Source organism: Odocoileus virginianus, chromosome 17 (assembly GCF_023699985.2).
Source record: "Odocoileus virginianus isolate 20LAN1187 ecotype Illinois chromosome 17, Ovbor_1.2, whole genome shotgun sequence".
NCBI lineage: Eukaryota > Metazoa > Chordata > Mammalia > Artiodactyla > Cervidae > Odocoileus > Odocoileus virginianus.
In genome coordinates, this window is record NC_069690.1 from 25,086,758 (window position 1) to 25,355,511 (window position 268,754).

Here is a 268,754-nt window from a genome sequence, read left to right on the forward strand (position 1 = left end):
CGTCCATTACATTCCAGATATTGGGTCACTGTCAACAGATCCCTAAAGACCTGGCAGTCAAGGTTGCCAAAATAAAGGTAGCCAGCATCATGGTGCGGAAACCAAGAGTAAACATATTCATGGTCTTGCCCAGAGCCGTGGTTTGGCTGTAACTGGGATAATGTCTATGGTTTTGGCTGCTTGCACCCCAAGACAGACATCAGGATGCTGTGGGCAAGCAGCTCAAATTTTCAAATGGATGGAAGTGTTTTCCTGAGTACAGGTTGAAAACATGGGGATCCCAGAGTCTGGCCCGGTGCAGGCAGAACACAGATATAATTTCCTGCAAAATGTGAACTGACATGGACGTGCTCCTCCGAGCCAGAACATTAAAACAAGCAGGTAGCATGCTTCTTAAAACAATCTTAAAACAAAATATTATTTGGAATACTGACCGTGCCCTGCCAAATGGGATGAAAACAGGTAGGTGCAGTAAGCTTGACCAACACATTCATTGTTAAACATCCCGAGATAGAACAGAACCTGGGGAAACTGTGGCTACATGGTCTTCCCTGAGAGCTCAGCTGGTAAAGAATGTGCCTGCAATGCAGGAGACCCCAGTTTGATTCCTGGGTTGGGGAAGATCTCCTGGAGACAGGATAGGCTACCAACTCCAGTACTCTTGGGCTTCGCTAGTATCTCAGACAGTAAAGAATCCGCCCGCAATGTGGGAGACCTGGGCTGGGAAGATCCCCTGGAGGAGGGCATGGCAACCCACTGCAGTATTCTTGCCTGGAGAATCCCCATGGACAGAGGACCCTGGCGGACTACAGTCCAGAGTCACCAAAGAGTCAGACTAAACACAGGCACAGGGAAACCTTTAAAATAGCTAAGGGACTCAAAGAACCAGAGTCAGGCCTTGCTCCCAAATCCAAATCTTGTTCCACTTCCTGAGGAACAGCCAGTTGGGTGTTAACAGGCTGGAACTCCCTCTTCCTCCCCTCTCATCCCTCTCTTGCCTCCCTCCAGGACAATGACAGCAGTTTTGGAGACAGAGATGGGATGCTGGGTAAGCAAAAATGAAAGGGTTAAAAGGAATGGGTTACACGCTCTCCAGAGAGAACACATGATATTGAATATTTCAGAAACTGTAATGGAAACACTCTTCTATCTTAACTTGAATGGTGATGTCATGGGTGCACACGCATGCAAAAATTCACTCAGCCACGCTTAAAGTTCTGCGCATTTTGCTTTGATATCATCCACGCCTCCACTGAAAACCAAAACTGAACGACCACCAGCCACAGGCTCCTCTGTTTGCTAGCTTTTATTGAAGGGTCCCACATCCTCACGGGACCCGAGCCAAACCAGAAACCAGACAGGTTTCCCCAAGTATAGCAGGAGGCCTGGAAGGGGGAGGGGAATGACTTATGATCCCACCACACCTCCCTGGAAACAGAAACCCACCACAGACAGACAGACAAGACAGACAGGGGCCAGGACAGGGAGACCTCACTTCCCTCTAGGTTCTCTCCTTCTGCCCCGACTTGAAAAGAAAGTCAAACACTGACTACGCAGCACCCCAGCCCCCCACCCACCCTAGCAGCGTTTGTGGGACCTCCCCAGCAAGGGGAGGGGCCCGAGGCAGCTTCCCATCGCTCTCCTTCACTTTGGTTCGCTCCCGGCAGCTCCGTGCCCTTGTCCTTCCTCAGCCTCCGGCCCAGTCACCCCTACATCTTCTATCACCTACTCGGACCTTCTCTCTCTTTTCCAGGGCCTCCCTGCCTCTGGGGGAGCAGTGATCCTGCCAGCGAGGGGCCCCACCAGGCCCTCTCTACCCAGGATGCGGGGCTCACACGGCCGCCCCGCTCTCCTTGAGGTCAGGGGCTGAGCGCTGCCGTCTCATCCTCGGGGGTGTAGTGTATGGGGGGTAGCGGGGCCCCGGGGGCCGCTGGGCTGGGTATGGCTGGGGCTGCTGGGGATAATAGTTGTGCTTTTTGGGCTGGAAGTGCTGGGGTTCGGGCTGTGCAGAACCCCCTCCCCGGGACCGGCCCCCTCCGTCCAGGGAGTTCCTGCGGGGACGGTGGGACCTGCGGGGACTTGGGGGCCTTCGCGCAGGGGTGGCCGGAGGTGGGGTGAGCTCCTCGGGGGGCTGGGGTGGTGCTGGGGACTCCCCGGCCCCCGCCCCCGGCCAGGACTCTCGGTGCTGGGGGTTGCTCTTGAAGGGGAAGCGCAGTTTGCAGTCATGAGGGGGCACAAAGCGGGCGGGGGGTCTGCGCAGCCCCCCGCCCCGGCCCCCGGAGCCCTGCAGTCCCTGCAGCCGCAGCTGCTCCTGCTTGAGCCAGCGGAGGCGGCCCCGACGGAAGGCAGGGTCCTCTTCCATCAGCCTTGATACCCGCTCCCAGCTCGACAGGGGTGGCGAGGAGGGCCGGGCGGGGGGCGCTCGGTCACTGGAGGCTTCCTCCTCCACTGCCTCAGACCCTTGGGGCTGGGCCCACGTGGTCTCACCAGCTTCTTCATTCTCATCCTCGTGATCCTGGGAGGGGGAGGGGTGAGAGGAAAGGTGGGGCATGAGGAGAGTGGCCTCCTGAGGACATACAGGTTCAGGAGGACATGTGGGAAGGTCCTGGAGCGGGTGGATATCCAGGGTCCTGAGAGGGGGCTGGGGTTGAGGAAGCTGGAGGGACACTGGTTTAGGAGCCCAGACACAGAGCCGGGTGGTCAGGCCCAGTCCAGGTCGGCCACCTCCGAGCTGTGGGTCTGCGTCTGCGTCGTTGGCTTGTAACCTCTATGCCTCTGTCCTCACATGCAAGATGACGTCAACAGTGACAGTACCTATGACACAGGGCTGCTGTAAAGCTACATGGGAAACTCCACAAGCCTCACCTAGAGACGCTCAGCAAATACTGCTGAGTCAACGACATGCCCCAGGATACAGTGGCCAGTAAGAAGGAAAGAAAAACACCTGCCGTCACTTCAGTGCACTGACACAACTGACAAATAAATGAGACAAATATATAACATGGTATGTATGCTATACTTCCGTAAAAAGCTGAATGTATGTATTAAAGTTATTTAATATATGTTATTTATATTATATAGTATATAGAGTACCATGTTATAGATTTTATATAAATACAAAAATATATATTCACATGGAAAAGACCAGAACAAGGAGAGGAGACAGGAGGCCAGGGTGGGAGTAGTGGCAATGAAAGAACAGGAAGAGGTTCACTGAAACGTTATCATTTTAGTGAACACCTCCTGAAGGAAGTGAGGGGTGAGCTATATGGTCTGTGAGGAAAGGCATTCTAGGCAGAGGGAACAGCAGGCACAAAGGCTTTGAGGCCAGGAGTTCAATGAATGGCAAGGACCCAAGCATTTGGAGAGGAGAGCGAGGAGACAGGGGTAAGGGTTGCATGTGGAGTTGTAAGCCTTCGACAAGCATGACTGTCATCATGATTCAGCTGCCTGTCATCCCCCTTCAGCAGGCAAGTGGGAACACAGCCGAAACTCTGTCTGTTGTGAGTAACCCCTATAGCTAGCATGATGCCTGGCACACAACAAACACTCAACGCTTGTTGAGTGAATACATGCAAAACCAGGGTAGGTGGTAACACTATGGCTCACGGGGCCGCTGTGAAGATTTACACAGTGACACATAAGTGCTCAGTACAGTGGCCACCAGAGTCGAGGGTCACCCAGGAGAGGGGTGGTTCTAAGAGTGAACAGTATGTGAACAGCCACTGAGTGGTAACGTAAGGGACTGTACCCTTTGTATCAGTGTTTCTCATACTCTACTGCTCTTCAGAACTACCCGGCCACTTGTTATAAATGCAGATTCATTTCTAACACCCAAAGATGCTGCTTCAGTGGGTCTGAGGCAAAACCCAGGAATCTGCATTTTCAGCTAGGGCCCTGGTGGTTGTGAAGCAGGTGATTCACAAACTACGCTCAGAAGAGCTATGTTAAACGTTGATAAGAGCCTTTTAAAGGCAGAGGAGAAAGGAGGCTGGACTCTGCGGTGGGAGTTCCGGTTCTCACAGGGGAGGACAGTGGGCAGGGAGGACAGCGGGGAGAGGCGGGCAGGCTGGCCTACCTGGGCCAGGGGGATGACCCTCTCCATGCGAAGCATGCGGTCCCGCAGGGCCTGCAGCTCGCGGTCCTTGGTGCTGTTCTGCAGCTTCACCTCCTGCAGGATCCCCGTCAGCTTGTCAATGTGAGCCCGCAGGTCCTCCACCTCCGCGCCGCGGGCTCCCTCCTCACTGCCGCCACCTCCACCTCCACCACCTTCTTCCTCGCCCACCGTGTCCCAGACATCCCGGGCCACGGCCCTCCAGGCGTCCCCGGGCCCCTCGGGCTTGCCATATGTGCGGCAGAGCTCCCGCATCTTGAGGGCGGCCAGGGCCTCGATCTCAGCCCGCCCATGGCGGAAGTCAGCCAGGGCCACTTCATAGCAGATCTCCTTCACAGCCTGCATCTTCAGGTCGGCCATGGTGGCCCAGCGGGGGTCTTTGCCCTGCAGCCGCCTCCGCTGGGGGATCTGGTACACCCTGCGGGGGGCCCTGCGCTTGCCGCTGCTGGGTAGGCCACAGCGCTTGACGATGGTCTGGACCGTGGTGGGGGGCAGCTGCTCGCGCAGGGATGAGATGAGCCGCCAGCTCTCTTCGCAGGAGCGCTTGTCGGAGTCATCCCCACTGTCAGAGTCCGCGTACTGGGGCCAGAGAGAAAGGAGACAGGTGGGGAGATGGCTAAGGACACCTCAGGGCCGTGCATCCCAGCACCTGGAAACGTGGTGGTTAGAACTGTGCAGTGTGGGGCACAGGGCTCGATCTCTGCTTGTCTGCACCTCCCTACAGGTACCTTCTGAGGATCACCATACTTGGAGTGTGTGGTGTGGTGGCTGGAACAGAGGAAGCGAGTACAGCTAATAAGCTGCAGACATGCCAAGTGTGGGTTTCATGTATGTATCACTCAGGACGAGATTAAAGATTTAAAACTCAAGTCCAAGGGACTTTCTTGTTGCTCCAGTGGTTAAGAATCCTCCGTGCAATGCAGGGGACACGGGTTCTACCCTTGGTTGGGCAACTAAGAACCCACATGCCATGGGTCAATTAAGCCCATTCACCACAACTAGAGAAACTGTGCACTGCAACAAAAGGTCCCACGTGACACAACGAAGACCCAGTGCAGTCAAATAAATACATATTTTAAAAAGTAAAAATAAATGCAAGTCTACTCAAAGAATAATCTTAAACAGCTCGTGGGTGCATGCTCAGTTGCTTCACTCACGTTTGACTTTTTGCAACTCCATGGACTGTAGCCCACCAGCTCCTCTGTCCACAAGATTTTCCCGGCAATAATACCGGAGTGTGTTGTCAAGATCCTCTAGGGATCATCCCCACCCAGGGATCGAACCTGAGGCTTCTGCGTTTCCTGCACTACAGACGGATTCTTTACCACTAAGCCACCAGGGAAGTAACAGCACAGGTGGTAAAAATCATACAAGAGGCCCAGGATCAGCAAGAGTCCAGGAAGCCCCAGTCACCTGGGAGGACCCCTCGCTCCTGGGATGTATGGGTTCTTCCCTGGGTTACATTTCTCTCCTGTCTCCTCCTAGACGCCACCTCTACCCCCAGCCCAGAGCCACTCCCTACTCTGACTCAGTGGGAATCAGGCTGAAGTGCTGCCAGCCCAACTCCCACCCGCCTGTCTGCACTCCACACCCCCCAACCCTCGCCTTCCCGTCATGCCCCCGCCAGCCCCTCACCAGCCGCTGCTGCTCCAGAAGAAGGTCAGCCTCTTCCTTTTCCTTTCTGTACTGGTTCTCCAGATCCTGAAGCCTGGATTTGGGTGGGAGGGGAGGCAAAGCTGTGAGGTTCTGGAGCCACCTCAATGGGGCATCTAACAACAGGAAGATGCTGGGGGCTGGGGGCCTGGGCAGGATGGCCAGGAGGGCCTGGGGCCTGATCACTCTCCCCACGCACCTCTTCTCCATCTCCAGCTTGATGTCGATGCCTTGCTGCTCCAGTAGTTCCTTCTGGGCAAAGTTCCAGTCAACAGGCTCGGAGGGCGGTCCTGGGGGAGGGGGGACCCCTCGTTCCCGCTCCAGCCGTGCCTGCTCTGGGTGATTGAAGCGGAACACGTGGTTCTTGCCCATCACGATCCTATTCCCTGGAGGAGGGAGGATGGAGATGTGGGCTCACTCCCCAGAGCAGTACCCCTTCCTCACGCCCTAGGTGTAAGGGGCCTTGCCCACCAATCAAAGGAGCCCATACATCATCTCTCCCTTCACCCCAAGTCCAGGGTGGTCAGAGCCAAGGCTCCCCCAGTTGACCCTGGGAACTGCCCTGTCCCTGAGAGTCACAAGAAGTCAGGAGCTGGGAATCCTCTTCCTCTTGCCCTGAGGCAGCAAGACAAACCAAACTCTGGCTCCTCTCCCCTTCCCAGTCGATCTTCATATCCCACACTGTCTCCTATTTATTTCTGAGTCCTGCCCAGGATTCACCCACGAAGTTCTTCCTTACACAGCTAGACCCCTCACTACACCCTCCTCTACCTGACTTCAGCACCACGGGCTCAGTCACAAGTTTCCCATTGACATAGGTCTCAGCTCCTTCGCAGGGTTCCAGGGTGACCACCACTGAGGCAGGGAGAGAGGAGAAGGAGGGATCAGACTCCAAGGGAAGAGGGGTAAGGTCACAGACTCCCACCCTGCATTCCCCCCCGAAACACACATGCACCCCAGTTCCACCCTCCAGTACCTGTTGGGGGTGCCATGGCCCCTCTGGTGGCAGGCAGCATGGGAAAGGAAGAGCAGAAGGAGGGTTAGAGCCCCAGCTGCAGCTCCCACGAGCCTCGGCGGTGGTGGAGGGGGGGGCGGTGGGTGCTGCCTGTTCACCCTCCACCAGCCTCTCCAGCAGTGGCTTAGCAAGCCTGGAACTCTCAGAGGACGTGGTCTCTCAGGTCCAACTGGTCGGTGGGCCCTGTCTGTCATTCCTGCCATCCAGACGACATCTCACTCCCCTCCTTCTCAAACAACACTGTGCCTAGCCAGGTCTGGATACCTCCAGCAGGCTCCTAGCCCCACTTCTGTCTGATGCAGCTTGCAAATTGCTACCTGACTAATCCTCTCAAGCCACAGTCCACAGATCCCTATCTTCATGAGATGAGAGTAAAGTCAACCCAAGCCACAGTCATCAAGATGCTCCTTGTACAAATCACAGAACCTTCCTCCTGTGGGACACAAAGATGCCTGAGGCAGCTCCCTGTCTTCAAGGACAAGTGCCTCATGCTCAGGGGGCCCCGAATTTCCAAAACCCAGACTCTGTGACTCCTTAGTGGAGGGACACTGAGCAAGTCACCTAATCTCTCAGAGCTATACAATGGGATAACAAAGTCTTTCCATACAGAGTGGCTGAAAGGCTCAAACAGTGATGCACGAAAATGAGTTATTTATGTTACAAGGAATAGAGAAACCAGAACAAATGGTAACGTAAGGCAAAGACAAGCCTATGGGTACTGCGGGAGAACAAAAATAGCAAAGAGGAACTTGGCTTAGGGGCAGAGGACTGGAAATGATCATGGGAAAGTGCTAACTTTTGAGTTGATGCTCGAAGGGAAACTCAGATAAGGGGCAGAAATGGAGAAGATGGCAGACAGATGGAATAAAACATCATTTGTAAAAAAAAAAACAAAAAACATCATTTGTGTCCAAGCCCAGCAATGGAAGGTGGTGGCAGAGGAGAGGATGAGATAACTGTAAGGCCATGAGCTGGCTATTTTGTCCTTATTTCCCACCACGCCCCAAATTTATCCATCCATTCCACAAATATACTGGGCCCTATAATACACCAGGCACTATTTTAGGTCCTGGAAATACAGGAAATAAAAAACATAATTGCTTCTCATACAGACATCACTTCTACTTGGTAAGACGATAAACAAGTAAGTGAGCAAATCATCTAAAGTCAGGGTTGGGCGGTGATAGTTGTAATGGAAGGAAATGGGGCCAGGAGAACACCCAGGTGAACCCACAGACATCTGAACTGAGGCAGCCAGGACTCACAGCTCTGGCCCTAGAGCCAGCCATGCTGCATCCCAACCCAGTTCTCCCACCTGCTAGCTGTGTGTGACACGCTCAGTTGTGTCTGACTCTTTTGCAACGCTGTGTGCTACAGCCCACCAGGCTCCTCTGTGCATGGAACTCTCCAGGTAAGAATACTGGAGTGGGCTGCTATCCCCTCCTCCAGGGCATCTCCCCGACCCAGGGATTGAACCCGGGTTTCCTGCACTGCAGGCAGACTCTTCACCATCTGAGCCACCAGGGAGGCTAGCTGTGTGGTCCTGGGCAAGTCCCCCAACCCCAGGAGCCTCAGCTCCCTCACCTGCGAGCTGGGTGAGACAACACAACGTGCACAGTAGTAACAGCTATTCTTCCACGCTCAAAACCGCATCCCTGCGGCCTGCTCTTCTCAGCCTGTCTTTGGTCTTAAGTCTGCTGTTAAGAGGGAAGGCCCAAAGAGACTAACCCTTTACACAGCCCCCATCTTTGGGGAGGGCTTCCCAGGTGGCTCAGTGGTAGAATCTGCCTGCCAAGCAAGAGACTCAGGTTTGATCCCTGGGTTGGGAGGGTCCCTTGGAGAAGGACATGGCCACCCACTCCAGTATTCTGGTCTGGGAAATCCCATGGACAGAGGAGCCTGATGGCCTAAAGTCCATGGTGTTGCCAAGAATCAGACATGACCGAGCGACTGAACAACGCCTTTAGGGCACAGAACAGCTGCTGTTTTCACTGTGACATAACCAATGTGTGCCTGTCTTCTTCCCACACACACTCTGAGCTCCCCCTCAAGGGTGGGTTGGCTCCAAGGGCCTTCTGTGGTTTCGGTATCACCCTAGAACACAGCTTGAGGGAACCGCAGAACAGGAACTCGGCACTCACTCACTGGGCTGAACTGATTTAACAGTTCACAGCTCACAATGCCGGAAGCGTGTTCTGCCACTGGGGACCCGAACCAGGTGATAATCCACTGACCCTGAACTGGAATGGAAGCCACCTGGCAGGTGTTCAACCTGAGCTGCAGGCCGCGAGAAAGTGTGTTTTCTTATTTTAAAACACACTCTGATATGCCCGTCTCCCATCCCCCCACCCCGCACTGAGGCACACAGCACCAGTTCAAGGTGACAGACAGCTCAGGTATGACACAGCATGGACACCAAGGACTCAGGTGTGACACGGTCAGCCTCCCTGCCCAACTCGCTTTCCAGAGTTCCACTTCACTTGGGCCCAGCTGAACACAAATCACTTCATTAAAAAAAAAAAGACTGAACCAGAATAAAACGTGACCTCAGAACACACCCTAAGTGGTATTTCACCATGAGCATTGTGGTACCACCTGTCAGACACACGACTACCTGAGGGCTCGTGATTCCTGAAAGCTTTTGCTGCTGTGGCCAGAAACAGCTAAAAACCTCTGAAAGTTTTAAGAGCCAAAAGGATACACATGTCAAATAACTGCCTAGAACTTTTACATTCATAGCTGGACAGGTAAGCAGGTTTTCAGAGATAAATTCAGATATCCCACTGAAAAAGTACAAGTTTTCATAAAAAATAACCAAGGTGCTATTCGAGGCTAAAAAAATCAAGCAAGAGGGCTGGATTTCCTCTTCCCCAAAATCTCACTCTCTGGAGCCACAGTCTCCTGTTTCTGCCTTGGGGACCTTCACCACCCCTGCCCCTTGTTAACACTCTGCACCCTGAGGGTGGGTGCAGACAGCAAGGCCCCCACAGCTGACCAGGAGCTTGAAGCCCCTCTCAGGGTGGACACGTCCTTCTCACATGGCCACGTCCTTCTCACATGGCCACATTCCCAGGGCCCGACCTAGGCCTCGGCATCCAGCATGAGGTAGCACTCTCTCTCCTTGTCTGGCCGTTACCTCAGCCAGACATTCTGAGCCAACCCCCTCAGCCATTACCTTCTCCGTCTGACTGAGGGATGCTCCGGAACAGGCAGTGTTGCTCCCGGATAAACTGCCCAGTCAGCTTGATGTCCACATCGACCTGGCCAACCCTGGGGAAGCAACGGCCGACATTTTCTGAGCATGTGTCAGTCATACATATGCCAAGCCCCTTCTGAAACAACATGTTCATCTGACTCAATCAACCAAGTATAATTATTCCCATTTTGCAGATGAGGAAGCTGAGGCTCAGAGAGATAAGTAACTTGCCCAAAATCAGGCAGTGCAGCACAGGTGAAACTGGGGTATGAGCTCAGATCTGCCTGGCTCCAAGCCCACATCTGTTATGTACTGTTATGTAGCAAAGGGGGAAGGGAACCTGCAGTGGGGTGGATGCTCTCAGTCTCGGTTCCCATATCCTTCCCATGATGATCACCAAGGACAGCAGAACAGCCTGTGGTGGAAGAGGAAGGAACACTCCCACCCATTTACCTCCAGGAGGTGACCTCGGAGGCTCTGAGACCTGGAGGTTCATTAGCATTAGCCAGTGAAGCCACCTGCCACGTGGGCACTGTCCCTCAACAGCAAACGTGGTGGTCAAGTTCCCACCCGCTCTCTGCTCCAGGAGATCAGGACCCAGCCGCGCCAGCGCTGGGTTTATTTGGTCCCAGGAGGTGTGTCACGCCCACCAAAGGTAGGCTCAGCTGGTTCTCAGGAAGCCCAGAGAGCTAGCAGGGGTGCAGAAGAGCTGACCTGAGACCCAGAAGGTCCCCATGAGGTCACTAGGAAAGGCAGGTCCCTCTGCAACCAACCTCCAAAAAGAGAGACCGCCCCACAGGCCCAGAGCAAAGGCTACCTGGTGACGCCATCTTTGATGTGGTAGAGCAGACACTCGGACATCAGGGGGTCTTCATTCAGGTTCACCAGGTGCGGAGTCTGAGGGGGAGGGGGCAGCAGTCAGCAGAAGGCCGTCAGGAGGGAGGGAAGCACTCTGGCAAACATCTCTGCAGGTGAGCTCTCCCAGCTCCTGCTGCCACTCATCTGACCCACCCTACCCTCTCCTCACACACAAGACACCCCCACCCTTCTAGCTGCTCCCCAGGCCCCACCAGTCTCCCTGCAGGAAACCTTGGCAGCTACCTGCCCTTGTCCTGCTTTCCCTCTGGCCCCAGACTCATCATTTCCTCCTTCAAAATACATCTTGCCATTTGTTGGGGTGGGAAGGGAGGTAATGAGAAAGGACTGCTCAGACTTCTCCTGCCCACACCTCAAGCCCACCTGACTCAAGTCTGCTTTTGCAGCCTGTACCTCTGGGCCTCCTCCACGACAGGGCCCAGCTCACTTAGCCCAAGCCCCTTTCCAGGGTGTCCTCTCCCCTTCCCAGCTCCTACCCACTGGACTCTGAGTCCTCACTCCTGAAGTAGAGCTCCTACATCCCTGCCTCTCCTCCTGCCTGGAACAGCTTCCCTCCCCGCCCCACCCCCAGCCATCAAAATCATTCATTTCCCATCCCTCTCAGTCTGTCTCAAATGCCACTTCTTCCATGAAGCTTTTCTAAGCCTTCCACCTGAACACAAGATGCCCTGCTTGTTCTCCAAGGAGTTACTGTGGCCCTTCTAAGTGCAAGACCCTACTGAGGCGCCAGGCAGGACACAGAGATGAGTCAAACCCAAATGCTGCTGTCCCATCAGTCAGGAAAACAGAGTCAACATGGGGAGATAAGATTGGGCGTGGAAACACCTCACAAGTGAGAAATGCACGTCTCATAGTAGACTTTCTGAACTTCTCATGCCCTCACTTAGCTTATTCATTCATTTATCCTACTGTATCCTGGAAGGGGCTTATACACAAAGATGAGTACAGTGAAGACCAATGGGAGCTCAGGCGAGTCAGGGGAACTTCATGGAAAAGGCAGTATGGGAGCTGCTCTCTGACAATGAAGAGGATGTGGACATGCAGAAGAAAGGAGGGGTCTGAACAAAGGCAGGGAGGCTGGAAAGCACAGGGTACGGGGAAACACCCAGCAGTCGAGGCCCCATGTTTCTCTGGGAGTTCCCCTGAACGGGAAGCCCAAGGCAATGTCCATGGTGGGTGCGATGAGTATCTATGTCCGATTCTCCACCAGGCCCCTCAACAATCATTCTCCAACACCTGCTCTTCTCTGGAAGGATGGTCCCGCCCCTCTCGACCCTGCAGTGTCTGGCCTGCCTGGGAACGGCAAACACTGATGGGCCCTAGAAGCAGAAAGCAATCTTTCCCCTGGGAGAGGAGACACAATTTAGGACAGTGCTTTTCAATCTCTGTTCGGCCCAGGAACCCTTTGTTCACATGAAACCTTACCGAGAAGCCTAACACATCAAGCAGATAAGCAGAGAGCTGCTCAGGTCGAAGTGGGGGTGGGGGACCCACAGTTCTGTCCTGCTCCCCACTCCCCCTAACCTGGCCCCGTGAAGGAAGCTCCCAGCCAGGTTTGAAGACCACCAGCTTAAGAAGACTTAGGCCTGGGGCGAGGTCCCAGAAGGAGGGGGCTTTCCCCAAGGTTCCTGGCTCTCCCCAGGACAAAACTGGAACTTTGGCCCCAAAGACCCAATTCTTCACTGGACCTTTCCTAGGCTGGAGTCACCCCCGCTAAACCTGTTTCTTCTGTGAGTCTAACAGCTTTCTCTCTGAAATCCACATGACTTTTAAACCCATGAGAATGGGTTCATCTTCACCACCAGGAGAAAATGCAAAAGTTACCTCCTCTAAGACACCTTTTTTTTTTTCATCAATCAGACTGGCAAAGATGAAAAAGGTGAAGAGGGTGAATGAACGTGGGCTCTCAGATATGTTGTTCTGGGAGTCTAAGTAGGCATGGTTAATAATCTCTGGAGGCAAAACAGATCAAAATCTGACTGTTGGACCCCAAATCTCCACTTCTAGGAGTTTGTTCTACAGACCGCAAACTATTTCTAGACTATCTTCTATAACATTGTTTATGGTATCAGAGAATGGGAAATGACCTAAATGTCCATCAGTAGGAAGCTGGTTAAAAAAAAACAATTATTTGATGTCTATACAATAGAATATCCTGACACTGTGGGGAAGAAAAAAAACAATAGCAGACAGAACTATGAGGCATTGTTATGTGAAAAAAATAACATGTCAGGTATGGAACCACTACGACTGCAAAGAGAGGAGTGTGCCTGAGTATGTGGCTGATTTTCTATACACACGCCTGCACGCGCAGAGACCACCTCTAGAACACAGTGGAAACTGCTAACAGGACTCGCCTCTGGGAGGGGAAGCTGAGGGTGGGAAGGAAGGTTTCCTTTTCATGCCATACACCTCACGGCATGTGAATGCTACCTTTACAAGAATGAAACAAAAGCCCCTCCCATTGGTCCCAGACTTGAGCAGGTGGCATCCTGTGCAGTGAGAACCCTGTCAGTCTGTCCATCCCTCCCGACCTCTCCACAGCCCTGCAGCTGTGGCAGAAGGTCCAGGGGTACCCGGCACCCCAAGGTGATGGATGGGCAAGCCACGCTGAGAGCCTCTTTCCAGCCCCTCCTCCCAAGTGTAGGCCTCTTGGGGACCCCAAAACCCCAGGGACCTAGCCCCAGACCTGACCCCTTAGCCCTGCCGGCCGCTCTCCATCACCCACGGACAGCTCTCTCGCTCCCCGGGCTGAGCCTCAGGCAAACCCCTCTCCTCTGTTTGGATCCTAGTTCAGGGGTTCCTGCTTGCTCAGTCTCCCAGATGCCCTGTCCACCTGAAATTTGGAGGGGTCTCCTTCCAATAATCCACCGCCTGAAAGGGGTGTGTCACTCTTAGGGCCCAGTCCCATTATGCTTGGTACCAAGGCCCCAGACAGGCATGGCTCCCTTCCAGTGCTAGGACTGGAAGCTCCTGCTCTGCTCACACTGGCCCCGGGACAGCTGTGCTGGCCCCAGTCCACTCTGGTTGGTGGGTCCTTGTGCTGTACTGGTTGTTACAAGGTCTGAATATCACTCCTCCCTCCTCCAACTGAGCCTCATCACTCCTGCCCTGCTTCCTTCCTTCCTCCCTCACCACAGAGACTTTCTGAGCTCTGATTACACCAGGGGCATGTGCCAGGTCCCACTCTGGCGACAAGATTCCACATTTGCTCAGCCCCATGTTTTCCCTGCTCCCACCACCCCATCCATCTATCAGGCTACACTTTCCGAACCACCTTCTTCAGGAAACCAGTTTCCACAAGTCTCCAGGCGGCACTGATACATCCATCTTTAAGCCCTCTGCTGCCTTTCCATCAGCATCTTACAATTTAGTGTTCATTCTTCCTCTATTCCTTTACAGTCTTGTCTTCCCAAGCTAACTTTTCAAAACGTTCATGTTTTAGGTTTGGGGTTTTGTTTGTTGAGTAGGTATCACACGCACAGGGTTGTTGTTGTTTAGTTGCTAAGTCATATCTGACTCTTTTTTGATCCCATGACGGTAACCCGCCATACTCCTCTGCCCAAGGGGTTTCCCAAGCCAGAATCCTGGAGTGGGCTGCCACTGCCTACTCCAGGGGATCTTCCCGGCCCAGGGATTGAACCTGCATCTCCTGCGTTGCAGGTGGATTCTTTTTCACTGAGCCACCCAAAGTAGGTCACATGCACAGCATATAAAATCCAAATGATACAGAAGAGCACACCGTGGAAAAGTCACTTTCCCAATCAACCTGTACTCTCCCCAGCCTCTCCCTTCCCCTGGGGTAACCACCATAACCAGTTTCTTATGAACCCAGAAACACACGCTATGCATGAACTCACACACGTGTGTGGGCTTCTGTCTGTCAATACCTAGGTCTTCCCTGGCATCCTTCTGTGGTCCCTAGATGGACGGAGAAGACAGGGACGGCCTGATAACACAGACAGCAGGTGGCAGGAGTGGGGACAGAGATGATGGAGGGCCAATCCAGAGACCTCAGGAAGCAGAGTTAAAACTGACTACCCTGTCACCCCAACCCTCTTCTCTCAGCACCCAGAGTCTCCCAGGCCGCCTCATTAGGCCCCTCACTCACCTTCTTTGGAGAGAAGACGCCCACGGTTCCCCCGTCTTCTCGGACAGCCACCCCCATCTCAGCCAGCAGTGCTTCTCTGTAGGCACAAGAGAAGTGAATATTGGTCTTATCCTCAGGACCCACAAACCCATTCCTGGCAGGGCCTGACCTCCCCTCCCCACCCTGCTCCTTCCCAGGCTCCAGCTGTGGGCCCCACCCCCACACCTCTCCATCCTCAAGGCCTCCGTCTTACGGAGCTTCTCCTCCCAGGTTTCATTCAGCTCAGCAATAATCTTCTCTGTCTCCTGGGGGCACAAACAGGCATGGATCAGGACAGTCCGGGACAAGCCCTCCCGGGGGGCCGTGCTACTCCCAGGATACCTTCCTCCTCCTGGACCCTGGCTTTGGAGAAAAAACTCCCAGCGGCCCCCAGGCCCTGCCCCTGTCTGCTTCAGCATCCCACCTGCAGTCTCTCCATGGCCTCCTCAGGCCCAATCTGGGGCTCGGCGTTAGGGGAGAATGAGGGCTCCAGCTCCCCATTGTGAGCTGTGGGAGATGATGGCGAAACTGGGGCAGAGGGTGACGACAGAGCCGGCAAAGCACCTTCGGGACTCCCTTCGTCCACCTTCCGGCCTAGGAGGGAGAAAGAAGTAAAAGGAGGCTAAGGAAAGATGCATCTGACAAGAGACAGAGACCTCACAACAGACCAGTCTGTAAGGACTACAGAAGACGTGTGGTCCACCCCCACCAAGTGGGAAGCCTTCCTACTACAGTCTTGACGAATGGACACTGAGTCTCTGCTTGTTCCTCTCCAGTGATGGAGAGCTCACTACTAAACAAGGCAGTCAGTTCCTTCCACTGTTAGATGACTTGCACCATCAGAAAGTGCTTTGCTGTGTTGAGCTGAAACCTGAAATGTACCTGTTTCTAGTTCTGCCTCTGGGATGAGAGGGACTACACTGTTTTTTTTTTTGCACAAGTCTACCCTTCAAATGTGCAGAAGCCAACATTGCATCTACCTTCTCTTCCTAAGAACCTTATTTTCCCCATCATGCCCCTGAGCACCCTGACTCCTCAAAGGGATGGACCCCAAGACTGAATGCAGAACCCACGCTGGACACAGTTAACATGGATCACAGATTCTCTAATACAGATGCCATTTCAGGGTAGAGAGACCAAGCCTCACATTTCAGAAGTTACTCCAAGTTGACTGTTATTAAGTTTATGATCAATTTAATTCCCAATGTTTCACAAGAATTTCTGTCAAAGCAGATGCCCAGCAGTCTATTCTTAATGACTTACTGTGTAAGTCACAAATGCATGAATGGCTATTTACTCCTGCTCCTATCATTTCAGTAGTTTCAGGAGCCCGTCAAGGTCCCTCTGAATCCTGCCTGCCCTGCCTCAGGAGGACCTGTCCCGCCCAGTTGTCACATCTGAAGGCATGATCTGTCACCTCTTCACATCTGCAGCTAAGTCATGGGGCACATACGGGCTTTTCTGGGTAGTGGTCCCTCCCCGGCTCCAGGCCTGGGCAAAGGCAAATCAGGAGGGAAGTGGTGGGCCCAGGGTCCTCCCGAGCCTCTCCTCCCGGAGGCCCACCTCCCAGGGCCGAGGCAGAGAGCCCTTGAGCCATGAGCAGCTCCCGTAGCCGGGCCACCTCTTCCTGCAGCTCCCGGATCAGCCGGGCGTTAGGGTCCTCATTGATGACAGCATTGCAGCGGATCTGCTTGGTGCGGTCAGCATACCTGGGTGAGAAGTGAGGAGCAGGACAGGTGAGGGCCAGACACAGGCGACCTTGGTCTGCTGCCTGATGCCCTCTCTCCCTCCCAGGTTTCCTCACAGTGGGGTAGAGTTGAGGGTCAGCCTCTCTCATGCACAGGCTCCTGAGCTACCAGCCTCTGAGCTCCTGGCACTTCTCATGTCCCACCCCAGCCCTGCCAGAGCCCCACCTGAGGGTGCTAAGAGTCTCTTCATAATTGATGTCCGCGGGGCTCAGGGCTGCAATCATTGCTGTGCGGGAATTCCCACCTGTGAATGGAGAGCACAGGAAAACTTAAGCCGGGCGGAGTTCTAAGAAAAGTCAGACTGGGTCTCAGGGGCAGGGGGGCCTCACTGCCCAGGCAGGGGTCTGAGAGGGTCGCTGTTCAAGGTAAGGCGAAGCTAAGAGTTGGTGAAGCTGATCATGAAACTGACAGTCAGAGAAAGTGGGGACATCAGACCTCTGTGGGATGGTCAGAGGTCAGGGAGAGGAGGGTGAAGTCAGAGGTGGCTGTGGGGTCTGAGGGGTCACAGGGAGCCCCAGGTCAGTGAGGCCCTTGGCTTGGCAGGGACAGTGTGGCCTTGATCTCGGCATGAGGACACTGTCTAAAGGATGCCCCAGGCTCCGGCGGGGAGTCAGGGGACAACTGGAGGACTTGAAGTCCCAGGGCTGGCAGTGGGTCTGGTCAGATGCATCAACAGGGGTTAGCAGGACTGGTGGCAGGGTTGGGGGAGAGAGGGAGAGAGAAAGAGAGAGAGAGAGAGAGAGAGAAAGAGAGGAGGAGTCCCTCACCCAGATTCTCCTTGAGCAGCCAGGTGAGCACAGAGTCCCTGTAAGGGATAAAATCCGACTTCCGCTTCTTTGATTGCTGAAGGACGGAAGGGGGAAGGGGGGTCAGGGTGGCCACCCACTTTGTTCACTTTCCCAGAGTCCCTTCTCTTCCCACATCCAGCTCTCACCATGTCCGCAAGGGCTGAGATCACCTTCCCCAGAGTGGTCAGGGACTTGTTGATGTTGGCGCCTTCCTGATGAGAGGAACGTGGGGAATGAGGCCTTCTCCCACTCCGATCCCCTTCGCCCCTCCTCACCACAGCCAGAGCCCCAGGTTACAAGCAGAGACCACGGCCCTCAGCGCCCAACACTGCCCTGTCCATCCCGCCCAAGTGCCTCACCTTTAGGCGCATGCCCCGGGCCCCTGAGGAGTCGGCCCGCTCGCTGCCAGCAAGGTCCACCAAACTGATCTTACTGACCTGGTCAGAGGAAGGAGGCAGGAGGTGACTGGGCAGTTAGTGGGGGATGGAGAAAGCCAGGAGTGGGGGAGGGAGGGGGAATAGATAAGACAGTGAGGGCTTAGTTACTTGTCCATTTGTTCACTTATTTGTTTACGATGTTCACATGCCCGCTGTGTGCCAGGATAAGGCACAGTGGGCTCCCAGCCCTGCCCTGACAAATCTAGTAAGAAGGACAAACACTCAAACAGGAGGTTGTATCCCACTGATCTGATGGAGAAAGCACAGGGCAGGGGGCCGTGGAAGCCCAGAGGAGGCCCTCGACCAAGCCTGGGCAGGGATGGAGGACACAAGCCTGGCTTATCTCATCTCGGTCTCTGTGACCAGGCGGGAGCGGGTTCCTACCTTCTCTGAGTCCAGTCCAGTGAGCTGGTCGTGACAGCGCTGTGTGAAGACAATGGTGAAGACAGCGTGGGAACGGCTGCTGGTCTCATTCATGTTGGTAGCAGCCACGGTCCTGGGTGGGGGAGGGAGCAGTCAGTGGGTCCCGCCCCGAATCTTCCTAACCCCGGCTCCCTTACCCCTCCACCCCGTCAGCCTGCCTCACCGCGCCTTATTGCCGCAGTCCATGAGGTCAGCAATGTCAGCGTAGGAGGTCACAGCCAGTTTAGACAGGTCCTGCACATAGGGGCCCAGGATGGGGTGCTCTCGGACCCGCAGAGAGCCCCGACTCTTGGGGTTCAAGAGGTCTCGTACCCTCTCGCAGTAGATCTCCATGTAGCTCACCTGAGTGGGAGGAGCAAACTAAACACCACAAAGCTAACAACCATACCCAGTGTAAAACTTACCCTGGACTCCCACTGCATACAACACGGGTAACACGGAGTGTTCACTATGTTTACTCTGCATTGCTAGGCATTTTACAAGTACAAGCTCATCTGATCCTCCCAATAACCCTAGGAGGGGCCCCTGACCATTATCATTTTAGATAAACATCCTCAGGAGCCGAAAGAGAAATTGTTTGCCCAAAGCTGGTCACTAACTGGCAGAGCCTGGAATAGATCCCACGCTGCCTGACTCCAAAGATGCCCTGGTCTTAGTCACTCTGCTCGCCTCCTCCCTACCCAGGGGACACTGTGTACCACCGCCAGCCCCCTCCCAAAACCTGGGCTTACCTCCACAGAATAGGATAGCTGAGCACTCTGGTTCTTACTAACACGAGAGAAGAGGTCCTCACAGAGCTGGAGGGAGACACAGAGAGGCACAGAGACGCTGCTGTTCACAACACACCTGTGGAGCCCAGCACCAGGCCAGGCCAGGTCTCCGGTGACCCTGTTTAACCCTCACCACAGCCCCAAGGGAGGGAGGGGATCGTTCGCATTTTACAGAAGCGAGAGCCACCTCTGAGAGGTTGGCTTGCCCAGGATCTCAGACTAGTATTCAGTGAGCCAAAATGCAAACCCAGAGCCCATGTGCAAGGCCACAGTGCTGCAGTCAGGGATAATATGGGTCAATTCTCAGCTATCCACAACTGGTTTTTCCTATGGTCAATGCCTTGACTATGGTATATGAGTCTACAGCAGAGCTACACTTGCAAATAATTCCCCGAGACAAGGTAAGACAGCAGAAAGTGGTAGAAGCAAGCTTCAGACCCAGCGCTCTCTGCCACCAAAGCAGTGGCTCTTCTCACTAAGCCTTCTTGGCCCTGAGGTCCAGGCTGTGGCCAACCTCAACCCTCAACACCTTCCCTATTTCTGAGGACCTCAGAGAGCCGTCACCCTGAGACCTAGGCCTTCCTCCCCTAGAGGCAGCTGAAGATGCTCCCGCCTCGGCTTCCCTGCCAGGCCCCATGAGTACCTGGGGCACGATGCCCTGCTGCCCTGGCTCCTGCCGCCCCATCATGGTGTAGGACTTCCCAGCCCCCGTCTGCCCATAGGCAAAGATGCACACATTGTAGCCTTCAAAGGCATGGAGCAGCATCTCCTCTCCAATGTCCCGATACACCTGCTGCTGAGATGCAAACTGGGGGTCCTCCGCCTAGGTGAAAGGGGGCAAGAGAGACAGCAGGAACCCTAAATGACTTTGTCCTTGGTACCCAGGTACCCAAAAGTCCTGTGTGCTCCCCACCCCCATCACAGTCCTAACTGTCCCAGAAGATCCCATCTGGTCTCCTGCTGGTCCTCATTTCCCCAGGGACTCTGCCTCCCCCTCCCAGGCGGAGTCAAAGGCACAGGGTCCTACCTACCCCCACCCACGGGTGCTGGTCCTCCCAACCCATCCCCTGGAGGTCCAGTTTCCTAGCAATGCCCCCCTTCCCCAGGACCTAAAGCCCCTGTCCCTCATTGCTTAGCTCTTTCCCCAGCCCAGCAACCTCACCGAAGTGTGTGACCAGTAGGAGTAATCGAAAGTGAAGCTTTTGGGGGCATCCTTGCTCTGTTTGGGATTGATGATGGCTGAGAGCAAAGGAAGTAAGGCCAAAGTCAGGTACTCCCAACCTCTGCCCACTCCCCACAAGCCCCCAGAATCCAGGTATCCCACTCCCCACCTCTATCCTAATTCATCTCTCCCCTTTAACACTCCCCACCCCCTCCATCTACTGAAGCTAATTTTGGCTTCCCGGGACCCGCCCCCCTCCCGGCTGCCTCCCTGGATTGGGCAATGGAGGGCTTCAGGCCAACATTCCCCCTCCCAGGGACTGGGCGCATGGCAAGGCCAGCCCCTGTCCTTACAACCAGCACCTGCTCTGCGCCCAGCGCAGCCCTCCTCCCGGTTCGGCCCAGCAGGCCTGGCCGGTATAGTGGGCCTAGCCTGCCCTGCCTGTGCCCAGCCGGGCCCCTGGGACTCACTCACAGGTGGTGCTGCCCTGCATGCTGACCACACACTTGGCATCCTGGCTGGTCTCACGGGCGTTAAAGGGCCGAACTCTCACTGCCACTTTCACTGAGGCGCCAGCCATGGCTCCGGTACGCCCACCCTCCTCAGCTGGAGAACAGAGACAGAGGCGGTGTCAGAGGGGCTGGGGGGACCCAGATGTCGCCTCCCAGCTTCTCCCAGGAACCAGTCTCTCCACCCCGCCCCGTCCCCAGCTACCCAGCCCCTCAAAGACCCAGTCTCTGTTCCCCTGGCCTTCCTCCCAATGTCATTCTCCTCAGGGACTCCCGGAGGTGCGCCTGCCTCTCTCCCCAGCCATATCCCAGCTCACAGGGACCTGGGTTGTCATCCCAGAGTTACCTGGCGTCCTGGCCCCAGACCAGGGGAGCTGTATCAGTTCTGGCTGCCACCGGCCCTCGTAGGAGGAGCCCCATCCTACACTGGGGGCCTGGCCGCGCCAACTGGGGCTGTGGGGGAAACCCTGGTTGTGGGGGAAGAGTGGTTAGGAGGCACCAATGGCTCCAGAGGTGTGTCTGGGCTGCCAGGGTTGGAGGGCAAGGGGTAGGGGGTAATGTCACAAAAAGTGAGGCCGGCTGTCCCTCTGGAGTGGCCAAATGCAATGTGAATCCAAGGGCAGGGATGGTGATATTTTTATTCCTCGTCACTCACAAGTGTACTGGACGTTCAGATAGAGAAGAGAGAAAGAGGCTGGACAGAAGACAATTCAGACACATGGGCAGAGACACTGAGGCCAGTGGGAAGCAGGGGCAGAAAGTCCCCAACACCATGACACTAAGAAAACCAGAGAGACCAAGACTGAGATTATGCTACAAGGGAAATAATGGAAGAAATGGAAAGGAAGACCTAGAGGACAGCAAACACAGAAATGTTCAACAGGCAATACTAAAGCACAAACTGTAAGCCCAGAAAAGAAATGATATGAGAGAAAATCCCAAACATAAGACCTGCCTTAAAATTTCCTGACAAGGTCAGTCAGGGAGAAGTAGAAACCAGTTCCCACCTAGGGTCCATGACCTGCACACAGAGGGAGGGACTGCTGATGGGCAAAGTCCAATGGCTGGAGATATAGCCCAGAACTGGGCTCCATAGGGCCTGCCTGTAAGCCCCAAACCCCTTGCCCAGCCCCCAGCACTTCCTCTTTAGGCTCCAGGACAATGGGCAGGAGAGGGTGGGGTTATCCTGTAACCATCCTACCATCCCCCAGAGTCCTCTGTTAAGGATCCAGAATACCTGTGTTTAGGGGACGTAGGGTCCCCCTGAAAAGCGAGAGAAGGGAAAGGAAGCAGGCAGGTCCCAGCTCCAGCCTGGGGCTAGTGCAATGGCGTCCACTGCCCTGGGGAAGGTGCCAGGCTGGAGCCCAGGAATGTGGGTGATCTGGTGCCCACACCCAGGGAGGAGAAGCTGAGCAGCCCACACCCACGGACAACAGGGTGGATGGTTGTGAATAGAGATCAGGGATGCTGGGTCCCCCTTCTGTGGCCCTCAAGGGCCTCAAACCCCTGTCCTGCTGGGCCTCACCTCACCAGCCTTTCTGGCCAGGGCATGGGAGAGGTGAGAGGGCAGGTCTGTCCAGGACAGGGAGTAGCTGAAACCACAGAGGCTGTCTAGGGGTTCGAAGAACAGCCCTGACCCCCAGACCCTGAGTAGTGGAGGGAAGGGACACTGATGGGGACACGTTGTGGTGACGCCCTGACAGCTTCTGGGACTGGGAAAGGGGTGGCACTGCTGGGGGTCTGCGGGCGTAAAGGACTCAAAGAGAGGTAAAGGGGTCGGCCGGTGCACTGTACAGGGCGGGGGGTACCGGGAGGAGTCGCGGCTAGGGTGAGACCGACTGACCGCAAAGGGGTCCTCGGGCCACCTGCATCCTGCCCGCCCTGCAGTTTTCACACAGGCCCCCGGCCCGGCCTTTCTGGGCGGCCATGCGGATCCTGTCCTCCAGTCCAGCCAACCGACGGCCGGCCCGGGCCTGGCACCCCTCTGCGCCTCCGCGGGACAAACAGCACATGATCCCGGCTCCCGCGGCCAGCCGGCCCCCACCGAGGGGTGTAAACCGGGACCCCGGCTCCCCGCCCCCCTGCCCGGCACATTCCTCCGCGGGCGTCCCCTCCCTCACCCCCTCCCCCCTCTTCCTCAGCTCTCACCTCGTCGCGGCGGGGCTCCCGGAGCGGCTGGGCAGAGTGCAAAGGGACGAACTTTCCGGGAAGAGTGAGACCGGAGAGGAGGCGATCCGGGGCCGGTTCGGGGCTGCCCCCGCCCCTCGCCGGGTCCCCGGGCGGCGGGCGGCGGACTCGCGCCCCGGGGGCGGCAGCAGTAGCGGCGCCAGCGGCCGGCGCCCGCCCGGGCAGCGCGAGCTGGGGCGGGAGCAAGGGGCGGGGGACCGGCGGGCGCGCGCGCGCGGATGGGAGGGCGGGCGCGCGCCGTCGCGAGAATGGCCCGGGAGCGACCCGGACAGCTGTTAAAGGGGCAACGTCCCCGGGACTGAGGGACCCAGCAGGCGGAGACAGGGGAACCGAGTTGCGGACGCGGGAGGGCGACCCGGACGCCGAGACTCGGGAGGCCAGCGCCAGAAAAGACGGGAAAGGTGGGGGCGGACCCGGGTAGGGGACCCAGGCCCCTGACTCGCGCACGTCGCCGCCGTCGGAGGCGCGCTCAGGGGGCGGAGCCGCCCTCCAAGGCCCGCCCAGGAGGTGGTGCGGCTCAGGCCCCGCCCCAAGGCTCGAGGCATTGGTCGGCTCCGCCCCCGGCTCCGGTCGCCGCCTCACTCCTCCTCAGCGCTTGTTGTAACGTTCTAGAATTCGACGCGCAGCTGTCTCAGGTGCCCTGGCCAAGTGCAGTCGGCAGCGGCACCACAACCCGGGTGTTGTGTCTCTGCCGGGTTCTTAGGTTCGACTGAGCCCGCAGTGCCATGTCGCCCCCTCAGGCCCAGGCCACCCCTGTCTGCCCAGCCTGGCCCCAGCAGGCCTCAGCCCCGCAGGGCCCACCACCTGGAAGCCACATCAACTCCTCAGCCCCCAAATTGTGCCTTCAGGCTTAGCAGCTCCTCACGCCTCGGGTCAGCTGCCAAGGGTCCCTTGAGCCCCCTAAGGGGCTTTCCTCCAAGCCTTCCCTCCGGACAGGACTTTCCACCCCCAACGACCTCCAGGCTCTAGCTAACTCCTCAGCTCGACCAGATTCCTCGGGTCCTCTTCTGCCTATCAGGCTCAGGTTCCCCTCCCAGACTTGGCTGCCCGCCCCCCCCCCCCACCCCGCGCCGCCCCGCCGCAAGCCCGTCAACCGTCCAGGACTGTTTCTATCTTCCTTAGCCCCATCTTTCTCTTAGCTCTGGATCACCCAACTAGACACCAATTATCTAAGGTCTGAATGTCCCTCAGCGGCCACATGCTCTCTGCTCTGGCCCAAGATATTCCATTAAAATCCCATTTGCCCTTTCAGCCCAGCTTTACTGGCATTTGCCAACTCAGCTCTAAATACTCCTCTCCTCATTCTTCATTTCCTTTCTCAGCCCATCTTAGTTACCTTTGAATAAGTACTTATTCACCTGCAACAGTTTCCAATTTTCTGGCATTTATGCTGCCTCTCCTAACTCATCTAACATTCTTATCTACATTGTCTGCCCACCCCAACTAGCTCTCAGGTCACCTTTTGCTGTCTGGAATTCTGGTCCTGTGTAACTGACCTCTGCTCACCTTTTACATCTCTAGACATTCCCACTGCCCCCTCCTTCCTTGTCACCAGTTGACAGTTCTGTCCACACTTACCTTTTATTAACACCTCATTCCTGGTTTGTTTACCAACCCTCAGTTCTCTAACTGGCCCCAGCCACCAGTTCTGTACCAATTATCCCCAAATGCCTCTGGCTCTGTCTAATTCACCTCTCATTCTTTTTCATTTCATTATCCCATATTGCCAGTTAAGTCACTCAACTGCCATCTGTCAATTTCACTTACTCTGTGTATTTGACTTTGGAAAAGTGATTTTTTTTTTTTTTTATCTTTCACATTTCTACATTTCCTGTGTTTGCTGTCTTGATTGTGTATATTCAGCTAAGGAAAATATTCAGCATTTGAAATACGTTTATAGCTTTCCTTTCTTCTGGACCTATACATCTTTCCAGTCTTTACATTTACTCATAGTGAATTATGTGAGTGAATGATTCATTTTCTATTATATTCCCAGCACCAATGAGGAGACTCAATCCAACCTCCCAACCCAGTCCAGTCATGCAAGTACAAGAAGATGCAGACAACCTTATCCCTTTTGCCAAGTGAGTCCTCCCCACATAGTGGGGGAGGGGGGATGAGACAGAGGCAGGATTCCATGTCTGGGTTCTTCCCCAGGTGTAGTATGAAATCTCAGTACCTGGCTCTCAGGGGATTGGTGATTTATTCATTTACTCAGCAAATTATTTTTGAACACTATAGTGTTTTAGGCACTGAATATTAGGCATTTGGGATTCAGCAATTAGAAAGATAGGGGTCCTGCTCATAGAGCCAACATTCTACAGGGAGTAAATAGAATGTGTATATGAATAAATATAATTTCAAATAGTAGTAAGCACATGAAAAAATAAAACAAATGTACAGTATAAGTAGAATGTCTCTGAGACACAAGTATATAGAGTGTGACTGTGGAAGGGGAAGAGGAGATGAGTTTGAATTGAGATCTGAAAAATGAGAAGGAGCCAGTCTGCTAAGATCCAGGGGATAGAAGAAGGAATAGTAGGTTTGAAAAAACAAAATGAAGTCCCAAGAAAAGAACTAACTTTCTGTCTTCTAGGACCAGGAAGCCCATCAGCATAACTGAAACTTAGTGATCAAGGCAAAAGTGGAGTAAAGGCAGACAGGTAGAGGCCAGATCACATAGGACTGTATGGGCCATTGAAAAGAATTTGAACGTTAAGGACAGTAGAAATCAGTGGGAGTTTCTAAGCAAGGAAATGACATGAGCAGACTTTCTTTTCCTTCAGCTTTTTTATTATGGAAAATTTCAAACAACTACAGAAGTAGAGAAAATAGTAACCACGAAACCAGAGTACCATTTTTAGTCAGCTGCAATAATTATCATTAGATGGATAATCTTTGTTTTTTCTGGATACACCACTCGGCTTGTGGGATCTTAGTTCCCCAACCAACGACTGAACCTGGGCTCTCAGCAGTAAGAGTACTGAGTCCTAACCAATGGACCTCCAGGGAAGTCCCTGGTGGATAATTTTTTTCTTGATACACCCATTCAGCCTCCTGATACTTAGACCATTTTGAAGTAACTTTAAACAGGGTATTATTTCACATAATCATTTCTAAAAGATTACTCCGACTGCTCTTTACAGACTAGATTGTTGAGGGATTCAAATGGAAGCAGGGAATGGAGGAGGATGCAATTGCAATAGTCCAAAGAGGGGAAAACATGCTGGAATATGGTGGTGGGAGTGGAAATGGTGAGCGTTAGTTAAATTTGAGTGTATTTCAGATGTAGAACTCACAGGACTTGCTGATAGGTTGGATATGAAGGGTGAGGGAGAGTGAGGCATACCAGATTTTTGGTTCTAGCAACTCTTCGTTTGGGGTGCCTTTTGGCAAGATGGGGAAAGCTAGGGAGGAGGTGTTGAGTGGGCAGTTGAACCTGCAAATCTGAAGTCCAGGGGAGGAGCCAGAGCTGGAAATATAGATTTGGGAGTCATCAGCACATTGATGGTATTTAAAGTCATGGACCTGGGTGAGATCACCTACGGAGGGATGAAGATAAACGGCTGAAGCCCTGGGACTTTCTTCTGGATAGCAGGAGAGCAGACATCAGGACAGTCAGTCTGGCGGCTTTAGAAGTGATGAGAACTATTCTCAAACAACTTTGCACACCCTACCTAAAGGATATTAGTATTTCTGAGTTGTTGTTTACTTGCTAGGTCATGTCAAACCCTTTGTGACTGCAGCCCGCCAGGCTTCTCTGTCCATGGTATTTTTTCAGGCAAGAATACTGGAGTGGGTTGCCATTTCCTTCTCCAGGGGATCTTCCTGACCCAGGGATCGAACCTGCATCTCCTGCTTGGCAGGCGGATTCTTTACCACTGAACAACTAGGGTAGCCCCTAGTGCTTCTGAAATGGGGAGATATAGCAGGAGTGAACAGAGACTCTGCTCTCCTGGATCCTTGCATTGACTAAAAGGAACCTGTTGAATCACTTGAGTAGCTGGGGCTTTCCTCTTTAACAGCCCTGGTTGCTAAGTATGATGTTCTCTGGTTGTGGGGTGTAGAAGTTTGAGATTCAGTGAGATCTGAGGCTCAGACAATTGCTAATCTCCATGCTCACTCCAGCTCCAACCTCCTTTCAAATCAAAGTCTTCACCACCTTTCTCATCTAAAATGGATAAAGGAGCACATGGCCTGAGGGAGCCTGGGCAGCTGTGTGGTCCCGTGGTAAGATAAGACTCATGAATCCCTGGAGTGAGTAGGTGCTGTAAGGGAAGAGCCAGACCTGAGCCTACCTTGTCCTCACCTCAGGTGTTCTAGGGTGGTCAGCCGATCTCCACTCCCCGGCTTGCCTTCCCAAAGCCTCAGACTGACGCCCCAGCGCTATGGAGACACCTTCTGGGAGAGTCTTAGTCAAAGGCCCAGGTGGGAGAAATGGAGAAATGGGACTAACTGGAGGTGGGGAGGGGAGGCTGTACAATTTTAAACTACCAGAAAGCCTTATGGTAGCAATAAGTCCTAGTCTCAGGATAACTGCCCCACCAAGTGATGGACACGGTAGCTCCTCATGCCAGGTAGGTGGTTGGGAGAGGTTGTTAGAGAAACAACATGGATAGGGATATTCTCTTTGCATTTAGCCCCCTTTTTGTGCTTTACAGCCCCACCTGGATGGAGGAACAGTACACCCCACCCCTGCTGGTATGATGAACTTTCTGCCCTTTGACACTTCTTGGTTAAGATCACACCCCACTGCCATCCCATCCCCAGCTCCCCTTATTCCCCCTTCCCTCTGCTCTCCCCCAGCTAGTGCACTGAGCAGGCCTTCCTGCCTATGAATCAGTCATCATGTTTTCCAGATCACAGCCGTGTTTTTGTAATCTGGTCTTCCCAAGACCCCTGGTTCCCTATTTCAGTCCCAGCTCCCCCGAGAGACTCAGTTCTGCCTTTCAGCTCCCTCTCCCCATTCTCTGGTACAGAGAGCCACTGGTTGCTCCCAGCCTGGCCAGTATGGCCCTGAGGGACTCCCACCTCCTGAGGTTCTCTGCAGAAGAAAGAGGAGGAGGCCACATTCGGGAGGAATGCAGCAGGGATCTGGGGACATCCCAGCCCGGGTAAGGGCGGTCACTCATCACTTGGAGGATCTAAGGAGGCGACAGAGAATCATCAATGAGTAAGGAGAGACATCTAGGCTCTGGGAGCCAAACGGTATGGGGACAGGGTGGCTTGAACTAAGGAAGAGGTGGAGAGCTTTGAGGGAATTGGAGGTTGCTTGGGAATGTGCCATGGTCTTGGTGAGATTGAAGCAAAGTTTCCCATAATGTGGGAAGGAGGAGGGAACATGGGGGATTAGTCACCTGAGCTGAAAGGAGTGGAACCCTGGTCACTGAAGACAGGAAAGCACTCCACAGAACTGGAGGATGGTGTAGAGCTAGAGGTTACCTCTGAGCTCCTGGATGGGAAACCACTTCAGTCTGAGGGGAGCAGAAGGTTGGAAGTAGAGAGTTGGAAGTCAAATGATAACACTCCTGGGTCCCAGCAGGAACTAGTTCAGGGCGGGAAGATGAAGACTGGAGAGACAGGAAGCCTGGCCTCTCGGCCCCTCTTTCCTAAGCCTTAAGTCTCCACAGGCTGAAGAAGGCCCAGTGGGGCAGCTCTGGGGCTGCGTCTGGGGCTGCCTCTGGGCCTCTGCTGGTTGACAGTGATGGCTGTGGCTTCCCCAGCACCACAGAACACCCTGATCGGGAAGAGGAGAGGGCAGACTATCCACAGGAGGAGGACCACTTCCTCACTTCTGGCAGGGCCCAGGTATGGATGGCTGAAGAGGACTTTGGTGGGTGGTGATATGGATCCCTGGTCTTGCATGGGGAGACAGGGGAAGCCAAGAACCACATGGGATAGCTGGATGTGAGAGGAACAAAAGGAAAGGAGGCCAGATCCTTAGACTTGGGGGTACCTGGGTTTGGGGCCTAGAAAATCGGAAGACCTATTGTTTGATTCTTTTTTTTTTTTTCTTACAGCTGCTTTGGTCTCCCTGGAGTCCCTTGGGCCAGGAGGGGTCTTGTCTCTCCAGGCAGCTGGGCTCTATGGGTCCCTTCAGCACTGTCACAGCCACTAGGAACCCCTTTTACTATCCCTGGGGGGTGGAACTACAGTCTGAGGAGTAGGGAGAAACTGTCCAAGCCCAAGATGCTGGCCGTGCCTCAGGGGCCCAGGATTGGGAGTTGGAATCTCCAGTATTTGGGACATCCTTTCCTTGGCCATCTTCCTCTCCCCTCCTCTGAACTAGGCACGAACAGCGCCGATGGCTTCCCCTCTCCATCAGAGGAACCCCCCAAGGCTCCCTGCCACTATTCTCTTCTTCGTTCTGTTATTAAAAAGTAAGCAAGTGGAGCCCAGAGTTGTCTTTCTGTCCGAGATGTAGTGATGGTGAGGCTCATGGGGAGGGAGGGCTCCTTTCAGCTTCGCGATGACCCCGCCAAAATGAAGTTGGGCTGATACCCCCAGATTCAAGGAGTTGTACTCGAAAACTTAGTCCTGACCGCTCCAGTGTTCCCCACCCGGCTCTCCGGGCCGAGATCATGTCAGTCGGCGGAGCTTCCGCCTCCGGGACCCGGCATCCTGCCCCTCAGCGCGGCCGCCCCTTCTGGGACTTCCCGGCAGCCCGTCCCTCCGCCTGGCTCGCGGCCCTTGAAGCCGAGTCGCTCCGGCCAGCGCCCCACCCAGAGCCCGACGGTTGCTGACCCCAGGTTCCCGTCCCGAACCCCATCCCCTTAATTGGGAAGCCCCGCCCCGTGCGCAGTGACGTCGGACGCCGCTGTCAGCCGGCGCTGGGGGGGGGTCGGTGTAGGGTAGAATGGCCGCTGCCGCCGTCACCCGCGGGACCCCGGGAGGTAAGAGCCGGGGCCTCTCGCCCGCCTCTCCGCCCCCGCGCCAGAGGGCGCAGCTCCACCGCCCGGACTTGGCGCGCAGCGCCGGGGACCACCGGCGCTCTCCCGGGTTCGCCCTCACTCCCCGCTTCCGTCCTCCTCCCCCGCGCCAGGGGGCGCCGCTCGGCGCAGGGCCCCACAGCGGACCTGCCGGGCCGGACTGTCCTGGGGAACCCCGCACCCCGGCACCTGCCCTGCCCCTTGCCTGCCACGCGCCCGCGGACTCTGCTCCGCAGCTTCTCCAAGACATCCCTCCGTGCGGGCGAGAGGCGGAACCCTCCCACCTCGGAGCGTCTCCGCTGACCACCGCCCCTCCTGGGGGGGCCGCCCCCGGGCCCGCTCCGCACCCTGGCGGGCTGCCCATCCCGGACTGCGCACCTGCGCCCTAGGGCGGAGTCCTTACCCCAACCCAGGCTCCAGGGCTCACAGTCGTGCTCAGACGGGCCTCTTCCCCCTCTCCATTCCCAGACACCTGGCGGAGCCCGCGCTGAGAGCATCCTCCAGCTTCCATCTGTTCCCCCAGGAGGGTGGGGGCTCAGGCTGGAGCCAGAGTGGTAGATGGGGTAGGATAGGCCTGGAGGCCGAGGGAAGCAGAGGCTTTGGGGATAGAGGTACGATGGGGTGAACTAGGCGGTCAGCCTCAGGGTGGAGGATGGGTTGACCTGGGGTTGGGTAGCTGGGTCCTGGGTGTCTAAACCAGGTTCTTCTCAGGCCTCACCAATCTGGAAGAAAGGGTGGAGGTTAAGATCAGTTGTCAGATCTGCCCTTCCCCCTGGAAAAATCAAAGAGAAGGAACTCAGGGTGTGTCTTTTAAGGCCTAGCTCTCCACCCGGACTTAGAACTCCTGCCCTCCCCCCAACATCCAGGCTCTCATTTGTCAAACCATCCTTCAAGGACCGGTTGCTCTGAGTCCTAGCCCCAGGGTCTGACCCCACCGCAGCTCCAGCCTTGCCAAGAGCCAGGGCTGTAAACGCCGGCCCCACCGCCGGCCTTCTCCTTTCCCCCACCCCGCCTGTCTCTTCCTGATTACTCTGTTCTGTTGTCTCCCACTCGTGTTGGTTCCTGGCACCATGTCTGTGTTCTCCCTCTTCTCCATCCCTTGACTGTGCTCTGACATCACAGTCCAGCCCCTTCCTCTGGCTTCCTCAGAAATCACGACCCAGTTCTGTACCAGATCTCTCACCTCGTTCTCCTCATCCTTGATAGTGTGGGGGCTTCTGCCATGACCTTCTTCTCTCCCTTCCCAGCACAGACTCCCCCTCCCCCCGGCCCCTCAGGCCGGGGGTGACCTTGCCCCCTGGAGCCCTCACCATGAATACCAAGGACACCACCGAGGTTGCTGGTGAGTTCACAGTCCAGGTTTCCAAGTTGGGCACAGCCTTTTATTTTCCCCAAGTGATGGTGACCTTCTAATTCTTGGATCCCTACTCTCCTTGGCATCATTTCATTCACCACCACCACCCCACCACCCCCTCAGCCCCCCACCCCACCCCCCAGTGGTCTGGGGCCCTTTTTCCCTGGGCTCTCACAGGGATGTCTCATGCTAAGCCCTCCCTTCTCATCCCCTCTAGAGAACAGCCACCACCTGAAGATATTTCTCCCCAAGAAGCTGCTGGAGTGTCTTCCTCGCTGCCCGCTGCTGCCTCCAGAGCGGCTCCGGTGGAATACAAATGAGGTTTTCTAGGGAGCCTGGGGGATTGGGGCTCAACAGGGCCTAGTAGGCTGGAGGAGTTCCCCTCTGTGCCTTTCAACACTCTCTAGGCTCTTTGGGGATCACAGGAAAGCTATAAAGACCTGCATCTTGTAGGAGCTCACTTCTCCTTGGTATATGCACCTGTGTATAAATGCTACCACTTACGAAGTATTTCCTACAAACAGCGCACTGTGCTCAGCACTTGTCCTGCGTTTTCTCACACAGTCCTCCAGGGGTGCCGTTATCCCTGAGGTATAGATGAGGAGGCCCAAGAGGCCAGGCTGAGACTTTGGGAAGGGGACCCCCACCTGAGTGCCTCTTCTCCTCCAGGAGATTGCATCCTACTTGATCACCTTTGAGAAGCATGACGAGTGGCTATCATGTGCCCCCAAGACAAGGTGAGAAGTTTTGTGAAGATGGGGAGTAGCAGGGGTCCTGGGTTCTGTCCACAGAACTCCAGGCCAGTCCTTCCCTTATCAGGCCTCAGAATGGCTCCATTATCCTCTACAACCGCAAGAAGGTGAAATACCGAAAGGATGGTTACCTCTGGAAGAAGCGGAAGGATGGGAAGACCACCCGAGAGGACCACATGAAGCTGAAGGTCCAGGGCATGGAGGTAAGCAAGGCCTCCAGCACACCTGCCCTAGCCCCCACTTTTCCCTAAGAGCTGGGTTCCAGCCCTGCCAGGGCTTGGTGACCTTCTCTGCCTGCCACCCTCCCAGTTAGTCACTCTTCACTTCTCACTCACTCAGGATCAGCTGGGTGGTTGCTCAGCCCACTCTCTGCTTTCCCTCCATGACCCAATTCTCCAGGGCTCAGGCCACGCCTCCCCCTGGAGGCCGCAGATGCCCAATCCCCTTACTTCTCTTGCATTTCCCTCAGGGGTCTGACAGTACTTAGTACCTCAAAGCACAGGTTTCTCTTCTCTCAAATCATTGCTCCTCATCTCAGTTGTGTTATTGCCCTGCTCTCTGATTTCTGGATAGTCCCATGTCTCAAATCTGGTCCTTGTTGTAAGGTCCTGGCCCCACTGTCCCCTCCTCTTCACCGCGGGGTGACTTGGGTGCTGGGTTGTGAAAGGTGTGGGGAATAGATGGGGGTGGGTACGGGTTAAAGAGGAACTGGTGGCAAGATTGGGATTCCTGCAAAGGGACTGAACAGAGGAGGAGTTGGGGAGCAGACTAGCCCTCCCCCCACCCCAGCCTGTCTCCTGGCAGTGTCTCTATGGCTGCTACGTTCACTCTTCCATCGTCCCCACATTCCATCGGCGCTGCTACTGGCTGCTCCAGGTGAGGACGGAAGGGCTCAGGGAGACAGTCTACCTGGCTCTTTGAGGGAGGTGGGGGTCTGCAGGAATGAAGGGGAAGGATGACGAGGTTCTGAGTGTGGAAAGGAGACTGGGAAGAAGAGAAAGGGATTTGGGAATGGAGAGAGCCAGAACTTGGGAGCGTGAGGCTAGGGGTTCCTGGGGAGAAAGTGAGGACTAGGAGGCTAAGCCCCTGGACATCAGGACCCCATAGCGCACTGTGTGTACCCTTGTGCCCGCAGAACCCTGACATCGTGCTTGTGCACTACCTGAACGTCCCGGCCCTGGAAGACTGTGGAAAGGGCTGCAGCCCCATCTTCTGTTCCATCAGCAGCGACCGCCGAGAGTGGCTAAAGTGGTCCCGGGAGGAGCTCTTGGGACAGCTGAAGCCCATGTGTAAGGCAACAGGGCCAGGACAGAGCTCCAAGGGGAGAGTGAACCCAGGGGCCTCCCATGGCAGTCAAGTTTCTATACTCAGGAGCCTGTGGGGTAACCATGTTGCCCCAAGCCAGGAGGCTTCTTTCTTGGGTGGGTGGGTGGGTGGGTACCAGGGTTCCTGGTGTGATCTAAGGTGTTTGACTATGGAGGGCAGCTGTGAGCTCCAGGTAGGAGCAGTCAGGGGGCTTCTGGCTGCTGTTCCTCTGGCTGGAAGTCTCAGAGCATCTCAGGTGCTTGGGGGAGCCATCAGAGTTCTCTGGGGCCTATTTTATGGGGGCTCTTACAGCACTTCCCCCCAACTCTCCTCCAGTTCACGGCATCAAGTGGAGCTGTGGAAACGGGACAGAGGAGTTCTCCGTAGAGCAGCTGGTGCAGCAGATCCTGGACACCCACCCGACCAAGCCTGCACCCCGAACCCACGCCTGTCTCTGCAGTGGGGGCCTTGGTGAGTGACCCCTGACATTGGAATCCTCCTTCCTCTAGTCTGCCCTTTACTCACACCAGGGGGGAATCTGTCTTGTTGGGATTTGCGTGCTTATTTGCATGACTTTTGCATGTTCCAGAAAGATGGGCCAGATGAGCAGAGGCCTTCCCGTCTGTATGCTGCCTAGTTCCTTTTACTTATTCTTGGCAGCCTGGGCACTCTGCTTTCTTCCTTTAGCAGTTCCTGGCCACCCTGGCACTACCGCTTACACACAGGCTTACCCTTATTTTTATTTGGCACCCCCTTGGTTCTGTTCTTCTGTCCTTTTTCTATGCTTTCACCTATTGCTCTCAGCTATTCCCCCAAGCCCTGGATCCTCCCCTGCAGTGTTTCTCCAAGGGGAGGGAGGGGGAGGAGAAATATTTCTGCTGCCTCCCAGTGGCCACAAGCAGTATGACACCTCTGGTATGTAGTGACTTCTCAGGAAATGCATGACAGCTTCCAGCAAGGGAGGGCTGGAGAGAGATGTGTCTTACCCTTTCTCTCCCCACCACGCCTTCCACTCCAGGTTCTGGGAGCCTCACCCACAAATGCAGCAGCACGAAACACCGCATCATCTCTCCCAAAGTGGAGCCCCGAGCTTTAACCCTGACCTCTGTCCCCCACCCCCATCCTCCTGAGCCACCTCCACTGATAGCCCCGCTTCCCCCAGAGCTCCCCAAGGCACATACCTCCCCATCTTCCTCTTCCTCTTCCTCCTCTTCCTCCGGCTTTGCAGAACCCCTAGAGATCAGACCGAGCCCTCCCACATCCCGAGGGGGTTCTTCCAGAGGGGGCACTGCCATCCTCCTCCTGACAGGACTGGAGCAGCGGGCCGGGGGCTTGACGCCCACCAGGCACTTGACTCCACAGGCCGATCCGAGGCCTCCCATGAGCCTGGCTGTGGTTGTGGGCTCTGAGCCCTCGGCCCCGCCAGCCCCTCCGAGCCCTGCCTTTGATCCTGATCGTTTTCTCAACAGCCCGCAGAGGGGCCAGACATACGGAGGGGGCCAGGGGGTAAGCCCAGACTTCCCCGAGGCTGAGGCCGCCCATACCCCCTGTCCAGCGCTTGAGCCCGCTGCTGCCCTGGAACCTCAGGTGGCTGCCCGGGGTCTCCCTCCACAGTCTGGAGCAGGTGGGAGAAGGGGAAACTGCTTCTTCATTCAGGATGATGACAGTGGAGAGGAGCTCAAAGCCCAAGGGGCTGCCCCACCCGTACCTTCACCCCCTCCTTCACCCCCACCCTCACCTGCCCCTTTGGAGCCATCGGGCAGAGTAGGAAGAGGGGAAGCCTTGTTTGGAGGAGCTGGGGGGGCCAGCGAACTAGAACCCTTCAGTCTCTCATCATTCCCGGACCTCATGGGAGAACTCATCAGTGACGAAGCTCCAAGTGGCCCTGCCCCCGCCCCCCAGCTCTCTCCTGCTCTCAGCACCATCACAGACTTCTCCCCAGAGTGGTCCTACCCAGAGGTGAGTCTCAGACTTCTCTCCTTCCTCTTGCATCCCTCTCACCCTGTGGCCAGTGACCTTATTTCCCTCAGCATCCATGGCTGCTTAGTTCTCCTCCCAGCCTCTATCTTTACAGAGTGTAGCTTCTTAACAGTTTTCACAGGCCTTCCTGACTACCCCTTTTTCCTTCCCTCCTCCTTCTACCTGTGACCTGTGGTTGTGTGAGTCCCTCAAGTGCTCCAGGGGACTTCATTCCTTTGATGACTGGGTAGGGGTGGGGAGGGCCTGGGACAGTTCCGCCTGAAGAAGAGAAAACCCAACTGGGATGTGATGGCAGACTTTGAGAAGCTGAAAGACTGTATTCATCAGTGAAGTTCTGCTTTGTGCTGCCCCAGAGATAGAAAGCAGGAACTTCTGTGGGGGTACCGGGGGGCCCCGAAAAAAGACTTCCTCCCAGTGATAGCTATCTGCAAATGGGATGGTAGCCTTGGGAGAGGCAATGAGTTCCCCGTTTCTGGCAGATTCAAGTAGAGGGCAGGAGTGTGGAGAGAAAGGACAGTGGGTGAATGTCACCCCACTCCATGTCCAATCTCGGTACCCCAGATCCTGGGGTACAGAGAGCAATAGGTCCTCTCTCAGGGTCTGAAGGAATGAAGGAGTGAGTAATTATACCCAGCAGAGAGAGCCTCGGTCACATGGCTCTCTGACTTCTGCCTGCAGGGTGGGGTCAAGGTGCTCATCACAGGACCTTGGACAGAGGCCGCCGAACATTACTCCTGTGTCTTTGATCACATCGCTGTGCCAGCCTCACTCGTCCAGCCTGGTGTCTTACGCTGCTACTGTCCCGGTATGGGGACTGGGGTTGGTAGGGGAAGGGACTGAGATATGACTGTTAGGACTCCCAGGAAGCACTGGGAACAAACGTGTTGGGTTGTTTCTGAGAACATAACAACCTCATCCAGTCCTGGGGCTGAGCCTGGTGGTTGCCCCTCTGCCACCGCCCCCCAGCAGGCAGATGAGTCTGAGCTGAGGTGTCAGAAGGTCTAGATTCTAGTCCAAGAAATCTACTGCTGAGCTGATGGGTGGTCTTGACTAAGCCTACTCCTTTCATAGGACCTTGGCCTCTCCTTCTGTAAGATCAGCCATTTGACCCAAGGGGACTCTCATGCCCAGGCCCACTGACTCCAATCCAAGGAGAGTCTCTCGGGAGAATGAGAAGGGAGTGATGTTGGTCTCCTCCAACCAGTTCTGAGAGTGGGACATTGGCTTCAAGACCTGTGCTGTCCAGTATGTTAGCTATGAGCCACATGTGCCTATTGAAATTAATAGTTCAGATTAAATGAAGTTTCAAGTTCAGCTCTGCCGTCACACTAACCACATTTTGGTGCTCAGTGGCCACATGTGCTCGTGTTCCCCTAGGGGACAGTGCAGATGCAGGATGTCTCCAACACTAAGGAAAGTTCTTTTGGACAGCACTGGTCTGGATGTCATTGCCAAGGTTCATCTCTGCCCTCCTGCCCCCCGCTTTGCCCTCACCTGACACCCAGCAGTGTTGCTGGGACCCCAAGGACCGCTGGACACGTCGACAGCTTTGCTCTGTCAGTGTGTCCTCCCCGAGTCTCAGCAGCCCTGTTCAGTGGTGGATGGCAGGAGAGGGACTGAGACCAGAGACCCTGGGAATTGGGAGTCTCAGCCTCTAATCTTGGGACCAGGTCCTGGTGGCTTCATTCTCAAGGCTATAGATATTGAGATCCTGGGACACTGCTCTCACTTGACCCTGTTGGTGAGCAGCTAATTCCTTTCCCCCATCTTAGTAACAGAGTTAAGGCCTCTGGACCTTGATCTTAGGAGATAAACAGATTTTACCGTCATCAAATTGTTTACATGTATAGATATCTCTACACACCTACCTCCATCTGGCTCAGTCGGTAAAATATCTGCCTGCAATGCAGAAGACCCGGGTTCGATTCTTGGCTTGGGGAGATTCCCTGGAGAAGGAAATGGCAACCCACTCCAGTACTCTTGCCTGGAAAGTCCCATGGAAAGAGGAGCCTGGAGGGCTACAGTTCACGGGGTCACAAGAGTCAGACACAACTTGGTGACTAAACTACCCATAGGTATCTGACTCTCTGCTTCTATGCCTTGGTGCTGGACAACATCCTTAACTACAGGATCTAGAACCCAAGGGGTCTCTGGCCCAGAGGAGCTATTAAGTTCTCAAATGAAGGGACTCCCTCCCCACTTAGAGCCAAGGCCACTGGAGCCAGGGCCCTCTGGGGCCACAACAGGGCAGGTAGGGGAGGTGGATGTGGAAGGACCCCCGTAGCTCTGGTGAAGGAGCCCAGGAAAGAGAGCCGTCTCGCTGATCCTTGCCCTCCCCAGCCCATGAAGTTGGGCTGGTGTCTCTGCAGGTGGCAGGGCGTGAGGGGCCCCTTTCTGCGTCTGTGCTCTTTGAGTATCGAGCCCGCCGATTCCTGTCACTGCCTAGCACTCAGCTTGACTGGCTGTCACTGGACGGTGAGTTCCTAGCCCTCTGACCCCACCGCCTTTGAGCATGACATGTTCCTAGGCCCGTCTGGACTTGGGTGGCCACCGCCTTGCCCCCACTGTACCCCTCTTCCCAGATCCTGCTTCCTTGCTCATTTCTGAAGGAGCAGCAGATTTCCTTCACCTCCTCTTCCCTGTAAACCTTGGAGGTGGCTTTGTCCCAGCACTTGTCCTGTCCATAGGAAGGGATCAAGGCCATGGGTGGGGCCGTGACAGTGCAGAGCAATATACACATGAGTGTATATGTCCCTACACAATGTATTTAAACTTTCCTATGGTTTTTTCCTCTAGTTATAAAGATAGGCATTAATTATAGAAAATTTTGAAGTTATAGAAAAGCACAAAGTAGAAAATGAAAATTCCGTGTAACAATGCTCAATAACATACACCACTTTTTAATATATCTTCATATACCAACACAGAGATGCACATACATACACGTGTGTACGTGTGTGTCTATTTGTTTAAATCCAGAGCTGTTTGTCCCCTTTACTAGTTATCCCTCCTGTGGCTTTCAGAACTGTTTCTCTGCATCTGCTTCTTTTTTGAGGTTTGTCTCCATTTCTTCCTGTTTAACCTGTGCTTTACCATCTTTCCAGTGTCTCCTGCCTCTCTCATGTCTCCATTCCTCCTTGGATTTTTGTCTTCACTTCCCCCTCCCTTCCCTATTGCTTGTTTGTTCTACATCCCCAGCTCTCCTTTGCCCTTTTTCTCTCCTCTCCTTCCTCTTGTTTATCTCCTGCTCAGCCCTCTCTACCCTCCTCCCCACCATCCCCTCTCTACCTTCTTGTCCTGTCATCTCAAAACATCCCCAGCCTCCACCTGTTTGTTTTCCCACAGCTCTGACCCCCTTCTTTTTTTTTTTTCCTGACCCCCTTCTGCCTCCCCTCCTCGTCCTTGTGTGATCTCAGGAGGGGACAGATATAGCTTGGGATGTGTGCGTGTGCATTTGTGCATGGGTGGGGGAGGAGGAGGAGAAATGGACTTGGCCATCCATCTCTGTCACCTCCCCTCCCCGCCATCCTCTTTGTGGACAGCTGCGGGGGGCCAGGAGGAGGGGGTGGTGCTTTTCAAATCAGTCTCTGAGTTCTTTGGGGCAGTGATTAACAGAGAGGAGGGACCCTGAAGTCCTTCAGCCCCAGCATGGGGGACGAAGGTAGCGTCTGGGGCAAGAAGGAACAAAATAAGCCACCCGGGAGGCGGCTGGGAATACGCGCACGTGCATGCATGTATGTGTGTGAGATCTGGGGCGTGTGTGTGTGTGTGTGTGAGAGAGAGAGAGATCTGGGGCAACTGGGGCTGGACACCCAACAGGGAGTCCTACCGTCTCTATGTCTTGAAGGACACAGTCTTGGTTCTGCATTCAGGTCCTAGGTGGACACATGGTATGAGAGCCCTGGACTGAGGACTGGTCCTGGGGGGCTCTATTCAGAAGGTGGGGGGGGGGGGTAAAGGGCTGTTGTATGAAGAAGAGGAAAGGATATGCTTGTGTCTTCATCACTCAGACCCTGGGACAGGATCTAGCTTTGTTGCCCAGGGCATCCCCTGGACCCTGCTCACTGAGCCCCCCATGCCCACTCCTCTTCCCCCCAGACAACCAGTTCCGGATGTCCATCTTGGAACGACTGGAGCAGATGGAGAAGCGGATGGCAGAGATTGCAGCAGCTGGGCAGGCCCCCTGCCAGGCTCCTGACGCCCCTCCAATTCAGGTACCTCCATGAGGGCACTCTACAGTGGGGAGCAGGGGCAGGGTCTTCCTGTAGAAATCAGCTCTAGTGTGTGACTCCCTCGCTGTCCAGGCCCCAGCCAGTCCCCTTCCCTTCTCCGTGACATCACCCTGCTCCCACCCCCACCCCGTGCCAGGAGTGGCTATTCTGGGCACCCTCTTGGCATGACAAGCTTCAGACTATTTCTGGTCTGAAGGAGGGTGGAGGTGAGGGTGGGGGAGGGGATCCAAGAAGTCGGGCTCAGCACTCTGAGGGTTCCACATCTCTGAGGAAAGAAGGCTGGAGAGGACTCTAGGTTCTGAGGGGGAGAAGCCATCTATGGATATGGCACTGATCTGAGCCAAAGTGAAAACACTACATGCAGGCATGAGGTCTGGCTGCTGGAGAAAGCTGCCTGAGGGACAGGGAGGACTGACCGGCCATCAGAGGTCAGGGTGGTGGGAGCCTAGAGTGGGAATTGTAGGGAGGGGGCAGAACTGGAAGCTGAGAGGACAGGGGTGGGGTGGCTGAGGCCATCCCAGGCTGGGGATGCTCAGGTCTCTGCCTGAGGGTGTGTGCACTGCAGGATGAAGGTCAGGGGCCTGGGTTCGAGGCCCGGGTGGTGGTCCTGGTAGAAAGCATGATCCCACGCTCCACCTGGAGGGGTCCTGAGCGTCTGGCCCATGGAAGCCCTTTCCGGGGCATGAGCCTTCTGCACCTGGCCGCTGCCCAGGGCTATGCCCGCCTCATCGAGACCCTGAGTCAGTGGCGGTGAGCTGGGGCTGGTGGGAGTTGGGGTGGGGGGGGGGTGTCAGGGACTGAGGAGGAACTGGAGGCCTGCCATGGGAGCTGGGGTCACTGTGGGAAGGAAGGGGGGCTGGAACAGGGTTTGCACTTGGGGGAGTTTTAATGTCCTCTGACTTACAGTGCTGACTTCTTGACCTCCTTATGGTCGTTAATCTCTTTGATTACTCATCCTGCTGACCTTAGTGCTTACCAGCCCCTTTGATTCTGAAGTTCCTGCTGGGCCTCCTTTATCCCTAACTGGGCTCCACTGTCTCTTTCCCAAACCCTCCAGGAGTGTGGAGACGGGAAGCTTGGACTTGGAGCAAGAGGTTGACCCACTCAATGTGGACCACTTCTCTTGCACCCCTCTGGTGAGGATGCTGGTTCCTAGTACATGTGAACAATGGGAAACGGGAGCAGTTCTTCAAGGAGAAGATTGTTTGGGGGATGCAGGGAAGGAGTAATTACAGGCCCATGCCTCACCTCCACCTCCGCCCTCTTCTCCTCAGATGTGGGCTTGTGCCCTGGGCCACCTGGAGGCTGCTGTGCTCCTCTTCCGTTGGAACAGACAGGCGCTGAGCATTCCTGACTCTCTGGGCCGCCTGCCCCTATCTGTGGCTCATTCCCGGGGTCATGTGCGCCTTGCCCGCTGCCTGGAGGAACTGCAAAGGCAGGAAGCTTCTGCTGAGCCCCCACTTGCCCTGTCACCACCCTCCTCCAGCCCTGACACTGGTGAGGGTTTAAGAGGGGAATGCGGGTGGAAACACAGGCCAGGAGAAAGCTGGAGGGTGGGAGACAGTGCGAGGAGAGAGGAGGTGGTGGGGATGGGGAGGTAAGAGCAGCAAGGCCAGGGAGATGGAAAGTGAGGAGGGGGCAAGTGGTGCCTTATGCTCACACCCCCTTCCCTCCCCTCGCAGGCCTGAGCAGTGTCTCCTCACCTTCAGAGCTCTCAGATGGCACTTTCTCCGTCACATCAGCCTATTCTAGCGCCGCAGATGGGAGTCCTCCCCCTGCTCCTCTGCCAGCCTCTGAGATGACTATGGAGATGGTCCCAGGCCAGCTCTCCTCTGGTACCCCAGAGGCCCCCCTATTCCTCATGGACTATGAAGCCACCAACCCCAGAGGGCCCCCACCCTCGCCGCCTCCTCTCCCACCAGCCCTGGACGTTGGGGCTGCTCCCGAGGAAGCCGATAGTCCACCAGCTGTGGATGTGATCCCGGTACCACTTAGGTGGAGGGCTACAAGCAGGGGGGGGTGCAGGGCTGGGGTGATGCCAGCCACCACATGAAACAGAACCAGAGCCGGGCGGCAGTTTGGGAAGAAGGGGTCATTTACCCTCATTTGGGGACAGGCAAGGTAACCCTCTGCTTAAGCTTCTGTCAGAGCTTGGAAGTCAGAAGTTATGAGGCCTCAGAGGTTAAAATTCTGGAGAATATCTTCAATTAGAACTGGGTGGTAGGGGTTACCTGTTGTTCCATAAAGGGACAAGAGCGATGGCAGGAAGTGGGTAGGAGGGAGGAGCAGAGAGGTCAGAGAGGTCGGCAAGATGGAAGCGGAAGTGTCTGGCACTAACTAGGGGGCAGGGGGAGGCTTGCACATGGTAAGAGCTAAGAGTCTTGTGGAATGAATGTACCCATGAGAGAGTGGAGAATGTACCACATGCAGCAGCCTGCTTCTCTGCTAGGGCCTGGGACATATCTGCTTTAGAGAGACTAAGGGATTAACCGGGGAACACTAAAGTGCAACAGATTTAGAGAACACTCGGTAGGCGGCTTTATGTGAAACCAGCAGGAAGTGCTGCAGGCTGCAGGGCTGGAGCAGAGGCAAGGCTGGAGCTAGTCAATAAGGTGTCACATGATTGGCAAGGACTCAGCTGATTCTTGGTGAGGGGGTGGCAGACATGGCCAAGTCTGTGGGAGGAGGGGGTGGCAGACATGGCCAAATCTGTGGGAGCTGGCATGGGCAGGCTGGGTGGGACAGTGGGCAGTCAGCCTGGAAGCCTAAGCCCTTCATTTGCCCAGCTTTTGAATCCCCAAGTGCTGTACATCCTTCCTAGCCTATGTTTTCCACAACATCTCAACACAGGGCTGTACTGACTGGGACCCCAAGGAGTGTAAGTGAACCTAGAACACTGGCCGAGAAAGAGAGGGTTAATGGGGGCAGCCATCCATGAGGCCTCATTGTCAGGTGCTGATAGGAGAAAGATAGGAAGTGAACTTATGCTATGGCCTTGGCAGAGCAGGAACAGTTGGGGGGCCCCTCAAGGTTCACCCAGCTTCTCCTTCATCCAGGTGGACATGATCTCACTGGCCAAGCAGATCATTGAAGCCACACCAGAGCGGATTAAACGAGAGGACTTCGTTGGGCTCTCTGAGGCCGGAGTCACAATACGGGAGCGGACGGGAGCGGTGGGGCTCAGTGAGACCATGTCCTGGCTGGCCAGCTACCTGGAGAATGTGGACCATTTCCCCAGCTCAGCCCCTCCAAGGTGACCAGCTTAGGACAAAGCCTCCAGATCCTTCAGAGGAACATGGGAGGGAGAGAGTGAGGGAAGAAGCTGCACTATGGCCAGAGCCTTTGAGGAAGGGATTGGCACTGGCTGGCGAGCTCTGAAGTCACTCTCCAGACCCTGTTACTGGGGCTCTGCCTTCAGAGCAGCGCCCAACTGGGAGAAGAGGGACTTTAGATGTCCAGGACATCTTTTATCCCTGTGCCCTACAGCGAGCTGCCATTTGAGCGGGGTCGCCTGGCTGTCCCTCCAGCACCTTCTTGGGCAGAGTTTCTCTCCGCATCTGCCAGTGGCAAGATGGAGAGTGACTTTGCCCTGCTGACCCTGTCAGATCATGAGCAGCGGGAACTGTACGAGGCAGCCCGAGTCATCCAGACAGCCTTCCGAAAATACAAGGTCAGAGGCTTGGGGGCTTCAGGAGATGAATTACACAATCTTGAGTGGGGAGGTGATAGGTTCCCAGGACTTTGAGGGGGATAGCAATCATCCAGACAGATCTAAGGTAGGGTGAAGGGTCAAGGGACCCCAGGCACGTTGGAAGAAGAGGTCAGATGTCAGTTAGGTGGGCAGTTCCTAACTGATCCAGGTGCTGAGACTTCCTTCTTGCCACTTAGGGCCGGCGGCTGAAGGAACAGCAGGAGGTAGCAGCGGCTGTGATCCAGCGCTGTTACCGGAAGTACAAACAGGTGAGGCTGTCCTCTCTTGAAAGCATATCCACCAACCCACATGCGCACCCACTTACCCCATCCCAGAGCATCCAGAATGCTGCAGGAGCCCTAACTCCCCTTTTCTCTCCACAAGCTGACCTGGATTGCACTTAAGGTATTAGGCATGAGACCTGGGTGTGAGGCTGTCTGTGATGATTCAGCCTTTCCTTCCGTGAGCGTGTGGATTAGAGAAAGAGACTTGCATCGACTGAACTTGAAACGGGGTGGGGGGTGACCCTTAGGGGTCTGGGTCTCTGTCCCTCCATGTCAGCCCCTGCCCCTCCTCCCCACCCCTGCAGTTTGCACTCTATAAGAAGATGACCCAGGCGGCCATCCTGATCCAGAGCAAGTTCCGAAGCTACTACGAACAGAAGCGATTTCAGCAGAGCCGCCGAGCGGCAGTCCTCATCCAGCAGCGATACCGCTCCTACCGCCGCCGGCCCCCGGGGACCCTGCCTGCCCGCAACAAGTACGGCCCAACCCTCCAGCCCTCAGTGCGCACCCACTGTGTCCACGCCCACTGCCCATGGACTCCCAACACATCATCCTGCTCCTCCCCCACCCTCCCCCTGCCAAGGTCCCTAAGGGGCGGAGGGCAGGTGATTCCTGAGTGTCCGGTGCGGTCTCATCTCTTCTTCCTTCCACCAGAGGCTCCTTTCTCACCAAGAAGCAGGACCAGGCAGCCCGGAAGATAATGCGATTCCTGCGGCGCTGCCGACACAGGTGCTGCCCTTTCCTTCACTGGGGAGGACTGGGCCCCGCCGCCGCCTCCCCATCCCACCGCCCTGATCAGCCAGCCGGTCTCCTCTGATTCCTTCCTTGTCTCTCCGCAGGATGAGGGAACTGAAGCAGAACCAGGAGCTGGAAGGGCTTCCCCAACCCGGGCTGGCCACCTGACCTCTCCACTGCCTTTCTCATCACCCTGGGGGCCGCTTCTTGCAGTCTTAACAGGGAGAGGGCTCTCTGGGGGAGGGGGAGCCCCCTGTCGGCAGCTTTCCCGTCACTTCTGTGCTAGCCCATCCTGGGTCTCCACTCCCCACCCCTCCGAAGTGCTGAACTCCCTCTCCCACCCCTGCCTCCTCCTTTTCCCTCCGGGTCGCGCCCCCTTCTCTTAGTCCCCGGTTCCAGAAGACCCACGCCCCACATACCTGCATCTTCAGCTGTGACCTCCGGAGCCCTGCCTGCCCCTTCTCCACAGCTCCCTCCCTGCCTGTGCCCACCTCGGCCCCTTCCTGACTTGCCTTATTTATTTGTTCGACGCGTCTCTGAATGTATCTGCCTCGGTCCCACCTCTGCCTTCGCTACGCGCGCGCCCCTCGTGTTTCAGGGCTGACCGTGCCCCCACCCCGACTCCGCATGTTTGCGTCTGTTTCCTCCCATTCTGGCCCTGTCTTTCCCCGTCAACCGACCGACTCCGGCCACCAATCTCGGGGCCAAAGGGGGGGTGTATATAGAAATGCGCTGCGGAGTCCTGCCCCGTCCCCGAGGGGAGGGGCCGTGTACATAATGTAACATACAGAGTATAGTGAAGAATCTATTTAAGGCGCCGCAGGGAGGGCTGCACGACCGGGCTTGTGGTTCCTGGCGCGGCGGGAGCCTCCTGCCGGCTCCACGAGCACTTTCTACTTGTGCATGGGCTTGGTTTCTACGAATTGCCATTAAACATCGCTGCACCAGCCAGCCTCCGGCCTCTGTCTGCGGGCGGCGGGGAGGGGCGGGGCCTCGGCCGGCGGAAGGCTGCGGGCGCGCCAGACCGGGATCTGAGCCGCGCCGGGGCGGGGCGGGCGCGTGGTTTTCCGCCTCCGACGTGTTTCCGGCCTTAAAGGCATTTTGCCCTTCCCTTTAAGACGCACCGCCCCCTCTCAGTCACTCCCAAGATGGCGGACCTACTGGGCTCCATCCTGAGCTCCATGGAGAAGCCACCCAGCCTCGGTGATCAGGAGACTCGGCGCAAGGCCCGAGGTGAGGATCCCAAATTCATAGCCGGCTTTCTTCGCCCGGTTCTCAGGATCGCACTCCTTCCTCTTTGGATGACCCCGCCTTCTCAACCTTGAAAGACCCCTGACCGGCCCCTTCAGAGACCCCCCGAGTCCCTAAAAGGACTGCTAACCCGCCCGCTGTTCTTAGCGGACAATGATTGGCTCCCTGAAGCTCAGCACCAGCCCCCTGCCTCTTCCTGCCCTGGCCCTCCGCAGTCCTTGTTTTCAATTCGCCCGTGGGCCCGCCTGTCCGCCGGTGGTGTGGTCTGATTGGTAGGCTGCCCTGAACCCCACCCAACCCCTTCTTGCCTACGGATCGGAGGGCGGTGAGATCGACCGCTCGGCCCCGCCTGCCCTACCGGCGCTCCGGTCCGTGGACCTCGTCCCCTTCCGATTGGATCCAGGATACGTCCATCCGCAACCCTTTCTTCCCTATTGGCCTCCTCAACTTAAAGGTCTACCGATTAAGTTTTGTTCGACTATCCTCTTAGCCCACCCCACCCTCAGCACCTCTAATTGGCTGCTGGAGCCGTTCAGTGCCCTTATGCCCCGCCTACTTGATTTAACCCGATCCCTTCTGCCGCGCTCCAACATTTCTCCTATCTGTACCCTGAAATTCCTGAGTTCCCTGGGCGGGTCGTGAATGTTGATTGGAGGAATAAGAAGGTCCCTACCCGGTCCGATTGGCCATAGTCTCCCAGCCGAGTAACTTCTCTACTGGTGGATCAAGTTGGACTTCCAGTGTAGGGCGCGGCCCGCTGAGCGGTGCAGGCCTCTTCTGCTGGCTCCGCAGCGTGTGAATGAGTCTGACAGAATGAGTGCCTTGGGGGGAGGACACCGGCTACCCACCCGTTCGAGGGAGGCCAGGACAGGCTGGGTGCCTTCAAAGTGCTCAAGTGCTGCTTAATGTCGAACTAACATCCATATTTACTGAATGGTTGCTAAGGGCCAGGGGCACACCAAAGGAGCCCGCAGTCCGGAGCATTGATGAAAATGATCACACAGGAGTTAAAAGTCAACTTTATAAATGCTCTGAAAGAAAAATAATTGTTAGGAGTGGAACTACCTAGGGCTTCTAACCTAGCCTGCAGTGAGCTGAGATCTGAAGAATAGATCATTCAGTTAGTAAGAGGGCAACACAGTGCTCCAGGCAGATATTTGAAAGCTATAAGGAAGGCGGGAGCATAATGGGACCTGGGAACTAAGTTACTTAATACTCACCACGACTGACTAGGTGGTTCACAGCGGCCGTTGACAGACTAGGAAGCTGAAGTTCAGAGTTTAGTCACTTGCCTGTGGTTACAGGGTTACTTATGGCGGCCTTTCAAACCCAGGTGTGACTTTTAAGCCCATGTGCTTAACCATAATCTTAAGTCACCTCCTCAGATGCAGAGAGAAGACTCTCAAGTCAGAACAGTCAGTGACCAAGATGGGGTGCACTGACAGTCAGGGCCCATGAGGTTGAGGGAAGGAGCGCACCTGAGCTGTCAAGCTCTGGAGCCACAGAGAGTAACTGAATAGGAAAGGAACGGGGTCCCTGGCTTCTAGGAGCTCATAGTGCGGTAGGGAAGACAAAAGTTACAGTCTCTTAGTTCTCAGCACGTGCTGTAGTGGGTGTTTGAACCAAATGTGCTTGGGCCCCAGAGGAAGAAATAATTTTTCACCATCTGACTCATGGTGGATCTCAAAGTTTGCAAGGGGAAGAAGAGCATTTCAAGCAGCAGGAACAACGTGTGCAAAGACATGAAGTGATTAGGAAAATGGGAACATATTCAGTGCAGCTGAAGGGGTTCTGATCCTGTGGAAGAAGTAGGCCTTAAGATTGTCAGCAATTTGAAATGGCAGAAGAGAGAAGAGGGGACAGTAAGACCCAAAGGTATCGAGTTCCCTTTACAGCTCAGACACCTGCACTCCCAGAGGAGAAAAATGCTGGCCATTTCAGCTTCATGTCGGCTGTAGAAATAAGAAGTGGGGGTGTTACAAAATATAGGAAGTTAAATAATTTCCTCTATCCTGTGTAGACAATGAGATGATAAACTCTTTGAGGCCAGGGCTGGGTCTGTTCCCATTATCTCCCCAAGCCTTAGAGTTCTTGGTATGTTGTAAGCAATATATAAATGTTTGCTAGTTGGTTTCCCCAATGGGAAACAGGGTTGAGCGTGATTCTCATCTCTGTTTCTCCCACTAAACTGTGAGCTCCTAAAGGGCACAGGTGTGTCTTCATCCTCTTTGTACTTCAGGGCCTAGCACCATATCAGGGATAGAGTAAATATCAATAAATGCTTGGCGAATCAACAGTAATCCTCCCTTCCTACCCTGACACCTCCCAGTGGACACAAGACCCCTCCCAAAGTCTTACACCCTCTCACCACCCATACTTCCACCCCTGACCTCATGCTGCCATTTCTTGCCCCCAGAGCAGGCAGCCCGCCTGAAGAAACTACAGGAGCAAGAGAAACAACAGAAAGTGGAATTTCGTAAAAGGGTGAGAACAACTGGAGAGACCAAAAGCAGCTTCAGAAAGGACCAACAATAAGTTAGAATTGGAAGGTTGAGGACTTAGTTTGTGTGGAAACTGTCTTAAGAGAGGTGAAGCCCAGAAGTCAGTGGCACGAGGTGGGAGAGGTGTGGGAGGCGCAAGCCTGTTGGCCCGGCTGGGGAGAGGGGTAGTGGGGTGGAGCCATCATCTCATATCTTCTTCCCTTTTCCCTCTACCAAGATGGAGAAAGAGGTGTCAGATTTCATCCAAGACAGTGGGCAGATCAAGAAAAAGTTTCAGCCGATGAATAAGATAGAGAGGAGCATACTGTGAGTGTCTCTGGGCTGGGGCGACAGGAAGTGGGTGGTCAAGGAGGCACGAAGGGTGAAAGGTTCAGAGGGGAGAACCTCCTAGAGGAGGGCACTGGCCCCCCTCATGGCTTCACATCCTCTTTCCCTTTGGCTCCCCCTCCCCAGACATGATGTGGTGGAAGTGGCTGGTCTGACATCCTTCTCCTTCGGGGAAGATGATGAGTGTCGCTATGTCATGATCTTCAAAAAGGTAAAAGGCCCGAGTTGAGTACCCCACTCTCTCCTTTTCAGCCTGTACCCTACCCCAGGGGAGAAGAATGAGGTAAACTATGTATGTGGAACCTTGACCCCATCACCCACTTCTTTCCCAGGAGTTTGCACCCTCAGATGAAGAGCTGGACTCCTACAGGCGTGGCGAGGAGTGGGACCCCCAGAAGGCTGAGGAGAAACGGAGGCTGAAGGTGAGTTATGCCTGGTAGCCCCTGGGACCCTGCCACCCACTATCTGGGAGGGGCTGGGGCCAGGCCTTGAGCTCCGGTTTCCCCCTCTGCACCCTCAGGAGCTGGCCCAGCGACAAGAGGAGGAGGCGGCCCAGCAGGGACCCGTGGTGGTGAGCCCGGCCAGCGACTACAAGGACAAATACAGCCACCTTATCGGCAAGGGGGCAGCCAAGGATGCGGCTCACATGCTCCAGGCCAACAAGACCTACGGCTGTGGTGAGGCCACAGTGGAGGCTGGGAGGGGGCAGGGAAGAGGAGCACAGTATTGGGGGGAAGGAAAGGGGAGGCCAAGGCACAGGGCTTCTAGGTCCTCCCACTCTCCCATCTGCCCCTAGTGCCCGTGGCCAACAAGAGGGACACACGCTCCATTGAAGAGGCCATGAACGAGATCCGGGCCAAGAAGCGTCTGCGGCAGAGCGGGGAAGAGTTGCCATCTACCTCCTAGGCACCCCAGCTCCCCGGGGCAGGGCGAGGGCAGGGAGGGACGAGGCTGCTGCTATTAGAACCCATCCTGGAGCCCCACCTTCTAACAGCTGTCACTCAGGCTCAGTGTTTGTCACTGTTCGAGCTCAGATACGTACGTGGGGTGTGTGTGTGTGTGCGTGTGTGTGTTTGTTAGTATGTGAAAGTGTGAATGCTCAGGTGGGTATTTAATCTGTATTATTCTGTTCGTCCTGGAATTTTCTTCCCCATGGGGCTGGGGTTACTTTACATTCAATAAACACTGTTTGACCCAATGTCTTGGTTCGTTAGCAGAGAGAAAGGTAGGCTCTGGAGAGGAGGTGAAATAATTATAGGTTGAATAATATAAACTTGGTTTTGTGGGCCAAAGATGGCCAAATATTGGCACTTTTGCAGAAATTCCTAAGGGATGATATTTTTTAAGAGCACAGTCACTACGGCCAAGTGGTCTAGCTTTGGATCCTGGCTGTGCCACTTCCTATCACCTTGGGTAAAGTATTTTGCCTGTTTGTGACTCAGTTTCCTCACCAGTAAAATGGGGATAATAATGGTAACTACTTGATAGGACTATTTCAAAGATTGCACAGGTCAATGTATGTTAAATATTGAGAATAGTTTCCTATCCTCGAGGCTCCATGGAAATGTAGCTGCTTTGATTTCCATGACCATCCTCACCAAGTACCTTAATTTCATAAAGACGAGCACTCAGACCTCAGCACTGCAGTGCCCTCCGCAGACCCCATAAATTTCCATTTCCGGGCAGATCTGATCCAGCTTCCCCCTCATGGTGATGTCAGACCTTGGTCCCCCACCTCTCTGGAGCTGGTTCAATGTTCTGTCAGTTCCTCTTCAGCTTCATTTCCCATAATACACTGGCTTTCCCCTGCCTCCTTCCATAATGTGAGGGTAATGGTTCTACATCCAGCCCAACTTCCTCTCTGACCAGTCCCTCACTTCCTCCTTGTAGCAGTGGATTCCATGTCCACTCGCCCCTCCTGCCCCTACCTCTCCACCTCCTGTCTGATCCAGCTCAGGGACCAGCATCTCCTCTCCCCCTTCCCATAAACGAGCAGGCCACTGCCTTGGCTGGCACCAGTGTTTTATTTCAGAGGGAAGGGTTTGAAGGCCCAGGTCTGTCCTGTGCACTCCTGGGGCCTCCAACCTCTCACTTGGCCTTCGGGTTACGGAATTTGCGTCCAGCAAAGACAGCCTTGTCCCCAAGAGCCTCCTCAATCCTGGAAGACAGACATGGTCAGGGCTGTGATATTCCAACCCAAAAGCCCTCAGCTCCGGATGCCCAGGCCCACTGTGCCCACGGTACCTCATGAGCTGGTTGTACTTGGCCAGACGCTCTGAGCGGCAGGGGGCACCAGTCTTGATCTGAAGAGAGAAGAATTACAGGAGTTGTAAGAGATTAGAGAGAAGGGATTGCACCTAGCCCCGAGGGAGCAACCTGTGGTGGCATTCAACTCCAGGGCAGAAGGCCAGAGACCCCAAGAAAACTCAGACACTGGGCAAAGGAGGGCCCAGGAGTACCTGTCCTGTGCAGAGCCCCACCACGAGGTCGGCGATGAAGGTGTCCTCGGTCTCTCCGGAGCGGTGGCTCACCATCACCCCCCAGCCGTTAGACTGAGCCAGTTTGCAGCTGGGTGGAGAGGACACTTGATAAGGCCTGGTGGGACTTCCTCAGGATGAAAGCCAGGGGCTGAGTGGGGCCTTTCCCTTTTATTTTGGGGGGTGGGAGATGTGTGGGGAGGGTAAAGTTCTTGGGGAAAGAGAGAAGGGGAGATACCTGATCTTGAATTTGGATTCCTGAGATGCTAGTGGGAAGAAGCAGAATCTGGGAGATGGGGATGGCAGGGGTGGGGACGGGTTGAGGCAGGGTGACAATGACAAAGTTCCAGGGTCAGGTCAGGAGTTAGTCAAAGGTTTGAGGTTGAAAGGGTGGGGTGGGTCAGGAGCCAAGCGAGAGTCAGACCTGGAGTTAGTGGACAAGAGGGTAGATGGAGAGGGTAGAGCTGGGTGGAGGGAGGCCATGATGCCCTGGTCCAAGAGGCACTTACGCCTGGATGGATTCAGTCACCGAGCCAATCTGGTTGACCTTCAGCAGCAGGCAGTTGCAGGCCTTCTTCTCCACAGCCTGGGCAATCCTTTTGGGGTTGGTGACTGTGAGGTCATCCCCCACGATCTGGATGTTGACCCCCGAGAGGAATGAGGTCCAGGTAGCCCAGTCATCCTGGTCAAACGGATCCTCAATGGATACCACTGGTGGGGGAGGGGAGCAGAGTCGGGTTAAAGGTCAGAAGGGCTTCACAAAGGGGTAATGGGTCAGAAAATTGCAGTGGGGCTAAGGATGAGAGGGACTGAGGTGGTGGAAGCGGAGGGGCCGAGGCCAGTGTGCTGGGCAGCTGCTGGGGACTTGGGCAGGAGCACTGGAAGCCGGGATCTCACCAGGGTAGTTCTTGATGAAGTTCTTGTACAGTTCACCCAGCTTCTCCCCACTGATGTGCCGAGCGGGGTCATCAGGTGACTTGAAGTCGAGATCGTACTTCCCGTTGCGATAGAACTCAGATGCTGCTACATCCATGCCAATCACCACTTTGTCGGGGTAACCAGCTGCCTGGATGGCCGTCTTCAGCAGCTCCAGCGCTGGGAGAGGGCAAGGGAGGACTTGAGGCTCCAGTGCATCCCATCTCCATGGGGACCCCAGGGGCCCTGCCCCCCCAGGTGCTCACACTGACCTTCATTGTTCTCCAGGATGTTGGGTGCAAAGCCGCCCTCATCACCCACGTTGGTGGCATCCTTCCCATACTTGGCTTTGATGACCCCCTTGAGGTGGTGGTAGACCTCGGCCCCGATGCGCATGGCTTCCCTGAAGGAGCTGGCTCCCACAGGCAGGATCATGAACTCCTGCATAGCCAGCTTGTTTCCAGCATGGGAGCCCCCGTTGATCACGTTGAAGGCCTGAGACAGGGAGAGGGTGCTCAGAACTTGGGCCAGTTTCCAGGAATCAAGAAGGGATTGGGGTGGGGAAGGTGAGGTCAACATGGAATCCTGGATCCCCTACTTACTGGCTGGTCTAGGATGAATAATTTTACTCCTCAGAGCCTCTGCCCTCATTTTCATAAAATGGGGATATCACCTGCTTATCTGCAGGATCTTAGGTGGAAAATTAAGAGAAGTTGGATGTACCGTTCTTAGCACGTGCACCTAACACTGACATGGCACTTACTACAGGCCAGGCACTGCTCTAAGTTTTTTACATATATTTTATTGGCTCATTTCATTCTCTAAACCACCCTGTAACTAGCTACAGTTTATTATCCTTCACTTTACAGATGAGGAAACTGAGGCTCAGAGAGGTTCAGTAAACTTGCCAGAAGTCACACAACTAGGTAAGAGACAAAACCAGGATTCGAACCCAGCAGCTTGTCTCCAGAGCTCAGGCTCTTATACAGTCTGCCTAGTAAGTAACAATAAATGGTAACATTATTGTTGTGATTAATTCAAAGAGTTTCCATAAATAGCAAATTTGGTTTCATAAGGATTAAAGAAGACACAAAAATAAAATGCCCAGATCTTTGCCATGAAGAAGCTCTCCATCCGATCTGGGGCTGGAGCACAGCAGAATGAAAAACTGGAGTAACTAAGCCTGGGATTGGAATGTGAAGGAGCCAGTTACATCTAGGGAAAGACGCAGACAGAGGTTGAAGGGAAGGTTTGGATTGTGGGAAAGGGGAGGGCTGGACGGCAGTAGGAGAGGTTCCATTTCAGGAAACTGTTTCTTGGAAGCTGGGTCTGGAAGGTGGGTTTTCTGGGGGCTTCCCCTGCCCGCCCCCCGATGGGTGGAGTGCCTGTGGGGTGTGGCCGGGTGGCTGCACTCACGGGGACTGGGAGGATCAGCTCTGGGTTCCCCGCGAGATCTGCAATGTGTCGGTAGAGCGGCACCCCCTTCTCAGCTGCTCCAGCCTTACACACAGCCAGGGACACGCCCAGGATGGCATTGGCCCCAAACTTGGCTGGAGGAAGCAAGTATAAACTGTGAGTGCTCCAACCACAGGGTTTAGGGCTGTCTTCCAGAATGTCCCCTCTGGTCACCCCAGAAAGAATCCAGAGCTCCAAACCACCAGGTACTGAGTAAGTTAACAGATGTCTTCCCCATCCCACCAGGCCCCGGGATCCCCCACCCTAGGGAAACTTGTCAACTTCACATCCTTGTCCACAGACCGGCCCAAGCCTGGCATGGGGCAGGCATCAGGAAATGCCTGGGGGATGAGTACAAATCCCGCCAGTTACACTGTGCCCCGAAATGTGGGATGCAGAAATAATCCTAACCAGACCTTAGGCTACAGTCCTCCCCTATCCCGCCCCTGCAGTTCACCCCCGCCCCCCACCAGCCCCCACATCCAGTGTCCCTAGCCCTTCACTCACATTTATTCTCTGTCCCATCCAGCTCAATCATAAATTTGTCAACTTTTTCTTGATCCACCACACTTAGTTTCTGGAAGGGCAAGTTTGAGGAGGGGAGAGCAGAGGTTAGATTTCTCAGGAGTCAGGATGTGAGCTAGAGGAAAAAGACATGCAGGTATCGGGGCAGAAGGCTTGGTTGGCCAAGCCTGAGCTTCTGGGGATGAGGCAGTAGGTGAAGGAGTGCGTCTTCTACTTGCCTTTTCCAGCAGCGCAGGGCCAAGGGTCTTGTTGATGTGTTCCACAGCTTTCAGGACCCCTGGAGAGACCGCGCAGAGCAGGGGGTTCAAGAGACCTATGCAATCAGGTCTCTTCCCGTGGCCCCCAGCTCCTGGAGAACTTTCAGTTCCCCTTTCTCTTCCGAGGCCCAACCTTTTTGGCACCAGGGACCAATTTCATGGAAGACAGTTTTTGCATGGACCAGGCATGGGGTGGGGGTACGGGATGGTTTCCATATGGTTTCCAAGTGCATTCTATTTATTGTGCACTTTATTTCTAATCTAATGTTGCCAGTGATCTGACAAGAGGTACCAGTCCATGCCCTGGAGTTTGGGGACCCCTTCTCTACCTTATGTAGACATCACATGCCACATTCTGAAACCCCCCTCACATATGGCTCCTCCAGCCTTTCCTCACCTTTCCCCAGGTAGCGAGATTTATCTCCATCTCTTAGTTCCAGAGCTTCATAGATACCTGTGGAAGCGCCACTGGGCACAGCTGCTCGGAATCGGCCTGGGGTGGGAGGAATTGGAAGATCACAGAGAGTCCCATTTACCTCCAAAGGGCCGAAGGGACAGAGGGCAGTGGAGAGAGACCAAGGCTCCTCGCTGGGGGGTGGGGAGGTGGGGTGGGGGCGGAGTCAAGCTGGAAGAGCAAGGCCTGGGGAGAAGTCTGGAGAAGGGGATTCCAGAGAAATGAGGGGATGTGGCATGCAGCTGGGGGGCAAAGGCAGATGGAGTTGGGGGTCTTCCCAGGTAAACCAATTCAATGGCCCTGGGTTACCCTTGGCCGTGTGCAGGTCCACCTCCACAGTGGGGTTGCCCCTTGAGTCCAGGATTTCCCGGGCAAAGATTTTCTGCATGGCCATGGCTGTAGGGTGAGAGGTGTGAATGAGTATGGACAGCTGATCCCTTAAGGAACCCCAAATCCCTTGCCCTTTAAGAGTCTTCCCCACCCCAAGGAGGCAGGTGCTGGAGCTAAAAATACCCCACAAAAAGGTCACAGACCAAAGTGGCAGGCGCAGCCCCCTCCCCCACTCAGAACAGCTCCTGTTCCACCCTCCCATCCTCAGAATAAGGGGCCTCTCTTTTTAAAACTCCACTACTTGCTGAACTCTATCTCCCACAAAGCTGCACTATGCCTTCTCCCTCCACCCCCTGGCCAAATACTCTGTTCTCCATGGCTTCCTAGCCTTCAAAGCCTCTCCTGTTACTCTACTTCACTTTTCCTGATCCTCAGCCTTCTCCAAATCCTCGGGGGCCCCAAATTCCACCACCTGACTCCAACTCTAACTCCCGTTCTCTGTCATCTCTGTCTGCCTCCCTTCACAGTCTTGTTTTTCTATCCTTGGGTACCCCCATCCTGTGTGCTCCAATCCCTCCAGGATTCTTAAGCACAAGCTGACATTTCCCCCAGGCCAGTACAGCCCTCATCCTTTACCACCCCTATCCCCTGGGGCTGGAAGATTCACCAGACCTGGGATGTCTTCGCTGGGCTCTGAGTCTAGGTGGCAGCTGGGACAGTGTCAGCTTACCCCCTCTCAGGCCGGGCATTTATCCTGGAGCCACCCTGTACCCCAGCCAGCCCCGCCTCTCCCCCTCTCCATCCTCCCCCAGAAGCTGGGCTGGCAGCCAAGTGCCCACTACAGCCTAAAGCAGAAGCCTTTGGCCCTAGGCACCTGCCCCCTTCCCAAAAGGTCAATGACTATCCCCTCCTTTCTCTGTTCTCCAATAAAAGTCCTTATTTTTAATTCCATTCCTGGGGAGAAAGAGGAGAGGGGCTTCAGAATGAGGGGGTGGGGGGGTCTCTCCCGGTGTCAGGATTGTATTCCTCTTTTGCAAAGGTTAAAGAGGAACTAGTGCCCTTTAGGAAAGGCCAAGGGTAACCTGAGCCCTACAGGGCTGGGGAGGGGGCCTGGAAGAGGGGCTGCAGGAGTGACATCCACAGCTCACTTGGTGGGCGGGGGACTGTCTCCATCCTCAATGGGAGCTGGGGAGGGGGTTCCGGCCGAGAGCAGAGCTCTAAATTGAACTGCCCACTCAGAAGGCGAGAGGGTCTCACCTCTCAGGGTCCTCATGGCGGCCTCTCTCCGCTCCACCCCATCCTACCCTCTCCGGGCCGGCGAGGGGAGTGGGGGAGGGGGAAGGCAGACGAATTTAGACAGGCCCTAGGAGTTGGCGCGGCGCCCTGCTGATACCGCTGGGACAGCACTTATCGCCTGCGTGGAAGCTGTCAGTCAGAAGCCCTTTCTCCACCGATCGCGACCGCGGGCGCTTTAGGGCGTGATCCCAGCCCATCAATGAATGGTGCTGAATCAAAAGTGGCCAAAAAAATGAATGGACAGAAGGTGAAGTGCCCTTTTCTGAGCGTCTGACCCCCGGGGGTCAGTCGGGTGGGCCTCTAGCATGGCGGGGAAGTGGGTCTCTGCACTCTGATTCTCTCCGTCTCAGCGGATGTGGCGGGAGTAAGGTCAGCCCTGACTTTGGCTGCAGCCCCGGCCGGGAGCGGAGGGCATGCAGGTTTCGAGCCGGCTGGCCGGCCGGCGGGCGAGGGTCACCGGCTTCTCGGCTCTTCGCCCGGGACTCGTGAGACCTAGCCTGCCGGCGCCGGAGCCGCCGGCGCCGGGTGACTCACCCCCAAGCTCTCTCCCGAGCTCCCCTCCCCGCCCTGCCCCGCGGTGTGTCTCCCAGCCCCCTCGCCACCCCCCGCCCCTTATCTCTGGCCGCTCCCTCTCGGGAGATTTCCACCCTGGGGTAGGGGGTGCGGTAGGCCAGAGGTCAGGATGGCGGGCGGGGAGCGCCGCCACGTGCCCGCCTGCGGCCCCGCCCGAGCTGGCCAGTGACTCAGCCGCGGCGGCTGTCGAGGAACACCGGTTCGGGGGGCGTCGGGTGCTCCGGGGGTTCCGAGTGGCCGCGCCCGCTGCGGAGGACCGGAGGGATACGAAGCCCCTTCGCGCCCGGGAGGCGCCCCTCCCCCGAGGGACCGGAAGCGGCCAAGCCCCTCAGCGGCCCCGGCGGCCAGCGCAAACTAGTCACCTAAGCCGGACTCCAGGTCCTGCCCCACCCGTTTCCCGGTGGACAGCGAGCGAGCTCATCGCACACAAGTTCTTAGCCTAAGTTTTACTGAAAAAGGAGGGAAAAAAAAGAAAACCCCAAAGGCCAAAGTTGAAGGGACATTCCCCCTCTTGAAAAAGTTGCAATCTTGAGAAACCGCTTAGTATTCTTCCGCCTTGGAAAATAGGCCCGCCCGTCTGGCCCCACGGTCCTCAATGACCTCTGCAGACAACGGGCCAAGGGGCACAGCCGGTGACCCAAACTGCTGACCGGGGTTCGGGCAGGGCTGGGACGTGGAGTGAGGAATGAGGCTGGGGCTGATCCAGTGAGACACAACCCCCTGGAGTCGAGGTGGGCGCCAGTGAGTGCCGCTTGTGCCGCTCGGGCAGATGCTGGGGACAGAAATGTCCCTGGTGGGTGCCTTCAGTTCTGAAGACAGCCGGGGGTATTTGGTCAAATTTCCCTTTACTGCCTTATTTCTTGAATAAATAAAATCAAGAAGGCAGAAGCGGCCAGGCACACGCCACGCCTCGCCTCCGCCCCTTCCGCCTGGCGGGAGACACGTCCCCGGCCTGCCGGCCTCCGCCGAGGGTCCAAATCCGCCCCGCTTGGCGCGCCCGGGCGCGCGCCCGCGAAGCCCGCCGCCTGCCCCAACCGCCCCACGCGCTTTCCCTCCCAGCCCCGGCGCAGGCGCGGGCGCACGCGCCCCGCCGCCGCCGCCCGCCGTTCCAGCCCCCGGCAGAGGTGGGGGAAGGGGGAGTCATTCTGTTTAACCCTGAGTTACCCGAATCCTCCTTAATTTGCTAAATTTGTAGTTTGCTATTTCTTACTTCTTTCACTTTCCTTCTTCCCTCTGGCTCACTCCCTTTCCCTCCACTAAAGTCAGATAGTTTAGGCGGAGTGGAGCGGGCCTTAACCTTAACTCATCCCCACCCACCCCCATCCTTTTTGCCTCGCTTTCCATCGAACTCTGCAAATTTTGCAATAGGGGGAGGGATTTTTTAAATTGCATTTGCAAAGTTCGGTATCTGGGCAGGCGAGGGGAGGGAGAGAGGGAGTGGGGAGCAGGCCCCGCCCCCACCGCCCTTTGCAAATAAAAATCTAGGGGGGTGGGGAGGAGCAGGAAGTGGCGGTGCGAGGGCTGCTGCACAGCTAGCAGAGCCGCGGTCCGGACAGCAGCGCGTGCCCCAAGCTCTTCGTCTTCCCCCGCCCGCCAGCCCGAGCCCAGCCCGTGGCCCCAGCAGCAGCCCCGAAAGCAGCCCCAATAGCAGCGCCATGGCCGGGTGGAACGCCTACATCGACAACCTCATGGCGGACGGGACCTGTCAGGACGCAGCCATCGTGGGCTATAAGGACTCGCCCTCCGTCTGGGCCGCCGTCCCCGGCAAGACCTTCGTCAACATCACGGTACTGAGAGGCCTGCACGGTCCTGGGAGCTGGCCCGTCTTGGACCCTGAGGGAGGGACTCGGGTGGGGGCGGGCGCGGTCTGCGGAGGGCGGCGAAAGGCCGTGACCCGGTCCTTGCCCTGGAAGTGGCGCGAATGGCGGCAGCACGTGAGCGGGCCCCTCCATGGCCCCCTTAGTCCACCGCCCCGGGCGGCGGCGCCCAGCCCGCCCGCCGCCCCGCTTTCCGCGACGGGGCGTTACATCCGGGGCACAGGGCGGGGAGGGTGCGCCGCCCGGTGCGGCGGCCCACTTCCGCCTCCTCCAGGGCGGGTTGGGCACGCGCCGTAGTTTCTACCCGGGATTTTGATTGAGAAGGGACTTGGGGACCCCTGGACCCCTAGCTCCACTTCCGGCCGCCAGCTCGCGCCCCTTCCACCATTGTTCCTCTGATACGGGAGGGAGCCCCAGTCGCATGGCCTGGGTCCCTGGCTCGACCTCCGTGGGTTCCCTGCCCCTCCCAACTCCATTAGAGACGGCTAGGGCGCCACACGACGCCCCCCTCCCGGCCAGTCGGCACGTCGGACTCAGCATTCCTGTGAGACCAGTCTCGGGTGTCCCCTCGCCCTCCCTTCCCGCCATCCGGCAGGGCCTGGAGCAGGGGAACTTTGTGAGAAGTTCTAGAACAGGATAAGTGAAGGAAGAAGGGATGACTACTGCTGTCCCCATCACCACCTCTCCAGTCCACACTGCCCGGAAGTGGGGAGGGGGAGCGGAAGTTCTAAAGGGGGGGAAGGGGATTTCCGGGCGGGAGGGGACCGGATGTGGGGATTTGGGGTGTAAGGGGGAGGGGAAGATACGATCCCCGGGGTATCTAGACCCGAGAGCTGGCTTGTCGGGTCTAGCCCCAGGCCCCCTCCAAAAGTTCTGCAACTTTCCCTGAATGCCCCCAGGCATTTGCTTCCTCATCTTAAGAGCATAGCTACCTGAACCTAAACTCTAGGTTACTTAGAGACCCAGGCGTCCGGGCCCCTAACAACTCCTGCAGAACCTTTGACCAAATAAGGGCAAAGTTGCTTCTCCTGCTTTGCCCGCCCCCTCCCTTCCCCTCTTCGCTTCTGCTTTTCCTGAAGGAGAGTTCTGAGCATCCAAGGCTCTCCACTCCATTCTCTTAACTGGTTTTTGGCCCCATTTATTTACTGGGTTTGCTTTCCCGATTAAACGACATCTAAATAGACATCTGAGTCAGGGGACTATGTCGTCCCTTCCTCTTAACATTCTCTAGGTTTCAAGATCATGTTTTTGTGCACTTCCAACAATCCTGAGTTTCTCAAATTTCACGAATGTGTACGAAGCACATAACATACACTTCTCGCCCAGGGGGTTTGGCTTCCTTGAGAAATGGAGGCAGGTGGGAACTCTGGTGTATTGACTGACTTGCTGGGTGCGTGGTTCCCTTTTCAGCCTGCTGAGGTCGGTATCCTGGTTGGCAAAGACCGGTCAAGTTTTTTCGTGAACGGGCTAACGCTTGGGGGCCAGAAATGTTCTGTGATCCGGGACTCACTGCTGCAGGACGGAGAATTTACCATGGATCTTCGTACCAAGAGCACCGGTGGAGCCCCAACCTTCAATATCACTGTCACCATGACTGCCAAGAGTGAGTTTTTCTTACCCTTTCTCTAGCTCCAAAATCCCTAACGTACCTCCTTTTGTTAATCTTTTGGGTTCTTCTGTGTGGATCACTTAGTATGAAAGGATCAAACCAGGTTTCTACTCCCCAGCGTGCTGGATGCTGGGGCACTAAATTGTTCCTTTAGTTCTGTCTCAGTTCCTCACCATACGGTATAAAGAAGTTGAACTGTATTACCTCTTAAGTTCCTTCTTACCTTGAGCATTTTCAGAGGAGAAACTCCCTGTTTTCTTGGAGGAGGTAAAAGGTTCATAGTAAGTCAGCATTCAGCTCTTGTCCTTTGAGCTCTCTTGTGAAAACTTAAGAGGTGGCCGGCTCATCCACAGCCATTTCTAGCCTGAACATATGAGTCAACAGTCCAGGAGCCTTTGACCCCTAAATTTTACTGTGCTCCTTTCCAGCCTTTAAGCTTGATTTTCCCCTTTTGAAAAGACCTATTGTTTCAGGGTGACTGACAGCCTGCCTGTGTGTGGGGGGTTGGGAGAGATGAGGTTGGGTTACAGCCCCCAGGGTTAGACAGCTGCTGAACAGCTGGCAGGGGGTGGGGTGGTGACACCTGGGTCCTAGCCTCCTCTCTCTTTCCTCCAGCGCTAGTCCTGCTGATGGGCAAAGAAGGTGTCCACGGCGGTATGATCAACAAGAAATGTTATGAAATGGCTTCTCACCTGCGGCGTTCCCAGTACTGACCTCGTCTGGCCCTCCCCTCACCACTGCTTTTGCACCCCTCTCCTTCCCACACACATACATACACCATTTTTATTTTTTGGGCCATTACCCCACACCCCTTATTGCTGCCAAAACCACATGGGCTGGGGGCCCGGGCTAGATGGACAGACACCCCCTGCCCCCAACCCATACCCCTCCTGTGTGTGGTTGGAAAACTTTTTTGTTTTTTGGGTTTTTTTTCTGAATAAAAAAGATTCTACTAACAAGGTGCTGTGTGGTTTTAGCCTGGGTGTCGGGATGGAGGACAGCTCTTGTGACCTGCCTCCTTTATCCTGGCTTGGGGTTAGAAGCAGCAGGAGGGTTGAGGGCACTACAAAGTCAAGATTTTGAGCTTCTTGCTTTCATGTCCAGGACTAAACACCTGCTTCAGCCCTGCCTGGCCAGATTGACCAGGCCTTCCACAATAACACATCCAGCCCTAGGTCCCCAGTGTGCTAGCTGAATTGGTGGATAATGGAATAGAGCCATCCAGACCAGAGAATGGGTCCAGGCCTGCGGGCAAGGCAGGGCCAGTTGAGTCATCCTCATGTGTGGGTGGGGCTCTCCCTCTCTGAGTCACAACAGATGCCTACTGGGGCTGTCCCCAAGACAGCAGGTTAGCCTCTCCTCCCCGCACACCCTTGTCCCTGTATGGCAGAAAGGGGCAGTTCCCCAAAGGATGATACGTTTCCCTGTGTGAGAATGATCTCACCCTTCCTTAGTCCACAAAAACAATTTTATTAACCCAGTAAGTGAAGACCCTGTCCCTTTATACCCCCAACCCCTTCAAAAGGATGGAGCTGGATAAGGGGAGAAATCTGGGATGGAAGTATTTCCTACCCCTCAAAAGTAGAAGACTGAAGAGAGGAAGAGGGGCTGTGCAAATAGGTCATCAGAGGTGGTGCGGAGGGGAATATTAAACCAGGATGGCAGCTGAAGAGGTAGAGGGCGAGGGGTCTGTTGAAGACCCAGGAAAGACAAGAGGTGCTGGAGCTAGAGAGCCAAATGAGGAGGGAGGTGTGGGGCTGGAGCCCAGAAGAGGGGTCCGTTCTGAGGCAGGCTGGTCCCTTGGCTCCCCTTCCTCATCACCCTCTTGCCCCTGGGTTTCTTCCTCCTGCTCATCATCCCCAGGACCCCGATGCACAGGCTGCTTGCAGATGGGGCAGGTCTTCCGGGTTTGAGTGAGCCAGGGGTCCACACAGCGGCTGTGATAAGCTGCCAAGAGGAGTGAGGTGAAGCACCTGATGCCTGCTGGGGGCTTGGGGGCATGGGCACAGGAAGTGAGGGCCTCACCGTGAGCACAGGGGAGTACCCTCAGCTTGTCTCCATCCTCATATTCATCCAGGCAGATGGCACACACATCATACTGGTCCCCTAGTGGAAGAAAGTCTTTTTACAGAGCCATTCTGAACCAGGGCCCACAGGAAGTCACTCTGGGAGGCCTGTGCTAAACCTGCAAAAGTTATTTTTTTCTGGTTCTGAAGAGCCAGAGGAAGAGTTAAGACGCGCAGGGTGGAACATGAGGAATCTGGGGTTAGAAGGCACAAGCAAAGAGAAGCAGAGGTAAGAAGGGAAGTGGGTTTTCTGGGGGTTGGTGTGAGTGGAGAGATAGTGGGAGGAGAGGAAATGGGGCGGGGCTTCTGTCTTAGCCTTATAAGGGCATTGGAGACTCCAGCCCTGAAGACCCAGCCCCTTCTTACCTGTGTCTTCCTTCTCTGGCAGCATCTTCCCCACTCCTTCCATTTTTCTGCTTTATCCTCCTCTCTTACGAGCAAGGTCCTCCATCTTCCCCCTTCCCCCCAACTATTCCATTTAATCATCTTTGCTTTCCACCTCCTGCTCTAAACCTGTCCTGTCCTTTAATGTACGGGTAAAAAAAGGAAAGACAGCATCTCAGACTGACATCTCCCTGCCATCTCTGCCCCTCATCTCCTGGGCTTCAACTCCTTCAGAACCAGGTAAGTGGTGGGAAAGGCCTGCCCTTCACAACCCTCCTCACCCTTCTGATAGTCATGTGTAGGGATCTGTTTCAGCTGCTCTTTGGTCAGTCGATTCCGCTGGAGTCGTTTCCTATGCTGGATGCAACGAACTATCTGGTGAAAGGGAGTGGATGGATCAGTCTTAGAACAAATCTGGACAATCCAGTACAAACCATCCCTGTCTTGCAATCCCAGAGCCAATCTGGCTTTAAAGGCCTTGACTCTTCCCATCTTGCTCCCTGAGCTACTCACCATCACTGCTCCCATGGCCAAAACCAGCAGTCCCACAATCCCTGTGAAAGGGATGAGGTAATAGCCCAAGGGGAAGCTATTGTCTGGGACCAGAAGCACCCGAGCCCTGGAAAAAGGAAGACCAATATCAGGACAGGAAAGGCAAAAGGACAAAGAAAGCAGGACAAAGTAACTGGCTCTGGACAGAGTGTGTGAGGATGGGGGAGAAAGTACCAAGAGGAAGAGTATGATGGGCCTGAGGCTGAATGGTTGGGGCACAGGCTTGGGCTCCAGGTTGGCATGGAAGTGCTGAAGGAAGAGTAGGAAGGAGGGACAGGTCCTACCCCTTCTCGTAGACAAAGAGGGCACGCAGGTACTCGGAGCTCCTCTCCCCAATAAACACAGACGGGATCCAGATCTGCTGCTGGATTTCCTCTGCAGGGATGAGGGCATTACACTAGGAACCCAAGCTGCCACATGAATCCTTTGGTAACCCTGGCATTTGACTCTCTTGCCCCATCCCACCCAAAGCACTGACTTCCCTAAGGTGCCACCCCTCATACCATCCTCTCAGTCTAAGCTCTACTGAAAACGCAGCTGTCCAGCCTTACCACTATTCCACACCATGTTCAGAAGTTCATTGGAATTCACATTGTGTACCACAGCTGCACCATACCCAGCCTTCTGAGCATTCAGGACCTAGGGAGAAAAGGCAGATAAGAAACCGTCATGGGTGTTGCCACCTTTCGTTCCTGGTGCTCACCCTCCCAGCTCCCGCACCACATTCAGCAACCTTGAGGTCAAAGTTGCAGTCGAATCTTCGAAGCAGTGCAATAAAGACTGACCCGTTGACCGGGGCTGGGGGTGGTGGGGCAATGGGGCTGCAGGCATTGTCTGGGTGAGCCTCCACAAGGAAGCCCTGGGGAAGAGAAGCAAACAACAGTTGGATTTCATCTCCCTAGGTTCTGCTCCCCACAGGTTCCACCATGTACTGGCTCCCACATCCCGCACGTCCTCGTCCCTGGGTTTGGTCTGAGCAACTGCACTAAAGTCAGAAATTTACCTCTTAACCTTCTGAAGATGCAACTCTGGGCAAATGACAGCCCTTTACTAGACTCTGCATCATCCCTCTCTTTCCCACATGAGCTAACCTGTACCCCCACTCCTGGCTAATTCCTCGGCCTTCCAGTTCCCCACTGACTGTAATTCGATTCTCCATTCATCCACATCACTTTCTCAAGTTTTTTCACATTCCCTGCTCTAGTACATACTTGTTTAAAAAAAAAAAAAAACCAAATGGAGGTATTTGTGCTGAGCCCCCTGTTACCAAACTCAATACTTAATTATAATTTTAGCTTCCCCCAAGAATGGAATCTTACACCAGTCTATCTGGGGTTACAAGGTCAGCATTAGTGAGGTAATCTGCCTGACAGATCCCTTCTGTCCCCTAAAGCAAGGTGATTTTGCCACAAACAAATCTTTGCTGGTATAACTTCCTTGTCCCACCCCTTTCTGCCTGTAAATCTTTCATTTTGTATAGTTCAGAGATCTATCTGCTGGGTGGAATGCTGCCTGATTCATGGGTCATTAAATAAAAGTCAGTAAGAGCTTTAAAATTACTCCTGTTGAATTTTATTTCTTAACACCTCCCTTTAATTTTCCAATTACCCATCTTACAAACAACAATACCGGTCTTTATGGCCCAACTGAGTTCTTGCTATATGGCAGTCTGTGAGAAAGTACTACAAAACTGCTTATCTAATTTAATCCTCCCAATAATCCTGTGATAAGTTCTATTATTTTCCTATTTTACAGTAAAACAAACTAAGGCTCAGAGAGATAGTTAACTTGTCAAGATCATAAGGGCAGTAAATGGCTCTAGAGACCCTACCTGTCATCTCAGTCCACTTTCAGTTTCCCTTCCAAGGCCCAGAGTTCTAGGAGTAGACTGTCTTTCACCTCCAGATTCTGGATTCCATCACACTCGACGTGCTCTTGCACTTAGTTCCTAACTTGACACTTTCCCCACTAACAGCTCCAAGAAAGGCTGCTGAACCTCTACCCAGGAGAGAGAATTTAAGGAAACAGGAGAAAGGGAAGAAAATCACCTGAAGTCCCTCCTGGCTCAAAGCAGCCCCAAAGAGAGCTGGGAGGTCTGCAAAGTCCATGCTGGCATTGTGGTCCGAGATCTGCGGACAAGAGTCCGTGTCGGCCCTTTAGTCTGCAACCTCTCCCTTCAGCGCCCTTCCCCCATTGGCCCCTCCGACTCACCGCTCGAATGAGCCCCCGGCTGGGGGCCGCTCCCCACAGCACAGTGACCACAACCACAGGAAGCGGGAAGGCCGCAGGGTGCATGGCAGCGGGAGGAGAGGCGGAGGGGGCCGCGGCCGGGCAACAGGAACAGAAACGGAGTTCTGCGCCCTCTCTGGCCCTCCTTCAGGATCCCAGGGGTCCAACCACCCCCAGGTCCCACTTCCCAGCTACATGGGGGCTCGGGGAAGGACCTCCGACTCGGGGAGTGAGGTACCCAACTAGTCTATTGGAGCTGGGAGGGAGAGACTAAAGATAATCCTTTTCCGGTATAGGAATAAAACCTGGAAAGGGGACAGAGACCAGCACAGGTGACAGAAAAACTTCTGGAAGGGTGGGGAGCTCAAAGGGGTGGGACTTCCGGCCAGGTGGGCCGTCTTCCCATCCCCTGGAAAAGAGTTTCCGGCAAAGAAAGTCAGGCCGCTTCCAGCATCGGACGCTCACGACTAAGGACTTCCGGTTCTAAAAGACCGATTAAAAGAAAGGTCAGAGGTGGAGGCAGTGCCTGTGGCGATGAAAGGAGCACCGATGCATCAGATGACTACTTAGTCGTTTCCCCGCTAGTGCCTAGGACCCTGCAACAGCCCGGTTTACAAACCTGTCCTGGCCGCTGCGGTGCCTCCAAGTCTCGCGAGAGGCCTCACCACATTTCCCTCCCACCAGCTGACAGCTTCCTGTACGTATCGCGAGAGACCGCCTAATTCTGACTAGCCTAGCTCAGTCCATCTCGCGAGATCTTCAGATACCTTCCTCTCCTTTTTCCCGCGATTCCAATTCGATAAAAATTGCGCTTTAGCTGGCTTCCAAAATCAGCCACACCCCTTCCCGCACCCATTCTTGAAGCTGCTCCTCCAGCTCCGCCTTACTCCCGGCCGCCTTTGCGCTCGTGCCTGCGCCTGCGCCAACTTCCAGCTAGCGCTGGACCTGAGAGCCGAAGGGGAGTGCGCGCGCGCCCTCGCCCCTGTTGCGCGCGCGGTGTCACCTTGGGCGCGAGCGGGGCCGCGCGCGCACGGGACCGCGAGTCGAGGGCCATTGAGTGGCGATGGCGGCGACGGCGAGTCCCGGGGCTTCTGGGATGGATGGGAAGCCCCGTACCTCCCCTAAGTCCGTCAAGTTCCTGTTTGGGGGCCTGGCCGGGTAAGCTCAGGCCCCAGGGATGGGACAGGAGGAGGAAGGGACGGGTGCAAGGAACCGGGCCCGGTTCTTCCTTGGGTATGTTGCAGTGAACCGAGCTGACACGGGGTCAGTGCCGTCCCCATCGTATTGCAAGATCCTTGATGGGCTGCCAGGATCTTTTCACCCATCTCAGGGCCCCTCTGGGCTGCATGCACGACCCCCACCAGACCACTTGAGTTTCCCAACCCATTGCTTGACTGCGGGACTCTATGGGGTTTCAGGTCATTGCATGGCTCCTGCTAGACTATATGGGGTCCCAGGTCATGAATGCCCACCTCTCCCACAGTCCTGGGGTCATTGCTTGACACCCTTGTTGCTGCGTGGAATGCTTTCATTGCACGGTCCCTTCTGGACTGCTGGAATTTAAGACCCATTGCTCTTGATACAAGTAGAGACTCTTGTACAGGTGCCCACCAGCCCCTGAAAAACTTAGTCAATGGCATGGCAGGCCCTACCCTTTGTGACCTCTTGTTGCTGGGCTCCAAGGGACTTTGGCAGATCTGAGACACCTAGCCCTTGATGCTACCCCTGTCTTCCCCCAGGATGGGAGCTACGGTTTTTGTGCAGCCCTTGGACCTGGTGAAGAACCGGATGCAGCTGAGTGGAGAAGGAGCCAAGAAACGAGAGTACAAAACCAGCTTCCATGCCCTCACCAGCATCCTGAGGGCAGAAGGGCTGAGGGGCATTTACACCGGGTACTGGGGCCAAAGGATGGGGGTAGGTTGTGGGTTGACAGTCCTAGACCTGGGCTTGATGCACTGACCCCTTCACTCCCCCCCAGGCTCTCAGCTGGCCTGTTGCGCCAGGCCACCTACACTACTACTCGCCTTGGTATCTATACCGTGCTGTTTGAGCGCCTGACTGGGGCTGATGGTACACCCCCTGGCTTTCTGCTGAAGGCCGTGATTGGCATGACTGCAGGTGCAACTGGTGCCTTTGTGGGGACACCAGCTGAGGTGGCTCTTATCCGCATGACTGCTGATGGCCGGTGAGTTCTAGGTCTGAGCCTGCCCCCAGCCCCATTCCCTGGAATCTAGAATGAAAGAAGTGATTTCTTATCCTAGATCTAGGGCACAGCATTCACCTGTTCACAGCATTCTGCCCTCCCTTTCTTTGTGCCTGTGGAGGCAGAGTGGTTTAGCCTGAACTTGGCCTCTCCCTGCCTTCCCACCAGGCTTCCAGTTGACCAGCGTCGTGGCTACAAAAATGTGTTTAACGCCCTGTTTCGAATTGTCAAGGAAGAAGGGGTCCCCACACTATGGAGGGTAAGTAGAGGGACTGGAGACTTGGGGGACCTGGGGTCCAGTCTTGGGCATTTCTGACTCCCTCTCCACCCCTCACCCCAGGGCTGCATCCCTACCATGGCTCGGGCTGTCGTCGTCAATGCCGCCCAGCTTGCCTCCTACTCCCAGTCCAAGCAGTTTTTACTGGACTCAGGTGAGACCCAGAGCTGAGCCCTCAGCTCCCAGCTAGCCTGGACCAGCTTCAAGCTGACTGCCACCCCCTGCTCCACCTCCCCCAGGCTACTTCTCTGACAACATCCTGTGCCACTTCTGTGCCAGCATGATCAGTGGCCTGGTCACCACTGCTGCCTCCATGCCCGTGGACATTGTCAAGACCCGGTGAGTATCTGGACAATCTGGATAGACTTGGGCCTGGAGAGGGACGGGAAAGGCCCTCTTATGTCCTCATGTCCCTACCTCCCGTCCTTCAGGATCCAGAACATGCGGATGATTGATGGGAAGCCAGAATACAAGAATGGGCTGGTGAGGAACCAGAATCTGGGGCTTGAGCTGCATGGGGGGAAGTGGGGAGAAGGCGGGAGGCTGGGTAAGAGGAAGAGGACCCCAGAGGCCAGGTCCTAGCCTCAGTGCCCTGCCTGCCTTCCTGTCTAGGATGTGCTGGTGAAGGTCGTCCGCTACGAGGGCTTCTTCAGCCTGTGGAAAGGCTTTACACCATACTATGCCCGCCTGGGCCCCCACACTGTCCTCACTTTCATCTTCTTGGAGCAGATGAACAAGGCCTACAAGCGTCTCTTCCTCAGTGGCTGAGGCGGGTGAGGGGCCTGGAGTCGCGCCGGGGCTCCGTCTCACCCCCTGCTCCTACAGTCAGTGTGCCCCCCAACTCTGGGGGCCTGGACTCTGCTACCCTGGGCCCCTCTATTTATTTTCCCAACAGTGTGGTTCCCTGCTCTACGGTTAAAGACTTTGGTCTGTCCTGCCCAGCTCCAGCTTGCCCTCCTTGCCCTGATCAGCATCATCTCTCTGTCCCTGGCTATACCTTGGGGGGACCTTGGAAGCTCACTGGGGATTTCTGGGGCCTCCTTGGATATTAGTTTCAGGGCACATAGGACAGCAGAAGCCCCTCCTTTCTCAGTGGGGAAACCAAGGCAGGGCTGAAGGGACAGGAGAGAGCAGAAGCCATCAAGATGATCAAAGGTCTGCAGTAGGAGGACGTGGCCCTTCCTCCCTCCACCTCACTGAGGACATAATCAATAAATTGGATTGCTGGCACCACCCCCAAATCTGGAGAGTTGTGGGCACAGGAGGGGGAGGACACCAGACAAATGAGCAGATGCTCCTGGAGAATAGGAACTGGAGTTTGTAAGAAAAATTATTAAAGAAAGAGCACTCACGGTTTTTATACAAGTGTTATATAAATCAGTCATATTGTAGCAGGTGACGTATGAGAAAACCCAAACTCTAGGCTTCCCAGCCACTCCCCCAAGAATTCGACAGACGCCCAGGTCATCTCATGTAATCCCCAGGAAAAGCCTTAGAGGTCTGGTGACTGCTTCTGCAGCCTGAAGAGGGAGGGATTACAGCCTGAGAGGAGAAGACTGACCTTTGAGGTGGGAGGGAGGGTGGGGGCAGGGCATGGAGTGGACACATAGTCAGGCCCCCAGAGCCTGGAGGCTTAGGAAGGGGAAGATGTTTGCTGGAGACTTGATCTGGGCCACAGGCTGGGAAGGATGATTGCCTTCTTTGTTTCTTTAGATGTGGGCTACCAGGCCCTGCCCTCAAGAAGCTTAGAAACCTCTTGGGACATAAAAGGACATAGGAAGGTCAGTTGGAAGGCCTGGTGCTTGAGGCCTGAAGGCTTCTCCGGAGCCAGGCCAGGGGACAGGCAGGCAGCAGCTGGGAGCTGTCCCCTTGGCAGAACCCATCAGTAGAAGCAGAAGTTGAGCTCAACAGCCTGGCGGTGCAGCCTGGCCCTCCGACCTGTGCCTCTTGTCTTACCGCTCCGCACACATGCTGGCCTGGGCCACAGGAGCTGCTTAGGGACACTTGAAGCCTGGATCTTGTCCTTAATGAGTTCCAAGTCCAGAGGGGAGAGTGACACAGGGAAACAGAGTCACCAGCAGACCATTGCAGGGTGACATGAAGCACCCAGGCCGGTCTGGGCCAGGAGAGACTGCACAGTAACCGACTGGTCAGGGAAGCGGGGCAGGGAAACACTCTGGCCCTCTGAGAGCAAAGGCTTAGAGAAACTGAACAGCCGGGAATCTCTGCTGAGTCTAGCAGCTGGAGCACTGGCAGTGAAGTGTTTGCTGGGAGAGGGGAAGCCGGATCGTTAGGTGGGTTGGTGCACAGAAGTCATCGGTGGCCAAGCTCAAGAGCTGTATTCTATCATGGGAAGAGTTCAAAGCAAGAAAAGAAATGTCAGGGTTTCACATTAGAAAGATTCTCCCTGCACCACCCGGAGGAGGAGGGGGTCTCCCTGGAGCCAGAAATGCTTAGCTCTCACTCTCATTCTCTGGACCCCAAGTCTGGGCTTGGGCTAGAGGCAGGAGAGAAAGTCTACCCAACATGCTAAGGGGAATGGCGGAGCCTGTGGCACCAGGGGAAGAGAAGTGGGTTCCATTTGCCTGCCTCCTGGCTTGACAGCAGGAAACCTGAGAGTAATTCAGTAAAACCCACCAAGATTTTGCACACTGCCAGACCCTCCCCTCCCCTGCCCTGCCACCCTGGGCAGAGCAGGAGGGCTGTGTTTCTGGTGCCCCCCGGTGCCAGGAAGCACCCACCTGGCCTAGTACTGTGGGGTGCAGGCAGATACCCTCAGTAGCATCCCTGAGCTCCCGGGAAACTTCTCATTCTTGACTTGGAACTTGCTCGCGGTGGCCTGGTTGTTGGTGACCCCTGGAGGAGAGAAGGAACGCACCCCAGGCCGGGGAGGTGCAGGTCAGGACCAGAGCTTCTGAGCAGTGCAACTAGGGTGGGGCAACTGGGGCCTTGGGAATGCTGGGGAAGGCACCCCAGCCTTTTTTCCCTCTCCCAAAGAAACAAAATTCCATTTTAAAATTATGTTTATTGTACAAACAACATTACGATGGTGGAAAACTAGAAAATGCTAAACAGAGGAAAAGAACAGAAAACCACCCCTATTTATACCATCCAGAGACACTCAGGGCCCACATGTTGACACATCTCTTTCCAAGTTTTCCTCAACAGGTATACTTGGCAACCACCTTTACAATATTATTTGCTCTTTCCTAAAACTTCGCCAAAGTGATAGTAATAACCTAGTGGTCTGGGAACCCCACCATCCATGCAGCATAGGGAGCTCTGTTCAGTGACCTCCCCTCCCCCAACTCCTCCTTGATTTGCTGGGTCTGGGACTGTGTGCAGGGGAGACTCCTGATAAAGGCACAGTAATGAAGACCTCCTTGACCCTGTGCTCCGTACCCACCCGCCCCCTATCAGGCCCCAGCAGGAGAGTCTATCAGACCCTGTCTCGGGGTCCCCAAACCACCCACCCTCAGAGGCTGTGGCCAGAGTACCTAACACCCACTGTCCCCAGCAGATCCCCACCACGACTCAGGCTCAGGGCCGAAGGCCGCCGACCCACCTGCAGAGGCCCCATGCGGCCATTAGGCCGTACCCACAGGAAAAGGCTGGAGCGGAAAGTGGGAAGTAAGCCTTGGAAGAAAAGCAGCCAGGCCCGGTGCACTGTCACCTGCTTTCCCCTCTGCAGTTCCAGGTGCGCCGTGTGGGTGGCCGTGGCCAGGGCCCATGGCTTCAGCTGCTGGACCCAGCACAGCAGCAGGATGAGGATCACAGAGGCAACCAGGAGCCAGAGGAGACCCAAGATATAGAAGCCCAGGAACAGACAGCAAGAGTCAGAGCTGAGAACAGGGTTGTTTCTGGAATTAGCCAATCCCTGGACCTTCCGGAGGTTGTCAGATTCAGAGATGATGGTTATGGTGGATTCTAAGATAGTGGGGAGTGAAATGGATTCTGTGGAGGTTAATATGGTTGGTTGTAAAGTCTCACTTACGGGTTCTGGGTTGGTCGGGGTTGTGGGCTCTGGGGTGGTCGGGGTAGTGGGCTCTGGGGTGGTCGGGGTAGTGGGCTCTGGGGTGGTCGGGGTTGTGGGCTCTGGGGTGGTCGGGGAAGTGGGCTCTGGGGTGGTCGGGGAAGTGGGCTCTGGGGTGGTCGGGGAAGTGGGCTCTGGGGTGGTTGGGGTAGTGGGCTCTGGGGTGGTCGGGGTTGTGGGTTCTGGGGTGGTCGGGGAAGTGGGCTCTGGGGTGGTCGGGGAAGTGGGCTCTGGGGTGGTCAGTGTAGTGGGCTCTGGGGTGGTTGGGATTGTGGGTTCTGGGGTGTTCAGGGTTGTAGATTCTGGGGTGGTTGGAGTTGTGGGGGGCTCAGTAGTGGATTTTAGAGTTTTGGAGGAGGTGATGGAGTCTATAGTAATTGGGATCATGGTCAGTTTCTTAGCTGGAGGCAAGGAGGACACTTGACTGCCTGGTGAAGTAGGCAGTGCTGAATAGGGCAGGTCCCAGTGCATGGCGTGGTTAGAGGGGCTGATCACAGTGCTCATGACAGGTACCTTGTGTTCCTCTTCGTATTCATCGTAGTCCAGGTAGTCCCTGTCACCAGGGATGGAGCAGCCATCCCCCGAGAAGTTGTAGACGTATGTGCCACTCATATCGACACATTGAACGCTCTTCACATCGGGGGTCATGGCCTTAATATCCACATCCTCCTTCCATACATACACATTGCTGGGGTTGTCCCGTAGCCAGCGGCTGAAATAGAGGATCCCGCAGTCGCAGGACCAGGAGTTGTTATGGAAAAAAGCATAAGGCAGGAGGAGCATCCCAAAGAAGTCCGTTGGTATCGTGCGCAGCCTGTTGTTTTGGAGATAGAGGGTGTCAAGTTCCTCCAACCCTTTTAGAAGCTCGGGGGGCAGCTCTTGCAAGTCGTTTTCAGCCAGGTTGAGCTTCTTCAGGCGGGGCGTGGGCACCAGGAGCCCAGGGGGAAGAGTCCTCAGCTGGTTTCCGCGGAGATAGAGCTCATGGAGGTGGCTCAGGCCATGCAGAGCATCAGAAGACAGCGAGGTCAGCTTGTTGAAGGACACATCCAGGATGGAGAGAGCTGGCAGTGCCCATCCCAGCTTGGGCAGGCTTCTCAGCTCATTGTGCGCTAGATTCAGGACCTCCAGCCGCGGCAGTTTCGCGTCTGTCTGCAGGCTGGTCAGCTGACTCTTACCCAGGAACAGCTCAGTGAGGTGGGGCAGATCCACCACGGATGCCATGGAGAAAGTGCCCAGGGGGTTCTCACCCAGGTGGAGGATGGCGGTGTTGACCTGCAGGTTTGGAGGCGGTGCCTTCAGCCCCTTATTTTCACAGTTCACTTCTATCTGGCTGTCCTTGTGGCCAACTTCACAGATGGGGGCGGGGTGTGAAGGGCTTGGCAGCAGGAGCAGCAAGAGGAGGAGGGGCATGGTGACCTGTGGGCAAGGGAGGCTTGAGTGGGCACCCCTCGGGCCCCCACTACAGCCTCTAGGATTATTCCAGAAGCTCAGCTCCCACCCCTCTCTCCCTCCATTCCCCTCTCCTCCCCTTCTCCCGCAAAGCCTGAACTACTAGCTCCAGCCCTTGGCTGTTGTCCCTCCCTCAGGCCCTGGCCTCCCCGAGCCCTGGCCCCAGCTCACAGACCGGCAGAAGAGCCTCCAGAGACACAGAGCTTCTTCCAGGGTGTAACTTGGTCCTTCTGTCTTCCAGCTCCAGGGAGGCCCTGGTTAGGGGCAGGAAGGGGGTAGGGATGGGGAGGAAATGGCAGCCTGATATGGGCTCCCGGAACCCGGGAACAGCCTCCATCCTGGACACAGGCCCTTATCACATCCTTCCACAACTTGCCCTGAGCCCTCCTTTTGGCTCTGTTCTCGCCTGCTCTCCTTCTACCTTGGGGAGATCGGGGGTGGACTCCAACCACCACTCACTTCCAAGCTTTAAAAACCTCTCCAGCTGCCCACCTCATTTCCCCTTCACAGCTGCATTCTTAGAATTGCCTGCTTTTAACCCTGGCCTTCCTCTCCCTTCTCACCCTCCTCTAGGCTGTTTCCCACCTGCCCCCTACTCCATGGACTCAGTTCTTGCCATGTGCCTCTGACCCTCTCCATCTACCCGACACTCCTTCCTCCACACCATCTTGTTTTCCGCAGCCTGCACACCTTTGGCCACTCCCACCTTGGGACTCGTGACAGTAATTTTTTTCTTTTTTAGAGGTTTTTTAAAATTTATTTTTGGTTGAATTAGAGTTGATTGACAAGGTTGTGTTGTTCTGCGGTTACCGCCAAGCAACTCAGTTATACACATACATACATTCTTATTTATATTCTTTTCTATTATGGTTTATCCCAGGATGTTGAATATAGTTCCCTGTGCTATACAGGAGGACCTTGTTGTTTATCCAGTGGTAATTTTTTCTTGGTTTTCTTCCTGCCTCTCTAGCTGACCTTTTTCAAATCTTCTTTGTGGATTCCCCTTCTTCTGTCCTTTATGAGAGATTAACTTGCCCCCAGAGTTCGGTCACTGGTCTTCTCTGATGCTACACAAACCCCCGAGCTTCTCCTCATCCATTCCCTTCCCTCTACCACCACTTGTACCCCCAGTAACTCTCAAATCTTCATCTCTAGCCCAGACCCCTCTCCTAAGACCCAAACACATATGTCCCACCGCCTTTTGAATTTCTTGGCTGTCCCACAGGCCCTGAAGCAATATGTTCAAAAACTAAGTTCATTGCCTCTCTCTAAATAGCCTGTCTTCCTGTGTTGTCCAACCTGGTGAATTGTTTTGTCATCTACTCATTTATCTAGCCTTCCAACCAGTGCAAGCAAAATCCCTGAGAGTCATCCTTAGCTCCACCCCCTATTTAACCTGCCACCAAGTCCCACTGGTTTTATCTCCCAATGCCCCTCATCCCTCTTCTTTCCACCCTCACTGCCACCATCTTCGTCCAGGGTGCCATGTTTTCTCCACTGTGTCTCTGTGACAGCCTCTCCACTGCTCTCGCCGTTTCCTGACTCCCTCCTTCTCCCCAGAAATGCAGATTTGCTCCTATCCTTCCACTGCTTGAAACTCCCCAGTGGCTCCATACAACCCTCAGGAGGGAGTCTGAAATCCCTAACAGGCCTACAGAGTCTTGTAAGATCTGACCCTTGCCCACCTGTCCAGCCCCTATCTCTTCCTTCCTTCCTTTCTTTCTTTCACTGCACTGCATCTTAGATGTGGCATGAGAACTCTTAGTTGCAGCATGCGGCATCTAGTTCCCTGACCAGGGACCAAAACCTGGGCCCCCCGCATTGGGAACTCCGAGTCCTAGCATCTGAACCACCAGGGAAGTCCCTAATCCCATCTCTTAACGCTCCATCCTTGACTCTAGGTTACTCTCCTTCTTGTGCCTTCTTCTCTCCCTTTATCCCCTTCTGCCTAACTTACTTATCTGGGGAGTTCCAACCCAGAATTTCTTCCTCTGAAAAGCCTTTTAGGATTTTCCAAGACCCAGTTGGATGCCTATTTCAGATAGATGTCATATCTGTTGGTCCACGGCCCCTTCCATGATGAAAATGTCCTATTGACTGTCCCCTAGAAGGGGTACCCTATGGTCTCATGGGCCTGCCCTTATCTGCTGGCTGGTGACTGGACAAGGAATGGATACTTGAGCCAGATGCAGTTAATCCATAGACCTGTTAGTCATATGATTTTATATAATTTGCTGGCTGCAAAGAGTACTCAAAGACATGGAGAAAACAAGGCACTAAGTAAGTAGCCAGAAGCGAGGTGAAGTTGCATAGAGCCCACGACATGGAGTAAGGCCTCTGAGGCTGTTGGGGTTTTTTGCCATTTTGGCATCAGTTAGGGTTTTTAGTTGTAAGCAACAGAAATTTTTTCTACTTAATTTATGCTGAAGAGGAATTTATTGAAACTACATTGGCTACTTCAGAGACTTCTGAATGAGAGCTAGAGAACCATACGTGGGCCCGTGTAGCTAGGAACAGAGCTAAGAACCAGGCTGCAGAACCAGTCTGGTGAGGAAATCTCTGCTCTTGCTGCAAGACCAGGTCTCTGAAGCTTGTTCCACTGCAACTGCTGGGCCAGGAGCTCAGGGTTAGCACAGCCTCCTGACTGCAGAGAGAGAATCCTGCATTATCCCTCCTCTGTTGTGATACTAACTCCTGATTCAAAGTCTGGGTTCAAGGGACTTCCCTGGTGGTCCAGTGGCTAAGACTCTGCACTCCCAATGCAGGGGGCCTGGCTTTGATCCCTGGTCAGGAAACTTAGATCCCACATGCCGCAACTAAGAGTTCACATGTTGCAACTAAGCCTCAGCACAGTCAAAACAAATAAATATTAAAAAGTCTGGGTGTGAGTCCAATTGATCTTGTACCTATGACCCAGTTACAAAGGAGTCTTGGAAAGCAAGGTATCTGGCATTTTCACCTTCTATAATACAAGGCAGGTTCTGCTTCTCCAAAGATTTCCATGTTGAAGGATTTTGCAGACACAGAAAAGGGATTCTTGTGCTTCAGCACCTAGTGAAATGGTCCTAATGTTTTACTTTCTTCACATGCTGATGGCCTGGATTGTTTCTAATTTTACATCGTTGAATGTTTGGGATTAACCCTACTTAGCCATTATGAATTATTCATTAAACATAGGTTAGTTTGCTCAGATTTTATTCAGAATTTGTACATGTAAATTAGAAAATAGATGTGGCCCATAGATTTCTTTGGGGGGTGCTTTTGTCCCTCTCTGTTTGTTGTGTTTTGTTATCAGAGTTCTACTGGCCTTGTAAAATAAGCTGGAAATTTTTCTGTTCTCTGGAAAAGTTACAGATCATAGGGATTTTCCATGTAGTTTTGGTGGAATTCACCTATGAAACTGGGCTTGGAGACACTTGCGGGAAAACTCCTCAAATACCTTTTCAATTCCTGCTCTAATTGTTTGTCTCTTGAAGCTTCTACATCTTGAGTCAATTTTTGTAACTGTTATTTTTCTAATACAATATCAGTTTCATGTGTCTTTCAATTTATTGTAAGTTTGCACATTTTATACTTTTATAATCTGTTAAAATCTCCATACCTGTAGTTATGACCCCTGATGCTGTTTACTTATATTTTTGCTCTTCCTCTTCTCTGTCTTCCTCCCTGCCTCCCTTTCTTTATTGACCAAACTTGCCAAAGATTGGTCTGTTTTAGTGGGCTAGTCCAAGAACCAGATATATTATATTCACTAGTCAATAGTTGGGGTTTTTGATTTGGTGACAAATATCTACTTTTACCTTGAATAATTTCTCATACTTTGAGCCCATTTTCTTTATTTTGTAATTTATTTTTTGAAGTATAATTGATTTACAATGTTTTGTTAGTTTCTAGTGGGCTTATTTTCATGTTCTCTTTCTGCCTTCTTGAGTTGAAATCTTAGTTGACTTATTTTCAATCTTGATTTTCAGGTAAACTCATTCAGTTAATACTTATCATTTGAGTGCTGCTTTGTGTCACCTCACATATTTTATCATGTAATACCCAAGGTGAATATTTCTGATTAAAATTTTTTATTTATTTGGCTGTGCTGGGTCTTAATTGTGGCACGTGGGAGATTTAGTTGAAGGATGTGAACCCTTAACTGCAGCATGTGGGATCTAGTGCCCTGACATGGCTCAAACCCAGGCCCCCAGGATTGGGAGCATAGAGTCTTAGCCATGGGCCATTAGGGAAGTACTGAATATTTGTAATTTTTAAATCTAGCATCTATTCCTTTCAAATAAGAGGACCCCCGTTCCTTTTGAGAGATTACACACCCCCCCCCCCCCCCAGATGAGTGCAGACTTTGATGCGAGTAGGAATCCTGGCCTGTTGCTTTGGAAACCAAAATGTCTTTGGAAGTTCCTTCCACTAGATCCTTCCATCACCACCTGAGTTCAGCCCAGGGATATGACCTAATCATGGACATCCCAAAATCCTCCTCCTAGGATTTCAAACAGTGAATGAGGCGACAGAAGAGAAAATAGGACTGGACTTGATTCATTTTGACAAAGGGCTCAGGAAAAGCTGTAGAATACTTCCTGATACTAATTCCCTGGAGTCACCTGATTCCTGAGCAGTCCTGGATTTCCAGTGTTCACTTGTGGTCAGTGAGCTTCTGCATCTTTTCAAGAACTCTGTGTGGGATTAAGTTAGAGTTGATTTCTGTTGCATGTGTCCAAAGAAACCTAAGTTAGGGTTCTGGTTGTGTTTTATTTATTTTTAAAAATTATTTATTTATGTATTTGTTTTGGCTGTGCTGAGTCTTTATTGCTGCTTGGGCTGTTCTCTAGCCCCCCACTACTCTTTATATATAAAGAGTTACTACTACTCTTTGTTGCAGTGCATGGGTTCTAGGGCACGTAGTAGTCGTGGCGCATGGGCTCAATAGTTGCAGTTCCTGGGCTCTAGTGCACAGGCTCAATAGTTATGGTAAACTGGCTTAGTTGCTTTGCAGCATGTGGAACCTTCCCAAATCAGGGATTGAACCTGTGTCTCCTACATTGGCAGGTGAATTCTTTACCACTGTATCACCAGGGAAGCTCTGTGGTTCATTTTTAGAGTTTGTGCAGAAGACATTAGTTGGAGGTCTACTTAAGACCCATTCAGCTTTTCTTCTTTTGAGAAATTACTCATACTCCATCCTTAGAATTTTGGGTTCAGATGACTCCATCCCACCTGAATATGTTGACCTAAGTTAGTCACTAGTCTTCCTCCCCTTGAACAAGGGGACCTCCTTCCTTTCCTCCCCTGATACAAGCTGGTAAGGGTGTCCCATGGTCAGAATGACTAGTCCAAGGATGGAGACAGAAAGTAAGTTGGTCCTTTCATAACGAAGCCCAAGACTTCTGTTGGTTGGTTGAGATATGTGTACTTTCTCTGGATGTGGACACGGAAATAAGTAACCCCAAGTGAGTTGTTGGCATCTTTTTGTGATCACAAGGGGATCTGACCTTTGGATGAAGTTAATGCCAGGGAAGTTATAATGAAAAAAGAAACCAGGTCCTTGGCATCACTGAAATGCTTTATCAAACAGATTTTGAAGTTCAGTGAGCCAAAAATCCTCTTTTAGTTTTTTTAAAAACTGGTTGATGTTGGAATGTTACTTGCAACATAATGAACTTAAAGATTGTATTTTTTAGTTTTTTAAAAGTGGAATTATTTACAAAGATACTTTTTAAAATTTAAGGTAGACTTTTAAAAGTTAAACTTCTTATTTTGAAACAATTATCAATTCACATGAGTTGTAAGAAATAAGATGGAGATCCTGTGGACTCTTTACCCAATTTTCCCCAACAGTAACATCTTGCAAAACTGTAGTGCATCCAGTATCACAACCATGATATTGACACTGTTCTGTCAAGATACAGAACATTTCCATCACCATAAGGATTCCTCAGGTTGCCCTTTGATACCCTTAGCCTCTTCCTTCCTACCTCCCCACCCCTCCTTAACTCTGACCACTACTAATCTGTTCTTCATGCTATAATCATGTCATTTCAAGAATGTTATATTGGTACTTCCTGGCTGTCCAGGGTTAAGATCCTAAGCTTCCAACTCAAGGATGTAAGGGGGCATGGGTTTGATCCCTGGTCAGGGAATTAAGATCCCACATGCTGCACGGCATGCCCTCCCCCCCAGAAAATGTTACATTAATGGGATCATACAGTATATAGCCTTTTGGAACTGTTTTGTTTTTTCCACTCAGCATAATTCTCTGGAGACTTGTACAGGTTGTTGTGTGCATCAGAAGTTCATTTCTTATTATTGCTGAGTAGTCTTCCCTAGTATGTATATCTGTTACAGCTTATCTGTTTACCAGTGGATGGACAGGAAGGCTGATCCCAGTTGTTGACGTATTATAGATAGATGTGCTGTCCATGTTAGAGATTTGTGTGTGAACGTAAGTCTTCATTTCCCTGGGGAAAATTGCTCTGGAATGCAATCTCTAGGTCATATGGTAGTTGCATGTTTATTTTGGGAGGCTTTATCTTTGGGTTATTCTTTGAGTTTATCCTGTTTGGGGTTTGCTCAGCATGTTACATGTGTAAGTTTGTCTCCTGCAAATTTGGGTAGTTTTTAGCTCTTATTTCTTTGAGAACTCTTTCAGCCTCATCCTCTTTCTCCTCTGCTTCTGGGGTTCTGATGACATACTGGCAGATCTTTTGTTGTAGTCCTACAGGTCCCATGGGAGACTGTGTTGGTTTGTTTTTTTTTAATTTTATTCTTCTTGCTCTCTGTTGTTCAGAATGGGTGATTTCCATTATTGAATCTTCCAGCTCACTGATTCTTTTCTCTGTCCCCTCCATTCTGTGGCAGAGCCCATTCCCTGAGCTCTCGTTTCAGTTATTATATTTTTTCAGCTCTAAAATTTCCATTCAGTTCTTCTTTAGATCTTCTTTTTCTTTGCTGAAGCTTTCTATTTTCTCATTTGTTCCAAGCACATACATAATTTTTTGTGAAAGCATTTTGTCGTGGCTACTTTGAATGATTTTTCAGATAGCTCTGACATCTCTGTCCCTTTGGGTGGTAGCAGCTACGGACTGGCTTTTTTCATTCAGTTTGAGACCTTCCCTGGTTTTGGTACATTGACTAATTTTTAATGAAACAGGGGCATCTTAACGTTATTTTATGAGACTCTGGATCTGATTTAAACCTTCTGTTTCAGCTGGCTTTCTCTGCTACTGCTCTGGCAGGGAAGGGAGGGGCACCGCCTTCTTACTGCCAGGCGGAGGCAGAAGTTCAAGTTTCACATCCAGCCTCTGTGGACATCTCATGAGTGAGGGTGGGAGTTCCAATTCCTCACCAGGTCACCACTGCCACTTGGGGAGGATGCCCTCATTTCTGCAGAAATGAGGGGAACTTCTGACTCTCTAGGAGGCTTCCTCTGACACCAGCCTAGCAGGGAGGGTGAAGGATGTCTGGTCACTGCCCATCTGGATGGGCGTACAGGCTTCCCTGCAATTTCCATGGGCCCTGAGTATGGGAGGCCTCATTACCATCTGATGGGAGTGAAAGTTCCCACTCCCTCCTTGGCCTTCTTAGAAACCACCCCAGCAGGGATGTTGGGGCACCTTATAGCAAGCCTGGAAATCTATGCTCACCACTTGGCCTTTGTTGGTATGGGTGTGGGTGGGGTCAACGTTTTTCTGTAATATTTGGCTGGACTCAAGTGGCTATTTTCGGAGTTTTCTGCCGTTAGGCTCTCCCTTTCCTGGCGGAGAGAGCAGGCTTTTGTTGGGGCTGTGTCTGTGGTGTTTCCAGGTTGCTAATTTCTTTTCCTCCAAGAGAGGGACATTCGAGGCAAAAAGAAAACCCAGGGATCTCACCACCATCAGTCTGTTCCTGGGAGCCTGAGGCACCTAGCCTTTCGGCTTTCTGCATGTTTTTGTGTTTGCTTTACATATAATGTCCAGTCGTACTTAGCAGGTAGAATAGGAGAAGGTAAATTGATCCCATCGTCCCTCCGGTGAATTTGGCTAGCTTTTGATTGCCAACTTCTAAATTTATTGGACTTGACAATAAACATCCCCTGTATAGTGTAATGGTTAATTTTATTAAAATGTATCACTTTGGCTAGGACTCACCATTCATTACCATTTTGTCTCATTTGCTTTCTCACTTCGTCTTTCTCACTTTGTTTTTTTCCTGAACCATTTGAGAGTAAGTTACAGACATCACATCTTTTCCCTTCAATATTTCAACATATTTCCTAAAAAACAAGGACATTTTCTTACCTAACTGTAGTATAGTTATTAATTTCAAGAATTTAATATTGATACAATACCATTATCCAACTCACGGTTCGTATTCCCATTTTGCCATCTGTGTGAAAAATGTCCTTTATAGTTTTATTCCCCCAGTCAAAGATCCAATGCAGGACCATATCTCTTTAGTTTCCTTTAGTTCCTTAATCTGTCTTTATTTTTCATGACTTCAACATTTTTGAAAACCATCATCTGGTAATTACACAAGATATCCCTCAATTATGTAGATATTTCTTCAGGTTAGCTGATGGTTCTCATGATTGGATTTGGGTTGTTTTCCTGGCAGGAATATTAGATGAATGATGTGTCTTTCTCAGTACATCATATCGGGAGATATGCTATGTCAATTTGACCCGTAACTGATAATGTTAAAACCTCAAGCGTTTGATTAAGGGGAATCTACCCATTCTCTCCCTTGTCATGATACTATTTTTCAGGACTCCCCTGGAGGTCCAGTGGTTAAGACTCCAAGCTTCCACTGCAGGAGCTGGTTCAATCCCTGGCCAAGGAACTAAGATCCCACATGCCATGCAGCCAAAAAAAAAAAAAAGATATTATTATTCCTTTTGTAACTAAGAAGCAGTTGTGTAGGGAGATAGCATGTAAATATCCTGTTCCCAGTCAAACTTTAGCCACAATCATCCACTGATGATTTTTGCACAAACCAATTGTGGCCAGGAAGGTTGAGAAACTTTTTTTTTTTTTTTTTAGGTGATTTAACTGTATTTCTTTTTGCCTGTAATCAAAAGAACCTGACTACAACAAAAATTAGAATCAGAAGTGGGGTTCTCATGGACCTGAACCTGAGCATCAGCAGGTGGAATGGAATGTTTCTGCCTAGTATTTGTATGGTAAAGCCACTAACTGGGCCAGTCCCTGGGGCCTCTTGGGCTCAAGCATGAGCATCTGTCGGGAAGGCTGTCATGGTTTGGTGGCTCTCGCTCTGAACCACTTCTGGGAAGGGGGAGTATTTGTTCTTTGAGCTCCCTAGACTGGATTCGTTACTGTACATAAGTTCCGGGCAGTCCTGCCAAAGCTATGGGGATACTTTGTTTCAGTGTTTGTCTACCCCTCTAGATGGCAGGCTTTGGGATAGAAGGCCACAGAAGCATAGCCCATGCTCTAAGAGTGGAAACTGTTGCATAGATTGACCACATCAAATACGACACTGCCTTGGCTTGTCTGTGTCTCATACCTAGTTTTTATATGCTTCCTCTAGTGTCTTTTTATTATAGTCTTAATGATTCTGCCAAAATTATTATGATATGTTTTACTACCTGACAGGGTGGTTCTCTCCTCTTTTCTTTTTCAAAGCTGATGTAACTATCCGTGTACCTCTGTACTGTCATACACATTTTGGAATAGGTTTGTCAAGTTCCGGAAATTTTAAGTTATATATTTAGGGAGAATTAAAAAGCCTCTTGATGAAAGTGGAGAGTGAAAAAGTTGGCTTAAAGCTCAACATTCAGAAAACTAAGATCATGGCATCTGGTCCCATCACTTCATGGAAAATAAATGGAGAAACAGTGGAAACAGTGTCAGACTTTGTTTTTTTGGGTTCCAAAATTACTGCAGATGGTGATTGCAGCCATGAAATTAAAAGACGCTTACTCCTTGGAAGGAAAGTTACGACCAACCTAGATAGCGTATTAAAAAGCAGAGACATTACATTGCCAACAAAGGTCCATCTAGTCAAGGCTATGGTTTTTCCAGTAGTCATGTATGGATGTGAGAGCTGGACTGTGAAGAAAGCTGAGCGCCGAAAAATTGATGCTTTTGAACTGTGGTGTTGGAGAAGACTCTTGAGAGTCCCTTGGACTGCAAGGAGATCCAACCAACCCATCCTAAAGGAGATCAGTCCTGGGTGTTCATTGGAAGGACTGATGCTGAAGCTGAAGCTCCAATACTTTGGCCACCTCATGCGAAGAGTTGACTCATTGGAAAAGACCCTGATGCTGGGAGGGATTGGGGGCAGGAGGAGAATGGGATGACAGAGGATGAGATGGCTGGATGGCATCACCAACTTGATGGGCATGTGTTTGAGTAAACCCCGGGAGTTGGTGATGGAGAGGGAGGCCTGGCGTGCTGCAATTCATGGGGTTGCAAAGAGTCGGATATGACTGAGCGACTGAACTGAACTGAACTGAACTGAACTGAACATCTTTATGGGCTTCCCTGGTGGCTTAGATGGTAAAGAATCTGCCTGCAGTGCAGGAGACCTGGGCTGGGAAGATCCCCTGGAGGACGGCACGGCAACCCACTCCAGTATTCTTGCCTGGAGACTCCCCATGGACAGAGGAGCCTGGCGGGCTACAGTCCATGGGGTTGCAAAGAGTCGGACACAAATGAGAGACTAAGCGCAATATCTTTATAATATTGACTTGACTCATCCAAACAAATTGTTGATCTTTCCATTTATACCAAAATTTCATTTCTTTTTAATAGTTTTAATTTTTTTCCATAAAGACTTTACATAAACGGAAAGGACATTCTTAATCAAGTCCTGAATACTTTATATATAGTATTACTATTGTATACTATATTGTATATTGTATACTATATTGTATACTGTATTGTTTTCTATAATTCCTAATGGAGAGCTATTAGCATTAAATTTTTCTTGTAGTGATCGAAGTCCCTGCCTCTCCTTTTGGTTCTAGTAGTTTGCTTATGGTTTCTGGTAGATTGTCTACATAGGTGATCATATCATCACAGGTAACAATGGGTGTATCTTTTCCTTTCATGTCTCTGTACTGCTTATTGCACTGTCTTATCTTAGCACATTGGTCAGGACCCCCAATATTGTGGTAGTGGCAATTCTGTCTTGTATCCATGTTAACCAGGAGGGCATCATTAAATACATTAGTTATAGGATTGTTTTATTTGCTTTGTTTTCTTTTTTGTTGTTGTTTGTGGCACTGGGTCTTTGTTGCTGCTGGCGGGCTTTCGCTAGTTCCCTAGTGGTGGCATCTCTGTTGGAGAGCACAGGTTCTAAGGCACTCAGTAGCTGTGGCGCATGGGCTTAGGTGCTTAGAGGCAGGTGGGATTTTCCCAGACCAGGGATTGAACCCATGTCCCCTGCATTGGCTGGCAGATTCTTAACCACTGGACCACCAGGGAATTCCCTCTGAAGTTTTATAGATTAAAATTAGGCATTGTGCCCTGAGCTTCTCCTATTACAAATCACAATCGTGTGCTTGTCCTCCTTTAGTCCACTAATGCAGTGAATAATGGTGGTAGATTTCCTGATTATAAGCCATTTGAGCTGGTAGATATGATCTCTGCTGCATATAACAGAAGACCAGCAGCTGTACCTTAAAAATCTAAGGGCAGTAGCTTATTTTTTAAAGTTTATTAATTAATTAATTTATTTATTTTGGCCATACATTGTGGCTTGAGGGATCATCTTAGTTCCCAACCAGGAATTAAACCTGTGCCTACTGCAGTGGAAGCATGGAGTCCTAACCACTGGATCACCAGGGAATTTTCAAAGAACAGTAACTATTTAATGAGCAGGCTGGAGAGGGTCCATCTCAGGTTAATCCAGCACTTGATGGCATCCTCCAGTCAAGAGTCTCTTTCTGTCTTGCCATCCTCAGCACACTGGCTTTTTGTCCTCACGGCACCCTCAGGGGTGCAAGCTGACTGCTGCATCCAAAGACACAAATCTGGTGATGAACGGGAAGGAGGGACAACAGAAGCAAGCGCTAAACTGCTTTACTATCAGTGACTCTCCTTTCACCAGTCAAGGTTGGACTTCCACCCATACCTCCTCCCCCGGTCGACTTGTCCTGGTATCATAAGTCAGAAATGGATCTTGGTGCTGCTGGTTGCATTCTGAGTGTCTGGCGGAGAGCAGGGCATGGCTGTGACTAATCGTGACTCATCCCTTGGGGCTGGGGCATTTGTGCTGCCTCCAACAAGCCGGGGTTCTGTCAGAAAGGAAGAATGTGGGGTGGCACACCGTCCTCGCACCCCCCAGGGCAAACTTGACCTCATTAGATTGGAAGATTTCTTTTCCAGTAAACTTCTGGATTTGGTTGGCCCATATTTCCTTTGGGGTTTTCACATTTATGTTCATAAGTGAGTGAAGCCTATATTTTTATTTTCTCATCCATCCTTAGCTGGAGTAAAATCTTCATAAATCTAGTTGGCTTGACTTCTTCTTTTGTTTTCAGGAACAGATTATGCAAAACACAGGTGATCCATCCCTTGAAAGTTTGGTAGAACTCATTCATAAAGCTACCTGGTGTGGGTTCGCTGGGAGGGGAGATCTTTCATTACCATTTCATCATTAGCTATTCTTTATCACTGCCCCTTTCCATTTCAGTTTACTGATATTTCCCCCATATTTGGGTAAATACAGTCAGCCCTCTGTTTCCATGGCTTCTGGGTCCACATGTACAGAATGGCAACTGTATTTAAAATCGAGTTTAAAAATTATAAAACTGAGTTGTATGCTCTATTAATAGTCCTCTATTGTGCATTTAAACAATGTCTTACTTTAAAAAATTTTTATTTTTTGGCTGCGCTGAGTCTTGCAGCATGCAGGATCTAGTTCCCTGACCTGGGATCAAACCCCCTGCATCGGGAACATAGAATCTTAGCCACAGGACCACCAGGGAAGTCCCAACAATGTCTTACTTTAATTTTTTCAACTAATAAGCTTTTTTTTGTTTGTTTTAAATCTGTGCCAGGTGGCTTATGGGATCTTAGCTATCCAGACCCTTGGCAGTAAAAACACCGTGTTCTCACCACTGGACTGCCAGGGAATTCCCTAATAACCTTTTAAATTGAGCAATAACTTATATACAGAGAAATGCACAGATCTGAGGTGTACAGTTCTATGAGTTTTGGGAAATATGTCCATCTGTGTAATCACCACCGCTATCAGTACAGACATTTTCATTCATTCCCTTGTGCCGCTTCTGGTCAGTCCTCTCAGCCGAGTAACTGTTGCTCTGGTTTGTGTGCAGATCTTTTGCAGACATAAGCTTTTCTCTTTCTTGGATAAATTCCTGGGACTCGAATTCCTAGGTCAGAAAGGAAATACATGCTTTTAATTTTGTAAGAAACTGCCAAGTTCCCAAAGTGGTAGTTTATTTTACACCTGACTTTTAAAAAATTGAGCTCCACTTATTTTTAATATTGAGAGCATAAATACTAAGAGTGTTAGGAGTCAAAAAAAAAGTTTAGGAGTATGAATCACTGGATATAACCCACTTCATTTTTTAAAAATATTTATTTTTATTTATCTCTTTGGCTGTGCTGGGTCTTAGTTGCAACAGGTAGTAGCTTTCATTTTGGGCATGTGGGATCTAGTTCCCCAACCAGGGATCGAACTCTGGCCGCCTTCATTGGGAGCAGAGTCTTAGCTGCTAGACCACCAGGGAAATCCCTAACCCACTTCATTTTATAATTGCCTTTTGCCTCCTACTTGCGTGAGGAGTTCCACTTCATCAGGCTATTAGGAACTGGGAGTTCTTAGCAGTTTTTCTCTGACTCAGTCATTTTTTTCCTGGACCTTCAACATCTGTGGAATCCCAGGGATGCATCTGTAGTCAGATCACCTTCTCTGAGGCCAAGCCCATGAGGTTGTAGAAACTTGCTGTGAAGGTGCTCCCAGTTCTTGACTGATGCTGAGACTTCTCTTCATGATTCATTTTCTGGTCTTCTTCTGTCCTGAAGTGAAAAGTTGATTGGAGATCCCCTTTAACAAGATGACTAGTATGGACTTTCTTTCCTGTACTGGTAAGTCCCAAGGACTTGTTTATCCAAGATGGGACAGAGAGCAATGCCTGGTGAGAGTGAGTCCTTCACCCTGGGCCTCTGGGAGCCCCTGGATCCCCAAGGGTGCCCCATGGGACAGCTTCGCTCCCTCCTTCCTCTTCCTGTGTCTTGCCCTCTCTTTCCCCTCCCCCCTCTTTTTTAGCCACATCACTGGACTAAAACTAAGATGTGAGATCTTAGATGAAACACGCACCCTCTTCATTGCAAACGTGGAGTCTTAACCACTGGAATACCAGGGAAATCCCCTAGTTTTCAACATCAATGTAATATTTTATCTTCATTGTATTGCAGATTCTCATATGATTGGAACATATTATATTGTTCCACTGAAATGAATAGGCAGTTTTCAAAAAAAGAAAAAGAAAGAAGAGATACACATAGATGGCTAAACTATCTGCTGAAAAAAACAAAATCTCAATTTTCTTCATCAAGACATGTAAAACGGACTTCCCTGGTGTCCAGTGGTTAAGAATCCGCCTGCCAATGCTGGGGCCATGTGTTTGATCCCTGGTCAGGGAACTAGATCCCACATGCTGTGGAGCAACCAAGCCCGTGTGCTGTAACTACTGAGGCTTTGAGAATAAAGCCGGAGCTTGCTGAAACTAGAGGAAGCCCATGTGCAGCAATGAAGATCCAGTGCAGCCAGAAGTAAATAAATACATTTTTTAAAAGGCACGTTAATCAAACTAATGAGACAGCAGTGTTCACCTCTTGGCAAAAAGTCTTAAATTTGATAATAGGCTGCCTGGGGAAGGTATGAGGAAACAGGTATTCTTGTGATGTGTTGGAGTGAATGTAAGTGGGTGCATGCTTTTTGGAGAACCACATGGCAAAAGGCATCAATAGTTGTTTTTTTTCTAATACATAAACTCTTTGCCCGGGCAATTTCACTGCCAGAAATTTACCCTATGGATCATTTGCAAAGGTCCGCCAAAGTTAAATGCATACATATAGTTGCATAGTATGTGATCACAAAACCCCAGATTATTAACTTCTTAAACGTCTGTCCACTGGGTAATGTGTTATCTATGATTTATATGCATGCAGTGGAACACTGCAGCGATAAGGAGACTGGGGAAGACTCATGTATGATGTTACGAGTCAATCTCTACAATATACTGAGGGAGAAAAAGCTACTGAATAGTAAACATATTCTGATGCTTCTTCGTATGCCTGCATGCTCAGCCCCTTCAGTTGTATCCAACTCTTTGCGACCCCATGGACTGTGTATCCCACCAGGCTCCTCTATCCATGGGATTCTCCAGGCAAGAATACTGAAGTTGGTTGCCATTTCCTTCTCCAGAGGGTCTTCCCGACCAGGGATGGAACCTGGGTCTCCTGTATTGCAGGCAGATTCTTTACCCTCTGAGCCACCAGGGAAGGTTATATGTGTATATACATACATATATTCACACACACATGTGCCAGACTTTGGTCTAAGAGAATTTGACTTACAGGGAGCTGTTAACTTTTAGGAAGAGGAAAGTTTTTGATTTTCACTAAGTCTTTCTGGACTCTTCCATTTTTCTGGTGATGGGCATGTATTGCTTTTTTATTGTCAGAGGCGTTTCCCCGGGCGTTGTGTAAGAGGACATTTTTGTTTCCTTTGTTTCACTTTACTTTTCTTAAATCTTAAAATTTTTAAGCCAAGGAAAGGGAGCTGTGCTAGTAAGGCACTGTAGTACCTCATTCAATCAGAGGAATCCCTGGGCAACCAGGCTGCAGGGGGAGAGCAGCACAGCTGGGCCTCAGGAATTTCTGGAGCCCGGGGCTGGGAGGCGGGTCTTTTCTTGTCTCTACTCGTCTTTGTGTATCAGCCACATTCTCTCTCACTCCATGGAAAATGCAAGGAATCAACGTGGCTGTCTCCTGCGTCTACATTTCACATCTTCTACAGCAGGGAGACTGCCCCTGAGTTCCTGTTTAACAAAATTCTCTGGAAAAACTTTCTTTGGCCTGGCTTGGGTCAGGTGTCCTCCCCTTGGCCCATCAGCTCTGGCCAGGGTTGTGAGGGTGGTGGTGGGGGCATCTTTAAGGAGCTAGCAGCTCCTCTGTGGTCAGGTGGTTGGATAGGAGTACTTCTCAGTAGAAGGGAGGGTGCTGGGAAGATACACATTCATTTGTTCTTCCTTATTCATCCAGTAAACACTTATGGAGCCTGTTATGTCCTGGGCTCTGGGCCATGTGCCGTGAACAAGGAACCCAGCAAGGTCTCAACCATCCAAGGGTTTAGGTCCCAGAGCCAGAGACAGGCTAGAAATCAGTGTCTACCACACCCCTGCCCCGTCCTGGCTCAGCCAGACCCACTCTCCAGGTCCATCAAAAAAGAGAAGCCCCCTCGGTTGCCAGTGGCGGGGCCTCAGCCTGGGGATATTGCCCCCATGGGGTGCTGATGGCTGAGGAGCAGAGCTGGCCGCCCGGGCAGTGCAGCTGTTCCGAGTTGCCAGCCAAGAGCCAAGAGCCGGGAGGTGAAGGGAGTGGCTTCCTGTTGAGCTGAGATCTTTGGCTCCAGCTTGGAAGTCAAGGCGTCTCCAGAAACATAACTGCCAGGCAGCCCACTGAGCTTCTGTGGAATTTTCATTCGTCCTTTTTTATGGACAAAACCGGGGACCTCCCTGGAGGTCCAGTGGTTAAGACTCTGCGCTTCCACTGCAGAGTCCCGGGTTCGATCTTTAGTCCGGGAACCAAGATCCCATGTGCCTAGTGGCGAGACCAAAAAAAGTACAAAATCCAGGCCTGGATCAGGTGCCTGACTCCAAATCGGCCTCTCCATCCCTCAGGCGATGTTCATCCAGAGCAAACACTGGAAAGATGCTGGCTCAGCTCTGGGAGAGTGAGAATCCCTTCTGGGGACTCCCCCAGGGGAGGATTTTCTGATGTGGTGACTCTGCAGGAGATGCCCCTGGGATTCACTGGTGAGAGTAAGACCTCCACCCGCAAGTTACCACCCTGCTGAGGCTCTGCAGTAAACCCTCTCCTAGAGAACACGATGGCTGGGGCCAGCGACTCAGGCTGCAGGCCCAGGTTTGGGATTACAATTCCTACTCACTGTCCCTCCACCCCAGGTGACTCTCCTACATGCAGGTTGTTGGTCCAAGTGTGGGTTTGCCCATTTATTGTATCTTACATGATGTCTCTCTGTGTGTGTGTGTGTGTGTGTGTGTGTGTGAGAGAGAGAGAGAGAAAGAGAGAGAGAGAGAGAGCTGTATTGTTTATACATGATGTAGTGATGATGATTAAACTGAGGAGTTAGTCCATGGTTTGGAAAACAGAAACCACACCCAGAGAAGGTTGAATGTAAGCCTGAGGACACTGGACTCTGAGGTTGAGAGCTTTTTCTTTTTTTTTTTTTTTTGAGAGCTTTTTCGAAGGGCCCGTGTCACCATCAGTCTTGGAAGTAAGACATCACGTTTCAATCCTGGCTGGAAGGGTGTGATGCATCTTCAATTGTGGCTGTGAGAATGGACTCATGACAGGGTGTCCTGGTAACTAGATATGTAGGAGGTGGGCTGGGTTGGTAAGTGATGGATGGCACTGCTTGTGTGGCCATGCCCACCACCCTGGGCAAAGGGGGCATCTTTGGCCCACCCCAGCACCTTTCTGGGCCTGCACCCACAGCCTCATGGCATCAGGCAGCAAAGTCTGAATTGGCTGCCTCTGGAGAGAGAAGTCAAGGCTGATGTGGGGCCAAGACTAGGGGTGAGATGATGCGGAAGCCACGAGAGAGCAGAGACCACACAATAGGAAAAGGACGTACCAGACAGAGAAAGCAGGCGTGAGAGGAGCCCGGAGCAAAGGCAGCAGTGGCCAGTCCCCAGGGTGGCCTTGGGTGCTGACAGTGGTCCAGGCTGTCCCAGTCTATGTGGAAACCTACAGGGGACCTCGCTCGTGAATCTGACTCTTGCAACGCCAAGAAGCTAAGTGACATGGGACTCTACCCATGGCTTCTGCTTGTTACCTGTAACGTCTCTTCCTCCTCCTTGGGGCCATAGCTTATTCATCTCTCTAATCAGAGCATCTGGCCCTGTGCAGGGAAACTTGTAGGTGTCTATTAATGTTTGAATAAATAGCTGCATCTATCACAACAGTCCTTGGCCCAGCCTTCGCTCAGAAGCTGTGGAATGAGCAGCAGCGCATATTTTAGATCTGGTACCCTTATCGGCCATGTGCAAGGAGGTGAGCTGGGCCAATGAGATTCTTTCTGGGCGACCGAAGTCTAAAATGAGCAATGAAAAGGCATTAGCAGGAGGAGCTGAAGTTTCAAGGGTATGTGGGGAAATAGAAAAGCTGTATGGACACTCAGTGTCCTCAGGGGGTGGTTTTGAAGGACCTTATAAGGACAAGGAAGGAGACCCCAGAATGGTGGACATGAAATGCTTCTGTGGCCTGTAAAACGAACACAGGTGTCCATGATCAGTAAAGCTGACTGTAAGTCTCAGGCATCGTTGCCAATCTACTTGTGTGACTATAAAAGGGAGAAGAAACTTTGTGTTCTTTTAAAGTTAATCACTAAAGGGATGTTGCCTATAAGCTTAAATTACACATAATGGCCCATCTCTGGGAAACTTGTCACCCAGTTAATGAGCACTAAGCTAAAATACCTTTGTTTAGCTCATGAGTAAGCATCTTCCTGACCAGGCCCATCTGTGAAAGACTGAAGGCAGGAAGAAATTCCTCCTGGAGTCTGGCCGGAACCAGGACTTTACTCCCTCCTCTTTTAGTGTTAAAAGAAGCCTGAATTCTAACTCAAGGAAGATGGTTCATAAGGACACAAATCCTCCATCTTCTCAGGCTGATGGCTTTCTGAATAAAACCACTATTCCTTGCCCCAACAACTTGTCACTTGATTTATTGACCTATTATATGGCAAAGCAGTATGAGCAGCCAGTCTTGCTGCTTGTGGCCAGCCAGCTCTGATTGGGGGAGTCAGGGGGTAAGGCCCCAGCAGCTGCCCGGACCACTCGTCTTGAGGATCGTCCCCTTAAAATTCCCTGAAGCTGCTCTGGCTGCCCCAGCTCTTCGCAGGTGGAGAAAGAGGTAGACCACTCCATGTAACAACTGGAGATTTTATTTCTTCTCCATTTGGGGCTGCTTTCCTTTAGAATAAGCCAATTTGTATTTGAGTGGAGTGTGTGTGCTCAGTCGCTCAGTCGTGTCTGACTCAGAGCGACCCCATGGACTGTACAGCCCTCCAGGCTCCTCTTGTCTATGGAATTTTTCAGGCAAGAATACTGGAGTGGGTTGCCATTTCCTACTTCAAGGGATCTTCCCCACCCAGGGACCAAACCCTCGTCTCTTGCGTCTCCTGCATTGGCAGGCGGACTCTTTACCACTAGCACCACCTGGGAAGCACATTTGAGTAGGGCATCATGTTGGAAAGAGGATAAGAGGACATAGTTGATGGACTTTTATGCAATTTATGTGAATTGGTTTGTTTATTTGGATGCTAGCATTTGTGTGTGTTTGTCTTGTATTTGTGTCTTTTAAAAAAATGGGGAATGGGGAGTTCCATGGTGATCTAGTGGTTAGGATTTGATGCTTTCACTGCTGTGGCCCAGTTCAGTCCCTTGTTGAGGAACTGAGATCCTGAAAGCCATGTAGTGTGGCCAAAAAAAAAAAAAAAAGTGGGAAATATTTCAACTATGCCTGAAGAAATTCCTCAGAGGCGTATTTTGGATAAGTGGTCTGATTACAGCTATGAAACCATGACTAAGAAGTTGAAAATGTGTGGCCCCAGTACCTGCTAGGATCTCCACAAGGGGTTCATTATGCAGGGTTATCTTGGGACCCCATGCACCATGTACTACTGTCGTTGCTTTGTTAATTACATCACGTGTGGTCTCCGGTGTCATTGGTATCTGTTAAACCCCAAAACCAGACTTGAGGGTTTATTTAGGGTTTTTGGTTTACCCTTTAGGTTTTTGGTTTCATATTGTTTTGGTAACAGTTCTCCAGTTACAGCCAAATCAGTTTTATGATATTTGAAACTTCTACTGATGTCGAATGGAGGAAAGGAATAGAAAAAGTCTGTTCTTGTCTATAAGTGGGACATTCCCAGGGGGAAGAGAAAGATTCCGTTTGGTTCCTAAAAATCAACAAAAGCCCTGTGCCAGAATTGTCTGGTTGGTTGATGCTAAGGCAAAAAAGCATCCTTTGCATGGTTAGAGATGACCACCTGCTATATGGTTTTATAGCAATTTTTTAATGGCTCCATAGTTATTCTGTGAAGAAGCAGGGGAAAATGATGAAATCCTCTTATGTTGTGTGGCTCAGTGGAAAAGAATTTGCCTGCCAATGCAGGAGACCTGGGTTCGATCCCTGGGTCAGGAAGATCCCCTGGAGAAGGAAATGGCAACCCATTCCCTTCCTCTTATATACAAGCTCTTGTGCTACTGCATCAGGGTGGGAAATGTCAGACAGTTGCTGTTGTTGTTAAGTTACTAAGTCGTGTCAGAAACGCAAGGGTGGGACTTCCCTGTGGTTCAGTAGCTAAGACTCGGTGCTCCCAATGCAGGGGCCTCAAGCTCGATCCCTGGCCAGGATGCTAGATCCCACATGCTGCAACTAAGAGTTTGAATGCCCCAACTAAGACTCGGTGCAGCCAAATAAGTATTTTTTAAGAAAGAAAGAAACCCAAGGGCAGGGTGAGGAAATGTTGCTACAACCTTCGGTCCAGCTGGCTGTCCCAGCTGCTTCACTGTTATGCCACTATATACACCCTTTCTGCCATCTCTTGCTCCTATTTGGCCCCAATTCTAATTCCTGACTCTGGGGCTCAGAAAGTGGTCAGACTGGCTCCTTTTCCTTATAGGGATCAATTAGAAAATCCTGTTAGTTCCTGGGGCACAGGGACTTGGTCTGGTATCAACAGCTAAGACTCAGCAGGGAACCCAATTTGGGCCAGACGCCACTCCCTGGCAGAGCAATTTGCCTTGCACGTTATCCCCCACTGACTGTGGGGAACTGTAATAAGGAAGAACCTTTTGTGTTCTATTACGTTAATCACTAAAGAAATGTTGCCTATAAGCTTAAATTATACATAATGGCCCATCTCTGGGAACTCTGTCTCTTAGGTAATGAGCATTAAGCTAAAATACCTTTGTTTAGCTCACTGGAAACATCTTGACCAGACCCACAGGTAAGTGGCTGCAGGAAGGAAGAAATGAACACATCCCCTATAGAGTCTGGCTGGAACCAGGACTTGGCCACCCGCCCCCTCCCCAACTTAAATAGAAGAAAAACCTGACTTCTGATTCAGAGAAAATGGTTCATAGAGACACTAGTCCACTGTCTTCTCCGTCTGTTGGCTTTCCAAATAAAGTTGCCCAACAACTTGTCTCTCGATTTATTGGCCTGTCAAGTGGCAAGCAGCAGGAGCTTGGACTAAGTAACATGACCTTGGGCCTGACCTGGAGTCCTCTTTGATACGTTTAGGACAATGGCAACTGCTTTGCTGGACTGGTGTGAGGAAGAACATGTAAGTGTAAAGAGTGCATCCTACCCCATAAGGAAACACACGGGAAATTTCTTAAAGCAGATTCCTGGCCCCTCCTCTGTGTCATCTTACTAAACTGGGATTCTTTGGGGATGGAGCCTAGGAAACTGCATTTTAAACAAGCATCCCCAGTGATTGCTTAGGGTGGTCCAAGGAGATTTAGGAAAGACTGAAAGGTGGGTTTTGAAGGAGGTGGGACAGACAGTAACTTTCAGATGTGGCCACAAGGTGGCAACAGAGAGATGAGAAACGGGGATCTCTGCAGGTGCCCACCCAGACAGAGCTGCAGGCGGGCAGACACTGGGACTGGCTCTGGGAGGAAGTGGGCCCTGTTCTGTGGCACCATCTCTTTTGCCATGTGGAGTTTGTTATTGCAGGCTAATCCGCTGTGGCTGCCTGTCTCATTACCGGATCTTTATGGACACTCTGCTTTTGCCAAACTCTGCCGGCGGAAACTGCATTTGTGTGACCTTGGCTGGGCTATGGGTAGTGCTGAGTGTAGCAGGCAAGGGGTGTCACCTGTGCAGGGCAGCTGACTCAGAGGACACCAGTGCAGTGTTGAAAGCAGGACCTTCCACACCCCCTCTGCCAGGTTTGTGGTTCCAGGTGTTCTTAAAGGACCTGCCCACCAGCATCGGGCCTGCTCCAGTCATGAGAGGATCAGGGCTGGGGCTGGACAGCTGGCTGAAGCCCAGGCAGAGAAGGCTGGGATGGGGTGGGGGCAGGGAACTCAGGATGGGGCAGCTGCCTCTGGAAGCAGCCAAGATGTCCCTGGCTGCAGCAGGGGTAGCCAGAGAGCGGAACTAACACCCTCCTCCCCCTCGCTCACACACCCTGGCCTGCCCCTGTCCGAGCCTGCCAGCGCTCAGAATAACTGGGGACCAGACAGTGGAATGGCAGGGGCTCTGCTCTGCGCCCTGCTCCTCTTGCCGCTTCTTGGTATGGGCCAGGGTTGGGGGAAGAGGTGGGACACACACACACACACACAGGACACGGACATAAAGGGACCGGACAAAGACCAACTGAGATGTAGACAGACATATTTGGTCCCCAGGCACAGTATCACTGGTTTGGGAGACAGACATGGGAAAATACACAGCCTCAGAGACAATCAGAGAAGCGGAGACCTGTAGACCCGGAGGCAGAGCAGAGCGGCTCCTCAGCCTCTCCATGTCCTGACCCTACTGCTTGGCCCCATCCCCAGGCAGAGGTGAGGGGAAGAACGAGGAGCTGCGCCTTTACCACTACCTCTTCGACAACTATGACCCAGGACGCCGGCCAGTGCAGGAGCCCGAGGACACTGTCACCATCTCCCTCAAAGTCACCCTGACCAACCTCATCTCCCTGGTAAGATAGCCGCACCGGCACCTGAGCACCATCTAGGAGCCTAAAATCCCACTTCTGTCCCCAAGCGCTCAACTCTCTCCTAAAGCTCTCCCCCATCATCTTCATCTCCCACCCGCAGAACGAGAAAGAGGAGACCCTCACCACCAGCGTCTGGATTGGAATCGTGAGTTGAGGCTGGGGAACAGTGAGAGATCTGGTCTAGGGGACCCTTTTCTCCCAAACGCCTCACAGGCAGCGGGGCACAAGTCCTTCCGTCCCCTCCCCCACCCCTAGGACTGGCAAGATTACCGACTCAACTACAGCAAGGGCGACTTTGGGGGCGTAGAAACCCTGCGGGTCCCTTCAGAACTCGTATGGTTGCCAGAGATTGTGCTGGAAAACAAGTGAGGACCGGGCCAGACTGGAGCAAAGCCGAGGTCTGAGGAGGGGTGGGGGTTAAGGCTGGATCTGGTTGGGGCAGGGGTGTTGCTTGGGGGGCGAGGGAGCTGCAGATCTGGGCCAACTCTCGGTTTCCTGGAGCCCACAGTATCGACGGCCAGTTCGGGGTGGCCTACGAGGCCAATGTGCTGGTCTCCGAGGGCGGCTACGTGAGCTGGTTGCCCCCGGCCATCTACCGCAGCACCTGCGCCGTGGAGGTCACCTACTTCCCTTTCGACTGGCAGAACTGCTCGCTTGTTTTCCGGTGGGAAGACTTGTTCGAAGGCCCGGACAATTGAGGGATTAAGGGGTGGGGCCAGGTGTGCGGGGGCGGGGAGACCTCTAATCTGGGGCGGGGCTTTGTGCTGGAGGTGGGGCTAGGCATTCGAAGGCGATAGCGCGCTCTAGTGGGTGAGAAGTAGGGGTGGAAACCCAGGCTTGGAGGCGGGGCCTGGGTTATCTGGTGGAGAGTAATTCCCCTGCCAGAACCCAGCTTCCAGGGCGGGGCCTGAGGCCCGGGTCCCAGCCTCTAGGTCGGGGTCCGGATCCTGGCTCCGCAGCTCCCAAACGTACAATGCCGAAGAGGTGGAGTTTGTCTTTGCGGTGGACGACGAGGGCGAGACCATCAGCAAGATCGATATCGACACTGAGGCCTATACCGGTTAGGTCCCCCTCCTGCTCCGAAAAGCCCGCTTCTAGACGGGTCCCGAGAGGGGACTTGCACAGTGGGGTTGCCCTGGGCCCTCGGTGCTGGGACTGACTTTGACAGCCCTGGTTTAACTTGAGCCTTCCCTGAAATCATTCTTGATTGTCGGCCTCGCACTCCTTCCTCCCTTGTGGTGGTGCCGTAAGCTCCCTGGGAACGCCCTTCTCTGACCCAATTACCAGCCCACCTGCCCCACCTGCCCTTGCCCAGGTGGCTTTCATTCTCTCCTCGCCTGGAGTTGCAGGCCCCCTACCGTCAGATATGGGGACGGAGAGCAGAGCAGGGCGCATTTCCCGAGAGCCGGCTGACCGCGCCTGTCCCGTCCTGCAGAGAACGGCGAGTGGGCCATCGACTTCTGCCCCGGGGTGATCCGCCGCCACGACGGTGACTCTGCAGGTGGCCCAGGGGAAACTGACGTCATCTACTCGCTCATTATTCGCCGGAAGCCGCTATTCTACGTTATTAACATCATCGTGCCCTGCGTGCTCATCTCGGGCCTGGTGCTGCTCGCCTACTTCTTGCCCGCGCAGGGTATGGGAGTCGCCCGGACCCCAAACCCGGGCCCTTCCTGGGGGGCGGGGCCTGCCCTCATCAGGCTCTCCCTCCAGCCGGCGGCCAGAAGTGCACCGTTTCCATCAACGTCCTGCTCGCCCAGACCGTCTTCTTGTTCCTGATTGCCCAGAAAATCCCAGAGACATCTCTGAGCGTGCCGCTGTTGGGCAGGTGAGGGGTGGAGAGGATCCCGGCGGTGCCTACGCGGGGCGTGGCTAGCGTGAAGGGCGGGGCCAGACGAGCACGGGGCGGGGCCAGGGGTCTCGATGGAGAGGGCAGGGCCAATACCTAAGGACTCCGAGTAGCCTTAACTGTATGGTCCCCACCTGGGCTTTATTTGGACGTGGGGCGGGGCTGGGATCGTGGTGGGTTCTTCGGTCCCCCGTCCTCTGCAGTGCTGCTGGACGCCAACTTGAGGTCTCCGGAGTATCTCTGCTGGGGGTGGGCCGGCTCAGTACCACCCAGCCGGGACGCCTCTGGCCCCCAACTCTCCCCTCATCTTGAACTCACCGGTTCCCCAGGGGTTCCGAGGTCCAGCTGGCGTTGCCACTGTTGCAGGAATGAGGCGGACCCCTGCAGACCTCGTCCACACAGGCATAGCCAGGCCCCTCGGAGCAGGAGCCGGGCGCTCGCGCCTGCTGCAGCCCCCACTTGCAGAGCCCCCTGCCCCGTGGCCTGGGCTACCCGGGCCAGGGCTCCGCCCGGATCCCCAGCGTCTGGCCCCGGACCCGGGCCGCCGTCTAGTCGCCGTAGCTCCTGCTGCACCCACAGGGTTGAGATCTGTAGTGGGGATACAGAAGTTAGTGGGGATGCAGAGGTCTCTGCTCCTCAATCCACTCCCCCCACCCCCTCCTCTGTCCCCCGCCCCGGCGCCCCACCTCTAACAAAGTGGCCCCGAAGTTCACTACGCTGGCCGCGGCTTCTCTTAGCACTAGCCCCAGGGTGGGCTTCCCGGCAGGCGTGTTCTCCTGCTCTCGAGGCTCCAGGGACTTCAGTTCTCTGAACCTCTGCTCCAGATACTCATGGGCTGCGGCCGCAGCGAGCTCCAGGGAAGACAGAAGCGGGGGCTGGAGGGCCACCTGGAAAGGCACAGGGGCAGTGGTGTCATCGGGACATAGGGCAGAGGTCTCCGAGGGGACGCTGGAAACCTTCCCAGAGCGTCTCGAGGTGCAGCCCTTACGGGTATCCGCGTAGGCGCACCTCCGTGGAGCTGTGGAAGTGGTAGACCCACAGCAGGGTTTCCAGGGAACTGGGGGTCCCCTTCATGGTTGCCGCTGGCCGTGCGAGGGCGGAGAGAAAGACCGGGCCGGGGGGGCGTCTGGCCCCGCCAGGAGGAGTAGCTCCACGCGTGCGGAGAGGTGCGTTTGTGAGGTCAGAGGACCAGTGGCAGCTCTGTGGCTCAGGGGAGGCTGTGACATCACGAACTCTGGGCTCCTCAGGTACCTCATTTTCGTCATGGTGGTTGCCACACTCATTGTCATGAATTGCGTCATCGTGCTCAACGTGTCATTGCGGACGCCCACCACTCACGCCATGTCCCCGCGGCTGCGCCACGTAAGCACCGGTGGGTGGGCTCCGGGCAGGAGGTGGGGCTTCAAGCTAACCTCGCCCCGCCCCGCCCCACCCACCCCGCCCCAGGTGTTGCTGGAGCTGCTGCCACAACTCCTGGGCTCCGGCGCGGCCCCCGAGATCCCCCGGGCTGCCTCGCCCCCAAGGCGGGCGTCATCCCTGGGCCTACTGCTCCGCGCGGAGGAGCTGATACTGAAAAAGCCGCGGAGCGAACTCGTGTTTGAGCAGCAGAGGCACCGGCACAGAACCTGGACCGGTGAGCGGACTGGGCCGGGTGGGCCAAGGGGGGGCGCCTTCAAGGGCGAGGCTCTAGATCACCCACCCTGGGTCGCCCCCACCAGCTACCCTGTGCCAGAACCTGGGCGCTGCCGCCCCCGAGATCCGCTGCTGTGTGGATGCTGTGAACTTCGTGGCTTCGAGCACACGGGACCAGGAGGCCTCTGGCGAGGTGGGGCGGGAGCACCCAGGTGGGGTGGGGCGCTGGGGGGCCTCCACCGTCTCTGACTCCTGCACAGCTGGCTCCTGCAGCTTTTAGGGACTCAACCTGTGCCCACCCCTTCCCCAGGAGGTGTCCGACTGGGTGCGCATGGGGAAGGCCCTTGACAACATCTGCTTCTGGGCCGCTCTGGTCCTCTTCCTCATGGGCTCCAGCCTCATCTTCCTCGGGGCCTACTTCAACCGAGTGCCCCAGCTGCCTTACCCGCCGTGTATGTAGACCTGAGGCCACAGCCACACCGACAAGAATTTCCACCCATCTCCAGGAGGATATTTGAAAAACACCTTGCTACCACTGCTGTATTACTATCCTTTCCCACTGCCAATGATAAATCTGTATTCAACTTCACAAGAAGTCATGTGTGTGCACATGTGTGGGTCGAGCCACCTGGCTGGCATCAGAAAGAGCTGCAGATGGTGCAGGCAGACTCCTGCATGTCAGCCCTCCGGAAAGCAAGAACCACTCTCACTTCAGTCTTCCTGACCTCCCAGTTTTTCTTGGGCCCCAGGCCCATGTGATCCTCTAGCCCTGTGAGCCTCTCAGAGACTAAACAGGAGAGACCCGTTTGTAAGACTTGCACATTGAGAGGCTGAAGTCAGGCACCTCTGTGGCCTGGCCAGGCTGGAGTGGGTAGGGACCGAACAGTCCCAGCTCAAGGTCCACAGGTTTAAGGCGGAGGATGCCTGGGCCGTCCTTCAGTTGTTTCTTGTAGGTTCTCTTAGCCCAGCACTGCCCATCCATCCCCTCTCCACTAAGGCTCAGGGATTGCAGATTCCCACCCTTTTCATCCCAGCCATGCTGATGGGCCCTGGCTAGAACCTGGGATGATGAGAGAAAACAGAGTAACCTAGGGCCTGAAGTGGTGGGAGCTGGTTGAATTGTCTTTATTAACAAACGAGATCTCCAAGGCCACTACATTGAGGAGGGGTGGGGGCAGGGAGGGGGCGGGCTACTTGCTGCTCACACTATATACAGATGCAAGCAAGGGGGGGAGAGGGTGAGAGCTCCCTGCTCCCCCCTCCACCAGGGAAGGGCAGAGGCTAGAAGAGATGGGGGTTGGAAAGGGGTAAATGTTTTGGCTGGCGGGGTCCCCCCTCCATTCCCTGGGGTTTGGGGGGAGGGGAATCATTAAAGTGCTTTCAGAAAATGAGGAAATGGTCCCTGCCCCTGGAGTGGCTGGTGACCCCCCTAAAACCTAGGGCCCAGTGACCCCCCCCAGGGTCTGGTACATTCAAGGGGGGAGCCGGCTCCCCTGACGTGCAAATGATGGGGCCCAGGGCCCTGCCAAGTCAGCAGCAGTGGGGTATGGGGTCCAAGCCCCAAGCACTCTCCTTGTAAGTGGAGAAAGGGGGGTGGGGCTAGGCCCACTCAGTTCCTGGTAGGGGAAGCTGTGCCTCTCCCTGGAAGTTGGGACAGGCACAGTTTTGGGGAGAGAACATGTTGGGGAAGAGGATGGTCACGTGATCACAAAAGCATCAGGGGTCAGAGGTCACGTTCCCAGCAGGCTCCAGTGAATCAAACCAGTAAAAGCAAAAGCCCAGGGAGGGAAGAGAAGGGCGGCCCGGGGAGTCTGGCTGTGGGGGGGTGAGCTGGTCCACAGAGGCCAGCCCGGCCCAGGGCCCCGTCACCAGTTCATGATGCAGTTACGGTTCAAGGTCATGAAGTAAACTTGGCTGCTGCCCCCGGAGCGGACCGAGGCGAAAAACACCTGGGTGGGGAGGAGAAGAAGTCACCAAGGTGAGTGGGGCAGCTAAGGTGGGGCTGCCTCAGTTAACTGGAAGGAGGGAGAAACTGCAGGATTTAGTTCCGCAGAGTGCCCCCATTCCCCTCCAAAAGGCAGGAACATATGGCACAAAGGAGCCCAGACTTCTTAAAGACTGAAGGTGGGGGAAGGGCAGGCTGCCTCTCAGGAAGACCTATAACCACCCCTCCCCCAGCTCTGCCCAGGGGCCCAGGTGGGGGTGGGGGTAGGGGTAGGGGTGGGGATGGGGCCCGGGCGGCTTATCACTCCCACCTTGTCGTTCCGCTCACATAGGAACTTGAGCCTCTGGGCTCGTTTGTGCATGAAGACCCCATCCAGGTGGCCTGTCTCCACAGAGCGGATCTCAATGGCTTTCTCTCCCCAGCCCATGATCTGGTTGGAGCAGATGTAGGCTGGGGGGGAAGCGGAGAGGGGTGGTAAGTGGGCTGCAGCTGGCTGGCTCGGGGACACAGGCCAGGAGGGCGGGCCCCTCACTCACCCACAGATGTGGGCATCTCTCCCCACTGCAGCACCACGTCCTTGATGATCCGGCCGTACGTGTTGACATAGACGCCCTCATCCTCATAGCACAGCAGCATCTCCATGCCGTCCGTGTTGGGAAGGAAGATGATGGCGTGGGGCGTGATCTGGCTCTGGATCTGGGAGGAGAAAGTGGGTGGGAGGCCCGGAGGTGGGCCCAGGCCTGGGGCCCCACTCCGCCCACAGCCCTGCCAAGCTTACGTGCACAGGGATGTAGATGTCGTAGCTGTTCCCCGAGTCCACATCCACAGCGTGGAAGCCGGCGCTGGAGCCATAGATGACTTTGAGCCGCTGGCCCTCCTCTACCGTCAGGTCCACCAGCAGAGGGCGGTGCGGGAGGTCAGCAAAGGACTGTGCGGGGAGAAAGGGCTCAGGGGATTTGGGCAGAGGAGCCGACCTTGGAACAGCGGTGGAGGTTGAGGCTTGGGTTACCTTGAAAGCCATGAATTTGTGGTAAGGTTTGGGGGCCCAGGCATACACCTCCACAGAGTTCTTCAGGGCGATGACCAGGAACTTGATGCGCTCGTATTTCACTAGGGGCAGGAAAAGGGGGGATGCAGGGGCTTCCCTGCTTGGGCTGCAGCCCCTCCCCTGGGTCTGTCTACACACCCAACTGCAGGACCCCCCCACCATCTCTGGCCTTCAAGGCTTTCTCAGCCCAGGACCCCATCTCTTTCTCTCTTCTCATAAACAAATGTGCCCTGGCCGCTGTGTCGTGACCTCCTCACCCACGCGGTAGTGTCCGCAGCCCTCCATGTCCCCCACAGTGGTCCAGCCTTGCTTCTTCTCCACTTCCGGGTCATTGTGCAGAATCTTGTTCCGGAGCCAGGACAGATAATACACCCGCAGTTTGTTCCTTTTCCCTGAGGGACATAGAACCCTCGCTGGAGGTCCAGCTTCCACCTCCCCACCATCCTATGTGGACTCGAGGGGTGAGAAAGTGGGGCCCCCACCTTCCAGTTCCTGTACTGGGGAAGCCCTCCCCCCAGGCACTGAGCCCGCCTCCTGGCCACTGCCTCCCCCCAACCTGAGATGGTGATGAGCAAGTTGAGTCCCTCCAGTACGTCCATCTGCTGGAAGCGCCGCCGCCCAATGAGTCCGTACACCTTGCCCTGCCCGCTGCGGTCCAGCAGCATCAGCCCGTTTTCCGTGCCCACCAGCAGGTTGACCCCTGCAAGAGGAGCCCTTGGGCAGATGAGAGGCAGAGCCAGGCCCTCGCCTGACCGGGAGCACGCGGGCACACCAGGCCCTTCTTCTCCTTCCCCACCCTGGCTTACCCCAAAGGGCCGCACAGAGGATCTCGGAATTGAACCGCTTCTTGTACTTCCGAATCTCAGGGGTTTCGCTGTGGGCCCGGGTGTTGGTGGGGTTCACGTTGACCACAGAGCCTTTCCTCACGTCGTACTGTAGCTGATCGAGCCGACTGCCCTCTCCACCCACCAGGGCTGCGGGGAGAGGAGAGGAGAGGGGAGTGGGCTGAGTCCTGTCACTGCCTCCCTGTAGCCCACACCCCAGGATACTCCGGACCAAAGGGAAAGACTAGAGAACGGACCAGGTGCCTGGAGGACTTTAAACAGGGCCAGAAGGCCTGGCAAAGCCCTTGCTCCCTCATGCGGGTCCCTGGGTCACCACTGAGCATCCTGCCCCCCTTGGGTCAAGGGGGCCCCAGAAGCCCTACTGCCTTCGTGCCAGGGCAGGTGCGGGCCACAGGGGAGGCTGTGACCACTCAGTGAAGCCTGTCATCAGAGGCCACCCAACCCCTCCCCGGGCCTCCCGTCTCACCTGTAATGGGAATGGTGTCCCCACTGCCTCCGGGCTGGTAGATCCCCAGGTCCACAAACATCGTGAACGAGCTCTTGCCAGGGGCTTTTACCAGCCCACGAGACTGGTACTGTGGGGTGGGGGTGGCAGTGAGGCAAACATGCCAGACCCCAGCCTGGGCCCACCCCTCCTCTTGCACCCTGGCCAACCGGCTCCCCAGGGCTTCCTGCCCACGGCCAGTGACCTCTTCTCGCCCCGTGGAGCCACCTCCACCCACTTACATCACTGCCTCCATCCTTCAAGGGGGGGCTTTGACCTTTGCTGCTCTCGGTGGGTGAGTGGCTGGGCTGGACCACGTCTGGCAGGTTTGTGTAGCCGTTGCTGTCGGCGTGCAGCAGGCTGCGTTCCTCCTCGGGGGTCTGAACGAACAAAGGGAAGGGAGCCAGTGCTGGGGTCGAGGAGGGGCAGGGCAGGCTGGGGCAGAATGGGGGAGGAGGGGCACTCACTCGCTGGACCACCATGGTGCCACCCCCGTAGGGGGTCTGGGGCCCGGCTATCTCCTCCACGTCGTGGACCACCATGGTGCTGACGCTGTCTGTGTCTCCGTCGCTGCTATGGAGAGAGGAAGGTCAGGAGGCCCTCTGGGCCCTGCCTGCCACCTGAGTGCCACAGGGAGCAGATGAGAGCCGGGGCACAGGCACCTGCAGTGTCTGCTGGCACCCAGCAGCCCCTGCCCCCTGCCCCGCACTGGGGGAGCGCTGGCTGTCCTGAAGGGGCGCTCATCTCAGGACAGTGAAGGACAGCAGGGGACACCAGCCCCCAGGCCTGTATCCCGTTCTCTAGGGAAGGGCAGGAAGAACAGGCCTGCAACGACGGCTAAGGCCTCACTCGGCGGGAAAAGGGAACTGCTTTCCCTCAAACTTGACCCGACAACCCCTCCCCCAGCACCTGTTTCTCAGGCACCTCTGGCAGGACGTGTCCCTGTCCCGGGACGCCCCCATACCGGGCCCCAGGGGTGTCTCTGCTCCCCTCTGACGGCTCGCCGTTGCTCTCCTCCTCATCGTCCTCGCTGCTCTCCACCTCCTCGCTGGACGACGAGTAGTCCATGGCCTTCTTGGGAGGCCGGGGCGCCTCATCCAGGGTCCGCTCTTTCAGCAACACGAAATCCTGCGGGGAAGGAGCTGTGTGAGGCAGGGAGGCGGGGGTGCCGCGGAGGCCGGAGGAAGGCAGGGAACAGGAGGGGCTGCCCGCGGCCCTGCTCACTAACCTCGCCAATGGCTCGCTTATAGCTCTGGGAAGGGCCGCGGGGGAAGAAGGGCAGCCAGGAGGAGGCAGGAAAGAGGTTAAGAAAGGTTAGTAACTGGGAAGGGCCACCCTGTTAGCCCACAGATGCTCCAGCCTCAGACTAATGATGGCCCTGCCCCTGGCGCCCTGCTCTCTGGGGCTCCAGAGGCTCCACAGTGGCCCCCAGGTCCCAAACCATGAGAAGACAGGAGGGGGCCACCTGATGACTTACTGCGGGTCGGCCTGGCCGCGAGCGGTGGTCATCGGGCTTGGCTTTGTTCCCAGGGGAGAGCACAGGGGAGTTGTCCAGTTTGGAGGAGGCTAGACGTGGCAGGTGGGGGAAAGGAGGTCACTGACGCCCACCCAGGGGCTGGCCTCAAGCCCAGTCTGGTGCCCATGCTGCCCAGTCCAGAGCTGCCAAAGGCGGGGTCCACCCTGGGGAGACTGCCCCCGGGGCTGGGCTCACGTACCTCCCACCCGGTTCCGCTCCAGCGAGCCAGCTTGTGGGAGGTGCCCGTGAGAGGCCGGGAGGACGCTGTCTGAGCGCTCCCAGCCGGGGTCGCTCCTCCTGAGGTCGGGGTTACTGTGGGAGGGGCGGAGGCAGGGTCAGGGTGACGGGGTGTCCGTGCCCCAGGAGGCTGAGCTGCACCGCAGAGGGAGCCATCACCAGGGGGGACAGGTGGCAGAAGTGAGGGTGGGAGGGAGCAGGGGGGACAGCTCCATTACCTACAGGCGTTGGGCGGGCCGGGGGGCGGAGCAGGGGGCCCTGGAGGCTTGGGGCTGCCCCGCTCTGCCCGCCTTTGCAGATAGATTTGCCAGGCGGAGTTGCTGCGAGGTCTGTGGAGGGAGCACAGGGTGCCCGGGGGCGGGGCGGGGCGGGGGCTGAGGTGACTGGAGCGGGGCTCGCCCACCCCTAAGCGGGCAACCTGGCACAGTGCCCTCTGCCGCCCGCCCCGATCCCTAGGCCGCCCGCCCCCAGCTAGGCATTACCTAGCACGGACCGCCTGCGCTGGCCGGGACCCTCCGGCCCCACTGGTGTTAAGGGCAGTGGCGATTGATGAGGTCCTCTGAGGCACCTGAGGAGGGAAGGAAGGGGTCAGGGCTCCGTGACGGCACGGCGGACACCAGGCCCCTCTTCGAGACCCTGGAAGAGGCACCCCCCGCCTTGATGGAGAAGCAGACTTAAGTTGGGGAAGCTGATGGCCTCTGTCCAAGGTTCACAAGGCGGGGAGACGGCAGAGCTGGGATCTGAGCAGCAAGTCTGCCCCTGGTGCTCCCTGAAGCCCCGGGGGCCTCTTCTGCTCCCACACGCACCATGGAAACACCCGGACACACTTGCATGCCGGCCCGCCCACCAGACATCAGGGTGACCCCTGCGGGATGGGCCAGGCTGGACTCCTCACCCTTCTATTCCCTTCAGACCCCCAAGCTTGCATCCACCTCGCCTGCTGACCAGCCCCGCTCTATCCCCCCCATTCCTCTGCCCTCTTCCAGCTCTGTGAGTCTGCCCTTACCTTTGGAGGGGCCTCATTATCAGGCCGGACCCAGGCTGGGGGGTTCGGGCTGGGGCCAGGCCCTTCGGAAGTGGGGTCTGAGTTCTGCCGGATGACGGCTCCTCGGGCACTCGGCGTGGCGGTGGGTGCGGGCACGGCGGGGTCGGGGTCATGGGAGGCGGGGAAGGCAGCCAGGTTTCGGGTGGGTTGGTCCTGCAGGGACTGGGAGCGGGGTACAGGCGCTGCATATGGCTTCAGTGGGACCCGGTGTGCCACCAGGCTCTGCGGGGAGAGACCAGGGAGGGTGGGCCGCCTGCTCTGTGGCACACCCCCACATGGGAGCTGGGGCCTGGGTGGGGAGGAAGGGGCAGGTAAAGCCTCTGAGTTCCAACTATCCATCGAAAGGGGCTCCTGGAGCCGGAGAACAGGTAAGACAGAGACAAACGCGCGCCTGTCTCTGCCCGCATGTCCTGAGGTCTGTGACCCCTGGCTCTAGGCATGTGCATGTGTGTGTACACGCGAGGCCCCCCCATGTCTGTGTGTGAAGACAGGAACAGGGAGAGACTCACCTTGTGTGGTCCCTCCTGGGGCTCCACCGGCCTCTGCATAGGAGGAGTTTGGGAAAGGGGTCCTGGGGGCCCGGGGGAGGCCTGGGGGACGGGGGGCTCAGGCCCTGTGCTGCCTGGCTTGCTCTTGGCCAAGGGGGAGTTCTGCTGTTTGTTCATCCTCGTTCTTTCTTCCACCTGTGATGTGACAGGACGCCAAGCAGGACGGCTTTTGTCCTGTTCTCCAAGTCACATCCCAACCTCTTCAGTACCGCCCGGCCGCACTGCCTGCCCTTTCCCCTCCCTGGGGCCTCCCACGCGCAATGAGTCTCAGGCAGCACAGGAGGCGCTGAGTACCTCTCGGGCCCAGGCTGGCTTGTCGGCAGGGTTGATGCCCCGACCGTAGTGATACAGGGGCTTCCGGTCCCCAGGCAGGATCTGCTGCTGCTTCTGAAGCTGCTGCTGCTGCTGCTGCTGCAGGGACTTGAGGTAGGCGTGCTCCTGCTGCAGCTGCCTCTGCAGGCGCTCAGACTGCCGTTGCTCCTCCAGCTGCTTCCGCTTGTATTCCTGGGCCCAAGGGTAGGGAGAGGGGGCTCAGCAGGGTGAGCCCTGGAAGCCAGAGCAGGCACGCCCTTGCTCTCCTCCAACTGCCTAGAGAGGAGAGGTCTCTTCCCTTGACGCCCAGGTGACCCCTTCCCCTGAAATGCTCCCGTCCCACTGCAGCGGAGATGATCTGAATGCACGTCTTCCCAGGGGAAGCTGGGGACCCCGTTACCAGCAGCAGGGCCTGTTCCTGGAGCAGCTGTTGCTGAAGGATCTCGAGCTGTCGCTGCTCCTCCTCTAGCCTGTGACGGATATACTCCTGGGGGGCGGGGTGGGGGGCAGAGGGCAGGGAGAGAGGGGGAGGCGGGGGTGGGGTGGGGGGCGGCAGCGGCGGCGAAGGAGTTGGAGGATGGGGTCAGTGGGGTGAGGATGAGGAGGAGGCCGGGGTGGGGGGTGGGAGAGAGTAAAAGAGAGGCCAGGGTGGGATGAGCCCCACGGAGGCAGGGGATGAGGAGGACACCGGGGCGGAGGCCCCATGAGGGAAGGTGCAGGTGACAGGAGTCAGGGACAGGGGCAAAGAGATGGGGAATGAAGGCACAGAGACAGGAGGAGGGCAGGGAGCCAGGGTCGGGGGTTGAAGGGTGGGAGAAAACAGAGAGAAAGAGTGAAGCTGGAAAAGATAGGAGGAATTTTGGGGGAGGGAGAGAAGGGGAAGGGGCCTGGGGAGCAGGGCAGGCAGGCAGCAGGAGCAGGAGGGGAGGCCAGGGCGGGAAGGGGTGAGTCCGGTGTGCACTGGGGGCGCTGTACCTGCTCGCGCTCGGCCTGCCGCCGCTCCTCCTCCCGCCGCAGGGCCTGCATGTCCTCCAGCCGCCGCTGCTGCTCCTTCTCCTGCAGCTTCCGCTGCTCCCGCTCCCGCCGCTGTTGCTGCGGGTGAGGGGACAGGCAGCCTGAAGGACCGCACCAGACACAGGGCGGCACTGCACGCGGAAGCAGGGACCCACCTCAGCCCGCTTCTGTCCCTCCTGGGCTAGGCTACATCTCACTGGGGAAGGCGGTGAGAGTGGGTAGCTTCAACTTACTTCTACAAACCTACCTACGCTCACATGAGAGCCCAGAGGGGCCTGGTTCGGGAGGAGCTGATGTCTAAATGGCTGTGGGCTTGGGACGGGAGCTGCCAAGAGGAGCGGGCCTAATTGGATAAAACCGTCCCCTATCCATTCCATCACCAAACAAAACCCAGAGTCCACAACAGTGTCCCCCATGTCCCAGCTACTGGCCTCTCAAATGAACCTGGACCCTACTGGCCAAAGGGAGTGGGCTGCAGTGGTAGCCTTCAGCCACAAGAGGGCACCAGGTGCTCATGCACAGAAAAGTGACTTAGGGAGGGACCCTGGGCAACATCAGTAGCCCAGGTCACATTCACTTAATAACTTTCACAATCTTTCTGCCAAAAAATAAATAAATAAAGGAAGGCAAGAAAGAAAGAGCACAAGCCCTAAAGATACATCAGGCCTTTTCCAGGAAACACTTTGGTAGACACAGATTTTGGTTACTCTGTTACCTGAAAGCTGTATTTATTAAGAATAATTTGTACTAGGCTCTCTAGCCTTTCTTGAAAATTATTTTTCATTCAATGAAGATAGGGGCCCACTTTGGGGAGCAGTATGCAGGCAGTGTGGACGCTTCTGCCTCTCTCCTGCTGCTTGAAAGTGAAAGTCACGCAGTCCTGTTCAACTCTCTGTGACCTCACGGACTACACAGTCTGTGGAATTCTCCAGGCCAGAATACTGGAGTGGGCAGCCTATCCCTTCCACAGCGGATCTTCCCGACCCAGGAATTGAACCAGGGTCTCCTGCATTGCAGGTGGATTCTTTACCAACTGAGCTATCAGGGAAGCCTACTGCTTAGATAACTTTTAAATTAAGCTCAGCCCTCCATGAACTTTGGATCATGTAATTGTTTCAACAAAAATCCCATCATTTAAGGCAAAATTTTAACCAATCTATAACGTCTCTTCTTCCCCACCGTGCCCCCTGCAGAATAAATCTTTATACACACATACAAAGTACTTTTTAAATTGGGATTTAAACAACTGCAGCTACTTAAAAATAAGATTCTCTATTAATTAAAATTAATTTCTCCCATCCACCTCCAATTAGTGCGCTGGACAAGCTTGTAGGAAGCAAATCTAAGCCCCAACAACCATAACTAAAAGGAGGGCCTTTCGAGGGATCTTATTCACCTACAGATGGGGCACCTGCTGGAGGGACAGGTGACCAGGACAGGGCGGAGTTTGAGCAGAGACCCTCAGCCTCCCGGGGTCTGAAGGGAAACAGAGCAGGCAAACCCCAGAGCTGAGGTTTACATGAAGACACGAGGAAAGGGAGACAGAGTGGCTTTTTTAGAAAACTCTGCTCTGAAGGGACGCTGAGGGTACCACCACCCACACTAGGCTGGCGGGTGCCTTAGGGGCCCCTCAGAGAGGACAGAGCCCTTCCCTGCAAGTCTGAAGGCAGGGGGCTGGGAGGCCCCCCTCGCTCCCTCTTCTTCATGTTGCCCTACGCAGTCAAGCGGTGGGACCAGGACCCGGTCAGGTCAGGCCCTTCGAGAAGGGCCCGCCCCTCGACCTGCCCCGCCCCCACACCTCCTCAACCCGCCGCCGCTCCTCCTTCTGCTCCTCGATGCGCCGCTGGCGCTGGTGCAGGAGGTGCTTGATGTGTGCCTCTGGGTCTCGCTGTTGCTGCTGTTGCAGCTGCTGCTGCTGCTGCTTTAAAGCCTCCGAGTTGCTCTTGTTCTCCTGCTGGAGCCGGAGGAATTCCCGGCGGAGGGTCGACTCCCCTGGCACGTTCATAATGGAGCTGGGCAAGATGGTACACGGGAGTATCCGGGTCAGAAGCCACCCTCCCCCGCTGGGAGCCCTGAACAGGTGCTTCAGCAACCCAGATGGGGTCGCCTCGGGTCGCTCCCGCTCCTGGATGACCGGAGACCTGTCCTCCCTCTGCCCCGCCTTGGGCCCGCACTCCTTCAACACCCCAGCCTGCAGCCCTAAGTTCCCTCCAGCTCCTGCATTCGTTCAGTTCCGTCTCAGCACACAGGGCCTTTGTCCCATGGTTCCACCTGTCTGTGCTCACCACCCCCAGGCTGAGTCCCAGAGCCAAGGGCCACTGTTGTCCCTCGGACGGTGATGGTCCCCCCCTCCGCCTACCAGGCCCACCTTGGTTCTCCTTCCTCTCCGTGGCTGTCGTCCTCCTCTTCGCTGCCGCTGTACTCATACTCCGTCTCCTCTGGAGGGGGGAGATCACTGTTGTTTCTTCACCCAGTGCCCCAGACCCCACCCCGGGCTAGGGATACCTTAGATAGGGATAACCAGTAAGGTCTGTCTGGATGGCACACCTCCTTGGAGCAATGGGGGCGACGGCAGGTCCCAGGTTTGGGCCTTGACAGAGATGGGGATAGGACCCCGCAGTGGGTAGGATGTGGGTGGGAGGTGTCCTCGCATTCACACATGCACATGAGCAGTTCTAGACCTCCCCACATAAAGTGGAAAAAGCCCTCTGGGATTGGAAGTTTGGGAAAGGAGATCTCCTTGGACAGGACAGGGAGAGCTGGGCCTGGAAGGGGGCCTGAGGGGAAGCCAGGGCTGGAGAAGAGGAGTAGGGGTGGTGGATGTATGTTCCAGACCTGCCTCCTCCCTCCCCACCCACTGACCTTTCTCGCCTCGCTTCTTCCGGGATCTGTCGATGTGGTCCTTGAGCTGGATGCGGACCTGCCGCTCGGTGGGCTGGTCGCGGATGAACGGGAACTTGAGCAGCTGCTCGGTGGGTGGGCGGCTCAGGTAAGCCTTGATGAGACACGTGTCAATGAAGTCAATGAACTTCTTAGACCTGGAGATGATGGTGGCTCATGTCGGAAAGGGGGTGGTTCCAGGAAGAAGGGGGAACTCATTCATCCAAAAGTCACCGACCTTCCTCCTATCTCCCCGTGTCCCCCACACCAGGTGCCCTCCCTAACCCGCGCCCTCTTCTGCAGTGCAGACCCAGGCCTGGGGGTAGGGGGTAAGGTGGAGGCCTCCTTGCTAAACACCAGTCCCCCGAGACCTACCATTTCTTGGACTTGAGCCTGGGCGGCGGGTTCCGGGGGATGAGGAAGAGGGCTCGCATGGGGTGCATATCACATAGAGCTGGAACACAGAAGAGGCACCATCAGCTGGTCTCACTGGCCACCTGTGACCCCACCTCCTCCCTACAGCTCCTTCTGGGCCCTCCCTTCGCTCCCAGAGCCTGCACTTACGGGGGGCTCCCTCTGCCATCTCGATGGCTGTGATTCCTAGAGACCAAATGTCACTCTGTGGAGGCATGAGAAGAGGGACAGGTGAATGCTGCTGACCATCACTCCCCTCTCCCACTATCCCCAGCCTCTCTTCTCCAGGTTGCTTCCTGGTCCATACCCTTCCTGAGGCCCCTCTGCTCCAATCCTCACTGTCCTCCAGCTCCCCCACCCTCCCCATCCATACTTTCCTGGCCACAATCCCTTCCCCAGCCTCACTGCTACCACAACCCTGGGCCTTCATTTCGTTCCCCGACCTGCTCAAGCTCCCAATATTTTCAACCTGCCCATTGACCCCATCTCACTTCCTACCCTTGGCTGCCTCCCCGCCCATACCCTGTAATCGTAGGTGGCATCAGGATTCTCATCACAGGCGATGACCTCGGGGGCCATCCAGTAGGGGGTCCCAATGAATGTGTTCCGCCTGCCCACCGTGCGGTCCAGCTGTGCGCTCACCCCAAAATCCACTAGGAGGGCAGAGTTAGAGGCCATGATGGAACGCTGCACCTGTGCCCCGCTCGGGGCTGTCCTGTGCGAGCCCCACCTGGCCACCTCTTCACCCCATCAACATCCATCCCAAAGGCCCTGACCTAGTCTTCCTGTGTCTGGGGGAGAAACCAGGGTGACAGGACCAAGGGATAGCAATCCAGGCAGAAGGGGCCAAACAAGCCCATCTCCCCAGAGGGGCCGGCCCAGCACCTGCACACACCAGGGAGCACACAAAAAGCTTCTCCAGCGGCATTCAGCAGAAGGCGGCACGCAAATCCCCCTGCCCGTAGACAGGTGGGCTTGAGACACTAGAGGGAATGAACAAACGGGTCCCCAACTCCGTGCTAGAGGTCAGAAGGCCTCGGCGTACCTAGCTTGACCTCGGCATTCTCTGTCAGCAGCACGTTCTGCCCCTTGATGTCTCGGTGGATCACCTTGTGGGCGTGGAGGTGGGCCAGACCCTGGGGCAGGAGGGGTGGGAGGAAGTAGTCTTGGTGTTAGAGGACAAGGATGTGAGTCGAGGGGTGGGGGAGGCACCGGGCTGGGCTGGGCTGGGCTGGGGGAACCGTCCCTCTCCAGCTGGGAGCCAGGAGCCCAAGTAAAGGCTCAGCTTTGGGGGCAGTGTCCTCAGACTGGAGGCTCTGGAGGACCCAGCTGCAGGGTCCCAAGGAGAAAGGGCAGAGCTCGGAAACAGAAGTGCTGGGTCCTTCTGAGGGTTCTCCACCAGCACCCGCATCAGGCCATCTGCTCCTGGGGGACACAGTTCCAGCTCCTTCCCGGTGAGTGCAGGGAAGCCCCACCTCCAGGGAGATGGGAACAGGAGGAAGGGAGGGGCCTGGCTCACCCGGAGGATCTCCCTGCAGATGTAGGCTATACAGTCCTCCTTCAGGGCATTCCCTTTCGTGTTCTTCACCAAGTCCGTTACAGAACCAGCACCACAGAACTCCATCACCAGCTATGGTCCCAGGGAGGCACCGGAGGGAAAAGTATCTGTCAGGCAAGGCCTCCTTCCCCTGCCGGGCCCCTGGGGGAGGACTGGAATCCTTGGGTCAGAACTGGTATGAGCTGGAGAGCAGGGGCCATGAGACCCCTAGTAAAAGCCACAGAACTTGGTGAGATTAGGAGAGAAAGGGGAAGGGGACACATCTGGGAGACACACGGCAGGTGGGCTCAGGGAGGTGATGGTCTGGGTCCAGAGGAGGAGCCCAGAGAATCCCTAAACTTGCAGGCAGTATGACGTGGGTTTGTGTATTTTCCCTGGGGAAGGGGCCAAAGCTTCCATCAGATCCTCACTGGGACCCATAAAACTCAAACAGTGACGAACCACTGCTCCAGAGCAGGGGTCTGGCAATCTATGGCCAAGAGGCTGAGCATGGTTTTTACATTTTTAAATGGCTGGAATAAAAATCAAAGGAAGAATCACATGAAATTCACATCTTAGCGTCTTAAATACAGTTCTTTGGAGTCCAGGGACATTCCTGTTTTCATCTCTGCATTGTCTATGGCTGAGCTGAGTAGCTGTTAGAAGCTTATGACCCACAGAGCCCCAAATATTTACTGTCTGGCCCTTTAAAGGAAAAGCTGGTCAACCCCTAACAGAGAGACAAGAAAGGGGCTCAGAGTCAGCAAGTCCCCAGGTCTGCTAGAGAGACAAGACAGAGCCTGGGGGCTACCAGACAGCTGCAGAAGGGAACCTGAGGCTTCAGCACAAAGTCTGTAAACAGGTCAGGCCGAAGCTGGGAGATAACTCTGGCTGGCCGGCACCTCTAGGGACCCAGAGCAGAGGCCAAACAAATCTTTGGGGATCAGTACTCCCGTCCAAATATTTTCACTGTATGTTTCCTACAACTTGCATCCAATGCAAAAAAAAAAAAGACGGCCTGAGGTACCTATATTTGCATTGGCCAAAGAGATAATTTGCACATCTGGGGCGTCCCTCCCACAGCTGGATGGGAGGATGGGGTCCACAAGGGGGCGCCGGGTCACTAGCACTCAGCTTCTAGCCCTTAATAATCTCCCACTACACACAGCTGGTTACCTTTATCTACATGTGTCTCTCCCCACCCAAAAAAGACTAAGTGCCTTGGAGGCAGGGACCACAATTCATGACTATCTGTGCAGGGTACACAGAGGGCGCTCGATAAGTACTTGTCCAGCAACCGCTGGGAGGGGGACCTCGTCTGAGCGCCAGTCCCCCAGCCATGGCTGTGTTCCCTGCTGCCCTTTCCTCCTGCTGGGCTGAGCCCCAAAAAGGGTGAGGCCGGGGAATTAGCAGGCAACAGTGCCCAGGCCGGGAAAGGCGATGACTCTTAGGAATGTTCCAAGCCTGGAGGGAATTTGGGGGGAGGCCCCAAAGAGCTAAGTGAGCTATGGCCGAGTAATTGGAGAGTAATCGTCCTGTGAGGCTTGTGCGCTGCTGGGAGGGGCCCAAGTCTCGCCACCACCCACACATATTTGATGTGCTGCTTTCTCAGGAGCTGTGATCAGAGGCAGGAGAACAGATGCCCTAACTGGGGCAGGCCAGGGGCGCTCCTCACCCAGAGCTGGTCGTCGTTCCCTGGGGGGCTCTTTTTGATGAAGGCCCCGTAGTAGGTGGCAATGTTGCGGTGGTGAGAGTATTTTTTCAACATGTTGATCTCCTGTTTGATCTCTTCCTCCTCATCCTGCGTGAATGGGGGGAGGTGAACCCTGAGAGTCCCCCCCACAAGCCCTCTTCTCAAGACTCCAACCCTCCCCCTGCCCTACACACGCCTTACCTCTGTGACGTCCATGACTTTGATGGCAGCCAGCTGCCCAGTCTTGACATGCCGACCCTGCAGGACGGACAGCCAGGCATGGGGGGTCAGGTCTGCACTCAGGAGGGGCTTAATTCTGGGAGAGGCCACAATTTTTGGCTGCTTTCTATCTTAGAAAATGCCCCTGGCTAGACACCTCAGTTTATGAGTTGGTCGTAGGAAAATCACCGCACCTGGATTCCAAGTGCTAAGCTGGATAGAGTCGAAGGGTCTCCTCTCCTGAAACACTCAAGAGGGATGAGGTAGAGACATTTGTGCTTTGCCCCAGCCTCTCTGGCTTAGACAGCCTTGTCTGAAAGTTAGAGCAGGGAGTGAAGGTTCCCTCTCCATCCTCAGATGAAGCGGCGTGGAGCTGGGAGAGGCGGCTGGGGGAGGAGGGCTTTGCCTCTCCAGTATCTTCTATGCAAGACAGACTGCCTGGGGCCTCTCCTGATTCACCTCTCTGGACAGGAGGCCTTTCCCAGAATCACTGCCCGCCCCCCCTCAGACACATACACAGGGCTTTTTACTACTGTTAACAGGAGAGAGTAGACAGGGCTGAGATTTTAGGGAACTTGGAGAAACACGGGAGAGCTGACTGCTGTGTGGATACCCCAGCACCAGTGCTAATGGGAAGAAACTTCTAGAGTGTGTCCCTGCCAGTCCCCTTCTGCCCCTCCCATCCTTCCAAAATCCCTAGCAGGAGTCATCTCATGCTCCAGTAGGAAAGTCCAGGGCTTCCTGGGGAGGAGAAAGGTATGTGTGAGGGGATTGCCAGCCCAGGGATTAGTTTTATCCCCAGCAGTTTTTCACGACCCCAAGCCCAGAGAAGTAGAACACAGAGCTGCTATTTCCATGGCAACAACTAGGCAAGAGATGGGGTGACTGGGGTGGGGGGGTGCACCTGCTTTCCAAAGCTTACAGAGAAGAAGGGTAAGGGACAGGTGGGTAGTCCCAGTGACCCAGGAAACCCTGGTCCCTGAGACACAGGGGACTTGTAAAGAGGCCAAGAGCTGTATCTGGAGCCGAAGCAGCCAGGCATGTGCTTGGGGACAGCATCCACCTTGAGTACCTCTCTGCTGCGGCTGCCTCCCCTGTGGAGTGTGACCGGTAGTTAGACCACGTGAAGGGCCAGACTGGCCAGGCTAAAAGCCACAGTCCGTGGTCGAGGAAATGCCTCTGCTGTGGAGGCGGGGGAGGGAGGCAGCCTCAAAAGCAGAAGGCCTGAGCTCCGGTCCCAGTCCTGCTGCAGGCCGGTCAGGGCAGCTCAAGAAAGTGGGTTCCCCTCTGCTGAGGGTGCCCCGTCTAGGTCCCACTGACCCCAAGTCCTGGGTCTCCTGTGGACTCAGGAGAAGCCAAACCTGTACTGAGTTCGGTCACACATGTCCCCATACCCTTCCCATTGCCCTCTGCGTCCTGTTCTTCACCCCACCCAGCTCCAGACTATTCCTGCCACACCCAGGGCTGGTTCTAAGCTCAGAGGTAGAGGCCAGTAAAAACACCGCCTCTCGCTGCTTCCTTTCCTCCTGACTTTATCCCTTTCCTCTCCTTCCCTGGGTCCCCTCCTTTCCCAGGGCCCCCGGCCCCTGTAATCCCTCCAGCCCTTGTCAAATCTCCAGACCGCGGCCCACTCCAGAGAGGCCCATGAGAGAGGGCCCCCTGCCACCACACCCAGAGCCTCACCTTGTACACCTGTCCGTAGGTGCCATTGCCAACCACCTCTACCAGCTCGAAGATGCCTGCAGGGTCCTGAGGGGACGGGAGGAGAGAAAGATGAGGTATGAGCACTTCAGCACAGGAACACGAGCCAGAGGCGGGGAAGGCTGTTCGACCAGGAGCTGAGAGTGAATGTGACTGTGTTAACAGGGCTGCTGGGGGGCTGACGGGAGCTGCCCTTTCCTGAGACTGGGTCAGAGTTCACGTTTGGGGAAGGGAAAGCCGGAAGAAGGGGAGAATAGACAGGAGGCAGAGCCCTGCTGGCTATTTAGACAGGCTGCTGCTTTCAAACTCAGTGATGACCTCTGAGAGCCTGTGGCCTCATCTGCACGGGGGGATACCTGAGGACCTACCTCTGGGCTGGTGGTAACTTCAAATGGGGCAATGCCCACAAAATGTTTATTAAGTCGGTGCCTGGCACAGGCATGTGTGCAGTGAAAGTAAAAGCAGGGATGAGGAAAGTTAGGAGAAACCGGAGCACGAGAGCCACCCTTCTCCCCTTTCCCAGTTCTGAGCCCAGGGCTCCCAGCATTTGGTGGGGTAGAGGGATCTGGAGGGGGGAGGGGGATGGAGAGCAGGGAGAGGCGGTGCAAAGGGAGAACTTTCAGTTCCCCTTGTTTGGAATCAAGTGGTACCAGGAGAGGAGGGGTGAGGGCCCGCAGGGCTCAGACAAACGCCTCTTCGGAGGCGCAAGCCCTGCTGGGCTGAGCAGCACAGCTGCAGGGAGGCCACCTGCACCCTCTGGCAGGGCTCCTTTCTGATAGAGAGGGATTGGGAGGTGGCGTTGTAGGCCGAGGTCAGCCTGGGGCACCTGGAGTCACAGGCAGGCTCTCCCCCACCTGCAGGATGGAGGGGAGGCACATGCCACTCGGGAAACGAACTCCTCAGCCAACACCCATGCCTCCTTGCCGACAAACCTCAAAGTATATCATATAAAGCTCCTTTCTCTCTGATTTTGAAAACCAAGATAGGATTTCTGTAAAAACAACCAAAGAAACTCCTAAAACCAAACAAACCAAAAGAAAGCCTCCTCCTTCGCCCACTGTAGCAAGGGGACGTGGAAGGTAACCTGGGCGGGCCAGAGATCACGGAGACCCCCGCCTCAGGGGGAGGACCGGAAATGTGGCCCTGGTTCCCAGACATCCTCATCAGAGCCCGTGCCTCCACATGCCATAACTGTGCACCGACTTGTCTGTAAATCCTGGAAGGAAGGGACTGAATCCTCCCTGTTTACTTGCCTGTCCAGCACCTAGCCCAGGGCTTTGCAAGCAGCAGCCTGAAAGAACATTCCAGAACTGGCTGGGTTTGCGGGAGCCTTGACAGAAGCTGCAGAGGACTCCTTCCACCTGCTCTGAAGGGGTCTGGGCTGGCCAGGGGAAGAATTTCCTGGTTCTATGTTCAATTACTTAGCTCCAACTTAAGTTACTAAACAAAACAAAACAAAACCCTTGAATAGGTCTAAAAATCAGCAGGCCCCACAGGAAAGGAAGAGCTGACAAGAGGTCTGCTTGAACCTGAGAGCTGCAAGGGACCCAGAAGTTATCTTGTCCACTTGCAAGTCTAGACTCAGAGGCTTGAAGGGAACTCACTTCCCTAAAAAATCTCTCCCAGAGAATGGCCTCATCCATCCTGGGGCTTCTAAACTCTTAACCATTGGCAAGTCCTTTCTTCCATCTTAATTCTTTCTGAGATGGATGGAGACAGGAGAAAGGACACATGGACTTGATTTTCTGATGTTCCTAATCTAAGAGGGGGATATGAGTGGCCTGGCAGTGTCACCATGACACAGCATCACTACCTCAGATCCACACAAACAGAGGTTGTAACCTGAGCTCCCAGTCTGTCTCCTTAGGCTCTGTTTGGGAGGCACCGAGGGATAAAAGGACAGTCTGTGAGGTCAGACACTCATGCTCAAACATGGACTTAATGGTCTCAAGCCCTGGCCAGGCTGACCACACTTACTTGAAATGGTTATTCTGAGAATTAAGTTGAGACTGTGCATGTGACACAGGAGTCCTGGTCCAAAACATCCTCCAGAGAACATGCTCCACGGAGGCCTGGCCCTACTCTGCTTCTCAACGGCAGTACCACCCTCACCCAAGCCCCACCTTGGCAGCATCCTCTCCCCAGTTCCTTCTCCTTTCAAGACACCCGTGTCTCCTCCTCTCCATCCCCGAAGCTGCTACTCCAGGCCCATCCCTCCACCCCCTCTCCTCCTGGAGCACCTGCCTCGCCACCCTGCCTTCTGCTGCTGCCTTCTGCTTCACCCTGCCTTCCTGAGTTTGCTCCTCTGCCCAGAAGGGAGTCCAAACACCTCAGCCAGATACTTAAAGTTGCCCCATCATCAGACAACTGCTAAATACTGCCTGAGTGAGTGTCTACATCGGCCCTGCCCTGGGCCCTAATCTGGAGAGATCTGCCAGGTGACTGTCTTCTTCCATTTATCCATTAAATATTTATCTGACTATGTGACAAGTTCTCAGTGAGGCACAATGGGGATCTCAACCATGCTGTATGAGAACCACAGACAGCCCCTCCAGGGCCATGTGATTTTACAGACAGGCCAAGCACCCCAGCGTGGACACGTGGACACTCGGTGGTTACACGCCATGAGAGCAATGGAAGGCACTCCAGTCTGGAGTAAAGAGCGCTGGAGAGTGATTTCTAGGGGGACATAGCCATGTGTCCCTGAGCAAGTATTTAACTCTCTGGGCCTCATCTTCCTCACACAGCTAAGAGGAAGCTGGACTGGGTAATAAGCCAGCTCAGCGGTTTCAGGGGACAAAATTTGACTCAGGGTGGGAATCTCAGGCAGGCTCCCTTGGAAGAGGTGACAAGAACTAAAGAGCAGGGAAGGCCAGGCCCTGCTGAGGGACAGCAGTTTGGGTTTGGATGTTAAGTCTGAGATGTTTGGGGATGCAATGTCTACCAGGCAGCTAGAAACAAGGGTCTGAGGAGAAAGATCTAAAGACAGTTTGTGAGTGTGGGATACAGTGTCCAGGGTGGGTGCACAGGGAATGAGGATTAGAAGGGCCAAGGCCAGCCCCTAAGGAAGGGCCACGTGCTGCACACGGGCGAGCAGAGGAACAGACACCAGAGCGGAGGTGGTTGGAGGGGACTGAGAAAAGCGTCACTGGCCTTAGCACCGAGGGCCCCACTGGGTATCCCCGTGCAGACTGCAGTGGTGAGAGCAGACGGCGGGGGCTGGGGGGAGGTGGGGTGATGAGGAAGTGACAGCTCTGGGGGCAGCACCCTCGCTGGAGAAGTCCGACTTGGAGAGGAAGGGGAAAAGCAGATGATGGCTCGAGGAGGGAGCAAGGTCAGACAAGTAGGTTTTCAAAATAGGGAAGATCTCAAATACTTAAGGGAAGAAGACTAAAAAGCAACTGCTGATGCCCGACAACTTGCTGTTTAATGATATACATGGGTGCATATTTATCTATTTGTATGTAAACTGCATCAGTGGATTACATACAGCACTGATCAAATACAACAGTGCCATACTCAAGGATTCAGAATGCCCAGAAATACACAATACCACACTTCAAATATGATTTAATGCATTGATCTGACTTCAGCTGTGGGCCCTTCACATATCTGCCTGTCTGCATGTGTGGCCACCCTCTTCAGTGGCAATCTAGAAAGGGCATCCCCAAAGGGAAATGCTCTGCTCCTGGGAAGCCACCAGGCGGTCCTGGCCTGCCCGCCTGCACAAGGGCACAGCTCTGGAGCCTCCTCCAGCTCTTTGCCTTGGTGCTCACACTCTGTTCTCAGCATCCTGGTTCTTGTCCAGCCAGCTGCTGGCAGATGGAAAGGGATGGGGTCAAGGGTACAGGTAACTAATGAAGGAGGGCGAGAGAAGGACAGGAAGAGATGAGACATGAAGAGTTGCTGCTCTATCTAGATTAAAGACAAAGGAAGATGGGGGAGAGCCCCATGAATAACCAGTGACTCTGCCTTAGGTGATTACGTCGGTGGGAAGATCATTTGCTAAGCAGGAGTCTAGGGCCTGAATAAGGCTAGAAAATCTTGGGAGCAGATGCTAGACAGGGTGCTTTAGGATATGTGAGAATCCTAGATCTTGCTCCAGAGATTCTGATTTAGCACTGCAGGTCTGGGGTGAGGAGGGGACTCTGTATGTTTAACAGATCCCCTGGGTGATTCCAATGTGGAGGTCAGTGGCCCCATTGGGAGAGGCTGTGCTGCTTTGGGGAGTTACTAACAGGTGAAAGGAAGCATCGAGGATCTGAAAGGAGGCACAGTGGTGGAGAGCTACTGCTCTCCTACAAGGGTGCCACAGCACCTTCCTCTGCACTGACTCAACTCATGCCCCTTTTATCTATGTCAGGGGCAACCCCGCCAAAAGATGACCTCTCCTGTCAGCCAAGTCAAATCCCAAGTGGTGGTGGTGTTTTTTGTTTTTGTTTTTCCAGTAAATCACTAGCCATTCTAACCCACCACAAGTTACCCAACCCATGAATTTCAACCTCAACGTCAAACATTGATCTCATCTATTAAACTCATTGACAAGTTCAACAAGGTTGCAGGATACAAGATCAACATATGAAAACCAACTCTTATTTCTGTATACTACAATTAATGATCCATAAAGGAAATTCAGAAAAACAATTCCACTTACAAGAGTATCAGAAAGAATAAATCAAACCAAAGAAGCGTGAGACATGTACACTGAAAACTGTAAAACACTGTTCAAAGAAATGAAAGAATACCTAAGTAAATGGAAAAACATCCTGCATTTATGGATCAGAAGATTTAGTACTATTAAGATCCACACATTCAGTGTACTTTTATAAAAAACCCAGGTGGCTTTTTTGGGCAGAAATTGACAAGTTTAGCCTAAAAGTCATATGAAAATGCAAAGAATCCAAGAGACAAGATGTCTTTAAAAGGAAGAATGAAGTTAGACTTGCACTTCTCAACTTGAAAACTTACTACAAAGCTACAGCAATCAGGACCACGTGATACTGGCACATGGCAGACATATAGATCGATAGACTGGAGTTGAAATCCAAAAATAAACTCTTCAATTTGTGGTCAATTGATTTTCAACAAGGGTACCAAGATCATTCAACCGTCTTTTCAACAAACGGGATATTCATATTTAAAAGAATGAATTTGGACCCTTATGTCATACCATACACAAAAAATTAACCCAAAATGGATCATGGCTCTAAAAAGGTAAGAGCTAAAACAATAAAAAATCAAAAGACAACACAGGCGTAAGTCTTCATGATCTTGGATCAGGGAATGGTTTCTTACATTATGGTACTGAAAGCATAAATAACGAAAGACCAAAAAAAAGGTAAATTGGACTTCATCAACACCTAAAACTGTGTGTTTCACAGAACAGTATCAAGAAGGTGAAAAGACAACCCACAGGATTGGAAAAAACATCTGCAAATTATATGTAAGAGATAAGGGAAATGTAGATAAAGGGACATGTATTTATACCTGATAAAGGACTTGTATACAGAATACTAAAAAAACTTGAGAATAAAATAACTCCACAATAAAAAGACAAATAATTTTAAAATGGGCAAAGGATCTGAGTAGACATTTCTCCAAAGAGATATACAGTGGCCAATAAGCACGTGAAAAGATGTTCTATGAGTCACTAGGGAAGTAAGAATCAAAACCACAACAAGACACCACTTCACACCCAGGAAGACTGCTTTACTCAAAATGACGGACAATAACAAGCACTGATGAGGATCCGGAGAACTTGGAGCCCTCATACGCTGCTGGTGGGAAGGTAAAATGGGGCTGTCACTTTGGAAAACAGTTAGCAGTTTCTCAGGTAACTCTATGTAAAATAGTTACCATGTGACCCAGCAATTTGACTCCTAGGTAGATACCCAATGCAATGAAAACATATGAACACACAAAAATCTGTACATAAGATGTTCACATCAGCTTTATTCATAATATCCCAAAAGTAGAAAGAGCCCAATGTCCATCAATTTATGAATGAATGTGATGTATCCATTTATGGATATTCCAATAATGGAATAGTCTTTGGCAACAATAATGTATGAAGTAATAACGATACAAGGTACAGCAACATATGAACCTTGAAAACATTACACTAAATGAAAAAAGGCAGTAAAAAAAAAAAAAAACTTCACATATTTACAGCTCCATTTATATGTAACGTCTATAATAGGCAAATCCTTAGAGACGGAAAGCAAATCGATTAGTCCTCCTCCAGGGGCTGGGAGGAAGGAATTGCAGTGACTGCTAATGAGTACTGGGTTTTATTTGGGGCTTAAGAAAATGTTCTGAAATTAGACAGTGGTGATAGCAAGTCTGTAAATACATCAAAAACCACTTTAAAATTCTGTGAAAGGGTGAATTTTGTGCTATGTGAATTACACATCAATAGAACTGTTAAAAATAATAACCCTAAAGCCCCTCTCATGCTACTCCATAAATTATTGCTGGCAGTGACAATTGTCAACCTAAGAAAGTTAACCTACTCACATGGAAGGGACCCCTCAAAGTGGTAACACATGTGAAAAAGTTCTAAGACAAACACAGACAATGATAAAATATAACTACATATAAAATTTAGAATTAGGCAACCTGGTTTCTTTTCTTGGCTCTGCTGCTAACAGGCTGTATGTCTGTGGGCAAGTCACTTAACCTCTCTGGGTTCCCTTTCAATGAAAAAACTTTCTGGTTCTATCTCTATGATTTTTTTTTTTGGCCCTGCCACGCAGCATGTAGGATCTTAGTTCCCAGACCAGAGATTGAACCTGCATGCCCTGCACTGAAAGCATGCAGTCTTAATGGCTGGACTGACAGGGAAGTCCCCATAACCATATGATTTTAAAAGCTCAAGTCCACATTCCACAAAGCTGCCAACCTGATGACTATGTATTACTTCCTTACCGTGTGCCAGGAGTTGTGTTAGGCTCTGGAAGATAGTTAAGTAAAATGGGGCAGTCCCTGCTGTAACAGTGTTCTGATGGGGAAGGCAGACACTAAACAACTCTACAGTTCTGTGGTTGCTCTCTCGTGATCCTCCAGACTTGGGCAACCAGGCAAGGGCGACAATAAGGACGATGGCTAGGGTCTAACAGCCTTCCCAGGACTCTCTGAGCAAGGACATTCTTATCTGTCCCATCCCTGTGCCTCTTACCTTGACTACCTCATGAGACATCTCCCACATTTTCTGTCTCAGAGCTCTCTTTCATTGCCTACCCTCCCCACATCCCTGTAATAATTAAACAGCTAGCAGCTTCTGAGCAGTTTCTTTAGTTCTGGTACTGCTGAGTGCTTGAGAAGTATAATCTCAAAGCAAACTGTAAGGTAGGTGTTATTGGCATATTTATTTCACAGGGAAGGAATACTAGAGCAATTTAATGACATGTCCAGGCTTACACATAGCCAGGCAGCAGCGAAGCCCAGGTCTGCCCTCAAAATTCGACTTCCAGGCCTGCTTTGCCTTGATCAAAGTTCCTGTTGCCTAAGGGACCCTGTTTTCGACCATGTGGTTCCTTTGTTACCCCAATCATAGCTCATGAGTCCAAAAGATGGGCTCCTGATCCAAGGGTAGCCAGTCTGAAACCAAGAGAAAAGATGAATGAGGGCAAATTTCCCTCTTGGCCATTCCAACTAAAACCCAGAGGGAAGACACCAGGAAGGTACCTGGAGAGTCAGGGTGGCAGAGGTTGTTGTGAGCAGAGAGGCCGGCTAAGAACAGAACAGAGTGGAGGCAGAGGGAAGTCGGGGGACAGGGGACAGACTGGTGCTCACTGTGCCTGGTTTTACCACGACTCAGAATCACCCTGCAGTTCCAGCTCCAAGGAACTGGCTGTGCCACACGCTGTTCATGTGCTCAGACTGCAGTGAGATTCGGAACCTTCAAGTAAATCAAAATCCACATGATAGCAGTACTACCAATTAATTTAATCCCACAAAACTCCACGACACTTACTATTGTGATTCCCACTTTACACATGAGAAAATAGAGGCTTGGTGAAGGTAAATAACTTGCCCAAAGTCAAATGGCTAACGAACTGGCAGCGCCAGCATGTGAATGCACATAGCCTGGCTCCAGAGTCTCTGCTGCAACTTCTTGTATCCAGCCTCACTTGAGAGCTTCCTTGCAGCTAAACAAGCTGGACCACAACCTCATTATTTAACTTTTCGCATGATTATGTCTCATCTCCCAAAGTAGAAGAGATGCTCTTTCAGGGCAGGAACCATACTCAGGTGGTACCCGGTTGCCACCTGGTATGAGAGCTCTACAGACTTGCACAGATATGGATGCCCAAATGTTCTATTATATTACCTGGGAAGCTGTATGTGTCATAAGCAAAATCACTTTTGTTGAATCGTGAGCATGTGGAGTGATAGTCTGCGGCTACTTTCACTCACAAGGATTTATGTTACTAAGCATTTCCCGAAAGTGCAAGTGCAAGTCAGTTTCTCAGTCGTGTCCAACTCTTTGCGACCCCACGGACTGTAGCCCGCCAGATTCCTCTATCCATGGAATTCTCCAGACAAGAACACTGGAGGGGGTTGCCATTCCCTTCTCCAGGGGATCTTCCTGACCCAGGGACTGAACCTGGGTCTCCTGCATTGCAGGCAGATTCTTTACTGTTTGAGCCACCAGGTCTTCAGTTGGTGGAGAGGTTGTGGAAGGCAGCAAAAGTGTTCGGATCAGTTACTGAAGAGTGGGGCTGTAAGACAGACTCCCTCATCCAGGTCAAAAACTGCCAGGGAGACAGTACGCGGCACTGGGCTTCACGCCGTATGATGTCATCTGTGATTTACAGTATGCGTTTGGGTATGAAGAGACAGCAGTGATGTTATCTGCGGTGACTCTCCAGGGAGATGTGCCTCCAGGTGCGATTCAAGGGATGGCGCTCCACACGCACCTTTCATCCCGACCCACACGTGCACTCACGCAGTGACATGCCGCTCACGCAGGACACTGCCCTCGCACGAATCAGCTGGCGCCGATTCCTGTTTTTATCACAGCACCAGGTGTGTTTCTAAGTACCCGTGAGGTGCTCAGGTGCTTGTTGATTTAAATGCCAGCAGAGCAAGGAGGAGATGGGTTTGGTTGAGGAGAGCTTTCCGGAAGAAGTGGAGGATGAAGAGCTGGAGGGGCTGGGGGGAGGGAAGAGGCACCAAGCCTGATGGATAGAGAGGAGACCCCTGGGGTAGGCAAAGGGGCAGCAGGAGTGGGCCCTCCCTTCAGACTCCTCTGTCTTCAGTCCCCTCACGATTTCCAGTGTGGCCGTCTGCCCAGCTGTAGCCCAAGACTTCCCGAAGGCACTGCCTTCTGCTTCAGAATCTCCCCGGCACTTGGCACAGGCTGTGTGCTCGATAAAAGTTAGCTAAATGAGGACTGGGCACAGGGCCCTGATCCTTCCCAAGGTGCCTACCTGTACCTTCACTGGGGGCTCTGCTCACTGCTGGGACTGGTCAGGAGAGAACTGGGCACAAACTGTCTTGGGAGCTTTCTCCCTTGCTCCACTGATCCTCAAGGGGCTCCCTGGACCGACCTCACTCTCGGCCCCAGCTCACATCTGGAGAAAGGACAAGGGGAAGATGGTGACAGAGGTCTTCACAAACAGCAAGGCAGTTACTCTGAGGCCTGGGGACCAGCACTGACTGGCATTCTCCTCTTCTCTGAAAACCAAGGAATCGTTTGCTGAAACATGAAGGTGGTGACTATTTCCCAAGAGAAAATGCAGAAGAGTTTATGCATCCATGTTTGAGGCCTGGCTAGGATGGGGTGGCAGGCAGCAAGAACTGAAGCTCAAGGATGAAGGAGCCGTGAGGCTCGGCTGCAAGACACAGGAGGAGAGGAGCGCCCCAACTGCTCCCTCACAGTTGGCGTGCAGGTGCCCAGAAATCCACGGGAGAGGTCTGGAGTCACAGGGGAATCCAGGATGAAGGGTGGGTGACAGAAAGGTAAAAGCAGGCCAGCCCCTCAGGTTTGGGGTCAACATTTCCTGAAGTGGCCCAGAGCTGGCAGGTTGAACCCTGGCCTGGGTGCTGCTCTGACCACATGCCTCCCTGTGCTGCTGCTTCAAGATCACCCACCTCCAAGCGGGGAGTCATGTGTGTGGTGTCTGCTCTGCATGGAGATGAAATCCCCCGAGGGGGACAGAGGTTTCTGAAGTACTTTAATAAATGCAAACTGTTAGCATCAATATTTGCAGCATCTTTTTAAATTGCCTGCCAAAGAGTGCCTTCTTAAACCTTGGCTGTACCTTCAGGGAGCTTATAAATCAAGACGCCAGCACGGAGAATTAACACGCTGAGAAGAGTTACACATGCTGAAATCTCAGAGGTAAGGCTGCTTGTGAGGCAACTGCCAGAGAAGCAGGTAGGAATGGCAAGTCACTTTTTTGCTGACCCACAAATCAGAATTTTCAGAGCTGGAAGGGTCTGTCCCTTCCAGGAGATTCTAGGAAGCTGCTGGAATGGTAGAAAGAACCAGAACTCTGAAGTTTGGGGAGGGCTGAGGATCCTTGGGGAAGACCCCAGGGGAGGCCGATCTCTCCTGCACTGCAGGCCCCGCTGTGATTATTCCCGGGATTCGCCCTGGCAGGTCCTCCTGCTGCAACTGCTGTGCCTCCCTGACCCAGGCGAGGCGCCATCCCAGCCACCCCTCCACGGGGAGCAGCGCCAGGAGGCGGCGCTGCCCCGGGCTGGGGGACAGGAGGACACGTGTGGGCCTCGGCCCCCCCCTCCCCGTCGCCAAGCACACCAGGACTCCACAGAGGCCCAGAGAACCCGTGATGGGGATGAAGGCTGGGGAAAAGAACTGCAGGGCCACTCAGGAAGGAGAACGGGAACTTGCGGTCCACAGAGGGGACCGATGAGAGCTGGCGTGATGGAGGCTGCGGCCAAACCACGTTCTCGCCTGGAAGAGCAGGGCTGCCAGGGCCTGTGGAGCCTCTGTTTATCTGGTGCTGAGACTAGGCTGGGCTGAGAGGGCCTCCCACCCTCCCTCCCCGAAGAAAACAATAGGCCTGTTTTCCTGAGCTCTTCCTGTGACCCAGCAGGGCCTCAGGAAAAGGAAGAGGGGGGCACAGGCAGGGCTGGCACCAAGGCACAGCCTGGAGGAGGGGGCCTTCAGTCTCCTAGCAGCTCACCAAGGCCTTGAAGCCACCCCTACATGCCAACCATCCAAGCGCCAAACCACTGACTGCCGTGCAAATGCAGCTTCAAACCCTGTCCCTCATCCCACGACCAACCAGATCACTAACCCTAAGCCCCTGCTATTGGAGCCACCACTGGGAAGGGGCCAGGCGGGGGGGGGGGGGGGGGGTGTCAGACAGGTTTCCCCGGCAGCTCGAGGCCCACAGGGATGCAGGCACAGTCGGTGCTGGCAGGGGCTTGGGGGGTTGTCCTGGTGGAGAGTGGACACTGAGATGTCCTTCAGTTAGCTGTAAGCAACTAAAGGATGTGTGTGTGTGTTCCCCTATGAGAAGAGACACAGGAGGGTGTGTGTTTGGGGAAAGGATGGGTGTAAGAGGAGGCGAATGGGAGTGGATGTGTGGGTGTGGGCTGCGGTGGGGGTGGGGAAAGGGCAGGAAGTTTCCTCAGGTTCCCTCTTCCTTCGTCCCCAAGCACAGAAAGCAGACACAGCCCCAAGGACCCAGCAGGTCCAGACGCCTGCCTGTGTCAACAGGAGGAGGCCCTCCACGGCCTGAGTCAGTCTCATTCCCCCCCACCCACCCGCCAATAACCCAGGGAGTGTGTTGTGTTACCCCCATTCCTACACCAAGGGCTCAGTGTGGAAAGTGGGCCCAAGGCCAAAGCATGAGACAGACAAGACACTCCTGTGGGAGAAAGGAAGTCGGCCGGAGTCGGCGGGGGGGACCGTCAAGGCACCTCCTCACAGAGCCAACAAACTGGAGAGAAGAGAGCTCGAAAGGAAGGTTAAAACCCTCCTCAACTCCCCATTGCCCACAACGTCCAGTAATAAACAAGACGGCCTTCAGAAAACTCCCTTCCCAGTCTTCATTCCTCTCTGAAGCTGACGCTCCACTCTGCCGTGGATAAGCCTACCCCACACTGCGGAACTGAAGTGCATCCTTTCATTCTGGTTCCACACCGTGAAGTACTCACCCTCTGCTTATCAGCAGCTTTGAAGTATTTTTATGAAAAAGGAGTACAGGAGGGGAGGGAACCGAGTGTGCCCTGGAGTGGAGGGGCAGGAGAGAAACCAGGAAGGAGGTTTATGTGCTGGCAGAGGGGAATTTTTAAGTCACTCTTTCTGGGTCTCTACGCCAGGAGGACACACGACTATGAATACACACACACAGATACACGAAGAGGCAGAAGCAAGTCCAGACCCGACACACACATAAACACAAATACCATTCTGATCAGAAACCAGTCAGAGCGGACAGGGACCCTGCCCGTGCCAGGCTGGGAGCCGTGCCCTCCATGCCTCAGTGCCCAGGTTCTCCACAGACCTGGCTGCCCAGATGCCTTGGGCTGGGGGCTTTATCCAGACCAGAGGGTTTTCCTGGATGGAGAGCCCCACAGGAGGCGGGCAGCTGACCCATGCGGGTGGCCAGAGGAGAGACAGGCAGTGCGGGAGGGAGCGGGGAGGAGAGGGGACCAGAATGCGAGCAGCAGCCTGGTGCTGGTTCTAAAATGGCCGCAGGCGAGGCCGGGGACAGATGGTCTCTTTCTGATGCTGAGCTGGAGAAGTGGGGAAAGGGAAAAGGAAAAAATAAATACCGTCACAGTCAGAAATTTAAAAATAAACCAAAAAACCTACAAGATAAACAGCTTGCTTCTGAGAGTCAGCCTGGCTCCAGCAGCTAAGGGAAAACAGAGAACTACAGGCCTGGGTGACAACTCCCAGTCTCAGAAGGGAGGTCATTCTAGCCATCCCCCTGCTCAGAGCTGGAAGGTCTCGCAAAGTCTTCCAGGCACCTGAGGATGGTGTCTTCCCTTTATTTCTCTAATATTCACTTCCCAAGCCTCAGGTTTTTAAAGCCTTTGCGAATAAAATGTTACAAGCTGTCAGAGTTTGATCCTGGCTCTGCCATAATGAGCACAGAGACTGTCTCTGTCTGTGGCCAACAGCATCAACTTCATCACCTTCCAGCTGCTGTCTCTGCTGCCATCATCCAACCATCCAGCTCTTCAAAATTTACAAGGTGTTTCCACAGTCATTATCTCATTTGTGCCTCTGACCTGGAGAGAAGCCAAGCAGGAATTATTACCCCACCTCACAGATGAGGAAACCAAGGTTTCAAGACGTTGTGTTTTCAAAGTGGAGCCTGGTTCGTCTTCTGATGGCGAATCCAAGGAGGCCTCCCATGGCACACGTGCCCCAGAGCTCTGTCCCCTGGATTCCACTGGCCTTCTGTGGGCCAGAGAGCCTCTTCCTTAGGCTCAGATCTGACTGCCTTACAACTGATGATCCAAAGGATGGTTTAACTGGAGCCCCACCCATTCCCATCCTGTGGCGGAGGGGGGTTAGAGGGGAGAAGGACAAGGCAAGGGTTCTTGGCTCTTCTAATACACCACACCCCTTTTCACCTCTGGGTCTCGGCACATGCTGTCCACTCTTCCAACTCCATCTCTCCCCTCCCTTTTACCTGGATGCCCTGTGCACATCCCTCCAGACTTCAACACAGACCTCATCTCCTCCAGGAAGTTTCCCTGACTGTGGTCCTGCTCCCACGGCACTCTTTCACAGCCCCTTTCATGGCAGCAATTTCATTTTTGTGACTGATTCTTTAATTGTTTGTCCTCTGCAAGACAAAGTCTTAAGAGGTCAAAGTGTTAGTCACTCAGCTGTGTCTGACTCTTTGCGACCCCATGGACTATATAGCATGGCATGCTCCTCTGTCCATGGGATTTTTCAGGCAGGAATACTGGTGTGGGCTGCCATTTCCTTCTTTAGGGGTCAACCCAGGTCTCCTGCATTGCAAAAGATTCTTTACTGACTGAACCACCAGAGAAGCCCAAGGCCACATTCAGTACCTTTCTGTTGAATGGATATAAAAACAGAAGAAAGTAGGTGCTATCTAGATAAAACATCCCCTTTTCCCTAGTGCTATGGTTTCTAACACTAGCTTTGGGTTTAATCTCCATTTTTTCCAAAATAATCCACAAATAGTCACTTAAAAGCAACGAATGAGGGCAGCTACTGAAAGTGAATCCTCTTTTGTTATGTGAATCAGCGCCCCATAATTTATATGCTGGGTAAACGTATATTACTAGAAAGCGGAGTCTCCTACAGCAGGAACTCCTATAGAGTGGGCTAAAATCAAAGGGAACATTAACAAGGACCCAAAGGCTGTAAGAAGCAACAGGGCAAGAATAGAGAACGGGGAAGAATAGGGAAGAGAGCCGAGCTCTCTGGAAAGGAGAAAGAAGGGGACAGAGGCTGGGTTAGGTGAAGGGCAGAGGAAGGTCACATCTTAGACAACTTAAAGGAAGGTTCCAAAGTAGAAGCGGATGACTTGGGGACATGTTTTCTTAGCTGAAGCAGAAAGGCAACCAGAAGGCTAGTAAGACGGAATGACAGGGAATGGTTTAGACTTCAGAGAATCAGAAGGCCTGGGCACTGGTTCTGATTCTTTCATATCATGAAGGCAAATCAGCAAATCACTTAAGCTTGCAGAGCCTCTTTTCCTTACCAACCCAACCCCATCTCACAAGGGTTTATGGATGTACAAATATTTTGATACCCACAAAGTGCTACAAATTTGCAGAGTCATTATGAAGAGACTTGCCTCCCATAGAGCCAAGGAAAAACTCTGTCAGAAGGTGATTTTCCTGGGATTTAGAGTGAAGAATGGCAGCTTGGGAGAAAAGAGACTAGACAAAAAAGCAGAATTGCATAGAGGGCAGGCGAGAGAGAAGGAAGGAAAAAAAGAACTATGGCCTTGGAGGCAGGGCTGAATGGCACAGGGGGCTGGGGCGGGGGTCCCTGGCAAGCAGACAACAGGAGAGAAAGGGCAGAGCTTGGAACCAAGGAGGCAGGAGGAGGGCAGACATCAAGCCCATTCAGGCTGGCAGACACCAAGCTGACGCAGGACGACAACAATAATCAGGGGCTGGATAATAATAAGGCTTCTCGCTGCTAGTTTTCCATTCGAGCACAAACAAACCATTAGACTTCGTTGCCAACCGGCTCCTGTGGGAGTCAGGTGTCCACGAACACCAGGCAAGAGGCTGGGGAGGGTCTGTGACCAAGAAAGCCTAGGTCTTGTCTGAGACCTGGGTGGCTTCCACTTCCAGATGGGAGACCCGGCCAGATGCCATCAGAGAGGACACAGGGAGGAAGGCTGTGACAGACAGGGGACTACAAGAAGACACCCTGGAAGGAAGGGTAGAGGGCGCCAGGCTGAGTCAGTTGAGAGAAGAGCAGGTGGAGGGTGGGGCCCACAGGGAGGGGGAGGAAGGACTGTCTGAATCAGACTTAGAAAGGGTTACTCTCCAAAGGGTGGAGACCAGAAATTCTCTGGCCCCACCAAGGACCAACTCAGAATAAATTACAGCCCAAGGGGTATATAGGTGAGACAGAGGGAGGAATTTCCTGACCAGCAAGATGGAGCAAACATGCTCATCCAACTATTCACCAGGCCCACCTCTCCTCTTTTTTCCTGAGAAAGCTTCCCTGGCTACATTCCTGCCAACTTTAGGGCCCTGTGACCAGTTCGTGCAGTCATTCAACAAATGTCGAGTGCCTGGCAGAGACCAGAATATGGCAATGAACGAAACAGAAACAGACCCTTCCTTTGTGGAGCTTACAGGAAGCAAACATTAAGGACACAATTACACAACTACACAAACTGAACTGCGATAGGCAGTAAGAACAAGTACAGGGCTTCCCTGGTGGTCCAGCAGTTAAGAATCTGCCTTGCAATGCAGCGGACACTGGTCCTTCCCTGGTAGGGGAAGACCCCACATGCTGTGGGGCAACTAAGCCAAGGCACCACATTACTTAGCCTGTGCTCTCAAACCCTCAAACCACAACTACTGAAACCTGTGTGCCCTAGAGCCCGTGCTCCGTAACAAGAGAAGTCACCACAATGAGAAGCCCGCACGCCGCAACTAGAGAGTAATCCCCGCTCACCACACCTAGACAAAAGTGTACCCACAGCAACGAAGACCCAGTGTAGTCAGAAATAATATAAATTAATAAATGCATAAATTTTTAAAAAGCACACAGAGTACTTTTTGAAAGATTAAAGGGAGGTTATGAAAGGGGCTGGGGCAGTAAAGGGCTGATGGGGAAGTGATATTTAGTCTGAGACCAAAAAGACAAGTCAGAGTTAACTCAGCGAAGGTCAGAGGTGGGGAAGGCCCAAGGCTCTGAAGGAAAAAGAGCCTTAAGTCTCCAGGCAAGGCCATCGAGGATCCAAGTAGCCTTTCCATAAAGCACTTGACACATTTTTGTAAAGTTCTGTCTCTCACATCTGAAAGAAGCCCGCCCATGTATCCCCATCAGAATGTCCCGAGGGTGAGGTGCAGGTCTACCCGAACCCCCGGCTAAGCCCACAGCTTCTACACACAAGAGCACGTGGGGTTGGAATTCCTGACTCAGGGGGCAGGACAAACAAGAGTTTCAAGTTCAGACATTAGATTTTGAAGTTGCTCTTTTTTCCAATGGAAGAGGGTAGAATGCTCTAGGGTAGAGAAGGGAAAGCCAGACAAGACACTGGGTGGCTTTCTCTTTCCCCAAACAAAATGTGAAGGAAAAGAGGAATGTTAACAGAACCTCAGGAGACATCCTTTCTGGGGACTTTCATAGGAGAAATCATGCAGCTACCACCTATCTAACGAGCAGTTACCAGGCCAAGTACTTATACACTTCTGTTTAACCCTCAAAACAGCCCTGCTAGGTGGGTCTTTGACAAATGGCAAAAATGAGGTATGGGGGTAATTATGACCTTGCCAGAGGTCACACAGTAAGTGACAGAACTGGAGTTTGGATTCAAATCCCTCTCCAACACCTATGAGGATGGGAAAGGCCCTGATATCCAGCTCCCTCCCTATCTCCAAAGAACAAGTAAAGATGTCCTGTCTTCCCAGGTCAGTCCTCACCAGGTCTGCCTGCTCTTCCCTCGGCTCCAACAGACTCAGGGGAGCCTTTTGAGAAGGGAACGACAAAGGACGGGATGGTTGCATGGCATCACCAACTCAACGGACACAAGTTTGAGCAAACTCTGGAAGGTGGACGAGGATAGGGAAGCCTGGTGTGCTGCAGTCCATGGGGCTGCCAAGAGTTGGATGCTACTGAGCAACAAGGAGCGCACCCACACTGATGTTCTTACTTCAAACGGTCCTTCAGACCTTTTGCTGAACCTTCCTGGATGCCCCGCCCTGTGTCCACACCCCAATTTGGTGCGCAAAGATTTTTAGCAATGTAGAGAGGACAGAAGGGGGGAGGGGCCTTAAGGATCATCTGGTCCAGTGGTTCTCAAAGGGAGTCTGCTCACCTGGGAAAACACACATGCCAGGCCCTGCCCCGGGAGGACTGAATCACCTGGGGCGGAGGGGCAGGGTCTGGGTAAAACGTAGGTTAAAGCAGCTACCCAGGTGACTCTGAGCGAGCCTCTGATTAAGAGCCACTGTTCTTATCTCCTTGCTTTCCTAAGTGAGGAAACCCAAGTCCCAGAGAGACGACATTCATCCTGTAAGCGAGAGGAACTGAAACAGGAACCAGGTCTCTGGGCTCCTGATTCCACGCCGGCTCCATGTATCACGTTGCCTCAACTGCGACAGCCCTGGGTCAGCAGGCCTCCATCAGGGAGATCTCTGGAGACGTCACTCCTGCCCCATCTGGGCAGGTGACAACGATGGGGCGGGGGACGTGGGCAGCAGTGGGGACACTAATCATTGACTTGTGACATACACCTCATCTGCACAGAACGCACCCTGAACTCCAGGCTGACCACACACACGGGAGCCCTCCATTTCTGCTGGGGCCTGGGCACTGCAGCAGAGCAGTAGGAGTCTTTGAGTTCAGGTCTAACCAGCTCTGGGACCCTGGCCTGCTGCTGGCACCTTTAAAAATGTCAGCTGGTCCATGGAGGCTCTGCTTTAAACATGGACACTTAAGCCACTCCATGCTTTTATCGGTGGTGGTGATAGCAACCATATCCAGGCAGGCACAATGCCAGACGGCAGGGTGATACCTAGGGAAGGCCGGGTTCCCATGAGTGAGGAGTGGAATGTTCCTCCATTCACACCGTGAGCACAAGGGGTAAGTGAGCCAGGCTCAGCCCAGGAAAAACCATCAATCCATTTATAGTTGACTCAATCTAAGAAAGAAATAGGCTTTAGATTAGAGTGAGAGGGGCGGTGGTGAGGAGGGCCACAGGGAAGACCCTGGAAGGTGATGGTGAACACGTGGAGCCTCCTGTAAGGTTGTGCGTAGGAAACAGAAAATACCATGAGTCCTCAGACTTTGGGACCTAACACCAGGGTGGGTGATCCAGGGAAACAGCCCTGAACAGGGGACCCTAAGTGGCTAGCCGAACCTCCAACTAGAGGCCCCTGTGGCCTGGATCTTGACCTGTAAGACAGGCCTCTCCACCACACATGGCTCCCCTGCCTTCCTCTCTTCCTGGGTGACTTGAGTGCCAAGCCTTCCTCTTCTTCCTTTTTACTTCCTTCCCCATGAAGGTTGATGAAAAAACTGTAAATGGTGTGAACAAAGGGAGGAGGCTAGGCAGGCCACAGCACTAGTCACCTGTATTCTAAGAAACCCAACGCCATTCTAGGTCATGCTTTGGGTCTGTCCAGGGGTGTGGACACCACAGAGGAATACAGCCTGACCAGGCTCCAAATTCTGCAGGCCTGGAGACCCAGGAAGGTGACATCAAAGGGGCCTCAAAGGCTGCCCTCGATTTCCCCATGACAGCTTTAACAGCTAACCACTCCTTCCTCCCCGTGAAAATCTAGGCCTTTGCTGTGGCCTGTCATTCCACAGGAAAGAAGTTCCTGAGCTCAGGCTGCCTGATATTAAACAACTACCTCCTTCTACTTGATGTCACCCGTATATGAGCTTTCTGCTCCTAATGATACAAGAATACATGTTTGTCAAACAAGTTGCCAGCCAGAGTTACACTACTGGCCACCCCTTGGGAAAGGGGAAACTCAGAAAAACAGAGACCCTCCTCTGGGGACAATGTAATCATCTAAGGATAGTTTTCTTCTACTTCCAGGGAGAAGCCCTGTCTGTTAACACAGGAACCCCTCACACACAGAGATAAGCTGTTTCATTTTATTAGCTTCATCCCCTGCATGATCTTCTTCCCACCTTCCTCTATAGCTATCCACCACACCCCCAGGATGAGAAGTAAGGGCTGAGAGTAAACAAGATGACGCATATAAGTACAACAGAACCAGAAAGCAAAGCCTAGCTGGGAGATGGCAAAAGGAGCTGAATACGGAAAAGAAACCCTCAACTTCTCTTTCCGTTGCCTGAATCTTGTGTGATTCCATGTGGCCATTTCACTGAAAACCCCCCTCAGAGGCCTACTGCCTTGCGCTGGAGCCAGGAGGGAGGGGAGTGTCCTGGGTTGGCCGATGACACACAGACTTCTGAAACAGGTCACCTCACCTGACTCGACAAATAGTATCTGCCATGTCAGCCCTCTGCTTAGCTCTGCACACACACAAAGGGAGGAGACACAGATGGGTGGCTGCCAGAGGCTGGGGGCGGGGAGTTGGTGTTTCATGGGGACAGGGTTTCAGTTGGGGAAGATGAAAATGTCCTGGAGGGGGACGGCAGTGACGGTTGCACAACAACAAGAATGTACTTGATGTCACCAAACTGTGCACTTTAAAACGGCTAAGATGGTCAATTTTATGTTGTGTATATTTATTAATAACTACAATTAAAGAAAAATTTGAAGGGGGGAGGGATGTGCCAGTCTTTTTCTCCTCCTTCTGAAAAACAGGGCTTCTTCTGAATCATTAATGCTCTTTCCTCCAGAATAAATCTGAATTCTTGCACACCCTTTATGCTCCCATCATCAGGGAATGCTGCCCGGCAGCCTGACATCCAGAAATCTCCACCAGTTCTGGGCACAGGCCCCTGGATCTTTGTATTCTCAGCATGTGCCCATCAACACCAACCCACCAGCAGTTCTAATGGCTCAGGCTAAGGTCATTTACTATTTAAAAAAAACAAATTTTTTTTACTTCCCTGGTGGTCCAGTGGTTAAACCACCTGCCTGCCAATGCAGGGGACACATGTTCGATGCCTGGTCGGGGAACTAAGATCCCACACATGCGGAGCAACTAAGTCCCTGTGCCACCACTACAGTCCATGTAAGCAACAGAGATCCCAAGCGCCACAACTCAGACCCGCTGCAGCCAAAGAAATATGAAAAAAAACATTTTAAGTCATTTACTAAATAAATAAGTAAGTAGAGTCATCCTCTCCTCTAAAAAAATGCTCCCATGTGATTAAAACCTGTCCACTGCCAAGACACAGATATAAATGGTGACCTCTTAGAGGCGGTGACCACTGCTCTTACAGGTTGCCTCCAAACCATGAAACAGGCCATGTTTCAAAGTTTCCTAATACACTTCTTCACCACAGACATTTTATGGACAGTGTTATATTGTCCCGAGTGAGCCCACAAAGCCTGTTTCCCACAGGCCACACGTCCATGATTAAAGAAAGTGGAAAACAGTATTGCTCGAGGCACATAGTCCAGAATGTCAGCAGCGGGGTGCCCTCCCCTCAACACGCCCGAGACCCCTGCCACCTGGGCGCAGGCCTCCAGCAGCGCAGGGGCACACGGGCTCAGGTTCTGCACTGAGTCAGACCTAAGCCCGACTCTGCGACCTGCTGCTTACTGGCGGTCCTCAGGCACGTTATTTAATTTCTAAGTTCTGTAAGCCTTGGTCTCTTCATCTTGAAAAATGAGGAAAATATCCCACTTCAAAGGGTTACTGTGAAGAATAATGAGATTATACAAGGAGGGAACGCTCTGCATAGCAAGTATTCATTATTTTTTCTATTCCACTCTAGAACCCCTTCTGAAATGAAGCCACATTAAAATATAAATGACTTGTATCAGAGCAATTTTCGTTCCCAACTGAAGAAAGAGAGAAAAAGAGGGCTTCCTAGAGGTCTGAATAGATACAGGGACTGGCCAACTTCTGAACCACATGTTGCCTGTCCTCCCCAACCCTGCTGTCTGGGATTGAAGGTAGTTTCCATGGTGAAGAAGGACACTGTGAAGGTGAGAGGGACTTTCCCCAACTTCTCCAAACCTTAGCTAGACTAGACCAAGAGCCCATCCAGTCTTGCTCCCTCGAGTCGGATATGGATAGCAAGAACTGATGCTGGCCCTGACATTCACGTATCCCCACCAGCCACTCTGCTCCCAGCCACTCACTCACCCCCCAGAACTCTGTCCTTCTCCAAAGGAGACACTAGGCAAGTGGTCTTCTTCCCTCTCCTGCAGACTGAGTAACGACACTCCCTCAGCACAGCTCTGGCTTCACAGGGGCCAACCTTGGGATGCAAAGACTGGAGAGAAGAGACCACTGCACCAGCCTCCTCTCTCCCGGTGGGACCTCACACCTACCTCCTCCTCTCACCTCCCCGCTGCTCAGATTTTAGAGCACCCCATGTCCAACTGTTTTGTTTCAATAGAAGTAGAGTCGAGTTACAAAACTGTGTCAATTTCTGGCTTACAGCAGCAGAGTGATTCAATTATATATATATATATATATATATATATGTACATTTTTTTAGATTATTTTCCATTACAGGTTATTACAAGATAAAGTCTGTCTGAATCTTTTCTTGAAGACTCTTTTCTGAGCTGCTCAGAACTGAAGACCAAGTATGACATGCTTTTCAGCCACTCTCTTACAAATGTGCCTTGAAAGAGAGAGTGGGTGGGCGGTGAAGAACATGAAAATCATCTTCCTTGCAGTCTGGCTTTGGAGCTGGCCCATTTTACCTACAGAGGTGTGCTGGCAGACAGATCCGAGCTGTGAGAAGAGCTTCGTGCCATGCGCACAAGTAGTTTACAGCCTATATTCCTCTCTCCACCAGCAAAGAAGAAAAGGAGGGAGCTTAGGACTGACTTCTGACTTCAAGGGAGAAACTTGTGCAGTCCTTCCCCTGACCTTTCCCACATCCCTAACAGGTTCACAAGAGGCCCTATCGGCAAGGTGGGTGGGAAAATAATTCTTCAGTGTGCTCTCCGGTCATCGCCGGGTGGTTCACAGCCCTGATCCCCACATATTAATATTTAAGGATGTTAGTGCTTCTGAGACAGACAGACAATGAAACCTCCCTCCCCAACATTTCCGAACACCCCCAGGAGGGCAGTGCCCCCCTGGGTTGAGAAGTACTGTCAGGACCTGTGCTGTTTTGGGTCACATGGTGCCCAGCACATACGAGGCACTCTGGTGGGAAAGTGACAAGAATGCTGAGCTCCTGGTGGCTTATCAAGGGCGTAAGTACTGAACCCTGCTGTGTACTCTCTATGTACCATGAGGCTCAACAGGAAGTGTGGATTATGGTTCCTGTAGTCAAGGAAGTGAAAGGGAAAACAAGACCATGAACTATGATTTAGTAGGGGCGATACATATTCAAATGCTAAATTACAAGGTCCGTGAGAAGGTGACCAGTGACGGCTGGCATGGTCAGGGGAGGTCTCGTGGGGAAAGTGGACACTGAGGTGACTGGAAGGAGGTGGAAACTTCCTCACTCGGCCCTACTGATCCTCAGTGTCCCTGCAGAGACCACTGCTGAAAGAAAATTCCTCCAAGTCTGTGGTCTAGGAGCAACTCCGCAAGCCCAGCCCTTCAGATCCTGTCCTGGGATGGTTTTGGCAGAAGAGGGTGGGAGAAGATTCTCCTTTTCCCTCAGAAGACCCAGTGCCATGGGCCTGCTTTCAAGAGGCCCTTCTCCTCTGAAAGGCAGAGCAGATTCACCACCACAGGCACAGACTTAGTCACAGGCTCTGAGGGGGGCAGTTCCTGGCTGTGACTACAGAAGCCTCACCCGTCACCCTTGGCTGCAAAGGCTCTCCCACTGTGAGGACACACACTTCCCTCCTCGGTCCGAGGTCTTCTCGGCTGCTCCCTTGCCAATCTCTTGCTGTAGGCAGAGAGTCCCTGTCTTCCACCCATCCCTCTCTCCACACCACGGGCTGGGCCGCCACACACTCCTGGCAGCCCGACCCACCCTCCTGACATTTCAGCCGCTCCTGGAGTCTGGCTCCTCCAAGAAACCCAAGACTGTGGTTCTCTGCAAAATTGGTAACACTTCCCGACACACCCCACTCATCCTTGACTTGTGCAGTATAAATCGAGAGAGACCTGTTTATACCTACAGCATCCACCTAACGTTAGGCAGAATCCCACTGACCACGGAAGCTAACTCCACGGAAGCTAATAAGCTGCTCGTGCTTATTCCTGTGAGATTTACCTACCTTCCAACCCTACCACTACTCGGGGCCAATGACATCAAGTCTCTCTCTCACTCACACACACACACGTGTAAGGAGATAAAAATGTTAATTAGCTTGACTGCAGTTATCATTTCACTATGCCTATGTCTATCAAAACATGTTATGTACCTTACATACATAAATATGATACAAAACAGCAGTCCCCAACCTTTTTGGAATGAGGGATCGGTTTTGTGGCAGACAATTTTCCCAAGGACTGGTGAGTGGGGGATGGTTTCAGGATGATTCAAGTGCATTACATTTATTGTGTGCTTTATTTCTACTATTATTACATCAGGTCCATATTAGATCATCAAGCAGTAGATCCCTAAGGTTGGGCACCCCTGATATAAAACATCTAGTGGTACACGCTCTCCCTCATACGCCCACTTAAGACAACAAGCACATTCACTCACCCTCTGCAGAGTGACATGTGAATCCACACATACCCAGTACTCAGAGACCTCCCCTCCAATAAATAAAAACAAGTCATATGCTCTTTCCACATATGTACCCTTACCCTTTGAAAGAGACAAACGTTTTTTTCCTCTCTCATAGGAAGATCAGAAGAAATCCTTTTGGAAATGAAGCCTGGAGTCTTCACCCCATCCTCAAGCCCCTATCCCTTGGTTAACCGTTGACCTAAAGCCCCACCTTAAGAACGGCCCCGTTCCAGGGTCTCCCAGTTCAGGTCATCACCACATTCTACCTGCTGGCTCACCTCTAGCTACGCTTTCTGTGGCACTGTTAGCTTGGTTTTCTGACAGGTGATTTGTCTCTCAACCAACCAATCAAATATTTCTGTCTTGTAAAAAGTAAAAACAGTTCTTGTTATGTGCTCCCATGGCTTGCTAACGTTTTCTGCTACAGTCCTTATCATGGCTTGCAATTTTCTGTATATGTAGTTATATATAGAGAAATATACATGTGATTGCTTTATGAATGTCTCTCCCCACTACTAGACTGTAGGAAAACCACATGTATCCTGTGTGTCATTGTATCCTCTATGCCTAGTTCTAGTTCTTTTCTCAAGAAGAACAGAAAATCCTACCCACCTTTAGCAAGTACATCCTTGGCTGTCTGGTCACTGGGCAAAATCTCCAGGGGCTTCCTGGTCACCATAATTCCATCCCTTTATTCTCTCCTCCCTCTACCATCTCCTACCCATATTAAGAACAAAAAACCTCAAGCATCTTTTCAATTACCCTCTTGGGGAGTGTCCCGTAGATGGAACAATACCAGACTGAAGTCAAGGACTGGCTGGTTAGAAGGAAAAGGCCAGGGAGAACGAGAGAGAGAGAAAAGAATGAACGTGGGCTTCTCCCAAGTCATATTTTTGTATCTTCCTATATTCTGTGGGCATTTGAGAAATGCTTTGAGACTTATTAACTTGATCGCTTTCTGTTCTATTTCTTCAGCCTACTGAAGAGAAAACTGAGGGAGTCGTGGGTGTAAAGTGAGTGCTGGAGGAGGGGGAAAGACTTGATATCAGATTTCAAGATGACTGACCACTACAGACAGAAAACAGAAAATGAGTATGAGTCACAGCAATCAGAGTTAACAAAAACTTCCTGACCCTGAGGGTTCTAAGATGGAGGAAGGCAGAAACAGTTTAAAAATTGCAGGGGGTAGGGGGTGTGTGTGAGGGGGTTGGGGGGGAGCCTCAGCCTGCAAAGGCATTGCTTAGATGGAAGCTCCCAGAGCTCTGACTAAATGGCTTAGAATGGTATCAACACATTATTACATCCTTCCTGTAGTATCTAGAAACTGATTCTCAATATAGTAGACCAACAATGCTTGGTGACTGACTGATGTACAAAAGGATGTTACAGGTAACTCTCTCTGGTACAACTGTGGAGACAGAAAGATCAGTCGGGCAGACTCTCAAACGGCTTCCGGAGATGCTCTGCAGTCCCAGAACTGTTTTATGTTCCTGGGTTGAGAGGTCACCACATTCCTTATTTATTAACCAAGGCCAAAGTACAAGCTTGTAAAGGGCGGCTGCACACTTCCTGCTATCTTGTCCCTAGGATGACAGGCAAGGACACTCAACCGACCCAAGCTGTTGTCCCGTTTTAGGCACACAGTTCAGAGTGGAAAGGAATGGAGGCCAGATCTGAAATTAGAATTTTATTGTTAACTGAGCTCCTGGGAGAAGCTGGTGGTGGTAGGCAGGCCAGCTCTCTTGCTGACCCTCTTACTGTTCTCTTAACTGTGAAAACCTCACTTCTCCAAAGACCCTCCCCTCTGTGGATCACAAAGGGCAAGGGCTCTGTCCCACCCGTGGCACAAAGGGTGGCGATGTCTCCTTCCTAGCTTGGGAGATGATTGAACATCTCATTCTAGCAAAGTTCTCTGCCACCTTCCTTCCATCCTCTGGCCAAAGCAGTTTTCACTTAACTCTAAGTGCCACTAGTTCCCCCAAGAGCCCCACCCTCATCTGCAGTTCTCTAGGAAAAAAGTCCCTACTCAAAGCCCCTGCTTCTGCGGCAGGAGGTCAGCCTGTCCAGCCCTGGCCTGAGGCATCTGTCGTCAACATTTGGACAGCCAGCACATCAGACTGCAGCGGTGCTCGGCGGCCTAGAAACACGCCCAGAACTGCCAGCCCTCTAAGTGGTACTGGCTCCACAGCCTCGCAAAGAGAAAAGGAAGGGGGATGAGGCTCCTCCAGAGAAGAGACACAACACAAGGCTGTTAAGAGTGAGAACATCTCCGTCAGCACGACTGCCCGGCAACAAGTCCCTCCTGCCTGCGCGCCATGGTGTTATTTCAATACATACCGAGTGCAGCCCCACGGTGCCAAGGACACCGCAGTCTAAAACTTCCAGCTGGCCGGACAGTAAAGAGAAGCTGCTCGGCTTGTGAAGCGGGTCAACCACGAGGAGCACCACAAAAGGAAAGAGGTCAGCCCAGGGTCTGCTCCCTCCTTGTCCCATCCACTTCCACTGATACTTCTGCTCTGGGAGAAGCCAGGAGTTCCCAGTCAGAAGATTCTTCTGGAATATAACCAAACTTGGACACAGAGAAGGTCTGAAATAAGAGGTCCATTTTTTTTCTCTTGGAAGATCCTAACTTTACTTCAAGCCTCAGATGGAGGCTTCCAGAGCTCTGTTTACCACCAGATGAGGTCTCATTCCAAAAAACTCAGAAAAGATATATTCTTAATTGTGTGTATATAAACGGCAAGAGAAAGCCTAACCAGCATGATGTTTATTGAATGCTTTCTCTAAGCAGAGCTTAGAGCTAAGAGCTTTCACTTGTTAGGACACGCATTTGTTCAACAGTTGAGTTGCCCCCACGTGCAAAACACTGTTACAGGCCCTGGGGATGCAAAGCTGAACAGAACAGCCAAATTCGTAGCTTTCACTGAACTTATATTTTAGTCAGGGTTGACAAGTACATGTCAGCTGGTGATAAAAACTACAAAATAAAACAAAGCAGACTGAGGGATGCTACATAAAATTTATATTAAAATGAAGCAGGGGCGGGAGTGCTATTTTAGATACACTTGTGCTGGAAGACTTCTCTGATTGTCATCTGATAACAATTAACAATAATGGCAATCATATGGTCATGACGTGCCAGGGACTGGACTAAGTACTTAATATGCAGTATTTCACCCAGTCCTCAGTAACTCTGAGTTCAGTACCATCACCAGTATACAGATGAGCAAACGGAGAATTAGAAGGTGAGGCTCTTGGCAGAATCTGCAGCCAACCAAGGAAGAAGGGGGAGAAAGGCCATGGTTACTCATAAGTGAGAAAGTGGGGACTTGAACTTAGGAACACAACCCCACACTACTGGGCCAGAAGACAGATGGAGCCTCAAAGAGGGCAAGCATGCCTGTGGTCACAAAGTGGCAGGTCTACCCACCGCCCCACCCGTGGCTAAGAGATAATGCCATTCAATCTTTCCTAATATCAGCCTATTACTCTATCACCATCTGAAAGCTAAACCTTATCTTGAAACAAGAGAAGACAGACAACTTGGGTTCTGTGAGGCTGGCTAATAAATGCTAAATATGTTCCTCTCCCATCCCCCTCCCCAGTTTAGAGAAATGCTTTTCTGCTAATTCTCCAGGTTGCCATTTCTCAACAGACAGGAACAGAACAAGAGATGACTGAGCCCAGCTGTTCCACAGCGGCTCTCTGAGGTGGGGTGGAGGGGACAAGTCCTTCCCTGAGAAAAGTCCAGCAGACCCTCTCCAGTCCTATTTCAAAAGAAGTGCCCCTCTCAAGCCCTGGAGTACTGGGGTGGTAGTGGGGGAAGAGGGATGCTTTCTTACAAAGCCTGAGGCAGGAAAGATCAGAAGCACCAGGAGCAGGTCAAAGGCCTCCCTGGAGGGAAGGAGAGGAGAATAGGGCAGGAGATGATTGAGGAAAGAGGCTAACACTGCTTAAAAAGTAGAGACGTTAAGAAGGGAAATACCACATCCAAGGTCAGAGGGTGTCTGCAGAATTGCTGGAAATCCCAGGCCGAGGATTCAGGCCAAACTAGCAGAAAAGGCTAAAGGAAAAGAGAAGCCCAGGCAGAGTCCCACAAGGTTTGAGCCAAAGGTCATGGTTTGGACCCACCTGTTTTTATTATATTTAAGTCACCTCAGCAACAGGAACCTGCAGCCAGAGTTAATCAACAACCAAGGTGGGAAGGGAGGGTGGGGACTCATCCTATAGATAGCACCCTAAGGGGAGCCTGGATTTCCATCTTATTCCCCAGCTGGCTTGACTTTGAGAATCACAGTTTAAACTGATTAAGACTCTCCCTCCCAAAGCCTTCAGGCCCTCTTCCCCCAACATACATACACAGAGAGAGAGACAAAGAGAGAGAAATTCAATGTTCCATCTCCCTCCTCAGCAACTCGTCACCTTATCTGAAGCAAGTCAGGTCTCCTAGCCCAACGTTGCACCAAACAAATTATGACCTGAATGGCAAGAAAAACTGTGTCACCTAGAGAAACCCAATTAACGACATGACTCTGCTCTCTTCAATTCCCCTCTCCCCTCCAGTCATATCCGGGGCACCTGTGTGGCTGACCGCCTTTTCCCGCTACTGGCCACATTCCCTGGCCAACTCAAAAGCCAGAAGACATTTCAATAGGGGCCTCCGGAGCACCTAACCCAGAGATGGGAAATCCTGCTGTCCCCAAACACCCTGGCCTGTTGAGAAAGCCTGAAGGACACAGGACAAAAACACCCCCTGGGGGACAGGCTGGAGCCTTCACCTTGAAATCACTCAGTGGTCCCTTAAGCCAGGGCTCCCTGATGAAGAAAAACAGGTAAATGCTGCTGAAAGCTCCCAAATGAGGACGTGAAAGGGCCCCAGGAGGGAAAACGAATAGGTATTTCCAAGAAATTCCTGCTGCAGTTGTTCCCCTCTGATCCCTTTTCTAATGAGCCCCTCCCTGGAGAGATCTCCATCGCCTCCCCCGCCTTCCAGCAAAGCCATGAATACCCAAGCTTTTCCAAACCCGAAGGACCACATGCTGCATGTGTTTGTGTGTGTACAGACCTGTAAACATCCTCTTCCCAGCCCAGGCCAGAGTTTCTGAAGACCAGAAACGCGTCCCCTCCTCCCCCGGTGCACTTGACTTTCCTCCCAGCCCCACTGCTCTGCTGCAGAGTTGGTAATGTAATATGCGGGGGACCCTGAGACCGGAAATGCCTGGTGCTGGACTGCTGCACCTGAAACGCGAGCGAAGGCACCGGGGCGGGCGGGAGCCGAGCAGCCGGGTGACGGCGGCGGTAGGAGGTGTGCGGCCGCAGAGGGGAGGCTGAAGTGCCGGCCGGCGAAGAGATGCAATTCAGGGCTGGGCGAGGAGGAGAAAGGGTGATGAGGGGGAGGCTGGCGAGGCAGTGGCAAAGTCAAAATTCGAGGAGCCGGGAAACAGGAGGCGGGGGAAGAAGACAGGAGCAACTGGGGGGAAAGAGGCCCCAAAGGGGATCAGGGGCCAGGACGGGGCACCACGGTAAAGATACTGCAGGTTCAGGGGAACCGGAGGGTGACCCGCAAACACCTGGGAGGAAGGGGTCCGGAAGCTGAGTAAAGGTAGAGGAGGAGAGAGGAATGGGGGCGGGGCACCCCAGGGCGGGGACCGAGCTGGCTCCCAGAATCGGCAGCGCGTGGAGAGCGAAGGGGAGCGGAGGGCGGGGGCCAGGGAGAGGGGCGGGGGTCGCCGCGGGGGACCCGGCGCCCCGGGAGCGCGCGAGGCGTGCGGCCACCCGCTCTCCAGCGGCGGGGACGGGAACCCGGGCGAGGCTGAGGGGGGGGGGGGGGCGGCGCGCTCACCCGCAAGGCGGACAGGTCGATGTCGTCCAGGCTGCGGGCGGGGGCTGGGTCGCCCATGGCCGCCACCGGGAACGGGGCCCCCGGGCCGCTCACGCTCCGGCTCGGTTATTCCGCTGCCGCCGTCGCCGCTTCTCCCCCATCGGGGGATCCTGGAGGCGGGCTCCACCGCGCCTCCCCCGGAGAACGGGGAGGGGGAGGGCCGGCGGGAGGACCGACCCACCGACTGACAGGAGCTCTCGCCCCAGAGCCTGCAACCCGAGCCTCCCGCCTCTCCTGCGCAGGCGCGGAGTGGCCGCGCACCGGGAGGGTGGAAGAGGGAACGTGACGCGGGCGCGCCGGGTTCCCCCTCCCCCTCGGCGCCGACACCTGCGCGCAGGCGCAGGAGAGAGAGCGAAAGGCGCGCGCGAGGACTGAGGGACCGCGCGAGCCTGGCGTGAAAGAAGTGGGCGGCGGCCGAGGCGGCCGCGGAGCGCGCCCACCAGCTGGCGCGCGTGCGCACACGCGTTTCCTTCCCTTTCCGTTTTTTGCCCTTTCTCTCCCCCATTTCCTTCTGATCTCTCCTTTGACGCCTTTCCTTCCTTTTCCCTCCTCTTTCGTGTGCCCAGCTGCCAATCAAACCACCCACCTCTCTATTTGCGGGGGAAAGGGGGTGGGACCCAACCCCCTCTATTACTAGGGGGGTTGTTATGGTAACTCCCCACGCGAGGGCTGGGTGGCCTCTAGATAGGATGGGCTGTCCACCCACCTAATTGCCATAGCAACAGCGGAGCCGCTGAGGGAGGGGCCTCTTCGTGAGAACTTGGCTGGCGAAACCGTCTGGGGGCTGGGGAGTGGAGGGGGGACTGGCTGCCTCGTGACTGCCCCTTACCCCTTCCCCGACTGCAGTGGGAAGTGTTGAGAAGATCTCAGATCTTCCTATCCTAAGATCTGAGGATAGGAAATCCTACTGCAGGCCTTTGCCTCTGCACCTCTTGTTCGCCACAACAGAACTGCTTCTACAGTTATTCATTGACTGATCACTGGAGCTGTGGGTGGAGGAGGGGTGGCAGGGATGGGTGCAGGGGAGCAGTAAGAATCTGTGTCGACCTTCTTCAAATCTTGCTTGGGTCACCTTAGGTCTAGGCGTGTTGGCATAGAACCCCCAGCCATTAGCCTCACTGGAGGCTGGCTAATGCTATATAAAGAACAAGGAGTCATGTTCTGCCACTGACATGCTGTGTGACCTTGAGCAAGTTGCTTTGCTTCTCTGGGCCTTTCTTTGCAAATTTGAAAGAGAAGGGTGTTTGATCTTTGAGATCACTTGTAACAATGATAGTATTTCTGCAAGACCCCTACCTCCAGCCTTAATTTAAACATTACTTTGTTGTTGTTGTCATTGTTTAGTCTCTCAGTCGTGTCCAACTCTGCGAACCCATGGACTGTAGCCTGCCAGGCTCCTCTAACCATGGAATTTCCCAGGCAAGAATACTAGAGTGGGTTGCCATTTTCTTCTCCAGGGGATCTTTCTGTCCCAGGGGTCAAACCCATGTCTCTTGCATTGCCGGCAGATTCTTGACTACTGAGCCACCTGGGAAGCATATAACCATCACTTAGGAGAGTTTGGGGCTTCCCTGGTGGCTTAGACGGTGAAGAATCTTTCTGCAATGCAGGAGACCTGAGTTTGACCCCTGGGTTGGGAATCTCTCCTGGAGAAGGGAGTGGCTTCAGTGTTCTTGCCTGGAGAATTCCATGTACAGAGGAGCCTGGTGGGCTACAAGTCCATGGGGTCACAACAACTGAGCTACTACAATTGAGTGATTAACACTTTCACTTTTCACTGCTGCTGCTACTGAGAAGTCACTTCAGTCGTGTCTGGCTCAGTGCGACCCCATAGACGGCAGCCCACCAGGCTTGCCAAGTCCCTGGGATTTTTCAGGCAAGAACACTGGAGTGGGTTGCCATTTCCTTCTCCAATGCATGAAAGTGAAATCACTTTTCACTGCTGCTGCTAAGTCACTTCAGTCGTGTCCGACTCTGTGTGACCCCATAGACAGCCCACCAGGTTCCCCTGTCCCTGGGATTCTCCAGGCAAGAACACTGGGAGAGTTTAAATGAAAAGTCCTTGGAAAGGGACAGATATTCTCCTTTCTGGACCCTTGTTTTCACATTCAGATGCATATCCAGTTTTGTTCCCCCACCCTCCCCCTCTTCTGTTTACCTTGCATTTGTCCTTGTCCAAGCCACAATCATCACTCACCTTCAATACTCTTATTAGCCTCCTACTTGATCTTCTTGCCTGACCTCTTTAAGGTCAATTCTCTATGCTCTATGCTCTGGTTTTTCTAAAACTCACTCAAATCTGATGTCACTCTCCTGTTAAGATCCTTCGCTGACTCCCCACTGTCTTTTGAGTCTAAAGTGTGGCAATCATGACCCTTCAAGATTCTGCCTGCTTCTCCAACCCTCTTTTTCAGTACTCCACCATTCAACCTCACACACTCTAGCCATATGGAAATCCTCTCCATGCAGTTTCCAGAACTCAACAGACCCTCCTCCAGCCTTTGCTCCTGCCATTTTTTCTCTCTGGAATATTCAGACCATGCCCATTCTCACTGCCTTTTGCTTTGCCCTTCATGTCTAAATTAATTCCTCCATGAAGCCTTCCTTGACCCCCTGAGACTGAGTTTGGCTCTTCTGTTTTAGCCACCAGGCTTCAACCCATGGTAACTTTTAATACCTCGAATGGTAAAATGTTGAATCTCCTTAAAGATAAGAGTTATGTCTGCCTTGTTCAACACAGGGCCTGACACCCACTAGAGGTTTAGTAACATGTATGTGAATGAAGCCTCTGTATCTGGGCAGGCACTGGGTAGTAACTCAAAGACAAGACCATGGGGTAGTAGGAAAAAACACAGAATTTAAAGTTAGTGCTGGAGTCAGTGCTCTGACCCTGCGCGAGTACACAAGCCACTTTCTCTGCTGTCTGACCCGCTCGGCTCCACGATGCTGGTGGACCTCGGCAAGTGGTCCGGGCCTTTGAGCCTGCAGGAAGTGGATGAGCGGCCGCAGCACCCGCTGCAGGTCAAATACGGCGGGGCGGAGGTCGACGAGCTGGGCAAAGTGCTGACACCCACTCAGGTTAAGAACCGGCCCACCAGCGTTACATGGGATGGCCTTGATCCAGGTAAATTGTACACCTTGGTCTTGACAGATCCAGATGCTCCCAGCAGGAAGGACCCCAAATACAGGGAATGGCACCATTTCCTGGTGGTCAACATGAAGGGCAACGACATTGGCAGTGACACAGTTCTCTCTGATTATGTGGGCTCTGGGCCTCCCAAGGGCACAGGCCTGCACCGCTACGTCTGGCTGGTTTACGAGCAGAAAGGACCACTGAAGTGTGACGAGCCCATTCTCAGCAACCGATCTGGAGACCACCGTGGCAAATTCAAGGTGGCCTCTTTCCACAAAAAGTATGAGCTTGGGACCCCAGTGGCTGGCACATGTTACCAGGCTGAATGGGATGACGATGTGCCCAAGCTCTATGAGCAGCTGTCTGGGAAGTAGAGGAGATGGGCACCGTCCCAGAGTTCCCAAACAGTGTTTCAGTTTATTGATGCATGTAGATTTCCTCTCATCTCTCTGCCTAAGCCCTGAGCGGTCAGATTTAGATTTAGGGTGACTTTTCTTTCCTTCTGCCTGTATTGTATAATGTTAGGGGGTTTATGTTTTGATCAAATTTGAACTCCGTTTTGGTGGGGGATTCTTTGGTACTGTGATGAGGTTTATCAAAATGTTAATACAAGAACAACCCAGACTTTAAAGAAGAAAACAAATTCTGGTAAAAAGACCAGGTCTGCAGTATTAGAACAGAGTTTCAAAGAATCTTTAAGAGAGGTTGAAAACAAAAGAGAGATTGATTGCCTCTCCCTTTGTGAGCCTGAGCACAGAATTGTGTGTGAAGGCACCTACTGGCATGTGTTTTCACGGCTCTGTCTCACCAAAACAACCAGGGACCGGCATGTCCACTAACCCCCAGTGTCTCAGACTGGTTACTGTGTGTCTGTCCCGCTGTGGCTCCTTTAAAGAGCAGTACTGAAAAAAACTCCACAGAAGTTGCTTTGCTGTTAAAGCCTGGCCATCTAGATGAGCAGCAGGGCTGGGTAAGAGGTTATCAGAAATCCTAAAGTCTGTGCTTATTAAATTGATCACTCTTTGGTTTAAAAAAGAAAGCCAGTCTGGAGTTGAATGTTGTGTTAATTTTGCTGTTTGCTTATATTTGAATAAAAATAAAAACACTGTGTAATTGAAAAATAAATAAATAAATAAAGTTAGTGCTTTGTGCAAGTCATTCATCCCTCTGAGGCTCAATTCTATCACAGTAAAATAGGGATAATAACAGGGAGGTTAGAATAAAAGAAAATTAAGTGTGTGAAGCACTTGGTATGTATGAAGCTCTCAATAAATTTACTAATGCCTAAGAGTAAAACATTGGTAAATTGAGCCTCAGAGAGATTAATGATTTTCACAAAGCACTAACTTTAAATTCTGTGTTTTTTCCCTGCTTCCCCATGGTCTTGTTCTGGTGGCTCAGACAGTAAAGAATCTGCCTGCAATGCAGGAGACCTGGGTACAGCCCCTGGGTTGGGAAGATCCCCTGCAGAAGGGAATGGCAACCCACTCCAGTATTTTTGCCTAGAGAATCTCTTGGACAGAAGAGCCTGGGAGGCAATAGTCTATGGGATCACAAAGAGTCAGATATGACCAAACAACTAACACTTTCACTTTTCTTAGGCAGTGTTTAATAAAGAGATACTTAATCATTGAATGACCAAATGAAGATCACGGTGTGTGGGTTGGGGGGAGGGGAGGGGAGGCTACATGGCCAGCCAAACTTCAAGAGGCAATGGCATCTGGGCCTGGGGAAGACAAGATTGGAAAAGACTGGAGAAACAAGATTGGCCCCATGCGGATGATTTTTTTCTTAATATTTATTTATTTATTTGGCTGCCTCAGGTCTTTGTTGTGTCATCTTTCTTAGTTGCTTCACAGCATGGGAATCTTAGTTCCCCACCAGGAATCCAATCCATGTTCCCTGCGTTGCAAGGCAGATTGTTAACCACTGGACCACAAGAGAAGTCCCCATGCTGATAATTATTGAAGCTGGAGTGTTGATGCATGGGTCCCTAAAGGATCACCATCCCCTATTCTCTACTTTTATGTCCATATGAAACTGTCCATAATTAAAAAAGAGGTAATGTGGTGGAGGAAGCCCTGAATCGGGCATCAAGAAAAGTTAAAATAGAAATTTCCCCGGTGGCCCAGTGGCTGAGACTCCATGCTCCCAATGCAGGGGGCCAGGGTTCAATCCTTGGTCAGGGAACTAGATCCCTCTCGCATGTGGCAAGAAAGAGTTGCAGTGCCACAGCAAAGATCCCATGTGCCACAGCTAAGACCCAGTGCAGCCAAATAAATATTGGGATGGAAAAAAAAGTTAAAAGTATTAAAAATAAGACAAATTTTGAATCCCTGGGGGGTGGATATTTTGCACAGACACAACCACCCTCAGATCCTCCCACCCATCTTGGGAAGCTGGATTTCTTTTCTTCATCCTGGGTCTAGAGCCAACAATTCTGACTGCAAGCTCACTGCTCTTTTCCCTGCCCTGTGGGGGTCTCCATTCAAGAAACTCCATGACCAATGAGGGCAGAGCAGATAGACCAACAGATGGTATGAAGCAGAAGCCCACCTACCCCGGCCCAGTCCCAGGGCAGCTGCTGCCTCCACCCCACAGTTAATGAGATAATGGTCCCCTAGGGAAAGAGGCACTTAGTGCTGACAATGAGGCTAATTAGCAGAATGCCAATTAGTACTTGGGGACCGCTATACAAGGGAGGGGGAATTGCTTGTGTGGAAATGGCTTTTTCAGAGGAACAGAGGGCTGCACTCAAAGGAGAGGATAGGAGCAAAGCCACAACATCCCCTCTCTCCACGTCATCATCCACAAGGACCTCTCCTCCAGGAAGGCCTCCTAAAGTACTCGCTGTTTTCCCTCTGTTTCTTCCTGCTCAATTCTGAGATTGAGGGGTGAGGCCAGAGGAATGAAGGGCAAGAGCCAGGACTGTGCTAAACTTTTTTCCAATTGCAAAATATTTCAGATATACAAAAATATCTGGAAAAATTACGCATAAAATTTATATCCCACAACCCAACTTGAGAAATAAAAAAGTCAGGGCTTCCCTGGTGGTCCAGTGGCTAAGATTCCATGATACCAATGCAGTGGGCCTGGGTTGGATCCCTGGTCAGGGAAACTAGATCCCACATGCCACAAGTAAGAATTTGCATCCTGCAACTAAAGATCCCACATGCTGCAACAAAGACCGAAGATCCTTCAGGCTGCAATTAAGACCAGCAGCCAAATAAACAAATATTAAAATAATAATAGTAAAAGTCACCAGTTCAAAGAGCTCTCACTGTATACCCATTATCTTAGCCTTTTCTCTCTACCTGCCATGGGAGGCAACCCTCCTCAATCCAGTGTGTTCTATACTGTCTTGTAGCTACGTATGGATGTGACAGTTGGCCCATAAAGAAGGTTGAGCACCAAAGAAGTGATGGCTTTTGAGCTGTGGTGTTGGAGAAGACTCTTGAGAGTCCCTTGGACTGCAAAGAGATCAAACCAGTCAATCCTAAAGTCCTTCATTTGAAGGACTAATGCTGAAACTGAAGCTCCAATACTTTGGCCATCTGATGCAAAGAGCTGACTCATTAGAAAAGACCCCAATGCTGGAAAAGTTTGAAGGCAGGAGAAGGGGATGACAGGACAAGATGGTTGGATGGCATCACCAGCTCAATGGACGTGAGTTTGAGCAAGCTTCAGGAGATGATGAAGAACAGGGAAGCCTGGCATGCTGCAGTTCATGGGGTCACAAAGAGTGGAACTCGACTGAACAACACACTCTCTTGTACACAACATTGTGTACTTTCTCTCTTCTCTCTGCAGGAGTGCGAACCAATAGAACTCTATGCAGTGACAAAAATGGTCTCCATCCAGTATGCTAGCCACTAGCTGTGAGTGGCTCCCGGTCACTTGGTGGCTGATGCAAGGAACTAAATCTTTACCTAGTTCTAATTGCTATAAATTTAAGTGTAAATAGCCAAATGTGGCTGGTGGCTACTGTACTGGACAGTGAAGCTGTGTCCTATGAGGGTGGGGACTTTGTGGTACTCACTGCTGTGGGTCTAGATGATGTCTGGCAAAGAGCAGGTGCTCAATAAATATTTAAGTCAACGACTGAATCTTTACAGCAAGACAGTTATGTAAGTATTATTCCCATTTCCCCAGCTTCCCTTATGGCTCAGCTGGTAAAGAATCCGCCTGCAATGCGGGAGACCTGGGTTTGATCCCTGGGTTGGAAGATCCCCTGGAGAAGGGAATGGCTACCCACTCCAGTATTCTGGCCTAGAGAATTCCATGATCTGTATAGTCCATGGGGTCGCAGAATCGGACACTACTGAGCGAGTTTCACTTTTACTTTCATTCCCATTTCCCAGTTGGGACCACCAAGGCCCAGAGAAGTGATGTGACTTGACAAGGCCACTGAGGTAAAAAGTGACAAGCCCGAGACTTGGGCCCAGTTCTTCCTGACCTCAAGCCTGTACCCTTGCCCTATACCCTTATACCCCTATACCCTTACCGACTCCCAGGGGCTTCCCTAAGCCTCCCCTGGGCAGTCACTTGAGGAACAAGGTGTGGCCCCTCTGGGCCCTTCTCTGGGTGCTTCCCTCACCTGCAGCCGCACCCAGGCTCCATTTTCCTCCAAGAGTCCCGGTTTGGGTCCACGCTTCCTCCCACCCAGGCAGCCCTGTGTGAACACCTGGTCTTCCCAGCACTGAGTGATGGGGCTCCAAAAGCCACAGACAAGTGGAGCAGAGCTGAGATGAAGCCAAAGAAAGAAAGGAGTGGGGTGGGGAGAGGGGGTGAAGGGCCTGTGTGGGCCTGGGGGGCTGCTGAGACACACAGTTCGGCCAAGGAAGAGACAAGGACCTTTTCTAGGCTTTTATTTATGAAATGCTCATTGAACGGATACAAAGTTAGTGTCTTTGTCAGCAGCTGGTGGAGGGGGTTCATGTGCATCCCCCCTCCCACCCGTCCCCACCATGGGCCCACCATGGGCGCTGAAGCCAGCAGTGACTCCATCCTTCCCTCCACCTTGGCAGTAATGAGCTGGGAGAGTAGGAGGCTGGCCCCAGGCATCCTGGCAGGAATCTTGCTTCTTCTTTGTAGTAGTGGTTTGAACTGGGCAGCAAGGAGGAGGAAGCTCTCTGGGACCCTCTTCCATCTCCCCAACCCAGGGTTGGGAGTGTCCTCTTTGATTATTTCCCAAAAAAGATCCTTTGTGACTTCTCTAGTCCCCTCCAGGGATGCCTGCCTCCCCTAGGTCTCAAAGGCATTGCCCCGGTCCTGAGGGTTAGGGGGCAAAGAACCAGAGGCGGTGTAGCCCAGAGGCTGGTGACCTCTTCCAGGCCAGAGGAGCTGCAGTTATGTCCACACTTCTAGGGGCATCACACCCTCCTTGCTACCCAGGGAGGGTAGCAAATACTCATCCTCCAGGAACTTGAGGGGGAAGTGGACAAGGTGGCCCTGGACCTGGGTGAGTTCAGACCGGGCCAAGGGAGGGCTGACTGTGGCCAGGGGCTCCACGACCACATACTCCCGAAGTGCCCGCAGGGAGCGTGTGGCATTGGATGGCAGGCATCGGAAGATCTGTGGGTGGGGGATGCATGGAAGCCAATAAGGCTTGAGGAGACTCTGCTAAGAGTCCAAGCCTAACCGGGCTACATGCCCCCACTCCCCACACCATATCCCCCTACACTGACCCTGAACCCCATGATGCCCCCAGACCCTCATCTCCTTATGAGAATGGCTGTGTGAAGTGGCTCCTCTCCATCCTGCCCTGGACAAAATAATCCCTGAACTTTCCTGGGCCAGCACTCTCCCCACACACCTGCTCATAGATATTGGCGTTGCTCTCAGCTGTGCCTTGCCACAACTGGAAGAAGGCATCACAGACAGGGTCTCGGAGATCCAGATCCGGCCAAGCAGCAGCCCCTAGAATCACGCTGCAGGAGAAAGGGGTCCCAGTGGGGTTAGATTAAGATCCTTCAAGGGCCTGAGTACCAGAAAAGTTATGGTGGGCCTATCCAGGTAATTGAAAATAGATGCATGGTTAAACAGTAAAATTAGGGCTTCCCTGGTGCCTCAGGCAGTACAAATTCTGCCTGCAATGTGGGAGACCCAGGTTCAATCCCTGGGGTGGGAAGATCCCCTGAAGAAGGGAATAGCTACCCACTCCAGTATTCTTGCCTGGAGAATTCCATGGACAAAGGAGCCTGGTGGGCTTACAGTCCATGGAACTGCAAAAAGCTGGACAGAAGTCAGCAACTAACACTTTCACTAAACAATCAAATCAGTGTAAACAAGTCCAACAGAGCTTTAATTTGTCTCTACTTTGGTGATGACTTTAATGCTTTAAAAAAAATACCAAATTATTTTTGAAATACTTGTTTCCCTCTCTCTCTCTCTCTTTTTTTTTTAGTATCCCCGGGGGCAGGTACCCTAAACTGGATTAGTCTGTCTCTAAGTACTGAAGCAACTAAGCACGCAAGCAAGTACTAAGTAAGTACTAGTAAGGGGCTTCCCAGGTGGTGCTAGTGGTAAAGAACCGCCTGTCAATGCAGGAGACTTAGGAGAAGCAGGTTTGATCCCTGGTTCAGGAAGCTGTCCTGGAGGAAGGCATGGCAACCCACTCCAGTATTCTTGCCTAGAGAATCCCATAGACGGAGGAGCCTGGTGGGCTACAGTCCATAGGGTTACAAAGAGTCAGACACGATTAAGTGATTTAGCACAGCACAAGAACTAGTAATCCAGTACTACCTCTAGACAATCCTCACACCTGTTTAAAGGGCAAACCCTCCCCCTTTCCAACTCCTCCCACCTTGTAGCATCCCTCCTGGCTCTACCTGAAACAGTGCTTCCGCAGACTCAAGGCAAACCTGCCTGCCTGATACTCCACACCATTCATGAGGGATGGCTCCATTTCCGTGTCCTCGATCAGCACAGCCAGCTCACTGTCCCGCTTCCCCAGCAAGCTCCGGTCATTGATGTTTGCTGAGCCTGGGTGGATGCAGGACACACTGTGTCTTCCTGAGCCCAGGGAACCCCACCCCACCCCATCACCTCTACCCAAGCACCGGCCTGTGGGCAACACGCCTTCTTTGGCCTCCATCCCCAACTGGACGTCAGCTGCGATCTCCATTACCCAGTCCCATCCCATTTCCCCTGGTTGGGCCCTGCTCCACCTCTCCCCACCCTCCTCTCATTGCTGGGGACCCAGCACTGACCAATGATGACTGTCCGGTCATCTGCGATAAGCATCTTGCTGTGGATATAGATGAGCTCCGAGATTGGGTGCCCACCTAGTTCTCCATGTGTGCGCAGCCCACAGATGGAAATGTAGTTCCGCCACTCTGTCCCCACTGTGAGCAAGGGACGGGAGGGACAGGGTGGGGAGTGAGGTGAGAGGTGCCCTCCATTGCAGGCGGAGTCCTGGTCCATCCACCGCCTCACTTCAGAAGCCCTATATAGCCTGGTCTATACACTTCTCTCTGCACTAATAGGCCACCACGGACTCCGGCAGTAACCACAGAAGCATGCGGGCATGATAGCCTCCGTCCCTCCATCCCTGGGGCTCCAGTCCCTCAATCTCCCCCTCCCCGGGGGTCCAGGGCTTGAACCCCCAGCTCCCAGAACTCACTGGCTGCTTTGAGACGATGTAAAATTGAATATTCCCCACGACACAGCGTCCTGAGCGAAAAGAATCGGTGAGGGAGGTGGAGACTGGATGGTGGGGTGGGGGGGTGGGGCGGGGTGGGGTGGAGGGATGTCAGAAAAGAGGTGGACCTCAACAGTCCAGCAAGAAGGGGTCAGGATGGGGCCATAGAGGGGCAGAGTCTGGCAGGGGTTGGGGTGGGCGGGGCGGGGCGGTGGTCACCTGTAAGTGAAGTGCAGAATGGCCTGGATGGAGTTACCACCACCTGTGGAGATGTCACCCTCGAACCCAGGGAGCAGGGGCAAAAGTACATAGACTCGGAAGCACTGCCCCTGTCTGGGGAGGAGCGGAGTCAGAGGTGTGACCCGTCTCCCAAGCCCCAACCCTCCTCTCACCCCTCTAGTCTATCTTAAACCACACCCACAACCCCCAGATTCCAGGCTGGTCTGCCTTACTTGTGGGCCTTCAGGATTCTGTCCACAATCTCATCGCCCACCTTGTTCAGCACCGTCCGCCCATCTGAGCAGCTAATGAAGAACTGATTCTGGAGCAGGGACCAATGACAGACGTCAGCAGTCCGGCCCCCGTCAGCAGTTCCTGCCCTCAGCTCCCTGTTGCCAATTCCCATCCCCAGGCTCTCGGCCCTGGGTCCAGCCTTTACCAAGGTCTCCAGGTCCAGCTAGGCCAGCCCTCAACGACTGAGCCCACTGTCAGGATATCCTAAGTTTCTCTGCTCCACCCTCACCCCGACAGACCTCAATGTAGAGGAAGTGCCGGCTCTCTCTGATGGTGTGCAGATAGGCATTGAGAATGGAGTTCTCCAGGGTGCCGGCTGACCAGCGGTCCACTGACCGCAAGACCTGCGGGAACGACAGATAGGATGTGGCTCCTGAGTCCAGGAGAGGACGCGTTCAGGGGCAGGGGCGGGAGCGGGAGGGCGCTCTCGGTCAGGGAGAGTGCTGAAGGGAGGTTGCGCTGAAGGCAGCGGGAGGGGGCGGGCTGGATTCCGAGCCTCACCTGCACGGTGGCGCACTGCCCTCCGGAAAGCGTGAAAGGGAGCTGGTTTGCGGTGCTCGTGGACTTGGGCAGCAGGTAGGGGTACATGGGTATCTTGTACTTGGCCTTGGTAGTCTAAGGCGGAGGGGTGGCAGAGTCAGGGAGATGGCTAGCTGCCCCGGGCTCCCGCCCACCCTCCAGCCTCGGAGGGATCAAGCACCTTGGTGAAATTCCAGCGCTGGATGAAGTGCCGGGCAAGGTCCCGGGCTGGTGGGCCGTGGACTGCCACCCCAATGTCCCGCCATGGCATCCGGGGCATAGTCTCCCTGTCAATGAAATCTGGGGGGAGGGAGAATGTCCCGGGAGAGTCAGGGAAGAGATCAGGGACGGTCCCTTGGGAACACTTGGGTGGGGGGGGGGGGGGAGGAGGTGCTGACCAGAGAGGAGGTGGCATTACCCTTGACCCAGTTCATCCCATCCTCAGACCCAGGCCCGCCCTCTGCCCCGGCTCCCAGCTCTCAGGGACTTTGAAGAAGGGGGACCCCCTACCATCAAAAGGCCGATCCAGCTGCACCCAGTCCTTAGTGATAAGATTGCTGTAGTCCTTGCCCAGCCAGAAGAGTTGGTTGTGAGTGAGGTCAGGGGTAGCTGGAAGGTCTGAGCATGAGGTGGAAGGCTGTAGGGGGAACACACCCAAGCCAGGGGCAAGGAGAGGTCATGGGTCACACAGAGCCAGGCCAAAGAGAAGAAAGGAGCACTGGAAGACGGAGAGACAGAGAGACACACAGAGGAAGAATGAAACAGAGAGAGTTTGATTCCCAGGCTCTCCCCTTCAGATGCATTTGAAATCCCTAGAGGAATGGGTAATGGTCATGGGGAGGCAACTGAGTCAGTATATTCAAAGCAGGTTGTTGGGGGTCCCAGAAAGGCCTAGGAACCTTGAATGCAGGCTATGACTGGAGAGGAAGGCTGCAGCTGGGAAGGGGTGTGGATTTACATTAGTTGAGTTGGGGGGCGCTCAGGAAGGCCTTGGGGGATTACCTGGGGGGCAGCTGACTCAGAGGAGTCCCCCAGGTCAGTCAGTCTGTAGTGTATGTCATCCCAGCGGCCATAGGCGAGGTCCAGCCCCCCCAGGAAGGCCACTACTTGGTCCACCACCAGGAGCTTCTCATGATGGGCCCACAATGTCACCTGGTCTGGGTGGCGCATCACCTGGAGCAGGTATGGGGGAGTTCATGAGGGTGGGCGTAGGTGGGAGAAGCCAGAGGCAGCATTTGGAGGAGGCGGGGAACAGAAAGATGGGAGGATGAGATGTTCAAGGACAGGGAGGGTTGAGAGGATGGGGAACTGTAGTGAGGAGGGCCAGAGGAGAGGGGTCTCTGGGGCCTGAGTCACCTTTATGTTGGGATGCAGCAGCATCAGTGCCCTCTTGCTGTAGCCACTGTTGATGGCCAAGGCCAACTCCACTTCCTTGAACAGCAGTACAGACACACGGACACCCTCCTCCTGGTGGTCAGTGAGGGAATCAGATCCTAATGACCCTTTCCCACCCTCAGGATTTCTGTATGTTCCTCCTCTCCACCCAGAGATCCTCAGTGCTATGCCACTGACACCCTGCTTTGACGCTTACAGCAAACTTAGATTGAATATCATATATCTGCTCACTCACTCATCCATCTACACATCTACCCACATACCTAGCATTATTGAGCCATCCATCTTCCCAAGAATTTACTCATCCCCTTATCTACCATCTATCATTCATCTATCTACTCACTCTCCTGGGATCTACCTTCCCAACCTCATATCCTTCTATCTATCTCCCCTTCCATCATCTATCCATCCCCTCACCCACCCACTCTCCATCATCCACGTATCTTTCCTCCCATCCATCAACATCGATGGATGCTCCCAACATAGCAGACACTGCACCTTGTACTGCAGTAGTAGTATTCATCAGCCCAATGAGAGAGACAGATATGTCCATCCCCCGGTAACACAATAGAGTGTATAGGGTATTGGGAGGAAAGTCTCCAGCAAGGAGAGGAGGGGCAAGAACAGGGAGGTTGGTCCTCTTCTCTAAGGGAGTTCTCCCTAGGGAAGTGAAGAGGTGATGTTTGGGAGACTGAACCAGGATGGGTACATTTCCTCCTCTTCAAGTTTCAGACTCCTTACCTCCTCCCCCCACCCCCCGCTATGCTATAGTCTCTTCCGATCAGTCTCCACCCACAAGCCACCCCTTGACCATACCTCCCCTCCAGCCAGACCACTCTCCTCACCGCCTTCTTCTTGAGCATAATGTCCAGTCTCCAGTCATCTGAATGGGCTGGACGCTTCAGGTAAATCTCAGGACTCAACCTGGGATTCAGGGCAGCAGGTGAGGGTAAGCTAAGCTTCCAACAACAGCCTCTCCTCCCCTTCCACTCCTTTTCTGACCCAAAAGCTCATCTGTTGCAGGTACTAACCCACCCTTTCTTGCTCAGGTTCTTCCCCCACTTACCACCAGTCTGTGATGAAAATCTCTTCTTGAGCTCGCAGGATGGCATCTGCCACAGCAGCAAAGTAACCTGCCCCATTCACAAACCTGGGGGGAGGCCAAGCCAAGGAGATCAGGGAAGTCAGAAGCCAGAAAGCTCTGGAGGGTGAAGACCGAAGGACAGTCATGGGTCAGAGGTGACAGCAAGGTCAAAGACCAAGAGTGATCACAGAGGTCAGATAGTAGCAGATATTTCAAAGTGGAATAAATTTGCCAGTATGTACTAAATAAAATTGAAAGTTACAAAAGACACAATAAAGAAAATGTCTAAAGACCGGGAGGATTAATACATCACATATAAAGAGTTCCAACAAATCAGTAACAAAAAGACATATAAGCCAACTGAACAAAGAATAAGAACTGATAGCTCACAGGGAGAAAATGGCCAGTCATAGTTGAAAAGATGTTCAATTTCATCGCCAAACAAGGAAATTGATATTAAAATAAAATAACTTTTTAAATCCACTCTGGCAAAAATTAAAATTACAGGTAACACTAAGTATCAACATATGGGGGAGTGAGTATTCTCATAGACTATGAGGATATAAATTGGTTTTATAGCCTTTTTAGAGGACAACTTGACAGTATCTAACAGAATATTAAATGTACATACTTCCTAATACCATTAAATGCACTTAGTAATTCTGTATCTAGGAAGACATCCCATTAAATGCTTAGGCAAATATTGTGTTTATTGCAGTATTGTTTATAAGACTGAAAGTGGGAAATAATGTAAATGCCTAATCTCTAACACATGTATTAAGTGGGAAAAAAAATAAAACAAAGGAGAGGACGCATGATCTTATTTACATTAAAACAAAAAGTAACATATATGCACAAGTGCATGAACATATGCAGGAAAAGATCTGGGAAGATAATATCAAGCTATCACCAAGATTACTTTTGGGAAGAGATATGCAGGAAAAGATCTGGGAAGATAAATATCAAACTATCACCAGGATTACTTTTGGGGAGAGAAATGGGATTTGTGGGAGGTGGAGTAGGGAAGAACTAAGGTATGGAGGGTAGGTAAAGGCTTGTGCAAGTTCTGCATTGTTAGACTTTTATTTACTTTTTAAATATTTTGTTTATTTATTTGGCTGCAGGGGGTCTTAGTTGTGACATGTAGGCTCTTTGTTACAGAACCCAGGCCCACTGCATTGAGAACAGTGAACCTTAGCCATTGGACCACCAGGGAAGCCCCTGTTAGACTTTTAGTAACTGTTCTGTTTGATGGTGAAGAGCAGGGTCTTGACCCAGACTGCCTGCATTTGAATCTATTGTTTACAAGGTGCGTGACCTTGGCAAGTTATTTAACTTCTGCTTAACTCAGTTTTCTCATCTGGAAAATGGAGATAACAACTGTACCTGTGTCATGGAGTAAGTTCATAACCTTAAAGCAGCTTCCCTGGGGGCTCAGCAGGAAGAATCTGCCTGCCAGTGCAAGAGACATAGGTTTAATCCCGGGTTGGGAAGATCCCCTGGAGAAGAAAATGGCAACCCCCTCCAGTATTCTTCCCTAGGAAATCCCATGGACAGAAGAGCCTGATGGGCTACAGTCCATGGCATCGCATAAGAGTTAGACATGACTTAGCGACTAAACAACAACAACTGCTACTGCTAAGTCACTTCAGTCGAGTCCGACTCTGTGCGACCCCATCCCTGGGATTCTCCAGGCTAGAACACTGGAGTGGGTTGCCATTTCCTTCTCCAATGCATAAAAGTGAAAAGTGAAAGTGAAGTCGCTCAGTCATGTCTGACTCTTCACGACCCCATGGACTGCAGCCTACCAGGCTCCTCCGCCCATGGGATTTTCCAGGCAAGAGTACTGGAGTGGGGTGCCATTGCCTTCTCCGAAACAACAACTACAAAGTATAAAACACTCAGAACGGTCCCTGGCTCATACTAACTTGTACAATCAGTTCTTTTGTTAAAAAATAAACTTCAAAAGGGTACAAATGAACTTATCTACAAAAAAGAAGTAGTTACAGATATAGAAAACAAACTTATGGTTTCTAGGGGGTAATGGGGGAGGTAGGGATAAATTGGAAGATCAGGACTGAAATATATATACTACTATGAAGCAACTTAGCAGTAGTATATATAAAATAGATAATTAATAAGCACCTACTATAGAGCACAGAGAACTCTACTCAATACTCTGTAATGACCTATATGGGGAAAGAATCTAAAAAAGAGTGGACACATGTATAACTGGTTCTCTTTGTTGTATATCCAAAACCAACACATTTAAATCAACTCCAAAAAAAATTTTAAAAACCCACAAAATTCTCAACACTAACACCAAGGGGGGGAAAATTGTTTCCATGACTCCTCTCTGCTTATGATAAAAGTTAACCTCCTTAGCTAGCAGGAGAGGCGCTGATCAGGCCCTCAAACATTTGTTTTTCTGGCCGCGCTGCACATGGCAGGCAAGATCTTATTTCCCTGACCAGGGATTGAACCCACACCCCTTGCACTGGAAGCACTGAGTCTTAATCACTAGTCCTCCAGGGGAAGTCCCCTTCTCCACTCTTTTCTGGCTGCTGCTCCTCAAACTGGCCAGACAATTTCTAGCTTCTCTGAAGAAACCGCCCTTCATTTTATCTTGCTAACATGAACCTCAGAGTTACCGCCTTCTGCAGGCTAGTCCAGACATCCTGCACTAGAGCAGATGTCCCTCCTCTATGCTTGGTACTCTGTATCTATTGCCAGCATGGCAAATTCGCACTGTTTCATGATCGAATCACCTACTGTGTCTTATCCCTGCCATGGACCTGGCACATAATGGGTGCTTAGAAAATATTTATTAAATAGACCGAATGAATCAGAGAGATTTGAGATCTCTGAGAACACAGAGGGTCAGTGGGGTGAAAGTGGGTTAGAAAGGTCACAGGAGGTCAGTCAGAGAGGTCAGGGTCAGAGATCACCTAATTTGGGGTTCAGAAAGATCAGAGGGGAATCAGAGGAATCAGAATGATCAAAGGTCAGGGGGTGGGGGCGACTGGAGGTCAAAGGGGTAGGTTACTGAGGTCAGAAGGGGTCAGAGGAGAGAGAAGGTCAAGGACTCAGGGAACACCAAGGAGGGTGAAAGACCACTGACAATTTCAGAAAGGACATCAGTGTCTCACCACTGGGCCAGGGTCCCAGGCCGAGGAGGAGCATAGCTGTCGTGCCGGTGCAGCTGAATGAAGTCTCTGCCTGGGCCCTGGGCCAGCTCGGTGATCTCCTGGGCCCACCACCGTGCCTGCCGGTAGCTGCTGCACTTGAGAATCAAGGACCTGGGCAAGAACAAAGGATGGACCACCATCCTTGCCCTCCATACCTCTGGCTTGGCCCAGAAACCCTCCTCCTTTAGCTGTCCACTCTTCCCCACCTCCTTCCTCAGTCCATACTTGATTTCACAGGGACAGGGCATACATCTGTCTTATTCACAGTTGGGTTCTTGGCACTTAGTATTGTGCCAGCTGCTCAAGTTTGTTGTGTTTGTTTGTTTGTTTGTTTTTTGGGGGGGTGAGCTATGCAGCATGGCATGTGGGATCTTAGTTCCCTGACCAGGGATCACACCTGTGCCCCTTGCAGTGGAAGCATGGAGTCTTAACCACTGGATCAGCAGGAAATTCCCTCAAGTTTATTGAATGAATAAATGAATGGGCAGAGTGCCCTTTCTTTGCATCAAAAGCCCTTCCAAGACTGGCCTGGGACCTGGGACCCTTTGCTGCAATGCTTGCACCTGGACCCACCGCTCCTGGAGCAACAAAACACAAAGAAACTATATGGGACTAAAAACTGTGTGCAAAACAAAACAAAAAATAAAAACTGTGTACATGTAGTTAGGGCAAATTTTGGACAAAAGATACAAAGAGACCAAAAACCCAACTGCCCCTTCTGCAAAGCCCAGAGCAAAGGCAGGGTAGTGCATGCCCCCTGAATGCAACACCACCTAAGGAAGAGGCAAAACACTAACCCACCCCTCCAGCCTGACCTCTGGACATATCCCTACCCTCATCCCACATAAGGAAGCAGCTCGTTCCGCCCTCTCCCCGAGGGAGGGAGCAAGCAAGGGAACCTATTGTTTGTTCCCACACCCCCTCAACCCCAGAGAAAGCTCTGGGTCAGCCTCTAGGAGCAGCCCCAAGCATCTGGCTAGAGTGTTCCCTGGTTCCAAATCATGGCCATCTCCGGAGGGGTGGGGTGGAAACACCTTCCTCTCTTCCCTGGTCTCTTCCACTCATCTCCCCTTAGGGCCCCAGGCTGCTCTTCACTCACCAGATGCCTGTCCACACCAGGGAGGCCTTACCTGTGAGAGGTGTCGACCCGGACCCCATACCGTGCCTCTGTACTCCTTTTCCCCACCTGCACCTCGAAGCCAGGGTCGAAGAGCTGAACAAAGGAGATGGTGCCGGTCTCGAGGCACATGTATAGCAGGAAGGAGTCCTTCACCACCAGCCACCTGAAGTGGAAGGGCTACAGCCGTGCCTTCATGCCCCCCCACCCTGGGATCTCCTTCCTCACCCCCACCCACTGTCCAGCCACTCTGCTCAGCCCTCACCGCTTGGACCAGCGATAACAAACTTGGTCTCGGCCGCAGCAGGTGAGGCCAGGAAGGCGGTGGCCACCTGAGCGCTTCCGGATCACCCCCTCCCTGTGGGGAAAACCAGGAAGAGGTGCTGGAGAGGGATCCAGGGTTCAAACCTGTGGGGATAAAGTCAGACCCCCAGCCCACCCTGCCCTGCTTTCCCTATTCTCGGGGAGGGAGAGATTCAGACGTTGGCAGATGGTGGGTGAAGAGTGTCAGACACTCACAGTCCTTTGCATCCGAGGTCTGGGATGAAGGACAGCTGACTGACTTCCAGGAACTCCGTCTGCAGAGGAAGAAAAAGGCTCAGAGGAGAGACTCATTGTCAGTCCCTCAAATCCTACCAACCCTGGTCCTCTGCCCCCAATCCATCTCAAGAGACCTGGCGTCAGCCCCTGAACTTACCATGGCATGGTAGTTGCGGTAGAAAGACATAGTCAGGAGGCGGTTGAGATAATTCTCCAGGTATTTCTGAAGTGAAGGGATGGGAGACAGAGAGACGGATGGGACCAGAGCCATTTGTACCCAAACACCTTCCCAGAGGACCTGGTGTCTGGTCCCACCTGCTTGCTAGAGGTACGTCTGGAGGAGCCCTCAGGACCTGCTCGGGGTAGAGAGGGTATCTCTCTGCTGTCTCCCTCTGAGGCTGGAGATGAAGCAACAGCAAAACTGTGGAAGGGATGAGCGAGGGTCAATAGGAGCTGGAGGCTGGGTGCCTGGGGTCCTGAAGCACTGGAGGCAGGGACTTGGAAGAGGCGAGAAGACCTAGAAGGTAGCAGCAGGAATGCCCCCTACCCTGAGGATGGAGACAGAAAAAGGTGGGAGGCTGCCAAGGGTGTTTTGGGCATCCAGCCCAGCTGAGATACTGGCCCAGAACCACAGACAGGCAGAGCTGAACAGGGAAGGTTTCCTGGTAACTGGGGTCAGAGGAGGGGGCCCAGTGGCCAGAGTTGGGGGAGCAAAGTAGCTGCGGTAGGGTCAGTTGTGGCCTGGGGATGAGACAGGCAGAAAGCAGCGACGGGGGCTGGGGCAGTGACACCCCTGGCTGCCTTGAGGTGAGGGGCAGCTGCCCTACGCAGGAGGCAGCCTTGTCCCCCTCACCGAGCCAGAGGGAGCAGACTCATCAAGACTTTGTGTCTCAGGAGGTCCCGATGCAATTCCTGGAAATGACGGAACTTCTTCTTGGTTGTCCAGGTGAAGTCACCGTGAGTCAAGCGGACAGAGTACAGAGTGCAGGTGCCCACCTGGGGGAGTGAGGAACTGAATGGATGTTCCCTGGTTGGAAGGCAGCCCCTCACTCTGGCCAGCCCTCCCCCACCCCCATTCCTTGGGGCCAGCCCAGCCACCTTGGATCCACTGGTGTATCTTTCAGTGCCCACCACCTGAGCTATGACAGGGACCCCAGCGGCAAACACCAAGGGGTGCGTTTTCAGAGGCTGGAGGTGGTAGATGGCCAGAAAGGGGTGCATCCGGTCGGCTGGTGGGAAAGAAAGTGGAAGAACGTGGACTCCAGGAGGTCTCAGCCCTCCTCCTCCTCTCCCCGAGGCCATCCTCCCTGTGTACCTGGGTCCTCTCCCTCCTTCAGGGTGTCCACCTCATCGGGCTCCATCTGTAACTGGCTGGAGTCCAGGTCATCCCCAGAGGGGAAAAGGCTCTGGGGGGTCGCCGCCATCCTGGGAATATGGGGAGGCCTCAGAACGGTGATCTGCTCCAGAACTCTACGCCCCATCCCACCCCCACGGCCCTCGGTCTCCCCAGGTCCCCCGCTTTCCCCCATCCGGCTCCCGCTGACTCTTAATCTCTCTTTGATTAGAATCCATCGGTCCGCACAGCCCTGCCAACTCGCCTCTAATCTCCATCCCCTATCTCTGATCCTTCATCCAGAAAGCCCGAGCCCCGCCTCCTGTTCCTTAATCAGGATGCCAAGGAACAACCGGCCTGGCCCGGATGGCCCCGAAGCGGGGCAGAGGAAGGGGCCCCGGGGAGGGGGGGGGGGGGGGTTGTTGCAAGGGGTCCCGAGCCGCCGGGTCTCCAGTCAGGCCAAGGCAGCTGGAAGAAGGGGTCCAGGCAGGAATGAGGAAGTTAAGCGCTCCCCGCCCGGGAAAGAAACCCCGAAATCTGAGCATGCGGCTGAGTCAGGAGGCCCCGCAGCCCGAGCGCATTCCTGTCCCCGCCAGATCTCCTGGGCCCGGGACCTCCGCGGCGCCCCCTCCCCGGCCCCCTCACCCGGACAGCCCGAGCGGGCGGCGGCGCGGCTTCGCGAGCGCAGGCAGCGGAGCAGAGCCGGAGCTGGAGTCCACACCCCAGAGGGCCCGGGCGGGGCGGGCGCTCAGGGCCTGCCCTCGGGGGCGGGACGGGCCCCCGGCCTCACCTCCGCGGGATTCTCGTCTGTCCTGTCCCGCCCCCGCCGCCCTCGGCCCGCCCCGGCGTCCTGCGCGCAGTCGGGACGCGGGGCCGCCCTCAGCTCTGCTGCACCGCGCCGCCCGCTTCTCGAAGCCGTGCGGCGCCATCAGCCTGGCTGTCCGTCTGTCCCGCGTCGTCGGTCCGCGCGAGCCCGGACTATGCCCAGTGGGCGCTCAGCGACCTTCCTCCACTCAGGCGCCAGCCCCCCGGGTCCTCTCCGGCCGCTGATCCCGCCTGGGTCACAGGCGGGACGCGCCTCCGCGGCGGGGACCTGGCAGAGCTCATTTCCCGGGCGGGCTGCGAACCACTTCGGCCCGGCTTAGCCAGCGTTTGTAGAAGAAAGGAATGATGAAAGGCAGGAGGGGTGGGGACAACAAATTCATTAACGTGCTCAAGCTTGCATTCTTTCATTCATTCACTGTTTATTGCGTCCTTGCCCCTCGCCAGACTCCGAGCCTACAGTTAATGAACAAGACTAAGACGAACTGCTCTTCTAGAACTAGCAGTCTAGGGGCAAACAGGAAAAGTTTCAAATTCTAAAAGACAAAATATTTCATTTTTTTCAGAGCAGATTCCTTTATCTCTTCTAAATGGAAGAATGGGTTGATGGACATTTCTTGATGGCCATTTGGGTTGTTTCTAGCTTTTGTCTATTGTGAATAAAGCTCCTATAAGAAGCATCATTACGAACAAAGCTAGTGGAGGTGATGGAATTCCAGTTGAGCTATTTCAAATCCTAAAAGATGGTGCTGTGAAAGTGCTGCACTCAATACGCCAGCCAATTTGGAAAGCTCAGCAGTGGCCACGGGACTGGAAAAGATCAGTTTTCGTTCCAATCCCAAAGAAAGGCAATGCCAAAGTGCTCAAACTACCGCACAATTGCACTTATCTCACACGCTGGTAAAGTGATGCTTAAAATTCTCCAAGCCAGGCGTCAGCAATATGTGAACATGAACTTCCAGATGTTCAAGCTGGTTTTAGAAAAGGCAGAGGAACCAGAGATCAAATTGCCAACATCTGCTGGATCATCGAAAAAGCAAGAGAGTTCCAGAAAAACATCTATTTCTGCTTTGTTGACTATGCCAAAGCCTTTGACTGTGTGGATCACAATAAACTGTGGAAAATTCTGAAAGAGATGGGAATACCAGACCACCTGACCTGCCTCTTGAGAAACCTGTATGCAGGTCAGGAAGCAACTGTTAAAACTGGACATGGAACAACAGACTGGTTCCAAATAGGAAAAGGAGTACATCAAGGCTGTATATTGTCACCCTGCTTATTTAACTTGTATGCAGAGTACATCATGAGAAACGCTGGGCTGGAAGAAGGACAAGCTGGAATCAAGATTCCCAGGAGAAATATCAATAATCTCAGATATGCAGATGACACCACCCTTATGGCAGAAAGTGAAGAAGAGCTAAAGAGCCTTTTGATGAAAGTGAAAAAGGAGAGTGAAAAAATTGGCTTAAAGCTCAACATTCAGAAAACTAAGATCATGGCATCTAGTCCCATCACTTCATGGTAAATAGATGGGGAAGCAGTGGAAACAGTGGCTGATTTTATTTTTCTGGGCTCCAAAATCACTGCAGATGGTGATTGCAGCCATGAAATTAAAAGACGCTTACTGCTTGGAAGAAAAGTTATGACCAACCTAGACAGCATATTAAAAAGCAGAGACATTACTTTATCAACAAAGGTCCGTCTAGTCAAGGCTATGGTTTCTCCAGTAGTCATATATGGATGTGAGAGTTTGACTATAAAGAAAGCGGAGCACAGAAGAATTGATGTTTTTGAACTGTGGTGTTGGAGAAGACTCTTGAGAGTCCCTTGGACTGCAAAGAGATCCAACCAGTCCATCCTAAAGGAGATCAGTCCTGGGTGTTCATTGGAAGGACTGATGTTGAAGCTGAAACTCTAGTACTTTGGCCAACTGATGCGAAGAACTGACTCATTTGAAAAGACCATGATGCTGGGAAAAGATTGAGGGCAGGAGGAGAGGGGGACGACAGAGGATGAGATGGTTGGGTGGTATCACTGACTCAATGGACATGAGTTTGAGTAGTCTCCAGGAGTTGGTGATAGACAGGAAGGCCTGGCGTGCTGTGGTTCATGGGGTCGAAGAAAGTCGGACACAACTGAGCAAGTGAACTGAACTGAAACGTTCCTGGGTAAGTCTTTCTGTAGAAATACCTTTTCGTTTCGCTTCTGTAAATAGCTAGAAACTTGCCAAATTTATTTGATCTCTAATTGCACACATTTATATGGAGATATGGTAAAGAAAGTGACAAAGGCTATTTTAAAATGATCATTAAAAAGCACTTTTTAAATAAGTGAAATATTTTTAAATGGGGGGAGTATTTTAAAATGAGAGGGATCTGCCAAACTGTTTTCCGAAATGGTGGTTCTGTTTTACATTTCCAAAATCTGTATGATAATTCCAGTTGATCTGTAGCATGGCCAAGATTTGATATTGTCAATCTTTTTAGCATTAGTCATGCTAGTAAATGTAAAATAATACATCATCTTAGTTTTATTTGCATTTCTCTAATGACTAATGATGCTGACCATACTTCAAGTGCTTATTGACCATTTTTATGTATCTTTTATTAAGTGTTTGATTCTTTCATTGACTGTTTAGAAAACCATGTTATTTAACTTATTAAATTGTAAGAGTTCTTTATATATTAAATTGGTCAAAAAGTTTGTTCAGAATTTTCAAGTTCTTTGGGGTTTTTCATAAGGTGTTATGGAAAAATGAAAATGAAATTTTTTACCAACCCAATATTTTGGATACAAATCCTTCATCAGATAAATGTACTACAAATATTTTCACCCAGAAGATAGCTTCTCTTTTTAAAATAATGGTGCCTTTTGGGAATTCCCTGGCTGTCCAGTGGTTAGGACTTGGCTCTGACTGCAGGGCCTAGCCTCGAAGCACAGCCGAAACAAATAAATGATGCCTTTTGAAAAGCAGAGGCTTTTTATTTTGATTAATTTGTGGCCTATAGACTATTACTCAGCAATAAAAATAAATAAAGTGTAAAATGGTGCAACCACCTTGGAAAACAATTTCAAAATGTTAAGCGTAGAGTTACTGTGTTTGTGTTGTGCTTGTGCTAAGTCACTTCAGTCGTGTCCGACTCTTTGCGACCCCATGGACTGTAGCCCGCCAGGCTCCTTTGTCTACAGGATTCTCCAAGCAAGAATGCTGGAGTGGGTTGCCATTTCCTTCTCCTGGGGATCTTCCCAACTGAGGGACTGAACCCATGTCTCTTAGGTTTCCTGCCTTGGTTCTTTACCACTAGTGTACAGGCAAGCAATTCCACTCCTAGCTATATTCCAAAAAGAATTGAAACATTTCTTCACAGAAGCTTGCTCAGGAATGTCCATAGAAATGTTATTCAAGTCACCAAAAAGTAGACACAAACCAAATGTCCATTAAGTTATCGATGGATAAACAAAATATGGTATATCCCTACCATGAAATATTCTTCAGCCCTGAAAGTAGTGATGTACTGATAGCCTGCTACAACATGGATGAATCTTGACATGTTATGCTAAGTGAAAGGAGCCAGACACAAGGGACCACATATTCTATGAGTCCATTTTTATGAAATGTCCAGAATAAGTAAATTCAAAGAGACCATAGCTGGACCAGTAGCTGGGGAGAGGAACAGGGGGGTGACTGCTAATGGGCACAGAGTTTCTTTTGAGGGTGATGACGTTACATTAGCTGTGACGGTTGCTCACCTCTGTGAATAAAAAAACAAACAAAACCATTCAGTTGTAGACTAAAGGGTGAATTTTATGGCATATGAATTATTCTCAATAAAGTTATTACAAGAAACACAAACTGTTAATACATACAACTGTTAATACACACAACTGTTAATACATACAACATGGGTGACTTTCAAAAACATTGTGCTGAAAGAAGCCAGACACAATAGAAGAGTACTATGTGATTCCACTAATATTGAGTTCTGGAACAGCAAAGCCGATCTATAGTGACGGAAATCAGATCTGCAGTTGCCTGTGGCAGGGAGTGGGGAAAAGAGGGACAGTAAAGGGCACAGAGGGAACTGGGGGAGGGAAATGTCCCCTATCTTGATTGGGGTGGGGATTACACAGGTGTACGCACTTGTCATTGGAAAAGACCCTGATGCTGGGAAAGATTGAGAGCAGGAGGAGAAGGGGGCGACAGAGGATGAGTCAGTTGGATTGCATCACTGACTCAATGGACATGAGTTTGAGCAAACTCCGGGAGATAGTGGAGGACAGGGAAGCCTGGCATGCTGCAGGTCATGGGGTCACAGAGTCAGACATGACTTAGCGACTGAGCAACAACGCACTTATCAAAACTCATGAAACCACACACTAAGATATGTGCATTAAATTGTAAATTTTTACTTCAATAAAGTTAATTTAAAAAACAGATGTTCCATAAACCACAGCAGGATCCTCTATGACCCACCTCTCAGAATATTGGAAATAAAAGCAAAAATAAACAAATGGGACCTAATTAAAATTAAAAGCTTCTGCACAACGAAGGAAACTATAAGCAAGGTGAAAAGACAGCCTTCAAAATGGGAGAAAATAATAGCAAATGAAGCAACAGACAAAGAATTAATCTCAAAAATATACAAGCAACTCCTGCAGCTCAATTCCAGAAAAATAAAAGACCCAATCAAAAAGTGGGCCAAAGAACTAAACAGACATTTCTCCAAAGAAGACATACAGATGGCTAACAAACACATGAAAAGATGCTCAACATCACTCATTGTCAGAGAAATGCAAATCAAAACCACAATGAGGTACCATTTCACACCAGTCAGAATGGCTGCTATCCAAAAGTCTACATGCTATAAACACTGGAGAGGGTGTGGAGAAAAGGGAACCCTCTTACACTGTTGGTGGGAATGCAAACTAGTGCAGCCACTATGGAGAACAGTGTGGAAATTCCTTAAAAAACTGGAAATAGAACTGCCATATGACCCAGCAGTCCTGCTGCTGGGCATACACACTGAGGAAATCAGAATTGAAGGAGACACGTGTACCCCAATGTTTATCGCAGCACTATTTATAATAGCCAGGACATGGAAGCAACCTAAATGTCCATCAGCAAATGAACGGATAAGAAAGCTGTGGTACATATACACAATGGAATATTACTCAGGCATTAAAAAGAATACATTTGAATCAGTTCTAATGAAGTGGATGAAACTGTAGCTTATTATACAGAGTGAAGTAAGTCAGAAAGAAAAACACCAATACAGTACACTAACACATATATATGGAATTTGGAAAGATGGTAACAATAACCCTGTATGTGAGACAGCAAGAGAGACACAGATGTATTGAACAGTCTTTTATACTCTGTGGGAGAGGGTGAGGGTGGGATGATATGGGAGAATGGCATTGAAACATGTAAATTGTCATATGTGAAACGAATCACCAGTCCAGGTTCAATGCATGATACAGGATGCTCGGGTCTGGTGCACTGGGATGACCCAGAGGGATGGGATGGGGAGGGACGTGGGAGGGGAGTTCAGGATGGGGAACACATGTGCACCCATGGCGGATTCAAGTCAATATATGGCAAAACCAATACAATGTTGTAAAATAAATAAATTAATTAAAATAAAAAATAAATAAAAATTTTTAAAAAACCAGATGTTCCAATATAAAATAAAAAATCAAGCGTAGATTTCAGTCAGGCAATGGAGTCAGCAGTGCTTTCCGACCTTTCCCACATCATGACACCCTAAGGGAATAACAGTGTAGCTCTTGGAGGGCATTTTATTTATTTATTTAAGTATTTGGCTGCACCAGGTCTTTTTTTTTTTTTTTTTTTTTTTTAATCTTTGGCTGTGCTGGGTCTTTGTTGCTGCTAGAGGGCTTTCTCTGTTTGTGGCAAGTGGGAACTATTCTCTGATTGCGGTGCTCAGGCTTCTCTTTGCAGTGGCTTGTGGAGCACGGGCTTGAGGGCTTCAGTAATTGCAGCATGGGGCTTTGTTGCTCCGCGGCATGAAATGAACCCATGTTCCCCTCATTGGCAGGTGAATTCTTAACCACTGGATCACCAGGAAAGTCCCCATGCCAGGTCTTACTTGCAGCATAGATCTCAGATCTTCTTGAGGCTTCCAGAATCTTTTTCTTTATTCTAAGTTGCTGCATGTCAAATCTTAGTTGCAGCATGTGGGATCTAATTCCCTGACCAGGGATTGAACCTGGGCCCCCTGCATTGGGAGTGTGAAGTCTTAGCCAGTGGACCACCAGGAAAGTCCCTATTTATTTATTTATTTATTTATTTTTATTTACTTTTTATTTGGCTGCACTGGATCTTAGTTGCAGCATGTCGGATCTAGTTCCTGTGACCAGGGGTCGAATCCAAGCCCTCTGCATTGGGAGCACAGAGTCTTAGCTGCTGGACCACCAGGGAAGCCCTTATTTATTTTTTAAAACTAATTTTTATTGGAATATAGTTGCTTGGAGGGCATTTAGAGTCTTTGGTTAGCACACTTGGGACCCCAGTTCCCAGCTTGGGCTCTGGCTGCCCTATACCTGCTGGGGGCATCAAGGCCTGCCAGGAACAAGCTCTCGGGAAGTTCATGTGAGGTGATAAAGAGTAGACTCTGGAGTTAGACTGAAGAGGGTGAGGTTAAGTTACTGGTCTTCTGATGACTGCCTGTGTAACCTTGGACAAGTGACCTAATCTTTCAGTTCCTTGGATTCCTCATCTGTGCAATTGCGTAGGAATGACACTGACTTTATTTTTTTTTCCATTTATTTTTATTAGTTGGAGGCTAATTACTTTACAACGTTGCAGTGGTTTTTGTCATACATTGAAATGAATTAGCCATGAATTTACATGTATTCCCCACCCCGGTCCCCCCTCCCACCTCCCTCTCCACCCGATCCCCCTGGGTCTTCCCAATGCACCAGGCCCGAGCACTTGTCTCATGCATCCAACCTGGGCTGGTGATCTGTTTCACCCTAGATAATATACATGTTTTGATGCTGTTCTCTTGAAACATCCCACCCTCGCCTTCTCCCACAGAGTCCACAAGTCTGTTCTATACATCTGAGTCTCTTTTTCTGTTTTGCATATAGGGTTATCGTTACCCTCTTTCTAAATTCCATATATATGTGTTAGTATACTGTAATGGTCTTTATCTTTCTGGCTTACTTCACTCTGTATAATGGGCTCCAGTTTCATCCATCTCATTAGAACTGATTCAAATGAATTCTTTTTAATGGCTGAGTAATATCCATGGTGTATATGTACCACAGCTTCCTCATCCATTCGTCTGCTGATGGGCATCTAGGTTGCTTCCATGTCCTGGCTATTATAAACAGTGCTGTGATGAACATTGGGGTACACGTGTCTCTTTCAGATCTGGTTTCCTCGGTGTGTATGCCCAGAAGTGGGATTGCTGGGTCATATGGCAGTTCTATTTCCAGTTTTTTAAGGAATTTCCACACTGTTTTCCATAGTGGCTGTACTAATTTGCATTCCCACCAACAGTGTAAGAGGGTTCCCTTTTCTCCACACCCTCTCCAGCATTTATTGCTTGTAGACTTTTGGATAGCAGCCATCCTTACTGGCGTGTAATGGTACCTCATTGTGGTTTTGATTTGCATTCTCTGATAATGAGTGATGTTGAGCATCTTTTCATGTGTTTTTTTGCCATCTGTATGTCTTCCCTGGAGAAATGTCTGTTTAGTTCTTTGGCCCATTTTTTGATTGGGTCATTTATTTTTCTGGAGTTGAGCTGGAGGAGTTGCTTGTATATTTTTGAGATTAACCCTTTGTCTGTTGCTTCGTTTGCTATTATTTTCTCCCAATCTGAGGGCTGTCTTTTCACCTTGCTTATAGTTTCCTTTGTTGTGCAAAAGCTTTTAAGTTTCATTAGGTCCCATTTGTTTATTTTTGCTTTTGTTTCTAAAATTCTGGGATGTGGGTCATAGAGGATCCTGCTGTGATTTATGTCAGAGAGTGTTTTGCCTATGTTCTCCTCTAGGAGTTTTATAGTATCTGGTCTTACACTTAGATCTTTAATCCATTTTGAGTTTATTTTTGTGTATGGTGTTAGAAAGTGTTCTAGTTTCATTCTTTTACAGGTGGTTGACCAGTTTTCCCAGCACCACTTGTTAAAGAGGTTGTCTTTTTTCCATTGTATATCCTTGCCTCCTTTGTCGAAGATAAGGTGACCATAGGTTCATGGATATATCTCTGGGCTTTCTATTCTGTTCCATTGATCTCTATTTCTGTCTCTGTGCCAGTACCATACTGTCTTGATGACTGTGGCTTTGTAGTATAGTCTGAAGTCAGGCAGGTTGATTCCTCCAGTTCCATTCTTCTTTCTCAATGTTACTTTGGCTATTCGAGGTTTTTTGTATTTCTATACAAATTGTGAAATTATTTGTTCTAGTTCTGTGAAAAACACAGTTGGTAGTTTGATAGGGATTGCATTGAATCTATAGATTGCTTTGGGTAGTATAGCCATTTTGACAATATTGATTCTTCCAATCCATGAACACGGTATATTTCTCCATCTGTTTTTGTCCTCTTTGATTTCTTTCATCAGACACTGACTTTAAAAGATCATTGATACAATCAGATGAGATAATGTGTAAAAGTCCCTAGAATCTATCTGGCATGGGATAATTAATCAATTGGGGCTATTTTCATAAGAGGGGACAAGAGCTACTGGACCGTTTAATGAGAATGTAAACATTTCCCTGATTGATAAACTTTCTTGTTCTGAAAAAATAGACTATCCTTTCAAATTTTACATCGTGGGCATTCTAAATAGAAATGAATCTCATTGTGAAATACAAATGAATCCTCAGCAGGGTCCAGCCTGGCACAAAGTTGTCTGGCATTACTGTAATGAATTTTCACTGTGCCTGTCTGTCCTGGCACATATGTGTCTGATTTTACCCTACCTCCCCTCTCAGTCTTCTGCTTCTCCATGGAAATCAGAGACAACCCCCAAATTAAGGGGGCACAAAAGGAGAGGTGTTTGAGTGGGGGTTCCCCCACCCCTTCCCTCCTCCCTGTTCTCCCCCTTGCATCTCCTGGCGCCGATAATCACCAGGCGGTCTGAGGCTAAGTGGTAGTTTTGCCTACAGTGGAGGGGCATGGAAACCACACCCCTCCTGGGGCGCTCCTGGCCTTTCTCAGCATCTCCATCTTCTCTGTTGTTGCGATGGGTCTGAAGGGGGCATGGTGTTTCCCATGGTGTGGGTGCCGGAGACAGCGAAGGACTGATGGAGGAGCAGGTATGGGGGGCAATAGAGGAAAAGGCGGGGTGCAGTCAGACAGACAGACTGTGCTAGAGAGAGAGGCAAATGCTCAGACCAGGGGAGGGAAAGGATGATCTCTCATCCTGGGTGGGAGGTGGGTCTATCACTTCACCACAGGACTGGCTAAACACTTTGCTGGCCCCAGTATGAAGTGGAGAAGTGGGATCCCCCCCTTATTAAAAAAATTATTAAGAATTTCAAGACAGCGAAAGCAGAGCATGACACCAAGTGCAAGCGCCCTTCTGAGCGTGGCCTCTTGTGCCAGCGCACAGCTTGAGGGCCAAGGAAGCCCACCCTGCCACCAGCTTCCCCTCTCCCTTTCGCCATCTGATGCTGGTGACACTCACCCTGCCAAGTCCCCAGCCATCTTCCCTGGCTTCTTTTCCTCCTCCTGATCCCCTGTACACATCTTCCCCCTCCAATGTCCCTTTTAGGCCTGGATCCAGCTGCCCCTCCAGATCCAGACAGCAGCCCGGCTGTAGCCCCCATTGCCGCCGAGGGAGGGATACCATCCCTAGGGTCTGGTGCTTACTTCAGCAGGAAGGCCCGGCTCTCCTTCCGCCACCAGCTGCATGATGTAGCATCAGCCAACGACTCCACCATCTGATGCGGGGAACCGGGGGCTACACCTCCAGGCCTTGGCAACCTTCCTTCCCCACCTTCTCATCTAAGACCAAGGCCCTTCCCCCAGGACCCTCATGACCTTCTTATTAAATACATTGAGAGTTGCTTCTGAGTATTGTGTGTGCCTGTGTGTGGTGTGTTTTGGAGAGGAGATGGGGACCACGACACCAAGCCTGTGTGATGGGGCTGAGGTGGGAAGTGCAGCAGGGTGGGAGGGAGGACACAGGAGTGGGAAACAGGAGGCACCTGATTTCCAGCAGAGCCCAGGTATGCCCAGCGGGAACGAGGTTTTGTGAAACCAAGCTTCAGAGCTGAAGGTGGTAAGACCAGTTTGGAGCAGTCAGTGGGTAGGCAGAACAGCAGATTGGGCTAGGGAGCATTTTTGTTTGATAAATATCAAATGTCTACTCCCTGCCACTTATTGAAAATATATCAGTCACTCAAGCACAAGGAATTCTCTTCTCACTGAATTTGCTTTCTGGTAGGGGGAGGCAGACAATAAATAAGCATGGTAATAGGAGACCCTGAAATGTACTGTTGTGAAGAAAATAAACAGATAATGTGAGAAAAGGGTGGTGGTGTTTCTTAAAATTCAGTTAGGAAAGGCCCTTCTGTGGAGGGATGGAGTTTGCGGGGTTGTGGAGTATAATGGAAAGAGGAATCAAAGATGCTTTGAGACAGGGAAGACCGGGAGAACAGGTTTTGCAGAAAATCAAAACTTCTGCAGTGGTTATTTTAAGCTTGAGATACACACGTTTGGGGTCAGAGATTCTTCACTTAATTCAGGACCTCACCATATCCTTAGGAAGCTTCCTCTGTACCCCCTGAAATCTTCCAGGGCAGGATTGTGTTTTTTTGTTTGCTTTTGTTTTTTTGGCCATGCCACTTGACCTGTGGGATCTTAGTTCCTAACTCTTGGGACTGCTAGGGAATTCCCCACGGCAGGATTACATTCTAGAACCAGGTTTCCAAACGTGGCTTTCACAGTTCCCTTAGCCACTGACTGGAGAAGCAGATGAGGAAAGGCTGTCGGTCTCTGTCAATGAGCACCACTGAGGTCTCTGGGTCCAGCCAGTTTTGCAGGGGCCAGAGTTCACTCCCCGTTTCCCATCTGAGGGACTGAAAGTTGACTTCCCATCACCCTCCCAAAGGAAAGGTGGTTGCTGGCGCTGACCCACAGCACTCCCAGTGGCTGCTCTCTCCCACTACGACATAAATCTTAAACTCCACTTGCATCAAGGTCCACCTTCCACCCAAAAGCCAAAGAAGTCACATTGCTGCTTCTTATGAGGTGACAGAGGTGAGTGTGAAGACAGAGGACCATGAGCCTGGATTGGAGATGTGGAATCCTTCTGGCCTCACAGCAGGTAGCCTCCCAGGGGGCAGGCTGAGGGGAGGTGACTCCAGTCTCCATCAGAATTTTGAGTTCCACCTTGGGCTTGAATAGCAAGGGGAGTGGAACATCTGTGGAAAGCCCCCACATAAACCACACTCCTGTCACAGGGCCTGGATATGGTAAAGAAAGTGTGGGGGATGATGGCCTGGAGAAGGGTCCATTCCAGCTCCCTCAGGGAAGTGATTTATACAAACAGGAATGGGCCAGACAAGCTCATGCTTGAGGTCCAGGAAAGAACCCCAAAGCACACAGATTCTCACTGATGAACTGTTTATTGAACTTTGAATGGGTATGTACAGGGTGTCTCATTATCTCTTAGGATCTCAGGATTCAGAGAGGTGGTAAAGTGGCAATGGTGAATTTCGGAATCTGGTCCCCCAGAAGTACCTGCCGCTCTACCCCTGGTTCTGCAATGGCTGCCAGGCGGATCACCCCTCCACTGGAGCCGTCCCGCTCCATTGCCAAAGCGAGAGCTGTGGATAAAAGAAGAAAATTAGGTTAAGAGAAGAAACTTAGGATCACAGTCAGATGCTGGGATCATAGCAAGGGAAGAGGAATGTTGACCTGGCTTGGGTAGGAAGATTTAAGCTCAGAGACTCAGGAGCCCAAATTCTCACCATTGGCAGTGAACTGCAGGCATTCTTCCTTGGTCATGCCTTCCCGGTAGGTAGCATCCACATAGCCATAGATATAGGAGCTCCCGGAGCCCCCGATGGCAAAGGGCTGTCGTACCATCATACCCCCCATGGGCACCGAGTACACCTACAAGACGGAGAGAAGAATGTCATCATTTGTACATAAACATTTACCTGTCCATTGTGGGAGTGGTCTATGAAGATTTAATAGTAAGTGATGTAGAGACCAGAAAAAGAACTAGAAAATGGCTGGGGTGGGGAGAGACCCCAGCATTCTGGGGGTGGTAGTGTCTGACCTGTCCCCCTTCTTGGGGGTCCCAGCCGGCAATGATGATTCCTGCCATCAGGTCTTCTCGGTATCGGTAACACATCTCCTTAAAGAGGCTGGCAGCTGTGTGCACCAGTGGAGGCTCATTCAGCTCAATGCTAGATGATGAATGCAGTCATAGGGAAGACAGTATCAGACCATTCAGCCCCTCAGGTCCCAACTCCTTTCAGACACTTGCTCTTCCCCTGCCCACAAGTACCTGTGGAAACCAAGCTGATAAGTGACTGCATCAGCTACTGCTTGGGTATCAGCTGCTGAGCCTGAGCGGCAGCAGAAAATACGGTCGTGAATAGGGGTCAGCTTGTCAGTCACTCGATTGGCAATGTACGACCTGCAGGATGGCAGAATAGTGAGGGAAGGAGCCCACACTCCCACTTCCATCTTTCACTATCCACTACCTCAATAGGAATTCCAGTATTCCCGATCAGTCTTCATCTAAACTGAAACAGGCTGGAAAACAAACTTTTGCAAGAATTTCACCAAAAGGTTGAGAGAATTACAAAGTAGTAAAAGATGGAACAAATCCTGATCTCCGGGGAGGTGAGAAATCTCCGTTCCCACAGCAGCCCAAGGAGGGTAAGGATGGGCTAACAGGCAAGGAAGGAAGGAAGGGAAAGATGGGAAGAAGATCTTTCACATAGCTGTCCTGAGCTCACCCAGTGGTTGTTCTGGAGTCGGCTCCTAGAACCACGCCCCCATCAAATTGCACAGCCATGATAGTGGTCTGGGAAAAAGGATAAAGGGGTGAGTCGGACTCTCCATATTCTCCAGCACACAAAAACCTCAATAATCCGTCTATCCAGTCCCCAAAGTACGAGTTCAGTCGTGCGCTACCAAACCGTCAACAAATCTCATGGGCGGGGGGAGGGGCGTCTCAATACCCCACTGGGTATCATAATTCCAATCCTCAAATTCCCAAAGGCACCCTGGCCTTAAGCTTTCGTCCTGCAAGATTCCAGAATCCCACGCTTCAGCCTACCTTCCACCTCTCACCGCATCACTCCTGCATCCTTAGGATACCTTTCCCCCTGCCTGGGCGCATCGCACAGACCACCTCTCTCCTCCCGCCCCTTCAGTTCTCCCAGCCCACTCCAGGGTTATCCTTCTATCTCTTCAAGCCTTGCGCATATCTCCTGAATCCCGAGTTCTTCCTTACCCCTGTGGAAACTTCCCGGTTCTCCCAGTCGGGGGCAATAGCCTCAGGCCCCCAAGCTGGTGCCGGCCTGGTTCCCCCAGCTGCTACTAAGGTGGCCGCCATCTTCCTCCTCCGGTATTGCCGCAAAGCAACTGTCGTAAAGCGCTCTGTCACGCTCTTAAGTCGTGCTCTGAGGACTTCTAGTTGACGGCAGAAGGGAAAAGAAATGCATAGGGGAAGTTCTTTTGCGACAGGGAGCGCTTGATGGCAGCGTGGCTGGCAAACAAACCAAAAAACCCAGAAAAACCCGCAAACCGTGTGGAAAGACTACTTTCCTCCTGGTTCGGGCGGGACTGATAAATCTGATCGGAATTGCGGATCAAAGAACCTTCATCATAGACTTGTGCATCTCCGGTTTAGAGTGACCGCACTGTGTTTTCATTTCTCTTAGTTATATACCTAGGAGTATATAGTAGGAATGAAATTGCTGAGTCATGTAGTAACTTTTTGTTTAGCATTTTAAGGAACTTACAGCTTTTGCACAGCAGTTGCCTCATTTTACATTCCCATTAGCCGTGAACGAGGATTCCGATTTGTCCACTTCCTAATCGTTACTGAGCATGTTTAACTTTAGCTCTCTTAGAAGGTGTGAAGTGATAGCTTGTGTAACATTGAGCACATTTTCATGTGCTGAATGAATATTTGCATATCTTTTTGGAAAGTGCTTTGTCCGTTTTAAAGTTGGATTATCTTTTTTTTTAAACTGTTGAGTTATTAATTTAAGAGGGCTTTTGTTTCGTTTTGTCTTCTTCATGAGCAAAACATCAAACTTTTGAAAATAGGCTTTTAAACTTATTTATGTATTGGCTGTACCTCTTGATTTGCAGGATCTCAGTTCCCTGACTAGAGTTCACAGCAGTGAAAGCCCCAAATGCTAACCACTAAGCCACTAGGGAACTCCCAACATCAAACTTTAAAAAAAAAAAGGCTGTCAAATAAACGTTTGGGCTTCGGCGTCATCCGTCACGTCCACTCACCTTGCCGCAGCCTGTCGCCACACTTCTGTCCCTCTGCTTCTGCACAGCAGCCCCGGCCTGGGTGGGAGGCGTCTGGTCCCAGCCCTGCTCGCCCCTCTGCTGCCGTCCGCCGAGTGGGAGCCCAGGGTGCGCGGCGCGGGACCAGCAGCAGGGAGCCCGGTTGTTGGGACTTCCTGTGGTCACGGCGGTGGGACAGAGGGAGGCATGCCAGGAGGTGCCCCCAGCCGGGTCGTGTCTGCTGTGGGGGCTGGGGCCCCAGGGCTTCGTTTCCTGGACGCCTGCCCCCACCCCTTCACTGGCCCCCCACTGCACTCAGCCTCATGTGGGGCCTTCCCCCTCCCTTTCGGCCCCCACCCCCGACGCTGTCCACTCTGCTCCCAGGGCCCTGCGTGCCCCTTCGTCATCCTCTCAGTCAGCTGCCCCATTGGCACCCCCACAAGCCTGACCCTCAGGGACTGCCTGGCTGGCAGTCCACGCCCACGCCCTGGCGGCAGGGCTCAGCACGTTTGAGACAGCAAGAGCCAGGTTTTAGAAACCACCCTCACACGTGGTTGTGTTTCAGTTCTTTATGAAGCTTATTTTGCAGACCCTGGTTAATTTCATTTGCATTAACTTGAATTTCAGCCTAACTTTCCAAGTAAAATCCCATTCACGTAAGTCTAATGGCTTTCATAAAATACACTGCTTCACTGTGGACCCATGAAATGTGTGCAGTGACCCCTTCCCCACCCCCCCCCACTCCCCCCCCCCCCCCCCCGCCCCCCGCCCCCGGCCCAGGACATGAAGCTCAGTCTCAAGCGAAACGAATTCACATCAGTGTCACTAATTTCTCCATGATTTGTGTCAGAGAAGATACCAAGAAAGAATCCGTAAAACCCTACTCATCGTGACCCCCGTTACCAGAAAAATCTGTTTAACAGGAGACTTCCTGTTAATTGATTCAAAGCTCAATGGTACATTTTTTCATCAAAATTTTATACATCCAGTCTGAAGAATTTCCAGAAATCAGATGGGATAGGCCGCACATTCTCATTCATGGAATCTTCTGAATTGCTATCAAAAGACTGGGTGTGTGTCGCTTTAAAATGGAGACACGTCTTGGAAGCTGAAGCTAATGAAAGTTGGATACAGAATTGGTTGGAACTGACTTGACATCACTCAGCAGGATCTGTGGAGAACACTTACCTGGGGCCGAGCATGGGTACAGACGCAAACGTGGGGCGGGGCCCGGTGAGGCTGAGCTGCCCCCTCACAGGGACAGCCTGTGCTCACAAGAGCCTTGCAAGGACAGGCGTGCAAGACTGGTCTTCCTAGGACCCAATCTTTGGCCAGAAAGAGCTTAAGATTCAATATATGCATTTATTTAAAAATATAAATATGGAAAAATAAATAATTTAAAAGACTAAAAAAAAATTGAAGTACAGTTGATTTACAATATTGTTTTAGTTTCGGGTGTATAGCAAAGTAATTAAGTTATATATATATATATTTCCATCATAGACTATTACAAGATATTAAGGATACTTCCCTGTGCTATTTACTAGTAATTTGGCTCACTGGGTCTTGGTTGTGGCATGCAGGATCTTGTTCCCTGATTAGGGATGGAAACCAGCCCCCCCCCCCCCCCCACCCCGTGCACTGCAAGCACAGACTCTTAGCCACTGGACCACCAGGGAAGTCCCCTTCATTTTCCCCCTTCATTTTTAACACAGGTATATATACCTACACATTTTCTTCTGAGCACTTTTTATGCTACATCCCAAGTTTTGGTGTGCTTTGTTTTCACTTGCCCTAGTCTCAAAGTATTTTTCTTGGAGTGGGGGAGAAAAGGTATTTTCCTGGTGATTTCTTCTGTGCCCTAGTGTGGTTAAAAGTGTGCTTTTTTACTTTCCACATATTTGTGAATTTTTCTAATTTCCTTTTACTACTGATTTCTAATTCCATTTCAGCTTAGTTGGAGAAGATTTTGTGGCTTCAACCTTTAAAAATATTTTGAGACTCTTGCAGCCTAGTCTATGGTCTACTCTGGGGTTGCATGTGTGCTTGAGAAGAATATATATTTGACTGTTATTGTGTGGAGTGGTCCTCCTATGAACTTGCCATACTATTTCTACATACTTCAGCTGGAGCTGGGGTTTGAATTGAAAATATGACCCTGACACACCCTCGCTTAAAATTAACTCTCAAGATACAGTCTCCCATCTCTATAATAGCTTATAAGGGCCTTTGTGAACTTGCTCCTGCCCACCTGACTGTAATCACATCTCCTCTTTTAATATTTTTTGTTGTAGTAAAATATAAATAATACAAAATTTAGCATTTTAACCATTTTTGGTGTACAATTCAATAGCATTAAGTACATTTACATTGTTGTGCTATCCCCTCTTTTCTTTTTGACACTCTTGACTGCAATCATCTGGACTATTTTCAGTGCTTCTTCATACATTCATTCATCAAAGAGCTGTTGAGTGTCTGCTAGATGCCAGACAACATTTGAGGCACTGAAAGTATATCCGGGAACAAAGTAGACAAATTCCTAGCCCTATGAAACTTTCTATGAGGGGAGACAAAAAAAAGTACAATATATAGTATGTTAGATAGTGAACTATACTAAGAAGAAAAACAAAGCAAGGAAGGGAGATAGGAAGTGTGTGTGTGTGTGTGTGTGTGTGTGTGTGTGTTGAAATTTTAGAAAGAATAATCAAGGCAGGTTTCACTCAGGAGACATGTAAATAAAGACCAAAAGAAAGGAGGGAAGTCATTTGTATATATTGGAGAAGAGCATTCTGGACAGAGAGAAGAGCAAGTACAATGGTCCTGAGGCAGGATCTTGCCTGACATATTGTTGTTGTTTAGTCGCTAAGTTGTATTTGACTTTTGCGACCCCCAAGGACTACAGCATGCCAGGCTCCTCTGTCCATGGGATTTCCCAGGCAAGACTACTGGAATGGGTTGCCATATCCTTCTCCAGAGGATCTTACCAGCCCAGGGATTGAACCCGAGAATCCTACACTGGTAGGCAGATTCTTTACCACTGAGCCACCAGGGAAGCCCCTGCCTGACACATTCAATAGATACTGAGGAGGTCAGTTTGGCTAGTGCAATCAGATCACAGAGGACTTTTGAGGAAGTTTTCATCCTTCTCAACTGAAGATATGATCCAGAAAATCTTCTGCTTAAGTTTTTAAAAGTTTTAATCTAAGTGCAATAGGAAACCACTGGAAAATGTTGAGCAGGGAAGTGACATGATATGCTCTACATTTTAAAAATCACTGTGGCTACTCTATTGAAAATATGCCATAGGGAAGCAAAGTATGGGAGAGAGAAACAGAAGGCGATTGCAACAATCCAAGTGATAGATAAAAGTGACTTGATAGGTGGGTAGCAGTGGAGATGAAGTGAAGTCGCTCAGTCGTGTCCGACTCTTTGCAACCCCATGGACTGTAGCCTACCACACTCTTCTGTCCATGGGATTTTCCAGGCAAGAGTACTGGAGTGGGTTGCCATTTCCTTCTTCAGGGGATCTTCCCGACCCAGGGATCAAACCTGGGTCTCCCACATTGTAGGCAGACGCTTTACCGTCTGAGCCACAAGGGAAGTCCTAGAAGTGAAGATAGTAAGAAATAGAATTTGGGTAGGGGGGCCCGGAATGGGGAATACATGTAAATCCATGGCTAATTCATTTCAATGTATGACAAAGACCACTGCAATGATGTAATTAGCCTCCAACTAATAAAAATAAATGAAAAAAAAAAAAAGAAATAGAATTTGACGGATTGGAGGTGGGTATGATGAAACAAACCAGAGTCTGGATGACCATAAGGTTTTTTAGCTTAAGGATGTAGCAGAATGGAATTGTCATTTACTGAGGTAGTGAGGACTATGGAGCATTTTAGGAGGAGAGGATATCGGAAGCTCCCTTTTGGACTTGTTAAGTTTGCTATGTCTAGTTGAAATCCACATGGAGATGTGGAATAAGGACGAGTATACATAGTATTCTGGAATCCAGGGGAAAGTGGGTTGGAGTTATAATTTGGGAGTTGTCAGTGTATAACTTTGTTCACTGGAGTCCACAAACGAACATTATTGAGCTGGCGCCTGCTTGACGTGAATCAAGAAGCACAGGTTTTAGCCTTGGGTAGCTGACGGGAAAGTGTGTCATTTATTGAGAAAGGAAACATAAGAGGTGCGGTTCTGGGAGAAGGTGACTGGATCCGTGTAGGATGTGTTGCATTTGCGGTGTCTATGGAGATATCTGGGCAAGAGTTGGCTTTATGCGGGCTGGAGCTCAGGGGACAGGTCTGGACTGGAGACGTGGCATGTAGTGGACAAGTGAAGCTGTAGGAATGACTGAGACAGGTCAGGGGTAGCGAGTCTCTCGGCGGCGAGAAATAGGAATAACACATCTTCATCTTCCCGCATCTGTTTTTCCTATTTCCCTTAAGCGCCTACCATCATCGCACAAAACGCCCTAAGTCGGCGGCTATCAGAGAATAGCCCCACTGTTTTTATTCCCCACTGTTCTCCCTCCTCCGGGAGATTGCAGATAGCGGAAGATGTTAAAACCCTAACCACGCCGGGTTGGTGACGTCACCACGGAGGCGGGGTATGTGGTGACCACGCCCCTGGCGCCGAGAGGCCAGCCTAGGGCTCGACCCCAGCTGTACCGACGCCTTCCCGGTGTGAGTCCTTCCTTTCGCCAGCAGGCATCAGGCCAGCTCGAGCAAGCCGCGCTCGGCCAATAATCCCTGGGTACGGTTGTAGACGTCCTTCAGGGTGCCCGCGGCCCGGGCCAGCGCGGCCCTCGCCTCCGTCTCTCTGGCTCCGGGACACAACAGCTCGAGTAAGCGGCCGCGACCCGGGAAAGCGAGGAATGCGAGGTGGGCAGCCTGACGGACGAACCAGGAGTGATGAGGGGCCAGAGCTGTACCATAAGCGTCGCTGCACTGAACGCCGGCGTCCGGGCCTCCGAGCATCCCGGTCGCCACCCGGTGGAGGCAGAGCTGGGACCAGCGTAGCGCACGGTGCAGAAAGAGCATCGTTACCGAGCCCGAAGCCTCGGCCGAGGGCGGTGGGGCGATCTCGGGCCGCTCCCACGCCACCATCGTCCCCAGGGACGTGTAGTGCGCGGCCTCTGGGCCGTGCACCAAGGCTTCGAGGTCTGTCACTTTGGCGGAGGCCTCGCTTGTGGCGAAGGCGAAGATGGAGCCGAGGGGAGTTAAGAACCTGTGTGTGTGTGATGGTGGGAAGGGTAGGAAGGTTTGAGAGAGGGCGACGGAGCCACCAAGAGGCGGGGACTGGATGGGAGGAGAAAGATCACTCACCTGACTAACTCCCTCCATCCTGCCAGGTACAGTGACAATTCCACGTCCCCTTCCGGGTTCAGACTGGCGCGGAACGGCCTCATCATCCGGCCCAGCATCCCCTGGGGGCCCAGACACTGAGGCTCTTCCCATTCCGAGCCCTCCAGGGGTCCCGACTGTTGCTGGACCTGCAGGTTAGATTTGAGGGCATCGAGATGGGAGCAGAACCCCTAGCTCGCTGGCCTCGCCAGGCAGCCCAGTTGAGCTCTGAAGAAATTATTCTTTAGATCTAGCTGGTGTTCCTCTGGCTGGACTCTCAGCTTCTGACAGGAGAGGGGAGAGTAGGAGGAGGGCCTGCCCTTCATCAGATCCTCAGACTGGCCCACTTTCCCCTGCTCGGGACCCTGTCAGGAGCTCCCAGTTCCAGCCCTGCCGGTAGCGTACCTGGAAAGGCGGCGGCCCCTCGGCAATGCAGGACTGTGTCCCAGATCCGCAGCCTGAGAGGGGGAGGCGGGACAGAGCGGTGAGGGCCTGAGGTGAGGCCTTAGGTCCCCAGGGCCTGGATTCCCCGGTTCCTCCCAGAGCAGGTCAGAGAACGGGCTACTCACGAAGGTTCCGAGCCCAGAGATAAACAAGCAGTAGCGCGAAGACAGCAAGAGGAATTGCGCTGTGCAGCCAGCGCCGCGGTATCTGCCGCGGCAGTGCGACCCCCATGGCTGCAGCAGGGACCACAGCCCCCTTGCCAGCCGCTAGCCTGGCTTTGTCCCTTCGCCTCCGGGAGGGGAGAGAAGCCGAAGTGCCTGAGGTGCAAAGAGTTAATAATTAACCTACCAAGGCCCCTTCCCCTGTGCCCTTTGCCCCAGAGGGCAGCATCAGAGGGGTGAGGGACTGGAATGAAGAGAATTTAGGGGATTCAGTAGCAGTGACACGTCTCTTACATTCTCCTTCCCTGAAGGCTGGATGGTAGTAAGAGGCAGCCTGGGTACTGTGAAGAGAGGCTGAGGTCAAAAGCAGGTCCCCCACGGAACAATAGTGGGCCTCAAGCTGACTCTGGCCTTGAGTTCCTCCACTGTAAATTGAGGATAATAATAGGTTCTTTTGCAAGGCCTCATGTGAGGATTAAATGATCTCATATGTGCAAACACTGTAAATAGAAAAGCTTACCACAATCGCTCCATAAATCTTACTTTTTAAGTTCAAGCATGCGGGACCTGAGACCCAGGAAACACCCACTTCTAAATTATCCTATCCTTGTGCATGTATGCTAAGTCACTTCAGTCGTGTCTGGCTCTTTGTGATATGATGGACTGTAGTCCACCAGGCTCCTCTGTCCATGAGGATTCTCCAGGCAAGAATATTGGAGTGGGTTGCCAGGCCCTCCTCCAGGGGATCTTCCCAACCCCCAGATTGAACCTGCATCTCTTATGTCTTCTGCATTGGCAGGCAGGTTCTTTACCACTAGCACCACCTGGGAAGCCCCATCCTATCCTCAGGAGACCTTGTCTTGAACTGGAATCCTGATGTCTCAATTATATACTTTAGGCTGTCTCCTTTTACATTTGTTTAATTCTTTAAACCTCCAAAATGATTCCTCAGTCAAACCAACCTTTATAAATACCTCCATATGCCAGACCCTGTACTAGGCCCCAGGAATAGAAATGTGCCTCTACAGAGCTCCAGGTACATTGAAGAATTTATCATCTGTCTCTCCACCTGGGATGTGAGCTCTGATGAAGACAGGAGCCTTTTCATGTTTGCTACACTTCCCTGGTAACTCAGACGGTAAAGCGGCTGCCTACAATGCGGGAGACCAGGGTTCGATCCCTGGGTGGGGAAGATCCTCTGGAGAAGAAAATGGCAACCCACTCCAGTGCTCTTGCCTGGAAAATCCCATGGGAGGATCCTGGTAGGCTACAGTCCATGGGGTGGCAAAGAGTCGGACACAACTGAGCAACTTCACTTTATTTCACTCTATTTACAACATTTAGAATATTACCTGAGATACAACACATTGTTTCTAAATAAGTATGTATTGAATAAAGCACAGGAATGTGTGTGAGGGGCAGGCCAATGAGGGTTGGTACTACTCCCCACTGGTGGCTTAGACTGTACTGCATCTGCCTGCAGTGCAGGAGACCTGGGTTCAATCCCTGGGTCAGGAAGATCCCCTGGAGAAGGAAATGGCAACCCACTCCAGTACTTTTGCCTGGAAAAATCCCATGGATCGAGAAGCCTGGAAGGCGACAGTCTATGGGGTCCCGAAGAGTCGGACACGACTGAGTGACTTCACTTTCTTTCATTTTTCACTACTCCCCACAACAAACCTGAGCAGTTTTGTTTTTGTCTTTTTTTTTTTTTTTTTGGTCTGTTTTTTCGAATTAGGAGTCCCCCTTGTGGTCATGGGGGAAAACATTGAGGAAAAGGATAGAGGAAGAAATGGAATAAATAGCATCTCTGTTCTCAGTCACCTATCCCTAAATTTATTAGACTTCTTCCCTGTCTCTGTGTACAGTTTCTTTTGAGGGAGAGAGGTGTCCCAGATTCTCAAGGAGTCAGGACTCCTACCACTCACACGATGCTTCCTAGCTCCCATAGTCCATGGATTCTTTCTTACCCTGTCTCACTCTGATGCTCTCTCACATCCTGGAGGTCCCTGGGGTCCCTGTCCCCTGGGATTCTGGAACCATCAGTTCCATCCCTAACCTTGGGTTCCCCATTTCCCAATGCTGGAACGTTCCCCAGTTTGCTGCCTGTGACCTTAGGCAAATTGCCATTTTGCAGCCCCAGTTCCCTCATCTGCAGAATGGGAAGGGTAATTTCCACCGCCTAAAATTGTTTTGTGGATTAAATAAAATATGTCTGCAAAACGCGAACCATGATTCTTGGTTTAAAATTTGTTAACATTGTGTTAAGTGGGTGGTTTTTCAAACTCGTGGATTCTTGCTGCCCCTCCTCCTCCGGAGCTGGGCTGAGAGTCAAATCTGTAGTCTTCCAGACTGGACCGGATTAGTTTTGAATTTCACTTAATCCGGGTGGCCCTTCCGCAACCCGAGCCCTCTTAAAAGCAAAGGTTGCTTTTAAGCCTGCTAAGGAGCCTGGGCTCTCGAAGGCTGCGGGATGGAGCTAGGAGCGGGAGCCAAACTGCCTCTGCTGCTGCTGCTGCTGCGGGCCACTTGCTTGGGGTACGCAGGAGCAGATGGCTACATGTCAGTCATCGAGGTGACCAACGGGGCCCCCTGGGGCGACTGGGCCTGGCCTGAGATGTGTGCTGACGGATTCTTCGCCAGTGGGTTCTCGCTCAAGGTAGGGACTCATGCCTCGGTCTCAGAGGGGACCCCAGAGCCGAGGGTGGCAGTCTTCTGATTCGTCGTCGGTCGCCCAGGTGGAGCCTCGGCAAGGCATTCCTGGCGACGACACGGCCCTGAACGGGATCCGGCTGCACTGCACGCGCGGGCAAGTGGATCTCAACGCGCACGTGGTGGAGTCCCAGTCTGGAAGGTGGGGTTAGGGGCCGAGGATCCCCTAGAGTCGGGGTATGCCCCTTACCCTCGGTTACACACATCCCCTCCCATTCCGACGAGCAGGTTCCTCCAGGAGGTTTAGACGTGGGAAGCGGGTGGGAGACCGCCCCCTCCCACCCCATCCCCCTCGAATCTCGGTGGAGGTCAGGTGACTGAGCACCTGGCGGGGAAGCCCCTGAGGCCTGGGTCTGGCTGGAGGTGGGTAGGGGGCGCCGCGGAGCCAGTGCGTCTACGCTTCCCCCGCAGGTGGGGAAGGTGGAGTGAGCCGCTGTGGTGTCCCGTCGGCGGCTTCCTGGTGGCTTTCTCGCTTCGCGTGGAGGCACCCGTGACCTTCGGGGATAACACAGCTGCGAACAACGTGCGCTTCCTCTGCTCCGACGGCACAGAGCTGCAGGGGCCGGGCCTGACCTGGGGAGACTTCGGAGACTGGAGTGAGCCTTGTCCTAAAGGCATATGCGGCTTGCAGACCAAGATCGAGCAACCTCAAGGCCTCCGCGACGACACCGCCATCAACGACGCGCGCTTTCTCTGCTGCCTCAATTGATACCATCGCCGTCCTCTCCCAGCCCCAAGCCTCATCCCACCTATGCTATTAAAGCTTCTCTGTCTTGGCTTTGGTCTGGCTTGTTTTAGGGATGGGGGATGGGAAACTGCGTGGCCCCGCGTTCCTCTTAAGCTGGCATTGGGCCAGGCCCAATTAGGGGTTGGTCTCAGAAGTCTGGGCTTCCCTGCTGGCTCAGACAGTAAAGAATCCGCCTGCAATGTGGGAGACCTGGGTTCCATCCCTGGGTTGGGAAGATCCCCTGGAGGAGGGCATGGCAACCCACTCCAGTATTCTTACCTGGAGAATTCCCATGGACAGAGGAGCCTGGTGGGCTACAGCCCATAGGGTCGAAAAGAGCCAGACACGAATGAGCGACTAAGCACACTCAGAAGTCTAGGGCAAGCTACTGAAAGTTACCGATCCATAGTTCACGGGGAAAAAAAGAAACAAATGCAGTTAAACAGATTTTGCTTACAGGTTGAGGAAGTCCTTGCTTTTCTGACAGCCTCTGCAAACATGTCATCCTATTAAGAGCCCAGGTTGTTTCCTTTCTGAACCACCACTGACCCCAAATTAAGTGACAATGCTATATTGTTTTTTTTTTTTGTTTTGCTATATTGTCTTAAGGTTTCACTTTCTAGAACTTAGGAGACTAACATGTCTTTTCCATGTGTCCCCGCTTGGTCACTCAGTGGAGTCCGACTCTATGACCCCATGGGCCGTAGCCTGCCAGGCTCCTCTGTCCACGGGAGAATACTGGAGTGGGTGGCCATTTCCTCCTCCAGGAGATCTTTCCAATCCAGGGATAGATCCCACAACTGCTTTGGCAGGCAGATTCTTTACCACTGAGCCACCTGGGAAGCCTGCCATTTCCATATGTTTCCTTTTCTTCCCCCTACACTACTCAAACAGTGGCTTTTCTGTATATTGAGTCCTATTAAGTGTCCTTGTCCTTGCTGCCCTCTCTGCCTGGACTCTCCCAACAGTCCAGATGATTAGCCCATCCACCAGATTTCAGGTCCAATTTTTCTTTCTTGGACTTTGTCTTATGAAAAAGGTCATGCGTCAGTCAATACCTATCCCCATTACCTCCGTGTTTTTAAAAAGTGCTTACAACCAACTGAAATAATCTACCACCTCTTTTAAAAACTGCCCATCTTCTAACCCCTGGAATGTTAAATTCTTTAAGAGCACAGAACTTGCCTGTCTTGTTTATACAGTACTTTCAGCGCACCAACAGCTCAGTAACTATTTATTAAGAAAATAGTAAGCAAGGTGTAAAAACACCCAAACAACGGTGTACCTGGAGGCCTTCAGACACTCCTTGTATAAGGGCACAGTCTGAGACGCAGAAGAGAACTCTAAATACTCTAAATAGTTTATTCCAGGGTGGGGGCGGGCCAGGTGGGTATCCAGGAGCCACGGACCAGGTGGATGGAGCCTCACTGAGAGGAGCCCTGCGGAAAAGACAAAGTGAGGACCGGACACAGCCAGGGAGCAAATAGGTTTCCTTGCCAGCCCCATCCCACACCGTCCCACCTGCTTCTTCCTGCAATCGCCACAGAGGACACCAATGGACGCGTTCACCAGCTGCACCCCACAGAGCAAGATCTCCAGGCATGATGCAGCCACGAGCAGCGAGAAGAGCGTCACGTTCCAGAGGACCACATTGGGCGGCTCCACGCACAAGTTCCATTGCGTGCGGTTGAGCAGGTAGGAGCCTCTGCGGGTGGGGTAGGGTCACGCGAGAGCCGGAGGTCACGCGGGGCGCGCCCCCGCTGCCCCTAACCCGGGGCGTCCCGCCCTGCGCAGGCGCCGAGGGGGATATGCACAGAGCTCGTTTGGCCCACGTGGAGGAAGCTGTCTCGAAGCCGAGTCCGGCCTAGGTTCCCTGGTCCACGTGGGAAAGGCAGGTGGGCAGAGACAGAGAATGGGGCAGGGCCGCGAAAACAGGCTAAGCCTTACGCGGTATCTTGGAAGTGGTAATCCCAGGAGCTGTTCATTAAGCACTGTGGTCCAATTCGGAGCCCGGTTCCCGAGACCGAGAGGCAGTAGATGGCGCCAAGCAACCCGATAGCTGAGCAGAAGACTGAGCGCAGCATCTACAGGCACAGTGCGAGGAGAGGTGTGTTGGACCGTCCCTTACCTACTCGTGGGCAAACTGCGCCTGGCCCCGCCCCCGCCCCCCATCTGTTCCAGTGTCGTAAAAAATACACTTCCCGTCAAACCCCGGGGCTGGAGTTCCGCTTAATCCTAAGAGGCGGTGGCCATGGAGTTTTCAGGGGGTTGTAGTCCCCTCTGGTCAGGCCCACTGAAGCCTAATATTTGTCGCTGCGAGGGAGGGGTGAGATGTGCTCATGAAAATGGGAATTCAGTAGAGGGACCATGGCTTTAGATGTGGTTCTTCGAAGACCGGTTCAAAGACCTAAGCTGAATCCTGTCTTTATTATTATTATTTTAAAAATTTACTAGTTTTTTAAAGTTGCATCCTATGGCATGTGGGATCTTATTCCCCGCCCCCCCCCCCCATCCCCGGGATCAAACCAGGGCCCCCTGTGTTAGGAGCACAGAGTCTTAACCACTAGACCACCAAGAAAGTCAGTCCCTTAAGCCCCATCTTAATTTGGATCTTACCCTGCAGCGATTTCCACAGCAGCCTGCACCGCAACAGCCTTTGCCCCCGGCCCGGACGGCGGAAATTCCCGGACAAAGTACCTATTGGAGGAGAGTCGATGTAATAGCAAGGCCAGCAAGTCCCCAGCTTGGCATGATTGCTTACCTCCTCCTGGAAGCTTCCTGTGATGCCTTTGAACTATAGGGAGACCTTATCTCCCTATATTGCTTCTCCTGCAACACTGTCGGGCTCTGCTTTAAGTTTATCTGTATTCATGTGCCTACTTATCTCTGTCCAGATTGTAGCCTCCAGGAGGGTAGGGCCCCAGTATCCTTATATCCCCCATAAATCTCGGTATATAGTAGGTTCCCAAGTGAATGGGAATCAGGAAGCCTGGGTTTAATGCCAAACTTGTGCTCATTTCACACTCCATGAATTGATTCATCTCTCTGGGTCTCAGTTTTGTCCTCTGTAAAATGGGTCTGCGTGCCTCCCGTGGCTGTTGTCAGGATTTAATGAAATAACAGGTTGACTTGATGTGAAGACTAACTCAGAATAAATGGTCAATAAGTATAAAGTCTCTTGGCAGCAGGAAGGAATAGTGGTGTTGGAGTGTCTGGTGAACTGGGATTATGATGGAGGGTGGAGGAGTATGTAAATGAAGACTGATGGGAAGGGTGAGAATCCTCAAGATACAACCCTGTCTTTCTCCTGTGGTCTTCCTCAAAGAGCCCACCCCCTCCCAGGGTGTCAGCTGCTGCTCCTAACAATAGTTGTCTCTTAAATCAGTACCTTCAAATTCAGATCTGATTGCCTGAAGGGTCTGTTCATTTGTATGTCTTGGTTTTAACTCAAGTTCATCCAACCTCATACTGACTTCACAGTTTATTCCCCCCAAAATTCATCTCCCTTTGGCTTTCTTGTCTCCGTCAGTGGAAATATCCTCCAGGTCAACCAGTCCTAAAAACTTGAATCCTCCATACCGAGCCAGACCTTAAGTCCTTCAGTGGCTCTTGAATCTGTCAGTCCTTTATTCCACCCAGTCCGTCCCCAGTCACCTCCCACAAGAAGGATGTGCTCGTTCTCTCTATTGGGTTTCCATATCTCTTGCCCTGTGCCCATACTCAATCCTACATTGCTATTACCAGGTTCTTTTTTTTTTTTTTTTTTTTTTTGACTGCAATGGGTCTTAGTTTCAGCAAACGGATCTTTGATCTTTGCTGCCGCATGCAGAATCTTTCGTTTCAGCTTGATCCCAGCAGGGATCAAACCCGCTTCCCCTGCATTGGGAGTGCAGAGTCTTAGCCACTGCACCACCAGGGAAGTCCTGCTACCACCAGATTAAACTTAGCTTTCAATTGATCTTTTCCCTGATCCAATCCCTGAGAGTCTCCTCAAAGAGTTGCCTGTCAAGACTGAACTCTATGAAGGTGTCTGAGGCGCCCTCACTTCAGCCTTAGCTTTGTTGCACCCAACCAGGTTCTTTGCTTATCTCCCATCTCTATAATTCTGCAGGTGTCTGGATCTTTGCCTCCCTGTTTTCCTTGATCATCTCACACCAATAAGGCAACATTTGGGTCTTCTCCAAGGGAGAGGCTGAGAGCTTTAGTTCCATTACATCATTCGCAGCAACCTTACAGAAACACCTGCAGAGTTGAGTGAACTTTCCTCTAGCCCCTCTTCCCTCTTCCTTGTCTCATGGCAGGTCTGGGGCCAGAGCTAGCCCCCTTGCTTAGCCTGTCCGGTTATATCACTTACTTGGAGGCTCTTGAACCCAGAGACACCTGGATTTATCTTTTGGATTTACCAACTTCAAATGACTTCCTTGTTTGTGATTTTTTAAAAGTTTGTGTATTTATTTATTTGGCTGCATCAAGTCTTGGGCTTCCCAGGTGGCGGTAGTGGTAAAGAACCTGCCTGTCAATGCAGGAGACTGTAAGAGACAAGGGTTTAACCCCTGAATCTGGAAGATTCCCTGGAGGAGGGCCTGGCAACCCACTCCAGTATTCTTGCCTGGAGAACCCTATGGACAGAGGAGCCTGGTGGGCTACAGTCCATAGGGTCATGAAGAGTTGGACATGACTGAGTGACTTAGCATGCATGCCAGGTCTTACTTGCAGCATGCAGGATCTTTAGCTGCAGCATGCAGGATCTTTAGCTGCAGCATGTAACTCTTTAGTTGTGGCATATGGGATCTAGCTCCCTGACTGGGGATTGAACCTGGGCCCCATGCTTTGAGAGCACAGAGTCTTAGTCACTGGACCACCAAGGAAGTCCCTAATTTTTGCTTCTTTAGCCAAAGTATTTGTTTCCTTTTGTTCTCTGAGCTCCTCTGTCTCACTCTCTGCTCTCTCTTTGTCTCAATGAAAAGAGGTAATTGAAGAAGCAGGAGGAAGCACTGAGTTTATAGCTTGGGTCTGTTTACTTTTCTCCATCTCCATGGCTGCTGGACTTGTCCAGGCCACTGTTATCTCTCCTGGACAACTGTAGTGACCTCAGTTGGTCTTCCTGCAGCCACTGCTGACCTCCTACTGTCCACTGTCCACCCAGCAGCCAGCCATATCCAACAGGATATGGAGCAATTAGAACTCTCATACTTTACTGATGGGAATACAATTGTTATAAGTACTTCAGACAACGCTTTGGTGATATCTATTAGCACTGAATATTTGCATAGCTTAAGACTCAGCAGTTTTATTCTGTAGGTCATCTATCCAATAGACATGCAAACATACATTCACCTAAAGACATTTGCAGGGATGTTTAGAGAACATTATTTGGAATAAATCCAAGTTTGGAACGATCCAAATATCTGTCAACAGTAGAATGTTTAAATAAATTGTGGTAATATTTACACAATGAAATGCATAAGAAATAATAAACTACAGCATTGTGTACTAATATGAATATGTACTAATATGTACTAATATGTACTAATATGTACTAATATGAATTGTACTAATATGTACTAATATGAATGTGTACTAATATGTACTAATATGAATGTGTACTCATATGTACTAATATGAATATGTACTAATATGTACTAATATGAATGTGTACTAATATGTAATTTTAATCTGGAGAAGTCAGAACAAAAGTGTCCAGGGTGTAGGATTCCATTTATATAAAGTGCTAAACAGACAAATCTAACCTCTGGGGTAGAAGTCAGGATAGTGGGGCCCTTGGCAGTGTGGAGTAGGGCCTGGTGGAAGGCCTGTCTGGGATTCTTGTAATGACCCAGATCGTGATCTAAGTGCCCAGAAAATAAGTGTGTCCCCTCTATAAAAATTCACTGAACTGTATATTAAGGATCTGGGAAGTTATCTGTATGACTTTTAAAAAGCTAAAAAGTCCTTCAGTAGTTTACTGTGCACTTATAATAAAATTCAAATTCCTCACTGTGCTTCTCGGGGGTGTAGATGCTCTGGCCTCTGCCCACCACTGATCTCACCTGCTTCCCAGAAGCAGGCTGGTGAGATTGTGGGGAGGTGGTGTTGGTTTGGGCTGGCAAAGGGGTGTGATATGACAGGGAGTGAGTGAGTAGGGCTGGAAGGAGTGTGATGTCTTGGAGAGGGTTGAGGTCAGAGGTATGGAGTGGAGTCCAACTGCCATAAATCCATGCGAGAGGGAGAGTAGGAGAAAAGGCCCCAGGGCAGAGGGTGAGAGGGGTGCTTAGTTGCTCAGTCACGTCCGACTCTTTGTGACACCACGGGCTGTAGCCCCCCACGCTCCTCTATCCGTGGGAATTCTCCAGGCAAGAATACTGGAATGGGTTGCTAAGCTCTTCTCCAAGGGATATTCCCAACCTAGGTCTCCCTCATTTTGGGCGGATTCTTTATCATCTGTGCCAACAGGGAAGCCCTGGTAAGAGGGGATTGTTGTATAAAAGAGAAGAGGTGTTCCCCATTTAGCGAACGGAGCTGTGGTCAGCGAAAGAAACAAAGATAAAGCACTCCCCTAGAGAATTTCATCAGTCAGCCCTCCTGAGATGTGGGGAACAGTGTGGGGGATAAATCTTTTGCCTTCAGGCCATCAAGATGTTAAACTCACTTGACAGTCCGAAAAGGTCCCCTTGGAGCTTCCCTGGTGGTCCAATGGTTAAGACTCTGTGCTTCCACTACAGGGAGCACGGGTTCAATCCTTGGTCGGGGAACTAAGATCCCTCATGCCGTGCGGAGCACAAACAAAAAAGTTCCCTTACACAGGGAGGGGTTGGCAAATAGGGGTTAAGAAGTCTGTGTCTCCCCTTCCCCCACTTCTCCTGACAGGTCCTGGTCTCCAGGAAGCAACGGGGACCCCTTCTCCACCACACTGACCTAGGTTCTGAGTTTATCGTTAGTGCCCAGCGCGTGGTGGGCATCCAGAAATGTTGGACAGGGAGGTGAGGGAGCTGACACTGAGCTGAGAGGTAGAATGACTGATCTGCGACATCACTACTTGGCTCCAGACACTATACTATCACTGTAAACCTCCCTCCCCCCCCCCCCCCCCACACACACACTGAGCCCATTATTATCTTAACCCGATAACCTTCCAGAGAACCAGCTGTTCCTTCTGTCTCAACCCTTATCATGAGATGTTCCCAGCATCTGCTCAGCAGTGGGGACAGGGAGGGGCTGGGAGGACATACTCCCTACCCAGGAGGGAAAAACTTGAGAGCAGTGAGGCTCCTTCATTCTCGTTCCCCTCAGACATTCAACTCAGGACCCTGGGGTTGAGCATCAGCCCTATGCAGTGCTTAGCATTTGGGGGCAGGCTGGGCGGGCTCCCGGTCCCCACCAAGCCACCACCATCCTTTCCTCTCACTCCCTCCCGCTCCTGGTCAGGACCCCAGAGAGTGGTGCCCCCTCCCATGGCCTGTGCGCCCCGGCCAGCCCTCTCACCATCAGGCCCCCGCCAACAAAGCCAGCCATGAGCCAGACTTGCAAGCTGAGGTGGTCCTTGGTCCAGGTGGTCTGCCCGTTGGGCACCAGCAGGAGGGCGTTGGCCACAATGCAGATCAGGGAGAGGGGGATGAGAGACAGCCCCACGAAGCGGGCACACTTTCCGGTGCACATGGTGAGGCTCTCGGCAAGGACAGGCGGTGAGTGAAAGTGAACCCAAGGTTCCCCGGGCCAGAGGAAAAAACAAGCCAGGAGCAAAGGTCGGGGAGGAGGTGTGGCGAAGCTGGCAGCAGCTGATGATAAAGGACAGGGGCAGGAAACATGGGGCTGCTGCAGAGATGCAGGCCAAGGGGAAGATGTGGTGGACAAGCTGGGGGAGGCTGACCCACAGAGGAAGTTGCATGAAGTCAATATGTTCTTCCTCTTCTGCACACACCTCGCCACAGACCCTCTGTCAGCTCCTTACCTGCTTTGTGACTTACCCAAACCCCGTGATGTCTCTAAAGCTCAGTTGTCTTGTCTGTATAAAGGGCATAGTGATGCTCCTGGACTATTGGGCTGGTGGTGAGGATTAAATAGGGAATTCCCTGGTGGTCTGGTGGTTAGGACTCTGCACTCTCACTGCCAGGGGCCTGGGTTCGAGCCCTGGTTGGGGAACTATGATCCTGCATGCTATGTGGTGCAGCCAGAAAAAAAGGGGTCAAGGTGAGGGTGAGAGGCATTTTGTAACAAAGAACACACTAAGCCAATGTGTGGTGGCTTCATTGCTTCTTAGCCCCACAGAGAAGCTTCCTCCTGGAAAGAAACCAAGAAGATGGTAGTGATTTTTTTGTTTCTTCTTGTCAGTTCACTTCAGTCCCTCAGTCGTGTCTGACTCTGTGACCCCATGGACTGCAGCATGCCAGGCTTCCCTGTCCATCACCAACTCCTGGAGCTTGCTCAGACTCATATCCATTGAGTCATTGATGCCATCCAACCATCTCATCTTTTGTCGTCCCCTTCTCCTCCTGCCCTCAATCTTTCCCAGCATCAGGGTCTTTTCCAGTAAGTCAGTTCTTCACATCAGGTGGCCAAAGTATCAGCTTCAGTTTCAGCATCAGTCCTTCCAATGAACATTCAGGACTGATTCCTTTAGGATTGACTGGCTTGATCTCCTTGCAATCCAAGGGAATCTCAAGAGTCTACTCCAACACCACAGTACAAAAGCATCAATTCTTCGGCACTCAGCTTTCATTATAGTCTAACTCTCACATCAATACCTGACTACTGGAAAAACCATAGCCTTGACTAGATGGACCTTTGTTGGCAAAGTAATGTCTCTGCTTTTTAATATGCTGTCTAGGTTGATCATAGCTTTTCTTCCACGGAGCAAGTGTCTTTTAATTTCATGGCTGCAGTCACCATCTGCAGTGATTTTGGAGCCACCCAAAATAAAATCTTTCACTGTTTCCACTGTTTCCCCATCTATTTGCCATGAAGTGATGGGACCAGATGCCATGATCTTTGTTTTCTGAATGTTGAGTTTTAAGCCAACTTTTTCACTCTCTTCTTTCACTTTCATCAAGAGGATGTTTAGTTCTTCTTTGCTTTCTACCATAAGGGTGGTGTCATTTGCATATCTGAGTTATTGATATTTCTCCTGGCAATCTTGATTCTAGCTTGTGCTCATCCAGCCCAGGATTTCTCATGATGTACTTTGCATGTAAGTTAAATAAGTAGGGTGACAATATACAGCCTTGACATACTCCTTTCCCGATTTGGAACCAGTCTGTTGTTCCATGACCAGTTCTAACTCTTGTTTCTTGACCTGCATCCATATTTCTTAGGAGGCAGATAAGATGGTCTGATATTCCCATCTCTTGAAGAATTTTGCACAGTTTGTTGTGATCCACACAGTCAAAAGATTTGGCATAGTCAATAAAGCAGAAGTAGATATTTTTCTGGAACTCTCTTGCTTTTTTTGATGATCCAGTAGAAGTTGGCAACTTGATCTCTGGTTCCTCTGCCTTTTCTAAATCCAGCCTGAACATCTGGAGGTTCACAGTTCACGTACTGTTGAAGCCTGGCTTGGAGAATTTTGAGCATTACTTTGCTAGCATGTGACATGAGTGCAATTGTGAGGTAGTTTGAACTTTCTTTAGCATTGCCTTTCTTTGGGATTGGAATGAAAACTGACCTTTTCCAGTCCTGTGGCCACTGCTGAGTTTTCCAAATTTGCTGGCATTTTGAGTGCAGCACTTTCACAGCATCATCTTTTAGGATTTGAAATAACTCAACTGGAATTCTGTCACCTCCACTAGCTTTGTTTGTAGTGATGCTTCGTAAGGCCCACTTGACTTCACATTCCAGTATGTCTGGCTCTAGGTGAGTGATGACACCATCATGGTTATCTGGGTCATGAAGATCTTTTTTGTATAGTTCTTCTGTGTATTCCTGCCACCTCTTCTTAATATCTTCTGCTTCTGTTAGGTCCATACCATTTCTATCCTTTATTGTGCCCCTCTTTGCAAGAAATGTTTCCTTGGTATCTCTAATTTTCTTGAAGAGATCTCTAGTCTTTCCCAAAAAAAAACATTCTATTGTTTTCCTGTTTCTTTGCCTTGATCACTGAGGAAGGCTTTCTTATCTCTCCTAGCTAATCACTGGAACTCTGCATTCAAATGAGTATATCTTTCCTTTTCTCCTTTGCCTTTAACTTATCTTCTTTTCTCAGCTATTTGTAAGCCCTCCTCAGACAACCATTTTGCCTTTTCTTTTTCTTGGGGATGGTCTTGAACACTGCCTCCTGTACAATGTCACAAACCTTTGTCCATAGTTCTTCAGGGACTCTATCAGATCTAATTCCTTGAATCTATTTGTCACTTCCACAGTATAATCGTGAGTGATTTGATTTAGGTCATACCTTAATGGTCTTTGGCATTCTTTGGCATTGTCCATTGCCAAAGAATGCTCAAACTACCGCACAATTGCACTTATCTCACATACTAGGAAAGTAATGCTCAAAATTCTCCAAGCCAGACTTCAACAGTACGTGAACCGTGAACTTCCAGATGTTCAAGCTGGTTTTAGAAAAGGCAGAGGAACCAGAGATCAAATTGCCAACATCTGCTGGATCATCAAAAAAGCAAGAGTTCCAGAAAAACATCCATTTCTGCTTTATTGACTATGCCAAAGCCAAGGTTTATTGTGGGTCACAATAAACTGTATAAAATTCTGAAAGAGATGGGAACACCAGACTACCTGACCTGCCTCTTGAGAAATCTGCATGCAGGTCAGGAAGCAACAGTTAGAACTGGTCATGGAACAACAGACTGGTTCCAAATAGGAAAAGGAGTACGCCAAGGTTGTATATTGTCACCCTGCTTATTTAACTTATATGCAGAGTACATCATGAGAAATGCTGGGCTGGATGAAGCACAAGCTGGAATCAAGATTTCTAGGAGAAATATCCATAACCTCAGATATGCAAATGACACCACCCTTATGGCAGAAAGTGAAGAAGAACTAAAGAGCCTCTTGATAGAAGTGAAAGAGAAGAGTGAAAAAGTTAACTTAGAGCTTTTTCATTCAGAAAACAAAGATCATGGCATCTGGTCCCATCACTTCATGGAAAATAAATGGAGAAACAGTGGAAACAGTGAGAGATTTTATTTTCTGGACTCCCAAATCACTGCAGATGGTGACTGCAGCCATGAAATAAAAAGATGCTTACTCCTTGGAAGGAAAGTTATGACCAACCTAGACAGCATATTAAAAAGTAGAATCATTACTTTGCCAACAAAGGTCCATCTAGTCAAGGCTATGGTTTTTCCAGTAGTCATGTATGGATGTGAGAGTTGGATTGTAAAGAAAGCTGAATGCCGAAGAACTGATGTTTTTGAACTGTGGTGTTGGAGAAGACTCTTGACGGTCCCTTGGACTGCAAGGAGATCCAACCAGTCCATCCTAAAGGAAATTAATCCTGAATGTTCACTGGAAGGACTGATGTTGAAGCTGAAACTCCAATACTTTGGCCACCTGATGTGAAGAACTGACTTACTGGCAAATACCCTGATGCTGGGAAAGATTGAGGGCAGGAGGAGAAGGGGACGACAAAAGATGAGATGGTTGGATGGCATCACCGATTCAATGGACATGAGTTTGGGTAAACTCCAGGAGTTGGTGATGGACAGGGAGGTCTGGCGTGCTGCAGTCGATGGGGTCGCAAAGAGTCAGACACGACTGAGTGACTGAACTGAACTGAACTGAATGGTCTAGTGGTTTTCCCTACTTTCTTCAATTTAAGTCTGAATTTTGTAATAAAGAGTTCATGATCTGAGCCACAATCTGCTCCCAGTCTTATTTTTGCTGACTGTATAGAGCTTCTCTCTCTTTGACTGCAAAGAGTATAATCAATCTGATTTTGGTATTGACCATCTGGTGATGTCCATGTATACAGTCTTCTTGTCAGTGTCTGTTTATCAAACCCTCCTCCTGTCGAAGCCATCACCTCTGTCTCTCAGGTGGGATCTCCACTGAAGTCTTATTTTTAAAAGCCTCCATCCCTCTGGTCTCTGTTGTTTGATTCAGCGATGGCCCCTTGATCTAGGCAAGTCCCATGGGAATCTATTTCTGGTTCTTGTTTTTGGAGCTCTGAGGTTAAAGAATCCCTGATGTGGTTGTGCTGCTGCAGTCGCTGGTGGCATATTGTCACCTGCCTGCTGGACAGTGAAGGAAATCCAGAGGAAAGAACAGTGAAGAGATGGATAGACTAAGTCTCCTCCCCTACCCCATCCCTCGACTTGTGGGATTTTTTTTTGCCAGTAAACAACTTAGTCTTTCATTTGCCCAAGGCCAGCTGTTGCAGGCACTGAGGGTCCAAGACTTCCAGGAGGGATGGAGGGAATGGGGGCTGAGCCATCCTGCCTCCCAGATCCTGCCTGCCCCATCCTGTGTCCTGCCTGCCCCATCCTGCTTCCTGCGGGAAATGGGAGAGTAGATAAAGTATACACTTGTGCCATCAAGTATCTGCTCAATTTTGTGTGTGTGTCAGTTGCTCAGTCATGTCTGACTCTTCGACCCCACGGACTGTGGCCAGCCAGGCTCTTCTGTCCAAGGGATTCTCCTGGCAAGAGTACTGGAGTGGATTGCCATTTCCTTCTCTAGACTTGTGGGATTTTAGTTCTCATTCCAGGGATCAAGCCCATGCCCCTTGCAGTGGAGGTACAGAGTCTTAACCACTGGACTGCCAGGGAAGTCCTATTTGTAGATTTTTTGATGATGGTCATTCTTACTGGTGTGAAGTGATACCTCATTGTAGTTTTGATTTGCATTTCTCTAATAATTAATGATGTTGAGCATCTTTTCCTGTGCCTCTGGGCTATCTGTATGTCTTTTGGGGGAAATGACTGTTCAGGTCTTCTGCCCATTTTTTGATTGGGTTGTTTGTTTTTTGATATTGAGCCATATGAGCTGTTCATAAATTTTGGAAATTAGACTCTTGTTGGTCTCAATGTTTGCAATTTTTTCCCCCCATTCTGTGGGTTGTCTTTTTGTTTTATTTATGGTTTCCTGTGCTGTGCAAAAGCTTTTGAGTTTAATTAGGTCCTAGTTGTTAATTTTTTTTAAGAAGTTGAATATTTTATTATTAAATTGTTTATTCTCCTGCAAGGCTGTTGTTTCACTGTATAAAAATAGCACCAGCAAACACAGTATATTGCAAAATTAAGACAGTAATATTCTTCACTGGACGCTATACAACTAACAAACTTTTCTCCACTGGCAGTTATTTCTAGTGGGAAGATCATTTTGACCCAAATCCAAGGATAGCTGTAAGCAAGTTACAATGTCATATAAGGTATAAGATAACCATGTTATCCTTGAATTACATAGTTTTTGTAATTAGTTTTACCAGAGATAATTTCAGGAATTCTGAATATTACAACTGGAGCCTAGCCTAAAAATCACAGGATGCTGTGGAAAAGATACACAGTGTTTATTCTGAAGGTATTAGAAAGTTAAGCAGCATTTTCTTCAGGAAACATTGTTACAAGTAGTTTCTTTTGCTAAAAGTTGCTTTTTAAATATCTATCCACCACTAATTTAAGACAACTATGCTAGATTAAGTTGTTTCAAAGTAGTTTATTTAGGGGTTCCATTTTCATTCCTCAATAGATTTTATGTATTTCTCATATGCTTCTTAACTAGTTCATCTAGTTCTGAAGGGTTACTGAATGTCATCTTGATCAGCCAACCATCTTCATAACAAGGCTTGTTGACAAGTCCTGGATTTTCTGCTAGAGCTTTATTAATTTCAGTTACTTCTCCTGATAGAGGGGAATAGAGTTCACGAGCAGCTTTCACACTTTCCAAAGCACCAAACTCCTCGTTTGTTCAACTTTGTCCCAACTTCAGGCAGACTACAGTAAACAACATCTCCCAAAACTTGCTGTGCAAAATTGCTGATTCCCACTGTTCCAACACCGTTCTCTGTTGTTACCCATTCGTGTTTTTCTGTGAATTTCCGCACCACACAGCAGCACAGGGCCGGTGCGCAGCGCCCGGACGGCACCTGCCCGCAGTCCCCAGGGCCGCGGCGAGCAGGGCCCGCAGGCTGCCGACCGCGGCCCGCATGCTCCGCACCGCTTGCAGTGCCGTGTTCGCACGGGTGCCCATTTGTTAATTTTTGCTTTTATTTCCGTTACTCTAGGAGATGGTTTGGAAAAGTTATTGCTGTGATTTATTTCAGAGTGTTCTGCCTGTGTTTTCCTCTTAAGAGTTTTACGGTATCTCATCTTATATTTAGGTCTTTAATCCATTTTGAGTTTATTTTTGTGTATGGTGCTAATGAGTGTTCTAATTTCATTTTTTTTTTTTTTTACATGAAGCTGTCCAGTTTTCCAAGCACCATTTACTGATGAGACTGTCTTTCCTCCATTGTATAGTCTTTCCTGCTCAGTCATAAATTAATTGACCATAGATGTATGGGTTTATTTCTAGGCTTTCTATCCTGTTCCATTGATCTATATTCCCATTTTTGTATCAGTGCCATAGTGTTTTGATGACTGCAGCTTTGTTGTAAAGTCTGAAGTCAGGGAGCCTGATTCTTCCTCCTTCATTTTTCTTTCTCAAGATTACTTTGGCTATTCAGGATCTTTTGTCTCTACATAGAAATGTTAAGATTTGTTTGTTCTAGTTCTGTGAAAAGTGCCATTGGTAATTTGATAGAGATTACATTGACTCTGTAGATTTTGGGGGTGGGGGGATGTTGTGCAGCTTGCTAGATCTTAGTTTCCTGACCAAGGATTGAACCTGGGCCCTCGGCAGTGCAAGTTTGGAGTCCTAACCACTGGAATTCCCTAGAGAGTCTTTTTTGACACAGAGATGAATGCATTAAACCCTAGCTATGGATTGGGCTTTGTGCTGGACAGTACAGGGATTCACCATTGGATGCATGAGACCCAGATATGGGCTTTAGGAGGACATGCCAGAGTTAGGAGGCAGGTCCTTCCTTTAGGAGAACCTCCACTAGTCAAAAGAGGGTGTAAGATGCAAAGAAAAAGCCCTGAACAGATCCCAGCCTACGTCAGCTGACCTCCAATGCATCCATACATGAATGAGTGAAATAAATGCTTCTATTTGTAGGCCACTAAGAATTTGTGGGATTTTTTTGTAACACAGCAATAGCTGACTGACACAGATCCTGTCATCTAGGCCACAGCTGATTGGCCCAAGAAAAAGTAGGTGACCCAAAAACAGACATGAAACCAGAGACCTGTATGATTGCTGAAGGTAAGAACTCTGCCCAACAGAGAGAGGTACCCTCACTGAATGATGACTGATCAACAAATTGGATCTTCATTCTTGGGAAAGTTGACTACAGACAACCTGAGAGTCATCAGACAGAGGAGTGACCCTGAACTAAGAGAAGTATAAAAGAACTGAGAAAAGTATGAAAGCAGGGAGGGGGCAGAAGCTACGAAGCAGCTGCATCCATAAATAAACAGAAACCATAGGAAGAGAGGGACTTCCTTGGTGGTCCAGTGGCTAAGACTCTGGTCTCTCAATGCAGGGCCTCTGGGTTCAATCCCTGATCAGGGAACAAGATCCTGCATGCTGCAGCATATCCAAATAAATAAATAAATATATATTTTAAAGAAACCATAGGAAGAGAATCGTGTAGAGAATAGTTGTTCAGAAACAGTACAGGAGGAAGAAGCATAACATTGGGAAGTAGAGGCAGATGACCATTGTTTCTGCTGAGTCACTGGAAGTGCCGCTGGACCACCAGAGAAGCTGTGATGTAGCCGTTGTCCCAGTGGACTGGGAACAGGGACAAGAGCAAGCTGCATGTTTGTCTAGAAGTTCATCAGTCCTGAGTCTGAGAGATAATTCTGCTTTTCAGGATGAGTAAAGAGAAAAAAAAGAAAAATTGTGTGGTTTACAGGTATTTATTTATATTACATTTTATGCCATTTTGTGCACACAAAATAATGTTAAAAACATTATAGAGATTCTGAAAAATTTCATCAAAACAAAGAAAGGGGCATATTTTCCTGAAGACTGGAAGAAAGAAACAGGATTCTTGAGAAATATTTACTGTAGGATTTGAAAGGAATTTTCAGGAAGGTTTTCACTAGAAGTAGGAACAGAGTACTTTAAGAAACGAAAGTCTGAGATGAAAAGGCACCGGTGGTTCTCTTTTGGAAGAGAAAGAGGATTGCCTGAAAACTCAAAATGCACAGAGAACCAAAGTCCATGTGTGAAGCACTCAAGAACAGGACTGAAGGTGGGACAGAGCTGGTGAGGGATGCTAAGAATGAAATGAAGTGAAGTGAAGTCTCTCAGTCATGTCCAACTCTTTGTGACCCCATGGACTGTAGCCTACTAGGCTCCTCAGTCCGTGGGATTTTCCAGGCAAGAATACTGGAGTGGGTTGCCATTTCCTTCTCCAATACTAAGAATAAACTTGAGCAAAATGCACAAGAAAAGGACCGGAAGATTAGGAAAGAGTACCAGCAACAAAAACAGTGTAATGGAACATGAGTGGGAGAACAGAAAGGGAAGGTCAGGAAACCAGCTGCTCCCAAAGATAAGAACAGAACTGGTGGGAGTGACGTCACAGGTGACAAATCTGTGCTGGGAGGTTTCTCCAGGGTGTGGCACCATTTGAATTATCGGGCTGGATGGCATACTGTATCCCAGATGAAGTGTTAAAAGTGAACAGGGGCTTCCCTGGTGGCTCAGTAATAAAGAATCTGCCTGACAATGCTAGGAGACTCGGGTTTGATCCCTGGTCTGGGAAGAATCCACCTGCTGCAGAGTAGCTAAGTCCGTGCACCACAGCTATTGAGCCTGTGCTCTAGAGCCCAGGAACTGCAACTGCTGAAGCCTGAATCCCCTAGAGCCCATGCTCCGCAACAAGAGAAGTCACTGCAATGAGATGTCTGTGGACTGCAACTAGAAGGTAGCCCTGGATTGCCACAACTAGAGACAAGCCCTTGCCCGACCAAAGACCCAGCACAGCTCAAAGTAAATAAATAAATACATAATTTTTTTTTAAAGTGAACTGAACCCAGATCCATCCTGACTAAATATCTGAATTAAAGGATACATCTCAGCAAAGTTAAAAGGCTTCCTAGACTGACTGACTTCACTGCAAATGTGCTGTGCTGTGCGCCGTTGCTTTAGCCCTGTCTGACTCTGTGATCACATACACTGTAGCCCACCAGGCTCCTCTGTCCATGGGGATTCTCCAGGCAAGAATACTGGAGTGGGTCGTGATGCCCTCCTCCAGGGGATCTTTCTGACCCAGGGATCGAACCGGCATCTCCTGGATTGGCAGGCAGATTTTTTTTTTTTTTTGGCAGGCAGATTCTTTACCACTGAGAGCCATTGGGGATCTCGAATATAGCTGATTCTTGAATATAGCTGTATACATATAGCAGGTTCATTTCATTGTACAGAGAAACTAACCCAACGTCATAAAGCAACTATCATGTGTGCTTAGTCACTTAGTCATGTCCAACTCTTTGTGGGCCCGTGGACTGTGTAGCCTGCCATGCTGCTCTGTCCATGGGATTCTCCAGGCAAGAATACTGAAATGGGTTGCCATTTCCATCCTCCAGGGGATCTCCACGCCCCAAGGATTGAACCTGCAGGGAGGACTCTTTACTTGCTGAGTCATAAGGGAAGCCTATACATCAAATAAAAAAAAAAAAAAAGAAAAGTCTTCCTAAAAAGGAACAGAAAGCAATCAAGCCTGAGACTTCTCTGTGACACTCAATGCCCAGGAGACAAAGGAACAACGTCTACATTTATGTCACAAGCTGTGAGTCAATTATTTTATATGTATCCAAGTTTCTTTTTGCATGCAAGGGGCAACAGAATTTCTGAGAATGTTTGGGTTTGGAAATACCATTGTGACTCCTTCTTCTCCTTTTTTTTTTTATAAAAAAGATATTTTAACTTACCAAGACATGAAGTGAAATGAAAACTCCAAAATGGGGAAATCTTGGCATAACTGTAAATAATTTTTATAAACCTAGTTAGAACACTAAATATAAGTTTCAAAAATCCTTTTAAAGAGAAAATATATAGAGTGAATTCTAAAAATTATATTAACAACACTATAGATGTCAATCATGTATTGCCTGCCATGATCAGAGTCCATTTTAAAGAAATATATCAGGTCACAGAAATTCAACTCTACGGAAACAAAAAGCATTTATTGGTTCAGGTGGCTATATAGTAGGACTTTATTGTTTATCCCCCCCCCCATATATAATAGTTTGCCTGTGCTAATCCCAGACTCCCAGTCCTTCCCTCCCCTGCTCCCCCTCCCTCTTGGAAACCACAAATCTGTTCTCAAGATCGGTAAGAATATAAATCTTAGAAATTCTCATAATGAGAAAAGAGATTATAACTATGTGAGGTGATGGATGTTAACTAAACTTACAGTAGTAATCATTTTGTAGTATATACATATGTAGTATATACATATGTATATATACGGAATCACTCAGTTGTGTCCAACTCTTTGCAACCCCATGGATTGTAGACCTCCAGGCTCCTCTGTCCCTGGAATTCTCCAGGCAAGAATACTGTAGTGGTGCTATTTCCTCCTTCAGGCGATCTTCCCGACACAGGGATTGAACCCGAGTTACCTACATTGCAGGCAGTTTCTTTACTGTCTGAGCTACCAGGGAAGCCCTTTATACTGGAGTGGGTTGCTGTTGCCTACTCCAGGGGAATCTTCGCAAGCCAGGGATCGAACCCAGGTCTTCTGCATTGCAGCCAGATTCTTTACCAGCTGAGCCACCAGGGAAGCCCTATACACATGTATAGCAAATCATTATGTTGTAAACTTAAAATACATTAGTAGAATACAATTAATACAATATACTAATACAATGTTATATGTCAACTATATTTCAATTTTGAAGTCTCAAAAAAGGTTGCATTGTGTTTTAAAAGGGAGACAAAAAAGCTAATGATATATTTGGAAAGTCATGGAAACAAAGTAGTGGAACACAAATTGGACCCAGTAAAGGTGTTGATTCTATGGATACCATGTGGTAAAACAAGAAAGTACCAGGACTTCCCTGGTGATCCAGTGGATTAGAATCCACCTGCCAAGGCAGGGGACCCCAGTTTTATCCCTGGTCTGGGAAGATCCTATATGCCACAGGGCAAATAAGCCTGTGCTCCACCACACAAGAGAAGCCACCGCAGTCAGAAACTTGCAACTAGAGAAAGTCTGCACACAGCAACAGAGACCCAGCACAGCCAAAAAGAAATAAAGCAAATAACAACTTTTAAAAAAGAAAGCACCAGCACTTTGGGAGAAAATCTTGGTGACAGTAGCGGAGCACTCTTGAGAAATGCTGCATCACCAGTGCCCTTGACAGCACAGCGGTCAGTTTTGTGTGTAAGAACAGTCATCTATGACTCAATCAGGAAACAAATCAGAAGAGTTGGATTTTGAAGAAATTGGGGGAATATTATCACCAACTTACTTTACTTGCATTTTCTTTTCATGTATGCATCAACATGATTTTTTTGGAAGAACTTTTAATTAGCATACAACTAACATTTCAAATACTAGGAAAGCATTGTTCTATCATGTACCAGGCAGTGGATCCAGACCCAGTGGATCCAGCACTAAACTTGCCAGACAAGTTCCCTCCCCATAGCTTATATTATGCTCTGGGAGACAGGCAGTAAACTAAAAGTTAGAGAGTATTCCAAATTTATTTATTTTTTTTTTAAAAGGTATTTATTTATCTGGTCTTAGTTGTGGCATGTGGGATAAAAGAGTTTTATTTCTTTCTTTTTGGCCGTGCTGGGTCTTTCTTGCTGTGCAGGCGTTGCTCTAGTTGTAGTGAGCGGGTCTACTCTCTAGCTGAGGTACCCAGGCTTCTCATGGTGGTGGCTTCTCTTGTTGGGGAGCATGGGCTCTAGGGCACAGGCTTTAATAGTTGCAGTGTATGGGCTCAGTAGTCGTGTTTGCTGGGCTCTTGAGCACAGACTCAATAGCTGTGGTGCCCGGGCTTAGTTGCTCTGAGGCATATGGGATCTTCCTGACCCAGGGGTTGATCTCCTGCATTGGCAGACAGACTCTTTACCACTGAGCCACCAGGAAAGCCCTCTTTGTGGGATCTTTCATTGCAGCACACGGACTCTCGTTGTGGCTCGAGGGCTTAGTTGCTCTGCAGCATGTGGGATCTTAGTTCCCCGATCAGGGATCGAACCTGCTTCTCCTGCATTTTAAGGCATATTCTTAACCACTGGGCCACCAGGGAAGTCCAAAGACGATGCTGAATTTTATGACGGAAATCAGCAATGTGATGTGATGGGGAGCAACTTGGGCGGGTCCTGTGCCAGAACCACAGTGAGACCTTGGCAAGAGGGGCTCCTCCCTGGCTCTCAGCTTAACTTTGTACAGACCTCCAGGGGATCTTGTTAAAATGCAGATTCTGACTCATCAGGGCTGAGGGAGCCCTGAGAGTCTGCATTTTTTTAAAATGAATTTTTATTGGAGTAGGCGCTAGTGGTAAAGAATCCACCGGCCAATGAAGGAGCCTTAACAGAACTCCTGGGTTTGATCTCTCCTGGGTTTGATCAAACCCAGGGTTTGATCCCTGGGTCCGGAAGAGCCCCTGGAGAAGGAAATGGCAACACACCCCAGTATTCTTGTCTGGAGAATCCCATAGACAGAGGAGCCTGGCAAGCTATAGTCCATGGGGTCGCAAAGAATCTGACACGACTGAGCAACTTAGCACAGCACATGGTTGCTTTACACTGTTGCGTTAGTTTCCACTGTAAAGCAAAATGAATCAGCTCTGAGTATACATATGGCCCCTCTCTTTTGGATTTCCTTCCCATGTAGGTCACCAAAGAGCACTGAGTAGAGTTCCCTGTGCTTATAGTAGGTGCTCATTAGTTATCTGTTTCAGACTTAGTGTATATATGTCAATCCCCATCTCCCAATTCATTCCACGCCCCACACCTTGGTATCCAGAACTTTGTTCTCTACATCTGTGTCTCTGTTTCTGCTTTTCAAGTGAGTTCATCTATACCATTTTTATAGATTCCACATATAAGAGATATTATATATTTGTTTTTCTCTTTCTGATTCTCTTCCCTCTGTGTAACAGTCTCTAGGTCTATCTGTGTCTCTGCAAATGGCATTATTTCACTCCTTTCTATGGCTGAGTAATAGTCCATTGTATATTTGCACCACATCTTCTTTATCCATTCCTCTGTTGATGGACGTTTAGGTTGCTTCTGTGGACTGGCCACGGTTAACAGTGCTATAGTGAACATTGGGGTGCATGCATTTTTTGAACCATATTTCTATCCAATACATGTTCAGGCGTGGGATTGCTGGATCATATGGTGGTTCTATTTTTAGTTTTTTGAGGAACTTCATACTGTTCTCCATTCCTCATACTGTTCACTAATTTACATTCCCACCGACAGTGTAGGAGGGCTTCCTTTTCTTCTCACCCTCTCCAGCATTTATTATTTGTAGATTTTTTTGATGGAGGGTCTACATTTCTTACAAGCAGCTGGGTGATGCTGAGGCTCCTGTTCCAAGGACCACACTATGGTAGCAAGACTTCAGGGCACCCTGTGTATCACAAATACTGAAACACAAGGCCCCTTTCCCTCCCTCTTGGCTTGTGAAAAGATTTTTGCAAGTTTGGTTGACAACTGAGCAAATGGGAGTTATGAGAGAGTAACGTGCCAGTTGGGCTTTCTGGTGGCTCGGTGGTAAAGAACCCGCCTACCAATGCAGGAGACGTGGGTTCAATCCCTTGTTTGGGAAGATCCCCTGGAGAAGGAAATGGCAACCCACTCCGGTATTCTTGCCTGGAAAATCCCACGGAAAGAAGTAGCCTGGCAGGCTACAGTCCATGGGGTCACAGAAGAGTTGAACATAACTTAGTGACTAAACAGCAGTATGTTTTCAGAAGCTCCAGAGAAGATAAAAACAAAGAAATTTAATCCATATAGCAGGAGATAAAGTATCAAGAGGCATAAGAAAGAGAAAGCATATAGTAAGATGACTGATTATACCAAATATGTGGATCAGAACAAATTCATGAAAATATTTTAAACTCCTCTATGAAAAAAATTAATGTTTTCAAGTTAAGATAATCAATCAAATTCTGTTAATAGTAGTTACCTCAGAGGAGAGAAACAGGATATGGAAGACAGAGGGAAAGGAAAATTGCTTTTCACCTTTATAAAAATGTACATTTGCATCTTTTTGAAACAATTGTTTATTTATTTGGCTGCACTGGGTCTTAGCTGTGGCATGCAGGATATAGTTCCCTGACCAGGGATCGAACCCAGACCCCCTGCCTAGGGAGTGTGGAGTCTTAGCCAGTGGACCACCAGGGAAGGGTCCTATTGGGTATTTTGAATTTTATTATTATGTTTTGATTATTCAAAATAATAAATGCATAGTAAAATTAAAGCATATAGTATAGATAATGTCTTGTTAAGTTTTCATTTTATACTGATATAGGGTATATTTACAATGATTATATAACAATGATAAAGCTTTAGGCACAAAATCATATTGTACTGAAATATATAAAGTCAAAATACATAGATACCCTGGGAAACCAAACATACACACACACACACACACACATATATATATAGCTATTTGTAGCTATAAGGACTATAAAATATAATAGTAGTGAGAAACTGTGGCATAACTCAGCAGTCTGTAGCAGATGAAGTAAGAAAAGTTACCCAAAGGTACAAAGGTATTGAGAATCTAAATGATAAGGTGATTGATTAATTAGCCACTCATTCAGCAAATATTTATTGAATGTGTATGACGTGCACCGTGCCCTTTGCTAGATACCAGGAATGCAGCAATAAAGTCTCCATCCTGGGGCTTGCCTTCAAATGATATTTATTGAACTTTGTATCTCATAAATGGAGAACACACCTTTTTCGATGTTAATGAAACACCTATAAATATTGATAAAATATAAGGCTCTGAAGGAAATACAAGTTAACTTCAAAACTGAAATTGTACTGGCCACCTCTTCTGACCACAGTGCAGCAAACCAGAAATTTACATTTAAGTAAGAAAACCCAACCTTTTAAAAACTCCAAAAATAGTTCGGGGACTTCCCTGGTGGTCCAATGGTTAAGGTTCCATGGTTCCACTGGACAGGGCATAGGTTCAATCCTTGGCCAGGGAACTAAGATCTCATGCTGCATGGCGTGGCCAAATAATAGTAATAATAAAAACCCAAAGCAGCAAATCCAAATTGCAAACACTGAAGGTATAAACAGGTAATGAGAATGTATCATGGCAAAACTGGAAGAACTGGCGGAAATGACTCCAGATTTCTGAGTACTTATGGTTAGCACTTACAATTGATGCCAGAGACTTCTCATATGTTATTTTATATAATCCTTACAACAGATGTGGCATAATGTCCATATTGTGATGTAGTCACCCATAAAAATTTGCCAAAGTGGTGTATGTGGCTCAGAGAGATTAAGTAACTTGCCTAAAACCAAAACTGGCACTGGTCAACCTGGGACTTGTACTCAGGCCTGGCAGACTCTTGTGTTTGTAATTGCTGTGCCACCATCAGTATGATTGATGGAATATGCAGAGGGAAGGAGCCAATGATGTAAGCTGGCTTTAATCAAAACTTGTTTTCTCAGGCTTTTTGTTTCCCTGCCTATCCTTCCCCTCTTTCTTCCCCCTCTTCTTTCCCTCCCCCTCCCTTTTCTTTCTTTCATTGAACAAAGGTTGATTGAGCACTTACTGTGTACCAGACACTGTTCAGTATGCTGAGGATTCAGTGATGAGAGGCAGAAAATAAACAGGTCAACAATACTTAGCTTTAGAGAGCAATACTTGTTATGAAGAAAAAGAAAACATGATGAGGAGGTAGACTGACAGGTGTTTAGAGCTATTTTCGTTAGGGAGGTGAGGGGAGGTCTCTCAGAGGCTGTGACCTTCAGAAAGGAAGTGGGCTTTGGGAGGAAGAATGTTCCAGTCAAGGCAACAGCAAGTGCAATGTCCCTGGGGAGACGGGCTTAGCCTGCTATGGGCGCAGTGAAGAATGGCAGAGTGGATGGAACTCGGTGAGTGAGGAAGGAGCTGAAGAGGTGGCTTTGAAATCCGTCATCAGAGTCGTGGGGCAGCCTGGGGCAGCCTGGGGCAGGGGTCGACGTGTTAACCTTTCGTTATGAGGAGAATGGATTGAAGGAGGGTAAGACTGGAAGAGGGGAGACAGGTGAGGAGGTTATGGCAGTGGTGCAGGTGAGGGATAGTGGTGGCCTGAGCTGTGTGGCAAAGACAGAGGAGGGTGGCGAATGATCAGATTTGGGGTAGAGGTTTGTTTTTGTGTTTTATTTGGCTACACCAGGGCTTAGTCGCGGCATGTAGGATCTTTACTTGCGTCATGGGGTTCTATTCCCTGACCAGGGATCGAACTTGGGGCATTGGGAGCCCAGAGTCTTAACCACTGGACCACCAGGAAAGTCCCCTGGGGTAAATTTTGAATGTAGAGCCTTCTACTGAGGGCTGTGGCCATTGATGAGCCCTAAGACTTAGTGATGGGGTGGGAGGGGCCATTCATAAACACGAAGAAGCGCAGAAAAGATAGGTGAAGGGATGGGAGAAGGAGTGTAATCAGAGAAAGGAAAAAATAGGGAAGCAGGCTGGAGGAGGAGCCAGCAAAACGATCCTCTAGTAAGGAGGGAGGAAAACCAGGAGAGTGTGCTATCCCAGAGGCCAATGCAGGGGTTCAAAGAGCGAGTGCATTTAACAACTCTTAAATGCTGCTAAGAGTCTGAGTAATGACCAATGGGCTTGGCCTTATCTCAGCAAGAGTACTTTCATTGAAATGGTTTGGGATGTGAATGGAGAAGAAAGGATGACCAGACATTTGAGGAATGAATTTAACATGGCGGATCAAAATAGAAAAAAGGAAATTGTAAGAAATTGTTATCATAAGAAGCACTGGTGGGACGATGAGGAAGTTCTTTTCTGATTGTTTCTCTTTCCTCTGGAAAACAAGTTTTCATATCACTAATGGAGGTTGGAAGGTGCAGTGTCATCACTCGAGGCAAGAAGGGAAATTTCAGAGAGCAGAAGAAAGTACAGTATTGAGCAGGGAAGCCATAGGATTGCCAGATGTGCTAAGAACCTGCTTGTGATTCATCATTACAGATTCAAAGTGAGATTTGTCAACACAGTCGTTTATCCTCAGCCTTACTCAGTAGCTCAGGGAAAGTCTCACTGTTGGTAGAGTTTGGTTTGATCCTTCTTGCATTTTTGTATAGAAGATGGTGGGAGAAGGACAAGAGAATTAAGAGTGTGTACACAAAGGGGACTTCCTTGGTGGTCCAGTGGTTAAGATTCCGAGCTCCCAATGCAGGGGCCCTGGGTTCAATCCCTGGTCAGAGAACTAAAAAGACCTTGATGCTGGGGAAAATCAAATGCAAAAGGAGAAGAGGGCAGCAGAGGATGAGATGGTTAGATAGCATCGCCAACTCAATGGACATAAATTTGAGCAAACCCCAGGAGATACTGAAGAACAGAGGAGCCTGGCGTGCTGCAGCCCATGGAGTCGAGAAGAGTCAGACATGGCTTAGCGACTGAGCAACAACAAATGCTGCAACTAAGACCTGGTGGAGCCAAATAAATAAATAAGATAAAAAAAGAATTTAAAGAAGAGTGTACACAAAGGAATCATTATAGTGATGGACAGTTGAACTTAAACTGGGTGAAGTGGGGTGTGAAGATGTGAAGAGAGTGATAGACAGTGAAAACGTGGACTGGACAATGGACTAGAGAAACCAAAGGTTGAAGGATTGTTGAACTGAAGATATCAGAGAGTGGACTGGAAAGATGGATAGAGTGGAGTTCTGGGAACCCGAAGGTTGGAAGAGGTGCCGTTACCTCAGCGTGTCACTGACGTCAGGTGGCAGAGAAGAGGACGAGAAACTGAGATGTTGGGCTGCTGGATGGATTATCTCAGAGGATGTCTCAGTTACACAAATGAAGACATGATTAATGATAGAGAAGTGAATATAAGCCAAATGCATAAGCCCCTGATGAAACTGGTAGTTGTTGCAAGATGATTGCCGCAAGGCAGGGTGATGGCTGGTCTAGCCAGCACATGCTGGCATGTGCTTCTGAGAGGCTGGGGTTTTGAAGGGAGGAGAAATTTTTTGGAAGCAAAAACAGATAAGGAAGACAACAGCCTCACCCCAGAATGTGTGGAATGTGGGAGGAAAAATACCTCTTCAAAAGGGGGCTTCGGAGGATAACCAAGCATCTGAGAGCAAGAAGGCAAAGGGATTAGGGTTCCATCTAGCTTTGAGATTTTTGCCTTTTGAATTATAAGTGTTTTACCATATGAATATGAGCATTTTAAGTTTAAATTTTATATCAACCTGTATTACATAATATATGATAAATCTTTCTGTTTGTATTGGTATTGCAGCTTCTATTAAGCAGCAGTCTCTTTGTGGAAAACAATAAGAGTAATGATAAGAGTATTTCCAGTGGAAAACTTGGCATTAATCTCCAGTAACCTCTATACCAATACTCATTAAAGATCTGTGCATTAGATTAAAAAAATAAAAAAGAATGCAAAGAGAACACCAAGAGAAGAGGTGGATGCTTTGGAGGTTCTTGTTGACCTTAAATCCCAGAGGGTCCAGTGAGAGAATCTGGGGCTGGAAAGGGAGGAGGTAAGAGACTGAACCCAAGAGGGGATGGACAGAGTTGTGTGGGGATAAGTCAGTGAGTGTCTTGGCAAGTGTGGACTTCTGGCACGTTGCCAGGGAAAGTGTGTGATGTGGTTTCCTGGGCTTTAGATGCTGTTCTGTCCTCTTTGTGGCTTCACAGCAGCTCTTTGGCTTCTGCTGTGGTTCCTGTCTTCTGTGTCTCAGATCTGAGTCCACGAAGCTAGCTTGGGACTAGCACCCTACACAGACCCGTGTTTTCTTCTTAATCCTGTGCGTCTACCCCTGCAAACTGCCTTCCTCCTTCTTTGGCCAGAAACTCTAGGTGAAGTGTCTCAAACATATCAACTCCCCCAACCTCAACCAGGGAGACTGAGAGACTGAGACAGTCTTGTGTTTGGTTTGATTCCCCACTGGGACACTTCCTACTTCCTCCTTCATTTATAATAGAGAAAAAAATTAAGAACTGCCTAAATGTCCCACTAGACTGTGTCACATTCATAAAGTAAATTAATGTACAGCCATCTATGAAAATAGACTGTCTAATGACATGTCATGTACGGAAGTGAGAGTTGGACTATAAAGGAGGCTGAGTGCCAAAGAACTGATGCTTTCAAATTGTGGTGCTGGAGAAGACTCTTGAGAGTCCCTTGGACTGCAAGGAGATCCAACCAGTCAATCCTAAAGGAAATCAACCCTAAATATTCATTGGAAGGACTGATGCTAATGCTTTGGCTCCAGTGCTTTGGCCACTTGATGCAAAGAGCTGACTCATTGAAAAAGACCCTGATGCTGGGAAAGATTGAGGGCAGGAGGAGAAGGGGGCAACAGAGGATGAGATGAGATGGTTGGATGGCTCAATGGACATGAGTTTGAGCAGACTCTGGGAGATAGTGAAGGACAGGGAAGCCTGGCATGCAGCAATCCATGGGGTCACAGAGTTGGACATGACCTAGAGATTGAACAACAACAAGGACGTGAGAAGTAATTCAATGTATTGTTTTCTTAAAAGAGCAAGCTAGTTAACGTGATGTTCGATATGATTAAAGTTTGCGAAAATGTGTGTGTTCTGGCCCAGTGGCTAAGACTCTGCGCTCCCAAAGCAGGGGGCCTGGGTTCAGTCCCTGGTCAGGGAGCTAGATCCTGTATGCCACAACTAAAAGATCGTACATGCAGCAGTGAAGACCCGGCACAGCCAAATAACATACATTCTGATGAAAGAGACTGTGAACACACCGAAATGGTGACGGTGGTCATCTCTGGGTGTTGAGGTTGATGGTCATTTGAATTTTCTTTTCTGTGTTTTCTGTATCTTCTAAGTTGCCTGATTGTTGCTTCCAGTTCACTTGCATCTCACTATCTACCTTCTCAAGGCTGCCACCACTGGCCTGTTGAATACTCTCACGTCTTTGCTATGATGTACACGGGACATTTCTTCACCTTGACCTGACCTGGCCTCAGCAGTGTCTGGCACAGCTGACTACTGTTTCTTTGTTTCTGAACCCTCCTGGTTTTCCATCGCCCTCAGCACTTCTTCCTCTCTGGGCAGGCTGCTCTTCCTCTGACCATCCTTCCCTCCACCAGGATTCTATTATATATATATATATATATATATATATATATATATATATATATATTGTACTTAGTCGCTCAATCGTGTCCAACTCTTTGCGACCCCATGGACTGTAGCTTGCCCAGCTTCTCTGTCCATGGGGATTCTCCAGGCAAGAATACTGGAGTGGGTTGCCATGCCCTTCTCCAGGGGATCTTCCCAACCCAGGGATTAAACCCAGGTCTCCTGCATTGCAAACAGATTCTTTACCATCTGAGCCACCAGGGAAGCCCAAGAATACTGGAGTGGGTAGCCTATCCTTTTTCCAGGGAAACTTCCAGACCCAGGAATCAAAGCAGGGTCTCCTTAATTGCAGACAGATTCTTTACCAGCTGAGCTATCAGGGAAGCCCATAAATATATATATATAAAACACTTACCACGCACCTCCTACCACCCACCTTTATATGTGTGTATGTGTGTGTGTGCTAAGTCATGTCCTACTCTTGGCGACCCCATGGACTGTAGCCTGCCATGTTCCTCTGTCCATGGGATTCTCTAGGCAAGAATACTGAAGTGGATTGTCATTCCCTTCTTCAGGGGATCTTCCTGACCCAGGGATCAAGCCCACTTCTCTTGCATCTCTTGTGTCTTCTGCATTGGCAGGTGGATTCTTTATCACTGTGCAACCTGGGAAAACCCTTATGTATTACTTAATTAATATTAATTTATTTAATTGCATTGGGTCTTAGTTGTGGCATGTGGGAACTTATTGCCTGACCAGGGATCGAACCCAGACCCCCTTGCCTTGGGAATGTGGAGTCTTAACTCCTGGACCACCTGGAAAGTCCCCAAGGTTCTGTTTTTAAGGCCACTTCTCCCTCGGGCCCTCATCCTCTCTCCTCTTTGTGTGAATTCCCTCTCTCACATGTTAACTGCCTACCAGCATCTCTACCATGAGGTTCCACGAGCATTTCAAACTTAACATGAATTCATTACCTTTGTCTCCCACTCCTTCCGACTTCTCTAGCTCCACCCGTCCTCTTCCTGTGTCCCCACTGCCTGCACACGGCATCTCCTTCCATCTAGTTGCCCCAGCTGGGAACCTACAGATCCTTCTCTGCCCCCCACCTTGTTCCAGTATGATTGCTCACCACCTGTTATTTCTACCTCCTCATTAGCCCCAGGATTTACCTGTCTGTCTCCAGCATCAAGGCGCCGCCAGCTCTTACCTATATTATTACCAAAAACTCCCAGCTCATCTGTCTCAAGTCTTACTCTTTCATAGTCCACTTTCCCTCCAGTATAGCAGGAACAGCTTTCTAAAATGCCTCTGGAAGAACTTTCCGGTGGTCCAGTGGCTAAGACTCCTCAGTTCCAAGGCAGGGAGCCCAGGTTCTATCCCTGGTTAGGGAACTAGATCCCACATGCTGCAACTGAAAAGGTCTGTGCCCCAGCCCAGCCAAGAAAAAAAGTACCTTTAGTAAATGCTAAGTGGCTATTACATCTCAGGCACTGTGCAAGAGCGTAGTTACAATCAGACTGGAAAGGTTTCCCTTTTCATGGAATTTAGCTTTTAGCGTGGATTGGAGGAGGAGGGGTAATAAACATAAATGAATGACATGATAAAGTAACTGTGACACGTGCTCAAAGAAAATAAAAGAGTAGAGTGATGAGGGTAAGAGATTCTTGTAAATTTCATGGAGGCAAGGACCATTCTTTTGTGTTTTTTCCCCTTTGCATCTCTAACACGAAACCGTGTGTGCATTCAATCAATATTTAGTAAGTCAATTATCAAAGTAGGCAGTTTGTAATCTAAACATTTTTATTATGGAAGAACTGTGTGTTCATGCAAGAAAAATGAGCAGGACAGCAAAACGAAATAGTAAACAAACCCTTAGTAATTCTACCACTTGGAGATAACAATATGCTTTGGTAATTCTATGTAGGAGAGCCCAGGAATTTAACGAGGGATTATTTTTCTGGCAAAGGGAGTGACAAAAAGTTCTATTTCCCCTCAATCCATCAGGGACCTAGGCTGCCCTTTTATGGCATTAGGAGACACACAAGGTGCTATGGAGGGGGGTCTACCCTCATCTGGGGTCAAGGAAGGCTAGCCTTCTAAGGAAGTGACCTTTAAGTGTAAAGGAATTTGTTGTGTGAGAAAATGGGGAAGTTCCACACTGAGGAATGTCTTCATTTAGAGTTTCTGGCTCCAGGGTAGAGATAGGGGCAGGAAGTGGGATGAAATCAGCCTTTGGGAGTTGGCAGGGACCACAGTAAAAGAGCATTTTTATCTAGGTCTAACTGCCAGTTTTTGGGAACTAGAGAATTCAGATGCACAGATTAAAAATAAAATAAAATAAAACCTCCCAGAGGAAGTAATTGGCCCGATCCAGAATGAGGAACATTCTACAGGACAAATGATTTAGTTACTCATTGACTCAGCGTGAACATAAAAAAAGGGAAGGAGGCTTGTTATAGGGGAAAAAAACAAAATGAAACACCCAAACTTAAGAGACATCACAACCACAAGCCACCTGTGGATCTTCTTTATTTCTTTGTTTTAAAATTTTTATTTATTTATTTATGGATGTGCTGGGTCTTCATTGCAGAGCTCGGGCTTCTCATTGTGGTGGCTTCTCTTGCTGTGTCTAGAGGACGCTAGAGCATGGGCTTCAGTAGTTGCAGTATATGGGCTAAATAGTTGAGGTTTCCCAGCTCTAGAGCACAGTCTCAATAGTTGTGGTGTGAGGGATTTGTTGCTCCATGGTATGTGTGGTCTTCCTGGACCAAGGATTGAATCCATGCCTCCTGCATTGGCAGGTGGATTCTTTACTGCTAAGCCACTCTTATTTATTTCTTGATTGTAATAAACCAACTGTAAAAGGCATCTTGGAGACAATTGAAGAAATGTGAATATGAACTGGATATGATGATGAAATGTTAAAGAATAATTGTTAATTTTACTGGGTATGATAATGGCATGGTGGTTACACTTTTTAAAAGGCCTTATTCGTTGTGGATGCATGTGAGGCAACTGATGTCTGCGGGTGTGTTTTACAACATTCTGGGGAAAAGCTGGGAGTGTGTGATATTTTGATATAAACAATATATGTTTGGGGGACTTCCTTGGTGGTCCAGTGGTTAAGGATCCACTTTCCAATGCAGGGGACTCAAATTCTATCCCTGGTCAGGGAACTACGATCCCACAACCCTCTGGGCAACTAAATCTGCTTGTGTTAACTACTGAGCCTGAGTTTCCCAACAAAGACCCATCACAGCCAAAAAGAAAGAAATATATATTTGGCCTTTTTCCCACATTTCTGGCTCAAAATTGTATGAACCCCTTGAAATTTTCCTCAGTGATAGAGAGGAATGTCTTCTGTTACTCATTACAGACCCCTTTTAACTATACCTGAGTTTATGCTAATGAGGTGACTCAGTGGTTCACTGGATAGCTTCAGGATTATTCCTCAGGAATAACCTCCTGTGTCTGGATGGTGTAGAGCCATCTGTGATTGTTTAACAGGGACCTGTGGGTCCTGTATCAACCCAAACATACTCTTCTGCACTGCAGCATTTACTACCAATGATGTTGCCCTTAAATTAGTCACTCTCACAATCCATTTTAGTAAAGGTCCTTCAGGAAGCTGATGATACCAATCTGAAAAATGAAGCAGCTAACTCCTTCACGACTATATTCCTGGTTTCAGGAGTTTCTTGGTTTTTGCCCTCCCCACCCATGCTAACTTCCCAGGTGGCTCAGTGGCAAAGAATTTACCTGCCAATGCAGGAGATTTGGGGTTCGATCTCTGGGTTGGGAAGATCCCCTGGAGGAGGAAGTGGCAACCCACTCCAATATTCTTGCCTGGAAAACCCCATGGACAGAGGCTACAGTCCATGGGGTTGCAAAGAATCAGCATGCATGAGCATGCATGCTAACTACTCTCTTGGTGACCAGGAGACTTAGAGGTACATTCTGTTGTCCCAGCCTAATTTTTTACTTAGAGGATAGCTTTAAGGCTAGTGGCCAAAATTCAGGCTGACCCAAATCTGAACTTAGTCTAGCATCAAAGTCCAAACCAGAACTCTTTTTTAAGTTTGATTATAGCTATTACAAATAATCACCAAGGGATGCATACTTCACATCTTTTTTCTTCTTGGTTTGCGCTTCCTTCTGCTCTTCCCTGATGGCTCAAACAGTAAAGAATCCACCTGCAGTGCAGGAGACCCAGCTTCGATTCCTGGGTCAGGAAGATCTCTGGAGAAGGAAATGGCAACGCACTACAATGTTCTTGCCTGGAGAATTCCATGGACAGAAGAGCCTGGCAACCCCAGTCCTTGGGGTCACAAAGAGTTGGACAGGCTATGTGACTACACACACACACACATGCCTCTAGTGAAACAACTTTCTGGGCTTGACTCCAACTCTAAATTCCATTTCCATTTGTAATTTTTGCTCACAGAACTCAGAATTAGTAATAATACTAATTATTACTGATTTACTATAAAGGATATAACTCACGTGGTTGGTTGCTCTGGTATCTAACCTCCATCCTGAAGCTAAATACTCATCCAGAGTCACCTTATTAGAATAAACTCAGGTATGGTTGTAAGGGGCTTATTGCAAATAACAAAAGAGGCTCCTCTCACCTCTATCACTCAGGTCATAGAGGCTCTCTTGCCAAGAATGGAGGATGCAGACCAAATATATATTTGTTATATTGTCACATCATCACAAGGAATAATAATAAAACTGAAAAATGCTGGTGATTGTCGAAGTTGGGTGATGGGTACATAGAGATTCATTCTGCCGAGTCTTCCAGGGTTTCTGTGCATTTGGAAACTTAGATAATAAAATATTTAGAAAAAAAGAGGATAATGGAAAGAGAGGTACTTTATAGGCCATACTAAAGAGTCTGATCTTCTAAACATTTTATTTTGAAATAATTTTATATTTATAGGTAGATTGCAAAGACACTCAGTAGTTCAGTCACTCAGTCGTGTCTGACTCTTTGTGACCCCGTGGACTGCAGCACGCCAGGGTTCCCTGTCCATCACCAACTCCCTACTTTGAGCCTACTCAAACTCACATCCATTGCATTAGTGATGCCATCCAATCATCTCATCCTCTGTCATCCCCTTCTCCTCCCGCCTTCAATCTTTCCCAGTGTCAGGGTTTTTTCCAATGAGTAGGTTTTTTTGCATCAGGTGGCCAAACTATTGAAGTTTCAGCTTCAGCATCAGTCCTTCCAATGAATATTCAGGACTGATTTCCTTTAGGATTGACTGGTTGGATCTCCTTGCAGTCTAAGGGACTCTCAAGAGTCTTCTCCAACACCACAGTTCAAAAGCATCAATTCTTCTGTGCTCAGCTTTCTTTATAGTCCAACTATCACATCCATACATGACTACGGGAAAAACCATAGCTTTGACTAAATGGACCTTTGTTGGTAAAGTAATGTCTCTGCTTTTTAATATTCTGTCTAGGTTGGTCATAGCTTTTCTTCCAAGGAACAAGCGTCTTTTAATTTCATGGCTGTAGTCACCATCTGCAGTGATTTTGGCAAAGACACTAGAGTGTTCCCAAATACTCCTCATCCATCTTCCTTTAATGTTACTTCTTCTATGACCATGATATGTTTATCAAAACTAAGAAGTTAACATTGATATAATACCACTAGCTAAATAGCAGACTATTCACATTTCTCCAGTTTTCCCATTCTTTTTTTTTTTTCCATTCAAGATCCAATCCAGGATACTATAACCTATTTAATTGTCATGTCTCCTTAGTCTCTACCAATTTGTTAGTCTTTCTTGGTTTTTCTTTGCTTTTTGTGACTTATACTTTTGAAAATAGTGGTCAGGTGTTTTGTAGACTGTCCCAGGATTTTTTTTTTCCTGATGTGTTCTTGTGATTAGTCTAAAGTTATGGATTTGGGGGAAAATACTACAGAGGGGATGGGATTGTGGCCTTGTCATTGCATCAGGTCAGGTAGTATGATGTCAGCATGACTTCTTATTTCTCATACATCTTTGTCAGTTGATTCAGAGGGTGTCTGCCAGGTTTCTCCACTATTTTTTCCATTTCTATACTTTGTGACAAGCATCTTTAGGCCCAGCTTATGCTTATGGGTATTTTAAAAAGTAGGAGAAAGTCACTGAAGGGATTTAAGCAGAGAATAATGTTTTGAATGTCTGTTTTGGAAGGAATAGGAGATACAGGGGGCGTTTTTCAGTGGGACTGGACATAAACTGCTGGACGTTGAGTGACTAGCAGTCTCATTCAGCTTGAGTTGGTTCTTATGGGACATGAAAGATGAGAGAAGGTGGAGTCAAGGATGGCCAAGAGGTTTCTAAGCTGGACAGGTGGGTGGCCTGGGGCTTTCACTGAATCTAAACCAAGGCTGTGCGGCCCCAAGGAGGTTGTATGCCTCCCCTGCTCCCGCGCCCCCTCCCCCACCACTCCCCCCAGAGAAGTCACTTTCTGTTTCTTGGTCTTATCTTGACTTGGATCCGGTCCCTGATTGTTCCTGGGGCCGGGAAGTGTCTTATCAACACACATTAGAAGAAGTTTGGGGTCGGGAAGATCCCCTGAAGAAGGAAATGGCAACCCACTCCAATATCTTTGCCTGGAGAATCCCATGGACAGAGGAGCCTAGCGGGCTACCATGACACGATTGAAGCGATTTAGCACGCACGCACGCACGGGATTACCCAGGAAGGTTAGAATCCCAAGCAAAGAGAGAGGGGATGGCGGTCGAGGAACTGAAGAAAGCTGGAGGAAAATGTCGTCCTTAAATCCTTTTTCTCCTCTCTCCATTTAAGGACCCAAAGATGAGCCGTTGACTCAGTGATTTCAAACAAGTAATTTTATTCAGCTTTTCGTGTTCCGTCAACCGGCCTCGCCCTCGGCCTCCCCTGTTTCGTGTTCCTTTCTGAGGCGTGTCGGGGGAAGAGGGTGGACTGCTATCTCTCGGCCCTCACCTGCGCCGGCGGGACCCCCGCCCAGGTTTCTTTTCTCCTCGGCGCCTACGGGCGGGGGCGGGAGGGGCGGTAGGAGTTGGGGCCGGAATCACCGGCCCTGGCGCCGGGCGGGCCCCGCTTCCCTGCGAGGGCTTGTAGACCAAGTGGAAGATGAAAGCGTTGCAGTACCTGAGGGGGCGTGGCTCCATCAGGGGCGGGGCCAAGAGGCTGGGATACCCCCAAGGGTCGGGGCTTCTAAATTCTGCGTTCCCGAGGGGGGGGTGGGGGGGGGTGCGTGCTAGGCTTAGGGCTCCGCGGGCCAGCCAGGGTGTAATCAGGTCTATATTTTGGTGGGTAGAGGACCAGGGGTTAGAGAGATTTTGTGAGCTGGTTCTAAAGAGGGGTGTGTGGGCGTTGTCGAGACTCTCCAGTGGGGGTCGTGAGGAGTGAGGGCGGAGGAAGCAGGGGGTAGGGCTGGGCCAGGAGGGCCCCAGGACCCTAGAGACGAGGGTTGAGGTGGGCTTTTCAGGATGAGCAGCCAGAGAGTACGAAGGCCTTACCAGGGCATGCAATTGTCTGCCGCTCTGAGGCGAAAGGGGGAGCGGAAAGGGTTGGGCTGTGGAGGGCTGGTCCCCCCTCCTGTGGCCACCGCCATGGTCTGATCGTCCATCACACAGCCATACTCGCTGCTCTCGGTGAAGAAGGCCGGCACTCGGAGGGACTGGGGTGGGAGCGGGGCCTCAGACACTCACAGAAAAGCTCCCACCCCCATATACCTCCCGGGGACCCAGAGGACTGGGATGGGGAGAGGCACGAGGCAGACACAGGGTCCAGGAGGACCCGTGGGTGCACCCTAGTCTGTGGAGCAGATGATGGGGAAGAAGACACTTTCAGAAAATAAGGGACCAGGCGGCAGGTGAGAGAAGGTCTCGTTTGCCCCATCACCCACCTGTAACCGGGGCAGCGAGCTCAGCCAAGTGTCCTTTAGTCCAAAGCCAGAGTTAAAGCCTGCGGAGGGAAGGAGAGCAGGGAGAAGCTAGCTTCCATGGCCTCCTCCCACCTCCACGCTCCCACCCCCGGCTCTTACCAATGACCAAGTCAGGCTTGGGCCCCTGGAGCAGGTGGTAGGGCCTTGCAGACACCTTGATCTGCAGGTCTCTGTGGACCCCCTTCTCCTTAGTCCCAGAGCTGAGCCGTGCTGATACGCCAGAACCAGGGCGGACAGATACTTCAGGGCCATCCTGGAGAGTCAGAAGGGGGAAGAGAAGCCAGTGGAAGTGATGGTGCTGGAAGATGTGTCAGGTAAAACAGGGGAGAGAAGGCAGGGATCAGAAGGGCACAGCCCAACCAGGATGACAGCAAGGGGACCAAGTCTGGAGACTGGGGTGAGGGGCAGGGGGAGGGGGTACTCAACCCTCACCCTCTGGAGGGTAAAGTGCTGCTGGTCACTTTCGGGGGGCAGGCCATCACCCACAAACTGCAGCTCCAGGGCCACATGGGGGAGCAAGACCAAGAGTTCCTGAAGGGCAAAGAGGACGAATCTGGGTCCCACCCCGTGTCCACCTCCACACCCACACGCCCACTCTTCAGGCCTGGAGGGGCTTACCCAAAACACCATGACAAGGTCAAACTCCTTCCCAGCCTCCACCACGTGGATTTTCAGTGACTGTTTGTTCTGGATGTTGAGCTCAGGGACTGGGTGATAAGCTAGACACTTAAAAATATGGCCTTCTCCTCCCCTCCCTCCTGTCCCCTGCCAGCCACCTGGCCCCTCTGCTCCACGCAGTCCTCCCCCCTGCCTTGGCTCTCCTTACAGGACTGGGGCACCAGGTGGGTGATGACGTAGTACACAGTCAGCGGGTAGGTGAGGAGCACGGCCATGGGGGAGTCCAAGCTGAGGCCCCGCCACGTGTAGTAATCCTGCCACGAGCCTGGGGAGAGTAGGCTACTGGGAACCTGACCTCAGGCCCCCTCCAGTCTGACAGCCTCCTTTCTCAGCCACCCAAGACCTCTGACCCTCCAGATCGCACCCCCACCACTAGCTCCCTCAGGGCCCCTCCGGCTCACCAAAGAGGCCCCTGGGTGAATCTGGGGGCACTGGAGGCATCAGGGCGGGCTCATACCCCTGGAAAGGCTGGTAAGGATCTCCTGTGAGGATGAAAGACGATGAGCCTGGTGTCAGGGAGATCCCCACCTGGCTGCTTCCTTCTTCCAAAGGAGCTGTGTTCCCTGAGAGGACCTGGAGCTGCAGCAGGGGGCTGGGGAACTGCCTAGGGATGGGGCTTCTGGAGAGGGTGGGCAGGGGTGACTTTTCTGAGGGTTGGGAAGGGGCAGGCAGTGCCCTGGTGCTGGGGGCGGGGGGATCTGGTGTGTATGTGGAGGGGTTATCTAGGATCTGGACAACTTTTTGGTCTCCCCTCCTGCCCTCTAGTCTGAGGGACTCATGCCTGGAGAGCGGCCCCACGCACCATGGAGAAGAAGGCTGAGGGAGGGTGTGCTGCCCCTTGGGTGCCTGGGGGCACCAGGGCCTGGAATCAGCATGCTGAGCTGGGTCCAGTAGCCACGAGTGAGGCCGCGGGAGGCCAGAAAGGCCTCCTTGTTAAAGGTTTCACTGGTCACCTCTGGAGAAGGATGAAGGGAGGGGTTGAGGGCCCGGTGGCCAGGATTCTGGACTTGGGCTCACCGCAGCCTCTCCCCAGGACCCTGGGCCCGAGTCTGCTTCCAGTCAGGCAGAGAACTAACATTCCTGAGTGGACAGCATAGTCCACAGAAGCCATATAACAATTCCGGGTTTTAACATTTGCTAATCTGCCTGTTTTAGTGGTGAGGAAAAACTCTAAGAAGTAAAGTGATTTGTTTCAGGTTGCCAGCTTGTGAAGCTGAGAAGCAAGTATTTGTATCTCTACCTGAATCCCCTAAGTTCTCTCAGGGACCTGGGCACTCTGTCCTCCAGCCAGAGAGGCTATCTCCAGCCCCAGGGGTCTAGCTCCCAGCCCCAAATACCCAGCTCTCAGCTGTTACTCCAGGGATCAAGACTCTGAAATAACAGGCACTTAACCTTCAAGCCCAGGACCCTTGTTCCAAAGACCTGGTTCCGCTTCCCCCATCCATTCTGACCTCCTTATGATACCTGCAGTGTAGGTAAAAGGCAGGGTTGCCAGTTCTCCAGCCCTCTCCATGAAGGCTGCAAGCCTTGGGCACCAAAATCGGTGGCTTACGTCATCTGGGCATCGCTTCCAGTCCGCACGGAGACAAGCCTCTCCACAGTACAAGACAGCACCGCACTGTGGGCTGGGGTCATAGGAGGTGGTGGGGTACCCCGTGTTAGTGTATGTAGGTCCCCTGTCTGCTGTCCATCTGTCCTGCAGCTGCCCATATGTCACTCAGTCTGTTTGTACTCTCTTTGCCTATCACGGCATGGTATTTTTTCGTCTTCTTGTTTCTCTGTTCCTCATTCTCTCTCTGTTTGCCTGCCCTTCCTCCCCCTCTCTGTCTTTGCAGGTTGCTCACCAGGGTGTCAGTTTCACCTCAAAGCTGTGCCTATGACAAACATGGCAGGTTCGAGCCCGGAGGGAGGCAAAGGTGAAGCCTGGCCGGGGGCCCCACGTCCGCATCGGGGTCTTGGCTAACTTCACTCCCAGCCTTGGGACTAGATTCTCCAGCTCCCTGAATGGGGGTGGAGACGGCATCAGGTTGGGAGTGGGGCTCAGGAGCCCAGGCTCTTAGGCTTCCCCACTCTCTACCAGCTTTCTGTACCGATGCAGCTGGGCATTTCCCACAGTAAGCTGTCGGGGCTTTCGGGGGTCTCCAGAGCCCATGGGGCAGACCATGCTGTGGCAGAGGAGAGCATAGGCTCGAGGAGCCAGGTTCTCAGGCCCTGAGCCCCTGCCTGTGCTCCCCTGGGCTCCTTCCATCAGCAGGTCAATGCCCAGGATGGTGCCATGTTCATCCGTCACCAGTAGGAGGCAGGAAAGGTGCAAGGGGGCAGCATCTGTGGAAGACAGGAAAAGCCGGGGGTGGAGGGGGAAGATTGTCAGGGTCAGGGTACCAAATCAGACACTTCTGGGGTAGGAGAGGGGACTAGGTAGGAGGGCAGGCCTCATTGGAAGGGGACAGCAGAGAACGAGCATTTGCCGCCGGGCAGAAATGTGGGGGTGTGCTGTGGGAACTTCACATTTTTCTTGAGGTGTTAACTCCTGACTTCTGGAATTATTTTTTCTTTTAATGTTTAAAGTTGGTGAGACTTAAAAAAAAAATGTGGATCAATGAAAACATCTTTTCAGGCCAGAGTGGCCTGAGGACCACCCATGTGTGACTCCTAACTGTGTTCTGAGGGGGCAGAGGAGGGCTTCAGAACGGGGGTCTGCTGGGCAGGGGGCATGGCAGGGTCATCCTGGGTTCTTACCACTTCTCCGTCCCTTTCTCCTCTCAGGCCCTGGTTCGTCTTCTGCCCTGTCCTCTTGGCCATCCTCGCCACCTCCAGCCTCCTGCTCGGCCTCCTCTGGCTCCCCTGGAGGGGTGGCTTCCTTGGGGGACTCCCTGCTGCTAGGGGCCGGCTCCCCATCCTCCTCTTTTTCTACCTTTTTGGTGCCTGCACCCTCCTCCTCTCCATTCTCTTCTTGTTCCTCTTCCTCCTCCTCCTCCTCTCCTTCCTCCCCTTCCTCCAGGCTGACAAAGCTGACATAGGGACTTAGGTCTCGCAGGTGGAGTGGGGGCTCATCTCCCAGCAGCCGGGCAGCCCCCAGGCCTGATCCAGGGCCTGGCTCTGCCCCTTGCCCCAGGCTGATGCCCACACTGCGGTTGGGCAAGACGTGGAGCACCCAAAGGGCCGGGTCCTGGGGCAACCTTCTGATCTGAGCCTCCAGCTGCCGCCAGCGACCCTCAAGGCTGGTCCCTACAGCCCTGCGCTCTGCCACGAACTTGCGGAACCAGCCAGAGAGGAGGGCAGCAAAATCAAGGAATTCATCCCGGTATCCAGACACAAACTCCATGTCTTCAGGGGCACAGGGCCTGGGTCAGACTGAGCAGAGGAAGGGATGTATGGTGAGGGAGAGGCACCTGGGATGGTGTGGGTTGGAGGGGTCCCTTAGGGTGGTATCTATGGATGGATGTTGGGAGCCAGAAAAGAGTTTTCAGGGCTGAGGATGCAAGTTCAAGATGAGAACGGGGCCAGACTTGAAAGTGGGTGACTAGGGTTATAAGTGAGTAGTCAGGAGGGAGACAGTATTTGGGGCTCCAAATCTGAGGTTCAAACCCTCAAAGGTAGGGGCTGAATTGAATTGAGGATCGAAGTGGGAGAGAGTTAATCCTATGGGGAAGAGTTTTGGACTGTCTGTGGGGTGTGGGAGGAGCATCAGAGGCAGGGCATCCCTTTGCCTTGGACCGGGTTAGGGTTGGCGATGAACCCCAGTACACCTAGCCCCCGCCCCGGCCGCTCCACTGCTCCGGTACCTGCAGCCGCCACCACTTTTCGAAGGTAAATACCTCGGGGTGCGGTGTGACGTCAGGCTGCCCGAGCCCTCGGGCGGCTGCTCGGGTGGCCACGCCCCAAAGTCTTGCGCAGCGCGGAGGCGCCCGGGTCAGTGTCTGCGCCGCGGGGCGCGCGGACTGGTGCTGCCAGTCACTCCGGCCACGTGAGAGGACCTGGGTCAAAACGTGAAAACCTCTCTAAGGAGCAGGTCACAGGGACGGACCTGCGGCGGGCGGGGCAGTGCTGCGGTCCAGCCGCGCCTAGCCGTGCACCCTGGGCTTCCTGGCTACCCCTTCGACGAGGCTCTGGGCTGGGTGCAGGGGTGCTCCACCTCCCGGAGTTTCCCCGCCGCCCCCAGGCCGGCGATCACGCGGTTGCGACGGTACTGACCCCACTGTCGATTTGAGACGGTGAGGACGCCGGGAGGGACGCGCTGTCCCCTCGCGACCTGCCTCAGCCGGCCGAGCCCCGGCGCCGACGACCGCCGTGTCCCGCGGAATCACAGGCGAAGCGGGAGAAGGAAGCGAAAGCCACTGAGAAACCGGCTGGTCGTCCGGCTCCGGAGAACGTCGGGGAGTCAGAACGCGGCGGGCAGAGATGCTGGGCCGGGCAACCCGGTTCCTCTTGGTCCTACTGTTTGTAGCTTATCCCACTTCTCCAGGTTCGTCAAGGGCTCGGATCCCCGTATCCGGGGAAGGAAATGGGAGGGAGGCGCTAGCGCCGCGGGGTTGATTTGAGTAAGTGGGGAGCCAGGGTCCCCAAGGCAGCCGGGGCAGGGGGAGGGCCAGCTGCCTGGGGTTGGGGATGGGCTGGGGAACACCAGGGTCCAGGTGTGATTACGGACATATTTGGGGAGAGTGAAGCGTGGGTTGAGCCGGGGTCGGGGCTCAGATCCTGGGGTTTAGGGGAGACGCTGTAGCGAGGCTGTGGGTTGAAGTCTTAGTAGCAGCTGCATGAGTCCCTTGAACCGGGGGCCTGTGAGAACCACTTCCGTCCCGCTCAGGCAAAGGCAACGAAGGCAGCAAGGTTGGACGTTGTCTCTGCGATCTTAGAGTCACTTCCCATTCCCCCCGAATCGAGCAACTCTTGGGAAATCTCCGAAAATACCTGAAGGCATATCAGCGCTGTATTTCCTACGTCAGGTAATCTCACCACCCACCCATGGGAGGGCTGCGTCTGTACACACACCCCCGCCCCCGCCCTTCAGGATCCTCTGGTCAAACTCGATCTCCTTCTGGGAGGGCGTCTAGCCCCCGCCCCACTCCTTCAGGTCACGTTCGCCCTAATTCGTTGCACCTTCAGTTTCCCTTTTCCCCTGTCCCACCTACCTGGAATTTCCCAGTCCCAGCAGAAACTGCTGACGCTCGGGAGTGACCTCACTTCTGGAACCAGGAAAGAGCTGAGAATAGCGGGGTGGGGCAGAGAGCGGGGACACATCTGAGACCAGGTCGTTCCTCAGGTTCCAGCTACCCTACAGAAATGTATGTGGAGGCAGCACTGACCGCTGGGTTCAGGAACTGATGCACTGCTTTGATAGTGGAGGTGAGAGCTTTCCCCTCTTCCCCAGGCCCTGTCCCCAGGGCTCCGTGGGTCCACCTTACACCCTTCTTTGCCTCAGCCCTTTCCTCTTCAGTATACTTTGACTTAAGTTCCTGTTTACCATAAATGCTTCACCATCACTTTCATGATTTTTGCCAATGCATCCTATCACTGTGCATTTACTTAATGTTGTTCTTGAAATCAAGGCACTATTTTTATGTTCCAGTATTTTATGGTGGAGGCTTCCCCAGTGGCTCAGAGGTAAAGAATCTACCTGCCATTGCAGGAGATAGTGGGTTCTATCCTTGGGTTGAAAAGATCCCCTGGAGAAGGAGATGGCACTCTTGACTGGGAAATCCCATGGACAGAGGAGCCTTATGGGCTACAGTCCATGGAGCTGCAAAAGAGTCAGACATGACTTGATGACTAAACAATAAGAACAATTTTATTATGGAAATTTGAAGACATGTACAAAAATTGAAAGATTTTTCCAGTGAACATCCATATAACCACCACCTAATTCTATAATGTTTGATTTTTATATTTGATGTATTTTATATATGTCCATAATAAAGCAAATTTATTTCATATTTTACAATATCGAGTTTAAGGCATTTTAACTATATTTGCTTTATTGCCCACCCATCTGTCTATGCATCCCTCTATCCCTCATCGATCTGCCTAATATCTTTTTGGTGCACTTCCAAGTAAGTGCAGGCTTGATTATATTTTATTCCCAGACATTTCACCATGTATATTATTAAGGATTGAGTTCTGTATTTTATTGTTCCTTTGAGGTAAAATTTTAAAACAACAAAATGAATAAATAAGTGTATACAGCCACTTTTGAAAAACTTAATGGCAACTTGTCCTAAACAGGAGCACCTGTGAAGTCACAAATTTGATATGCTGGTTGTATTTTACTCCTAAAATAATTACACAACCATTAAAACACCAAGTGTTCTTCCAGGTCCCAGCACCTATCTGATTTCATCTACTCTTCCTGGCTACTCTGGCCTTTGTTACTAAAATTATCCCTAAGATACAGCTAAAAGAAATGAACCCCAGAGAGGTTAGGAGACAAGGGGCAAGGTCACAGCTACTTTGTAGCAGAGTCTGGGTTCTAACCAGGGTCTCCTGACTTTCCAGGGCATGATCGCCCCAGGGGTTCCATGTTGTAGTTACTCACTTCCATCTCCCCATATTTTCCCTCTACCCTCCTTTCCTGGCCTTCAGCTGTTCCCTTGATGTTCTCCTTGACCCGCTACCCTGCCCTCTTATCTAGTTCTTCACCTTGTCCCCTTGTAGCCCTGATTCCTCACTTCTTGCTTCTTCAGAATGTGGACATGCTCAAGCTAGGGTGGTGGCTGGCCACGGGGATGCACCTCTTCGCAGCACCCAGCTTCCTGAGCCCACAGACACAGTCACCACTTCCAGGACGTACCTGCCATCCACCCTGCAGCGTACCCAGCAACCCACCCCTCTGGAAGGAGCACTGTCCTTGGACAGCAATCACATCCCCACCCATGAAACTACCACATACACTTCGGGCCACAGTCTGGGGGCAGAGCCTGAGGCTAGGGAGAACCAGAAGCAGCTGAAAGAAAAAGTGGGTCCTGCAGCTGGGACATCAGCCTTGGTGCCTGTGCTGTGCCTCTTGGCCATCATTTTCCTCCTCACTGGAGTCCTACTCTACGTGGTGTGCAAGCGGAGGAGGAAGCAGTCCCTGAAGCATCCCCCAGGTAAACTGGGCTTCTGAACCCCTCCTCCAGGGACCCAGAGCCTTCCTGGCAGGGATTCTGCCAGCAGTAGCTCTCAGGCAGACCCAGAGACAGATACAGACAATGCCTGCACCATGGACCACAGGCGATGAGTGAAGAGTCAGCCCGACTACAGAGTGGGGAGGGAGGGACGCCATCACAGGCCCGGGGGCCAGCCCTCGAAGCCAGGCAGTGCTTGGAGCAACATCAAGATGGCAGCTAGAGCAGACTAGTGGGAGATGAAGCTGTGGAGGAAGGTGGGAGCCATTCATTCAATTCACAGATCTTTACTGTTGAGCACCTGCTGTATACCTGGTCTATAGCTAATGTTTTGGACTCTGATTCCCCAGTTTAAGCTGTCACCCCTTGCCCCTAATACCCTACCCAACTTCCCTTGATCTCAGAGCTCATCTGTTAATTTCTTTATCTTTCCCAGATCCTGAAGCTTCATTATACTTATACAGCTGCAACAGATGAACCAGTGCACAGAATGGAATCTTCTGAGGGTAGATTATGATTTATTCAGCATCAATTAATATACTAGAACAATTTCTGGCACATGGCAGACACTCTTTACTTATTGGTCAGTGTTTAATTCACAACTAACCAGCCACTGACCTCCCTTAGACCTTTCCTCTGTTCTTTTGGATTTCTTCTATACCATGATATAAAAATCACTGTTTATTTTATGTCTTGTATACAGTCCATATTTTTTAACTACTAAAACTTATTTTTATAATTTTTGGCTCTTCTTTCTGCAGACATGGGTCTTATGCCCTTGCCCCCTAATCATGCCTGATTCTTGGCTTCAGCTTCTCTGCTGGTGGCCACCTGGCGTCTTCCCCCTCAACATCTCCTCCCAACCCCCACCAGCCTCCATGTCCCATGACCCGTATATCTTGCTCTTGTCACTTCACACCACACCAGTGTTCCTCCCTAGCTTCCACCCTCTCCTGCTTCCTGCCCTGACCCCACAGTAAAGGCCTGGGCTTTTCCACCCTCCCTCCTCAGCAGCTGCCATGCAGCCTGGTTTTTCTTCCTTTACCCCTTACATCACCATATATGCCCCAATGAGAGTCTGAGTTCCTTGTTTTAGTGTTATTATTTTTATTAGCAAAACCCTTAGTTCTCATTTTGTCTTTTTCAGTGAACCAAAAATGTGTCTTCCTTGGTCCAAGTCTGCGGGAAGCCTGGGGCAGGGACATGAGGAAGTGGGTTGGGTGTCTAAGTCTCCATCGCCTGTCTGAGCTTGTCCATACTCAGTGAAGCACATGGCAGGAGCAACGTGCTGGAGGAGCCAGGGCACAGCTGTGCATGGGCTTGGTCTCTAAGTGTCTTCCTTCGCACCTTCTGCACCCTTGTCCTCATGGCCTCTGACCAGTATGGCAGGTACAGGACAGCCCACACTCTCCAGATTCTGCTCTGGGGTGTATGTGGAGCTCTCCCTCCAAGCTGTTCACCGGCTTGGCCTAGTTCTCCAGCATCTGCTCACAGGTTCGGGCCACCTCACTGAGCTTGAGGCGAGCATAGTCCACTCGCTTCAGGGCCATTTGACAGTCCTTCCTCGAAGAGTAGCTGGAGCCCTCGTGGGGCTGCCCTGTGGCCACCTACAGGACATTCAGATGGATCAGTGAAGCACCCCTTCCCTCTGCCATCTCCCCAACAAGTCATCTGGTCTTTTGCCTCATTTCTTCCCTGAGTTTAAATCTGCTATGCCAGAAGATTAGCTGGATTACCTAAGGCACATCATTGTACTTCTATTAACCTCCTCTGTAAAGTGGGGATGACTGTAACTACTTCCTAGAGTTGTTATGGTTTTCCCTGATGGCTCACATGGTAAAGAGTCTGCCTGCAATGCAGGAGACCCGGCTTCAATCCTGACCCGGGGTCGGGAAGATCCCCTGGAGAATGGAATGGCTACCCACTCCAGTATTCTTGCCTGGGAAATTCCATGGACAGAGGAGCCTGGCGGGCTACAGTCCACAGGGTCACAAAGAGTCGGACACAACTGAGAGACTAACAGTTTCACTTTTCAGAGTTGTTATAGGATTAGATAATGCAGAATGTCTAGCACACTGTACAAGTTTAGTACATGGTGCTTCCTGTTTTAATAACCTCAGAACCCTTTCAGTCCTGTTCCTTTTCTTATGAAGTAGCCATCTGGGGCGCTATACACTTGAGATCAGGTCAAATGTCTAAGGGCAAATCCTATAGCTTTCGTATTGTTTAGATGACCTCTCCCAGGACTTTTCCATCCACTGGCTCATGTGATGCAACTCAGTGACACAAGAAACCTGTCCTGGAAGGGAGGGATGCTGCCAGGATCGACGGGCCTGCTGGGTAGGGCTGGTCTTGCTTGGCTCCGGGGACCAAAGCCCTGCCCGGTACTCTTGAAGAATAAGGCTAAGGCAGAGAGCTGGGGTAGGAGCGTAGCACGTCCCACCAAACACACCTGAGTGAGATAGCGGATCTGAGCCGACAGCTCCGCCTCCACGTGCTGCACCGACGCGGTGAAGGCCGCTGCCTGTCGGTCTAAGAGCCTCTCGTTGGTTTTTTCCTTGGACAGTTCCAAGATCACGGTACCTGCCAGAGTGGAGAGCGGGCGGGGCTATCCGGAGACCGCCAGTATAGCCCCGCCCCAGGGCCAGCCCCATCCACCCCTACACCCAGTTAGGATCCCTTCCAACCCCATTTGGTCCGCCCATGTGCAAGCGGTCACGCTTGCTCTCGCGCCCGTTACCCTTCTCGTCGTCGTATCCCGAACCTGCATTCTGAAGAATGGCTCCAATTTCTCTTTCGATGTCTTCCAGGGCGCGTAGTCGCTCGTTCGCCAGGCTGTAGGTAGCCATCGTTACCCTGGGGTTTTCTTTTGAGAAATACTACGGAAAAGCGCCCGGAAGTGACTGTCGGTTTGCGCCTGAGCAGAGGGCGCACCTTAGCCAACACTACAGTTCCCAGGATGCTCAGCGTGGTCTTTCCCTTCTCGTTTCACCTGGTGAACTACAACTACCAGGGTCCCCTGCGCATGCCCTGCTGCGCGACCCCACCGCGTGACCACCTGTGGTAAGACGGAGTATCGGAAAATCTCCAGCTTAAGGCCATTCAGACCTGTCTACCTTCACGACACTGTTGTGGTCTGTTTAATTTCTTCTACAAGAATTTCTTGAGCGTCTGCGGGTGCTAGGTGATGATGGTAGGACCTCTGGGGTATTACAGACTGGACAGCCATGGACTCTCTGTCTGCCTATCCCACTCCGCCACCTATCGGGGCCCGGGGAAAACGACTTGGTGAGTGTGACATTCGCCGCAGCGCTTCCCTCTAATCCGGAGCGCCGCAAAAACACGGACTGTCAATATATTCTGAGGCGCTTGCTCCTGTCAGCCGTTTCCCTCTCTGATTGCTTATTATGTGGTTGGCTCTGGGGATACAAAGGTGAGTGAGGTGGACTCTCACGTGAGACTGGATAGGTGCTTTATTAGGGATACGCCCAGGGTGTATTTCTAGGAACAGAGAAAGGATTCTAGGAGGAAATGTTAGGAGGAAATGTTGCTTGAACTGCATTTGGGGCTTAACCAGGTGGCTGAGAGGTTGAAGTGGAGAAGGGAAAGGCACAGCGAGCGCGTAGTGCTCTGAGGGGCCGACACATTGGAAGTCCAGTAAGTTTGACTGGAGTGAACGCAGCGTGGTTGGTGGCTAGGTGTGACTGGGGAGATCGGAGTGGGGAGCCAGACCAGAAAATGGCTTGCAAGCTAAGGAATTTGAACTTTATTTTGAAGGCAAAATAAAGGAAAGATCTTTCCTTTCAGGAAAGATCAATCTTGACAGTTTAGGGAAGGTTGAGAATGAAGCCGGTTTGCCCAGGGTTAGCAAGCGAGTGGAGGCTTTTAGTTAAATTTGAGGGATCTAGCATTTAACTTCACTCTTTTTCTAAATCCTGTACAAGAAGGGGATTTAAGAAAGGGGTCAAGGAAAGAGAGGAGTTATTAATAAAAGCAAAACTTTTGATAGAAACTGGAAAACAGAAAGTCATATGGTTAACTAAAGCAGCAGTGAACAAAGCTTAGAAGCAACTTGATTTACCCCTAAATCAATGGCATTACAGTGCAGCTGGGCTGTCAGTCAGTTCAGTCGTGCAGTCCTGTCGAACTCTTCTACCCCATCGACTGCAGCGCGCCAGGCCTCTCTGTCCATCACCAACTCCTGGAGTTTACTCAGACTCATGTCCATTTAGTCAGTGATGCCATCCATCCATCTCATCTTCTGTCATCCCCTTCTTCTTCTGCCTTCAATCTTTCCCAGTGTCAGGGTCTTTTCCAATGAGTCAGTTCTTCACATCAGGTGGCCAAAGTATTGGAGTTTCAGCTTCAGCATCAGCATCAGACTATTCAGTACTGATTTCCTTTAGGATGGACTGGTTCGATCTCCTTGCTGTCCAAGGGACTCTCAAGAGTCTTCTCTGGCACCACAGTTCAAAAGCATCAGTTCTGCACTCAGCTTTCTTTACAGTCCAACTCTCACATCCATACATGATTACTGGAAAAACCATAGCTTTGACTAGACAGACCTTTGTTGGCAAAGTATTGTCTCTGTTTTTTAATAAGCTGTCTAGGTTGGTCATACCTTTTCTTCCAAGGAGCAAGTGTCTTTTAATTTTATGGCTGCAGTCATCATCTGCAGTGATTTTGGAGCCCCCCAAAATAAAGTCTGCGACTATATCCACTGTTTCCGCATCTATTTGCCATGGAGTGATGGGACCAGATGCCATTATCTTAGTTTTCTGAATGTTGAGCTTTAAGCCAACTTTTTCACTCTCTTCTTTCACTTTTATCAAGAGGCTCTTTAGTTCTTCTTTGCTTTCTGCCATAAGGGTGGTGTCATCTGCATATCTGAGGTTATTGATATTTCTCCCAGCAATCTTGATTCCAGCTTGTGTTTCACCCAGTCCAGCATTTCTCATGATGTACTCTGCATATAAGTTAAATAAGCAGGGTGAGTTAAATATACAGCCTTGACGTACTCCTTTCCCAATTTGGAACCAGTTTGTTGTTCCATGACTAGTTCTAACTCTTGTTTCTTGACCTGCATACAGATTTTTCAGGAGGCAGATAAGGTGGTCTGATATTCCCATCTCTTTAAGAATTTTCCACAGTTCATTGTGATCCACAATAAACTTTGGCTTTGGCATAGTCAATAAAGCAGAAATAGATGTTTTTCTGGAACTCTCTTACTTTTTTGGTGATCCAATGTATGTTGGCAATTGGATCTCTGGTTCCTTTGGTTCCTTTTCTAAATCCAGCTTGGACATCTGGAAGTTCACAGTTAATGTATTGTTGGAGCCTGGCTTGGAGAATTTTGAACATTACTTTGCCAGCATGTGAGATGAGTGCAATTGTGTGGTATTTTGAGCATTCTTTGGCATCGCCTTTCTTTGGGATTGGAATGAAAACTGACCTTTTCCAGTCTTGTAGCCACTGTTGAGTTTTCCAAATTTGCTGGCATATTGAGTGCAGCACTTTCACAGCATCATCTTTTAGGATTTGAAATAGCTCAACTAGAATTCCATCACCTCCACTAGCTTTGTTCATAGTGATGCTTCCTAAGGCCTACTTGACTTTGAATTATAGGATGTCCGGCTCTAGGTGAGTGATGACACCATCGTGGTTATCTGGGTCCTGAAGATCTTTTTTGTACAGTTTTTCTGTGTATTCTTGCCACCTCTTCTTAATATCTTCTGCTTCTGTTAGGTACATACTGTTTCTGCCCTTTATTGTGCCCATCTTTGCATGAAATGTTCCCTTGGCATCTCTGATTTTCTTGAAGAGATCTCTAGTTTTTCCCATTCTATTGTATTTCTTTGCCTTGATCACTGAGGAAGGCTTTCTTATCTCTCCTTGCTGTTCTTTGGAACTCTGCATTCAAATGGGTATATCTTTCTTTTCTCCTTTGCCTTTCTCCTCTCTTCTTGTCATAGGTGTTTGTAAGGCCTCCTCAGACAACCATTTTGCCTTTTTGCACTTTTTTTCCTTGGGGATGGTCTTGATTCTTGCTTCTTGCACAATGTCACAAACCTCCATCCATAGTTCTTCAGGCACTCTGTCTATCAGATCTAATCCCTGAATCTACTCATCACTTCCACTGTATAGCCATAAGGGATTTAGGTCATACCTGAATGGTCTAGTGGTTTTCCCTACTTTCTTCAGTTTAAGTCTGAATTTGTCAATAAGGAGTTCATGATTTGAGCCACAGTCAGCTCCCAGTCTTGTTTCTGCTAACTGTATAGAGCTTCTCCATCTTTGGCTGCAAAGAATATAATCAGTCTGATTTTGGCATTGACCATCTGGTGATGTCCGTGTGTAGAGTCTTCTCTTGTGTAGTTGGAAGAGGGTGTTTGCTATGACCAGTGAGTTCTCTAGGCAAAAGTCTGTTAGCCTCTGCCCTGCTTCATTCTGTACTCCAAGGCCAAATTTGCCCTTTACTCCAGGTCTCTCTTGACTTCCTACTTTTGCATTCCAGTCCCCTATAATGAAAAGACATCTTTTTGGATGTTAGTTCTAGAAGGTCTTGTAGGTCTTCGTAGAACTGTTCAGCTTCTTCAGCATTATTGGTCAGGGCGTAGACTTCAATTACTGTGATATTGAATGGTTTGCTTGGAAACGAACAGAGATCATTCTGTCGTTTTTGAGATTGCATCCAAGTACTGCATTTCGGACTCTTGTTGACTATGATGGCTACTCTATTTCTTCTAAGGGATTCTTGCCTACAGTAGTAGATATAATGGTCTGAGTTAAATTTCACCCATTCCAGTCCATTTTAGCTGGAATGTAGGTAGTACTAAAATTAGGAGGATTATTTGAAATAATTAGACCCCCCCACCCCCATCTCCTCCTTTACTTCATGTGTCTCAGCAACTACTCACCCCCAACTCATCAGATTGCTGGAGGTTTCTTTGCTAGTGATGGAAAACAGAGTCTTTCTCATGGAGGGCACCTGGGTATGATTGTATTGAAGACAGAGATTGAGTGAGTTATTTACTGAGTGGTGGTTTCTAGAACTCTGACAACTAGGCTTCTACCTTCCAGGTCAGAGACTAAAAGACTCTTACCTGGGGAATTTGACTATTCAGAGAAAAGACCTAAGGGTATTAACATCAGGGGTTCTCCAACAGAGCAGTTAGCTGGATCACCCGACAGTGAAACCCACAGTTGGTAAGTCCCAACTGTATCCTGAGGTCTTCTAGTCATCTTCTTAGCACATCCCCCTGAAAGATGAGAAGACTGGGACTTCCTGGTGGTCCAGTGGTGAAGAATCACCCTTCTGGGGCCGAGGACGTGGGTTCAGTCCCTGATCAGCAACTAAGAGCCCACGTGCCATGGGGCAGCTAAGCCTGTGTGCTGAAACTCCTGAGCCCATGAGCTGTGGGGCTCTGTGCTGCAGTGAAATGCCCATGCACCATGACGAAATATCCCGTATGCCCAACTCAGTAAGGCCCGACGCAGCCAGATAAATATTGAAACAAGAATATGTAGTTTTTTTTAAGAAAGATGAAAGATCTAAAACAAAGGATTTCCAGATGTTTGCTGAAACTTTCTAACCTGAAAGGCAGAGACCAAAATATACTGGAAAACAAATAAACAAACACCTTAGATAACAAAGGGTAAAACTTAAGGAAAAAAACATTGATGCTATTAGGTAAGAGACTGGGGCTTCCCATGTGGCGCTAGTGGTGAAGAATCTGCCTGCCAATTCAGGAGATTTAAGAAACTCAGGTTCCATCTCCTGGAGGAGGGCATGGCAACCCAGTCCAGTATTCTTGCCTGGAGAATCCCATGGACAGACGAGCCTGGCGGGCTACAGTCCATAGGGTCACAAAGAGTCGGACACGACTGAAGCAACTTAGCACGCACACATTATAATAGAGGATTGAATGGAAGAAAACACAGTTTAAAATAAAACCATGAGGGAAGGAATACATTGAGCAAAAGGTTGAAGAGCAAGTGAGAAAATTAGAGAATCAGTCCAGGGGCTTAAATTCTGTAAGAGAACAAGGTAAAGGGGAGGAACAGACCTGTGTTTTCAGATGAAAAGGGCTCATTAAGTGGCTAGCATCAAGGCACATCATAAAATGTCAGATCACTAGTCTCAGAAAAGGAGGTCTTGCAAAAGCTTCCAGAGAAAGAACAGATCAGCAATCAGAATGGCACTGAGCCTCTGAATAGTAACACTCTGTACCAGTGGAGCAGTGCCTTCAACATTTTGGGGAAATGTGGTTTCCAGCCTGCAGTTCTCTACTGAAGCTGTGCTTCAGGGAGGCTAAAAACGCAGTGGTTCAACCAAACAGAACTTAATTTTTTCTCAGAAAACAGTTCATTGTGGGTAGTTCAGTATTTTCCACAAATCAGAGACCAAGGCTAGCAGTGCAACTCTGCCATCCTTTAGGCTCTTATGCTCAAAAGTATGGTCTTCATGGAACTTCCCTGGTGGTCCAGTGGCTAAGTAGTTCTTACTCCCAGTTTAGAGGGCCAGGGTTCGATCCCTGGTCAGGGAACTAGATCCCACATGCCTCAGCTGAGAGTTCACATGCCACAACTAAAGAGCCCACATGCTGCAACTAAGATACGGCATAGTCAAATAAATATATTAATTTAAAAAATCTGTTTTTTCAGGCCATAAGATTGGCATTACCTAGATGCTTGTTAGAAAAGCAGACTGTCAGGCCCCGCCAAGACCCACTGCATCAGTATCTGTGTTTGAAGATCCCCAGATGCTCTGTGTGCCCAGTAACCATGGAGAAACACTGCTCTGGGGCATTGCTGTCTGCAGTGTCATAACTGGATTGCTGCCATCCATGGATCGCAGCTGGCAGGAAAGCAGAAGAGAAAGTATAGAGGAGGCACACCTGTCTCTGAGGTCTGGCTAGGGAGTGGCCCATGTAATTTTTACTCACATTCCTTTGAAGAAAACTCAGTCATGTGGTCTCACATCAGCTCCAGGGTTTGGAGAAATCCACTCCTTACTTAGGTGGTTGACTATCAATATTTTTCTAGCACCATGGGAGAATAGATTAGATTTTGGGGGATATCTAGGCTGTCACAACAGCTCAACTATGAATAACAAAGACAGAATAAGGACATTTTGATATGTACAGGGTCTCAAGTTTGTCTCCCAAGTATGCTGCTCAGGAGGTGACTAGAGTTAGACCCAAGTTAGATGGCTCTTGGAGAGATTTTTTTTTTCAAGGAGATAGAGGATATCATATCTGTTTTTTTTTAAAAATGAATTGAGAGAATACATAGATTTTTTGGAGGAGAATATAGTGCAGAATTAATGATAAATTCAGAGAATAAGCTACTTTTAAAAATGACAGTTGTTCAGGGAAAACAGTTGTGCAATCACAATATACCACATACTGCAGCTCCAGATAACATTTGCAATAAATCCTGAATGTTGACAGAATGCTCTTGAGAGAGTATCCCATGCTGGAGCAGCGGGGATGGTGAAAGGGGCTCAGACTTCACCTTACATGGCAGGAAGCATAAAGAAGTAGCAAAATGAACATGTTGTTTGGAGATACGGAGTAAATACCAAAAGAAACATCTAAATGAGGTGAGAGTGGTTGCCTGTGAGGAAAAGGAAATTGGAGAGAGGGAACAGGCTTACTTTTTATTGTGATAGGCCTTGTAGTTGTATCTGACTCCTTCCACTGTGTGGGTATACAGCTTTGAAAATAAAAATTAAATGAACGTGAAAAGTGAGAGAGGAAAAACTCGAGAAATACTTTACTGTGAAAGAGTCCCAAGTGTGGAGGAATGTTTTTTTCTTTGGTTTTCTTTCTTTCTCTCTCCCTTCTTTCCTTCCTCCCTTCCTCTCTCCCTTTCTTCCTTCAATGAGAGAGACCTGTGCGAGTCTATTTACCATGGAGGAAAAATCAGTAGAGAGAGAGGCGGAGGTTGAAGAGCTGGGGGCGTCTTGCTGAATCAGGGTCTCAGAGGAGTTGGGAGGGGAGTGATCTGAGCACAGATGGAGGGATTAGCCTGGCCCAGGAGGGGGTATGTGGTGTAGGAGAAACAGTGTCGGTGCTTGTCAGTAGGAGATGGGATTCATTTATCCTTTAGAGCCTAATCTCTGTGAAAAGTGGGGGAGAAATCACTCTGAATGTGATAAAGGTTTGGAAAATTAGTGAGTAGGGTGGGAGAAGGAGAAAGGAGGTGACCAGGGACATGGAGGGGAGGGGGACTGGGAGTTAACAGGTATTGAAGGCCCAGCTGAGGTTAGAAGCCTTAAGTTTGTAGTGGCCCAGGTCCATACCATCGCTTAGCCCAGTGTTGGCACCTAGGATGTGTTAAAAATATTTGTTGAAGGACTTGTGGTTAAGTCCCCGGTCCAGTGGTTAAGACTCTGGACTTCCAGCACAGGGGCCTCTGGTGAGAAGAACTAAGATCCCACATGCTACACAGCATGGCCAAAAAAATGCGATGAATGAACAAGTAACTGTGGTTGTGCAATTTTTCTCTGGCAGTGCCTCAGCAGCCCTGTGTTGGAGCGAAGGGTGAGGTATTGGTTAGGCAGAGCCAAGGGTGGGGTTTGAGAGTAGGTTTTGTGAAAGGGGGAACATTTGAAGCCGCTGAGATGGTGGTTGATATGATGATCTTGAAGTTTCATCTGGAAAGAAAAGGAAGTGTTAAATTGTGAGAAAGCCAAAGGGGCAAGAGTTTTGTGACAAAAAACCCAGAAGCTATTAAAAAAAGTTGATTGTACTTGACTACATATTACAATTTAAAATTCATGAGTTTTTAAATTGTAATATGTAGTCAACAATCTTGTTGTTGCTGTTTAGTTGGTAAAGTTGTGTCTGACTCCTTGCAACCCCAGGGACTGTAGCCCACCAGGCTCTTCTGTCCATGGGATTCTCTAGGCACGAATATTGGAGTTGGTTGCCATTTCCTTCTCCAGGGGAGCTTCTTGACCCAGAAATTGAAAAGATGCTCACCCTTTTTTCTCTCATTAAAAAAAAAATTTTATAGGAGTGTAGTTGATTTATAATGTTGTGTTAGTTTCAGGTGTACAGAAAAGTGTATATAATTGAAATATACATACATATATAAAAATATACATACTTTTTTATATGTATACTTCCTTGGGGCTACGTCTTGCACCACAAGAGAAGTTCCTATATCCTTGTTGTTTAGTTGCTAAGTCATGTCTGACTTTTTTGCAACCCCATGGACTATAACAAGCTAGGCTCCTCTGTCTGTGGGATTTTCCAGCAGTGCTGGAGCAAGTTGCTGTTTCCTTCTCCGGGGGATCTTCCCAACCCAGAGATTGAACCTATTTCTCCTGCATTGGCAGGTAGACCACTGCGTCACCTACAAAGCCTATATATACTTTCTCAGATTCTTTTCCATTATACTAGGTTATTACAAGACACTGAGTGTGTTCCCTGTGCTATACATTAGGTCCTTGTTGGTTATCTGTTTTTTATATAGTATTGATGCTCACCCTCTTTGACCCACCAATTCTACTTTTTCTTTTGGTCGTGTTTTGCGGCTTGTGGGATCTTAGTTCCCCCACCAGGGATTGAAAGCGGACCCTCGGCAGTGAAAGCGCGAAGAGTCTTAACCACTGCACACCCAGGGAATTCCCCCGCCAATTCTACTTTTATTAGTTTGTTTTACATATGCACTTTGCATGTGAAAAAAGACATATCTTCAAGGATAATTATTGTAACAGTGTTTGAATTAGCAAGAGTGGACATCCTTCATGTTCATCGATAGACAACTGAAAAGTAAATGACATCTAGGCAGTGGAAGCCAGGCGACTCTTTAAAGAAATGAGGGAGATCTAGGGACTTCCACGGTGGCCCAGTGGTTAAGAATCTGCCTTCCAGTGCAGGGGGCCCAAATTTGATCCCTGGTCAGGGAGCTAAGATGTGTGGGAACTAACATCCCACATGCTACAGGGTAACTAAACCCCATGTATTGCAATCAAGAGCCCATGTGCCTCAACTAAGGCATGATGCAACCAAATGTATAAATAAATGAAAATAAAGAATGAGATAGATGTACATGGATTGCTAAAGGAATGCTCTTCTAGCCGCATGACTAAGGAAAAAAAGCCAGGTGTAGAAGAGTGCATAGTATGCTGTTCAGTTCAGTTCAGGTGCTCAGTCATGTCCGACTCTTTGCGACCTTATGAACCACAGCACGCCAGGCCTCCCTGTCCATCACCAACTCCTGGAGTTCACCCAAACTCATGTCCATTGAGTCGGTGATGCCATCCAACCATCTCAACCTCTGTTGTCCCTTTCTCCTCCTGCCCGCAATCTTTTCCAGCATCAGGATCTTTTCAAATTAGTCAGTTCTTCACATCAGGTGGCCAGAGTTTTGGAGTTTCAGCTTCAACATCAGTCCTTCCAATGAACACCCAGGACTGATCTCCTTTAGGATGGGTTGGTTGGATCTCCTTGCAGTCCAAGGAAATCTCAAGAGTCTTCTCCAACACCACAGTTCAAAAGCATCAATTCTTCTGTGCTCTGCTTTCTTTATAGTCCAACTCTCACATCCATATATGACTACTGGAGAAACCATAGCCTTGACTAGATGGACCTTTGTTGGCAAAGTAACGTCTCTGCTTTTTAATATGCTGTCTAGGTTGGTCATAACTTTTCTTCCAAGGAGTAAGTGTCTTTTAATTTCATGGCTGCAGTCACCATCTGCAGTGATTTTGGAGCCCCCCCCCCCCCCCGGCAAAAAAGTCAGCCACTGTTTCTGCTGTTTCCCCATCTATTTCCCATGAAGTGATGGGACCAGATGCCATGATTTTAGTTTTCTGAATGTTGAGCTTTAAGCCAACTTTTTCACTCTCCTATTTCACTTTCATCAAGAGGCTCTTTAGTTTTTCTTTGCTTTCTGCCACAAGGGTGGTGTCATCTGCATATCTGAGGTTATGAATATTTCTCCCAGCAATCTTGATTCCAGCTTGTGCTTCATCCAGCCCAGCGTTTCTCATGATGTACTCTGCATATAAGTTAAATAAGCAAGGTGACAATATACAGCCTTGATGTACTCCTTTTCCTATTTGGAACCAGTCTGTTGTTCCATGTCCTGTACTAGCTGTTTGCTATTATCTGTTTTTAAAATAAGGGAGAAATATAGGTTATACAGGTATGACTGTGTCTGAAGAATGTCTTTGGAAGAATAATCAAGGAACTGGTGATACTGGCTGCCTCTGGGAATGAGAAATGGGAGGCTGGGGGTCAAGGACAGGAGGGAGACTTTGCTTTCCTGTGGATTTTTTTTTTTTTTAAAACTATGTGCATGTTTCACTTTCTTAAAAGCATTAAAAATGTTTTTAAGCTAAAAGAAAAAAGGCCTTGTTTCTCAAGCTGTGTTCTAATTCACAATCCTGATTCATGGATTCTTCTTGGGACCAACTGAATCAGAATCGGGGAAGGTGGAAGCCTAGGACTCCGTGTCTTTATCGTGCACCCCAGAGGATTTAGAGTCACCTGAAAAGCTGTGAGGTCCTCAGGCCAAGAGCTCCGAGGTCAAGGAGCAGGTTCCCAGGGGTCAGAGGGATGATGGCGGTTCCTCCACGTGAAGACAACCAGGGTGTGCAAATAGACTGCTACTGTGGAGAGGTAAGCAAGGTCACTGGCATTCTGGGGGCACTTAAAGCCTGTGGGTAAATCATGATTTAATTAGGTTTCATGAGCCGTGTGCGTGCATGTATGCTTTGTCGTTGTCTGACTCTGTGACCCCATGAGCTGCAGCCCGCCAGGCTCCTCTATCCATGGAATTTTCCAGGCAAGAGTACTGGAATGGCTTGCCATTTCCTCCTCCAGGGGGATCGTCCCAACCCAGGGATCAAACCTGCATCTCCTGCTTTGGCAGGCGGATTCTTTACCACTGAGCCACTAAAGGCTGGTAGGAGGGGCCCCATTGCCTCACAGGCCTCATCTGGAACTGCTTTACCCCCGGATGTCTCTGTCCCAGTCCGTGTGGCCTCTTTCAGCCTCTGAAATGTGCTCTGTTCCCGCTGCCCTCACACATGGTGTTACTGTTGCCTGGGATACTGGCTTCCTCCTCATCTTCCAGGGCTCTGTTCCAAGGTCACCACCACCTCCAGGGAGATCAGTCTCCAGCCCTCGCCTCAGTCAGGGCTCCCTAGCTGCTGCATTTCTCCTTCGGAGCAGATACTGTAATGATTTCAAGTTTGTTTTGACCACTGCCATCCCTGTACTATGCTTAGCACATGATGGGGGTTTAAATCAAGGTGGTTCATGGCACGAATGAATGAGCCTTAAGAGAAAAAGGAAGGTTGGACTGCAGGAATGGGAGTGGGTGGTGGGGGTGAGGGATGTCGGGAGTATCATTCCTCCCTCCAGCCCAGCCAGGGGCTTGGGCCAAGCCTCTGGGAGTCCCCGACGAGCGTCAGAGGAGCAGCAGTGGGCTGTAGCTTCTTGGACTTGTCCACAGCAGCACAACTGTCTTTGGCTGTCAGAAGCCTTGGCTTCTGTGTGACAGTGTAAGTACCAGGCTGCACAGAGATGTCAGTCATGTGGCTTCTGCCTGCAGCTGTGGCCCCATCGAGCCCCAGGAATGGACCGTGGAAGCAGTCACACAGAACGGTGGAAACAGCTCAGGCACAACAGGTCACCCTGTGGTTGTGTGCGTCAGCCCCAGCAGGGACGGGCCTGCCCTGCCCAGCTCCCACAAGCATCTAGTCTGCGGGAGAGTTGTGATTCCCTCTGTAAATGAGAGAGTTTGCTCTGTGGCTTTATCAAACTACCTTTGAGTTGGGACTGACCAAATCAAGCTTCTGTGTTCACCTTGGGGCACAGGTACAGATCAGTCATTCTGTAAATGTTTATTGACAGCCTCTGGGCCAGGTGCCACGTGGGTGCAGAGAAGGGACTCAGTCCTCACCCACAGCTGACCGTCATGGACGAGCACACTGCATGCCCCTTAAACACTGCACAGAAAACACACACTCAGGCCTATTAAAAGGTTTATTTTCTTCTTTATACTCAGAAACAACGAAGTGGTCTTGCCCCCCAAAGGGTCTCATCCTGAAGGAATGGGAGGCAGAGATAGTGACAGGAGGGGGTGTTGGTGTGAGGTTGAATGTGGGAGTGCTTTCCCCCCCTTTTCCTACTATCACTCCTCTTTGGCTCCCCCTCCAAAAAACTGAGGTGTGAACACAGCTTGCCACCCACTGGGGGATTGGGGAAGCACAGCCGAAGTCAAAAAATTAATGCCCATGTTCCACAAGAGCTGGGTCCAGTGCGTATCTGGTGGGGGTTGGGGGAGGGTGGGAGAAGGAGGGGTTGGTCAAGGAAGCTGCTGGGTGGAGGGGAAGGGAAGAGGGGCTGGGATCCCTCTCAGTGACAGTGGGGGTCTTGGTCCTGCCCCCACCTGTCCCCCCACCATCCACTTCCTTCTTCCAGCCCCCCTTCCTAGCAGAACTGGTCGTCGTAGTCCTCGTCCTTCAGCCCCTTGAGCCGCAGCCGGGCAAAGTCCTCAAACACAATGTCGTCGTCTGTGGCATAGCTTGGTGGTAGGGAGGAGGGGGTGAGGTGGGGGCCCCAGGCCGCCTCCTCCTCCACCTCCCAGTCCCCTCCCCCAGAGATAGAGGCACCGGAGCAGCCTTGGGACTGGAGATGTTTGCAGAGGGACAGAGAAGGGGTGGTAGTTGGCAGCTCATGAGCCTCTCAATGGGATGCTTCAACCATGCTTCAACCATCCCGCCTCCCAAAGGGAAAAAAATAGGGAGGATCTGAATGTTACAGGAATCTGTCCAGAGAGCCAAAGCTCAAAGGGATGGGGCATGAGTCTCTTACTTGGTATCGAATTCAATGAGGTTGGTGTCCACAGGGGCATCTGTTTCAGGAGCAGCTGAGGGGAGGAGAGTCGGGGGGTAGGTGGGTGCTAAAAGGACCAGCTTTCCTCTCCGCTGGCCTTGCTTCAGACCCTCCCTTTGGGGGCTTGGGTGGGTGGCAGGCTCACCTGACTGGGGCCTGGGAAGGGCGATGTGATCATGGGGCTTGGGGTGCATGAGAACAAAAGGCAGCTCCACTGAGACGTCCCTGGGGTTGGGGGAGAGGTGGCAAGAAGAGATGATAGCACAGAGCCAGAGGAAACCTCTGCGCCGCCTCCCCACCCCCAGGATCCTCCCAGCCCAGCACTCACCCGCCTCGAGACACCACCAGCTTCACCTTGACCCTGTAGGACACCAGGATCCCCAGCACCTCCTTGTTGGCACCCTCCTTTACGCTGCAATTGGGGGAAGGGGTTGGACCAGAGCCCACTGCCCACCTGGGGCCCCCGTGAGGAGGCAGGACTACAGATACCAGCATGCTCATGTCACGTAAAGTACCCTGTTGTGGTCCTTCTCATCCCTCTCTCAGTAAAAGCCCAAGTCCTTGCAACCCAGCCACCCTGCACTGTCTTGCTCTCCATCAGCCCTCTCACCCCACTTCTGGCTCCCAGGCTGGCCTCCAGGCTTGCTGTATGGGGTCGTGTACAGAGGGGCGGGTAGGGGGGAAATCCAGCCCCTACTTTATGAAGCTGTTGCCCTAGAGGGCCTGCCTCAGACACCCGGGGGTCCACCTCAGGGTCTTTGTGCCTGTGGTACCCTCTGCCTGGAGCACTCCTGCCCTGCACATCCACATCACCTACCCCCTTGGCATCTTCACCCAGAATCCACCTCTGGGTCAGGTCTCCCCATCCCTCCCACCACCCTCCCCCTTTATATCTCCCAGGTCGGCCTTGCTTTTTCTCCTTAACACCTGTCACTAAACGCACTACACATTCTGTCCTGTATCTGATTTGTCTGGCCTCCCCCTGAGAACGGGAGAGGTGTTTGGGGTCTGTTCAGTGACAGAGCCCTGGCCCCGGGGACAGAACGGGCTGCAGCCGCCCCCGACGCCCCCTCACATGGTGCTGGATGCCAGGTTGGTGTCCTCGTGCTTGAGCTTCCCGTCCAGGGCGAGGCCGCGCTTCTCCCGGTTGTTGCTGAGCAGGGGCGTTATGGTGTACACCTTACAGAAGGTGGAACTGGGCGACACCTGGTCACTGCGGGGTGGGGGCGAGAGAGGGAGACTGAGCGGGCAGGCCGGGCGAGGGGCAGCTCCCACCTCCAGCGGCTTCTCCCTCACCACCAGCCCCTCCTCTCTGCGGGCACGGGTCACAGGGAGTAGGTTTTGGGCCAACCTGCTCAAGAAAACGGGCAGCTCAGAGCCACCCTCAGACTGGAGGGAATGCCCTTGTAAGTAGAGACCGTTTGGGAAGAACCACCCACACCCCCACGTCCCTGGGGCACCCTTCCCAGGGCTGTTCTGCTACTCACTCTTGTTCGACCTGAGCCACGGGGCACTTGTACTGGGCGGTGCTGAAGAGGCAGATGTCGGCATACTGTCTCACTGTGGGGGGGAGGGGCCAGGTGCCAAGCCGCTGGGCATGGGGTACAGACAACCCCCTACTTAGCTCCAGACCCAGGCAAGGGCCCCCGGCCCCTCTGAGGACCCGCACTGCCCCTCCATCTCATCCCGGGACAGACAGCCTGAAGTCTTTGAGCCCCGTGGGTCTCCCAAAGTGGGCTCAGTCCTGGGGCTGAGCTGATGCTTGAGGCCACATTGGCAGAAACTGTCCCCCCCCCCCCCGCACCCCGCCCCCACCGTAAGGCCCCCTTCCAACCCCCACCTCCTACCAGAGACTTTGATCTTCTTGACAGTCTTGGTGGAGTTATTGGTGACGTGGACATTGACATTGAGGGGCTCTCCATGGTAGTATAGCTTTTCAGGGGAGGGGTCAGGTTAATTGGGTGTTTTCACTGATCCTTATTATTAGCACGACCCCCTCCTCACCCCCACCATACACACACAGGGCTGGGCCTCCTCCCAGCCTGTACCCAAGCCCACCTTCAGCTAAGGTGGCCTCCTTTGAAAACACCATCCTGCCCTGTGGTTCCAGCCCTCCCCCCAGGGCCTGCATTGCAGCACGTGCATCCCCACCCCACCTCCTTGTCCAGTGAAGCCTCAAGGTGCAGGGACCGGTCAGACATGAGGAAGTGGCGTGTGGTTTCAGCTGAAGGCTGGGGGCCGGGTTTCTCTGGGGCAAACTGCACCTTTCGGATCACCAGACGCACAGAGTTCCTGGGGGCAGGGGGCGAGCGGTGAGGGGTCAGACACTGGCTCCCACCTTCCACAGGGGTCCAGGTCAGGCCCGAGGGGGGCTGCGTCCCTCACCGTTTGTGGCTTTTCTCTTCTAGTGATTTGGCGCAGAAGGCTCGAATCTCAAAGTCTACCCCGCAGGCCTCAAGGGGGGTAGAAAAGGGCACATCTTACACAAGGTCCCTGCCGCCACCGCCACTCCCTTCCTTCCTGCTTCCCTTGCCTTGGGCAGGGACTCTGGGTCTGAGGAGCCTAGGGCCTGGGTCTGCCTCTAGCCTCTAGCCTAAGGCCTCTGCCTCCCCGAGGCTGGGGCTCGGTCCTGGCTGTGCAAGGTGAGCCCTTCTACCCTTATGAGCAGGTCAAGAGCAGGAGGCGGTATCACCCGGGGACAGGGGACAGCGCCCATTCCACAGGGCCACCGCCACGGGCCATATTTCCCTGCCCTGAGTCCCACCCTGCTGTCTCCTCAGCACCCCAGCCCGCCTCAGGTGTGCCCCTGGCTCCTGCTGGACTCTTCCTCCCCTACCTTCCCGGTGTCCTCCGGGCCCGGCTGCAGGGTGACGGAGCAGGGCAAGTTCTGGGGTATCTGTGGCGAAGGAAAGGAGTTCAGTTCTTCCAGAAAGTCCCCAAATCTTCCTCTCAATCTCAAGAGGCTGGAGAGGGACTCCTGGGGATGAGAAAGGAAAACGGAGGGGGCCCCAAGGAGGAGGCAGAGAGGCTAGGAGTGCAGGGTGACTCTGAAGGGGTCTGGGGGTCTAGGGTCCCACAGTGTTACTCCTAGACCTTCTTGTAACAGGTGCCTCACCCCTGCCCCCCAACACAGTCCCGGACCCCTTGCTCTGCAGAGGGTGGGGGCATCCTCACTGTGAAAAAAAAGGGGTGGGCATGCTGGCCCAGCTTCCTCAGCAGCCGCTCCTGCAGGCGGGTAGGGGGCCGGGGTGGGTTGGGCGTTGGGGGGAAGGCCTGGTAGTTGGCGATGAACAGGTCTTTGCGGAAGGACAAGCCCAGCACGTCCAGGTCTTCGCGGCCATAGCGGAAGGCGCAGGTGAGGGTCACAAACACTAGCAAGGGAGGGCAAGGCAGGGTGGTCAGGAGCCCCCCTCCCGAAGTCCCCCCAGTTCGTAGCAGCAGCTGCTCCTTCCTCGGCAGCACAGCACCTGGCTGAACCTCACCCCACTCCTGGCTTTCGCCGCGGCTCCCCGCCTGTCTCCTTGAGGCCCATGCCAGTGCCAGCCCCGCCTCCCTGACTCCCTTCCCTCAGGCCCCTGGCCTCAGGGACGGTACCTTTGCGGTCCTTCAAGTAGTCCGGGTCCACTAGCACCACGCCATCTGGGGAAGGGGACACAGGAGCGCAGTTCTGTCAGGGCCTCCCCTCCATTCCTGGGCCCAGGAACTGCCTCCCGTCTCGGGGGACTTGATGCTCCCTTCTGGGCAGTCTTACTTACCTACAGGATCCACTTTGTCCAGGTGGTCCACAAAGTCCCGCTTGCCCAGGTACACGGTGAGCTGAGGATGCAGAGGGGTCACAGGAAGACTGGGTAGGGGCTGGCAGGGCTTCAGAGCCCTCAAAAGTGGCTGCCCTGCCCCTGGGCCTCCCAGGTTGGGGGTCTCTGAAGGAGTTTCTCTGGGTTTTTGTAGAGTTGCAAGAAGAGAGTGGTGGGTTTTCCCCCGACTAGCTGAACTTGAGGCTTTTTAACTGCTCCCTAATACGGTTTCCAGGTGGGTGGGTGTGTCTGTGTGTCCAGGAGAACCTGGCCCGAGGCAGGCAGTTCGAGAACCTCACCAGGTGCCCTCAAGGACCTCGGATAAACAGGCCATAGCCTGGGGGAGGCATCCTGGCTTGGCCCCTATGAGGGCTCCAGGCCTGGACTTCTGGCCCCTCCCCCTTAGTCTCACTTAGGACACCAGCCTGTCCCCACCCAGCCCTGTGGCTGGCTTAGGCCTTTGCGGCCAGGGGCTTCAGGAGGGAAGGAAGTCGGCTCTTAGCTGTCACAGGAAGTGGGGAGCTTGGGGTTGGGGATCGTCTAGGGGCAGGCCGGGCCTTGTGAGGGCCCAGGGAGGGTCAGGAAGAGAAGCGCTGTGGGAGACTCACCTTGCAGTTAGGACTCGACTTCTTGAAGACCCTAACAAAACAGAAAGGGAAACCCCACTGCCTGCCTCAGACTCAGCAGAGACCCTGGTGCCAGGACCTCGTCCCTCCCCAGCCCGAGAAGGCAGAGCTCACCTGAGATTCCCACCTGGAGGCTTTGGGGCTTTACCGAGCCCTACCCCGTCCCACTTCTCCCCAGAAGGACAGGTAACCACAAGCTGTTAATATACCCAACATGGCAACCCCCTTGCTCCACCCTCACTAGTTCCCCTCCTCCCCTGGCAATGGCCTCAGGTTGCCAGAGGAACCGCTCAGGCTCTTCCCTGAGGATCTCCTCCAGGGGGACCTGAATGGGCAGGTTGCAGGTTGTCTGTATAAGACCTCTCCCTCTTTCCATCTCTGGTCTCCACCTCCCACAAGAGCTGGAGTACTGGAAAGAGCAATGGATCTAAATTGGTTTCTGTTATGGGCAGTTCCTAAGTGTGACCCTGCTCTCCATTAACCTCCAACTATCCCTGTCTCTGATCTCAGCAGCTTAAAAGGTTATTTGTCTTTCAAGGCCCAGCTCAGATGTCACCTCCTTTAGAAGGTAGATCCAGGCCCACTCTAGTCACTCCCTTTTTTGGGGTTTCTGTCACACCTTGTTTATGCTTTACCTGTAGTGTCATAGGGCTTCCCAGGTGGTGCCAGTGGTCAAGAACCCGCCTACCAATACAGGAGACATAAGAGACAAGGGTTCGATCCCTGGGTGGGGATGATCCCCTGGAGGAGGGCATGGCAACCCACTCCAGTATTCTTGCCTGGAGAATCCCACGGACAGAGGAGCCAGGTGGGCTGCAGTCCGTGGGGTCACAAAGAACTGGACACGACTGAGTGACTTAGCACACATGTAGTGTGATAACGCGCAGTTAGCTGTGTATCATCTATTTCACTAGACTGTGGGCAACAGAGGCCTTATTGATTTAGGCGTCCCCAGCACAGTTCCCAGCCATAAGCCAGACACCATGATGCTGCCTAACATTTATTGGGTGAACAGTTCATGCCCTATAGCGTTGCAAGTGTTTCAGGTGTGTTAATTGCATTTAATACTCTTAGCAACCCAGTGATAGAGGTCCTAATATTCCTATTTTACAGGTGAGGAAACTGAAGCCCAGGAGAAGTCAAGTATTTTGCCTGAGGTCACGGAGAGTGTAAATGGTGGAATTCGGGTACAGACAGAGGTACTCTGGCTCTTCATCACTAAATGATTGTACTATCCTGCCTCTGTTCTTGGCATTATGTTTGTTGGAGTGAAGGAGAGTTCGCTTTCTGGTTGCTGAAATGGTCTAAGCCTGGACTCCACCCACTGCTGGGAGGATAGGGAGATGTCTGGCAACCCCTGTGCCCTGGACACTTGTGGGCCTGTTCTCTCCTGCCCCACCTTACTCCTACCAATCCACTCTGCCTCAGCAGTGATACCCAGGAAGGGTCCCCAGGTAGTAGAAACTGAAATCCTGCCACCTGGCCCATCCACTGTAACAACGTCACATGCCCCTTCTTCCCAGAATGCCAAGCTATCCAAAGACCATAAGGCATAGGGTACAGAGGCCCCCAGGTACCCCCATCCAGTAAAGGAGGACAGACACTGGTGTGGTGGGAACTAGGATAAGCACCCTATCTCTTGTCCCCACCTGGGGGCTGACTGCTGTGGCAGCCTTCAGCTCTCCCTCCCCCTTGCTTCTGGTTTTCCTTTTTGTCCCAGTGTTTCTTCCTATCAGGAGTCCTTGGCAGAGGGTCGGGACAGCCACAGTCCGTTGGACAACTGGAGTGTGGTTCTGGAGTAATTGCCCTGAAGCAGCTGCAGGGCACCTGCCCTTTGGATCCTAACCCAGCCAACCTCCTGCCGGCTAGGAAGGAGCAGGCATGTGTGTACTGAAGCTGGCCAAGAAGGCGGAGTGTCGGGGTGACCTGAGAGGTGCCCGGCAGGTGGGGGGAGAGGGGGGCAGCAGAAGCAGATGCCCCTTCACACTTCCTGCTATTCTCTCCATTTCCTGTGGCCCAGAATTTGATGGAGGTGGGAGGAATTGTGCCAAGTCAGCAGTCCCCGTGTGGTCCATCCGTCCCCCTCCCTGAACCACATAACGGAAATCTGGGGCCTCCCTCAAGTCAGCGACTTCCCCTTTTGCTGTGTTTAACCCCTAATCCAGGACACCAGTCCTCCCTCTGATCACCTCTCCAGTATCAGTCGACTGGGTGCTCAGGAACCTGTGATTTCCTACTCTATGGGTGGGGAGCTGTGGGGCTGGTAAAATGTTTTGCAGAACAAGTGACAGCTCAGAACCAGGCGCCCATTCCTGATCCTCTCTGGAGAGAAGCAAATAGCCCCAATCTTTTTCCTCTTTTGTTCCTGCTCCCCAGAGACTCAGGCATTCACCCCCGGAGGTGTTGGGTCACAACAGGAAGTGGATTTTGCTAGAGACCAAAAAAGAGAACTCGGGGTGTCAGTGGAAGGAAGGAGCCTCGATTGCACAGAAAACATCCGGGGAGTGGATGGCGTGCCCTGGGCAGATACAGCCTCCCCTCACCCCCAGGAATAAGGATAAGGCCCAGAATTGGGGAGGGTCGCCAAGCACTCTTTGCTCCCCCAAAATGAAGCTGTTGCTCCTAGCAACCCAGGGGAAAGGAGAAGTTTGGAAGCATAGCCACCCGGCCCTTGGGACCGGTGGGGGCAGCCCGACTGCCTGTGGGGTATTGGATAGGAGGCTTTCAAGTGGCTGGGCACGAGTCTTGGGGGGGATCCCGCCCCTGGCATCTAGCCTGCCCACACCCGTCCCCTCCGGGCCGGCCACCTGCTCCTTCCTCCGCCCCTGCAACGCAGGCTGCACCGGAGAACCCAGTCGTCCGGCCCCCCACATCTCTGCGAGAACCCCGATGCAGATTTCTTGATCTTCAGCCCTCGCTTTCTGCAGGGGCTGTGGCATGCCTTCCCCTCATTATCCTCGAGGACCTAGGCGTGCGGCCCCGGATGGCTGTCCCCTACGGACCCAGGCGTCCGGCCCCCGAATTCTCTCCGTGGTGTTCCTGTCTGGGGACCGTCCCGGCACCCGCCCGGTGCCGCTGCCCACGTCCCGCCGAATGGCCCCACCTCTCTTACCTGGTCCCGGGTTTCTCCCCCATGGTGCGCGCGCCCGCCGCCCGCCCGGTTCGCGGAGAGCTCACAGCCTCCTAGCCCGCTGCCAGGTCCCTGCTCCTCCCCGCGCCACTGCGCACGCGCGCCCCCGCGCTCTCTCCACTACCCCCGCCTCTTCTCCCCCCCTCCCAACTTGGATCCTGGGGAACGGAGGCCAGATGCGTCAGCCCGGATCGCGCGCGCCACGGCGCTGCCCGCCCTCTCTTCACAGACACACGCCGTGATTGGCTCCATCCGGCCCCCTCCGCCCTCCATCCCCACCCCTGCCAAGGGATCCCTCCCCGGCGCGCGCGGTCTCTACACCCTGCTCCTCCCGCCCATCTCTCCGCCCCTCCGCACCCGCTTAGGAACTGATTGGGCCCCCTCAAAAGAAGGCGCCCGCCTTCCAGGAGATTAAAGCATTCTGATTGGCTCCCTGCATCCAGCACCCTGCAGGGGTTCCCTCCCCTTTGTTTGCTTTCTCAGTGGAGTTGGAGCCTACGGGGATGGTGGGGGCGGTGGGTGAGCTCGAACGCAGTCTGGGAAGGAGGATAAGGGGATGCACAGGTGGGTGAGCGGTTCCAGTTGCGTGATGCTCGCCTATTGCGCGCCTGCTCACCCCAGAGCTTGTAGCCTTCTTTGGCCCTCCCTCCCACTTCTTTATTGTGGTATGTCAGCTCCCTCTGGTGTCTCTCTTTGATCTTCTCAGGGTTACTTCTCCTAAATTCTCTTACTACTCTTCTCCATCCATTCATCGAAGTTAACATCCATTCATGCATCCATCCATCTATCCATGTCTGTTTTGTGCTAATCACTATACTAGGCAATGGGAAGTCAGACATGAATTAATATCGCCCCTGCCTTCCTCGTATGGTTGAGGAGACATATGAAGAGGTATTATGATTCCAGGAATGCTATAATAGAGGTATGACTCAGAAGACAAAGTGACTCCCAGAGCTTGGCTGGGGGAGGGATGGAGTCAGTGCAGGCTGTCCAGAGAAGGGGACATTTGAGGATAATCTTTCTGAAGGGTGGGCAGAAGTTGGGAAAGGGTATTCCAGAGAGAGAGAAAGGCAAGGCACATCCTATTATGAGGTGTTTGTGGGGGTAGAGGGCAGGAGAGAGAAGGCTGAAGAGGATGACTGGAACAGGGTGTGAATGATTTTGTATAGCAGGTAAAGGAATGAGGCTTCCCAGGTGATGGAGTGGTAAAGAATCCTCTTACCAATGCAGGAGATGTGGGTTCGATCCCTGGGTCGGGAAGATCCCCTGGAGTAGGAAATGACAACCCACTCCAGTATTCTTGCCTGGGAAAATCCCATGAACAGAGGAGCCTGGCAGGCCACAGTCCATGAGGTCACAAAAGAGACGGACATGACTGAGCAGGAGCAGCTCAGCAGCTAAAGAAATGAACCAGGAGCCTCCCCGGAGGAAGACACGTGGATCCAGTAGTGGATCTGCTCTTTAAGGCAAGGAGTGGAGTGGCATGATGAGACTTCTCCTTTAGGAAGATAATTCTGGGCAGTGTGGAGGGTGAAGGGAGTGGGGCACAACTGTCATAGACTGAAACTAATCAAGGAGAGAAGATGAACAATAGAATGGAAGGGAGAAGGGGGAGCAGGCTGAAGAGTCATTTCTAGGGCAAAATTGAGCAGACTGGGGGAGGATGATGAATGATGGACATTTCTGGACTTAAGAAGCTAAGGTATTCTTCCATCTGTTTTCTCATATTCCCCCATCTTCCCCAAATGAGCTGACTTCATTCTTCTCCACTTTTCTGTGCAACAAAAAGTAATGTGCACAAGTTTTGAGATCATCTTTAAGGTCAAATGCAGGCCTTACCAGCTGCCACCTCCCACCTCCAGTTCTCCTACCACCTTCTAAGCTCACCCTTCACCCCTTCAAGCTTTAGCTGGTACATTTCTTTTGGACTCATCATTTATGTCAAAGGGTCATTACCAGAAGGTAATGAGATCTATATTGCTACATATCTAAAGTGATTTTTGAACTGAAAGGCTGCAATTTGCATGGCATTACAGCTACTGTATTTAAAAAAATACTAACATAAAGACAACTTTCAGTTCAGTTCAGTTGCTTAGTCGTGTCTGTCTCTTTGTGACCCCCATGGACTGCAGCATGCCCGGCCACCCTGTTCATCACCAACTCCCAGAGTTTACTCAAACTCATGTCCATTGAGTCAGTGATGCCATACAACCATCTCATCCTCTCTTGTTCCCTTTTCCTCCCACCTTCAATCTTTCCCAGCATCAGGGTCTTTTCAAATGAGTCAGCTGTTCACATCAGGTGGCCAAAGTATTGGAGCTTCAGCTTCAACATCAGTCCTTCCAATGAATATTCAGGACTGATTTCCTTTAGGACTGACTGGTTGGATCTCCTTACAGTCCAAGGGACTCTCAAGAGTCTTCTCCAGCACCACAGTTCAAAAGCATTAATTCTTCGGTGCTCAGCTTTATTCACAGTCCAACTCTCACATCCATACATGACCACTGGAAAAACCATAGCCTTGACTAGACGGACCTTTGTTGGCAAAGTAATGTCTCTACTTTTTAATATGCTATCTAGGTTGGTCATAACTTTTTTCCCAAGGAGTAAGCATCTTTTTCATGGCTGCAGTCACCATCTGCAGTGATTTTGAAGTCCAAAAAAAATAAAGCCTGCCACTATTTACACTGTTTCTCCATCTATTTGCCATGAAGTGGTGGGACCAGATGCCATGATCTTTGTTTTCTGAATGTTGAGCTTTAAACCAACTTTTTCACTCTCCTCTTTCACTTTCATCAAGAGGCTCTTTAGTTCTTCTTCACTTTTTGCCATAAGGGTGGTGTCATCTGCATATCTGAGGTTATTGATATTTCTCCCAGCAGTCTTGATTCCAGCTTGTGCTTCTTCCAGCCCAGCATTTCTCATGATGTACTCTGCATATAAGTTAAATAAGCAGGGTGACAATATACAGCCTTGATGTACTCCTTTTCCTATTTGGAACAAGTCTGTTGTTCCATGTCCAGTTCTAACTGTTGCTTCCTGACCTGCATACAGATTTCTCAAGAGGCAGGTCAGGTGGTCTGGTATTCCCATCTCTTGAAGAATTTTCCACAGTTTATTGTGATCAACACAGTCAAACGCTTTGGCATAGTCAATAAAGCAGAAATAGATGTTTTCCTGGAACTCTCTTGCTTTTTCAGTGATCCAGTGGAAGTTTGCCATTTGATCTCTGGTTCCTCCACCTTTTCTAAAACCAGCTTGAACATCTGGAAGTTCACGTTTTACATATTGCTGAAGTCTGGCTTGGAGAATTTTGAGCATTACTTTACTAGTGTGTGAGATGAGTGCAACTGTGCGGTAGTTTGAGTGTTCTTTGGGATTGCCTTTCTTTGGGATTGGAATGAAAACTGACCTTTTCCAGTCCTGTGGCCACTGCTGAGTTTTCCAAATTTGCTGGCATTTAGAATGCAGCATTTTCACAGCATCATCTTAGGATTTGAAATAGCTCAACTGGAATTCCATCACCTCCACTAGCTTTGTTTGTAATGATGCTTCCTAAGGCCCACTTGACTTCCCATTCCAGGATGTCTGACTCTAGGTGAGTGATCACACCTTCGTGATTATCTGGGTCGTGAAGATCTTTTTTGTACAGTTCTTCTGTGCATTCTTGCCACCTCTTCTTAATATCTTCTGCTTCTGTTAAGTCCATACCATTTCTGTCCTTTATTGAGCTCATCTTTGCATAAAATGTTCCCCTTAGAAAGATATTAAAGAAGGCCAGAAAGAATGAAAGAGATACACCATATTATGGTGGTGGGGAAAACCATCATTTTATAAAGACATCATTTCTCCTCATATTGTCTGTAAGTTTAATGCCATATCAAAATAGCAATGGGACTTTTTTTGAAGGGAACTGAATTTTAAACAATCAAAAGAATCAGCTTTCAAGTATAGTCAGGAAAATTCTGAAAAAACTGGAGTAGAGCGGGCATTTGTCCTACCAGATAGTTTATTACTTATGATAATTAAAATAGTGTTATGGGTGCAATCATAATAAATGTAGCAGTGAAACAGAATAGTGTCCAGATACAGGCCCATGAAAGCCACGGGGCTTTCTCCGTGGCTCAGGGGTAAAGAATCCACCTGCAGTGCAGGGACTCAGATTGCATCCTTGGGTGGGGAAGATCCCCTGGAGGAGACCATGGCAACCTACTCCAGTGTTCTTGCTGGGAAAATCCCATGGACAGAGGAACCTGGCTGGCTGTGGTCCCTGGGGTCACAAAGAGTGGACACGACTGGAAGGACGGAAGTGACAGAGCACGCACGCACAGACTAACGTGGTGTCACTTCAAGTCCATGGAGAACTAATGGCAGATTCACTAGATAGAGTAGGGACAATGGGCTATCCATTTGGGGAAAAAAATTGTATACTTCGCATAAAGTGAATTCGCTCAGTCGTGTCCGACTCTTTGTGACCCCATAGACTGTAGCCTACCAGGCTCCTCCCATGGGATTTTCCAGGCAAGAGTACTGGAGTGGGTTGCCATTTCATTTCCTTCTCCAGAGGATCTTCCCCACCCAGGGATCGAACCCTGGTCTCCCGCATTGTAGGCAGCCGCTTTACCGTCTGAGCCACACCTTAAAGTAAACTCTAAGCAGCTTAAGACCTAAATGCACGGAATTAAACTATTTATTTTAAAATAAACTCTGTATTTATGTGTTTGTGCGTAGGCTAATATTAGGAAAGTATGCCCATTACTGGGGTAAGGACTTAAGTGGGAGTTACTTTTTTTTGTTTTACTTTATGCCCTCTTTGTTTGAATTTGTTTTGCAAGGCGAGTGTATTGTATCATTTTTCTCGTTGTAAATGTAGTTAACAATGTCTATGATTTCAGACAAGGAGACTAGTTCCTTAGGTAGTGTTAGAAAATGCCGCGGAAGAGCCACTTTTAAGGACCGTTGGTGAAGGCCTTTATTGGGAGGTCGCTCTCGGGCAAAACTCCCGGTGAGCGGGGAGACAAAGGGAGTCTGCGAGGTATGAGGGGTGGGGGGAGATTTTATAGCCAGGGCGGGCGCTTAGGCAGGGTCATTCCATATAAGGAAAAAAACGCGGGCTATGGCAGCAGTCGGTGTCTCGGGACTCCGTGTCGGTATCCGATCGGACCGTCCATATAAAAAAAAAGCGCGGGCTTTTATGGCTCTCCATGGGCATCCGGTCAGGCTGGGACGCTCAACCTGTCATCCCGGCCTTTTTGTTATAGGACCAGGGGCGCCATCTCTTTCTGACTACTTCCTGCTGAACGGGGGCGACGAGGGGTAGGGAAGGCCGGGACGACAGGGAGCCTTTATAGTTGACCGGGTCAGGGGCTGTCAGTCGACACGGGCTGATATTTTGGCCCTTGTGTGAGGACCATTAACTGGACCGTGTCGAGTCATTGTTTGATAAAGGCCAAAAGCCTTTTTAGAAGACAGGGTCCAAAGGTTAGGAGTGACAGGAGGATTATGAGTGGTCCCATTAAGGTTGAGAGCAGGGTGGTTAGCCAGGGGGACTTTTGAAACCATGATTCGAACCAGCTCTGTTGGGCCTCTCGTTCCTTTTTTCTGTATTCTAGCCCTTCTCTTAATTTGGCCATGGATTCTCTTACTACCCCTGTATGGTCTGCATAAAAGCAACATTTTTCTTTGAGGGCTGCACAAAGGCCCCCTTGTTGTAAAAAGATCAGATCTAAGCCTCGTCTATTCTGCAACACCACTTCTGACAAAGAGGTTAGGGATTTTTCTAAGGCCGTCATGGACTTTTCTATTCGCGTAATGTCTTCATCGATGGCGGCTCTCAGGGTGATTAGACCCTGATGTTGTGTGGTCAGAGAGGCGATGCCCGTACTCGTTCCGGCCGCCCCCAGGGCAAGCAACGTTGCTAGGGTGATGGCTGTGATGGGCTCTCTCCTTTGTCTGGGAGCTGAGGTGTCCCAAAAGTTATAGAGGACTTCTTCTGGGTGGTAGGTAATCTTGGGAATTACCACTACCATGACACAGAATTCTCCATTCGGCTAAATGGAGACAGGGTGTCAGCCCAGTCTGTGAGCATACCCACCACCCCCCGGTTTTGGGTATGATGTAGGTCTTGTTGGTGAAGTCGGTGTCTGTGTCAGACTGGGTACACAGGGTTTGTTTATCTGCGGGAACCGTGCCTAGGCAGGTCCCCGAACCCCATACTTCTGTCATGGTAAGGCCCACCTTACGGTCCCCCCAAGCACATTGTGATGGGTTAGCGAGAGTAGATATGTTGTAGGTGGCATTTAAGCCCACGGCCTCGTAGTAGGGTGGGTTCAAGGTGTAACAGAGCCAGCAGGATTGGGTTGCATTAGGACTGGAGTGGTTGAGAGGCCCATATGTCTTTTTGATTAACGCCCATAGGGGTTCTAGGGTTAGCAGTTATCGCTAGTAAGGCCAGGGTGTTTGTCTGACTAATTTTGGGGTCTGAGGTGGTACTGTTTGGCCTCGGCGAGCTGGGCCTGGGGATGGCCACCTTAATGATCGAAGTGGAGTCTTGTACCGTTGTGACCGGATTGTGGTCTGGTCTGTGTTTGACCGGGTTAGGGCCCAGACTATGTACTCGTATTGGTTCTACAACTTGTTTTATGGTCAATAACCCACCCGGATAGGGACCAGGCCAACTTACGTGGAGTTGAAATCCCCAAGTCAGTCCGGAGGTCCACCTGCTTTCTCTTTTTGCCCTTTCTTGGTTGAATTGTACCCGTACCTGAGGCACCTGGTTGTCAGGGTCTCGGAAGGTAAAGTTTATCAAGTCTCGATTTCCCACATCCCACTTTCTGGGCCCATCGCACGAGGTTACACAACTCCAACTTGCACAGTAGTAGCTTTCTATACCTCCACAAGTCTTCCAATTGTTCCTGATGTTGCCAGGGCAGACCCAGAACCCACTCGCTGACCACCCCTGGGCCGTGTCGATCCACGCCCGTTTTTGTAACACATGGTAGTTATGTTGCCGCCCTTCATCCCACCCTGCCCCAGTACCAAAAAGTTGCCTGAGATCGAAGTACAGGTCTGGCCACCAAGTGTTGGGAGGGTGGATTCCTGAGGTACGGTTGAGTTCTTCATGAGTTTGTCCGTCACTGAGCTTCCAGGTGATCTTGAATGGTTGATGTGGGTTGGAGGTTCCTGAACCGATGAGGGTTGTCACCAGTATGAGACTTAAGGGGCCTGGGAACTTGTCTCTCATCTTGTTTGTGTTGTTCCTGTTTTAGGGCCGGGCTGGATAATGTGGATAATGTTAACCCTGCCAGGTGTGGCGGACAGCCGGTCTTGTGGGTCTCGTAAAGGGGGGGCGGGGGACTGGTGACCAGATTAGGACGCCCTGAGGGAATAGCACCCTAGGAGTAGGGAGCAGGCGGCTAGGTACGTGAGGGCCAGGGATAGTCGAAGAATGCAGGACCAATCGCGGGGGGGCCGCGGCCGCTAGCCCGATGGCAAAAAGTGTGGCCAGAGCTAAGATTGTTAGCATCCACAGCGGGTGGTGCCAGGTCAACATCAGATATCTGAGTGCGGTCCCTCAATTATTTTGGGAGGGACATGGGTGATGGTTAGTTTGGTCGGCCCCGTGAGGGTGGAGCGGTAGGAGAAATTGGGAAGAGGGGCCTGGGCCGAGGACAGCCCCGTCTCTGGGAGGCCCGGGGGAGCTCGTTTGAGTCGAGTTAGGTGATACCAGGGCTCGTGTCCCAGCGTGGGAGTGATAAGGATTACAGTGTGGGGTCCTGTCCAGCGGGGTTGTAGCGGGTGGGGAACTCAGGGTTTTTAGCAGTACCTGATCTCCCGGGGCCAGAGGCTGAATTGGCCCCTCGTCGCCTGTCGGTTGTGGCAGGACCCGGTCTGCGTGTTCTCTCAGCAAGGATCGTAGAAGGGAGAAGAGGGGGAGGTACCCCGCGAGTGGTGGGGCCTCTCCCTCTGGGAGGTGAGTCAGGAGGTAGGGCCTGCCATAAAGCAGTTCAAAAGGAGTCAAACCTGTTTTGGAGTGTGGTGTGGTACGGATGCGAGTGAGCGCCAGAGGAAGGAGGTAGACCCAAGACAACCGCAGTTCTGAGGTAAGCTTGGTCAGGTGTGTCTTGATGATGCCGCTTACTCGCTCGACCTTGCCTGACTGGGGCCGATAGGGGATGTGGAGGTGCCAGTCGATGCCCAGGGCTGTGGCCACTTGCTGGGAGATCTGTGAGATGAATGCAGGCCCATTGTCAGACTGGAGGGAGTTTGGCAACCCAAACCTGGGAATGAGGCGAGTTGTCAAGACCTCCGCCACTGCCGCTGCCGCCTCTCGGGCAGTGGGGAAGGCCTCGACCCATCCTGAAAAGGTGTCTACCAGGACCAGCAGATAGCGATAGGATCGATGTCTGGGCATGTGGGTGAAGTGTATCTGCCAGTCTTGTCCGGGCATATGTCCCCTTAGCTGGTGCGTTTTTTGTGGGGGTCGGAGTCCTCCTTGAGGAGAGGTGGAAGCACATGTCAGGCAGGAGCGGTGGACAGCATATATGGCCTGCCTGAGGTGTAGGGGGGAAAAAACAGGGCTGAGAAAGGAAAAGAGAGCCCTTGGTCCGATGTGGAGGGTATTGTGGATTTGGGATATGATGGCCTCAGCCTGACGCTCAGGAAGCACCGGTTTATTATGGAGTAGTATCCATCCTGACGGATGTCTCTGAGCCCCTTCTTGTGCCAGCAAGGTTTTGGCCTCTTCGTTGGAATAATCTGGGTTGAGGGCGGATCTCAAAGTCAGCAAGGGCTCGGGGGCTTGTTGTAAGGTGATTTGTCGAGCCGCTTGATCTGCCATACTGTTACCTAGAGCGACAGTGTCATGACCGTTTTGATGTCCCTTACAATGTATGACGGCGACCTCTTTGGGCAGGGGTAGGGCATCTAGTAATCGAGTAATGTGTGTGGCATTACAGACAGGGGATCCCTTGGTGGTCAGGAAGCCTCGCTCTCTCCAGATTGCCGCGTGTGAATGGGCAATTAGGAAGGCATATTTGGAGTCTGTGTAGATGTTAGCCCTTTTTCCTTCTGCCAGGTGTAAGGCTCTGGTGAGGGCTGTTAGTTCAGCCTTTTGGGAGGTCGTCCCGGGTGGCAAGGGTTGAGCCTCTATGACCTTTTGGGCGGTTACCACCGCATAAGCCATCCTTCAGTTTCCATCGGGATCTCGCTTTGAGCTCCCATCGACAGTCAGCTCTGGATCTGATAATGGTTCGGAAAACAGGTTATGAGGTGGTTGTATAAGGG

The 268,754-nt window shown here is 51.4% G+C and overlaps 22 protein-coding genes, 2 long non-coding RNA genes and 1 pseudogene across 65 annotated transcripts; 12 read left to right on the plus strand and 13 right to left on the minus strand.

Annotated features, from left to right (window-relative positions):
- Window positions 1-1,288: 1,288 nt before the first annotated feature.
- KIF1C (kinesin family member 1C) lies at window positions 1,289-23,228 on the minus strand. 3 transcript variants are annotated; one of them, XM_020912955.2, is made up of 24 exons: window positions 22,969-23,224; window positions 21,167-21,287; window positions 20,786-20,917; window positions 20,312-20,388; window positions 19,793-19,972; window positions 19,111-19,176; window positions 18,543-18,721; window positions 18,341-18,452; window positions 17,879-17,956; window positions 17,666-17,731; window positions 17,499-17,574; window positions 16,897-16,975; window positions 16,547-16,692; window positions 15,408-15,577; window positions 15,170-15,249; window positions 14,966-15,041; window positions 10,796-10,875; window positions 9,958-10,052; window positions 6,539-6,622; window positions 5,967-6,153; window positions 5,750-5,822; window positions 4,345-4,693; window positions 4,079-4,171; window positions 2,410-2,515 (listed from the first exon to the last, which is right to left on the minus strand). In XM_020912955.2, the coding sequence occupies exons 3-24, from the start codon at window positions 20,889-20,891 to the stop codon at window positions 2,502-2,504; spliced, it is 2,466 nt and encodes an 821-aa protein (XP_020768614.1). In that variant the 5' UTR covers window positions 20,892-20,917; window positions 21,167-21,287; window positions 22,969-23,224; the 3' UTR covers window positions 2,410-2,501. The 3 variants fall into 3 exon arrangements, with proteins under 3 accessions (XP_020768613.1, XP_070335042.1, XP_020768614.1); XM_020912954.2 differs by having other exon boundaries at window positions 1,289-2,515; window positions 4,079-4,693; window positions 22,969-23,228; XM_070478941.1 differs by lacking the exons at window positions 21,167-21,287; window positions 22,969-23,224 and having other exon boundaries at window positions 1,289-2,515; window positions 4,079-4,693; window positions 20,782-20,911.
- Window positions 23,223-29,400, plus strand: INCA1 (inhibitor of CDK, cyclin A1 interacting protein 1). Of its 7 annotated transcripts, none has more exons than XM_070478942.1 (7): window positions 23,223-23,408; window positions 25,004-25,091; window positions 27,322-27,435; window positions 27,669-27,708; window positions 27,987-28,180; window positions 28,731-28,815; window positions 29,028-29,400. In XM_070478942.1, the coding sequence occupies exons 2-7, from the start codon at window positions 25,009-25,011 to the stop codon at window positions 29,172-29,174; spliced, it is 663 nt and encodes a 220-aa protein (XP_070335043.1). In that variant the 5' UTR covers window positions 23,223-23,408; window positions 25,004-25,008; the 3' UTR covers window positions 29,175-29,400. The 7 variants fall into 7 exon arrangements, with proteins under 7 accessions (XP_070335043.1, XP_070335044.1, XP_020768713.2 ...); XM_020913054.2 differs by having other exon boundaries at window positions 23,227-23,408; window positions 28,638-28,815; XM_020913053.2 differs by lacking the exon at window positions 23,223-23,408 and adding an exon at window positions 23,531-23,642 and having other exon boundaries at window positions 28,638-28,815.
- A 391-nt stretch (window positions 29,401-29,791) lies between these two features.
- Window positions 29,792-45,216, plus strand: CAMTA2 (calmodulin binding transcription activator 2). Of its 7 annotated transcripts, none has more exons than XM_020912880.2 (23): window positions 29,792-29,900; window positions 31,184-31,278; window positions 31,508-31,611; window positions 31,960-32,027; window positions 32,110-32,245; window positions 32,832-32,918; window positions 33,178-33,331; window positions 33,684-33,818; window positions 34,366-35,306; window positions 36,006-36,132; window positions 37,668-37,802; window positions 39,426-39,541; window positions 40,125-40,309; window positions 40,617-40,695; window positions 40,834-41,056; window positions 41,242-41,543; window positions 42,616-42,812; window positions 43,046-43,229; window positions 43,448-43,519; window positions 43,635-43,655; window positions 43,840-44,009; window positions 44,189-44,263; window positions 44,374-44,525. In XM_020912880.2, exons 2-23 carry the CDS (start codon window positions 31,248-31,250, stop codon window positions 44,435-44,437), a joined length of 3,606 nt encoding a protein of 1,201 aa, XP_020768539.2. In that variant the 5' UTR covers window positions 29,792-29,900; window positions 31,184-31,247; the 3' UTR covers window positions 44,438-44,525. The 7 variants fall into 7 exon arrangements, with proteins under 7 accessions (XP_020768539.2, XP_020768541.2, XP_020768542.2 ...); XM_020912882.2 differs by having other exon boundaries at window positions 32,847-32,918; XM_020912883.2 differs by lacking the exon at window positions 43,635-43,655.
- An 88-nt stretch (window positions 45,217-45,304) lies between these two features.
- SPAG7 (sperm associated antigen 7) lies at window positions 45,305-49,546 on the plus strand. Its single transcript, XM_020912891.2, has 7 exons — window positions 45,305-45,502; window positions 47,937-48,004; window positions 48,239-48,327; window positions 48,475-48,559; window positions 48,681-48,770; window positions 48,869-49,025; window positions 49,145-49,546. The coding sequence occupies exons 1-7, from the start codon at window positions 45,418-45,420 to the stop codon at window positions 49,252-49,254; spliced, it is 684 nt and encodes a 227-aa protein (XP_020768550.1). The 5' UTR covers window positions 45,305-45,417; the 3' UTR covers window positions 49,255-49,546.
- An 807-nt stretch (window positions 49,547-50,353) lies between these two features.
- ENO3 (enolase 3) lies at window positions 50,354-56,510 on the minus strand. Of its 2 annotated transcripts, none has more exons than XM_020912941.2 (12): window positions 56,019-56,510; window positions 54,741-54,827; window positions 54,375-54,470; window positions 53,939-53,997; window positions 53,703-53,772; window positions 53,157-53,290; window positions 52,013-52,235; window positions 51,723-51,920; window positions 51,335-51,536; window positions 50,808-50,916; window positions 50,593-50,651; window positions 50,354-50,506 (listed from the first exon to the last, which is right to left on the minus strand). In XM_020912941.2, exons 1-12 carry the CDS (start codon window positions 56,032-56,034, stop codon window positions 50,437-50,439), a joined length of 1,323 nt encoding a protein of 440 aa, XP_020768600.1. In that variant the 5' UTR covers window positions 56,035-56,510; the 3' UTR covers window positions 50,354-50,436. The 2 variants fall into 2 exon arrangements, with proteins under 2 accessions (XP_020768600.1, XP_020768601.1); XM_020912942.2 differs by lacking the exon at window positions 56,019-56,510 and adding an exon at window positions 55,434-55,533.
- Window positions 56,511-58,127: 1,617 nt separating this feature from the next.
- PFN1 (profilin 1) lies at window positions 58,128-61,015 on the plus strand. The gene is made up of 3 exons (XM_020912952.2): window positions 58,128-58,417; window positions 59,858-60,050; window positions 60,672-61,015. Exons 1-3 carry the CDS (start codon window positions 58,286-58,288, stop codon window positions 60,767-60,769), a joined length of 423 nt encoding a protein of 140 aa, XP_020768611.1. The 5' UTR covers window positions 58,128-58,285; the 3' UTR covers window positions 60,770-61,015.
- Window positions 61,016-61,506: 491 nt separating this feature from the next.
- Window positions 61,507-66,161, minus strand: RNF167 (ring finger protein 167). Of its 3 annotated transcripts, none has more exons than XM_020912946.2 (10): window positions 66,055-66,161; window positions 65,270-65,770; window positions 65,107-65,187; window positions 63,792-63,917; window positions 63,610-63,697; window positions 63,343-63,433; window positions 63,020-63,125; window positions 62,788-62,881; window positions 62,082-62,162; window positions 61,507-62,003 (listed from the first exon to the last, which is right to left on the minus strand). In XM_020912946.2, the coding sequence occupies exons 2-10, from the start codon at window positions 65,351-65,353 to the stop codon at window positions 61,705-61,707; spliced, it is 1,050 nt and encodes a 349-aa protein (XP_020768605.1). In that variant the 5' UTR covers window positions 65,354-65,770; window positions 66,055-66,161; the 3' UTR covers window positions 61,507-61,704. The 3 variants fall into 3 exon arrangements, with proteins under 3 accessions (XP_020768605.1, XP_020768602.1, XP_070335058.1); XM_020912943.2 differs by lacking the exon at window positions 66,055-66,161 and adding an exon at window positions 65,907-66,014; XM_070478957.1 differs by lacking the exons at window positions 65,107-65,187; window positions 66,055-66,161 and having other exon boundaries at window positions 65,270-66,007.
- Window positions 66,162-66,240: 79 nt separating this feature from the next.
- Window positions 66,241-69,008, plus strand: SLC25A11 (solute carrier family 25 member 11). Its single transcript, XM_020912947.2, has 8 exons — window positions 66,241-66,445; window positions 67,027-67,179; window positions 67,266-67,472; window positions 67,659-67,749; window positions 67,831-67,921; window positions 68,007-68,106; window positions 68,199-68,250; window positions 68,380-69,008. Exons 1-8 carry the CDS (start codon window positions 66,351-66,353, stop codon window positions 68,533-68,535), a joined length of 945 nt encoding a protein of 314 aa, XP_020768606.1. The 5' UTR covers window positions 66,241-66,350; the 3' UTR covers window positions 68,536-69,008.
- A 1,764-nt stretch (window positions 69,009-70,772) lies between these two features.
- On the minus strand, window positions 70,773-73,801 carry GP1BA (glycoprotein Ib platelet subunit alpha). Of its 2 annotated transcripts, none has more exons than XM_020912938.2 (2): window positions 73,425-73,801; window positions 70,773-73,216 (listed from the first exon to the last, which is right to left on the minus strand). In XM_020912938.2, the coding sequence occupies exons 1-2, from the start codon at window positions 73,584-73,586 to the stop codon at window positions 71,243-71,245; spliced, it is 2,136 nt and encodes a 711-aa protein (XP_020768597.2). In that variant the 5' UTR covers window positions 73,587-73,801; the 3' UTR covers window positions 70,773-71,242. The 2 variants fall into 2 exon arrangements, with proteins under 2 accessions (XP_020768597.2, XP_020768596.2); XM_020912937.2 differs by having other exon boundaries at window positions 73,421-73,500.
- Window positions 73,802-85,259: 11,458 nt separating this feature from the next.
- C17H17orf107 (chromosome 17 C17orf107 homolog) lies at window positions 85,260-99,315 on the minus strand. Of its 4 annotated transcripts, XM_020912950.2 has the most exons (7): window positions 99,066-99,314; window positions 98,744-98,944; window positions 98,376-98,645; window positions 98,192-98,300; window positions 97,567-97,703; window positions 94,446-94,494; window positions 85,260-86,591 (listed from the first exon to the last, which is right to left on the minus strand). In XM_020912950.2, exons 1-4 carry the CDS (start codon window positions 99,129-99,131, stop codon window positions 98,199-98,201), a joined length of 639 nt encoding a protein of 212 aa, XP_020768609.1. In that variant the 5' UTR covers window positions 99,132-99,314; the 3' UTR covers window positions 85,260-86,591; window positions 94,446-94,494; window positions 97,567-97,703; window positions 98,192-98,198. The 4 variants fall into 4 exon arrangements, with proteins under 4 accessions (XP_020768609.1, XP_020768608.1, XP_020768610.1 ...); XM_020912949.2 differs by lacking the exon at window positions 94,446-94,494; XM_020912951.2 differs by lacking the exon at window positions 94,446-94,494 and having other exon boundaries at window positions 98,192-98,297; window positions 99,066-99,311.
- On the plus strand, window positions 86,575-88,023 carry LOC139039064 (uncharacterized). The gene is made up of 2 exons (XR_011492215.1): window positions 86,575-87,309; window positions 87,640-88,023. It is a non-coding gene; the product is annotated as an uncharacterized lncRNA (long non-coding RNA).
- On the plus strand, window positions 95,153-100,284 carry CHRNE (cholinergic receptor nicotinic epsilon subunit). Of its 3 annotated transcripts, none has more exons than XM_020912940.2 (12): window positions 95,153-95,435; window positions 96,048-96,190; window positions 96,309-96,353; window positions 96,464-96,573; window positions 96,717-96,872; window positions 97,168-97,268; window positions 97,644-97,844; window positions 97,922-98,036; window positions 99,305-99,419; window positions 99,504-99,690; window positions 99,776-99,882; window positions 100,000-100,284. In XM_020912940.2, the coding sequence occupies exons 1-12, from the start codon at window positions 95,261-95,263 to the stop codon at window positions 100,147-100,149; spliced, it is 1,605 nt and encodes a 534-aa protein (XP_020768599.1). In that variant the 5' UTR covers window positions 95,153-95,260; the 3' UTR covers window positions 100,150-100,284. The 3 variants fall into 3 exon arrangements, with proteins under 3 accessions (XP_020768599.1, XP_070335057.1, XP_020768598.2); XM_020912939.2 differs by lacking the exon at window positions 95,153-95,435 and adding an exon at window positions 95,581-95,782; XM_070478956.1 differs by lacking the exons at window positions 95,153-95,435; window positions 99,776-99,882 and adding an exon at window positions 95,504-95,782 and having other exon boundaries at window positions 100,000-100,112.
- Window positions 100,285-100,790: 506 nt separating this feature from the next.
- On the minus strand, window positions 100,791-147,221 carry MINK1 (misshapen like kinase 1). Of its 13 annotated transcripts, none has more exons than XM_070478947.1 (35): window positions 146,887-147,221; window positions 146,283-146,407; window positions 117,110-117,175; window positions 115,409-115,465; window positions 115,190-115,315; window positions 113,497-113,607; window positions 113,023-113,113; window positions 112,500-112,630; window positions 112,128-112,182; window positions 111,939-112,017; window positions 111,546-111,721; window positions 111,052-111,121; window positions 110,482-110,695; window positions 108,645-108,761; window positions 108,070-108,156; window positions 107,652-107,861; window positions 107,319-107,492; window positions 106,771-106,971; window positions 106,247-106,332; window positions 105,983-106,093; window positions 105,727-105,839; window positions 105,489-105,577; window positions 105,240-105,263; window positions 104,976-105,139; window positions 104,479-104,584; window positions 104,254-104,391; window positions 103,994-104,102; window positions 103,489-103,656; window positions 103,239-103,382; window positions 102,940-103,074; window positions 102,644-102,744; window positions 102,413-102,562; window positions 102,171-102,330; window positions 101,945-102,084; window positions 100,791-101,638 (listed from the first exon to the last, which is right to left on the minus strand). In XM_070478947.1, the coding sequence occupies exons 4-35, from the start codon at window positions 115,421-115,423 to the stop codon at window positions 101,555-101,557; spliced, it is 3,879 nt and encodes a 1,292-aa protein (XP_070335048.1). In that variant the 5' UTR covers window positions 115,424-115,465; window positions 117,110-117,175; window positions 146,283-146,407; window positions 146,887-147,221; the 3' UTR covers window positions 100,791-101,554. The 13 variants fall into 13 exon arrangements, with proteins under 13 accessions (XP_070335048.1, XP_070335046.1, XP_070335045.1 ...); XM_070478945.1 differs by having other exon boundaries at window positions 104,479-104,581; window positions 106,771-107,031; XM_070478944.1 differs by having other exon boundaries at window positions 106,771-107,031.
- Window positions 147,222-149,836: 2,615 nt separating this feature from the next.
- On the plus strand, window positions 149,837-151,171 carry LOC110150115 (phosphatidylethanolamine-binding protein 1 pseudogene; annotated as a pseudogene).
- Window positions 151,172-154,911: 3,740 nt separating this feature from the next.
- On the minus strand, window positions 154,912-168,414 carry PLD2 (phospholipase D2). 2 transcript variants are annotated; one of them, XM_020913032.2, is made up of 25 exons: window positions 168,035-168,414; window positions 167,372-167,481; window positions 167,155-167,285; window positions 166,910-167,052; window positions 166,372-166,477; window positions 166,214-166,279; window positions 166,036-166,094; window positions 165,782-165,874; window positions 165,530-165,682; window positions 164,361-164,510; window positions 161,194-161,277; window positions 160,973-161,051; window positions 160,089-160,199; window positions 159,735-159,905; window positions 159,243-159,369; window positions 158,914-159,032; window positions 158,715-158,828; window positions 158,453-158,557; window positions 158,153-158,241; window positions 157,920-158,033; window positions 157,683-157,732; window positions 157,270-157,404; window positions 156,889-157,042; window positions 155,874-155,988; window positions 154,912-155,632 (listed from the first exon to the last, which is right to left on the minus strand). In XM_020913032.2, exons 1-25 carry the CDS (start codon window positions 168,316-168,318, stop codon window positions 155,408-155,410), a joined length of 3,087 nt encoding a protein of 1,028 aa, XP_020768691.2. In that variant the 5' UTR covers window positions 168,319-168,414; the 3' UTR covers window positions 154,912-155,407. The 2 variants fall into 2 exon arrangements, with proteins under 2 accessions (XP_020768691.2, XP_020768692.2); XM_020913033.2 differs by lacking the exon at window positions 159,735-159,905.
- Window positions 168,415-168,530: 116 nt separating this feature from the next.
- Window positions 168,531-178,257, plus strand: C17H17orf114 (chromosome 17 C17orf114 homolog). 2 transcript variants are annotated; one of them, XR_011492217.1, is made up of 2 exons: window positions 168,531-170,379; window positions 177,958-178,038. XR_011492217.1 is itself a non-coding variant. In XM_070478960.1 (2 exons), exons 1-2 carry the CDS (start codon window positions 177,427-177,429, stop codon window positions 178,128-178,130), a joined length of 246 nt encoding a protein of 81 aa, XP_070335061.1. In that variant the 5' UTR covers window positions 177,366-177,426; the 3' UTR covers window positions 178,131-178,257. The 2 variants fall into 2 exon arrangements, 1 of the variants encoding a protein (XP_070335061.1); XM_070478960.1 differs by lacking the exon at window positions 168,531-170,379 and adding an exon at window positions 177,366-177,499 and having other exon boundaries at window positions 177,958-178,257.
- Window positions 178,258-179,796: 1,539 nt separating this feature from the next.
- PSMB6 (proteasome 20S subunit beta 6) lies at window positions 179,797-182,770 on the minus strand. The gene is made up of 7 exons (XM_020913036.2): window positions 182,679-182,770; window positions 181,663-181,841; window positions 181,163-181,230; window positions 180,706-180,837; window positions 180,475-180,604; window positions 180,161-180,305; window positions 179,797-180,016 (listed from the first exon to the last, which is right to left on the minus strand). Exons 2-7 carry the CDS (start codon window positions 181,762-181,764, stop codon window positions 179,874-179,876), a joined length of 720 nt encoding a protein of 239 aa, XP_020768695.1. The 5' UTR covers window positions 181,765-181,841; window positions 182,679-182,770; the 3' UTR covers window positions 179,797-179,873.
- A 4,047-nt stretch (window positions 182,771-186,817) lies between these two features.
- GLTPD2 (glycolipid transfer protein domain containing 2) lies at window positions 186,818-188,785 on the minus strand. The gene is made up of 4 exons (XM_020912999.2): window positions 188,590-188,785; window positions 188,426-188,478; window positions 188,003-188,169; window positions 186,818-187,904 (listed from the first exon to the last, which is right to left on the minus strand). Exons 1-4 carry the CDS (start codon window positions 188,693-188,695, stop codon window positions 187,388-187,390), a joined length of 843 nt encoding a protein of 280 aa, XP_020768658.2. The 5' UTR covers window positions 188,696-188,785; the 3' UTR covers window positions 186,818-187,387.
- A 465-nt stretch (window positions 188,786-189,250) lies between these two features.
- VMO1 (vitelline membrane outer layer 1 homolog) lies at window positions 189,251-192,115 on the plus strand. The gene is made up of 3 exons (XM_020913029.2): window positions 189,251-191,284; window positions 191,364-191,479; window positions 191,749-192,115. The coding sequence occupies exons 1-3, from the start codon at window positions 191,099-191,101 to the stop codon at window positions 192,044-192,046; spliced, it is 600 nt and encodes a 199-aa protein (XP_020768688.1). The 5' UTR covers window positions 189,251-191,098; the 3' UTR covers window positions 192,047-192,115.
- A 1,166-nt stretch (window positions 192,116-193,281) lies between these two features.
- Window positions 193,282-199,768, minus strand: TM4SF5 (transmembrane 4 L six family member 5). Its single transcript, XM_020912990.2, has 5 exons — window positions 199,547-199,768; window positions 194,681-194,761; window positions 194,012-194,148; window positions 193,586-193,769; window positions 193,282-193,503 (listed from the first exon to the last, which is right to left on the minus strand). The coding sequence occupies exons 1-5, from the start codon at window positions 199,718-199,720 to the stop codon at window positions 193,489-193,491; spliced, it is 591 nt and encodes a 196-aa protein (XP_020768649.1). The 5' UTR covers window positions 199,721-199,768; the 3' UTR covers window positions 193,282-193,488.
- On the plus strand, window positions 194,084-231,062 carry LOC110150142 (uncharacterized). Its single transcript, XR_002317660.2, has 3 exons — window positions 194,084-194,171; window positions 228,471-228,592; window positions 230,792-231,062. It is a non-coding gene; the product is annotated as an uncharacterized lncRNA (long non-coding RNA).
- On the minus strand, window positions 227,182-232,843 carry ZMYND15 (zinc finger MYND-type containing 15). 3 transcript variants are annotated; one of them, XM_070478959.1, is made up of 14 exons: window positions 232,775-232,843; window positions 231,696-232,310; window positions 231,047-231,281; window positions 230,801-230,956; window positions 230,421-230,581; window positions 229,759-229,911; window positions 229,358-229,438; window positions 229,105-229,221; window positions 228,897-228,985; window positions 228,711-228,809; window positions 228,378-228,531; window positions 228,240-228,298; window positions 227,851-228,011; window positions 227,182-227,479 (listed from the first exon to the last, which is right to left on the minus strand). In XM_070478959.1, exons 2-14 carry the CDS (start codon window positions 232,279-232,281, stop codon window positions 227,308-227,310), a joined length of 2,223 nt encoding a protein of 740 aa, XP_070335060.1. In that variant the 5' UTR covers window positions 232,282-232,310; window positions 232,775-232,843; the 3' UTR covers window positions 227,182-227,307. The 3 variants fall into 3 exon arrangements, with proteins under 3 accessions (XP_070335060.1, XP_020768644.2, XP_020768642.2); XM_020912985.2 differs by having other exon boundaries at window positions 227,182-227,356; window positions 232,742-232,825; XM_020912983.2 differs by having other exon boundaries at window positions 232,742-232,825.
- A 97-nt stretch (window positions 232,844-232,940) lies between these two features.
- On the plus strand, window positions 232,941-236,617 carry CXCL16 (C-X-C motif chemokine ligand 16). Its single transcript, XM_020912989.2, has 5 exons — window positions 232,941-233,421; window positions 233,764-233,902; window positions 234,220-234,302; window positions 235,637-236,041; window positions 236,496-236,617. Exons 1-5 carry the CDS (start codon window positions 233,358-233,360, stop codon window positions 236,534-236,536), a joined length of 732 nt encoding a protein of 243 aa, XP_020768648.2. The 5' UTR covers window positions 232,941-233,357; the 3' UTR covers window positions 236,537-236,617.
- Window positions 236,618-237,146: 529 nt separating this feature from the next.
- On the minus strand, window positions 237,147-239,000 carry MED11 (mediator complex subunit 11). Of its 2 annotated transcripts, none has more exons than XM_020912991.2 (3): window positions 238,800-239,000; window positions 238,512-238,642; window positions 237,147-237,666 (listed from the first exon to the last, which is right to left on the minus strand). In XM_020912991.2, exons 1-3 carry the CDS (start codon window positions 238,906-238,908, stop codon window positions 237,529-237,531), a joined length of 378 nt encoding a protein of 125 aa, XP_020768650.1. In that variant the 5' UTR covers window positions 238,909-239,000; the 3' UTR covers window positions 237,147-237,528. The 2 variants fall into 2 exon arrangements, with proteins under 2 accessions (XP_020768650.1, XP_020768651.1); XM_020912992.2 differs by having other exon boundaries at window positions 238,824-238,993.
- A 12,053-nt stretch (window positions 239,001-251,053) lies between these two features.
- Window positions 251,054-259,560, minus strand: ARRB2 (arrestin beta 2). Of its 2 annotated transcripts, none has more exons than XM_020912987.2 (15): window positions 259,452-259,560; window positions 256,322-256,352; window positions 255,675-255,735; window positions 255,514-255,558; window positions 255,094-255,290; window positions 254,756-254,815; window positions 254,305-254,372; window positions 254,076-254,211; window positions 253,767-253,851; window positions 253,407-253,479; window positions 252,995-253,132; window positions 252,248-252,331; window positions 252,065-252,144; window positions 251,899-251,953; window positions 251,054-251,608 (listed from the first exon to the last, which is right to left on the minus strand). In XM_020912987.2, the coding sequence occupies exons 1-15, from the start codon at window positions 259,472-259,474 to the stop codon at window positions 251,515-251,517; spliced, it is 1,230 nt and encodes a 409-aa protein (XP_020768646.1). In that variant the 5' UTR covers window positions 259,475-259,560; the 3' UTR covers window positions 251,054-251,514. The 2 variants fall into 2 exon arrangements, with proteins under 2 accessions (XP_020768646.1, XP_020768645.1); XM_020912986.2 differs by having other exon boundaries at window positions 251,899-251,986.
- Between the last annotated feature and the right edge of the window lie 9,194 nt (window positions 259,561-268,754).

Excerpts from the sequence above, each read along its gene's own strand:
- KIF1C (XM_020912954.2), bottom strand. The coding sequence starts at position 20,891 with ATGGCTGGCGCCTCAGTGAAAGTGGCAGTGAGAGTTCGGCCCTTTAAC. Across the intron at positions 17,957-18,340 it reads CTGGACTGGACTCAGAGAAG|GTCAGTAAGATCAGTTTGGT; the intron begins GTAGGAACCCGC and ends TCCTCTGACCAG. Across the intron at positions 4,694-5,749 it reads TTCTGGAGCAGCAGCGGCTG|TACGCGGACTCTGACAGTGG; the intron begins GTGAGGGGCTGG and ends CTCTGGCCCCAG.
- INCA1 (XM_020913054.2), top strand. The coding sequence starts at position 25,009 with ATGAGGAGACTCAATCCAACCTCCCAACCCAGTCCAGTCATGCAAGTA. Across the intron at positions 27,436-27,668 it reads AGTCTTAGTCAAAGGCCCAG|CCCCACCTGGATGGAGGAAC; the intron begins GTGGGAGAAATG and ends TGTGCTTTACAG. Across the intron at positions 28,181-28,637 it reads CGACAGAGAATCATCAATGA|GCTGAAGAAGGCCCAGTGGG; the intron begins GTAAGGAGAGAC and ends AAGTCTCCACAG.
- CAMTA2 (XM_070478940.1), top strand. The coding sequence starts at position 31,248 with ATGAATACCAAGGACACCACCGAGGTTGCTG. Across the intron at positions 31,279-31,507 it reads GGACACCACCGAGGTTGCTG|AGAACAGCCACCACCTGAAG; the intron begins GTGAGTTCACAG and ends CATCCCCTCTAG. Across the intron at positions 36,133-37,667 it reads CTTACGCTGCTACTGTCCCG|CCCATGAAGTTGGGCTGGTG; the intron begins GTATGGGGACTG and ends TGCCCTCCCCAG.
- SPAG7 (XM_020912891.2), top strand. The coding sequence starts at position 45,418 with ATGGCGGACCTACTGGGCTCCATCCTGAGCTCCATGGAGAAGCCACCC. Across the intron at positions 48,328-48,474 it reads AAGATAGAGAGGAGCATACT|ACATGATGTGGTGGAAGTGG; the intron begins GTGAGTGTCTCT and ends CCCCCTCCCCAG. Across the intron at positions 48,771-48,868 it reads AGGAGAAACGGAGGCTGAAG|GAGCTGGCCCAGCGACAAGA; the intron begins GTGAGTTATGCC and ends CTGCACCCTCAG.
- ENO3 (XM_020912941.2), bottom strand. Across the intron at positions 53,998-54,374 it reads ATCTCGCTACCTGGGGAAAG|GGGTCCTGAAAGCTGTGGAA; the intron begins GTGAGGAAAGGC and ends CGGTCTCTCCAG. Across the intron at positions 50,917-51,334 it reads GTGACTGAATCCATCCAGGC|CTGCAAACTGGCTCAGTCTA; the intron begins GTAAGTGCCTCT and ends CTCTCCACCCAG.
- PFN1 (XM_020912952.2), top strand. The coding sequence starts at position 58,286 with ATGGCCGGGTGGAACGCCTACATCGACAACCTCATGGCGGACGGGACC. Across the intron at positions 58,418-59,857 it reads AGACCTTCGTCAACATCACG|CCTGCTGAGGTCGGTATCCT; the intron begins GTACTGAGAGGC and ends TTCCCTTTTCAG. Across the intron at positions 60,051-60,671 it reads TGTCACCATGACTGCCAAGA|CGCTAGTCCTGCTGATGGGC; the intron begins GTGAGTTTTTCT and ends TCTTTCCTCCAG.
- RNF167 (XM_020912946.2), bottom strand. The coding sequence starts at position 65,353 with ATGCACCCTGCGGCCTTCCCGCTTCCTGTGGTTGTGGTCACTGTGCTG. Across the intron at positions 63,698-63,791 it reads ACTGCAACTTTGACCTCAAG|GTCCTGAATGCTCAGAAGGC; the intron begins GTTGCTGAATGT and ends TTTTCTCCCTAG. Across the intron at positions 62,882-63,019 it reads TGGCCATGGGAGCAGTGATG|ATAGTTCGTTGCATCCAGCA; the intron begins GTGAGTAGCTCA and ends CCCTTTCACCAG.
- SLC25A11 (XM_020912947.2), top strand. The coding sequence starts at position 66,351 with ATGGCGGCGACGGCGAGTCCCGGGGCTTCTGGGATGGATGGGAAGCCC. Across the intron at positions 67,750-67,830 it reads GGGTCCCCACACTATGGAGG|GGCTGCATCCCTACCATGGC; the intron begins GTAAGTAGAGGG and ends CCCTCACCCCAG. Across the intron at positions 67,922-68,006 it reads GCAGTTTTTACTGGACTCAG|GCTACTTCTCTGACAACATC; the intron begins GTGAGACCCAGA and ends CACCTCCCCCAG.
- GP1BA (XM_020912938.2), bottom strand. The coding sequence starts at position 73,586 with ATGGAGGCTGTTCCCGGGTTCCGGGAGCCCATATCAGGCTGCCATTTC. Across the intron at positions 73,217-73,424 it reads CTCTGGAGGCTCTTCTGCCG|GTCACCATGCCCCTCCTCCT; the intron begins GTCTGTGAGCTG and ends CCTTGCCCACAG.
- CHRNE (XM_020912940.2), top strand. The coding sequence starts at position 95,261 with ATGGACACTCTGCTTTTGCCAAACTCTGCCGGCGGAAACTGCATTTGT. Across the intron at positions 97,269-97,643 it reads CGACACTGAGGCCTATACCG|AGAACGGCGAGTGGGCCATC; the intron begins GTTAGGTCCCCC and ends CCCGTCCTGCAG. Across the intron at positions 99,691-99,775 it reads CCGGCACAGAACCTGGACCG|CTACCCTGTGCCAGAACCTG; the intron begins GTGAGCGGACTG and ends CGCCCCCACCAG.
- C17H17orf107 (XM_020912948.2), bottom strand. The coding sequence starts at position 99,131 with ATGAAGGGGACCCCCAGTTCCCTGGAAACCCTGCTGTGGGTCTACCAC. Across the intron at positions 98,945-99,065 it reads ACTTCCACAGCTCCACGGAG|GTGGCCCTCCAGCCCCCGCT; the intron begins GTGCGCCTACGC and ends GTGCCTTTCCAG. Across the intron at positions 98,646-98,743 it reads TCGGGGCCACTTTGTTAGAG|ATCTCAACCCTGTGGGTGCA; the intron begins GTGGGGCGCCGG and ends TCCCCACTACAG.
- MINK1 (XM_020912892.2), bottom strand. The coding sequence starts at position 146,943 with ATGGGCGACCCAGCCCCCGCCCGCAGCCTGGACGACATCGACCTGTCC. Across the intron at positions 106,094-106,246 it reads GCGCAGGCGGTCCGTGCTAG|ACCTCGCAGCAACTCCGCCT; the intron begins GTAATGCCTAGC and ends CTCCCTCCACAG. Across the intron at positions 104,103-104,253 it reads TGAAGGATGGAGGCAGTGAT|TACCAGTCTCGTGGGCTGGT; the intron begins GTAAGTGGGTGG and ends CCCACCCCACAG.
- PLD2 (XM_020913032.2), bottom strand. The coding sequence starts at position 168,318 with ATGGCGCCGCACGGCTTCGAGAAGCGGGCGGCGCGGTGCAGCAGAGCT. Across the intron at positions 160,200-160,972 it reads TTATGCTCAAGAAGAAGGCG|GAGGAGGGTGTCCGTGTGTC; the intron begins GTGAGGAGAGTG and ends ACTGACCACCAG. Across the intron at positions 155,633-155,873 it reads ACGCCAATATCTATGAGCAG|ATCTTCCGATGCCTGCCATC; the intron begins GTGTGTGGGGAG and ends CCCCACCCACAG.
- C17H17orf114 (XM_070478960.1), top strand. The coding sequence starts at position 177,427 with ATGGGTCTGAAGGGGGCATGGTGTTTCCCATGGTGTGGGTGCCGGAGA. Across the intron at positions 177,500-177,957 it reads AAGGACTGATGGAGGAGCAG|GCCTGGATCCAGCTGCCCCT; the intron begins GTATGGGGGGCA and ends TGTCCCTTTTAG.
- PSMB6 (XM_020913036.2), bottom strand. The coding sequence starts at position 181,764 with ATGGCGGCCACCTTAGTAGCAGCTGGGGGAACCAGGCCGGCACCAGCT. Across the intron at positions 181,231-181,662 it reads ACCGGGAAGTTTCCACAGGG|ACCACTATCATGGCTGTGCA; the intron begins GTAAGGAAGAAC and ends CCTTTTTCCCAG. Across the intron at positions 180,306-180,474 it reads ACCCCCAAGAAGGGGGACAG|GTGTACTCGGTGCCCATGGG; the intron begins GTCAGACACTAC and ends TCCGTCTTGTAG.
- GLTPD2 (XM_020912999.2), bottom strand. The coding sequence starts at position 188,695 with ATGGGGGTCGCACTGCCGCGGCAGATACCGCGGCGCTGGCTGCACAGC. Across the intron at positions 188,170-188,425 it reads AGGGGCCGCCGCCTTTCCAG|GTCCAGCAACAGTCGGGACC; the intron begins GTACGCTACCGG and ends TCTAACCTGCAG. Across the intron at positions 187,905-188,002 it reads GGATGGAGGGAGTTAGTCAG|GTTCTTAACTCCCCTCGGCT; the intron begins GTGAGTGATCTT and ends ACACACACACAG.
- VMO1 (XM_020913029.2), top strand. The coding sequence starts at position 191,099 with ATGGAGCTAGGAGCGGGAGCCAAACTGCCTCTGCTGCTGCTGCTGCTG. Across the intron at positions 191,285-191,363 it reads CCAGTGGGTTCTCGCTCAAG|GTGGAGCCTCGGCAAGGCAT; the intron begins GTAGGGACTCAT and ends TCGGTCGCCCAG. Across the intron at positions 191,480-191,748 it reads GTGGAGTCCCAGTCTGGAAG|GTGGGGAAGGTGGAGTGAGC; the intron begins GTGGGGTTAGGG and ends CTTCCCCCGCAG.
- TM4SF5 (XM_020912990.2), bottom strand. The coding sequence starts at position 199,720 with ATGTGCACCGGAAAGTGTGCCCGCTTCGTGGGGCTGTCTCTCATCCCC. Across the intron at positions 194,762-199,546 it reads TTGTTGGCGGGGGCCTGATG|GTACTTTGTCCGGGAATTTC; the intron begins GTGAGAGGGCTG and ends CTCCTCCAATAG. Across the intron at positions 193,770-194,011 it reads TACCACTTCCAAGATACCGC|AGGCTCCTACCTGCTCAACC; the intron begins GTAAGGCTTAGC and ends CCCCACCCGCAG.
- ZMYND15 (XM_070478959.1), bottom strand. The coding sequence starts at position 232,281 with ATGGAGTTTGTGTCTGGATACCGGGATGAATTCCTTGATTTTGCTGCC. Across the intron at positions 230,582-230,800 it reads GAGGTGAAACTGACACCCTG|CCCACAGTGCGGTGCTGTCT; the intron begins GTGAGCAACCTG and ends CTATGACCCCAG. Across the intron at positions 228,012-228,239 it reads GCTCGCTGCCCCGGTTACAG|TCCCTCCGAGTGCCGGCCTT; the intron begins GTGGGTGATGGG and ends CTCCCACCCCAG.
- CXCL16 (XM_020912989.2), top strand. The coding sequence starts at position 233,358 with ATGCTGGGCCGGGCAACCCGGTTCCTCTTGGTCCTACTGTTTGTAGCT. Across the intron at positions 234,303-235,636 it reads GCACTGCTTTGATAGTGGAG|AATGTGGACATGCTCAAGCT; the intron begins GTGAGAGCTTTC and ends TTGCTTCTTCAG. Across the intron at positions 236,042-236,495 it reads GTCCCTGAAGCATCCCCCAG|ATCCTGAAGCTTCATTATAC; the intron begins GTAAACTGGGCT and ends TATCTTTCCCAG.
- MED11 (XM_020912991.2), bottom strand. The coding sequence starts at position 238,908 with ATGGCTACCTACAGCCTGGCGAACGAGCGACTACGCGCCCTGGAAGAC. Across the intron at positions 238,643-238,799 it reads GGGATACGACGACGAGAAGG|GTACCGTGATCTTGGAACTG; the intron begins GTAACGGGCGCG and ends CCACTCTGGCAG. Across the intron at positions 237,667-238,511 it reads AGATCCGCTATCTCACTCAG|GTGGCCACAGGGCAGCCCCA; the intron begins GTGTGTTTGGTG and ends AATGTCCTGTAG.
- ARRB2 (XM_020912986.2), bottom strand. The coding sequence starts at position 259,474 with ATGGGGGAGAAACCCGGGACCAG. Across the intron at positions 255,291-255,513 it reads CTACTTGAAGGACCGCAAAG|TGTTTGTGACCCTCACCTGC; the intron begins GTACCGTCCCTG and ends CTCCCTTGCTAG. Across the intron at positions 253,480-253,766 it reads CAAGAAGATCAAAGTCTCTG|TGAGACAGTATGCCGACATC; the intron begins GTAGGAGGTGGG and ends TCCCCCCCACAG.